Source organism: Balaenoptera musculus, chromosome 11 (genome assembly GCF_009873245.2).
Source record: "Balaenoptera musculus isolate JJ_BM4_2016_0621 chromosome 11, mBalMus1.pri.v3, whole genome shotgun sequence".
Classification (NCBI taxonomy): Eukaryota; Metazoa; Chordata; class Mammalia; order Artiodactyla; family Balaenopteridae; genus Balaenoptera; species Balaenoptera musculus.
The window spans coordinates 43,046,427-43,334,784 of NC_045795.1; the positions used below are offsets into that span (position 1 = coordinate 43,046,427).

General features: G+C 36.0%; 1 protein-coding gene across 2 annotated transcripts; it reads right to left on the minus strand.

Annotated features, from left to right (window-relative positions):
- Window positions 1-90,743: 90,743 nt before the first annotated feature.
- Window positions 90,744-209,114, minus strand: BMP5 (bone morphogenetic protein 5). 2 transcript variants are annotated; one of them, XM_036867737.1, is made up of 7 exons: window positions 207,974-208,463; window positions 152,596-152,788; window positions 128,992-129,140; window positions 109,028-109,222; window positions 97,890-97,966; window positions 96,462-96,578; window positions 90,744-92,704 (listed from the first exon to the last, which is right to left on the minus strand). In XM_036867737.1, exons 1-7 carry the CDS (start codon window positions 208,461-208,463, stop codon window positions 92,555-92,557), a joined length of 1,371 nt encoding a protein of 456 aa, XP_036723632.1. In that variant the 3' UTR covers window positions 90,744-92,554. The 2 variants fall into 2 exon arrangements, with proteins under 2 accessions (XP_036723632.1, XP_036723631.1); XM_036867736.1 differs by having other exon boundaries at window positions 90,878-92,704; window positions 96,466-96,578; window positions 207,974-209,114.
- Window positions 209,115-288,358: the final 79,244 nt, after the last annotated feature.

The window sequence follows — 288,358 nt, forward strand, 5'->3', positions numbered from 1 at the left end:
TAGCATAGGGAACTATAACTATATTCGATATTTTGGAATAATCTATAAGGGAAAAGAATCTGAAAAAAAATAGACATATATGTATGTATAGTTGAATCACTGTGCTGTACACCTGAAATTAACACAACATTGTAAGTGAATTATTCTTCAATAAAAATATTTTTTTTATTATAAAGACAAAACAATGTAATACAGCCACTATGAAGTTGGACAAATCCGTAAATTACTATATAACTGAAACCTACAGGAAGGGCCACATGGCCCCACAATATCCATACAAGGATCTACTGCTCCCTTAATGAGAACATATGCTTCTGACAATGACAGAACATAGAGAAGCAGAGGAAAGGAACCCCCATGCTCATAAATTCTCAGCTCCCAGGCTTTCCCTCCACAGGAACACACTTTTGTAAACCCTCTTCTTTGGTTCTGAATCAGTTAGAGACTCTGCAGCCCCAATTGTATGCTAAAAAGTAATGGAACAAATGTGACCCAACCATGAAAATAATTTTTACAAATAGGGCCTAAGCCCAGCATTAACTAAACTCTGCAATATGCCAGAAATAGGATCCCATTTCAAGAATTAATCCACAGGGTCCTCAGTAATAAGTTAACCCTCTTCATGGAAAACCACATTTTTATCCACTCAAAGTATCAGAAATCAGTGATCTTTGCAAAGTGCCTGAGTTAGTCAGGGGAGGTACTTTTTCTAAGACCTTAAGCAAAAACACTTACATTCTTTTTTTCGCTTGTTGCCATGTGAAAGAAAAAAAAACCCTACATGTTACATCTAACGTTACATGTTAAAGCTTAGTAAAGATTAGAGTTTTATTTTTTTATTATGGGAGACCAGGCCACAAATTATCACAGATTCATAGCAGGATTCATTAATTTTCTGTTAATATTTTCTAACTAACAGAGTATGAAGGACTCACACAGATATTCTTTCCAAAGCAATAAAATTCCAATTATCTGCTCTGAGCTATCATCTTAAAAGTTTGATTTATACCGAAAGGAAATAAATCTTACTTCATGGATGTCAGCCAGTTCAGAAAGCTGCACCAGTTAAACATTTCAAAATTTTGGAAACATCATTTGCCAAAGCTGCACGGAACACCCTTAAACAGACAGGGAGGAAGGACCAAAAGACATTGCAGTCGAGTCTCTTTTATCGTAACATTAGCCATGGAAGCCAAAAAACATTCACAATTTTTTTCAAAAGTTTGGACTTCTGTACATGATGTGCTTATACAGACTAGGTTATAACAATCATGAGCTGAGTTTCCATTGACCTTTGCCCTGGCTTCTTAACTTTGAAGAGCCCTGTGACTTGTGTTTGAAGATAAGCATAAGGGTTTCCAGCAGAGATAGTCCAGATTCCAGCTACCTGCTAAGACCACCATATACAAGAAGGTGGACCTGTTTAACATTTAGAAGCCTTTCAATGTATTTTTACTCACTTACTAAGAGTACATAATGAATCAGGAAATATCCACTTGTTGCAAACAAATACTTTCATTTTACTCGACATTGAAAATTCTTTGAGTATCTTAGGAGATAAAATGAATACATTTTATTATCATATCAAAGAAAAAGCATTCATAATATTAAGCATAACTAAAATTTACTGAACATTTACTATGTACCAGGCTTTACATTGATCTCCATTCATCCTCTCAGTAATTCTATGAGCTTGGAACTGACATTATCACCCTCATTTTATAGATACAAAGCTTCGGGGCGGAGAAGTTAACTTGCCCAAGATTCCTCAGCTATTGAGCAACAGGAGAGGGTACAAGGCAGGCTTTTTTCACTTCAAAGTCCGTGTTCTTAACCACTACATGTTAAGACGTAAATACTGCAGAGGGCAAGAATCCAGTGTGTGTGTGTATTTGTTTGTTTATAGCACAGTCCTATAATGGAAATGTGACATTATGAATTCTTAAACACAATAGTACCAGTATCTATATAAAGTTTTTCTCATCTATCTGTGGCCAATGTCACAATAAAGGCACTTAAAAATACCAGTTAATTTCATTAAACCTTCTAGGTATACAAAACACATTAGTACTTTTATCAGCAAAATTGATTACACAGTGTTAGTAAATAAAGCAGGATCAAAGTTTCTTTTGCTTTATACAATATACTCAAAATGCAGTAGACATTTGTCACATTTCCTGGTTGCTCAACATGTTTTGAACATCCTCAGTGTGCTGAGGGGATTTCCCTCCATGAGGCAGTACCCATAGAACTCACTTCCATGGCCTTTTAGTGTTAAAAATACAGGCGTGGGACTTGATTTGCACATAGAGGCGTGTGACATGATTTTCATAAATTAGATTCACCTATGAGAGGTTTGGATTTAGAACTGAGTGGCTTGATCAAGAAAACATTGGAGGTGAAGATGAACACTGGTTTGGGTTCTGGATTTGGAGATTGACTTCGTACTGACAGCAGTAGCCATTGTGGAAAACCCGAGTTTCTGTTCCCTGCTAAGCTGTTCCCTGTTTAAGCGGGTTCCGTGATGGGATTAGCAGTATTGTCGCTGGAGCATGGCCTCTAGACTCATTCTTCAACATTCCCAATTCCTTATGCTATCCAATAACCTAAAAACAAAAAAACAAAAAAACTGCCAGAGTCAACTTCCATCACTTATATTTAAGAACCCCAAGTTGGGGGTTCTGGGTCTGGGTACAATGGGAGTAAACAATCGCCACCCTGTCTCTTTCCCTGAGAACAACTATAAAACCTGCACAGGTTGAGTGTGCCACACTTGGAGGACTCCGAAAAGTGGACACACCAGATGGGCAGAGGAAACACCCTAGAATTCAGAGTATCACAAAACTTGTGGTGACTTAACCATTCCTTCCCTTCTCTTTGGAACTAAGTCAAGCCTTCCTGGACTACTGCCTCCAGAACCCTGAGGTAATAAATGAAGTTGATTGAAGCCACTAGGTTTGTGGTAATTTGTTATGAGCAATAGAAAAGTAATACAAGCACATAACTAAAGAGCTTTGACATAAAGCCAAAACTGATGGAACTGAAAGGAGAATTAAAGATTTTAGTCTCTAGTTGAAGACTTCAACACTCCTCTCTCAGTAATAGATAGAACTAGTAGACAGAAAACCAGCAAAGGTATGTAAGAACTTAACCTTGAGATTTGTCATTTATTTATGTTTAAATGGTGGAGGCTTTCCACTCAGTCCTTGGAGGAAGGAATACATGGAGTCAGATACCCATATTAAATTTCTGTTATATACACAACTGAGACTTGGGGATTTTTGTCATTGTTACTGCAATAATATCTAGCTTCTTTGGTCAATACAGTCCATCAAAGAGGTACTATTTAAATAATTACAAAATATTCATGTAATAAGCTTCCATATGAACATTAGGTAAATGAGAAAACTCTCTAGATACTGATGTGGAATGATCTCTAAGATACATTGTTAGTTGAAAAAGGTATGGTACAAAATAAAGTAAAAATCTGCTAGCAGGTAAGGACACGTGTTTGTGTAGACGTGTGCTTGTGATCAGCCTGGGAGGGTGAGTGAATTGACACTTTGGGAGACAGAACTGGGTGCCAGGGAACAGAATTGAGAGGGAGCTTTTCAATGTATACCCTTTTTGTGCTTTTTGAATCTTAAACCTTAAGGATGTATTACCTTTTCAAATATCAATAACTAATTTTAATTTTTAAAAAATCCATATTATCCTGATCATGTTTAAAAATACTTTTATAGAAAAGAGAGGAGAGAGAAATAAACTAGTATACTACTTTTAAAATTTTCTGATGCCTTAAAATTTAGTCTGCATACTTTTCTATGTCTTCCATGTTGTCTAGAATAAATATAAAAAATAAATTTCATGAATTTAGGTTTTATAAAATAAAAATATACTTATTATGCTCAAATTCTAAGCCTAAAGAGTATACTTTAATTCCTTGTTTTGGCATTCCAGATTTTGCATCATTTATACCTAATCTAACTTCCTAACCCACACTATTGGCTTCCTTACTAAGCCTCCTATTATAATCAAATGGAATCACTTCCTCTTTCCTTGAATACATCTTGCATTTTCTTGCCAAAGGGCTCAAATATACTGTTTCTCCTGAAAAACCCTGTTTCTTTCAGAGATCAAGGGTATGTAATAATGGAAAAGAATAACAAGGCCAAGTTGGGATGTAGACACTTTGCAACTGACATTCACCGACATGTCTTATTACCTAACATCAGGTTTAAACATAAGAAGAACTATTCAAGAGTGCATATACCTCACTAAAATTACTATTATGTAATTGTATAGTATTATAATCGTCTATAGATTTTATTCTTTATAGGAGCCTGTATCCCACTTGAATTTTCCATTTTGGGTTATTAATAATTAGCACTCCTGCATGCTAAATGCAAAATGATTGGTTTTGCCATAGGAACTATTTGACTATAAGTGTCTATTACCCATTAGCATGGAAAACTGTAAGGCACACAAATATTGGAAGTTTTTTTTAAGGTCTGCTGGACTAAGATTTCCAATTTTCTCAAATAGGTAATCATCACTGATGACTCAGTTTAGCCAGTGGATGACCCTAACAGTCTTCCTCAGAAGCTCTAGAAGAAGTAGCTTAGCAAAATGGGCTCCAAGACCCCCACTGATATAAATACTAATATGCAAACTTTCTAGGGAGCCATTGTCCAAATAGAAAGTGTTTCTCTTGCCGACATGATTTCAGAGTCAGCTTGAAAGTCCAGAGTTTTCTGACTCTGTTGAGTGAGGCTCTGCCTCCTTGTAGCTCCTGTATAAATGTCAAAGGAGACAGGAAATGGGGTCCCTCTCTTCATGGGGAACCTAGCTATACTCAGCCTAAGTTTATTGTTTAGAAACAAAGTAGACATATTGTGGAGAGCCAGGCTCCAACTGTGAGCTTCATTGAGCCTGTATTAGTTGTTTTATATGGTTATTGTCTTCTCCCTGTGTTCTATGATTGTCGAACATAAAAAAACACTACCCACATAAAGATAAATGATGCAGTGTGACCAAAAAACGTTAAACCAAGACAGAAGTAATGCTTTAAAGTGCACAGGTGCAAATATACAGCTTGTGAGAAGATAGTAAACAACCATTAACAGATTTAAATAAGTAAATAAACAATAACAACAGAAATACATGATTGGAAAGCAGTCATGTTAAAATATTCCTAAGGTCACTAATACATTACAACTTAAGTATGAGTAATGTGTAACAGAGAACTCTATGTTAGTGGTGATGTCACTCAGGGGATGATGATAATAATAAAAATAATAATAGAATTTCAGTGCTAGTGATAATACGTATTGTATGCTCATTGTGTGTCAGATATTTTACAAAGTATCAAATATATCAGCCCATTTAATTCCCACAGCCACCCTGTGATATTGTGGTCAGCTTGGGTTTTGTCATTTTATAGATGAAGAGACTGAGGTTTAAAAATATTCAGTACTTCCATGTGTATCAGAGAGTTAATAAATGCCAAAGGTAAAACTCAAAACCCATGCTCTTAACTACTGAAATATATATATATATTATAAATATATGTATATATATACATATATACATACATGTATAGCATATATACAGTTAACATCTATGAATACAAATAGAATAAAAATAGATTCAGAAGTTTGAGAGTAAGGAGGGAAGAAAGAGATTGCTTCAAAAGTTACTAGCATTTTGCAATGTTTGTACATGAAAATCGTGTAGATACATATCACCATTTTCAAATTATTCTCTAGATGTCATTATTTCTATATATCCTGACTCCAACAAGGACTTTAGTGAATTAGTAGGGTACCTTTTCAGGAAAACTGAGATGGTTCCATGATTCGTTCTGACCTCTACTTACAAATGAAATACCTAATCTAAGATAGAATGAATTATTTGAAAAATACTTAAATTAATCTAGGTCATAAGTCACAAGAAGAGCTAATTTAAATGAAATGCAATACAAATTTACTAAATCATGAAAAACAAGGAAAGAATCACATGGAATCTGTAAATGTACCATTCCTCTATGGTATTATCATAATTACTTAAAATGTTATGCAAATAAGCTAGGCAACCATACCTTTGTGATAAATGTGGTCTTTTTGAGGCAACTCTTCTCAATTTGGGGCTCCCCACATGTGAGGCCATGGCAATGTGACTCTAAGATCACATCCAACAATTTTAGCAAGAATAATAGGACCTATGAGGAAAATTAGGACTTGGGGTTTTCAAATGAACTGAAAAAGACAAAGTTAAGGAGGAAACAGTTATTGTAAGAGGGTGATGTCCAACATCTGTTCTCTTTCCCCAGTGAACCAGGAGGAAGAGGAGACAGGCTTCAATTATGACAAGAGAAATTTAGGTTTGACATCTGCTGAGCTGATATAATGGCCCCATATTTTTTGAAGCTAAAAAAAAAAAAAAGAAAAAATCCATGAGTTAATGTTTGAAAACATTTTTAAACAATTTCGTAAAAGACAAAAACCCAGTTTCTCCAATACATTCTCCAGGAAAGAAACAAAAACATTTACTTGTGCCTAAGTAGTATTTTTTTGTTGCATCATCTGAGAGTATGCTAAATAAATATTTTTGATTAAAATATTTAAATGAAAAGTTCCATGTAAACATAGGCATAAGGTAGAACATAGTCATTAAAATTAGTATAGAATATACTAACTATTTACAGGGAGTTTTAAGAATAAATTTTATGTTTTAACACAGGCAAAAGAAAAAATGCAAAGATTTTTGTCTGGTCTATTCTTATTCTTTCCAATTACACTGATACTAACACTGCTAGTAATAATAAAAAGTTTTTCATTCTTGGAATAAATTATGAATCTTCTCAGGTGTCAGTGGCTATGTTCTAACTGACTAAGGTATCCAGGAATGTTTGTTTGTTTGGTTGTTTCTGGTGTGTGTTTTTTTTTTTTTTAAAGCTGTAATGACCAGCTATCTTATTGTGATTCTTGGGATCCTAGGTTCCTAAGGCATTTGAAAGATCAACAAAGTGAAATAACAAGCAGTTAATGAATTTAGGCAGGAGACATACACAGTGATAGTCACTGACTTTCTTTTCTGTCTTGCATCAACCTTCTTGAAATCCTTAAGACTCCTTTAATAGATCTGACCTAATTATGACATTCTTTGGGTGTGTGCATGTGCCCATTTTTATTATATCTGCATGTAAAATAGGGGCTTCCCTGGTGGCACAGTAGATAAGAATCTGCCTGCCAATGCAGGGGACACGGGCTCAATCCCTGGTCCAGGAAGATCCCACATGCTGCGGAGCAACTAAGCCCGTGCGCCAGAATTACTGAGCTTGCGCCCTAGAGCCCGCGAGCCACAACTGCTGAAGCCCACGCACCTAGAGCCAGTGCTCCACAACAACACAAGCCACTGCAATGAGAAGCCCGTGCACTGCAACGAAGAGTAGCCCCCGCTCGCCGCAACTAGAGAAAGCCCGCGTGCGGCAACGAGGACCCGACACAGCCAAAATTAAATAAATAAAATAAAATAGGTATGTTTTTATTTTATTGTTCATTTGAGAATTGATAGTTATGCAATTATTCCCATTTACATATCAAAGTCTCCAGCTCCTGTACTACAGTCCCTCTAGTCAAGAACGCAATGCTTATATCACCTTCAGCAAATTTTGCCTGAAGTTTGGTCTTATGTGTTTAATTACTTCTACATATTTAAGGCATATGCTTTTTGAGAGGGCACACTACATATTTTTAGAATTTCATCACTCAAGGCCACAGCTGGTTAATACCAAACACCACTCATTTCCAAACTTTTAATGACCATCAAAGTACAATTCTGCATGTCAGAGAAACGATATTCTTATGCTCAGTTAAGGGACAACATAAAAACAGGCAAAGATAAACAAAAAATAAGGTGCTACACTGCAGCTCCTATAAAGTACTGGCAATACAGAGGTGTAGCAAATGCTCTTTCAATTGTTTTCTTCTTTTTTTGCAAGAAAAGCAAAACAGTGTGAATATTCAAACAAGATGCCTTCCAAAATTTTGACACTAGTAAAAATCTGTAAATGCTAAGTTCATTAAATAGCCTTGCACTGAGAAAGTGCTGATGGCAACAAGGTAGCCTAAATGTCTGGCTTTTCCTCACCCCTTCTGCATGGCCCATTTCCAAACATTTCCTTCACTCACTATACACATTTGCCTCAACTTAATAACATCAGTGCAGGCACAGCATGGGACCGAATGTGGAGACTAATCTTTATAGCACCTGAAATATCCAAAGTTATTATAATCCTCATACACTTTCTCTCAAAAAATGCTTCAGACAAACACCGTGTACTAGAACTCTCCAGTTTGCAAAATGTTTAAGTTGTCCACTGTTTTCATGTAAGAACCACAAGTGAAAGCTTGTTTTTAAGAATATAAATAGTTTCTTAACAAAGGAAATCGAGAAACAATTTAAACTGCCTATCTTGATTGAAATTAAGTTCATAAGAGATGGTTCCCATATGCAGGGGAAAATGTTATGTCTGCTTTTGTATTTGCTTGACACTTGGGGCTTATTTATGACTTCATATACTTGGACACAGTGGCAGTTAGCACATAGTTACAATGGTGGAGAGAGGTGGTATTATGGTAGATATAATCTGAGTGTTAGCAAATGTCATCTAATTGTTATTTCCTAGGCTTTATCAAGCCCAGATAACAGAAAAAGTCAATGATATGACTTTACAAAATATGTCCTATATAATACTTTCACAGTCTGAGATATACTGTAAGGAGAAATTTACCCCATTAAAACTCACACATCTAAACCCAAGACAGTTTTTCTTACAATACTAAAAACTACTAATACCTACTGGCTGCTATTTTATTTTATTTTATTTTTACCATCTTTATTGGAGTATAATTGCTTTACAATGGTGTGTTAGTTTCTGCTGTATAACAAAGTGAATCAGCTATACATATACATACATCCCCATATCTCCTCCCTCTTGCCTCTCCCTTCCACCCTCCCTATCCCACCAATCTAGGTGGACACAGAGCACCGAGCTGATCTCCCTGTGCTATGTGGCTGCTTCCCACTAGCTATCTTTTTTACATTTGGTAGTGTATATATGTCCATGCCACTCTCTCACTTCATCCCAGCTTACCCTTCCCCCTCCCTGTGTCCTCAAGTCCATCCTCTACATCTGCGTCTCTATTCCTGCCCTGCCCCTAGGTTCTTCAGAACCTGTTTTTTTTCCTATTTTTAGATTCCATATATATGTGTTAGCATATGGTATCTGTTTTTCTCTTTCTGACTTATGTTTTTCTCTTCACTCTGTATGATAGTCTCTAGGTCCACCCACCTCACTACAAATAACTCAATTTCGTTTCTTTTTATGGCTGAGTAATATTCCATTGTATATATGTGACTGGCTGCAATTTTAGATTCGAAAGGATTTTTGAGATTTCTCTGATTGGGCATTCCGTTACAGTCATTCTTCAATTAAAATATGTCTTAAATGTGTCACAGAATGCTATAATCCTACTTCAGACTATCCCTGCTCTCAAATGATTACATAAAGAGGTATTTATTTTGCCAAATAACCTAATGACATCTATTTACAGCTCAATCTTTAGTAACTGAGAGTAAGTGTGAAGCAACCTTCAAATGATAATATCACAGTGGCAATGCTTTCTTTCCATGGCTGTTCACATGCATCTGCATCTTGTCTCATTCTCACATTTATCTCATAGGTAATGATAGAAAGCATATATTTTAGGCATCTTGGCTGACTCAGTTCTTCCACCTGTCATGTGAAAGAACCTAATATTAGGGTCTGACAATGATGGTGGTATTGATGATGATGATGACTTATCTGCAGGCACTCAGTGAGACTGTGTCCTTGTACCACAGACTAGACTCAAGGACACACCCTAGCCCCCAGAATCTTCCTACAACGCCATGATGAAAACACCTACATGGTATGTTAACAGCCAGAAAACTACCTCATGTTAAGAATTATTAACCTCTCTGGGTCAGGACATCACTTCATGGATGGCTGGTATTTTGAGAGACAAGAGCTATGGCTGAGATAATGTTACTGACATTATCTGACATTATCCCAATGCACAGTGAGGCCAAACAAACCAAAACGTCCGAGTTTAGAGCAGAGAAAGGTTTACACAGGGCCATGCAAGGAGACAGTGGCTTGTGCTCAAAACCCCCTAACTCTCAGAAGGGTTTCAGCAAAGTCCTTTTAAAGGCAAGGTGAGGGAGGGGCATGACTGGTTGTTACAAACTTCTTGGAGTCAGAATCCTTTGTTCTTGCAGCTGTCCCCATAGGTCAGGTCATTATGTTCTTGTAAACCTCCAACAAGACCAATGTTATACTCTGTTCTGCAACTTTTTATCTCTATATGAATGGGCTTTTAAAGGTCAGAGCCCTGAGAACAGGCCATCCTGTATATGTCAGGCTATAGGCAACATTCTTTTACAAAAGGTGCAGAGCCAGCATGACTAAACACAGGCAACAAAGCACAAGGGTTAAAATAAAAGGAACAGATCTAATATAAAGCCAGATTTGTTTTTCCCTATTACAATAATATTAAGCAGGGATTTAAATATTTGGCATGGGCCAATATATTTACTCTGGAAAGGTCATTCCAGGTCTATCCTTGCCTTTCTCTTCTAAATCCTTTATCATTATTCTTCACCTAGATTAAAAATGGAGATACAGCTGCAAAGACTTTTGAATTTACCAAGGACAAGAAAAGACCAATGGCACAAGCTGTAGAGCCCCATTGCATATTATTATACACACCAGAAAAATGGCGTGTGGAATAAAAGGAAACACAGGGGATAAATAAAAAATTTATTTATGATTTATGGTCTTAAGGGGACCAATCTACGTGCAAGGGCTGGAAGTGAGGTAATAGTAAAACGGACCTGCATTGTCAGGTATAGAACTTGTGACATCCGACCTGCCTAGTGATACTGAGCAAAAAAGAAGAGAAGCCACAAAGAGAAAGTGGCTGTTTCGATGGGATGCGATCTCATTCATTGTCATTTAGTTTAAAAAAAACTAGTTTTCTATCATTTAGAAAAACAATCATCTTATTGACATTTCAGTTTGTTCCTGTCCTTGGAAAGTACGAGTCTGAAAAAAGACACAAGGCTTCGCCAGAATTCTCTGTATTAACTAGTTAAGAAACAAACGAGATGGGGGAAAAGGAGAAAAGGAAGAGAGTGCACAGATCCCCAACACATAAGTATTATTAAATATTTATTTGTATTTTGTATGATAAGTTGGGTATAGTTTCTCCTATGAATACCCACATGCACATTGCACACACATGCATCTCACTTGCTGGGCTCAGGTGCCTCGTGTGTTCTATACGGTGCTGCTATTAGACTCTAATTGGCTCAGGGTCACGTGGGCATCACGTTAACATGCAGGCTCTGATTTAGGAGGCTTGGGCTGCCATGAGATACCCATGTTGCTTGTACAGAGATCACACTGTGATTAACACTGCTTCTCAATCCACATTAGCTTAAAACTGAAGATCTTAATAGCACCTGCTTTCCTTTCACAGAATAGATTGTAATAAAGAGGTTACATATTTTCCCTTACTAAATTTCTAATGAGGACTTGTATCTCCAAAGACTAAGTTCCCACTCTAAGCAGATAATAGGGACTTAGGTCAAAATGAAACACGCTATAATAAGGAGCAGTGCTGCAATATCTTCAAGATAGATATCTTCAAGATAGATAGATATTAGATAGATTTCATAATGAAATCTTCCAATAATAATGATGAAATAATGGAACTGAAGACTGTCTACCTACACACTACAGGGTCTACAGAATTACGATTTTTTTCAAGTGAGTTTTAGCAGCAGTTGTCTTGTTTTTCAAGTAAAACCCCTCATACCTCTGTAGTCAATATCCAAACATATGAAACAGATTAATGGGAAAGAGAATGCCTTTCTTTGGACGGTGTCCTTGTGTAATGATGCTAGGAAGGCTGTAAGTACCTCTGGGAAAGCCCTCTGGTGTGAAAACAACTTTTCCAGGAAAAGTTGCATTAAACCAAGCCTGAAACTAGAGTCTCACACATAAAGCAAAACACAAATGAGTCTTTGCTCGTCAAGACTGGTTTTCAGCTCAATTAACTCTGTCCCTTTCAGTCCATTGACCACAATGCCAATGGTGATTTTGCTTAAAGATCACATTTATGATGTTGCTCTCCTGCCCAATAAAACCTTCAGTGCTTTCCACTGCTTTAGAAAATCAGCACATTTTTATTAATACAATGCTCAAGATTTGAAATTAATCATGCATTCTAATTTACCCTATGACACAAATCTCTTGACTAGCCTGTTTTATGTTCTCCAGCTCCAAAATAAGGACATGCAATTCAGTTGAAAGAAATTTAGAAGAAACTATTTAATTAGATAAGGTTTTTTAGCAAAATGATTATTTGGTAAGAAATGAATCCCACAAAGTACTTCCTTTGAAACATCACTGAGAAGTTTTATAATCTCTTTTGACTTTTTATTCAGAATTTTTGTTGGTTTTGAAAGATTTTATACTTGTTTGATTTTGTCAATTTCATTTTCATTCAAATATTATTGTTTTCCCTATTTATATTAGTCATATTAATTTAGTTTATAAATCAATACGTATGTGTATGCTGGAGTAATAAGATATATAAACTCAGTAGAAATAAAATAAAATGAAAATTTATACATGTTAAAAATATTAACTCATTATCAGAGCAGGTGCAATAAATTGAAAAATAGGAAAAAGAAGGAAGGGCTTGGATAAGATAATCCTTCTAAATAACAGATCCTTTGCTTTAATTTCTTTATTATGGGTTTATTGATTCCATTCAATTACTGTTGTCATTGCTGTTGTCCAAATTACTAAAGTATAAAATAAAATAAAATATCACAGTTCTATCATAAGTATAAGAAAATTGGCCGATACAAGAAGAATATTAAAAAGTCATAAAACTATTCAAAGTCAACCATAATCTACACCTACTTTTATATACTTCCAAAAATATTTCTATGCATCTATACATGAATTTATAAGATGGAAGGTGGCTTTGTCCCAGGCACTGTGCTCAATATTTTACTTATATAACCTCATAGACTCCTAACAACAAGTTCAAAGGTAGGTGTTATCCCAATCGTTCAAATGAAACAATGGAGGTTTAAAGATGTTGAAAATTATCCCGCTGTGTTGTTAGTTCATAATTTGTTTAGCCAGTTCTCTATTCTTGGAAATGTCATCTGTAAAGTGACAGTTTTACTTCTTTCCTTCCAATCTGGATGCATTTTATTTCTTTTTCTTGTCAGATTGCTATGGTTAGGACTTCTAATACTATGCTAGATAGAAGTGGTGAGAGTGGGCATCTTTGTCCTGTTCCTGATTTTAGAGGAAAAGCTATCAGCTTTCACCATTGAATATGATGTTAGCTGTGTGTTTGTCATAAATGGCCTTTATTATGTTGAGATATATTCCCTCTATACCAACATTGATGAGAGTTTTTGTCATGAATGGATGTTGAATTATGTCAAATGTTTTTTCTGCATTTATTGAGATGATCATGTGGTTTATATCCTTCCTTTTGTTAATGTGGTGTATCACATTGATTGCTTTGAGGATATTGAATGATCCTGGCCTCCTTAGAAAAAATCCCACTTAATCGTGGTGTATGATCCTTCTTATATATTGTTAAATTCAATTTGCTAACATTTTAAAAATAATTCTTAATCCGAATAAATGTACAATCTGTAGAAAAATAAATTTGACTATTAAAAATATCATAGAGGGAGGAGCTTCAAGATGGTGGAAGGGTAAGATGTGGAGATCACCTTCCTCCCCACAAATACATCAGAAATACATCTACATGTGGAACAACTCCTACAGAACACCTACTGAACACTGGCAGAAGACCTCAGACCTCCCAAAAGGCAAGAAACTCCCCCATGTACCTGAGTAGGGCAAAAGAAAAAAGAAAAAACAGAGACAAAGAATAGGGATGGGACCTGCACCAGTGGGTGGGAGCTGTGAAGGAGGAAAGGTTTCCACACACTAGGAAGCCCCTTCGCGGACGGAGACTGCAGGTGGCAGAGAGGAAGCTTTGGAGCCATGGAGGAGAGCGCAACAACAGGGGTGTGGAGGGCAAAGCAGAGAGATTCCCGCACAGAGGATCGGTGCCGACCAGCACTCACCAGCCCGAGAGGTTTGTCTGCTCACCCGGTGGAGCGGGCGGGGGCTGGGAGCTGAGGCTCGGGCTTCACAGGTCGGATCCCAGGGAGAGGACTGGGGTTGGCTGCGTGAACACAGCCTGAAGGGGTTAGTGCGCCACAGCTAGCCGGGAGGGAGTCCGGGAAAAGGTCTGGAGCTGCCGAACAGACAAGAGACTTTTTCTTGCCTCTTTGTTTCCTGGTGCGCGAGGAGAGAGGATTCAGAGCACCGCTTAAAGGAGCTGCAGAGACGGGCGTGAGCCGCGGCTATCAGCGCAGATCCCAGAAATGAGCATGAGATGCTAAGGCTGCTGCTGCAGCCACCAAGAAACCTGTGTGAAAGCACAGGTCACTATCCACACCTCCCCTCCCGGAGCCTGTGCAGCCCGTCACTGCCAGGGTCCTGTGATCCAGGGACAACTTCCCCGGGAGAACGCACGGCGTGCCTCAGGCTGGTGCAACGTCATGCCGGCCTCTGCCGCCGCAGGCTCACCCTGCATCTGTACCCCTCCCCTCCCCCGGCCTGAGTGAGCCAGAGCCCCTGAAGCAGCTGCTCCTTTAACCCCGTCCTGTGTGAGTGAAGAACAGACGCCCTCAGGCGACCTACATGCAGAGGCGGGTCCACATCCAAAGCTGAACCTGGGAGCTGTGCGAACAAAGAAGAGAAAAGGAAATCTCTCCCAGCAGCCTAAGGAGCAGCAGATTAAATCTCCACAATCAACTTTATGTACCCTGGATTTGTGGAATACCTGAATATACAATGAATCACCCCAAATTGAGGAGGTGGACTTTGGGAGCAATGATATATATATTTTTTTCCCTTTTTCTCTTTTTGTGAGTGTGTATGTGTGTGCTTCTGTGTGTAATTTTGTCTCTATAGCTTTGCTTTTACCATTTGTCCTATGGTACTGTCTGTCCATTTTTTGTTTTTTTTATTACTTAAAAAAATTTTTTTCTTAAAAATATTTTTTAATTTTTGTTTTAATAACTTTGTTTTATTTTATTTTACTTTATTTTATTTTATTGTATCTTCTTTCCTTCTTTCTTTCTTTCTTTCTTTCTTTCTTTCTTTCTTTTCTCCCTTTTATTCTGAGCCATGTGAATGACAGGCTCTTGGTGCTCCAGCCAGGCGTCAGGGCTGTGCCACTGAGGTGGGAGAGCCAAGTTCAGGACACTGGTCCACAAGAGACCTCCCAGCTCCACAAAATATCAAATGGCAAAAGTCTCCCAGAGATCTCCATCTCAACGCCAAGACCCAGCCCCACTCAATGACCAACAAGCTACGGTGCAGGAAAACCTGTGCCAAACAACTAGCAAGACAAGAACACAACCCCATCCATTAGCAGAGAGGCTGCCTAAAATCATAATAAGGACACAGACACCCCAAAACACACCACCAGATATGTACCTGCCCACCAGAAAGACAAGATCCAGCCTCATCCACCAGAACACAGGAATTAGTCCCCTCCACCAGGAAGCCTACACAACCCACTGAACCAACTTTAGCCACTGGGGACAGACACCAAAAACAACAGAAACTACAAACCTGCAGCCTGTGAAAAGGAGACCCCAAACAGTGAGTTAAGCAAAATGAGAAGACAGAGAATCACACAGCAGATGAAGGAGCAAGGCAAAAACCCACCAGAACTAACAAATGAAGAGGAAATAGGCAGTCTACCTGAAAAAGCATTCAGAATAATGATGGTAAAGATGATCCAAAATCTTGGAAATAGAATGGAGAAAATACAAGAAATGTTTAACAAGGACCTAGAAGAATTAAAGAGCAAACAAACAGTGATGAACAACACAATAAATGAAATTAAAAATTCTCTAGAAGGGATCAATAGCAGAATAACTGACACAGAAGAACGGATAAGTGACCTGGAAGATAAAATAGTGGAAATAACTACTGCAGAGCAGAATAAAGAAAAATGAATGAAAAGAATTGAGGACAGTCTCAGAGACCTCTGGGACAACATTAAACGCACCAACATTCGAATTATAGGGGTCCCAGAAGAAGAAGAGAAGAAAGAGACTGAGAAAATATTTGAAGAGATTATAGTTGAAAACTTCACTAATATGGGAAAGGAAATGCTTAATCAACTCCAAGAAGCACAGAGAGCCCTATACAGGACAAATCCAAGGAGAAACACACCAAGACACATATTAATCAAACTATCAAAAATTAAATACAAAGAACAAAAATTAAAAGCAGCAAGGGAAAAACAACAAGTAACACATAAGGGAATCTCCATAAGGTTAACAGATGATCTTGAGTAGAAACTCTGCAAGCCAGAAGGGAGTGGCAGGACATGTTTAAAGTGATGAAAGAGAAAAACCTACAACCAAGATTACTCTACCCACCAAGGATCTCATTCAGATTTGACTGAGAAATTAAAAGCTTTACAGACAAGCAAAAGCTAAAAGAATTCAGTACCACCAAGCCAGCTTTACAACAAATGCTAAAGGAACTTCTCTATGCAGGAAACACAAGAGAAGGAAAAGACCTACAAAAACAAACCCAAAACAATTAAGAAAATAGTAATAGGAACATACATATCGATAATTACCTTAAATGTAAATGGATTAAATGACCCAACCAAAAGACATAGACTGGCTGAATGGATACAAAAACAAGACCCATATATATGCTGTCTACAAGAGATCCACTTCAGACCTAGGGACACATACAGACTGAAAGTGAGGGGATGGGAAAAGTTATCCCATGCAAATGGAAATCAAAAGAAAGCTGGAGTAACAATTCTCATATCAGACAGAATAGACTTTAAAATAAAGACTATTAAAAGAGGCAAAGAAGGACCCTACATAATTATTGAGGGATCAATCCAAGAAAAAGATATAACATTTGGAAATATTTATGCACCCAACATAGGAGCACCTCAGTACATAAGGCAAATGCTAACAGCCATAAAAGGGGAAATCGACAGTAACACAATCATAGTAGGGGACTTTAACACCCCACTTTCACCAATGGACAGATCATCCAAAATGAAAATAAATAAGGAAACACAAGTTTTATATGATACATCAAACGGGATGGATGTAATTGATATTTATAGGACATTCCAGCCAAAAACAACAGAATACACATTCTTCTCAAGTGCTCATGGAACATTCAACAGGATAGATCATATCTTGGGTCACAAATCAAGGCTTGGTAAATTTAAGAAAATTGAAAGTGTATCAAGTATCTTTTCCGACCACAATGATAAGAGACTAGATAACAATTACAGGAAAAAATCTGTAAGAAATACAAACATATGGAGGCTAAACAACACACTACTTAATCACCAAGGGATCACTGAAAAAGTCCAAGAGAAAATCAAAAAATACCTAGAAACAAATGACAGTGAAAACACAACGACCCAAAACCTATGGGATGCAGCAAAAGCAGTTCCAAGAGGGAAGTTTACAGCTATAGAAGCCTACCTTAAGAAAAAAGAAACATCTCAAATAAACAACCTAACCTTACACCTAAAGCAATTAGAGAAAGAAGAACAAAACACCGCCAAAGTTAGCTGAAGGAAAGAAATCATAAAGATCAGATCAGAAATAAATGAAAAAAAATGAAGAAAACGATAGCAAAGATCAATAAAACTAAAAGTTGGTTCTTTGAGAAAATAAACAAAATTGATAAACCATTAGCCAGATTTATCAAGAAAAAAAGGGAGAAAACTCAAATCAATAGAATTAGAAATGAAAAAGAAGTAACAAATGACACTGCAGAAATACAAAGGATCATGAGATATTACTACAAGCAACTCTATGCCAATAAAATGGACAACGTGGAAGAAATGGACAAATTCTTAGAAATGCACAACCTTCCGAGAATGAACCAGGAAGAAATAGAAAATATGAACAGACCAATCACAAGCACTGAAATTAAACCTGTGATTAGAAATCTTCCAACAAACAAAAGCCCAGGACCAGATGGCTTCACAGGTGAATTCTATCAAACATTTAGAGAAGAGTTAACACCTATCCTTCTCAAACTCTTCCAAAATATAGCAGAGGGAGGAACACTCCCAACTCATTCTATGAGGCCACCATCACTCTGATACCAAAACCAGACAAAGATGTCACAAAGAAAGAAAACTACAGGCCAATATCACTGATGAACATAGATGCAAAAATCCTCAACAAAATATTAGCAAACAGAATCCAACAGCACATGAAAAGAATCATACACTATGATCAGGTGGGGTTTATCCCAAGAATGCAAGGATTCTTCCATATATGCAAATCAATCGACGTGATACACCATGTTAACAAATTGAAGGAGAAAAACCATATGATCATCTCAATAGATGCAGAGAAAGCTTTCGACAAAATTCAACACCCATTTATGATAAAAACTCTCCAGAAAGTAGGCATAGAGGGAACTTTCCTCAACATAATAAAGGCCATATATGATAAACCCACAGTCAACATCGTCCTCGATGGTGAAAAACTGTAGCCATTTCCACTAAGATCAAGAACAAGACAAGGTTGCCCACTCTCACTACTATTATTCAACATAGTTTTGGAAGTCTTAGCCACAGCAATCAGAGAAGAAAAAGAAATAAAAGGAATCCAAATGGGAAAAGAAGAATTAAACCTGTCACTGTTTGCAGATGACATGATACTATACATAGAGAATCCTAAAGATGCTACCAGAAAACTACTAGAGCTAATCAATAAATTTGGTAAAGTAACAGAATACAAAATTAATGCACAGAAATCTCTTGCATTCCTATACACTAATGATGAAAAATCTGAAAGTGAAATTAAGAAAACACTCCCATTTACCACTGCAACAAAAAGAATAAAATATCTAGGAATAAACCTACCTAAGGAGAAAAAAGACCTGTATGCAGAAAATTATAAGACACTGATGAAAGAAATTAAAGATGATACAAATAGATGGAGAGACATACCATGTTCTTGGATTGGAAGAATCAACATTGTGAAAATGACTCTACTACCCAAAGCAATCTACAGGTTCAATGCAATCCCTATCAAACTACCACTGGCATTTTTCACAGAACTAGGACAACAAATTTCACAATTTGTGTGGAAACACAAAAGACCCCGAATAGCCAAAGCAATCTAGAGAAGGAAAAACGGAGCTGTAGGAATCAGGCTCCCTGACTTCGGACTATACTACAAAGCTACAGTAATCAACAGTATGATACTGGCACAAAAACAGAAGTATAGATCAATGGAACAGGATAGAAAGCCCAGACATAAACCCATGCACATATGGTCACCTTATCTTTGATAAAGGAGGCAAGAATATACAGTGGAGAAAAGACAGCCTCTTCAATAAGTGGTGCTGGGAAAACAATAGCTATATGTAAAAGAATGAAATTAGAACACTCCCTAACACCATACACAAAAAATAAACTCAAAATGGATTAAAGACCTAATTGTAAGGCCAGACACCATCAAACTCTTAGAGGAAAACATAGGCAGAACACTCTACGACATAAATCACAGCAAGATCCTTTTTGACCCACCTCCTAGAGAAATGGAAATAAAAACAGAAGTAAACAAATGGGACCTAATGAAACTTAAAAGCTTTTCAACAGCAAAGGAAACCATAAGCAAAATGAAAAGACAACCCTCAGATTGGGAGAAAATATTTGCCGATGAGGCAACTGACAAAGGATTAATATCCTAAAACATACAAGCAACTAATGCAGCCAATATCAAAAAAACAAACAACCCAATACAAAAATGGGCAGAAGACCTAAATAGACATTTCTCCAAAGAAGATATACAGATTGCCAACAAACACATGAAAGAATGCTCAACATCATTAATCATTAGAGAGATACAAATCAAAACTACAATGAGATATCATCTCACACCAGTCAGAATGGCCATCATCAAAAAATCTAGAAACAATAAATGCTGGAGAGGGTGTGGAGAAAAGGGAACCCTCTTGCACTGTTGGTGGGAATGTAAATTGATACAGCCACTATGGAGAACAGTATGGAGTTTCCTTAAAAAACTAAAAATAGAACTACCATACGACCTAGTAATCCCACTACTGGATGTATACCCTGAAAAAACCATAATTCAAAAAGAGTCATGTACCAAAATGTTCATTGCAGCTCTATTTACAGTAACAAGGACATGGAAGCAACCTAAGTGTCCATCAAGAGATGAATGGATAAAGAATATGTGGCAAATATATACAATGGAATATTACTCAGCCATACAAAGAAACAAAATTGAGTTATTTGTAGTGAGGTGAATGGACCTAGAGTCTGTCATACAGAGTGAAGTAAGTCAGAAAGAGAAAAACAAATACCGTATACTAACACATATATATGGAATCTAAAAAAAAAAAAAAAAATCAGAAGAACCTAGGGGCAAGACAGGAGTAAAGATGCAGACCTACTAGAGAATGGACTTGAGGATACGGGGAGGGGGAAGTGTAAGCTGGGACAAAGTGAGAGAGTGACATGGACATATATACACTACCAAACGTAAAATAGATAGCTAGTGGGAAGCAGCCACATAGCACAGGGAGATCAGCTCGGTGCTTTGTGACCACCTAGAGGGGTGGGAGGGAGGGAGATGTAAGAGGGAAGAGATATGTGGACATATGTATATGTATAACTGATTCACTTTGTTATAAAGCAGAAACTGACACATCATTGTAAAGCAATTATAGTCTAATAAAGATGTTAAAAAAATAAATAAATAAATGAAAATATCATAGTGTTCTATGGAATAAATATAAATAATAACATTTACAATTATATTAAAATTTTAAATATTACCCCATTACAGGTAAAGTTCAATGACTTATCTTTGGAAAAAACGGCAGTGATTATTTTAAAAACAATACTATAAACATAGTATAAAGGATTAAATTTATTACACCATGTTTCTATTAGAACACCTATGCTTGATTAGGTCACAGATGACATTATTTAAAATCAAGATCCAAACTAGGTTTAAATGCTGTGCGGAATTTCCGTCTTTTATCCTCCATGAATTCTCAATCCATGTTAAGTGGCTTGTATATGGAAACCTATTGACACATTAGAAAACCCCCAAAATGTGGAAGCTTTCCCTTATGAATTACTTGTTGTATCTTAAAAAATGTCGATTCAATTTAAATAATTGTACCTTAAACCCAGAAAAATATATGCAAAATTCTTTAGGTAGTTTAAGAGTCAGATATATTGTATTTTAACCTATAAGTACAGAAGTAAATATAAATTTTCCATTTTAATATGAAGCCTTAACTATTCAACAGAAACAATAAAGATGCATCCTATAAATAATGTCAGTACCTCTGACATTAGTGCTTGGTGTAAGCCGTTGTTTCAATTTCTCATGGGCAATGCACCAAATCTACCTACGTACATACCCACTAGCCTTTCTGTTCTTAAAAGAATTTTAAAATCCACTCTTTGGCAAGTTCCTTTGATGACAGCATCCTCTTTCTCATTGTGTTCTCAATACAGTCTGCACTGCAGTGTTATGAATCATCCTCTCACCTCTGTTGCCGCCTGCAATGTCTCCTCTCTGAAACCTGAAATGTCTTAGGTTTATAGAGGAATCCCATCACCACCTTTGCTGTCTGATCTTAACACACTCAAGTGACTTACTCTGTTGGCCAAAAAAAAAAAAATATATATATATATATATATATATATATATACACATAAGCAATAAAATCGAAACATTTTATGGATATTAATATCGTCAAGATTTACATTTTTGGTCTAACACACTATTTGCAGATTAAAATGAGGAGCATTATCTTCACAAGAGAACAAACTATCTGTTCATGATTTTAGGTAAGAAGACATTTATTTTTTTCTTAATCCAGCCCATAGAAAAGCATTTCCTTTTACGTGGCCTCAATGAAGTAAAAACATCATATTTAAAAAAAAAAAAAAAAAAAAATCATACTCTAAGCAAAGAAATCACGGCAAGAAACCCTCGCTCTTGTGAGCTGATATTAATACAGAAAAGAGACTTCATGGCTGGAAGGCTTCCGTGGTATTAACCAGGCTAGGGGACTGGGAGGTGCTGAGAGGGGTCCTGCAGAGCAACAGGCCACAGGAATGCAAATCTCCCATGGAGCCAGGAGTGGAGCCAGCAGGTGGCCTTGCCCGCACATCTGATGTCAGCCCGCTGCTGGGCTTGGGCTGTGGAACATCTGGGAAGGCCTCTGGTGCTTCTCGTTAAGTAGAACACAGGCCACACAGTGTTCCTTCCTACGGGAAAACCACCATCAAAACAGGTATCTTCTGTACACTGAAGGTCATGCTCATGATACAAAGAAATGGGGGCATTTACCTTCAATTGTGTGGTAGTTTTAGTCTCACATATTTTCCATATGTCATTTCAGCATTTTATGAAATATATTTCTTTGGCTTTTTCATGACTGACCAACATGTTCATGAGGGAAGAAATGTGTTCTTTCAGTTCTCTTATGATTAATGTTTTATTCTTTTGAGATATTTCTATGTGAAGGAGTTTTGGAATAACCATAACACAACTTTTCACAATGAAGTTATAGAAGATTAACCTACCACAGGAGGAAGTGTCAGAGTATAGAGTTAAGTTATTTTCTGAGGTCCGAATCTAAAGCCTTAATTATTTGAAACCGTAATTCTACCCGGAAGTGTGTGCGTGCGCACGCACACACACACACACACACGCTGAATATATCAGGTTATGTAGAACAAGGCACTGTCAAAAACTACTTCAATCACCACTCTTTTTTTTTTAATTTTTAAAAGTTGCTGTGCAGCTTCTTTAATGTCATATAAAATAGATTTTTAAAATCAAAAAGTAGTATTAGTCATATAATTAATACACCACTCTTTAAGAGCCTAATAAGAGTGAAATTTCTTAAAGATATTCATTATGCATAGTAAATATTTAAATTAGAAAGGCCAGCCAGGTTAGTAAGGGTTTTAAAGTTTCATTTAGAATTTCATGACAATGATCTTATGATTTAATCAGGTTAGTATTTTCCTCCTTAAAATATCTGTGAAAGGCAGAATTTTGCTTTCAGAAGTAAAAATGTTCAATGTCTTTGTGGGAAAACATGGATTTTTGCTGGAAATAGGTTACGCTTCCCTATAATTGGTTGATATAAATTCTAAATTGTAAAGCAATGGTTCACTTTTTACTAAAAGTCTAGTAAAGTATTAAGAGAACCATACTAAGAACTTCCTGAAATCAGGGATTATTTATTTTATATCCACATCCATACATCTGTGTCTAACCCATGATAGGTGCTCAAAATGTGTTTGTTAAATGAAGGAAGGATGGAAGGAAGGAGGGCAGTTTTGATAAATGATAAAAAGAGTAACAATATAAAATACAAAAATGGCACATGCCAATATAATAAAATATATGCAATACACAGAGGACGATATAATTCCCTCCATTCAGAATCCAAACTTTTGAGTGAGTTGTTTAACATTCTTCAAAATCCAGTTCTATCTAGATTCTGGCTAATGTCCCATGATTCTTTCCTGATAATTCCACCTCTATCCCTATGTTTCTCACCTGTTTGAGTGCATCAAACACACCTGTAGAACTTCTTCCATATCCACATAATAGAGCCCACTCGAGACCCACTGATTCAGGCTATCTCAGTTAGGTCCTTGGCATATGCACCATATATGAGAAAAGTAAGTGTTGTTCTCATGCCCAGGAAATATCAGTAAGCACTGCAGTAGTCACACCCAACAAACTGCTTTTCTTCCAACATACATTTTCTTACTTCCTCACTTTTGCTTATGCTCTTTTCCCCTTCTATTTCTAATCAACGCTTACAGATTCCTTCTAAGTTTCATATCTCTCCCTCCCACACTTAAGTCCCTGGAAAAAATGAATTGTTCACAGCTGTCTCCTCAATCACTTCATCTGTCCATCTGTCGTTCATAAGGTTGGATTATTCTAGAACAATATGCAGCACATTAAATTTGGTTGCAACCCCTCAATTGCCAGCCAATCCCAATATAAACCATGACTACAGAACTGCTGAGATTATAAGGGACTTGCTTGTAGGGACTTAGATTGGGCAGACAAGCGTCGTCTTCTCTTCACTGAGAAAGTCCTTCCACACTAATAAGACATCTTGAGCTCTGGGACCATAGCTGAGGGTGCAGCCTCCCCAGGCATTGGACACATCTATCCCTCCACAGCCCTGAGAGAGAGGAGCCCAGGTCTTGCCCTCCTGGATCAAGTATGCTCCACTTAATCAATTCCTGGCGTGAGTTTCTCAGTGGGCTTCAACCTCCAAGATACAACCTGTGTAGGGATTATCATTAAGGAATTTTGAGAGACACAAAGGAACTCTTGTTTTCCATCCCACTAAAAAGGAGCCTAGAATTCAGAACACAGGTCTATATAGACACCTTGGGGCTCTTCCAAGGGGGAAAATGTACCTGGCATGCTTTTCTCTCTCCATGGCAACAAAAATAAACCACAAAACAACCTCTCAATATATTATTCCTCCACACAATTTTAAACTAGTTACATGGATAGATATCTGTTTTTCTCTCTAAAATGTCAATGATCTTCTTATGAGATTTATAATCATTCATTCAAAAATACATATTAAGCAACTACTCTTAAATGTGCTAATGGTGTACACAATATGTACACTGTGTAATACACACTGTGCTAAATGCTGGTGACAAGAGAGAGAAAAGAACATCCCCACCTTCAGGATGCACATAATCTGAAGGAAAATTCGTGCAAGTAAACAGGTAATTACAGTGTGGCATCCTGAGTGCTGGACCAAGGACAGGAGGTTGGGAGTGTACTCGACAAGAGCTTTGCACCAAGGTTTTCTGCTTTAGAAGCCGGTGCCTGTAGATTATTGGTGCTTAAGAAATGTTCATTTTATGAACTCAATCATTTTTCGAAAGCTTAAATGAAAAGTTTACATTATGCACCTCCCTCATCACCCATTCTTCAAGGTGGATGAACTCATACCATGTGGGGGATACTTTAAAGGATGAAGCAGTTAGAAAGATAATTTTATTTCTTGACTATAGAATTAAACTCTGCTGCCGTGAGAATGAATACTTATCTTTAGGAGAGGGGAGTGTGAAGAGGGTCTACAGTTATTTTCCAGACTATGCAGAGAGTAAACCACACCAGTGGAGAGCTGTCACTGGTATCAGAAGAATTCCAGGTCCCCTGGTGAGATGTAGAAGGACCAAGCCCAGCACTCCCAGTGCCATTCAGGAGGACGTGAGTTTTAATGACGAATCACATGGAGCTTTGGAATCATTCATCTCTTGATTGATTAAGGTGTAGTGATGAGAAGGTGATGAGTCCTCAGGCAAATCAATCCTGTCACTAAATTTGGAGAAAAGTCTGATAAAATTATAGGTTGAGTGGTGGTGATGTAGAGAAAGGGACAAGGTCAGAAATTGAAGGCATTCTACCCCACAACAGATTCTCTGCTCCTTCTTCTGGGGAAGAGTAGTATATATTTAGGGACCTGGGTCTGAAGACTCCAGGCAGTTACCAGTCATAAAGTAAAAAGTTTTCCATGATGCAGCTAAGAGCAGTATGGATGGACCGATGAGACTAGGGCGTGGCTTAGCTCGGAAGAAAAATGTAAGAGCCCCTCCCACCCACCCTCAATACACCCTAGAGGAAAGAAGGAGAGGTGGATGATTAGTTACTCTAATTTACTGTAAGCAAAATATACTTTTCTGTCTCTCTGTCTCCTATTTATTGTTACAAATGACCCTGTGTGACTCCTATGCTAGCTGTATTGGTACGTCATATGTACTTCTGCAAGAGGATATTCATCAGGGGTATTAAGGAATATGTATAACAGATTTTGTTCTGAGTAAGTGTGACAATAAATAGCCTCAAATTTACTGTTACAGAAATAAAGTTGCTACTTCAGAATTCAGGTATTTCTTCAGAAATATTTTCTAGCTATTTAACATACTGGTGGAATTGCTTTATTTCTGTTCACTGAAATTTGGCACCTACATCATTGTATTTACCAGTTCATATTAATACTGTTCAGACAGAATAAGAAAGATGGCACTCAACTACATCTTTAACTAGAAATTTATTTTGTGTGCTGAAAATTTATTATACTATTCAAAAAAACTAACAAAAAATGTCCGCACCAAGCTAAGTAGAAGAGTATAGAGAAAATTTGACTCTTTCAAACACTTTCAAAAAGTTTTTTTGAAATGGTATGATAGTATCTTCTGTTTGATATAATTTTTAACTGGTGACTCAGACTCTGATGGGGAAAGGGGGTCTTTCAATATTCCCCCATCCTTGGCTTGTCTCCCATATTTTGTCTGAATCTATAGAAGGACTGAGAGGCTTGGGTCATCTCAATGTGATAGAGAAGCAAGCCCTGTGACCACGTAGTACCCTCTGAATGCGTGCTGAATTCTTTGCAGATTCACAAGTCTGATCTGGTCCCTGGACAATGACCACTTAGATGCAATTACACTGCAGTATCCAGAGGGAGCTGTTTCTGGAATTAAGTAATGATCAGGGGAGAGGAACTAGGATGAAAAGACTAAATGTAACATCGTCCTTTCATAGGAACAAGGACAAGGCATCCATAGGGACAGAGGTTTGGCAGAGTGTTCCTTGTGATAGTTAGGGAATATGGATCCTCTGCCTATTACTTCTATTTCCTTAGTGAATTAGCAATCAAGGTCATCGCTGGTAGTTTGGAAGGGAGAAGCATATTAACAGTTTAAGGAACTATAATATGACTGTGGCAAAAAGTCCCAGTTGAGGTTGGTGGTCATTGATTTATTGGGAAACCAGTCAACACGGCCATATTTTTTTCCCATCACATTGAGTCTTGTGGCCACTGTCTAGAGTTGAATCCAATCAAGAGGTTTTTTGAATAGGCCAAAGGTAGAATAAGAGGTCGAGGGAGGTTATGATGTATTCTGGGGGTTATGGTCTTGATGGGCTTTTTGCTGGATAAGGAGGGAAATCAGGACTTGAAGGAGAGAGAAAGGTAAAGGGACTGATGGAGAGAAAGTCCTGTAGGGAAGGAGAGTTATTAGAGTTGGAGCATTAGAGGGAGTGAGTTGGAAAGTTGAAAAGGGAAGTATGCTTGAAATTAGATCTGTGCAGGTACTGCAGTTATAATAATGTCTAAATTTGACAATGGGTATTGGTGACTGTGGAAAATGGAAAAGAAAAAAGTGATAATTTGACTACATATGAATCTGAAGTTATTTTATATCAAAACATCACAAAATTACAATACAGAAACACACTAAAAAAATTTGCCACATATATGACAAAGGGCTAATAAATTTATTAAATAAATATATCTTTTAAATCAATAAAGAAAAGAAAAACATCCCATGTTCATTGCAATCACGGACTTAGGCAATTCTCAAAATAAGATATAAAAATTGATAATAAACACATGAAGAATTATTTAAGCAAATTAAAGTATCTGTCAAGTTGGCAAAAATATTTGTGAATTATAACTCCCAATGTTGGCAGATTTATAGTAATAAAATCATTCTCATACAATGCTGGTGAAAGTTTAAATCAGAACAACTTTCTCAACTTTGGCAATCATTTTTACAGATTTCAAATATGTACATATCCTTTGACCCATGAATTCTGTATCTAGGAATTTGTTCTAGGACACAATGAGAAATTTTTTTGAGGTAAAATTGACATATAACATTATATTAGTATCGGGTGTATAACATCATGATTTGATATTTGTATACATTGTGACATAATCATCACAAAAAGTCTAGTTAACATCCATCACCATACAGTTACAGAATTTTTCTGTCTTTTTTTTTGTGCGTGTAATGAAGACTTCTAAGATCAGCTCTTTTAGTGGCTTTTTAATATGCAATACAGTATTGTTAACTACAGTCACCATGCTATACATTATATCCCCATGACATTTATTTTATAGCTGGAAATGTGTATCTGATTATTTTTATTTCAGCATTTATTTTGTATTATAATAATGAAACATTGAAATCATCTTAAATTTTGAAAGCACCTTGCAGGAAATGTTTATGTAAAGGTAGATGGAATGAATCACAGGGCAATCTTTGAACATCATTTTCAAATAAAATTTAAGAACCAGGGACTCTTCATAAAAAAGTCCTATGTAACAAAAGCAAGCTACAAAACTGTAAATACCCAGTTTGCTCCCCAAATAATTATGTATGCTTGTGTGTGTGTGTGTGTTCAAGGGTGTTATGTATGCAAACAATTACGTACATGAATCCTGGAAGGAAAGTCTTCGTAGTGCTTATCTTTGGATGCTGGATGAGTTAAAAATACTTTTCAATAGTATTCATGCTCCACCCCATATAGGAACACTCAGCTACATTTTGAGAGAAGTCAATTTACAAGAAGCAATGATGACAAAATTAGAACGAGGGTGTGTTGACATCATGTGGGTTTCTGGATCCAGTCATGCATAAATCCAGCTCCCCGTTTGCCCTTCCTGAAATTTTGTTAAATATACAAATATGTTACTCATACTTTGTTTTTTGTTTGTTTTGTTTTCTTTTGTTTTTTCTTATGTAGATTTAGCTGTGTTTTTATCATTTGAATCACAGTGATAGAAAGAGATTAATATAATCCCTATTATGGATTACATAGTTATGAATTCTCGGTACATAAATCTTTGTCTTAATTTCTTGCAGTTTCCTTATTATAGATTCTTAGAAGGGACAGAGTGTGCCAAAATCTTACTGGCTACTGTTGCAGTTAAAAGAACCATGACATCGTTATCCTGGAGGCCAGCCAGCCATATGGGCAGGCTTTGAAAGGGTGACAATATGTGGGTGTGTGTTCACCACTTCAAGGTTCTGGCCCCCAGTTTTGAAAGTCAAGAAATTGAATTTTCATTAGTGAACACAAGATTTAGAGAGAACAGTATCATCTTTAGTAGGAATGCCAATTTATGGAATCAGGACTATTACCTTCAGGTCAAATGAAATATTCATGGCATTTGATCAATGCAACTCCCTACATGGGAGCCAAATTCTTCTACCTCTCAGGACCATTTGGCAGTCTGAAGACATTTTTAATTGTCACAACTGAGGAGTACTACTGTCATCTAGTGAGTTGAGACCAGGAATGCAGCTAAGCATCCTACATTGCATAAGATGCACCCCCCCCCCACCAGCCATGACAAAGAATGATTCAGCCCCAAAGTCCAAAAGCCAAGATTTAAAAACCCTGCAATAGAGGCAAACACTAGCCCAGTGATGCAAGGAATTCATCCCAACTGACCCTTTATCTTCTTTCACAGGAAGTACCAGAGGTACATTAATACTTTTTTTTAACTTTTATGTTCCCTGTTTCTAGCCTCCATGCTGACCATCTATCATCTCTTAATTCAGAAGCCTCCAAACAGACTACAACACAGTTGATTAGATTTCAGCTTTCTTGGTTCCAAACACATTCCATTCCTCTCTCCCTAGGATTATAACAAAGTCAACTTAATTGAAGTTTTAAGGTATGGCCACCGTGCTTCACTCACATAGAAAAGCTGGATCATACGATGTGCGTATTTCAGCTTTCTTAGAAATTGGCAAGGTGATTGTATCAGTTTACTTTCCTTCCAACAGAGTTTTCTTCCTTAACCTAACAAATACTTGGCATTTTCAGATTTTAAATATGTGTTGATCTGGATATAAAGTAGTATTTCATTATTGTATTAATAAGCATTTTTCTAAATTCTAGGGCAGTTGAGAATTTTGTCAATAGTTTATTAACTATTCTGCTTTCTTCTTTGGCAATTTGCCTGTAGTAGTCTTCTTTCACTTTACTATCAGCTTTTTAATTTTTTTTTTAGTATTTCTTATTGACTTCCAGAAATCTTTATATTTCCTGGAATCTAATTATTTTTTCAGTTTTATATATTGTAAAACTATTCAATAACATTTCTTTAATGACAGCAGTCCTCATGATTGAAAAAACATCTCAGATCATTTTTAGTCTAAGAAAGTGTGTACATTAGTGTTGTACATTAGTGTTGTCTCCAAAAAAAAAAAGAAAAAAAAAAGAAAGCTACTCCCTAATAGTTTAGTTTACTAATCTCATAGAAGCAAAAATAATCATCAAATGTCATGTTTCAACATCCTTTCACTTTTAATAAATATTTTCAAACTACATAATTTTCTAGTTTTACATATGTTTATGTCAAGGCTCCTTAATCTGTTCTTTATTTTATCTTTGAATTTCCTTCAAAATACAGGTCTTCTGTAATAAGTTCATCAATTATTACTTATATTTATGTCATTTAAGGTAGTCATAAATGTTTCATCCAAGGATTTGGAAATAAATGGTGATGTTATTTGCTGGAGTTTATCTTTACTCTGAGAAAACTACAACAAAGATTTGTTTTATTTTATACAGAGATGAATGGCATGTCTCATTTACTTTTTCAGCAAATATTTATTGCATTCCCACTGGGTGATGAGTGGTGTTCTAAGTACATGAAATACACTAGGATACAAAAAAACACTTAATTCCTGCCCTTATGAAGCTGACCTCGTGGAGAGAGAGGCAAACAATGAAGTGGATAAATATGTAAAATATGTTAGCTAGTGCCTAGGACAAAAGTTAAGTCCAAAAAGTGAGTATATGTGTGGGAGGTGACGGAGGGGAGTGTGAGTTTCTATAGAATCTCCCAAAAAAAGCCTCACTGAAATGACATTCATGGAAAGATGGAAGGTTGTGGATATTTGGAAGAATGGCATCTCAACTAAAAGGCAGATCGAGAACAAAGGTGCAGAAGCTTGAGGCTTTAGGCAGGAAGCGATGGTTGGAGGGGAGGGAGCCAGGGAAACAGAGGAGAGGATGAGGTCAGAAAGATAATGGAGGAGCCAGATAAGGTTCTCATTCTCCATAAAATGGGAAAGTTTGTAGTAGAAAGCGACCACATCTGACTTCCATTTTAAAGGGATCACTGTAGCTTCTGTCTTGAGGAAGGTCGGCCAGGAGACAAAGGCATAGACAGGAGGAGAATTTAAGGATGGAGGTATCTACACTTGTGTCTCCCCACCTCCCAGTTTCTTTTTAAACCCACTCCAAACAAACCTTTGACCTCACCCATTGTCCATTAAGGGTAAGCATGACCTCCACACAGGTAAATCCAGTGCTCAGTTCTATGTCCTCACCTTAATGGACCTCTTAGGACACTGATATCGAGCAGGACCCCCTGGGGATCCTGGGCACAAAAGCCTTCCTGTGTCCCCTGCTTCTTTATTGCAAGAAACAGGCTTCATTCAGCCTCCATGACCTTCCCTGAGTTCCAATGGGGCAGGTTCAAGCATTTATTAATTAGGGAAGGGAGGGGATGCAGAGACAAGGGAGGAATGAACAGTCAGGAGAAACAATAGTGCAGCCTTGGGAGCAGGGTCCTGGGTCCCCATCAATGGATATACAAAACAATACCTTTGAGCTGTTTTGCAGATACTGAAACCCTCGCCAGGAGGGAGAAGTTAACTGTATGCTGCCCACAAGCACATAGACCGCAAACTGGTTGGAACCAGAAGGTTGATGATGGTGACTCCCACTTACCTCACCCCAGCCAATCAGAACCATTACTGTAAAACTCCTCACTACCCCCTCCAGGTTGGGACATGCAATTTTGAGGGCATTAGCGCAATGTGGCCCCCTTTGCCTGGCAAAGCAATAAAGCTATTCTGTTCTACTTCACCCAAAACTCTGTCTCTGAGTTTTAATTTGGTATTGGGGTACAGAGGCCAGATTCAGCTTAATACGCTTTTTCACTTGGCTTCCAGGATGTCACAATCTCTTCATTTACCTCCTAATTTATCTGCTCTTCCTTCTTAGCTCCCTTTATTTGTTTCACCTCATATCCCCAGACACTGCGTTTGCAGAATCCCAGGGCTCATTCTTCATCTTCTCTTCTCCATCTGCACTGACTCCCTAGATGATCTCAGCCAGTCTACTAGCTATAAATACCATAGAAATGCTGACAGGTCTCAATTTCTATTTCTACTGAGATTTGCTATTGAATTCAAACCCCATACATCTAATGATCTGTGATATTCATCCTCAGACAAAACCATTCTTCCAGTTGTTTAGGCTAAAAACCTTGGAATCTGAAATTAGGAATAGAAAGCTAGGCTACAGATATTAACATGAGGGTTATCACAGGTGATTTTCAAGGAATTTCCCTAAAAATTACGTTTTTACTTGTCTCTAACAGGATAGTCATGAAAGGAGTCCCTTTTATGTTTAAACAGCACCCTTCACCACAAATGTACTTCTTACCTACATCTTAACTACAGCCTGTCATAACTGAGTGTTTGTTACTAAGTCTGTCCATGTGATAGTCGAATTATTAGCTCAATTCAGTTTAAAATAAATCAATTCAGAAAACAATTTAAAATTTTCTATGTGTATTGAGAGTCATTTGCACAGAAATGACAATAACTTTTACCAAAGTGACTTTTCCAGAGGATTTCCTTTCCCACCCACATAAATATGTAAAGAGGAAGCCTCTGGGCCATTTTTTCCTACTGCAAAGTAGAAAGATGGCAGGTCTCCAATGCGTGTGAATAGTGTAAGTGGTAAGCCTGGATGATGTAGGGACAAAACCAACTTTTTAAGTCATCATATTTCATGGCCTACACATCTTTCTGGCACTGTCACATCTTGATTTCATTTTAACCATTTTTTTCAGCCATCTACAAAATAAAAATGCAAGGCTTTTACAAAGAAAGATTGAGAAAAATAAATCCAGATATAAACAGTACGTCTGCAGGATTGTTAGAGCAGTTCCAATTATAATGAAAGCAATGTTTTCAAGCTTTCTTGCATTATGAACATAATGCTCCCAGTATTTCAGAAGCCAGGGGTCTATTTATAATGGTCTTGGCCTCACTATGCCAAATCCTTAGCATGCAAACTGAAGCCAGAAAATCAAGGATCCAAATGACACCACATAGAATGCCAAGGCAAGTTTCTTTTCCATTTCCCAAAGCCTAAGAAGACTAAGAATATAGAAAGCCCAACTAAAAAATACACTTACCCTTCAATCTTCAAATGTGTGAAATAAAAAACAAGGCATTTGATCTCTATTTCTTGATTTAAATCTACATAAAGCAGTAGTATATTAAAAGATGCAAGGATAAAAGTGCCAGAGAACAAAGTATTGTGATTATACCTGCCTTCTGTAAATCTCAGTTGGTGAAGGAACAAAATGGATGGATGATTGATGATAAACACTGAACAACCATGGTGTGTTACCAAGCAAAATTAGCTGAGAACCTTCGTTTCCACGTAAATCGTAATGAGAGTATTGGTTTTCATATCCACGTGGTATTAGGCCACTTCACAAACTGATTCCCCCAAACTCTGGAACTTGAGCTATTTTTTTCCTCTGTTTTCCATTTCAACTATTGAATTAGTACCAAACTATCACCACTGTCTGTTTATTATTACCCAGGTTAAAAGCTAGGAAGCTCTGAACATTTCCTTTATAAAAATATCTTTCTTCCTAATAGTACTAAAGTTTCCTTAGACTCGATAGTTCCAAAGTGTCTTCTAATACAAAAATGAATTCTACTCTTTAATTCTGTATCTATTGGAAACAACAAATTAATAAACTTTCTGTTTAGCAGACATTGGCTTTTTTAAATTGCAATTCAAGGGAGATATCAATGTATACCTTCTTCTACTGAGGAGGCAAAAGAATGATTGAATCTAACACCGGTCAGACTCAAGACCCCCTCCAGATTCCCCACAACTTGCAGCCGGGGAGAGCCTCATCCAAACCTCCAAGCAAGTGACTGGAACTAACATGGTCCCCTTCAGAGCATGTCACCACTTCAGAATCTCTTGTGTTGCTACAGGATCCCCTCCTTATCGAGGACTCTTAAAGGATTTTTTATGACTTAAAGGACAGTTTCTAAAGAGGGCAATGCTTAACAATAAGACATAAATTAGGAGTTTGGGATTAACAGATACTGACTACCATATATAAAATAGATAAACAACAAGGAACGACTGTATAGCACAGGGAATTATATTCAATATCATGTAATAACCTATAACAGAAAAGAATGTGAAAAATAACTGAATCACTTTGCTGTACACCTGAAACTAACACAATGTTGTAAATTAACTATACATCAATTTTAAAAAATGGTTAAAAAAAGATAAGGGAACGGGACCATAGCCAAGGAATTCAAGTGGCTTCTACAAGCTATGAATGGCCAGCATGGAAATGGGGACCTCAGTCCCACAGCTGTAAGGAACAGAATTCTGCTAACATCCTGAATGATAAAGGAAATGGATCCTCCACCAGAGCCTCTAAAAAGAAATGCAGCCTTGCCAACAACACCTTTATTTTAGCTTAGTGAAATCCATATTAGATTTATAACATATAGAACAGCAAGATAATAAAGTTGTGTTGTTTTAAGCCTCTAAAAAAAGAAGACATACATTGTATTGATGGTATTTCCAGTATGCACATTGCTTGTCACCTTCCACGGCTGGTTGTTCCTACCCCTGTGTAATAATGGAGATTACATATCAGCCTTTCCTCTATCACAGTGAAATGAATTTGATTTAAAGATACTTAGGATGAGTTACTTAACCCGGAAATATTTATATGACATGGAAATGCTGTCTTCTGGTGGATGGCACTCATTCCTTATGGAAGCCTTCTTCTAAAGCTAGAATATTTAAATTCTTTCCTTCTTACACTTGGCTATTATCTACTTCCCTTGCCCTCGATAGAGTCCCTTCTCTACAATTCCATCCTGATACTAATATTTAACCAAAATCTCTCCTTTTAAAATTTATTTTGTAATTTTCACTAATCTAAAAGATCTTGTGAAATTATATTAGATGACAGTAGGCATTCTCATTCATAAAGTGAGAATCTCACAGATTACTTATTTTAGAAGCAACCATAAACAATCTATCAAAATTCTCAGTCTTTTCTTATACCACTTGACTTGGTTTAGCTTCCGTAAATTCGGAAAACTCTTTCATGTGACCTAATATTTTCTCTCCACTTCAGCAGTATTACTCCTGATTACTAAGGTTTTTGATCTATTAAATAATCTGTTATCTTTTCAAACTTAACATTCTTTAAGTATTTTTGTAGTACAACTCCATGTAATTCATTTCCACATAATTAAATAAAATTCAGTTTAACACTGTTATTTTTTTTTTTTAATTATTTATTTATTTATTTATTTATGGCTGTGTTGGGTCTTCGTTTCTGTGCGAGGGCTTTCTCTAGTTGTGGCAAGCGGGGGCCACTCTTCATCGTGGTGCGCGGGCCTCTCACTATCGCGGCCTCTCCCGTTGCGGAGCACAGGCTCCAGACACGCAGGCTCAGTAGTTGTGGCTCACGGGCCTAGTTGCTCCGCGGCATGTGGGATCTTCCCAGACCAGGGCTCGAACCCGTGTCCCCTGCATTGGCAGGCAGATTCTCAACCACTGCGCCACCAGGGAAGCCCCAACACTGTTATTTTTTAATTGGAAATATTTTTCAGTGTGCTTAAGAACAAAAACTCAGTCTAGATTTTCAAAATGAAGAGAGGATAAAAAAGAAAAGAAGTGCTAGTATTGTATCATAGTTTTAAAACTTTGAAATGATTACCTGAGCAAGACGTGAGTAAAAAACTCACAGAACAAGAGACAGGGTTTTTCTTGTTATAAAAGCAGTAATAGAAGGGAACTTTTTCCACACTTTTTAGTGGTCTATTTATGCATTTTATGTAGAATTTATGAAGTTCTACTGCAAGATGAATAGCATCAGAAAAGCCATTGACACCATGTTCAAAGGAGTTGGAAAACATAACATGTGTGGATTACCCATCTTCTTTTCAGCAAGAAGGAGCATACATTGATTCTTTTGAAAAGTGCCACGATTAAAGGGCTTGTGGGAGGACTTTTCTGAATTTACATATAGGTACACATTCATAAGCCCTTCCACTGGCTCTTTCCAAATCCCCACAGTGTTGCCTTAACGTCAAACATCATACACTACCGTTCTGTTCAACAGCAATGATGGAGCCAAATTCATGTTTCTTATTTTGAAAACTGTGTATTTTTAAAGAGTTTGATCCATGCCTTCTACCCATGAAGTCAGTGAGAAGTATTTTCCTTAGGCCAGTGAAAGGAATGAGGTAGAGGCAGGCAAGGCAGGAGAGTAAGACTGGGGGGAGGTGGAAGATGTGATACAAAAGGGAGAAAAGAGTGAGAAAGTGCTCCCTGGTACCACTCCCACTTCAGCCTTGAGTGACAGAGGCACGTGCACTGCTGGGTTCCCCGAAGCTGAAACAAGAAGGCAAAGAGGCACTAAGATGGACTGGACATGTGTGCTTTTATTTCCTAGAACCCTGTAGGTAGTTGTCAAGCTCCTTTCACAATTACACACACACACTCACACACAGACACACAGACAAAATCACCAGAAGACTGTGAATTCACTTACATGCTGTTTGGTAAGGTTTCTTAAGGATGGTTTTAATCTCCTTTTACATTAGGTTTGAAATTGATGCTGAGTTATGTAACTTTCTTTTAATGGCTCATATTAGGTACAAGTATATTTCTCTAAGAAATATTCAACTTAAACTCATGAGTGCACATAAGCCTCAGGATACTTTTTAGTAGGTAGATTGGTTTGTAACTAGACATTTTTGTTTTCTATTAAAAATGAGACATTATCTTTCAAATTTCCTAATACTTAATTAGGGAACTATGCTTATTTTTCAGAAATGTAGGTAAACATTGGTCAGGAGGAAGTTTGAATAAGCTTCATAGATTGAAGTCTGGGGATAATAGTGGACTATCCATCTGAAAAGTACTTAACACACTTATGGAAAGACATGCTGTCGACTGTTTGAAAGCATTCATTAAATTTGCCAGGAATCATTGCCAATATTGGTCTGATGACATTTTTGGATCTGGAAGTCCGTGATATTAAAAACATTTGAAAACAACAAGGTCCTACTGTATAGCACAGGAAATTATACCCAAAATCTTGTGATAAACTAGAATGGAAAAGAATATGAAGAAGTATACATATATATTATATATATATATAACTGAGTCACTTTGCTGTACAGCAGAAATTAAACACAACATTGTAAATCAACTATACTTTAATAACATTTGAAAAAATTTAATGAAAATATAAAATTTACCCCTGAAAAAAGATTGTAAAAAAATAAACACTTTTTTTTTTAAACACTTTTGATTTTACCTACCTTTAGAACCATACATGTGATTTAAAATTTTAAATTGTGAAAATGTTGAGTAATCTTTTTGTCTAATGCCTGGGGATTCATTTGATTTTTTTAAATAAATGCCAATTTTTTTGGCCAATTTTATTTTGTCTTTTTTTCTTTGGAGTGTTTCTTTTTTCCCCTTTGGAGCGATGCAATGTATAGGAAATTTTAGCATTCATAGAGCTACTAAAGGAAGAGAGATTGGATCAAGATTGAAAGTAACAATGTATAGAATATACAAAATGTCTCATAGAGTTTCCTGCATATCACAGGCTCTCAATAAATGATAATAGGGTAAAACTCTTAGTTGCTCTCATGTGCCTATCTATGTTTTTACTTGTATAATCCTCACACTGTGAGGGAGATGGGGAGATCCTTATCCTCATTTTACAGACAGGGAACTGAAGCACAGAGAAGTTAGGCAATTTGCCCAAGGACAGACAGCTGGTAGATGGCAGGGGGGACCTTGAATCCAGCCATCTGCTGGCTGGATAAATACAATGGATCAAAAGGGCAAGTTTGCAAACAGCAGAAAGTGACCACAACATGGTGCCAGATGGGCTGGAGAGGTGCGAAGGGAGCAGATCACAGGGATGTGTCAGCTGTTTGAAGGAGTTTTCTCTTAAGGACACTGGGACATCACTGAAAGATTTTGAATAATGAAAGTACATGAACAAACATGACAGATTATTATTTGACTGTGGTGTGGAAAACCAATAACAAGAGGCAAAGTGGATCTCAAGCAATTGGTTAGGAGACTTATATAGAATCTAGGAGGAGAGACGTTTTCCAGGTCCAGGAAGCTGGTGTGGGAGATAAAGAGATGCTTTGGGGAAGCATTTCATATCCTAAAAGTGTTCATTCTCCTCTAACTAAAATTCACATTCAAGAAAGTTCCATTACCTGCTGAGGTCATTTAAAGGAACTGAACACTGCAGTATAAACACCTAATTTAATCAGGTCAAAATTCAGCATAAATGCATCTGCCTTGAATGATGGTCCTGAGTTAAGATGCCCTTGATAAATGCTCCAATCATCACCTCTCATAGCATTTTTAAATAGTGTCTTTATGTAACAGTCTTTTACTATCCAGTCTCCTCTTTGGAACCATGAGCTCTTCGAAAGCCACATGCCATTTGCCCTGGGGTTCCCTGATTTGGCACGGTGCCCATCAGTCGTTACTTAATTAATGTTTTGTGGCTTTGGAATGGAAAAGGAGAATGTAGCTGCATCCCAAAGTGGTTAATTAGCTCAAGCAAATTTGTACCTGGGAAAATTTGTGGTGTATATGCCTTTGGGTAAGGAGCTTTGTGGTGTATGTGTGTGTGTGTGTGTGTGTGTGTGTGTGTGTGTGTATGTGGCAGGAGGAGGGGAGATAAGATGTCCTTCCTCCTTTAGGAAGTTATCTCATACTACTTAATAAGTCATTACACTAGACAATGAATTCCGTAATAAGCATTTTTTTCTCTTGTGCAGCCTCACCTTTACCTAAATCCATGATCCCCTCTTGTCATAACCTACACAGACCCTTTCCACACTTTTGCAAAAGATTCCATATTTCACTGGACTTAATAAAATCAAAAAAATCCTTATGGAGAAAAGTCCTGGGAAGAATGATGTAAATTTGTGAATTACAGAGTGAACAATAGAATCTTGTGCCCATATATACTCATTCTCTGTCAGCAATTAGAAATAGTTTGTGAAAGAAGTCAAATGGTTTTCTACCTCCCTTGACCTCCTTCTAAAGTCAACTGGAATTGATAGTTTTGGGTAAACATTTGTTGAATTTATTGAGTGCCTGTTATATGCAATTTCTATAAGGGTTACAGAAATAAAATTTTTATTCAAAATAAAAGAATGTCCCTCCCAAGAAGATGAAATTTGTGTGGAAGCTTATATAAATACATTTTATATTCTAATGACTTGAGGAAAAAATCTAGCCACCCATGGAATTCTTATCCTTCTTGGAATGCTCCTAATCACAAATTAGTAATTACATCAAAACAAAGAAAAAAACTAAAGATTCATTGAAGAGCAGACTAGACTTTCTAGTCCAGCATAACTATAGAAGTAAGCACTGAAATCATCATTTTGACTGTGCTAGAGACCATATTGTATGATTTATAAAGGATTTATTTTGAATCATAGCAGATATAGGTTCTAATCCTGTCCTTTACTTATCATTTGGGGGGGTCTCAATTCACTTATCTATAAATAGGGACAATAATGCCCACTTTCAGTTGTAGGAACTGAAGGAAATAATGTATATTAAATGTCTAGCATCATGCCTACCTACCACACGATAGCAATTAGCCATAATCAACAGACTGACAGGCAGATCCCAAACTAAATCTGTATTTGAGACCTCAGCTATGGATACTTCAGATTAAGCTCTGTAGCACATTAGTTGGATGGGGAATTTCAGGGAATAAACCAGAAGTGGTAGAGAAACAAGAGTGGGGGAGAGGTGCTTAGTGTGGGCTGCATTTTTATGAGTGTGGTTCCCCAGTAAAGATGTCTTTCTTGGGTGGGAGGAAGAATGAGGGAGATAATGATATTCCCAATGAAGCCAGAAAGATTGACCATACTGAATACACATAAGGGCTGAATACAGCCATCTGATAAGGGTTTTGCTCTGTAATACACAGAGTCAATGATAGGCACTTTCGAAAGAGTTTGGAACTATGCACCCATGCTTAGTGGCTGGTTTCCTCAGGTATGTGGTGATGCACATAACACCCAGGAAAACACAGCAGAGCCCTTGAGCTCCATCTCCTCTCTCCATGTCTCTTTAACTCCCCTGTGTCTGGACAGTTAGGAGACATGGAGAAAAGACAAGCATCTCCTATACTTATCGTCATAGAGCATCTACTTGATAACATTTATGATGCTATGTCTGAGGTGCTGATTCATCTCTGGAGGTGGAACATAGCCATGGAGAGAATGTGGGAGAGAAATCCAACAAAGGAAGAGCAGCTGTAGTGAAGACATAGTCACTCTGAAATATAAGCCACTGAAATCGTAAAATCAAATTGAAATATTTTTTGAGACTAACATGGTTATTAAGTGGAAAAAAGCAGGTTTATGAATCAAATTCTGGATTGCAGAATAGTTATTATATTTAGTTAAGATCTATTTCTAAGCTTCTCTGTCTGGAAAAGGGCCAGTATATTTCAGATCCTCTGTAACAAGTCACACCAAGAGAAATGATGGAGCGAAACAAGCCACCTACATATATTAGTGACTTTCCATTCAAAGAAGGTGTTTCCATGGTGATATTTAAATAAATGCTACCCATTAAAATTTACATCACAGATTATAACTCTGGGATCTTCAATAACTTTACTACCAATAAGCAAAATGAGAAAGAAATCATGGGACCATGTCAAGCTTTCACAATTAAAAACCCATAATATTAGCAAGTATTTAAAAGATTTTCAATATCCTCTGCTTGAAAGAGAAAGAAAGAAAAAGAAAGAAAGAAAGAAAAGAAAGAAAGAAAGAAAGAAAGAAAGAAAGAAAGAAAGAAAGAAAGAAAGAAAGAAAGAAAGAAAGATAGATAGAAAGAAAGGAAGGGAGGAAGGGAGGAAGGAAGAAGAATGAAAACTCAAAGAAAAACAGATACAAACTATATCTAAATGTCATTAATTCTTGAAAACTATTTAACTGTCCATTTAACTGGTAGCATTTTGCCAAAGAAGAGCCAAAAATGCCTGAAAGTAACTAGAAATCCTTGTAACACTAAATCTCAGCCTTTCTTAGAGAAAATTCTATGGCTGAAATGGTGAATTCAGAGAATTAGCTGCTTTTTTCCCTACATATTTCATTGATAAATGACTTTTGAATTTAAATCATAAAGCTAGCAAGATGGATAAATTACTAATAGAGAGGAGAGGGCTTTTAGATTGGTTTTGTAACTTTAATAACATTAAGTAGGTGACAGCTCTAGCTAGCTACAATGCTGAGAAATACCCACTGTATGGGTTGTTACCATGGATATATTATGGACACCAAGATTAGTGCCTACTGAGGGAGTGTTTTGTTTCAAAGAGATAGAGATTTAAAGAGAAATAAATACTATTGGCATCATTTCTGGGATAGTTAAATATACATATTTTAAATACACACTTAGGAGTATATTCACTACTGTGTTAAAGTAATTTTTAAATAAAATGCCATGAAACACTGGGGACAATATATCATCTATTTCCTCAAGGGTGACAAATTAAAATATGAATGCATTAAGGCAGTGTATCAAAGTCAAAAAAATCCCTGCTAAGTTTAGTATGTGCCCAAATCCATATGTTCTTTTCAGTGTGTACATAGGCTCCAACATTCCCGCTAAAGTTTAGAGGAGTTTGCTGCACCTGAAACTAACACAACATTGTAAATCAACTATACTCCAATAAAAATTTAAAATTTCAAAAAAAGAGGCGCTTGCTGTATATATACAAAGTATACACTCTTAAAATTTAAATGTTTGTTCTTAACCATAAATGATTTTCCTCTTGTGTATAATATATAAGGTTAAAATAATTTTTAAAGGTATATGTATATCTTGAAAATATGCATGACATAGTATATGTAGGTTTATAAATGTGGCCTCAATAGAGCAGGTCCTTGATAAATATTTTATTACTTCTCATCGAAGCATCCCCTGCAGGATGGTCTGGCTTGATATCAGAGAACAATGAAAATATAGAGTACATCACACAAACTGACTGCAAGGAATAAGACTCTGCTTGATGAAAAAATAATACTGAACCCTTTCATTTTTAAGATTTCTCATGAATTTATAAGGATAATTAGACTGTTCCCACCTGTGCAAGTTATTGAAAGTGAGTTTTCAATGTAAAACAATCTTAATGAGGAGAGGGTCTAAAAAAGTTATGAATAGGAGCAAGGATACAGAGAGTAACACACTTTCTTTTAAAAGTGTGATATAGTTGCTGCAGATTTTCCTAACATTTGGGGTCAGGATGTGAGGCCAGGCAAAGGGCACAGATGATTCAAGACCAGTAGATTCATTTACTTTGAGCCAATTATAATGAATATAACATCAAGGCTGTTTACATTTCTGCTGTCATCCATATGCATTAGCGCCAGGTTAAGTGCAAGCCGTGAGCCCCACGATGACTTCATAAATCTCCACTGTCATTAGATAGCAAAGTCCAATGCCCTAGCCTTACTTCCTGGGAATAACCTTTGATCTTCAGATCAACAGTAAAAATAATTACTGGCTGTGGCCAGAGCGGGATTAGTCATTTTGGTTCTGAGTTGCTGCACAGCTGGAGACAGATGTGCAGATCTCCTGCACGGATCCTGAAGCATCTTCCCCAAGCGTTTATATCATGCTCTTCATTCGTTTATCAGAGGCCAAATGTTTCTCTTTTGTAAACGTGTGTAAAACATTCTCAGAATTTCAAACAATAACAAATCAGGGCTGAATGTGGCCAAAATGCAAAATGGAAATCTCCCATCTGTCCAAATCAAACTGCTGTATTATCAGAAGATGAAGGCTAAAAACAACACACACACACATTATTTTAATATAGATTTCAATAATTTATTCATGGAGAAAATAATATTCAGAGAAAATGCCAAAAGTTTAAATAAGAAGAAAATTACTTAAGATGTGTTAACTTATGACATTAATTTTTATAGTTAAATTGGTTTTTATTCTTTTCCTTCTTATTTCTCCATATATTTATCAATATTATTTTTAGGAAAAATAATCTACATGAATACAGTACCCCATGCAAAAGTTTATATTTATTGTTGATAGCTTTATATGTCATTTATTCAGAGATTATTCATTCATTTATTCAGTAAGTATTATTTAGAGTCTAATAGGTGCTGGGTGCAGTTGTAGACATTGGGGATGCAAATGTTAACAAGACAGAATGTAACTCTACAGGCTCAGAGGGAAGACAAATTCTACTGACAAGAGACAAGCAGTAAATGAAGAAATAAACAAGCAACAAAACTGAGAAATAGGAGAGTGACTGAGGTGGGTGGGCAGCCTGCTGTAGATAAGGCACCAGTCAAGGTAGACCTCCCTGAAATTGGTGTCTCCTGGTGTAAGACTCAATGATGGAAAAGAATCAATCATGAGAGAACTGGGGTTAAAAACTGTCTAGGCAAAATGAGCAGCAGGTGCAAAGGTCCTGTGGGGGAATGGATGTGATATGTTTAAGGAACAGACAGAAAGCCAGCAAATCTGATCTCAGAGAACTTGCAGGCACTAATTTTCACTGGGCCTTAGAGGCTATGGTAAGGAGATCTGACTTTATCTTACACATATTTGGGGTTGTCCTAAGCATATTTTGAATCTTTTCCCCCAAGGATCATGGATAGCATGGAAAGGCTAGAACTTTCTCTTTATAAGTTAATGAATAAGAAGAAAAATAGGTACAGTGAGGCCTATGCTAACATTAAAAAAAAAAAAAAAATCACTTAACAGACTCTTCCTGTTCTGAAAAAGAAATATATAATCCAGCCAAATTCTTTTCTATCTCCTTAGGCTATTGTCAAACACAAGGCAATAAGGGAAATTTCAGATTAGATATCAAAACCTGTCAAAAACCTTTTGGGGCTGATTTTTACATTTTGTTGAGTTTGGCTCCTGGATGGTCTGATTTGCCAGGACTGCCTTTACTCGGGTGTCACACAGACACAGACTAAATAAATTTGCAGTATTTCAGGAACTCTATTGTTTTGATTCTGGTTGTTCACTAGGGCTTATCCCACTTCTTCCTCACTTGAGAAATGACTATTCAGAGGTCACACCTTACTTGAAACTAGCTTAGGATTGACAAACTTTTTTTTTTTTCACACATACACACTGTATTTTATTTTTACAAGAGATAAATAGACTGACACCAAGCATTGTAAATGGATGACCACAACAAAAGCAACAATGATTGCAATTACCAAACACGAAACACACTCATGCTATGTCATAATATTGACATTCAGTCCAGTAATCCTCCACTGTAACAGCTCCTTTACTTTGCAGTGAAAATTGATTTGTATATTCTTTGCCTCTGAGTCCTTGTGGGATTTTTTTTTTTTAATTCAAACAGAAAGTCACAAAAATTATAATCATCCTCATCAGCTCACTCAGTCCCATGTAATTAATTTTTTTTTTATCTTAATCTTTTGTTGGCACTTTTATGAGTTCATCAGTTTTTCATTAGAGTTCTGAAAATGCTTATTCATTCAGTTCAGCAGTACAGTCAGTTACCAGAAATCTGTACTTGTCAGAGTCTTTTCCATGAATTCCTTGAAGATGAAACCCTTTTATAGGAACATATTTGCAAAAGCATCACAGTACACCCAGAACTGTCTGTAAATGACAAAAGACTTAAAAATGACCACGGTTAAAGATTTGATGAAAGTTCATAATAATGCAATTGACAAGGAAATTTAGTTATTTCTGAGATATACATTTTAAAGTAATAACTAGAATAATGACTTATAACATTATACCAGAACATATAAGATTTTTAGAAATTTCATGTAATGTCTGAAACATTTATATTAACATATTTCCGTACAAATAACCCATTGAAAGTTTAGTATTAGTTGTTTTGTTTGTTTGTTTGTTTTATACTGCAGGTTCTTATTAGTCATCAATTTTATACACATCAGTGTATACATGTCAATCCCAATCGCCCAATTCAGCACACCACCATCCCCGCCCCACCGCAGTTTTCCCCCCTTGGTGTCCATATGTCTGTTCTCTACATCTGTGTCTCAACTTCTGCCCTGCAAACTAGCTCATCTGTACCATTTTTCTAGGTTCCACATACATGCATTAATATATGATATTTGTTTTTCTCTTTCTGACTTACTTCACTCTGTATGACAGTCTCTAGATCCATCCACGTCTCAGCAAATGACTCAATTCATTCCTTTTTATGGCTGAGTAATATTCCATTGTATATATGTACCACAACTTCTTTAACCATTCGTCTGTCGATGGGCATTTAGGTTGCTTCCATGACCTGGCTATTGTAAATAGTGCTGCAATGAACATTGGGGTGCATGTGTCTTTTTGAATTATGGTTTTCTCTGGGTATACACCCAGTAGTGGGATTGCTAGATCATATGGTAAATCTATTTTCAGTTTTTTAAGGAACCTCCATACTGTTCTCCATAGTGGCTCTATCAATTTACATTCCCACCAGCAGTGCAAGAGTGTTCCCTTTTCTCCACACCCTCTCCAGCAATTGTTGTTTGTAGATTTTCTGATGATGCCCATTCTAACTGGTGTGAGGTGATACCTCATGGTAGTTTTGATTTGCATTTCTCTAATAATTAGTGATGTTGAGCATCTTTTCATGTGCTTCTTGGCCATCTGTATGTCTTCTTTGGAGAAATGAGGATTGACAAACTTTTTAACCTAAGCAATAAGTTCCCAAAGAAGTGAATAGCATTTTACTAAAGAATTCATTAAATTAGTGTTATTTTAATTTAGTTTCCCAAAGTTAATAACCTTATGCTGATTAAAATCCAATATGTGACTTGTAAAAACAATTAGAAAAGTACAAAGAAAATCTCATATATAATTCCATGACCTAGAGATAACCACAGTTAATATTTTTGTTTTTACCTCCCAGATATTAAGCCTTTTTAAGTCTACCTACTTCTTATTACCTGTTTGCTTTTTTTTGTTGTTTTTAACTTAATTTACAGGGTTGCATATTCTTCTAAGACACAGAATTATTGATGATAATTGATGAACCACAATTATATAACAAATACCCTACCACCAGACCTTAAAATAGTTCTAAATACTCCCTTTTATTTAAAAAAGTTTTCTGAAGCTATAAAACTTCTAGAAGAAAACATAGGGGGTAAGCTCATTAACACTGGTTTTGACAATGATTTTTTTGGATTTGACACAAAAAACAAAGTAAACAAAAGCAAAAATAAACAAGTGGAACTACACCAAACCGAAAACCTACTGTACAGCAAAGGAAACCATCAACAAAATGAAAAGGCAGTCTACAGAATGGGAGAAAATACTTGCAAATATTACATCTGATAAGGGGTTAATATCCTAAATATACAAAGAACTTATACTGAATAGCAAAAAAAAAAAAAAAAAAAAAAAACCAATTAAAAATTAGGCACAGGACCTGAATACACGTTTTTCCAAAGAAGACATACACATGGCCAGTAATTACATGAAAATGTGCTCAGCATCACTAACTATCAGAGAAGTGCAAATCAAAACCACAATGAAATATTACCTCATACTTGTCAGAATGGCTATTATTAAAAAGACAACAAATAACAAATGCTGACAAGGATGCAGAGAAAAGGGAACCTTTGTGCACTGTTGGTGGGAATGTAAATTGATGCAGCCACTATGGTAAGCAGTATGGAGGTTCCTCAAAAAATCAAAAATAGAACTACCAAATGATTCAGCAATTCTACTTCTGGGTATTTACCTGAAGGAAATGAAGACACTAACTTGAAAAGATATATGCAACCCTATGTTCACTGTAACATTATTTACAGTAGTCAAGATATTGGAACAACCTAAGTGTTCATTGATCAATAAACGGATAAAGAAAATGTGGTGTATATGTATATATATATATATATATATATATATATATATATATATATATATATACAATGGAATATTATTCACTATAAAAAAGAAGGAAACTGCATTTGCAACAACATGGATAAACCTAGAGGGTATTATGCTAAGTGAAATAAGTCAGACAGAGAAAGACAAATACCATATGACCTCACTGATTTGTGAAATGCAAAACAAACAAACAAACAAAAATCTGAATTAGTAATTCTTAGATACAGAGAACAGATTGGTGGACAAAATAGGTGAAGGGGGTCAAAAGGTACACACTGCCAACTATAAAATAAATAAGTCCTTGGGATGCAATATACAACATAGTGACTATAGTTAATAATATTGTGTTGTATACTTGAAAGTTCTGAGAGAGTAAATCTTAAAAGTTCTCATCACCAGGGAAAAAAATATAACTATATGTGGTGATCATTTTGCAATATATATACATATTGAATCATTATGTTGTACACCTGAAACTAATATAATGTTATATGTCAATTTTATCTTAATTAAAAAAAGAGAGAGATTATCCAGCCCAAAACATTGATAGCACAAAGGTTAAGAAATCCTGGTTTAGAGTAAGAAATGGATAATCTTTGGAATTGAATGATATCTGTATTCTCTGTGGACTGGAGAGCAGCGGTAGTTGGTCTACAGAGCAAAAGAGGAAAGAAAGAGTTTCTCAAGAGAAATACACACAGGAAAGCTAACAGCTTCCTAGTCCTTCATTTCTATAACTTGATGGAATGGCTACATTCTTACCTCTGGCTCCATGATGTATGGAAGCATTACATACTATCCTTGTATTAATTCCTACTTAAACTAGTCACAGTTGGTGTCTGCTACTTGGTCTTTCCTTGGACTTTGCCTTAGGAAGCAGTTCCAAGAAAATGCACATTTGGTGCAGAATATAAGTGGAGGATTAGTGATTAATGCACAAGCAAAAAAAAAAAAAAAAAAAAAGAAGGAAGAAAAATACTCACCTCAAGAACAAAATAATTCTACGTTGGGAAGTGGAAAGAGCAATTAAATTAAATTATTAGTGAATACTAAATGTGAATAAATGTATTTACAATAGGCTTAAACTTGTAAAGAGAGCAATAGAAATAAATTGAAATAAGTATATGGGGTGAAGTAAGTTCCCCTTTATTTTAAGCTAGTGAATTAAATATCCTGAATCCAATTTCCTCATATGCAAAACCAAGGTAATAAAAATGATATGATTTCAAAAATGATATGATATCCCCTTTCACTTGAAATGAAAGAAAACCAAACTCTGTTTTATGAGCAATTTATGGCACAATCTTGAATCAGAAGAGCTCCTAAGTCTTAAATACACCTAAAACCAGCCACTTGTTTGTTATCAGAACTCTCTTTCTTCTTCACTCCTACTCCCAAATCTCTCCCTCATTCATTTTTTAATAGCAGTTTTCTTGGGATATAATGTATATACCATAAAGTTCATCCTTTTATAGTGTATAATTCATGAGGTTGTGCAAACCTCTCCAATATCTAATTGCAGAACTTTTTCATTATCCCAAAACAAACCCTATACTTATTAGCAGTGACTCCCCATTTTCCCTGCCCCCAGCCCTAGTCACCCAATAATCCCCTTTCTGTCCCTATGGATTTGCCTATTCTGAACATTTCATATAAATGGAATGGCTTCTGGCTTCTTTCACTTAGCCTAATGTTTTCAAGGTTCATCCATGTTGTAGCATGTGTCACAGCTTCATTCCTTTTATCTTTATTGCTTCACTGCTTCATTTTTCTGATTATCGCTGGAGACCAAAGGCCTCAGCTTCTCTAGTCCACATGGCTGCCAAAAGATCTGAAGCTTAACTTTTTACAGATTCAGTCACTGAAGAGAGAATGGCTCCACTCTCTGGGACCCAGACACAGAGAGAGGAGCTCTGATTGGTTAAACTTTGGCAAAGCTCATCTTTAGACCAATCAACAGGTTAATGTGTGAGTAGCCTACCTTGGGTTCCCCCTAGGTACCAATCAACTGTAGTCAGGGAAACAGCACCAGGTTATGAAAATATCTGATTTGAGGAAGCCATGTGGAACAAAGATGGAATCATATATGAGAGTTACATTTCTCAGAATATTTGGGGATGGCTGAGTGAAGAGAAGAAATAACTTGTTCAGTGTAATTCATATGTCCAACTAGTGAATAAGAAAATAAATATTTAAAAAAATTAAGTATATGCCAGTATAAACTTTGTCAATTGGTTTATCCAAGGAAAGCTTAAGCATTCTAGAGAAATTGTGAAAGAATGGTGAAAAAAAACCACAAAAAACTAGTTGCCAGGATTTTGATTAATAGAGATCTATAAGTAATGAACACTGGTAACAACTCTAGGTGATTTTTTTCTAGGAAAGTGTAGGGTTTTGTGGGATGGAGTAGAAATGAAGGCCAGATGAACAGATCAATGAAATGGACAAATAAGTCTTTGAGTATTTATGCAGTGGAACACTGTATAGCAGGCAGCAATAGATTAGAATCTCAAAAATGGACTGTTGATTGAAAGAAGTCACAAATAAAATATATAGTATGGTTCTATTTATATAAAGGTCAAAAACAAGGGAAACAAAATAATTTATCAAGATTGTATATACAGATATAAATATATATATATATATTTATAAAAGCTGTGAGACTAGCAAGTGAATTCAGCATGGTGGTTATTAACTGATGGGGATAAGGAATGACTTTGAAAGAGGGTTAGTAAAGTAGGAGATGAACTTCTAGAGTTAAGGTTCTTTCTTTCACTGTGACAGGGGCTATATGGACATATACTTTTCATTATTTTTAAATTACACGTGTACATTTTCATTCACTTTTGTGTATATGATATATTTCAAAATTATTTAAAAAATGTGTCCACCCAAACAAATAAGAAGGGAGGAGAGAGAGAGAAAAAAGAATATGAGAATGAATTACAGTTTTGGTTTTGTTTTTTAGGAAAGAAGACAAGTGTTCCAAACTTGCTGACCTTTTCTGAAGTGATAACTGGCTAACATTTATATGTTGCTAAAGGTATATATGGAGTGGGTGGTGAGGAAAATGTTTTATGTGACCTTCAAGATAAAGATAATGTTTTTAAGATGAACATGAAAGGATATTTTGAGAATTCATTTTAGAAAAAGGTTTTTATCATTCCAAGATTTGGTGGTCAAAAATAATGTGTATCATCTGTAAAATATATGTACATATTTTTTAAACTTATGGAAAAAAGGTGTTTATGAAATACTTTTAAAACATGAAGATTTTCAGTGAGAACTTAGTTTGTTAAAATCGTTAAAAGGTACAACTTCAAAATACTTTGCAAGGAAAACTGATTGATATCAAAGAAGATAGAAATTTAATAACCAAATTACAGCAAAAATGTTGGATCAATGTATCATTTTGAATTGTTTTCTAGCTGCCAGCTTCAAAACCAAGCTTAAAAAAATATCTTGAAATCAGAACAGACCTTTAAATTGCTGTCACACATTATTAAACAAAGATTCTAAAAATAATTGTATAATTAATTCAATTACATTGCACTTACTGCAGTATTAGTATTGATAAATTGGTTTTTACCATTAATAAAGTAAATTAAAACTTTATTAAAATATTTACTTCAAATATATAAATTTATTCCAAATTTATCCATTTATTTCAAAATCTTATTTATTTTCAAATTATAATTTTATCTCCTTTTAAATGTATATTTTGTGTACTGCATAATATTTATTGTCTGCTATTCCAGTGGTTTATGTGTATCATTTACATATGAATAAATATGCAATATTGTATTCATGCTACAAAATTTTAATAAAAGTTCATGATTTTTAGAAGTTTGGAGACTAATGGTCTAAAAATCTTCCTATCATCACATGAAATTTTAAATTTGGGTTTCTTGCCCTTAACCATGTGGTGAGAAAACCAATATCAGCCGTCAGGTTAATTATACAAGTATTCAAGTTCCATGTCCTTTGTCATACAAATCTGTATTCTTAAACCATCTTTGTGGGGTAATTGTTTTGAATGTTCATATAATTTGCTTCCCTTTTTTTTTTAGCCTTTAAATTTTTTAATACAAAAATACTCATACACGATCTTCCAAACACAACTTCCGACCTTAAATGCTATTTCCCCGCAACCAGCAATTCTCAAATTTACATTTCAGTATCTTCCCTCAGAAGTGAAATTCAAGTTTTTAAGTCTGCTAAAACTGGCGGTAGCACCTGGTACCCCAAAGGCAGAGCCTGGCCTCATTCCATGAGACGCTGAGACACCAATAGGCACGTTGAGGTTTCTGTTTAATTTCATATCTCAACAGGGTGCGGTGGGCACGACGCCCGTGGACACAACACTTTAATCATTCATCAAACGCTACACGTCTCACAGGATCAAGAGTTTGGCAAGTGACAGTCGTCTGTATTAACTTTCATAAAGACAGGCTTATCTTTTCTTATTCCTGGATGCACGGACATACGGCAGTTCTAGAAGATGGCTCTGCTTGGTTCTTTCTTTAATCTGAGTTTCTAGTCACTTGCATAGAGCTTGCAAATGTTTTCTGGCTTTTCACTATTCGAGGTACCAGTTATTAAATAGTATGTTATGTAGACTATATAAGTGACAGAATTTCTAAGCAGAAAGGAAATGAATTTAGAAGGATGGATACTTTTTTTCTTTTTAATTTTATTGAAGCATATTTGATTTACAATGTTGTGTTAATTTCTGCGATACAGCAAAGTGACTCAGTTATACATATATATACAAATTCTTTTTCATATTCTTTTCCATTATGGTTTATCACAGGATATTGAATAGAGTTCCTTGTGCTATACAGTAGGACCTTGTTGTTTATCCATACTATATGTAATAGTTTTCATGTGCTAATCCCAAACTCCCAATCCTAGAAGGATGAACTATCTAATATTGTGTACACCTATGGTTTTAGGTCCTTTGTAGTTCTGATCCTTGCAAAACATTTTATATTTGCCTACATGAAACATCTCTTTTTTCTGGCAAATAATTTGATAGTCAGCAGATACACCATGTATCATATGAAATTCCCCTTGTCTGCCTCAGCCAAACTCAGCCCAACTTTCTTCTGCTCTCTCGTTCTTGAGTAAGTTTCACTAGATTTAAAAATATTATTATTTTTATTAAAATTATTTTTTAAGAGTTTATGTGTTTGGCTTAATCAGTGAACTCTAAATCCTTGAGGACAGAGACTATGTCCTGTCGTCTAAACTTGTAGAGATGCTCCAAGATTTATTTTTCAATAAATAAATTAGTCATACACTCATTATTCCTTACATCAGTGTTTCACAAAAGTGTTCAAAAGAATAGTACTACCTTGAAAGTCCCTATGGAAAAAGAGTTTCATTGTGAAATATTCTTTTGCAGTGTATATTTTCTTACTAGAAATTCAAAATGCACATCGATCTATTAAAAGGTCCTGAGAATGCCTACAATAAATAAAACTGTTTAAATTTCTTTAACTCAGTATTTCCCAAATACATATGTCAAATCTCTTTTTTGTTCCCCTAGAACACATATTAATGTCCTGTGGATGTGGTTTTCTATGCAATATTCCTCTAAGAAATGGTATACTATATTTCTGTTGTTAAATGTGCATGCAGAGAAAGCAATCAAGGGGAAGAGTTAAAATTATACTTATGTAATTCAGCAGGCTGTTTGCAGCTAAAGCAAAGGAAATGAATTCTAAATAGTTAAATTATTTACCCATGTAGAAAGATGTCATTGGTTTATATTAAAAGCACATGTTCTAAATTGAGAGGTAAATTCTATTCTGTATACATTGGTGGGGGGACGGGGAGTTTTGTAGTTTGACTTGTCTAAAAATGATTATAATATAATAACAGAAAAAAGTTGTTTTAAGGCTTGCCCTGCACTCCGTAGCCCTCCCTCCCCCTGCCTGAGTAAGCCAGAGCCCCAGAAGCAGCTGCTCCTTTAACCCCGTCCTGTCTGAGTGAAGAACAGATGCCTTCAAGCGACCTACACGCAGAGGCGGGGTCACATTCAAAGCTGAACCCCAGGAGTTGTGCGAACAAAGAAGAGAAAGGGAAATCTCTCCCAGCAGCCTCAGGAGCAGCGGATTAAATCTCCACAATCAACTTGATGTACCCTGCATCTGTGGAATACCTGAATAGACAATGAATCAACCCAAATTTAGAAGGTGGACTTTGGGAGCAATGATATATATACACTTTTCCCTTATTCTCTTTTTGTGAGGGTGTAAGTGTATGCTTCTGTGTGCGATTTTGTCTGTATAGCTTTGCTTTTACCATTTGTCCTAGGGTTCTGTCTGTCCGGTTTTTTTGTTTGTTTTTTTGTTTTTTTAGTATAGTTTTTAGAATTTGTTATCATTGGTGGATTTGTTTTTGGTTTGGTTGCTCTCTTCTTTCTTTTCTTTAAATTACTTTTAAAAAACTATTTTTAATAATTATTTTTTATTTTAATAACTCCTTTATTTATTTTATTTTATTTTATTTTATTTTATTTTATTTTCTCTTCTTCTTTCTTTCTTTCTTTTGTTTCTCCCTTTTATTCTGAGCTGTGTGGAAGACAGGCTTTTGGTGCTCCAGCCAGGCATCAGGGCTGTGCCGCTGAGGTGGGAGAACCAAGTTCAGGACATTGGTCCACAAGAGACTTCCCAGCTCCATGTAATATCAAATGGTGAAAATCTCCCAGAGATATCCATCTCAACACCAAGACCCAGCTCCACTCAACGACCAGCAAGCTACAGTGTTGGACACCCTATGCCAAACTAGCAAGACAGGAACACAACCCCACCCATTAGCAGAGAGGCTGCCTAAAATCATAATGAGGCCACAGACACCCCAAAACATACCACCAGACGTGGACCTGCCCACCAGAAAGACAAGATCCAGCCTCATCCACCAGAACACAGGCACTAGTTCCCTCCACCAGGAAACCTACACAACCCACTGAAACACCTTACCCACTGGGGGAAGACACCAAAAGCAACAGGAACTATGAACCTGCAGGCTGTGAAAAGGAGACCCCAAACACAGTAAGTTAAGCAAAATGAGAAGACAGAGAAACACACAACAGATGAAGGAACAAGGTAAAAACCCACCAGACCTAACAAATGAGGAGGAAATAGGCAGTCTACCTGAACAAGAATTCAGAATAATGATAGTAAAGATGATCCAAATTCTTGGAAATAGAATGGAGAAAATACAAGAAACGTTTAACAAGGACCTAGAAGAACTAAAGAGCAAACAAACAGTGATGAACAACACAATAAATGAAACTAAAAATTCTCTAGAAGGGATCAATAGCAGAATAATTGAGCAGAAGAACGGATAAGTGACCTGGAATATAAAACAGTGGAAACAACTACCGCAGAGCACTATAAAGAAAAAAGAATGAAAAGAATTGAGGACAGTCTCAGAAACCGCTGGGACAACATTAAATGCACCAACATTCGAATTATAAGGGTCCCAGAAGAAGAAGAGAAAAAGAAAGGGACTGAGAAAATATTTGAAGAGATTATAGTTGAAAACTTCCCTAATATGGGAAAGGAAATAGTTAATCAAGTCCTGGAAGCACAGAGAGTCCCATACAGGATAAATCCAAGGAGAAACATGCGAAGACACATATTAATCAAACTATCAAAAATTAAATACAAAGGAAAAATATTAAAAGCTGCAAGGGAAAAACAGCAAATAACATACAAGGGAATCCCCATAAGGTTAACAGCTGATCTTTCAGCAGGAACTCTGCAAGCCAGAAGAGAGTGGCAGAACATATTTAAAGTGATGAAGGGGAAGAACCTACAACAAAGACTACTCTACCCAGCAAGGATCTCATTCAGATTTGATGGAGAAATTAAAACCTTTACAGACAAGCAAAAACTGAGAGAGTTCAGCACCACCAAGCCAGCTTTACAACAAATGTTAAAGGAACTTCTCTAGGCAGGAAACACAAGAGAAGGAAAAGACCTACAATAACAAACCCAAAACAATTAAGAAAATGGTAATAGGAACATACATGTCAATAATTACCTTAAATGTAAATGGATTAAATGCTCCAACCAAAAGACACAGACTGGTTGAATGGATACAAAAAGAAGACCCATATATATGCTGTCTACAAGAGATCCACTTCAGACCTAGGGACACATACAGACTGAAAGTGAGGGGATGGAAAAAGATATTCCATGCTAATGGAAATCAAAAGAAAGCTGGAGTAGCAATTCTCATATCAGACAAAATAGACTTTAAAACAAAGACTATTAAAAAAGAAAAAGAAGGACACTACATAATTATTGAGGGATCAATGCAAGAAAAAGATATAACAACTGTAAATATTTATGCACCCAACATAGGAGCACCTCAATACATAAGGCAAATACTAACAGCCATAAAAGGAGAAATCGACAGTAACACAATCATAGTAGGAGACTATAACACCCCACTTTCACCAATGGACAGATCATCCAAAATGAAAATAAATAAGGAAACACAAGCTTTAAATGATACATCAAACAGGATGGACGTAATTGATATTTATAGGACATTCCAGCAAAAACAACAGAATACACTTTCTTCTCAAGTACTCATGGAACATTCTCCAGGATAGATCATATCTTAGGTCACAAATCAAGCCTTGGTAAATTGAAGAAAATTGAAATCGTATCAAGTATGTTTTCCGACCACAACGCTATGAGACTAGATAACAATTACAAGAAAAAAAATCTGTAAAAACTACAAACACATGGAGGTTAAACAATACACTGCTTAATAACCAAGAGACCACTGAAGAAATCAGAAAATACCTAGAAACAAATGACAATGAAAACACGGCAACGCAAACCTATGGGATGCAGCAAAAGCAGTTCTAAGAGGGAAGTTTATAGCAATACAATCCTACTTTAAGAAACAAGAAACATCTCAAATAAACAACCTAAACTTACACCTGAAGCAATTACAGAAAGAAGAACAAAAAATACTCACAGTTAGCAGAAGGAAATAAATCATAAAGATCAGAGCAGAAATAAATGAAAAAGAAATGAAGGAATTGATAGCAAAGATCAATGAAACGTAAAGCTGGTTCTTTGAGAAGATAAACAAAATTGATAAACCATTAGCCAGACTCATCAAGAGAAAAAGGGAGAAGACTCAAATCAATAGAATTAGAAATGAAAAAGGAGAAGTAACCACTGACACTGCAGAAATACAAAGGATCATGAGAGATTACTACAAGCAACTCTATTCCAATAAAATGGACAACCTGGAAGAAATGGACAGATTCTTAGAAAAACACAACTTTCCGAGACTGAACCAGGAATAAATAGAAAATATGAACATACCAATTACAAGCAGTGAAATTGAAACTGTGATTAAAAATCTTCCAACAAACAAAAGCTCAGGACCAGATGGCTTCACAGGTGAATTCTATCAAATATTTAAAGAGTTAACACCTATCCTTCTCAAACTCTTCTAAAATATAGCAGAGGGAGGAACACTCCCAATCTCATTCTACGAGGCCACCATCACCCTGATAGCAAAACCAGACAAAGATGTCACAAAGAAAGAAAACTACAGGCCAATATCACTGATGAACATAGATGCAAAAATCCTCAACAAAATACTAGCAAACAGAATCCAACAGCACATTAAAAGGATCATACACCATGATCAAGTGGGGTTTATCCCAGGAATGCAAGGATTCTTCAATATACGCAAATCAATCAATGTGATACACCATATTAACAAATTGAAGGAGAAAAACCGTATGATCATCTCAATACATGCAGAGAAAGCTTTCGACAAAATTCAACACCCATTTATGATAAAAACCCTCCAGAAAGTAGGCATAGAGGGAAATTACCTCAACATAATAAAGGCCATATATGACAATCTCACAGCCAACATTGTCCTCAATGGTGAAAAACTGAAACCATTTCCACTAAGATCAGGAACAAGACAAGGTTGCCCACTCTCACCACTATTATTCAACATAGTTTTAGAAGTCTTAGCCACAACAATCAGAGAAGAAAAAGAAATAAAAGGAATCCAAATGGGAAAAGAAGAAGTGAAGCTGTCACTGTTTACTGATGACATGATAGTATACATAGAGAATCCTAAAGATGCCACCAGAAAACTACTAGAGCTAATCATTGAATTTGGTAAAGTAGCGGAATACAAAATTAATGCACAGAAATCTGCATTCCTCTACACTAATGATGAAAAATCTGAAAGTGAAATTAACAAAACACTCCCATTTACCATTGCAGCAAAAAGATTAAAATATCTAGGAATAAACCTACCTAAGGAGACAAAAGACCTGTATGCAGAAAATTATAAGACACTGATGAAAGAAATTAAAGATGATTCAAACAGATGGAGAGATATACCATGTTCTTGGATTGGAAGAATTAACATTGTGAAAATGACTATATTATCCAAAGCAATCTACAAATTCAGTGCAATCCCTACCAAACTACCAGTGGCATTTTTCACAGAACTAGAACAAAAAATTTCACAATTTGTATGGATACACAAAAGACCCTGAATAGCCAAAGCAATCTTGAGAAGGAAAAATGGAGCTGTAGGAATCAGGCTCCTGGACTTCAGACTATACTACAAAGCTACAGTAATCAAGACAGTATGGTACTGGCACAAAAACAGAAATATAGATCAATGAAACAGGGTAGAAAGTCCAGAGATAAACCCATGCACGTATGTTCACCTTATTTTTGATAAAGCAGGCAAGAATATACAGTGGAGAAAAGACAACCTCTTCAATAAGTGGTGCTGGGAAACCTGGACAGCTATGTGTAAAAGAATGAAATTAGAATACTCCCTAACACCATACACAGAAATAAACTCAAAATGGATTAAAGACCTAAATGTAAGGCCAGACACTATAAAACTCTTAGAGGAAAACATAGGCAGAACACTCTACAACATAAATCACAGCAAGATCCTTTTTGACCCACCTCCTAGAGAAATGCAAATAAAAATAAAAATAAATAAATGGGACCTAATGAAACTTAAAAGCTTTTGCACAGCAAAGGGAACCATAAACAAGATGAAAAGGCAACCTTCAGAATAGGAGAAAATATTTACAAATGAAGCAACTGACAAAGGATTAATCTCCAAAATATGCAAGAAGCTGATGCAGCTCAATATCAAAAACACAAACAACTCAATCCAAAAATGGGCAGAAGACCTAAATAGACATTTCTTCTAAGAAGATAAACAGACTGCCAATAAACACATGAAATAATGCTCAACATCATTAATTATTAGAGAAATGCAAATCAAAACTACAATGAGATATCTTCTCACACTGGTCAGAATGGCCATCATTAAAAAATCTAGAAACAATAAATGCTGGAGAGTATGTGGAGAAAAGAGAACCCTCTTTCACTGTTGGTGGGAATGTAAGTTTTTACAGTCACTATGGAGAACAGTATGGAGGTTCCTTAAAAAACTAAAAATAGAACTACCATATGACCCAGCAATCCCACTACTGGGCATATACCCTGTCAAAACCATAATTCAATAAGAGTCATGTACCACAATGTTCATTGCAGCTCTATTTACAATAGCCCAGACATGGAAGCAACCTAAGTGTCCATTGACAGATGAATGGATCAAGAAGATGTGGCACATATATACAATGGAATATTACTCAGCCATAAAAAGAAACGAAATTGAGTTATTTGTAGTTAGGTGGATGGACCTAGAGTCTGTCATACAGAATGAAGTAAGTCAGAAAGAGAAAAACAAATACCGTATGCTAATACATATATAAGGAATCTAAAAAACAAAAAAAGAAATGGTCATGAAGAACCTAGGGGCAAGATGGCAATAAAGACGCAGACCTACTAGCGAATGGACTTAAGGATATGGAGAGGGGGAAGGGTAAGCTGGGACAAAGTGAGAGTGGCATGGACATATATACACTACCAAATGTATAATAGATAGCTACTGGGAAGCAGCTGCATAGCACAGGGAAATAAGCTCGGTGCTTTGTGACTACCTAGAGGGGTGAGATGGGGGTGGGGGATGCAAGAGGGAAGCGATATGGGGATATATGTATATGTATAACTGATTTACTTTGTTATAAAGCAAAAACTAACAGACAATTGTAAAGCAATTATACCCCAATAAAGATGTTAAAAAAATAATAAAAATAAAAAATAAAAAAATAAAGCTGTTTTAAAATAATCAAATCATCAGAGCTCATAAATCCAGCACAATTGTCTGTTGCCCTCTGTAGTGTCAGCCTTAAGAATCTCCATATTTAACCTAGAGACTGTCATACAGAATGAAGTAAGTCAGAAAGAGAAAAACGAATACCGTATGCTAACACATATATATGGAATCTAAAAAAAAAAAAAAAAGGTTATGAAGAACCTATGGGCAGGATAGGAATAAAGACGCAGACGTAGAGAATGGACTTGAGGACATGGGGAGGGGGAAGTGTAAGCTGGGACGAAGTGAGAGAATGGCATGGACTTATATATATTACCAAATGTAAAATAGATAGCTAGTGGGAAGCAGCTGCATAGCACAGGGAGATCAGCTCGGTGCTTTGTGACCACCTAGAGGGGTGGGATAAGGAGGGTGGGAGGGAGACCCAAAAGGCTGGAGATATGGGGATATATGTATATGTATAGCTGATTCACTTTGTTATAAAGCAGAAATTAACACACCATTGTAAAGCAATTATATTCCAATAAAGATGTGTAAAAAAAACCCCAAAAGCATATCCATATTTAATACCACGGGACTATCTAGGGATAGTTCACCAAACACAATAAAATAATTGTCTCCTTTTAAATTTTGACCTCAAAGAGCAGTATGAATTTAACCATCAATTTTATGCTTCAAATTTAGATTCCAGTTCTCTTCTTCTCTTATTCTAAAGAAAATCTATTCTCAAAGGGCGTAATTTTTTAATTGCTGAAGTTACTGAAAAGGACTTCATTGGGTAAATGAACATTTTTAATTGATAACATTTGTCCTGAAATAAAATTTGAGAATTAAAAATCAATCTCATTCATAACCTATAATGGAAAAGAATCTGAAAAGGAATATGTGTATATATATATATATATATATATACATATATGAAACTGAATCACTTTGCTGTACACTTGAAACTAACAGAACATTTTAAGTTAACTATACTTCAATTTTTTAAAATTGTTAATTTAAAAAAATCCATTTTGGACTTCTGACTTCCAAAAGTGTAAAATAATAAATTTGTGTTGGGTTAAGTCACTAAGTTTGTGATAATTTATTACAGCAATAATAGGAAACAGATACAGCTAAAGACAAATGATGTTGAACATTTTTTCATATGTTTATTCACCTTTTCATCTTTGGTGAGAGGTCTGTTCAGATCATTTGATCATTTATTAAATTAGGTTGTTTGTTTTATTGCTGAGTTTTAAGAGTTCTTTGTATTTTTTGATACAAGTCCTTTATCAGATATCTTTTTTGCAAGTATTTTCCACCAGTCTGTGCCTTGTATATTCATTCCACAAATACCTTTGTAGAACAATTTTAATTTTAATAAAGTCTAACTTTTTCTTTCATGAAAAAATGTCAGTCTCATTCTTTTATATAGTTGCCATGGTGAGGATGATTCAATGTGAATTTAGCAATGAATATATTAATTATTTGTGATATTCCTAAGATTACATATTTTATTAACTCAAAGAGATTATTTAAAGAAAATACCTTTTAGCTGAATAAATAAATTGCAAATAATTAGCTATATTTATTTATTCCTTCCAAAGCTATCAGTAATCTATATAACAAAGCAGAATGAACATCAGTGAAAGATTAATTCTTAGAGTACATGTGTGGATAGCAAACCAGCTTAAAATTTTGACTTTTTTTAGTGCCAGAAAATATTATTTGATGGGTGTTTTTTCACATGGAAAAACAATGAGTTATTTCATTCAATCTCAACCAGGTGATTTATGGGGGATGAGGGGGGCAGAAATAAACACAAAAACATAAGAATCTAAGCCATAATGCTTTGGAATTCTTTATGCTACTGAGGGACCCAAATGCATTAATATAGATTCTGCAAACTCTTCACTCTTTACTCCCATGGAAACCTTCAAAACTACAAAGGGAAGAAGTAAGTTTTAATTTTCTATGTATTTTATTTTGTTTCTTGAGAGACAAGGTCCAAGGAAAGTATACTTCCATTCAAAGAAACCTCAGAACCAAGGAGAACATCTCTAATAATGAGAAAAGAATTACAATTTTCTGCCCTTCTAAATGATTAAATTACCTGAAATCAGTACAGATGTAATATGAATGACTATGAAATCGCCAAGAGTTAGGAGGAAGTGCCAGCACTCTTAATTTCAAACTATCTCTAAGAACTCTCTGTAACAGATAAGGGAAGAAGAGGGGTAAAAAAAGAGATGGGACAAGAAAGGAAAATAACCCTAACTTTGTACATATTTTTGGACCACACACTTGCTTTTTGAAAACTGCTTTCCACATAGTTTTCTTTCCTGTGCAAATGGTATTAATCATAATTATATGATTAATATAAATATAGACTGGGACGAGAGTCAGGTATTTAACAAATGAAGTTTATGGGTGGAAAAAGGGAAGATAAGTTTATTTCTAAATGCTGAGGGATACAATGCTTTTTTCAAACATGATGGATCCCACACATATTTTAATACTTTAGTTTGCTAGCTTTTTTGAATTACTTATTAATGGCATCCACTCTTGTTGTAGTAAAATTCACAGCTACTTCTTATTTCTATATACACAGCATTATCACTGTGAACATTTCAACAATTTACAGATTTTGACCTAAATAAATTAGTTTTACATTTTTTAATTTGGAAGACCAATGACTTGAAATAACACTATATATTCATTTCTACACATGTACACACAAAGAGTACTAAAATGTAGACTTGACTATAAATCATGCCAAGATAGAATGCCCTTGACTATAAATCATGACAAGATAGAATTCTATCAATGATAGAATCTATATAGTTGGGACTTTGTTTTTAAAAATGCCAGTTTCACAAAGGAAAACATAACCTGTGTGAGAAATAGTCTACTGACTTAAAATTTCACTCGATAGTCTAGCTTTTGCTGTTTTTAACACTATCGGGCATAATCATAAAAGTGAAGCTTTAATCAAACTTGGTGTCTTGACCAAATATTCACACTTCGGTTCATTGGATCTCAGAAAATGGGCAGAGAAAGCAAGGGATTACCAAAAGCTGGGAAGGGTATGGAAACAAGAGACATTTAGGAGGTCAAGAGTGGAGCTGGAAGCAGAGTTCAGTAAGTTCTAGACGTGAGTTAGAATCAGGGGAGTAGAGGACATATCAGAACGTGAAGCATAGAAACCAGAGCGGTAAGGGAGATGGACTCAGAGCAGGGAGGGTTGTGAGTGGTCACCTAATGTGGGTGTTAGTTGTATTGTTGTCTCAGGCTGGCTTTAAGGAACTTACCAGGGATGACCTATAGAAAATCTGGCATGTATAGGACTGTCAATTGGACTACCTCATTTTTATATTTCCTTTTCAGATGTACCTGTTGTTTGTTTGTTTTTTTCCAGCAAACTAAATTGTAAACAGTTTGAGTAAAGATACTACCTCTTCTAGTTCTTGTCCACTGAAAAGAGAATAAAATGAAGTGTTGATTTCAGTTTTAGTGTTTTTATTTATTTTCTATTGTTACCATAACAAATTGCCACAAACTTAGCAGCTTAAAACAATACAAACATATTAACTCTGAGTTCTGTATGTCAGTAGTCTCAGCTCGTTTCTCTTTTTCACAGGCTGTAGTCAAAGTGTCAGCAGGATAGGCTCTTACTGGGATGTTCTAGGGAAGAATCTGCTTCCAAGGTCATTCAGGTTGTTCCTTGTGGGTGTAGGACTGAGGTTCCCATCTCCTTGCTGATTGTCAGCTGTGATTGTTCACAGCTTCTAAAGGCTGTCCACATTCTCTGGCTCATGCCCTCCTTCCTCATCTTCCAAGCCAGCAATGCCGGTCAAGGGCTCTCACCCTGTACCTTCCTCCTCCCACTGCCCCTCCCCACTTTCCTCTTCTGCTATATCTCTCTGTGTGGCTCTTCTGTCTCCATCTTCTGCTTCTAAGTGTTCATGTGATTACACTGGACACACCCTGATAGTCCAAGATAATCTCCCTACTTTAAAGTCTCCTAACTAGCAATCTTAATTCCATATGCAAAGTCCCTTAACAGCAGTGCCTAAATTAGTCTGTGATTAAATAACCCAGGCAAGGAAAGCTTGGGAGGAGAGGGCAACTTTAGAATTCTTCCTATAACAGTTTCACTAGGAAAAAAATGTGTGATCCTGAGCAAAGAAAGCACCTCCCCTTAGATACAGTTTCCCATTGCAAAATTAAGAAATTAGACCAAATAAATATTAACTTTCTTTCCAGCTCTGTGTTTATACCTAAAATCTCCTGACCTTTACAAAGGACAAGCATTCAGTTAGTGCCCAATGAATATTTGTTGTTTGAGGTGAAATAAATGGCCATGATTGTTGAAAACTGACCTTGTCTCATTTTTAGTTTTCTTTTATAAGACTATTTTATATTAATAAAAGTTTATGTAATTTATTGTATCCTACTAGATATATATTCAAATAAAAATTCATATACAATTTTAAAAGAGTAATACAGGCAAAGTTAAAAACAAAATTCCACCGCCCCATTCCCTACCCACAGATGCTCTCCCAGAATTGGCAAATTCTGCTGTTTACATTATCCAGTGTTATAGTTATGACTTTAAACAATATTTCTCTGTTTTGATGTAGAATGTACCTATTGCTTAAACCACTGTAAAAAATGAGGGATTTACCAAAATTGCACTTCATTGTCCTCCTCCACTTACATCCCAAGTGTGTTGCTGACTGTGGCAGATTTTATTTTCCAAGATTAGCTCTTTCACCCCTCATCTGACAGTGTGATTTTGACTCTCCTCCCATTGAGATGTGGGGTGTTCATTCCCTTCCCTTGAACCTCACGTGCTTGTGAAAAGAGCAGAAGTAATGTAACTTGACTTTCGAGAGTAGGTCATAAAAGACAGCACAGCTTTTTCATGGTTCTCTTGGGGTGTTCATTCTTGGAACTCAGCCACCAGGCTCTGAAGAAACCCAGATGACAAGGAGGGGCCATGTGTAGGGGTTCCAGCCAGCAGACCCAGCTGAGGTCCTAGCTGACTACTGGGATCAACCTCCAGACATGTGAGGAAGTGATGGAGATGATGCTAAGCCCAGCCACAGTCTGACTGTGGCCACTGAGAGACCCAGAGTAGTTGAGCCAAGTCAATACCTGAACCATGAGAGATAATAATAACATGACTGTTGTTTTAAGCTACTAGGTTTTGGGTCAGCAATAGGTAACTTGGACAGTTATATCTACATTTTATATTAAGTGTTATTATCACAGGATTCTGGACAGAAATACCATTATAGTTTGATTTGACGAATAGTTCATTTTATTTATTGTTTTCTGATTTTAATTTTTTTTTAATTTTTTATACAATTTGTAAAGGTTACATTCCATTTACAGTTAGTACAAAATATTGGGTATATTCTGCATGTAGTACAATACATCCTTGAGCCTATCTTACACCCAGTAGTTTGTACCTCACACTGTTCCACCCTTATATATTGTCCTTCCCCTGCCCCCCTCTGGTAACCCCTAGTTTGTTCTCCATATCTGTGAGTCTGCTTCTTTTTTGTTATATTCACTAGTTTCTTGTATTTTTTAGATTCTACGTGTAAGTGATACTATACAGCATTTGTTGTTCTCTGTCTGACTTATTTCACTTAATATAATGCCCTCCAAGTCCATCCATGTTACTGTAAATGGCAAAATTTCATTCTTTTTTATGTTTGAGTAATATTCCATTATATTATATTATTATATTATACATTATTATTATAATAATATATTATCATTATATTATATTATTATAATATTCCATTTTATTATATTATTCCACTATACTTAGGTTTTTTTCATATCTTGGCAATTGTAAATAGTGTTGCTATGAACATTGGGGTGCATGTATCTTTTTGCATTAGTGTTTTTTGTTCTTTTGGGATATATACCCAGAGTGGAATTGCTGGGTCATATGGTAAGGATGCCTACTCTCACCATTTTTATTCAGTATAGGTTTGGAAGTCCTAGCCACCGCAATAGGAGAAGAAAAAGAAATAAAAGGAATCCAAATTGGAAAGGAAGAAGTAAAACTCTCACTGTTTGCAGATGACATGATACTATTCATTTTAATATATAAAGAATAAAACCAAAATGTAGTGTATTATAATTATATAAATATACTTTAATGCATAATAAAGAAAGGGGATGAAGCCCCTAGAGAAGAAAATGTATTCCTATGTCACTATGTCCCTGAAACCCACAGGAGAATGTCCCAGACACCAAGGCCTAACATGATCTCTACTAGGTTTTTCAGCTTTCTTTTTTTTTCATGGTCAGAATCAGCTGTCACTCTTATCTGAAGACATCCTCTTCTTATTGTCTTCTCAATTTTGTTTGAGAAATTTTACCTTCATTAGAGACAAATGAGCAGGAAATATTCTGAGTTTTAAGTGTCTTTACATTGTCCTCCTACTTTCTTGACAACATGATTTGGTATAGAATTCTAAGTTGAAAATATTTTTTGAAAGAAATTGAAAGCATTGCTCCATTGTTTCCTAGTGTCCAATGTTATCTTTGATCCATTGATTCATCTTTAACTCATTTGTGTATAATCAATTTCTTGTGTTTAATCCGTTTACCAAAGAGATTTTGGAATGTTTCTCTTCATTGAGATTGGAGACATACATGTGTAGACCTTTCCTAGTTCATTCCTTTGGGCAATTTTGGGTCCTTTCAATTTGAAGAATCATGTCTTGCCACAGCTCAGGGAAATTTTCTTTTATTATCTATTTGATTGTTTTCTTCCATATTCTTGTCTCTTTCCTTCTGCTTCTGGACATGTTTTTAAATACCTCCATTTTCGATCTTCTCTCAGGTTTTTCTCATGTCACTTACATATTTGTCTTTAGCTCTGCATTATTCCATACTTTTAGATAGATCACTAGTTTGGTTTTTTAGCCTGACCCATTTTATTCTTTGGTCCATTCATTTGATTTGTTTCAATTTTGGGGAAAATATATTTATATCTTATAATTTCTGTCTTGATTTCTAAATTGTTCATTCTTCAGGAGCAATCTATTCTTAATTTATTTCTATAATAGTCTCTCAAATCTCTGAATTCTCCCAGTGTTTCTCATGAATTAGCCTCCCAGGGGGCATTTGGCAACATTTGCTTGTCACAGTCATGAGGTTTGCTACTGATATCTAGTGGGTATAGGTCAGGGATGTTGCTAAATATCCTACAATTCACAGGAACACCCACTAGAAGAATTATCTTGTCCAAAATGTCAATAGTACCAAAGTTTACACCTGTTAGAAATGCAAAATTCCCTTTGTTCCATATATCACTTTTAATTCCTTTGGTGCTTTTAATTCCTTTGGTGTTAGTGGGTATACTTTCTTCCATCTATTTATGGTGTGTGTGTGTTCCAAATATGTGTTGATCTTTGCTCCTAGTTCACAAAAAGTACAAAGTTGTTTCATAGATTTTCTCTCTGGTTGTGTTGTCTATTTTCCCAAGAGCTTAAATGAGAAACCGAACTATTGGTTTCTGTTAGATAGTTGGGTCATATCAACAGGTCAATACACTGTAGAGTGCTTGATTATGGAGCAGGCAGACTACAGATCCCTTTAATTATCAAATTAAAGAGACTTTCACTCTGGGGATAAAGTGATTTACTGTATTTCACTACCAGATTGAACTTTCTTTTTTCTTCTTTTCTTTCTCTCTCACTCTCACTTTTTTAGTGTTTTCTCAGCATCTGATGTAAAGGTCTGGAGTTATTTCAAAACCTTCTCTACTTCTCTCACAGGTCCAAATTCATTCTAGAATATCTCCCCAGACAGGTGTTAGGTTCTAGCCTTGAGGCAAATACAGCTGTTGTCAGTCATGTTATCCACAAATATGGCAAAGGAGGCAGGAGAGGGAATAGGTCTCTTCAGGCCCCACTATTACTAAATCAGTTATTTAATTAATTAATGTCCCTGATGATTCCCAGGACCCTCTCCCAGTCTTTGTATTGTCTCTGATCTTAGAATTTCTCATGGGCTCCATTAGGATTGATTTCTTTAACTTCTGGAATCTTGGCTTCAATTCTTCTGCTCTGTTTTCTCCATTAATTCTATCCCACCTGCTTTTTAGCTTCTAGGGTTTGTTTAAACTTTCTGGTCCACTGGTAGCTCTATTTCCTGTTTTCCAATACTATTGTGTTTGGGTTCTTCATTTAAAATGTTGGTTCCAATCATTTTCGTGAAACTATGGGTAGGAGGAGAGGTATTCGTACAAACCAGAAGCTTTCCTGAATCAATTACAGACCTCAGTTTTAATAGATATTCATCATTTTTTATTTCCAAATGCCCTGTATTTGGTCATGTTCCCCCCAAAACATATCCTTAGACAATGATTCCAATATAAGTGTTTTACTGAGGAAATCCTGCTTGGGGGGAAACTAGTATGGGAGTTTCCATACCCCTCCCCCCAAAAAAACATATCACATTCCAATCTCTGGAACCTATGGATAAGTTATCTCAATGGCAATACGAACTTTACAGCTGTGATTAAGTTAAGGATCTTGAGATAGACAGATTACCTGGATTATCCAATTGGGCCAAATGCAATCACAAGCACCCTGGAAATTGAAAGAGGGAAACAGAAGTCAGAGACTGAGAGGGATTTGAAAATGCTGGAAGATGGCCTTGAAGATGGAAATGAATGAAGGACCCACAAACTGAGAAATGGCATCTAGAATCTAGGAAAGACAAGGACACAATCTTCCCGCAGGGCCTCCTGATCGATGACAGCACTGTTAACACTTTATTAGCCCAAAGGAGCCAATTTTGGACTCGTGATGTTCAGTTTATGTAATTTTAAGCCAATGAGTTTGTGATCATTTGTTATAGCGGTAATGGGAAACTAATACATCGGCTTGCTAAAACCTCAGGGAAATCCATCAGAGCACCTCTGATCTGGTCTCACAGGTGCACCCTGCAGGGCTAGAACTGCCTCACCTGGAAGGGGCCTGCAGCTTGGAGATGCATATGTGCCCCCGCTGGTTCTTAGTTATAGGTAAATCCCCAGGTTCTTCTGGCTCTCTGCCTGAGGTGAAGAAAACACAAAACTGTAAAAAGAGTTCTTGGACTTCCCTGGTGGCACAGTGGTTAAGAATCTGCCTGCCAATGCAGGGGACATGGATTCGAGCCCTGCTCCGGGAAGATCCCACATGCCATGGAGCAACTAATCCCGTGTGCCACAACTACTGAGTCTGCGCTCTAGAGCCCGCAAACCACAACTACTGAAGCCTGTGTGCCCAGAGCCTATGCTCCGCAACAAGAGAAGCCACTTCAACGAGAAGCCCACACACCGCAACAAAGAGTAGCCCCCACTTGCCACAACTAGAAAAAGCCCGCACACAGCAACGAAGACCCAGAGCAGCCGAAAATAAAAATAAATAAATATTTTTTAAAAAGTGTTCTTGGATAAGCACTGACAACATTCACTATACCTCTCTTCACCCCATCTTCCTTTTAGACACTCTGCCATTGTGTGTTCAGGATTTCAGAGATGTAACACCTCTTTAAATGTCCATTTTCCAACTCTCAATCTTCAGCAATCACTTGATTTTTCTATGGTGCTAATTTCTAGTTTTCTATCTAGAACAGTCATTTTTTTCCTAAGATGTCAGTTTCTATTTCTTGCAACATAAGATTTGCAAAACATGGCAGGAAATAACCTTCAGAATATGTAGGGAATTTGGTATTGGCCATCTGACTGAAATAGGGTAGAAGGCAGCCAAATTCTCATTAATATTTCAAGATGGGACTCAAACAGCTCTTAACATGAAGTGATGGAACCTGATTAAATGTATTTTCTAAGGTCATCTGTTATCAAGTGTCCTTTGGAGGTAAAGATCTGGGGTATTGTTAGTTTGGTACTAGGGGACCGTATAAATGGTATAAGGAAATCAAAGACTAAGAGGTGAGTAATTAATTTTGGATTTGCAAAGTTTACAGGAAAAAAAAACCCCACAAATCTAAATTCTAAATTATAAGCTCAAAGAATAATTGAATAACACACATTCTTAAGTCTAAACCATTGTCCTTTACTTAAAAAGTGAAAAAACCTAAATGAGTTAGATGGTTCCATTCATTCTTTCTTTCATTAATTCATTGACACCTGAGCGATGTCTATGATATAATGACACCTGGGTAGTTGCTAGAAATAACTGGGATAATTCAACGCACACTCAAACAATCTTTGCCTTCTGGAAGCTTACAGTCTCATACTGTAGGACAGATATAAAATCTTAAATATAAGATACATATATACTTAATAAATATAAAATATTTAATATATTTAATACATTAATTGAATACTTTGACCCTCATTAGGCTAATGTTGATAAAAATACAATTCTGGCAATTAGATCATTAAAGATAAATTGGCTCAAGAGATACTGTGTTTGGTTAAGGAATTACCTTGAAACTATGGTACTGTCAAAATATCCAACTTAGGTACAAATTCCTTCCCACCAACCCACTCTTCCTGATTCCACAAAACATTTCCAATCAGTTTTTGCAGAAAAATATTATGTATCATCTTCACCATGTGAAAAAGTAATTACCTACTTCATTACATCAATGTGGTACTTAAACATGTAAAGATTTGACCAGCTGTTTACTATTTCACCCATCTTCCATTTCCTTCCTATTAAATTAATATGGAATGTGGGTAATTGCATGATGGGAATTCAAAGCTCTCATTGATTCAGGAGATGAGGTTTGAAATTAATTTTTCATATTAACACTTTATATGATCTTAGATTTTAAATTGTTGATTCTAATCCCATTGGCAAAATAAAATTATTTTCTACCGTATAAACTATACTCACTTATATTCCAACTAAAAAGCAACCTCAAGTTGTAGCTATTTAGTGTGATTGAGTACTTAAAATTACATTTCTTTGATTATTAGGATTTTCCTTGAAGATATTCAAGGTTAAAATTTAAATCTAAAGCACTTAATTTTCCTGGAATTTAAATTATATCCAAAGATTTTAGGGTAAAATTGAGGTTTTAGTGTCCTAATAAAAGGTTTATAAATCAACTCTATAGCTCCAGTTTTTCAATTCTGTTAGATATGCTGAAATCCAGATGAGAGAAATTGTGATTAAATTAGATTGATTCTCTGTGAGCCAGAATTACACGTCAAAATTTTAAAATCTTAATACATTATTTGTAAAAGACCCTCATCTAAATTAAACTAACTGAGATGCTTGGTAAACTAGATATATGGGCCAATTATCAATTTCTTCTTGCTCTTTTTGTATTGTTAGAAGCATATAACTATTTTTTTTTCTCTGCTAATATAAAGACTGCCAGGGGCATTTATTTTTATTGAACTCCCTTTCTACTGGTTTTATATGGCATACAGAATTTTTAAGCAAGTCTCAATAGTTAATTATTTCTGCTACTATTTTGGAAGTTATTTATTTTTTATTGTTGCTGCTAATGTTGTTTTTGTCCTAGAAAATTTCTGACAAAACACCATTTCTTGAACTTCTGTGAGATACAGTGTAGCCAGGGGTCACAGGCCAATGTTACAGAGCATAAGTCCTTGAGAGGTGAGCCCTGGACAAGAAAAGTACAGTAAGTGGCAACATAAGACTCATCTATATAAAAGAATCTTCCTTTCTGAATAATTTCTGTAATTCCTATTACCAAACTACTTACTTTCAAATTGTAACTACAGTTTGTATCTATCAATGTAATCTTTAATCTGTTGAAACTGAAATATATTACTTGAGCTTGGATGAGACATTAAACTAGTGACACCTCATTTATGATTTCCCAGACATAAATACAATAAGAGCAGAACCAAACAAAACTGGTAACCATTAGTATATGGTATTTGGTTGCTTCGGCAGCACAAGGAAGAGACAAAGGAGGTTGCTGGCAGCAGGGACCCATGCAGGCATGTCTAAACTGAACTCTTGAAGGGTATGAGCCTTCCAGATACCTGGGAGAGAAGTAACCAGAATAGGTATGATATTCTAAGAAGGAAATATTCAAGAAGAGGAATGGGTACAGGTGAAGGGCAATGTAGTCTTCCTACTCTATCATATTTCTCAAGATCAACTAACATAACATGGCAACTACTTTTCTAATGTATTTTATTCATCATGGTATGCTCCTTTGGAAAAGTTTCCAGTTATAAGGATTTCTAAAACGAAACTATTTTATCATATGTCTCCTACCAGAGCAAAAATAATTAACTATTTTTGTCAAAAATAACCTATGTTCATTAAAGCATATAAGGAACAATGGCCAATAGTTATAAAGATATTCATAGAACAAAATATACCAGCTGATAGAAGACAATATCTAAGTATCAGGATCCTCTACCATGTAATTAAACTACAAACTACCCCTGTTTTTTAAAAAAAGAATTTAACTTTAAAAAAAAAAAAATTAAAAGAATTGTGATTGTTAGTATTCTCTTGACACAAAATAAGGGGGAAAATTTTTATTACCCTTGGGAAATAACTCAACTTTCAGCTTCCTACAGTGACAATTTGGTATTTGGGAACTTTTGACAGAAATTCACCAGTTGTTCTTTATTGCCATGAGGACTAATGGGAAATAAAGTATGTGATATAGTACTATATATATACTGGCTACAAAATTAAAGAAAAAGAAATTGTGAAACTAATTCCAACTGCAAGTAAATGCTGTTTGTTTAAAGAATATAATAATAATTACCTTTTGTGATTTGATAACCCCATTGAAAATTATTTGACATGTAGAGCAAAAATCAACTTTGATTTCTTTTTTATCATAATGGAATACAGGATGTGATTCTAAGAGTAGATCTTGAGTTTAATTCCCTTGGAAAAATAATAAACATATGAGAGATATTGGACATTGACATTCATTCTAGAAATAGTTGTATGAAACAGATCTCTGCACTTGTCCAAAACTAAAATTTTTGAGAAACCAGAGCATAATGATACCCACAACTCAGGGGTAATCAACCAAATATCTGTTTCACCAGTGAAAAAGAGAAGAGAGACCTTGGAACAAAACTCCACCCAATGTTTATAGCTCTGTGTCAGTAAGCTAAATCCACAGTAATGCTGTGTAACAATCAGCCCCAAACATCTCAGCAGTGTACGGGATAAATATTTATTTACTCACCTGTATTCAAGTCACCTGTGGGTTAGCTGATCTAAACTGGGCAAGACTTAGCAACTCTGTTGATCTTGCCTGGGCTCTTTCATGTTTGCATGCTTTCCTAGCTTCCAGAGTTTCTTATCTTTCTCCTGGAACAGCAAGCTAGCCTAAACATATCCTTATGGTATTGGTAGGGGCGCAATAGAGAAAGCCCAATTGTGCAAGTACTTTCCAATGTTTTTTTCATATCACACCCATCAATCTTCCATGAGACAAAGTTATGGGCTCAAGTTCAAAGGCAAGAAGTGTGGAAATACACTTCACCTTTTAGCGAGAGGAACCTCACAGTCCAATGACAAGGAATGTGGATACAGGGGAGGGTGAATAAGTGGATCTATTAACACCATCTACCATAAACCCCACTTTAGCACATAAAAATCTGCTCCTCTGGCTTCCTTCCCTTTTCTCTAACTCCCTGTGCCTGGAGGAACTTCACACTTGTTACTGGTGGTTTTCATTTGCTTTTAGGCATACCATGTATCACTTAAGCCATTCACAATTAATTTACATAGAATCAAACCCCTCTTGATCCATAAAGACACCACTGAGAAAGCAACTGTTCCAAAAAGCCTACTTGGGGAAGTGATTAAGGGGAAAGTGGTATCTGAGGTTATACACATGATCTCCTAGTGATCTTATGCCCACTGGCATGGAAACAAGCCTGGGTTAGTCTGCTAACAACATGGGCCTGGCCACCCTATCACTCCTAGCTGACAGGAGCCTGCACCAACTGCCAGATGGGAATGAGGCTGTTTTAGGACATCTGGCCCCAGCAGATGCATCAGCTGACTGTAGCTTCAGGAGTGAGCCCAGACAAGATCAGTAGAACAATCACAGCTGAGTCTAGTCCAAATGACCGATCCACAAAGTTGTGAGCTAATAAATCATTGTAGTATCCCACTAAGATGTAAGCCTATTCTTTTACACAGCAAAAGCTAACTGAAACACAATGTATATATATATTTTAAAAATATTAATGAACTCATCCATTTATGTTACCATTCATACTAAGAGATAATGTTATGGATAGCCCCATCCTTAATTAAAATCATTTTCCCATCCTTTTGTGATAATTATTTTCTTGAATTTTGACTTTTTGTTTTATCTTTGCTATACTTTTTTAAAAATGTATTTTTATTGAAGTACAGTTGAATTACAATATTGTATTAATTACTGCTGTACTGCAAAGTGACTCAGTTATACATATATACACATTCTTCTTCATATTCTTTTCCATTATGGTTTATCACAGGATACTGAATATAGTTCCCTGTGTTATATAGCAGGACCTTGTTGATTATTCATTCTATATATGCTATTTTTGCTATTCTTTAATGTATGTACACCAGAAATATATCATTTGATTTTATTTTGAGATTTATAAAATTTACATCATACCATATATAATGTTTTACAGTATATTTTTTCAACATTATGCTTGTGAGATTTATCTATAAAGTTGTGGCTGATTCATTTTCCCTACTGTACAATATGATTTGTCTATTTTCTATAGATAAACATCTCCGTCTTGTCCAGGTTTTTAGTTGTAACATACAGACATTTATTTGTTTGGTTGTTTATTATTGTCTGCTAAGGTAAACAGTTTTGGAAGGGCGGAGTCAAGATGGCAGACGAGGAGGATGAAGAATTCACGTCTCTGCACAACTAGGGCATCTACCAGATACCAGTGGGGGACCATGGACACCTAAGGGGATGGGAGGAGCCCTCAGCGACTGGGTAGGACGTGGGGTGTAGGGAGGAGTGAAGGGGGAGGAGAAGTGGAGGTGGGACATGACTGGCACCCTGAGGACCGGCTGGGGGAGGGGAAGGGATCCCATGCCCTAAGGGGGAAATTGGGGGACCATTGGGAAGGCATAGGATCAAAAGGGAGTGTGCCCAGGTTTCCCCTGCCCACTTGGGCCACTGGGAGCCTGCTGAGATCCCAGGCCTGATCCCCTGTCCACCAAGGCCCCCTCCTGCCATGCAGGTCTTGAGGGAGAGGGAAGGAGGGAAGGGGGAGCAAAAGTAAGGCCAGACATCTGGGACTGGCACCCCTGAAGGGTGGCTGGGGAGAGGCGGAGTTCCTATACCCAGTGGGACCCACCCTCGGTTAGCGGTCCAGTGGGGACAGGGAAGAACCTGGGGGAGACCATGGTGGGGAACAGAGGAATGGAAGGGAATATGCCAGTGCTTTCCCTGTTCACTTAGTCACTGGGGAGCCTGTTGGGCTCCTGGGCCTAATCCTCTGCCCTTGGAGCCTCCCTCCTGCTGTGAAGAGCCCAAGCCCTGTCCCTACACCCCCACCCACGGCCCTACAGCTACATTTGGAGACCCCCTCTTAGAACCCCTCCAACTGTGCTGGGCCTAAACCCCACCCACACACCCTCATCCAGGGCCTTACTTCCCAACTCCAGAACATCACACTCTGGAGGTGCCCCTTTGGACGTGTTGCCTCTCCCCTTCCGTGCAGGTCCTAAGCAGAGGCCCTGCCCCACACTTGAATGTTGCCCCACTTAGGCCTTGTCCAGCTGAGTTGGTCCTGAGCCTAAGCCCCTCCCCACACTCAAATGTCATCGCCCCCCCCCCCCAGGTCCTGCACCACCCTAAACCCTGCCCCTGCCTAAGTTCCATCCCTGCCTAAACACCGCTCCTATAGCCAAGGTTTTTTTTTTCCCTTTGTTTTTCTTTTTACCTCTTTTAGATTAGGGTTCTATTTTAACTTGTTGTTGATTCATTTATATTTTTTTTTTCTAATAAATCTTTGATTTTTCTAATTTTATTTTATTCTTTATACTTTGTTATTGTTCTGCCCCTCTTGGCTTGATCCCCCTGCGCCTTATTTTTTTTCCGTTGTGGTTTTGTTTTACCTGGTTGTAGTTGTTTCAATTATATTTTTATTTTTCCTAATATATTTTTTATTTCTAATTTTATTTTCTTTTTTATTCTTTGTTATTGTACTGCTCCTTTTTTCTTTTTTTTTTTTTTTTGCTGCACCACGTGGCTTGCAGGATCTTGGTTCCCAGACCAGAGGTCGGGCCCAAGCTCCTGTGGTGGGAGCTCCAAGTCTAAACCGCTGGACTAACAGAGAACCTCAGACCCCAGGGAACATTAATTGGAGTGAGGCCTCCCAGAGGTCCTCATCTTGGCACAAAGACCCGGCTCTATCCAACTGCCTGCAAACTCCAGTGCTGGAAGCCTCAGACCAAACAACCAGTAAAACAGGAATACAGCCACACCCATCAAAAAAAAAAAAAAAAAAGAAATGATAAAAAAATATGTTACAGATGAAGGAGCAAGATAAAAACCTACAAGACCAAATAAATGAAGACAAAATAGGCAACCTACCTGAAAAAGAATTCAGAGTAATGATAGTAAAGATGATCCTAAATCCCAGAAACAGAATGCAGAAAATACAAGAAACATTTAACAAGGATCTAGAAGAACTAAAGAGCAAACAAACAATGATGAACAACACAATAACTAAAATTAAAAATACTCTAGAAGGATTCAATAGCAGAATAACTGAGGCAGAAGAACGGATAAGTGAGCTGGAAGATAAAATGGTGGAAATAACTGCCAGGGAGCAGAATAAAGAAAAAAGAATGAAAAGAGTTGAGGACAGCTTCAAAGACATCTGGGACAACATTAAACACACCAACATTCGAATTATAGGGCTCCCAGAAGAAGAAGAGAAAAAGAAAGTGTCTGTGAAAATATTTGAAGAGATTGTAGTGGAAAACTTCCCTAACATGGGAAAGGAAATAGTCAATCAAGTCCAGGAAGTGCAGAGTCCCATACAGGACAAACCCAAGGAGAAACACGCTGAGACACATATTAATCAAACTATCAAAAATTAAATACAAAGAAAAAATATTAAAAGCAGCAAGGGAAAAGCAACAAATAAAATACAACGGAATCCCCATAAGATTAACAGCTGATCTTTCAGCAGAAACTCTGCAAGCCAGAAGGGAGTGGCAGGACATATTTAAAGTGATGAAAGAGAAAAACCTACAACCAAGACTACTCTACCCAGCAAGGATCTCATTCAGATTCGATGGAGGAATCAAAAGTTTTACAGACAAGCAAAAACTACAAGAATTCAGCACCATCAAACTAGCTTTACAACAAATACTAAAGGAACTTCTCTAAGTGGGAAACACAAGAGAAGAAAAAGATCCACAAAAACAAACCCAAATCAATTAAGAAAATGGTAATAGGAACATACATATCCATATCAATAATCACCTTGAATGTAAACGTATTAAATGCTCCACGCAAAAGGCAAAGACTGGCTGGCTGAATGGATACAACAACAAGACCCTTATATATGCTGTCTAGAAGAAACCAACTTCAGACCTAGGGACACATACAGACTGAAAGTGAGGGGATGGAAAAAGATATTCCATGCAAATGGTAATCACAAGAAAGTTGGAGTAGCAATACTCATATCAGATAAAATAGACTTTAAAATAAAGACTGTTACAAGAGATAAGGAAGCACACTACATAATGATAAAGGGAACAATCCAAGAAGAAAACATAACAATTATAATTACTTATGCACCCAACATAGGAGCACCTCAATACATAAGGCAAACGTTAACAGCCATAAAAGGAGAAATCGACAGTAATGCAATAATAGTGGGGGACTTGAACACCCCATTTACACCAATAGGCAGATCATCCAGACAGAAAATAAATAAGGAAACACAAGTTTAAAAGACACAATAGACCAGATAGACTTAATTGATATTTTTAGGACATTCCACCCAAAAGAGGAAGAATACACTTCCTTCTCAAGTGCACACGGAACATTCTCCAGATTAGATCACATCTTGGGTCACAAATCAAGCCTTGGAAAATTTAAGAAAATTGAAATCATATCAGGCATCTTTTCTGACCACAACTCTATGAGATTAGAAATCAATTACAGGAAGAAAGAGTAAAAACACAAATACATGGAGGCTAAACAGTGTGCTGCTAAATAACCAAGAGATCATTGAAGAAATCAAAGAGGAAATCAAAAAATACCTAGAAACAAATGACAATAAAAACATGATGATCCAAAACCTATGGGATGCAGCAAAAGCAGTTCTAAGAGGGAAGTTCATAGCAATTCAAGCTCACCTCAAGAAACAAGAAAAATCTCAAATAAACAACCTAACCTTACACCTAAAGCAACTAGAAAAAGAAGAACAAAGAAAACCCACAGTTAGTAGAAGGAAAGAAATCATAAAGATCAGAACACAAAAAAATGAAATAGAAACAAAGAAAACAATAGCAAAGATCAATAAAACTAAAAGCTGGTTCTTTAAGAAGATAAACAAAATTGATAAACCTTTAGCCAGACTCATCAAGCAAAAAAGGGAGAGGACTCAAATCAATAAAATTAGAAATGCAAAAAGAGAGATTACAACAGACACCACAGAAATACAAAGCATCCTAAGAGACTACTAAAAGCAACTATATGCCAATAAAATAGACAACCTGGAAGAAATGGACAAATTCTTGGAAAAGTACAACCTTCCAAGATTGAACCAGGAAGAATTAGAAAGTATAAACAGACCAATCACAGGTAATGAAACTGAAACTGTAATTAAAAATCTTCCAACAAACAAAAGCCCAGGACCAGATGGCTTCACAGGTGAATTCTATCAAACATTTAGAGAAGAGTTAACAACTATCCTCAAGCTCTTCCAAAAAATTGCAGAGGGTGGAATACTCCCAAACTCGTTCTATGAGGCTACCATCACCCTGATACCAAAACCAGACAAAGATATCACAAAAAAAGAAAATTATAGACCAATATCATTGATGAACAGAGATGCAGAAATCCTCAACAAAATACTAGCAAACAGAATCCAACAACACATTAACAGGATCACACACCAAAGGATCAAGTGAGATTTATCCCAGGAATGCAAAGATTCTTCAGTATATGCAAATCAATCAATGTGATACACCATATTAACAAATTAAAGAATAAAAACCATATGATCATCTCAATAGATGTAGAAAAAGCTTTTGACAAAATTCAACACCTGTTTATGATAAAAAGTCTCCACATAGTGGGCATAGAGGGAACCTACCTTAACACAATAAAAGCCATATATGTCAAACCCACAGCAAACATCATTCTAAACGGTGAAAAACTGAAAGCATTTCCTCTAAGATCAGGAACAACATGGGGATGTCCACTCTCGTCACTATTATTCAACATAGTACAGGAAGTCCTAGCCTCAGCAATCAGAGAAGAAAAAGAAATAAAAGGAATACAAATTAGAAAAGAAGAAGTAAAACTGTCACTGTTTGCCAATGACATGACACTATACATAGAAAATCCTAAAGATGCCACCAGAAAATTACTAGAACTAATCAATGAATTTGGTAAGGTTGCAGGATACAAAATTAATACACAGAAATCTCTTGTATTCCTATACACTAACAACAAAAGATCGGAAAGAGAAATTAAGGAAACAATCCCATTTACCATAGCAACAAAAAGAATAAAATGCCTAGGAATAAACCTACCTAAGGAGGCAAAAGACCTGTACTCAGAAAACTGTAAAACAGTGATGAAAGAAATCAAAGATAACATGAACAGATGAAGAGATATACCATGCTCTTGGTTTGGAAGAATCAATATTGTGAAAATGACTATACTACCCAAAGCAATCTACAGGTTCAATGCAATCCCTATCAAATTACCAATGGCATTTTTTACAGAAGTAGAACAAGAAATTTTAAAAATTGTATGGAAACACAAAAGACCCCAAATAACCAAAGCAATGTTAATAGAAACAGAGGTGGAGGAATCAGGTTCCCTGACTTCAGACTATACTATAAAGCCACAGTAATCATGACAGTATGGTACTGGCACAAAAACAGGAATACAGATCAATGGAACAGGATAGAAAGCCCAGAGATAACCCCCCACACATATGGTCACCTTATCTTTGACAAAGGAAGCAAGAATACACAATGGAGAAAAGACAGCCTCTTCAATAAGTGGTGCTTGGAAAAATGGACAGCTACATGTAAAAGAATGAAATTAGAACACACCCTAACTCCATACACAAAAATAAACTCAAAATGGATTAAGACCTAAATGTAAGGCCAGACACTATAAAACTCTCAGAGGAAAACATAGGCAGAACACTCTATGACATAAGTCACAGCAAGATCCTTTTTGACCCATCTCCTAGGGAAATGCAAATAAAAACAAAAATAAACAAGTGGGATCTAATGAAACTCAAAAGCTTTTGCACAGCAAAGGAAACCATAAACAAGACAAAAGGACAACCCTCAGAATGGGAGCAGATATTTGCAAATGAAACAACTGACAAAGGATTAATCTCCAAAATATACAAGCAGCTCACACAGCTCAATATCACAAAAACAAAAAACACAATCCAAAAATGTGGGAAAGACCTAAACAGTCTTTTCTCCGAAGAAGACATACAGATGGCCAACAAAGACATGAAAAGATGCTCAACATCACTAATCATTAGAGAAATGCAAATCAAAACCACAATGAGGTATCACCTCATACCGATCAGAGTGGCCATCATCAAAAAATCTACAAACAGTAAATGCTGGAGAAGGTGTGGAGAAAAGAGAACCATCCTGCACTGTTGGTGGGAATGTAAATTGATACAGCCACCATGGAGAACAGTAAGGAGGTTCCTTAAAAAAACTAAAAATAGAACTACCATATGACCCAGCTATCCCACTACTGGGTATACACCCTGAGAAAACCATAATTCAAAAAGATACATGTACCACCGTGTTCATTGTAGCACTATATACAATAGCCAGGATATGGAAGCAACCTAAATATCCATCAACAGATGAATGGATAAAGATGTGGCACACATATACAATGGAATATTACTCAGCCATAAAAAGGAATGTAATTGAGTTATTTGTAGTGAGGTGGATGGACTTAGAATCTGTCATACAGAGTGAAGTAAGTCAGAAAGAGAAAAACAAATACCATATGCTAATGCATATATATGGGATTTAAAAAAGCAGTACTGATGAACCTAGTGGCAGGGCAGGAATAAAGACGGAGACATAGAGAATGGACTTGAGGGCATGGGGAGGGGGAAGCGGAAGCTGGGATGAAGTGAGAGTAGCATTGACATATATACACTACCAAATGTAAAATGGATGGCTAGTGGGAAGCTGCTGCATAGTATAGGGAGATCAACTCGGTGCTTTGTGACGACCTACAGGGACGGGATAGGGAGAATATGAGGGAGGCTCAAGAGGGAGGGGATATGGGGATATATGTATATGTATAGCTGATTCACTTTGTTATGCAGCAGAAACTAACACAAGATTGTAAAGCGTTTATACTCCAATAAAGATGTGAAAAAAAAAGGTAAACAGTTTTGTTATAAGCCTTCTTGTATCGTTTCCTAGTTCAGATCTCCAGAAGTGTTTGCATACTGAATATTTAGAAAAGGAATCATTAGGTGGTAGAGTATGTGAATATTCTTTACACGATTAAGCTAGATTGTTTTCAAAATTATTTTAGCAACTTACACTCCTATTAGCAGCGTAATGATCTATATTCTCTCCCACATTCAGTATTAAAGCATTCCGTGATAAAATCTATTTGCCAATCTGGTGTGAAATGTTAACTCATTGTGGTCTCTGGTTTTTTATAAATGTTGTGAGGTTGAACATTGTTTCTTATATTACTTGGCCATAACTCTTTCTTTTTGGGGGAAATGCCAGTTAAAGCTTTTACTAATTTTCTATTAGATTGTTCCTATACTTTTTCTCAACAATTTTTTCAATTTGTATTGTCTTTAGAGTGTGTCTCATGTAATTCTAATAAGTAGGAACTTAAAATCTTCCACAAGGAAAGCTACTTTTCCTAGACCATCAAGAATGACACATGTGTCAATTTACACAGCTTTTTCAGGTCAAGCATCTTTCTAATTTCATTTTCTTTTTCACAAATAATATTAGAGTTAACCGGTTTAGCGCACTTATTTCCAAACAGGGGAAGCATTTGTCTTCCTGATTTGATTGTTTGGTCCTTTCCACATCTTTGTTAGGAGAGGTTTGAAAGGCAAAGTGAGAACACAGACTTCTTCAAAATGTTCATTCTAATTAAATATTCAGCAGACTCGGCTAAACTCTTCTGAATCAATTCCCACAATATCATGTAAGATACAGCACTTCCTAAGAGAACTGTTAGAAACCTAGAATAATAAAACAAAGAAAATACAGAACATATTTTAAAGACTTCTCCAGGCTCTGGAGGCAAAATTTGAGGCACTGATATTTAAAGTTAGTAAAAATTGAAATAAGAACAACCAGCACAGATTCAAGAAAGGTATCAGAAAAATAAAACCCGTATATTCTACTGTTATAAATAGTATTAACACATGGTACATGATTATATCTAATGATAAATAACACATCTTAACCCAATAATAGTATTGTTCACCTACAGAATAGTTACACTAATATTGCAACATCTAGAAAATTTTGGACTAGTATTCATACTGTTTCCTTGTAATATAAATTATTTGGTGTTAGTGTATACAGTTCTCTAGAAAACAAACTTTCTTACCAAGTAGGTCCTAATGCAGAAAAAAACTTCAGTTTTACAAACAGCAAATAGCTATATTTTAGCTCAAAATAAAGCTATGTAAACAAAAGAAATTTTAATAATATACAAAAAAACTTACAGCCAAAAAGTTCAGGCAGAATTGTATCTCGTTAAAGTTGAGAAATAGGGATGATGAAAAATCAATAGCACTTCGATAGAGTTTTTCAAAGTCTTTTCTTGGAGAGCCATTTCAATGTTCAGTAGTATTTTAAATGCCTCCCTTATGTCTCTCCTAAACCTTTAATGCTATCATTAAGGCTCTTCCCCCCCACCCCATTACACATATAGAATTGATAAAAGATAATGCACGACTTAAAAAAAATTTTTTATTGAAGTATAGTTGATTTATAATGTGATAATTTCTGCTGTACAGCAAAGTGACTCAGTTATACATATGCATACATTCTTTTTAATATTCTTTTCATTATGGTTTATCACAGGTTATTGAATATAGTTCCCTGTGCTATACAGGAGGACTTTGTTGTTTATCCATTCTATATATAATAGTTTGCATCTGCTAATCCCAAACTCCCAATCCATCCCTCTCCCTCCCCCACTCCCCCTTGGCAACCACCAGTCTGTTCTCTATGTCCCTGAGTCTGTTTCTGTTTTGTAGATAGGTTCATTTGTGGCAAAATGCATTACTTTTTAATTTGTTCTTTATTAAGGACTCATATGCATATAGCATTTATATCAATGACATTTTATACAAACAGTTCCCAGATATTTAGTTTCATCTATCTGTTTTATCTCACTGCCCTATTCACGTTCCAGAAGTTCCTTGGACTCTTTCAAATGCACAGCAAAAATTATTATGACAAAAGTTATATAAATATGTTTAGTACATTAATACTTACATTTTATTTTCTGCGTAAATTATAGGGAGTTCTAATTGACTTTTCTCAGTAAACAGAGATAAGGTGATTCATAAAGCCCCCTGGCAGATGGGAGCAGAACCATGATTGTCTTCATGTCAATACCTGTTTCTCACAGGTAGACCTCATCGTGAATGAGCTGTGGGTAAGAAAGTGAGGAAGGGTTGTCATTCACTGCAGTGTCATTCACTGTCATCTCTATCTGCAGTGGTGACCTCACTGATCATGTGGTTTTAAACACCATCACATGTTGATGACTTATGGATTTGTATGTCTGGCCAGGACCTCTTCTGTAATCTCAGGACGCCTGTTTCTAACGAGTCTCTGGACCTTTCCTTCAGAAATTAACATGTCCCAAATCAAACTCTCAACGACTTGGTGCAATCCAGCCTCGGCTGAAGCTCAGTAAGTGATCTCCCCTTCCTTCCCCTTATCCAGGCCATGTTCATAGGAGAAAGACCCTGGACTGCTCTTCCCAAAGATGCTACAGAAATCACTTCTCTTGTCTCTGTGCTCCCTTCTGTATTTTCTCTATAGGAATGAGGCAGTAGCACTTCCTGCCTTACAGAGGCTTTTTTCCTCCTATAATTGAGAAGTAATCATCCTGTGGGCCCCATTATGCTCCTTGTTTTATCCAGAGTAGAATTAGAGATTCCAGTTCAATACCGTGATGGGTAAGATCCTGAACTCACCTCCTCCCAGGGGCGCGCTGAATCTACAGCTATATAGGAACAATGTCCTCTGAAAAAGACCTAAAAACTGGTGAAGAGACCCCTTCACATGGGGCAAACGAGAGGGAAACCCCCCGGAAGGGAGTAGGAAAGGCTGGGACAGTCTCTCCGTGAATCCACCCCAGGCGCAGGGACCCGCAGTTGGCCGGGAGCTCACTCCCGGGCTTCCCCAGGAGCAAAGCATCCTTCCCCACAACCAGTACCTGAGAGAGGAGCCTGCAGAACATGGGCTTTAAAAACTAAGTGGTTCCTGCACGAAACCCATGGCCTGTCATGAGCTGAAGACGCCTCCTCCCGACTGCACAAGGCTTGCCGCCCAGCAGAGGCAGCCCTAGAAAACCGCCCGGGACTTGATGCAAGAGACCCCCATTTGCTCATTTTAAAGCACTGGTCTGAGGGCTGGGGACCGCTGAGACCCTCCAGGATGGAGGTCAGGGGGCACATCTTCCAGCTACCCCTCCCCCCTCTGCCTGGATTAGCCAGCAGGGGCCATCTCTCTCTCTTTTTTTTCTTTTAATTCTTTTCTTTTACCTTTTTTTCTCTGTTTTTCTTCCTTTTTTATTCTTTTTCTTTCTTTTTCTTCCTTTTTTCTTCTTCCTTTTACTTTTTTTCCCCTTTTTTCATTGAGGGCCGTCTTTGCACTCTGCCTCTGCCTCCATCCAATGGGCACCCCGTCCACATCCTCCAGAGGACCAGTATCTCCTATGTCTGGTGCCCCAGTTTTTACATCTGGTGACTGGTGTCTGTGGCTGCCACCCAGGGGATGCCCTTTGATCACCTGGCTCTGGAGGCCATGGGGGGCTTGCTTTCCTGGGTCCCAGGGGACAGTGACGATGGAGAGACAGTTCTTGGCTGGCTGCCATCCCAGGGCACTGCACAGACAACAGCCTGAGACATTGTCATCTTATCGTCGTAGCTGCAGCCTGAGGGGCAGGCTTCTAATGAAACACACATCTAAAGGCTGACAGTAAACATTTCCTGAGAACTCGGAGGGTGGGTACCAACTTTACATAGGCTGCCCTGCTTCAGAGCACCAGCATCTCTTGGAGGGGAGCTAGTATATGTCTGCTGCCCTGAATTTTGCAGCTGCCCCCAGGGGACATGTCTGCATCATCTGGCTCTGGTGCCCAGGGGGCCTTGTGTTCCTGAGTCCCACAGGGCTGTAACAATCAGGAGAGAGTTTTTGGCCAACTACCACCCCAGGGCACTGCACAGACAGCAGCCTGAAACACATCCCCAGCCTTTCTCTGAAAGAGGATGACTTGCTTGTCTTGGAGTTTAACCCGAGGGGCAAGCTTCAGGTTCAACACACATCTAGAGGCTACAGGGTGCCCTCAGTGAAGGTGGGCTGGTTAATGCCAGCTTTGCACTCTCCCTCTGCCTCAGTGCAGCTCACTTCCAGAAAGGAGCTTACACATTCCTATGGAGCCCCGATTTTTGCAACAGTTGTCAGGGGACACCTCTAGATCTCCTGACCCTGAGCAGGGTTTATGCTTCTGGTCCCACCGGACCTTGTATATTTGCATCACTTAAAAGCTGCTGCCTGAGGGTCAAACTGCCAATCAGCCTGAATTTAAGTGCTGACTGAGATCCTCCCCTTTAGAACACTGACTGTCTTGGCACACCTTCAACTATTGGGAGCTATTCAAGTAAAATAGGCTGCTTGGACAATCACAAAAGTTTGAGAGCTGGCCAAGAGCTAGGGCAGGGCTGAACAATGAGGTTCATCATCTTCTCAAGGCCAACCCTACAAGACTGAGAGAGGGGGGCTGTTTCACCTAATGCATAGAAACCAACACAGCAAGTCAAGCAAAATGAAGAAATAGAGGAATATGTTCCAAACAAAAGAACAAGATAAAACCTCAGGAAAAACAAACAAACAAAAACAAAAACCTTAATGAAATGGAGATTAGAATGGAATGCCCTAAAGTGAAAGATATTTGGGGGACATTCATTTAAAATAAGGAATCTCGGGGCTTCCCTGGCCATCCAGTGGTTAAGACTCCACGCTCCCACTGCAGAGGGCATGGGTTTGATCCCTGGTCAGGGACCTAAGAACCCTGATGCTGCTTGGTATGGTCAAAAAAAATTTTTAATAAAATAAATAAAATAAGGAATCTAGTCCCTTCTATCTCAATTTTGACAGTATTGTTTTTATGTTTGCTGTTTCCCATTAAAGTAATACATTAAGCTAGTCATTTCCAAATCATTTCTAGAACATCAGCTCCAAGAATATCTTTATGATAATTTTTAAGGAATTAATAAATGAGTGTATATGGTAAATTTCTTCATCTTACAATGTAGAAGGTTTTTCCAAATAGCTATAGTAGCCGGCATAATGGGAAACATGTCTCAGAAGCAAGAGGGCTGTGGTGGCTTATTAGAGGGATCAAACACATCTGGTTTGGTGTATTTGGTCTTTTTGAGGGAAGTAGCACATGAGAAGGGCCTCCAGGAATAGGTAGAATATCACCAGGCAGAACTGAGGGAGGGCATTCCCCGGGAATGAAAAAAATGTTATCAAGGTCAGGAAGCTGTGTTCACGTACTGGGGATACAAAAAGTACTTATTTATTTTGACTTAGTAATAACACTAGGAGGTTTGTATGAGATGAGATTCATTGGATCCATTATGTTCAATAGCCAAGATTTTTCAAATATTTTTCCTTTTTTTCACAACATCTTTGGAGAATTGCTTGTTCATTTCCTTATGCTTTATTTCATATCCTAAGTAGGACACCTTAGACAGGCTTACTGACATCAACAAGTGTTGTTGAGTATTGTAGACCTTCATCTCAAAGACAAGTAGTTTTCAAGTGACCAGTCTTAATAACATTAAGAAATAATATTATATGCCAAAGTAAAATCATTTTTTTGTTTATTAATTTTAAACAGGCAATTTTAAAAGCCATTCTAGAAACCATTTTATGAGAAGACTTGCCAAAAATTGAATAGGCAACAACAGTATGTCCTTTTTTTAAAATTTTGTGTTTTAATTACCATTTTATTTCTCTTACCTCATTTCCTAAAATAATTTGTTACAATTATCTAACCTTTTGTAGAAACTTCTAGCTTAAAAAAATACACAGTAATACACCATAATTTGAAGAATGGAGGAAACCAAAGTATAGTATGTGTTTCCCATACTTCTAAAGGAATTTAGTGGTGGATAAAAACCCAGAAAAACAATTATTAATCTAACAGTATGTCCTTATATTTAAAAGGAAGCGCTCTATCCCCACAGATGCAATCTTTCTAAAGGATGCACTCTGTTCATTATTTATTTGCATATCTCAAGAAAGACAAGGGAGAAATAAATTCTTCCAATATGCCCACATATTCTTGTCACCAAAGTGGTTCGAATTAGCAACCTTAGTTTTTGAAGTTGGGTGAAATGATCGATTTTCATACATTTTCCATATTTGCTGGAAAATAATGTGTATTCTTCAATGTTCTCTACATGTTAATTAATTAATGTTTGTTAAATGGGCATATTTGCTCTATCTTCACTGATCATTTTTCTCTTAATCTGTCAGTTAATGAGAGAGGTTTGCTCAAACCTCTCACTAAAAAGGTACGCTTTTAATTTCTCCTTGAAATTCTATCAATTTTTACTTTGTATGGCTCTGAAATGGAATCCTATGTCTTACATCAAAGCCTAGAAATGACAATAGTGATTACCAGTTTTATTGATATGTTTTGACCCTCATTTCCCTAGAAATGGCTTAATATGATTAATCCAGTTTTGCTGTTGTGGGTATTGCCTGATATATGTTTACCTTCATTTTACTTTCAACCTTCCTGTGTTTTTAAGTTTTAGGTGTGCCTCTTTTGAACAGAATGTGACTAGTTGTTGAAGTTAGTATTTTAAATCCAATCTGGTAATAGGGATCTTTTTAGTCCATTTACATTTAATACCATATGACCAAGTCAGATATAGTTCTATCATATTATTATATGCAATACTTCCTTTTTGCTATGTTTCTTTTTATCCTTTTCTCTTTTTTTATCTTGTTGAATTGATTACATTTTACCACATTGCAATTATTCCCTCTACTGGTTTAGAATAGATGTCAGCATACTACAGCCCATGGGCCAAATCCTACCCACAACCTGTTTTTGTAAATAAAGTTTTATTGGAACAGATGCACACATATTAGTGTACATATGGTGAATGGCTGCTTTCACACTGCAGTAGCAGAGGTGGGTAGTTGCAACAGAAACACAGAGCCTTAAATATTTATTATCACATTTTTTACCGAAAGAGTTTGCCAACCCTGGTTCAAAATATGCATTGTGTTCTGTAGTTAATAGTCTAACTTAATCATTATTAAGTAAAATACGAACATATATTTCTGACCATCCACCTTCCATAATACATTCTATAGTTGTACTGTATTTTGCTGTAGTTAACCCTATTGAATGCCATTTAACTATCTTGCTCTTATAAACCACAATTATTAGACATTTTTATCTTAATCTATCCCCATGTTTACTATTTTCTTGTTCATCATATTTGTATACATTTCCTTTGGGGGTTAGTTTTGGCTCTTCCTGAGGTAAACCTTTAGCAGTGGCTTTGCCATTGGTGGTAAATTCTCTCTCATTTTTCTTTGCCTGAGAATGTTTTTCTTTTGCCCTAATGTTTGAAATAGTTTTGCTGGGTAAAGAATTCCAAATGACAGCTATTTTTTCTGAGCAATTTGAGGATAGTGATTACCTGTTCACTGCCTTCCAAGTTGAGAAGCCAGCTTTGATTGAAAAGTCACATGTTTACCCCAAAATTGTTCCCAATTCTCTGGAATATAGATTAAATGGATGTTACTACTCAGTTTACTTTAAGTTCTTTTTGACTTTCTATCACTTTATCTGTATCAAAGCTGCCTTCCAGATAATTCCTTCAGATCTGTCTTTCAGCTCACTACTTTTCCCATAACATATCCCATAAAGTTTAAATTAAGTATTATATTTTTCTTTCCCAGAAGTTCTATGGGTTCATTTAAAAGATTTTGTATTCATGTTTTTATTCTCTCTTCTTTAAAACAATACATCTTTATAAGTATGTGAGTATATGTGTTTTATTTAAATAAATACACTTATTTATAAGTGTGTAGGTATTGTGTGTTTTAATGAAGAAAGTATAAAGATACATAAGTGAAGACATCTTAATTGGCCTGTGGCTCAAGGTAGAAAATTATTTTCCTAGTTTGGGCTTTTCCTATAGGTATCTGCAGGATGACAAGCACTGTAGTTTTTTTAGGTCGGTTCTATTGTATTTCACCATGTAGTCACAATGAGCTGGGAAGAAAACACTGACCACAACCCACTGAACCATCAGCGTAGGTCCTGTTTCCAGATGCTTAGTGAGGAGGCTATTTTTGCAGTGTTTCCTCTCTTACCCTCCTATATATAAGCCACAGGATTTGAGGCTGAATTGTGTCTCCCCATCCTCTCCCCACTGATTGGAGGCTAGCTGCCTCTGTAAAGTTGAAACTAAGATGCAAAGGTTAAAGTGCATGTTTTTAAAAGTCTGAAGTTTCTGTGTAATTTTAAAGACTGTATCTGATCCAGGTTCTCCTGTCTTTGAAATCCCCATCTTTCAAACAGCTTCTAACAAATATGGCAAGAGACTTGGAAGTGATTTTTGCAGAACCTTGGCTTTTTTAAAATTGCTAACTTGGATAGAGTGTCACTTTTCTGCATACATAAAAATAAATTCTAGCATTGATTGTTACTTTCCTACTTTTTCTCCAGTTATGATCTTAACCAAACTTGATAAAATTCAGATGTATAGATGTATACTTAGCGATGTATCCACTTTATCATCAAAGGCATCTTCACTTGTAACTTCAAAAAGTTCTGGCCACCCCCCAACACACACACACAAAAAAAACTGCAAAAGGAAAAACATAGAAAAGCAGGTAATCTGAGAGCAAGACTGTATGATCCATTGAGCAGTTGATTGAATGGTTATGAGACAGTGACCTGTGTTTGGGAATGAGGATTTCTTCTGCCTTGAATGGAGCTATAGAGTAAGCTAATCATTCACTGTAAATGTCTTGAGAAATGAAGTTTGCCAGACTGTACAGTAGCCAGTAGGCACTGGCTCAGACCTAATGATGGTGATACAAGGATTATAAAATGACAATTCTTTACTTGAGAAAAAAATAATTTTGCATTTTCTTTTTTGTGTTTTCTTTCTTCAATGCAGACAATTTATATTTGCCTTAGTTTTAAAGAACATGAGTATCTGTGATTGATGCCCTTCTAACTTCAAAAAGGATTAGGACCCCTTTACAAAGCAAAATACCTATAAAGGAGAAAAATTTAAAACATACAGACAAAGAAGCTAATACATAACTAGCTGAAAAGAACTGAAGAGTTTGGATCCTGTTAAAATAGGTCAAATTATTCTGATTTCTGGTAATAGCTTGAGTATTCAAAGTAATACTAAGAATTTACTATAATAGTTATTTGAGAATAATGTAACAGGCCATATGTGCACATATATGTGTATATATATACATACACACTATATATACATATATATATATATATATCTATAAATGTGAAAATACTAATGCTAAATATCTCCCTTTTTAAATGAAAGAGAATAAGTAAGGTAATTTCCCATCCTTATCATATTTTTGCTATTTTAAAAATTTCTTTGGGGAATTCCCTAACGGTCCAGTGGTTGGGACTCCATGCTTCCACTGCAGGGGGCACAAATTCTATCCCTGGTTGAGGAAATAAGATCCTGCAAGCCACATATCATGGCCAAAAAGAAAAAAGAAAAAAGAAAGAAAGAAAGAAAAAGGAAAAGAAAACAAAAACAAAAAAAGAAAAAATAAAAATTTCTTTGTTGTTTGAACAGATCAAGAAAATATTTAATTCATGGATGGTTGCTTTGCTCATTTAATAGTGAGTTATTTATCAACAGCACAAAAACTAGTTTTGGCAATTAAAAACATGTAATCCACAAACATTTTACATCTGATATGCTTATAGTCTCAATTTATGACATTTCGTATCCCTCTTAAAAAAAAAGAGCCAAATCAAGAAGCACAGTAAAAACTAGCATCACAAGTTTAATGCATTTTAAAACATAGAAATATATTTAAACAGCATATTTAAAGAATAATATAATAGACTTTCGTTTCTTATTCTTATAATGGTATACCATTAATTCAAAAATATATTACTTAATGTACCCCAAATAGAGTTATTATCAAATTTACTTTAAGATAAACTGTATTTTAAAACTACATTGCAATATTCCTGAATCACGAACAAACCCATAACATTTTTAAGCTATTTCTGATACAAATTTTACTTAAAAAGTCCAAAAGGGTGATTAATAAATGGTGCTTTATGAATATTTTAGATGAACTGTAAATAATCCTAGCCGTGGAGCCCACATAAATAGCAAGTTATCGACTAAATGTCATTCTTCCAAAAGTCAGTGGGTTAAAGACAAGCCTTAAAAGGCAGAGAGAGAAACAGGGAGAGAAAATAAATTAATTTCAGAGGGAAGAACACACATGCACATACACACAACAGAACCTTCCCATTTGGAATTACTTGTGCTTGGAGGAAGGTTTACAAAATCCCCCTCCAAAATAAGGTTTTCAATGAGCTCATTCTCCAAGATATGCAAAATGGATTTCAGCTGTTCTTTCAAAATGGCAATTCTGTCAAAGCCTTTCTGGGATTTGGGGTAATTTCCTCCAGTTGAGTTTCAGTGCTTTTACCCTAAATAAAATCCCTTGCATCCCATCAATCAGCAAACTCAGTTACAAAATAGAGCTACAGAAAATGGCTCTGTCGGCCTCTTTGCTCAGGTATATTTTATGCATGTGGTGACTCTTGTCTGTGGGGAGGGTAGGGGAGCACATGTAAATGTTTCTTTATTTTGGACTGTTTTTAAATCTGAAAAAAAGTCTGCAGCAGTAGTGTTCTAGATAATAGGCAGACATGATTTATTTGAGGTAAGAAGGTTGTACTATGCTTTTTTAGTGTTAACTTGGAAAGTTATGAACACAGGCTCAAGTCTGTCTCCACAGAATTCCTGAAGCTTTGAGCTCTTTGAAAAATTTACAACCCACGAGCCAAGAGGGAACGCTTTCCTACAGTTACACCAATTCTGTTCAAGCAAATAGTTATAACAATTATGCGCAACCTTTCAGCTTCTGTGTTCTGCCTCCCATTTATTTATTCAAATCCAGTTCAACATTTCACTTTATCTAACGAAGCAGAAACTCTCAAAGAAAAATTGTGTTCCTCCAAGAATTTTTGTTTGGGGTGGTTATTTTGTTAAGTTTTATTTCTAAATAAATATCCTATCAGAGTTTTCATTGGCACAGCCTAACCAAATGCATTCAGTTTCCTTCAACAATACTTAAAAGTCAAAGGAGTTCTGTCTAATTTCAGAAAATTATATAAAAAGTGTAATACATTAAAAAATGTTGAAATGGAATTGGACTCAGCATATCCTATTGAAAGTTAGACTGGGAGATCTATTGCATAATGCAGTGACCTATAAAATACATTTTATTGAAAAGGCATCCACAAAGGAGAATATATACCTTTAAATAAATAAAAGTGACTATATACATGATATTGTACATAGGTTAGAGAGATGAAATGAGCCAGACTAATTTTATGAAGTTCCCCTTTTATCTGAAAGGATACTTTTTATTGTAGTCATAAACCTTAATACAGACCTTTTTCTTATTACCATTATTATCTAATATTAGTGGCAGCCACACGAACGCACTACCATATTTCTGTATTTTTTCAAAATGACATTGGAGCTGTCATCAAAGTACAACACAGAGATGGCGTTTAATTTGGTTGGCGCGCAGCAAGGCTTTGGTACATGGTCAGGAAACATCAGATGAACCTGGGGGGGAAAAACATTTTGTTCTTTAAGAATTAAGATAGACATTTTGTCTGCAGCTTGAAAGTAATATTCTCGTTTTATCACTGACTATCAGCACCCCCTTAAGCTACCTCCCTTTCTTCTGTTTATGTTCCATGGCAGGGTGGGGTAGGGCTGGTAGTGAAGGATGTATTCTTAAGTATTAACACCTAGACTCGACCCACCAGTTCTAATTACATGTTGGCACTTTAAAAAATATTCTACCAAGGAAGGAAAACTCCCTCTATGGAATATTCAGTGGAAATTTTCCTGGGGGAAAGAACATGGCAACTAGCACTGGGTTGGTTTTGGTTAAAACGACCACTTCTATTTACTTCATGAGAAATACAGAAGTTCTAAATGCAAAATCAATGAAGCCATACCACTGCACTGTAGAAAGATGTGAATCTAAGAATTACTTTTGAAAGGATAACTAAACAATAAATCAATTAAAAGCTGTGCCAATTCTTCATTTTCCATGGTAAAGGAAGCATACAAATCACAGCAAAATAAATTCCAGGTAAAATCCAATACTTGCTTTAAAGCAATGATTTCAACTATTCTCCCCATAATTTTTTATCAAATTGGCCAGATTGTAACATCCTTTGACTTGCTTTCTCCCTAGACAAGTGCCAAAAAGCAGGCTAAGCTAAAGCAGAAGCAAGGAGCCTAGATATTTAAAAATTAAATATCCATCTTCCCCACCAAAGCCTGAAAAGGTAGCTATATATGGACAGTGAAATGCTTAAGTAAAGGGTTTGTTCTCACTTTGATCAGACTGGCAGGTTTGCCTCTGATGTTCAATAATCAAGGAAGGAGCCAGAACACTACCCCATTTCCCACCCACCTCTGCCGCCCCCGGCCCTTCCCCCAGAGGAGTTTATGGGAAGTCCCACTGCAGAGTCCTTAGGGATCTACAAAGAGAAAATACAGCTCTTAGAGTCTTGGCTGCACAACCTCCTGGCTGAAATGATATAGGAGCCCTGCTTATGGACAGACACAGCAGGAAAAATGAGGTGATCGGACACGGATGTGAAATTTCCTAAGACCTCACAAAACTGCAAGCTGGATGGTTTCTCCCAATTTCAGATGCAGCCTGCAACCCTCCTCGGCTTTATCGTCTTCAACTCTCACACCCGTGATGGATAACCCCCTGCTTCAAGGACCGCCTCACCAAGCCATCACTCTGAAAAAATGGGATTGTTCTTCAATCATTTCTCAAACATATTTGTCACAAACCTGCTCTCCTTTAACAACAAACACGTCTGTCTTCTTGTTTCATGTCCTTCACAGGACAAACGTAGAGAGTGTACAATGCCAGGGGGAATAAAAAAAAAAAAACAAACCCACCAAACTTCCCACATCCCTTAAAGTTCTGGGATGACTTTATGCTCCACATCCCAGGACAGTGATACAGACCAGGGTCCTGTTCCAAGTCTGTGTCAGAGTTTTAAAAAATGTTTGTTTTTAGACGCTGCCTTCTAGACTACAGTCCTAAGAGCTGACAGTATATAATTATATATTTTTTAAAAAAGAAAAAAAGAGAGAGATGGGGGGTATTTGACAAAGAGTTTTTTCGATACATAAGCATTGTATAGCCTGAGGGAACTTGGATGCATATCTAAGGAAACACAGAAAGCTCTCTAAGGCATTGACAGTACAAAGAGCCTAACTGCTGGGAAATTAAGTGGCATTTCTCTATAGGCTAATAGTGGCTGTTCTGCTGCAACTGGACAGAAAGACAGTGACCAGGGCTCTTCCTTTCAGGTGTGAGACAGCAGCGTTCCTCTCTCTGCGATTGGTTTTCAGATGACTCACATTTCAGAATGTGAATTCTTATACAGAAGAAGAGAAGGCTGGACTCCACAGACATTCTTTTCCTGGAGGAAGTTTGAATACAATATACCCTTCCTTGTATCACATACCTGCTACTTGCTCCCCATCCCCCAGTAATGATATCCTATATCAAGAAGTGCTTATATTTATAGATAGCAAAGATGAAGGAATATGAGAATTTAAAATACCCCCAGGAATTTACTCTATTTTGCATATGGCAACTTTATTGGTCAAGAATCAATAAAAAGAAGAATATTTCTATGGCATTGGCAACATCAAAGCAAGCATGAGCGAACCTGCTGGCTGGAATTTAGACTCTGGTTCTTCACTTTAGACAGTGAAATAAGAGCCATAGCAAACTAAGGTTTTCTTTAAATCAATATAAATTTTGTTATCAAGGAGGAAATAAGAGTTTCTCCCTAGATGTATGGGTTTTCTGGGTATGATATATCAAAGAAATCTAGGGTGGAAAAATCAGTGTTGGGGAAGGATAAACATGAGCAAATTGTTTTCCATTCATTATTAAAAGCAACCTGATAATTTTATGTGATGTATTCTGAAATAAATGCATATCTTCAAACTTGGGGGGAAAATAATATTATAATGACTACCTTTAAAAATATATATTTGTTTTATTTCTCTATTTCCTCTCTAATCCAAAGTTATTTCTAAAAGTTTTTGACAATATCTATACTATACTTGCCATAGATATGTATCTTTGGTGTCTAAGCTATCCTGTAGTACCTTGAGGTCAGAAAGGATGCCAGCAAAGCATCAAGTCAAATGATTTAATCTGTCAATGTATATGTACAGTTCTTTATTCATAAGGAAACTGGGATGTTATTTCCATCAGCTTTAAATTGTAAATTAATTGTGAAAAAAGGTAACCTTCTGAAGAGTTAACTCCTCACAAATTCTAATAGTTACTCTTTCTGTTGCTCATAAACAAGCCTCATCCACAAGACAGATGTTCTTCTAATAGCTCCTGCTCTCCTACTGCATCCACCAAGTAAACTCCCACTCCCATCATTGTCTTGATTCTAAAATAATGTGTTCCCTTCCTTCTGTCCTAATTACTTTTAGTTGAAATGTTCCTATGAACCCAAACTTTAATGTGGGATCACATCACATAGGCTATGCATCTTCTAGAAGCCTCTCCCTCTGAAGTCTTCCAGAGGCTGACCTCCCCTCACCCCACATATCAAGTCACACACCGTAAGGCAGGCATGTCAGACTCTCAAGGGTTTTCATGAGCTCATTAGATACAGTACGACCATTTAGAGATGGTGAAATAAACATTTCATTATCTTTTTCACAAAAATAAGTCTAGATTATTAGAGATTAAGTCACTGTTATATTCCTAAGTGTGGAAGGGACAAAAGGAAGGCTAATTTCCACCTTAAAGATTATAAAGAAAAAAAGTATCAAAAAATAGAAACCAGTCTTCTACTTATACTCTATAATACATTGAAGAGCTTCCATAATACCAAAGTATGTTATAGAACATTCTTAAATAATGAGAGAAAAAACCCTCAGATGAAATTCAGTATGACTGTCATTCAATGCTTTGCAATGACTGCTAATGAATTGTTAGGTTAGAAAACAGTGCCTGTGCGGTTAGTCATATTGTCTAGTGAAGAAATCAGTGCACCAATGACCACTTTATGTGATAACTCCAGTTTTTCCTCGCTGAATCCTTCCCCATTCTGGAATCAGAATTATTCTTTAGGCCAGCCTGAATTTCCTGACTATATCCACAATTGTTACTTTGCACAATCATTTACTTTAGGAGTTTGAGAAGAGAAGAAAATGCATTTTCTAACTATAAATGGATGTTTTCCTTTGAAATAACTTATAGGAAGTTTGCATCATAATCCACTTCCATCCTGCAAAAAAAGAAAGCATACCAGAGTCTGTGAACTATGGCATGGTTGGTGGCATTCATATGGGCATTGAGTGGAAAAGAACATTCTCCATCACAATAAAATGCAGCATATCCTTCTGGCGCTATAATCCAGTCCTAAATGCACAAGAAGAGAAGAAGAAATAATATTACCAAAATAAAAACACAGAAAACAATTCTTAAAGAATACTCAAATATAATTAATATAATATAATATAATCTGGATCGGTTTCTCTTTCTTGGTCAACAATTACTCTAATAGGACAGCCTCCCCCAAGCCCTTAATTTATGGTTAAGTTAAAGTTTACAACAAAAGTATAAATATTTTCACAAGAAATTGTCCTCTGTAATTCTCCCAAGAGGTCACTATGTAAGATATTCATAGCCTGTATTAACTCATGTATTCATGAATAAAGCCTTAATCATGAAATAGTATTCTAAATATTGTTTAAACAGGAAATGATGAACTCTGGAAAGTTCAAGTGAACCAGAAAGGAAAAGAAGAATAAACTTAATTGAGATAATTCTCATTACTTCTTACTAACTCATTCTGCTTTAGAAGCTTGACAAGCTCCTAAGCTGTAAGATTTGTTCCTTGTCCTATTTTTCTTTCCATTCATGTGTTAACTTTATAGTCTCTTTAAAAGAAATGAATTGGAGAAAATTCCTGAGCACTGTATGTGAAAAATTTTAGGAAGCTAAAAAGTTGGCACTTATAATGGTGGCCCTGATTTTTTTTCCAGAGATGTAAAACTTGTCACAGATGTAAAATTATTGAACAATGCATGTAGAAGGTTTATCATAAATTTGAAAATGCTTACTTGTTCATATTATTTCTCAATATAATAGCTCATATTCTGAGGATCCAATGTAATGGAATAATGTAATCTAAGCAATCCAATTTAAACTATTTCAACAGAGAACCATTAAAAATTATTTTGGTTAAATCCTCCTTCTCACCCTGTTTGTGAAGCAGATGTAAAAGAAAGTAATAAGATTTTTAAGTACAAGAAAAAATTTTTTTTCTGCAGATCTACCTTATGACAGAGACATAGTCAAGGATTCTATTTCTTATACCAATAGTTTCGGACCATAGGAGGCAAATGGAAATTGCTTGAGTTAATCTGAAAAATGGGTATTAAAATGAAAATTTGGGGATATTTAAAGAACAGGATTTTTTTTTTTCACTCTCTAAGGGTATATTTCTTCTTCAGCGTAATTTTTTTTTTTTTAACCATAAACTCTGTTATATTTCAATGGTGAAAGGATAATGGAGAAATAAAAATGATGTGGATAATCAATATACTGAATAGTCACGTCAAAAATAATTTGTTACTGTATAGGAAAAATTACTGACAAAGATTCCGAGTAATTCAGGATTGATAATAAAGCAGAAAAGAAGCAACCAAGTTGGTTGACCATTCTTACCTGCCATCCCAGATCCCGGAAACTCACGTAGAGTTCATGTTTCTTACAGGCTTGTTTTTGTTCACTTGTGTTATAGTCTGAAGATAAAAATCAGATTTTCAACAAACGGCAGTCTGTCAGGTATACTAATATTTCTTTTGTGAGTTCACTGATAAAATCAAAAGGAGGCTGTATTTGAAGTTGTGAAACATGAATTTGAATCTCAAAGTGAAAGCCACTTACTAGCCATGTGAACTCTCAAGCAAGTCCCTAGCCTTGAATGTTTTCTTCTGTAAAATGAAGACACACCAATTACCTTGAGAAGTTTCAACAAGGATCAGGTTGTATCCTTTGTGTGGTGATGGTGAACAGCCTGATAACTGGCACTCAATGAATGCCTCTTTCATTAATTCACTCAAACTACAGTGGTGCTTACTATATTCATGTATATTAATATTCAAACAACACTTTGTTTTATGCTTCCATGAGACAGACACTGGGAGAGGACCAACTGGGATGCTACAGAGTTGATTTTATCTTAATAAATATCTCAAACTCAGGATACCCAAAGTGGAGCTTCTGATTGCCTCCCCCCTCACCCCCAAACTAGTTCCACCTATAGAGGACTAATAGCAACTTCCCAGGCAAAACAAACAAACACAAAAACTGGAGTCAAAACATACTCATTTTATCTCTCACCTCCACATCCAATCTGTCAGGAAATCCTTACACATTTCACCTTCAAATACATTCAAAATTCATCCACCCTCACCACCTCCATGATGGGTTCTGGTCCAAACCAGCACCATCTCTCTCCTGAATTACTGCCACATCCTCACTGCTATTCCTCCTGCTCTGCCCTGCCCCAACCCACCCCCATATCAAAGCAGCCAAGAGTCAGCTCAATTATGTCACGCTCCAGCAAAAAGTCCCACCGTGGTTCCCATATCAGGCCATGTCGTCTCCTTGCTGTTTTGCACACAGGTCCGCTTTCTCCCACCTTAGGGTCTTCAATCTCACTCCACCCCCCTTCCCTGCAATGCTCTTCCCCTGGATATCTACTTATCTAAGTCTCAGAGCTTCTTCAGTCCTTCGCTTAAGCATCATCTTGTCAAAAAGGCCTTCACTGACTACCCTATTTCAGATCCCAACTCCCACTCCAATATTTCTCTCCCCCCTTGCTCTGATTTTTTTTTATCCATTTTGCTGATCATCTCTTAATATACTACGCCATTTACTTGTTTATCATGTACTTTGGTTCTTGCCTGTTTCCTCCTTCTAGAATGTCAGCTCCCCAAGGGTAAAAATCTTGTTTGGTCCCATTTGGTGCTCTGATATACCCCAAATCTCAGGAACAGGGCCTGGCACACAGTAGGTACTCAATAAATATTTGAGGAATCGAAGAATGAATTCCTCAGGATATTCCAGAAATGACTTGTAGCAAAGAAAATACATGATTTCCAGGACTTATTTTGGAATACAATCTGAAAAACCCATAACCTTTGATAACTGATTAAAGGAATTAAGAATAGAGAATCCCCAATTGCATCTGGAATAAAGTAAAACACTGCAGAAACACAGAACATCACAGAAAATCTCTCTATATTATTGTCTCTGGGGTTTATTCATACTTTATATAAATTATATTCAAAAAGCTAACCCATTTTAATTATTTCTAACACAAAAAAATGAAACAGGAAAAAATTTAGGGTGATGAGAGCCACAAAATAATTTATTTTCAAAGAAGACAGCTAATGTTTTCATGTAGGAATAAATGCTACTTTCACTCTGACAGTTGTCTCTTGTAAATCAATGTAGCAGTTCACTATGAAGAGCAGCCTGTCTTAAGGCTGTCACCTTCCAGTTTAATTATCCTCAACCTCTAAGAAAATGTAGGCACATCAAAGATCCAAGAGGCCTGTCTTAACGGGCCCTGTCGTCTGCCTTTCACAGTGACTTCAACTAATTATTTATTTAATGTGAGTCTAGAAAACAAGATGATGATTAAATTTGAACACAGAGACTCTTTTACTTCTAGATCGGAGTTATTCCTGTGTGCAATTACCTTCATTAAAACACATTAAATATATAGATAATGACAGAAAATGGAGAAAAGGGAATTTATTTGAAACTTAGCATTCTTCTTCTTTGGGTAAACTTTTCTCTTAATTGAAATAGCAAAAGGAGTTAAGTTTGTCCAGGCAATAAGCAAGGGTACTGTAATAATAAGTATAATACCATGAAATGGATAAGTTTGAACCCTGCATCATTTTTAGGGAAAAGGAATAACTAATCCTGGTATTAGTTTGACTTCATAAAGTTCTTGATATTTAGAATTTTTAAAAAATAAAGTCAGCTATGCATTAGACCAGGGACCAGCAAACGTTTTCTTGAAAAGGACAGATAGTATATGTTTCAGGCTACAAGGTCCCCCCTCTCAGTGACTCAACTCTGCCCCAGTAGCATAATAGCTGCCGTAGATAGTATGTGAATGGACGGATACGGCTATATTCCAATAAAATTTTGCTTATGGATCCTAAAATTTCAATTTCATATAATTTCTGAGTGAAACAAAGTATTATTCTATTTCGAGTCTTTTTCACACATCTAAAAATGTAAAAACCATTGTTAGCAATTGGGCGGTACAAAAACAGGCGATGGCTGGATTTGACTCTTAGGCCTTACTTTGCCGAACCCTGCGTCAGACAATCATGGGAATATTTATTCATTTATCCTTGTCTTAATGAAAGGCATGGAATGTGAATAAAGACCTTATAGCCAATAACACATTCAAGTATATCTGAAAAGCCATAAACTATGTCTAAGGTTATTTGAATTCCATGTTTATAAAAAAAGAAAGAAAGTCAAACTCAAAAGTCAAAATAGATCTGTTCCATCTATGCAGCTTTTCATGCAGGCTCAGTGATGTATATAATGTAACATCACATAAAGGTAACGAGCAATAAATTTATAACCGAATCTCATTCCAAGAGTCTGATTTCATAGAGCATTAGGACCATATGCTTAGTATGTCAGAAATAAAAATGAATGGATACTGAATAAACGTTGTACCCAAACCAGCAAAGTCTGCAGTTAGGTTTACTAAATGGTTGGCAGAATAACCTGTGGGAGGAAAGGCAAAGAAATTAGATTTATATCTTTAAAAAATAGTGATTGGCAGCCCTTCAAATATGAAAATGAGATGGACATGATGCTGCTGTTGACAAACCTGTGTAGAAATGAAGAGTCACACCAGAAACTACTAAACGTTCTGGAGCCAGAGCCAACACTAGAAAAGCATGCTAACATTCCTCAACCACAAGGCAGGTATCGCAGACACGTATTTCCCTGTTTTGCCTCTTAATGGTAATAATATTGGGAAACTAGTTCCAAAATATTGAAAATATTGTTAAATACTTTATGCCAATTTGTTTATGATCAATTTCTGGAAACAATGCAAATTTATTTATATTTTTACAAGCTATATTTTTTTCTTCCAGTTTTATTGAGATGTAATTGACATACAGCACCGTACAACTTTAAGGTGTGCAGCGTAATGGTTTGACTCACATACATCATGAAATGATGATCACAGTAAGTTTAGTGACATCCATCATCTCACATAGATACAAAATCAAAGAAATAGAAACTTGTTTTCCTTGTGATGAGAACTCTTAGGATTTACTCACCTAACAACTTTCTTATATAACGTACAGCAGTGTTAATCATATTCATCATGCTGTACATTACATCTCTAGGACTTATTTATCTTATAAATGGGAGTTTGTACTTTTTGATTGCCTTCATCCAGTTCCCCTTCATCCCCCAATAATGCAAATTTAATCTTTGTCTTAGTTTGATTTTTCTTAATTTTTGATTATTTTGTCATAGAAAACAATTAAATACGTGATTTAAAAAAATCCTGAGATCTACATACGGTTAGGGCTTCAATGGTCTGTCCAGTAGTCCCTGAAGAAACAACCAAATAAAGAAACACATGCTAAACTAGCTATGAAGGGCACAAAGGAAATAACTCCAAAAAACTCCATATACCAGTATGGGTTTCTTTTTTCTTTAAAATCAAGCATTAGTGTCTTTAAGGAATAAAATGTAGGTGAATCTGTAAAAGAGAAGAAAAAAATCCAAAATAGAATTTAACATTTAAATACATCAACAGCTTAAGCCAAATATGATGAGATACTGTGTTTCAAAGCAAAGGAGGAGATGCCAACATTCTCTTACTTAATTCCTAGAGGGAGATAACAGATGGACGTCAGCACCCATTGCTTCAGGATGTTCATTAATTCATAGAAAATGAAAATGACAAATGAATGAAGGTATCAGAGGTAAAATAGCAGGAATGGTGCTACTGTAGACTGTTCAATAATGTAAATTTTGATATGGCCTTGGGGATAGAGAAATTCATGATAAATCCCAAACAAATAGCAATCCCCCCCAAAGATGAGGGATTTCAAATGCCACTCCTACCCTCGCTTAATCCCCATCTCCCACATCCAGTGAATTACTCACCCAAATTTACGTATGACCCAGTAGGAATTACTGTTATTTATTTATGTAGGGATAATTGTGTTTGTCTATGTATGAATGTGTGACACAGAACAGACACCACAACATAATAACTGTCTGGTGTGTTTGCTTAACTCTGCTTAGCAAAGCCTCTCTGTGGATGATGCAACAAACATTCTTACCTTAGAGCTCATTGACATAAAAACCCATCCACAAATGTGAGTCTCCAAATGCCTACCAGACATCTATGCGTGAAAGTTTCCCAGAGGCCTCCGACTCACTATTTTTGCTTCTGACCTCATACTCCTTCCATTCCTTCTACTTGGTTAACAGGATTACCAGTCATCTAGTGGCCCAAGACAGAAAATTGAGTACGTTTCTCAATTTTCTTTCTTTTTCCCTCCTACCCTGCGTTAAATCCATCCCCAACCCCCTTTAACCAACCCACCTCTAGCCTAGTTAATCTAGCAGAAGCCCTTTGCACTCTTGGTCACCTCACACTCCCCCAACATCCTCTTTGGGAATTTGGTCCTAGGATAACTCTTCACCCCTGTCTCCTCCTTCCTCTCTGACCTTAAGTCTTTTGCCTAGTTTATGGAACTCCTTTTACTCCTTTGTCTATACTAAAGTGCTGATGATCCCACTGGGGGCTCCATCCTTGACGTTTCTCTCTTACCCTGGTTTCCATGGCAGCATCAAGTCCTGTGCTTCATCTAACCATTGGGGCTCATAGCTGCGTCTTTTTCCTACACCTTCCACTTACTCTTGACACGCCCATTTCCAGAGTGCTGCTGGCTCCATTCCACATATTTTGGTTTCTACTTCCTCTCTCTCCAATCTATAATCTTCACTGCTTGGGGTATGGGACTAGACTTTTAATCATATTTTGATGTTCAGTTTTACCCCTTGGCATCCCATCCATCATTTTGTTGCCAAATTGAACTTTTTAAAATGTGTATCTGATTGTGACACTCCTTTTTTCCCAACTGCCTGCACAGAAGCATCATAGTTCCTGACCATCACACACTTACGCTTTACGACTTGGTCCCTGCATGACTTTCTAGCTGACATCACACTGCTCTCGCACAAGAATACCTGCACACCCAGCAATTGGACACTGGTACGTGGTTCTATAACTGTGCACATAAGTCTGAAATAGCTTCACCCACCCCTCCATTTCTGGAAAATGTCTATTCTTTCTCATATGAGTCGCACTCTATCCTTACTTCTCCCACACTACCTTGTACCTACTCTAGTAGAATTATCTCCCGATTAGTACTAGCGGGCATGTCTTTCCCATTGTCTATGGGAGTGCTTTTTAAGAAGCAAAATTCTTATGCTACCCATCTTTCATGAGCATATAGTTAATACTGTACTTGTCACATTGTGGGTGCTTATTTAACACTGAATAAATATTTTACAATAAACCATGCCCAGATAAATTATCTCTCTAGAATTCTCTCTAGATAGAAATTTGACAATAAGTGACCAGGGGTATGGATACTGATTAGAGAAAGAGGATTTCTAGTCTTCTCTGATGTAAAAGTCTGAACTCTTTAGGTACCAGTTCTAAAAAACCAAACCTTAATTTGATAAATAATAATGATAATACCTAAACCTGAATGAGCAAGTACCGCTGTTCTCCGTTCTTTACACATATTAAATAACTCATTTAATCCTCACGATTCATGTAATTTTACCTTATGAGGCAGGTATTATTAGCATTCCCACTTCACAGATGAAGAAACAGATGCAGAGAGACGTGGCATGTCTCTGAGATTACACAACTAGGAAGTAGTGGACAGGGTTAAATGACAGAATGATAGATAGATAAATGTACAGATGGATAGATAGATGAAAAAAATCTATCAAACTAGATCTAGGAACCAAAACAATTGTCGTCTGATAAGGGATTTTCAAAATTTTGCATATTCAGGGCACAGATACCAGCTTTTAGTGTTAATTACTGGAAAAACCATGTAGATTAAAACGATTCTCACACGTTCAGCTTTGCAGGATTTTCACTGTAGCATTGATTTTGAAAGCTCCAATTTAAAAACAACCAAAATTTCTTTTTAAGAGTGACGTGATTAAATAAACTCTGATACAAGCGTTATTGAATATATTGTAGCAGTTAAAAAAAAATGAAGTCACCATTTTGAAAGATGGCTGAAATATGTTGTTTAAAAGCACATAAGACCAACTATATGACGGCAAGAGTGAACCCTAAGGTAAACTATAGACGTTGGGTGATTGTGATGTGTCAGTGTAGGTTCATCTTTGGAAAGAAACGCACCATCCTGGTGAGTGATGTTGATAATGGGGGAGGTATGCATGTGTGGGGGCAGGGAGTACATGGGAAATCTCTGTACCTTCCTCTCAATCTTCTTGTGAACCTAAAACTGCTCTTAAAAAGTATGTAAAAATAAGAACCCTCCTGCTGTTGGTGGGAATGTAAATTGGTGCAGCCACTATGGAGAACAGTACGGAGGTTCCTTAAAAATCTAAAAATAGAACTACCATATGATCCAGCAATCCCACTCCTCAGCATATATCTGGAGAAAACTATAATTTGAAAAGATACATGCACCCCTATGTTCACAGCAGCACAGTTTACAATAGCCAAGACATGGAAGGAACCTAAATGTCCATCGACAGATGAATGGATAAAAAAGATGTGGTAAATATATACAATGGAACATTACTCAGCCATAAAAAAAGGAAATAATGCCATTTGCAGCAATATGGATGGACCTTCAGATTATCATACTAAATGAAGTAAGTCAGATAGAGAAAGACAAATATGATGTGATATCACTTACATGTGGAATCTAATAAAAATGATACAAATGAACTTCTGTACAAAACAAAAATAGACTCACAGATGTAGAAAACAAACTTACGGTTACCGAAGAGGATGGGGGGAAGAGAGAGAAATTAGGAGCTTGAGATTAAAATATACACACTACTATATATAAAATAAATAAACAATAAGGACATACTGTATAGCACAGGGAATATGCAAGATATTCAATATCTTGCAATAACCTATAGTGGAAAAGAATCTGAGAAAGAATATATATATGTGTGTGTATATATATATATATATATATATATATATATATATATATACACACACACACATATAACACATAACAAAATATATTCTCCAAAAGCAATGTATATACGGAGGAAAAGATTTGGAAGTACATGTATCATGTTGATATCAGTGTATCAGTATAACCTATCTCAAAAGAATTAGGTGATCAGAGGAGAACTTTAGCTTTATTGAAGATTTGATTATTTTTAAATAATGAAAGTGTATATTAATTATATAAAACAGTCTAAACAAATAATCCCAATTAATTGTTCCTTCTAGTTTTAATATTTTTGTCCAAGAGGCATGATTTTACACTGTATCCATTAGGCAAGAGATAGTGCCTGTCAAAGAGTTGGGAGTTGCATACTGTCCCCATTTTATTTATTTATTTATTTATTTATTTATTTATTTGTGTATTTATTGGCTGCACCATGCACGCAGCATGAGGGATCCTAGTTCCCCAACCAGGGATCGAACCCATGCCCCTGCAGTGGAAGCACGGAGTCTTAACCACTGAACCGCCAGGGAAGCCCCAGAGTGTCCCCATTTTAATCCCTCGTCGAAAGACTTATCTTAAGAAATCACCATGGTGTCAGGCAGGGCACCAATGATTAGATTCACCTTCAAATATCCCTAGTACCAAGCTTGCAATAAGCACCTTTTCAAGCAGTTCTGCAGTGAACCAGGACTTGCCATGTGTCCTGTAAACTCTTAATGTTCTATATTTTTCAGCACTGATATAGTGCTTAAAACAGCATCTTGCTTTTGGTAGGTTCTTTAAAATCTTATCAGCTTGGTGCCTTTCCATCTTAAAGAGTGGCTCCCTTAACATTTAGCTATTGCCTAAATTTTCTTTCCCCCAAACCCAAGTTCAAATGAAAATCAACTGTGCTGGCTCATCGTGAAACAAGCAACATCTTTCACAAAGTGTCTGCTGAACTTTCTTGCCAAAAACCTGAAGAGGAACAAAGAGGGAGGGTTTCTGCAGAAAATCTGGGAGCAGTGGTTCTGTGCATAGACACCTGAAAAAGGAACTTAGTTTTTCCCATACAGGCAACACGTTAAGGTCTTCAACGTGTGTTTGTGAAGTTGCTATTTTGTGTTGCAACAAGAATGACCTGGGTTCTCCTGCACTGTTGGAGACTTTTAACATTTGAGGATATGCTTTGCAAAAAAAAAAAAAAAAAAAAAAAAATGCAACCAAGCAAACTTCTAATACCACTCTCTCCCTTCTTCCTCCTGGCCCCGTTCTTATTTATAGAGTCTTCACACAGTATTTTATTGTAAAAGCCTAGTAGTATTACAGCATTTACTATTTATATTTGGATAATTTTAAAATTTCACTGGCATTTCAAGTCTCCTAAGTATCAAATTTTATGTTTATATTAACCCCCTGTCTTTCGGATCAAATCCTATGAGACTTTTTCCCATCTGCTTGATTACTAATTATTGAAAGGTTAAGTCTCATACACACAAACCAGCTACTTTCTTTCTTCTTATTATCAAAATACGAACACGTTCCAAAACCATCTACTGCATATTTCACAGAAATGGGTGACAATGACACACTTTTTAAAAAGAAAATATTGGTCTATATTAGAATAATTTTGTACTCTAAATGGTGTTAGGAAACTGGTGAAATTTACGTGATTTCTGTGCCATGTGTTTTATTCATCTCTAGTTATAGAAGCACATTTGTTACTTGTGGTCAGGAAGGGAAGATAAATAGAGTTCACCAATAGGGAGAAGGATTCGGATGATTTCAGTTGCTGGAACGCCTCTGCCAGAGTCATTATGAGCTCTAATAATACGTAGGCAACTTATCCTTTTTCCTTTGTAATTTCCTCAAAAATTATTTACTAGTCTATTCAAGATTTAACAAATCTTTTTTTTAATGCAGTCTGCTACATTAAATTAAAAACATTTCAACCCATTTCAGAACCATTCTACATGGAAAGAAAAATATACAACTTTGACAGGCTAGTATTTACAAGGAAGAAAAGGTCTTAGAAAGTTATTTTTCTCCATCTTTCATATTAAGCCATTACAATTTTTGCCAAACTAAATATCTTGTGAAGATTTTTATAAAATAGCCTTGTAATAAGGCACTAATATCACATTTTACTTTCAAGTGAAAAAGACAGTTAAACTTACTTGATGGAAAATTATTTTAAAACATGGCTTTCTGTGTAGCATGTAATTCAGTATAATGCAATTCCATATAGAACTCTTCCCTCTGCTTCTGTTGCTAGATGCCCAAAACAGACTTCCTTCTAACACGATTCTCCTGTACCCGCACTCTAGGAGGGTTCCAATGAGTTCCACTTAGTATTTTTGTTGAGCGTCTCAGGTTCAAAAAAAAATTCTATATATTTTTGTTTCATTTATAATCATTTATAATCTTATCTATCACTCATACATATTGGAGTAATAAAAAATTACAATATGACTTGTCAGTTTCTAGCAATTGGGAAGAAAATGAAGATTTTTTCAGGAATAATGGCAAACACTGTCTAAACGTGTCTTTTTGGAAGAGCGAAACATTCTAATTTGCTGAAATACCCTATGCAGATGTCATATCTGTTTTGTTCACCTGATCATTCACTGTGCCTCACAAGTACACTGCATATGGTGGCCATCAACATAGAAGAATATGCATTTTACAAATGAACAAACATGCCATACTAAGTTGGAATGTTCTAGGGCAAGATTTCCCCTTCAAATGGGTTTATTTTTCATAGATAAGACAATTCCTAGGACTAAAATAGCCATGGTTTTCATCCTAAGAACAGCTTATGAAAATTTGTTGTAGCCAGGACTAAACAAGGTACTTAATGGTATAAATTATATTATTAAATTACTTCAGATTTTCTCAGATGAGTTCAGATGAACTGTACTTTTATCTCCCTTTCTATCAATTAGTAGATTAAATTGCAAGCACAGTGGGATCAATTGTGCATTTGTAACATTTTGTTCGTTTTCACATATGCAGGTATGTGTACACACACACTCAAAGCAAATTATCTAAATAACAGCCCTCCAAATAATTAATGGAAATATAAATATTATTTCAGTTACCATACGATCTTCCCTGCTTCTCTTGTCATAAAAAATTTAAACTTCATGATTCACATGTACTGTTTTAAGTACCAAAGTAATCTTCTTATTTTGAATATACCTGGTTACCCATCCATATTTGAAAGGCCCTGGAAAGGTCAGCTCACAAGTTGTGGAGTTCAGTTTTGGTTAGCCTTTGTCGATGTAGGCATTCCATAATTTTATTACTGCCAGCTTGATTTTAATTTGAACTGCATCTTTCACCATATGAAGGCAAGTCCTACTTACAGTATTTTAAAATGAATTACTGAGTGATTTGCTGATGAAGCATTTGGGGGATGCGAGAAACATCGTTGGATGATTTAATAGACCAAATGAAGGTATATCCAGAGGGTAAATTTATTGTGGCTACTTGATTTGCAACATGTGACCCCATCACTTTCTGAGCAGAACTGCTGCTCTGGTTTTTGCTTACCTCCAACACTGGACATTCTGGAGGAATCCTGATGAGAGCTGGATTTATTGCGGTTTTGATTTTTCCGTTTGTTGGCTGCTCTCACAGATCGGAGAAGTACCTCGCTAGCCTTGAAAAAGGCCACCATGAATGGTTGTTTTGACTGAGGCCCGTGTCTTCCCACAAGACCAGCCGACTTTACATTGATGCTGTGTCCTAGAACAGAGGGAAGGAGCACTGGGTTTATGAAGAAGAAATGAAGTTTACCTGATGGGAATGAACTCAGAGGGTACTTGGGAAAAGGGAGATGTTTTAAAACACTATCAGAATGTTTTCTTTGCAGGCCAAAGATTCTTATAAACATGGAAAGTTTACTATTACAGACAATTATCCATGCTTGGTTTTCCATTTTGTATCCCTCTTTGGCCACAGAACACCCTCAGGCCTTCACTGTTGGTCCCTTCTCAGACCTGGAAGTTGGCAATGTTCTAAATGGAAAGGCTTGACCCCCATTAGCTTGGAAATGTCCACGTTAAACAGCAATTTCAAAAATATTAGCTACAGGTGCTTCTGCATTAGGTGCCCTATAATTTTCCTCCATGTGATAAACTCTGAATGACTGGCTGGGTGTTTCTATTTTCACCAGCTTCTTTGGAGACTTTCCAGTGTTGATTAGTGTTGATAGCCTCCCCCCCTCACCTCTGGCCTGTGCCTAGTGATCTTTACAAAGCTGTGATCTACTTAAAGCTCTTCAAAGATCCTTCCAGAACCCCTGCTGGGATGGAGATTTGCCGTAAGCTCCAGGTCTTTCTCCATGTAAAGGATTTTGAAGCAAACATGAAAATTACAGAATTCCTCCCCTTCTGAATTTGGACATGCCCAAATTATGTTTACTGAAAGGATTTCAGAAGATGCAAACAAAGCCTGGAGGTGCTCAGAAAGGAGAAAAATTCCAGGTGAGCTTGGAGACTCACCTTGGTCTCTAAACCAGCCTGTGTCCCAGACCCTTTTGAGCCCTTGGAGTGGTTGTTTATCAGAAAAGGAGTGCACCCAGGGCCTGGGTAGGAATGGGTGAGAAGTGTCCTAGAGACTAGAAGTAGATGTTGATAAAGTATTTCTCCTTCTGGGATAGCAACAATAATTCTTATCATTATAAATGATAAGTATTATCATTATAAAAAAAACATGTTTGGAGCACTTGCTGTGTACTGTAGGCATTTTTCTAAGTGTTTTCCATGCATTATTTAATGTGATTCCACAAATACCTTAGGAGTTAAGTATTACCGTTTCCCCCTTTTTATAATTCACTCTTGCTATGATCTCATTTAAACTAATTACCACAGAAAATTTTATATATATATATATATATATATATGTGTGTGTGTGTGTGTGTGTGTGTATATAAAGAAAACCATTAGTTGATATTGAATTCAATGAAAATCACCCAGAGAGGATGAACTATTTAACCTTAAGTTGTACCTTTAGGTGAGAATTACTCAAAAGTCATGCAAAAAAAAAAAAAACAAACAAAAAATTCTACTCCAGATACAGAAGTTACCAATCTTTTCATAGTAATATATCATGTGGTTTCAAATACGTGCATGATTGGCCCTGCCTTGCACCCGGAAAGATGTGTCAGTTTTCTTAAAATATTTATTCAGTCATGACTGTGGGGTAGCCTCGGTCCATTCTAAGACCTGACCCACCTTGGAAGAAAAGGGAACAGGTCCCTAAAATCAATGGCATTTTAGCAAGTCAACTCTAGCTCTTAACAGGGTTTATTTTGGCAGCATAAACACTTTTGTGTATACTTGTATTGTGCAGGGACCCTCTACCATCAGAAAACGAGACTGTGCTATGTGAGGCTGTGCAGCTGTTGGGAGGAACACAGAGGTCCTTTAAATGTGGAGATATTAGTTTAAAAAATGCGTGTGTGTCAATGCATGCAGCATCCATCAGTGTCCTCAACAATTGCTCATTGGGAAAACTTGTTGCTTTCTTAAAAATATGAAAACGGCCACCGGCTTCCCAAATGCCACTTCACTCTGTCCTAGCAGAGAAAGAACTTCCAAATAATCAGAGCAGTAAACCTTAAACAAATAAGCGTATGGGTTTCTCTTTTAAATGCAAACTTACAGTGGCTCCATGCCAGAGTCTATATTTCTTAGAAAAACTATATCACTGGCATAAATGAAAGAGGCAGTTTGATTTGTGGTCGGAGTAGTTTCCATTCTACTTCCACTGTAACAAATGTATTAATTCAGCTCAGACTTCCTCCTTCTGGCAGCCCTTTTGCTGTAAAAAGAGAAATTAGAAGTTCCAGCCAAATACCATACCTTGAACTGACCCACCTCAATACATAAACACTTTTACAACATGTTTATTCAGGTGTAGCACTTGAAATTGGTTTAAGATGTTTCCAGTGACAGAGAGTGCAGCAAAAGAAAAAAAAAAAAAAAAAAAAAACAGAACTGAGAAACTTGACTGTGATGGAATAGAATAACTGGTGATCTGTTCTTTAAATTTTGGATGTTTTTTTCAGTCTTGGAGCACAACATAAAAAGTATTTGTTGAGCTTTGAGTTTGATGTTTTAATGAAGTGATAATTTAACAGGAACAAAATTTTTACTTGTATACATGGATGACTGCAGAAATCATTTTTAATATATGATCTTTGTAATACTGAAATGGGTTGCCACATGGTGGCCACGAATGGAATACAGTAAAATCAGTTTTCCATTCATTACAACACACACTGACCCTTTTCCAGTTAAATAAGCATTGAACCCAGAGTTCCAAGTTTCCTAGGGTTTGCAAGAGGATTCCTTTTGTTATTATTCGAAAGACTTTCAATATTTTGATTTTTATCTGTGGAGAAAGAAGACTGCTCTCAAGATTTATGTTTTGAAAACTGTAAAGATGTGTGTGTGTGACAAATATGGGTTTCTTGGGCTTTACAAAGGTGGATATTGTGTGTGAAGCAAAGTCCCCTTCAAACCAACGTGAACTCCCTTTAAAATAACTTTTGATATTATTAAGTTTCCTCTTGGTTTCCTTTCCACTTCAGCAATGATGTGACTATTAAGATTCCATAAGTTCATACTTACTCAGTGGCTCTTGATCTTGAGCTACACCGTGGAAGCATTAACTATATGACCTTGTCCTTCAGACACATTATACCTCCCTTGATTATGTTGACTGAACCTTTTGAATAGGGCTGAACAGTTATTTTTCTTAGAAGTGCTAATAGAAACCCAGACTATATTGCAGGTATTAAAAATAGTGACTATTTTATAAAATCTATTTAACAATGTTGAATTTTATTATTAAAGGTACAGGATGTTTTAGATACTGCAAATATATCAGTAAAGAAACCTACCTAAAACATTTTGATTTAGGAAAACTATATGTAAGTGTGTATTACCGTGGTTTTATTTTTCAAAGCAATCTTCAATTTTGACTTATTAAAAAATGTAGGTAGGAAAAATATATACATTAAGGATTGAATATACACTGGATAGCAGATGCAAACTATTATATATAGGATGGATAAACAACAAGGTCCTACTGCATAGCACAGAGAACTATATTCTGTATCCTGTGATAAACCATAATGGAAAAGGATGAAAAAGAATAAATATACATATGTATAACTGAAAAAATAAAAAAAGAATATACAGTGGAAATAAACATAACTTGGAGTAATAAAAAGAGCATTAAAATAAAAGGGTAATAAGGGACACCAGCTTGAATCCAAGCTTAATCATTTTAGGATTCTGACAAGTTTAGGCATAGCTAGAACATGGATAAGCTTAATTTACCAGGCCTATATTTGGAAGAGAATGGAAAAACCTGAAGGGAGAGAACTCATTGAAAGAAACAGGTGAACCCCTAGAGTACAGATTCAGAACAATGTCCCAGTGAGTATAAGGAAGCAGGGATTTTGAGTCTGTAACTCAGTGTTCCTTCTGGCCTTGCTCCAATGTTTGCATGATTAACTTCTTAAGAACCAAGGAGATTCAAGAAAATCTAACAGACCTATTTTTACCCAAAGTCCCTGCAAAATCCTGGGAGGGCAAGGGAGCCCTACTTTGGAGTTTGGTTAATGGTGTGGTGCAAGTGGTGGCCAAAGATTCTTCCTACATCAGAAGAATGGCTTCCAAGTAGCTCCACAATGGTACAAGATGGCAGCACCAGAATGTAGGTAGGTCCAAGATGAGTTTCTGTACCAGCATCAGCTCCAGAGAGTGGTAGCAGTTCAAAGGTGAGCAAAGCAGCGATTTCATGGCATTGGGAATTTTAAGGTGGATCAAAAACTGTCCCAAAGTGAGAGGCAGGGCAAGTGATGGGATGAGATGGTCCTAGAACAAGAGGACACTTCCCTTTTGTCACATCTGATGTTGTACACTAGGAAGAAGGAAGGGCAGTGATCTGCTAAATGGGTGGGGTGAGAGCAAGAGAGGGAGAAGAACTTGATTGTTGGGAGTCATTCAAGTTTAAATACACATGGGATCTCCCACACAAATGGGAGAGGAGATAGAAAAGGTTCTTTGAAGGATATACCAGCATTCCAGTGATTTCACTGATGGCAGCTGGACCCAAAGAAACATGGTGCCCAATTATCCCAGGTTTCTGTATCACAGAATTCTTGGATCATAAAATAAAAGGGTGATGAGAAAAAAATATAGAGGTCCAGAGTTCGATATGGGCAGAGGTATCATCTCTTGAATTTATGAAAAGAATGCCCATTAAATCTTTCCATGTGAATGTTTTTTAGAACTATTCTTATCCTGGCCATCTTGTTTTCATCTCGAAATTACTCAACAGGTAGTGAGGGAAGAGAAGCAATTTGAGAAGCAAATATATGGGCATTTCTCAGTTTTATTAACTACAGAATGACTAAAGGTGGGGTTAGGATGGTATCATCTAAAGAAATAATTATTCTTTTCACACAGGAATCAAGAAGATAGTATGTGAGGGTGGCGCTTTGACTTACACATTTTGCCATAACTGAAGATGGATTCAAGACATCCAGATCTTCTCCTCTGACCCTTATGACTTTATATAAGCCTGGGGGTCAGGGTATTGTATTCACATCTGCCTAAGGACACAACTAACTATTTTCAAATTTAGAATCATCGAGACAGTAGGCTGGCAAACCAAAGAGCCATCCCCAACTCACTAGTTTTGTATTTCAGACCATTCTTTTTGGAAAATGTGACTTTCAAAATGTTTATTTCTTTAAAAACAGGGTTATTAAAGGAGCCTCTGACAAAACAGCTCTTTAGAGACATGTTGATGTTATAAGGACAAGTGGTTCCAAATATGAGCATTTAGTTTCCCTCCAGAATACACAATTTGAAAAACATTCACTTGAGGATTTATCAGAGTCTAAACGTTGATATCACTATAAGATGTTAGCATAAATTCCATTGTTTTTTTTCCTATAAACCCACAGTATTGAACACTTAACCCAAAACACCTGTGATGAAACTTGTGCACAAATTACCTGTTCTTCATTTCGAAAGACACTTACAGCATCCTTTGTGGACTAGTTCACAGAAAAAAAATCACTGCGCTGTTTCTCATTCACATATTCTCTTGCTCTTTGCTTAGTTTCAATCTGTGATTAAATCTGATTCTGGTACTCTTAAATTATAGTTTCCGTGGCTCTAAATTATACTGGAATCGTACCCTTTTTAGAAACAGATGATTTAAAATGTGCAGAATTCTCTACCCGGCATATAGACTAAATCATTTTTATATCAGATTTTAAGGAATGTGGGGGAGACAGAACTTTGTCTACTTAAATTCCATATACATTTTAACTCAGTGAAATCTTAAATTAAGCAAATTGTAATCTAGTTATGAATTTCAACTATGTCATACTTTGATGAAAATTTTGCATAGTTTCTAGTTTTATAGTAAAAGCACAGACCTACTGCCAGATATTTGAAGTATCATAAATAGAATTTTACATTCGTGCTCAGAATTTTCCTGATTTTAAGATAGTTTACATTGCCTTACAATCTCAAACAAAAAAAAATGAAAAGCTGGGATTTTAAACTATTTCAGTGATACTGAAAACTCCCAGTAATGTGGTACTGGTTAAAAAATATATTGGTATTGAACTTCAGAGTACAAGGTAGTTAGATTTTTTTTAGTGATTCTTCATGGTGATTCTGGGCTTCTGTTTAATAAGCCAGGCTCATCATGCAATTTCTTTGCTAGATCTTTTAGTTTTCTTCTTTATCCCAACATTTAAAAGAGTAAATTAAAAAATAACCACTTTGTTCTATATAATTATATGTTGACAATTATACAGTCATTATTAAAAAGTAACAGGACTTCCCTGGTGGTCCAGTGGTAAAGAATCTGCTTTACAGTGCAGGGGACGTGGGTTCAATCCCTGGTCAGGGAACTAAGATCTCAAATGCCAAGGGACAACTATGTCCACACACCACAACTACTGCGCTCATGTGCCTCAACTAGAGAGCCTGCATGCCACGAACTACAGAGCCCACACACTGTGGAACCTGCACGCCACAACTAGAGAGAGAAAAACCCGCACTCCACAACAGGAGAGAAGCCCATGTGCCGCAAAAAAAGATCCCGCGTGCCTCAATGAAGATCCCGTGTGCTGCAACTAAGACCCGACGCGGCCAAAAATAAAATAAAATAAATAATAAATAAATACAAAAATAAAAAGTATCAAAAACAAAAAAAGGGTCCAGTGTAATAACATGTGTGAATAAGTATAAGATTCTGTAGCTGATGATAAAGAAGAAAAGAAACATTGGGGGTATGACATCCACAGAGGGCAAAAAGGGACCATGTTCTGGCGTGCTAACATGAATGGTGGGTTGAGTATTATCTGCAGACAAGAAATGTGGTTCCAGTTCCTGGTAACACTGCAATAGAAGAAATTCATTTTCCTCTAGGATTGGGGTATGGGAAGGATAACGTTTAAAGGAGGAAGAGATTTTTTAAAGAGTTTCCGTTCTTTCTAAAATGTTTATAGAAGGGATTCTCATGCCCTGCCATCTGAGAAAGTCATAGGGAATAGTAAAGAAATTGGGATATTTGGTCAGAAACACGGGTATGATGGTTCAAGACGTGATGGGGGGAAAATGCAAATAGTTGAGAACTGTAGCTCAAGAAATTTCTGAAAGGTGGGGTGGGGGGTTGCCTGGAGGAAGAAAGACCAAGAAACATAAAGGAGCAGGGCCAGAGGTTTATGCCTTGTTGGGGAAGATTTCCAGAATATTCAAATCTTTTATTGCACTGAGGGTGGGACTGAGGTGATGGAAAAGGATTAGTCTCCTTCCATGGGACATGGTCTGAAATGTGGAGGCTTACTGTCTCAGGCGTGACAAGCCCCACAAATGCCTTTTACTGGGGCCCTCTTTTCAGCTAGTGGAAATACGAATCTCAAACTAGGAATTGTAGTTCACCTTCACATAAGCACTTACTTTTTAATAGCTCCTCTCTTTATATATAGAGCCTTTCCCCTGAGGCTCTATGAGTTTTACAGACATAATCTGTCACATGCCCCCAAAAGATTGGTTAGCTGTTGGTCTTACAGGTCTCATTTATTTTAAGAAAGCAGAAACATTCTTTTCACAAAACCATGGGAAGAGTGAATTATTTTTAGTCTCTTTTCCAGTTATTATGTGACTTCTTAAAATAAAAAATGTGTACACACACATATACTTTTTCCTTTAAAATCACAAGGGAGTTAAATAAAACTATAATGAAAGCAGGGTTTCAGCAGAAATCAACCAAAACATCTTCAAAAACTATTTTTATGTGTTAAGATATCAATGAAGAAAAGTTTTTAGGCGTCAAGCTCATTTGAGTTTGTTTCATAGCAGTAAAATTAATTTCAGACTCTGCATTTTATCTATAGTGGATGAAAGTAGTCTTTGCAACGAACTTAATGCAGTTACTTGGGAAATTTATGAGTGTCTAAAGGAAACATTCTTTTTTACCAGCTTATATGATATATTATTCAAAAAGAACTTTTATCATACAGAAAAACATAGTTCATTAAATGTTTGACCTTCCCTTTCAATTTGATACATGAATCTGTGAAATGATCATAAGCTACTTCTAGAATCTTTAGAATAGTCAAGGACTACCAAAATGGAGGAGAAGTAAATCATTTTGACACTTAATGAAGAGAAAGAGTGAAAGGAGTTAAAAGGTGTTTTCCAAAATACATAGTGAAGGCCTGATACTGAATACCTAATGTATATACCATCATAAGTGTCTACTTTTTGCCAAGAAAAGAAAAAAAAGTGGAGTTAAGACATTTGGGACTTAGTTCTTTCCTTCGCATATGAATATTGGATCACAAAATATTCTTCTGAGCGGAGAGAAGCAGAATCTTTCTTCACTTTTTCTCATGTCTCTGTCCACAGCAGAATGTGAGCTGGCCTGCCCCACATAAGGGACCAGGTGAGACTTCACACCACCATGATTTCATGGTGGACCCCAGAGCAAAAGCATCCTTCTGACCTGTCCACATGCAAAATAACAGTTGGGTTCCCAGGGTGTTTACCTTTTGGTCAGCGTGGGTCAGAAGCAAATCTGATCTCACAGCCTAAGTAGAACTATCATGTTTCTATCAGTTTATCACCTCACAGAGAAATCATCTGAATACCTCCACTCATAAGTAGAGCTGGTACCCAAAAGTCATAACAAGCAAGCCTTTCAAAAGCATCAGGGAAATTGGGATTTGAGAAGATAAGCCAGTTCAGTCCTTTTGAAGTTAAGAAAGAAGCAACAGCTGCCATTTTGAAGCTTGGTAATTTATCAGTTGTTTTACATACATCATCTTATGTACCCCTCCCCAAAAAACAATGGTTACATTTTTAAAATGAATAAAATAAAGCTCAGAGAAGAGTCATGTTTTTAACTCAGCCCTGTCCACCCTAAGTACTACCCTATCCCTTTAAGTACACAGAGTTCCCCTTTGTTAGAGATTGTTTAGGGCTGATGCTTTTCTGTTGGGTCTCTGTTCCCCATCTTGAAAAGACTGGAGGAATCCATCCATCTCCTGGGTCTGGCAGTGATACACACATTGTGTTTGTCAAGGACACTGTGGTAGCTGCTGGTTTTGTGATGTTTAAGATCAGACTTTCCTTAGTAAGTGGGAAAACCATTCAACACTCCTTCCAGCCATGACAACACAGGTGGTCTCCCCTACTTTCCATTTCCCTCAAATTGAAACTTGACAAGTTTGACTGCAGAGAAATTGGAATCCATGTTCAAGGAGCTGAGATATATAATTTCCCTATCAAAGCATTTTCCGTCTAATTTCAAGTTTTGATCCCCACTTGTAATACATACTGTTGACTTTGGCGGGTAGATGCTTTGGTTTGTTTTGGTTTTCCTTTGTCCCTGTGAGTCTACACCAGCTGAGTCAAAGTTTAACCTCAGCAACAGTGACTGCTGATGCCTTAAACGACTAAAGGCTCTCTCTTCTTCCCATTGTGCTCTGTACTCGTGATGCAAAACCAGCACTGCCCTTGTTCTGCAATATGTCTTTAAGAAATATGTTCAGCGATGTTAAACTTATAGGGGAAGGAACAATGGAAGAGACGGAGTTAACTCCGTACGATGAGAATATGGAGAATCTCATATTCTGCATGGCCCCAAATCAATACTACCATGAACATATTTACCCCTCAGATCATTAGTCAAAGCAGAGTTAGAGCCTAGAACAGAGATTATAACAAACAACAAAAACTGGAATATGTTTCTGACCTTGGGATTTGTTTGGCAAGATGGGTGCTCCACAGTTACTGTTTTGAATTAGGGAAAATCCAAAACAGAAATACAGATGTCGCCAAACACTTCCATATCCCTTTTCATTAAGGGAAATCTAAAAAATGGTAAAATACCTCTTTCACCAGATAATGAAGCAGGACTAACTCCTGTTTTATCCGCTTACTTTAAATCATTGATTTCAAAATTCTTTTTCACGTATGTTTTTAGGTTGTGATGCTAAATTTGGATAAGCAAATGATGTTTACCAAGTGGCTCTCATTCAAATATAAACATACTATAAATTAAAACAAGGAAGTTGCCTTTAAAACCTGGTTTTAAAACATTGTATATATAATGGACATAGTAAAACAGCAAATCCAAGTTTTCCAATTTATTACTGAATATATTCTATAGTCAAACCTACTTTTAAAGAAAAACCATTTTCTCTCTACCAATCATTATACAAAATTAAACTAGGCTCTGGAGGCCCATTTCAGAGTACCGACCAGAGGAAAATATAATAGAGATAACAAAATGGATATAGATATTTAAAAAGAAACCAGCATCGTGATTCTTCATTTTCCAAAGAACTAAGGCATCTGTAAATTACATTCAAACCATTTTGTTCAAAATATGAGGTTTTAGCAAAGCAGTTATGGCTCACCCTCTGCTCATAGGGAAAAAAAGTTAAAAAGCAAAGCTAAACACAGTGAAAAATTAAAAACTTGTTTTATTTGCCAGAGATTTTTCTTTTCAATTTTTTGAGGAAAAAATTACCCCAATATGCTCTCCCCAAAATACAATTCAGGGAGTCCTCTTTAGGGCTGGAATAATACCAGATCACCTTCAGCCTTGATGCTGGGAAGGGGGATGGAGAGATGAGAGAAAGGATGAATTTCATCCTGACTTTTTGCAAAATAATCAATTAATATGTTTTGGAAACTGCATGCTTGACTAGCCTCAGGTGAGTTTGCTGCACCGTTATTGAAACTACAAACTTGAGTACCAGTTGACACTTAAAAAGGATGGTGGGGGAGGTAGACATGAGGAGTCTATGATGGGGAGTGTGGATTAAGGACAGTAAAACAGAGGGGAGAAAACAGGGAAGGAGAACCTAGCAAAATACATTAATGAGTGACACAGGGCACAAAAGGAGGGGGATGTTCGTTATGGAATTAAAAATAAATTAAATTTGGCTAAATTTAATTACATGTTGAAGCTGATCACTGGAAGGAAAAAAAGTTACTTTTTTCTTCTTTTCAGTCTATAAATTTATCAAATTAATGATAATTGTGTAAGGAGCTAAAAGAAATACTGAAGTAGTTAGATTTAAAAAAACAAAAAATATGGTAAAAATGCTGTTACCTGTTGTGGGTCAGATCACAGTTAAATTCCAGACAGAAAATATAAAAACCCAAAGGTAATTACCAACAGATCCAACATAAAGTTCAATTTTGTTCTATAACAATCATTATTAATAACAATGTCCTGTTTGGAAATTATAAAAATGCATTAATTTTTTTCAGTTTGGAATTTATATAAAATTCATATCATTTGTGAGAGTCATAGTGTATAAGATCTGGCTAGGAAAACAAATCATTTTTAGGTTCAAGGGCAAGATTCTTGTGCTTTCTAAGGCTAAGTTTCCTTGTGTACAAAATGGGAAAATAGTAAAGATAAAGTAGACATTCCACTTAAAAATCTCACCAAATGGCTGGCATCTAATACGCTCAGGAAATATTAGTTTCTGTTAGTTGTTAATATTATTTTGATTGACCACCACAGCAAATACATGGTTTGAATACTTATTTTATATGAACTACAGATGAATCTAGGAAATAAAACCTGAATTTATCATGAAAACTAAAAACTACAAAATATTAGCATGGAAGAAAAAAAAGTACTGCCAAAATCAGGGTTTAAAAAAAGCAGCTATTTGTATAGACAGAAAATAAGTTTTGCTAAGTTGAGTTTGAGTTACATATAGTTTATAAAAATCGTATATGACTAAGAGAATTAATAAGAACTTAGGTTGAACAAAGTAGAAATTTAACAGTGCTCCTATATTTATGTTTAGTTCTCTAGCCATGAAAGGCATATTGATGATTTTGCTCATTTTTATGCAGTGGGAAAGGAGGAAAAATCTAAAGCTGGAAGGATTTATGTTCTCTGATGTGCTTTAAGATATTACACAAGTTAGAAAACCCATAAGTCACAGCTTACGTGGGTTTGGAAAATTAACAAATACTGATCTTAAACCCCAGAGGAAATCTATGTCATATTTATTTTCAGTAGAAATCTAGTCATTTTTACCATAAAGATACAGGAATTCTTCTCAATGGAAACTCTTCTGAATCATTCACATAAAATGACCAAGGCAGTTGTTTTGCTTAGCTATCTTTTAAATCTCTCTTATGGTTTGATTCATACCAAAAAAAAAAAAAAAGATTTTCTTAGAAACTGACATATTGCCATAGATTTATTTATGTTTTAAAGTTTTTTAAATTCTATAGAAATATGATAGAAACAGAAGCCATTTTAAAATGTTCTGGAGAAATTTAGATTAAGTTTTACATTTTGTTATGATACTGAAAAATATATTGTGGCACTTAAAGAAAAAGAAAATATAATCTTACTTAAATGCTGTAATAAGAGCTCTCTAGACACCTTAATAATTATAGATTTTCAGCTATGAACTTATCTGATCCTTCACGTGATCAGTTGGGAATTTGTTTATGCCTGGGTATTACCCCTCTTTGTATACACACACACACACAAAAACACACACACACATTTACCCCAAAAGATGTCTAATATTTCTTACTTCCCTTTATCCATTTCTCCATCTCTGATTTTATATAATATCTTGAGTTTTGGTTTGAATGAAACTATTTAATACCAAGCTCCTTAAGATGGTACATATCTATTCACTGTACCCTCTCTGAAAATAATATTTATATGTGTATAATGCTTAAAGTGTAAATATATAAATTACAATTACCTGAGAAATTATCACAGACAATATAATAATCCCTAGACAAAAGGTCAAATAAATAGAGAATTCTTCTAGTCACACAAGCTCATTCCCTCACAATACAAATAATTCCATAGCCATTAACTCCCAGGTCTTAGGCACTTTATTCTTAAGCCTTCAATCTGCCCTTTTTACACATTGACTTAATTTCTGGACTACAGGGAAAATTTAATTTTACTTATTCACTGTATTTATTTAAGTATTTGAAGATAGCTATTCTTCAACTGTCCTCCTAATTTATTCTTAAATATTCAACCAAAAGTCAAGCAAGTATGCTCTAATTATCCTCAGCATTAAACATTAAACATAAAGAAGTACTTCATTTATACTAATATTTACCTAAAACAAACATAGGAGTATATGTTCCTTCTTCCTATCAGAACATTTAGCAAGATATGCGATTTTTGCAGTTTCTTGGAAGTAGAGACTCTCATTTATTTGTTTGAAACCAATTGTCAGCACCATAAATTCAGCAACAGGGAGCCATATGGTTTTATGAACAAAAAAGACTTAATTGCTTTAAAAGATAAAGTTCAGATAAGGGAAGAAAATATTATCAAATCTCAAAATATTTAAGAGATCCTCTGATAAGTGGACATAATTCAACTTTTTGAACTGAGATACATAATAATGAGAAACTGTAGTCAAAACAGCAGGACAAAAAGAAAAATATCACCCTTGATCTCTGAATTTCTTCTGCTACTTATTAGCACTATGTCAGCTGATATTCAGATTAACCAGCCACATAGATCATTTGACCCTTGAGACAGATAAATAGTCATCTGACAACACAAGGGCTTAATTTGGAAAATTTTCCCCTGAGTTAAAAAAGACTGTATTTGGGAATCTAAGGATAACACAACAAACTTATTTAATCAGATACTTGCATTGAAAAGTAGCAGATTCCAGGACTTACTAAATTTAAGCAGATATCACATTAAGAGCTCCTCATCTCTCTCAGACAAAGATGTTCACATTTAATAAAAGTAAAAGAATATCAATTTAGTAACTCACATATTAATTTAATATATAATGACATGAGGACTTTAGATTATAGAATAGATTTTTCTAATTAGGAGTATATATTCTGTAATTCAAAAGATGTCATGGAACTTTTGAAAAATCTGATTTAAGACAGCATATTTAAAAGATATCACAGGATATTGAAGTTTTGGAGAAAAATTTATCAGTGCTTTAAATTACTCTTCACATAATAAGGAACAATAGAAATAAGCAACAATTCAAGGTTGTAGAAAAAGAAAACCTAATCCCATTTCTTATTAATGTAGGTGTGACAATTGTCAATTTGCAGGAATGAGCCCAAAAATTCCAAGTGGAAGGGTAGAGAACATGGCGAAACCTTGGGTAATAAAAGTTTTAAAATACTCACTTTCAGTTTAATTGTACTCATAACTAAAGTTAAGACCTTTTTTAATAATTTGAATAATAATGTTGGTGAAAATAAAAGAGGATGAAATTGTTGGTGCTTTTAGAAAAGTTCTGAACTATCAATATATTTATGTACATATATAATTTCTAAAAATGGAATAGAGAAAACTTTTGTGTACTAACAATCAAAAAAAATTAAAAAGCTATAACTATCCCTTTACAATGTCTGGGAAATATAGCTGCTAACCAACATGGGCCATAACCTGAGGAGGCAATAATTACAAGGGTTTGTTTCCTTGACTTTCAAAGAGGTCTTCTATGATGTTTTTCCAATCAATTCATAGAGTATCTTCATTTTCTGATTTTTTTAATGGGAAATATAACTTATGTAGTGGGGATTTTATGCAATTTGCTAAAAAAGTTAGCACAACATATATTAGGAGTTCTTGGGTCCCACTCTTTAACAAAGATGATCAATGTTTTTTTAACCATGTTTTCTATGAGCATTAAACTACTGCTTGTAAGAAGCCATGTTGATGTGTAACGTTTGCTAATAGGTTTACGAAGCCAAATGATAGTAATTTACACTGAGGCATCTCTGGGCTGAAAAATTTTTCTGATGGTTATGTACGCCAGCCTTTAATCAATTATCCTTGTATATTACCCTATAACAAGGGTCGTTTCCCTTATATTCATTGATGCAGTTAGTTATCCCCCAAATAACCATGTCATTTTTTTCTAAGAATAAAGTTGTTGGGCCTCAAGAAAACTACCATATTAAGTACTAATAATTTGATATTCTCCAGTGCCTATGAAGACCTAGCCAATATAAGCAATCAATTGATCATGACACATATCTCTGAATGTTCATTTCTGTTGGCTTCATACCCTAGATCAGATGTATTTAAAAGCTTCCTACCAATAATCATTTCATCAACCAAAGTTATTAGACTTGTGCCTAATAACGTAACTATCTATACACTATGCTTCCAACTCAAGATTTAAGAACATATATCAATAATCTTACCTCTCTCCAGTGGATTATCATTTGTGAATTTATCTAAAGTCTTATTAAATCATCTGTAAAACCTCCACAATGAAAGAATTGATCCTAATTTAAGGAGTACCATGTAGAGTAAGTCTCTGTGCATTTTCTCGTCCAGTTCAACCCAAACACCTTTATTCCTGTCTCATCATGTTCCGGGTACTATTGCTTAATATAGTCTCACATGGTCCTTGGAAGGTAGTTACCATTACACTCATTTAATTAACGCTATGGCTAAAATGTAAAATATTTTGTCAGAGCCAAGATTTGAATCTAGTTTTCCTAACGATTTTTTCTTAAAATTTCTATTTCCAGAATGGAGTGATCAATTCTATTTCTTTATTCTCTTTATTTAAATTAAGTATCAAAACCTTAAACTCTAAGTTCTAACAATAACTATAAATTTCTTTATATTATATTTAAGCATTATGATAATGAATTTAACTTGATAGCTTCATACCTCTGAAATCTTTTTTTTTTCCTTGATTTGGCTACAAAATTTAGTGAAACTTTGAAATCTCTGACTTTAAATCTGAATTTTTACCTTGATACGCTTGGAAATTATGCCACAACTTTGTCCAAAGAAAAATGGATTTTAGAGACTTATTAAAAAAGAACCTTATACTGTTTCTTGGACATTGAACAATACTCTGACAAAACAACATTTTGATGACTTGAATACAAATGAATCAGAAACATACGGATTGAATTTTCCTTGACATATAAGCGGGTTTGAATAGAAAGGAAAAAGTCATTGGCAAAATTTACTCTGAGTATTGCCAAACCTAAAATGTCTGAAAACATAGGGTTTTTAAAAAGACATTCTAATGATCCCAAAAATACTATCTTTGTTTTTCCATCTCTAAATTATTCTATAAACCCAAATTTGAAAAAAATGAATTAATTTACTTGGAAGGTTTAAACTATATAAAGCATCAAACAATGGAAAATTACACTGTTTGGGGAGAAAACCCAAGTCTTAAAAGCTAGATTAAATTGCTATCTGGGTAATAAATTCTGTGTATGTATATATATATATATATATATATATATATATAGGACATATATATATAGGACATATATATATAGGATATACATATATATAGGATATGATACCAATTACCGTAGTTTTATTAACAATTTTAATAAGGATCTAACAAGCCAGGTAATTAATGTATGTTTATAATTTAGGGAACTGAACATCTTAGATTATAAGACAGACCTAAATCTACTCATTTGCTGCTAAAAAAAGAGTACCTATTTTATCATAGAGGGTTATTAACCACCATGAGGGAGTGTTAGAAAATTCTGAAACTGATTTAGCACAATTGGATACAACCACTTGTATGGAATTTCTAGATTTTGCCGTTAAGAAGCAGCAATGTTTCCTTTCCATTTGCTTGCTCATATGTTTGCTTTATTTAGCTGAAGCAGACATTTGGAACTCAGAGAATTATCTATTCTGCATGAAAAAAAATCGATAGAATATCCTTAAACTCTCCTGCCAAATCCATGGCAGTTCACTTATCAAATTTCTAAAAAGAATATTTTACAAACTGATGTACTTTCCACAGGTCCTCTGAGGAATCATGATGCTACTTTTGATTTCAACAGCCTTTTGATTTCCAAAATATATTTAGATCTCTTAGCTATTTTTCCTTTGTGGAAGCAGGATAAACAAAATTTAATAATCTATATCACTGACTTTCTCCTCACCTTATGATTGAAACAATTTTAATTACTGTACTGTGGTTTGTGGTATAAAATTCTCCTGTGTTACACCAAATTGGTTTGGTTAATAATCACCCCAAATTTACAGTTTGGAAGGTCTTCTTAAGAGTAACATGTTCATATATGTAAAATAGATAAACAACAAGGTCCTGCTGTATAGCACAGGGAACTATATTCTATATCCTGTAATAAACCATAATGGAAAAGAATATGAAAAAGTATATATATATATAACTGAATCACTTTACTGAACACCAGAAACTAACACAACACTGTAAATCCACTATCAATTAAAAAAAAAAAAAAAGAGTAACATGTTCAATGACAGGTGGTCTGTAAGAGTCTTTTAAGTCACAAACTCATTCAACAATCATTCAAAACATGTTTTTAATACCTACAACCTGCATGGTACCAAGTACCAAGGGTTCCACTGTGAACCAGAAATACACATCCATGACCTTATGAAACGGATATTCATTCAAATACGTAATCATGAAAGTGTTACTCTGATTGATTAAAGCAGCAAGTCTAGTTCTTTAATGACCTGTGGTCAAGTTACAAGAATATACACATAAATTAGATGTCATGTGCCTTCCATGATTTGTCTCCAAATCACTTTCCTAATAGCATCTGCAATCATATTTATACATGAAAGCTGTTCGAGCCAAATCAGGACTGCTGAATGTTCTAGACAACACCATGCCTTTTTGCCATTCTATGTATTTACTCACATTGTTTCCTCATCCAGGAGCTACCTCTCTCCTCCATTCTCACCACCACACCCTCTCCTTCCTCATCTTCATTTCTTGAAATCTTACCCAGCTGACCTAGCACAGAAGTCACCTGGACCACAGTTCTTTGGCTCCGTTTGGACTTAACCATCTCCTTACGTTTCCTATAGCGTCTTGATTGTATCACTATTTTTAGGATTTAGGGCACTTTAGTCTTTCTTTTTTTTTTAGTCTTTCTTAAGTAGCTATATGTGTCTGTCTCCCAGGTCATTGTCTCCTTAACACTTTGTCTTGCATGAATAGGCATTCGAAGATTTTATGTCGAACAAATGAATAAACGAATAATAGTCAACAAATGAATTTGAAAGGAGACTTTGCTGAGTTTCATTTTTTCACGACTTCCAATTACTTTTGCTGAGAAGTAAACATATTCAGATTCCATTGTTGCAAATAAAAGGTGGTCTGTCTGCTCTGGCTTAAATACAAAAGGCCAGCTTGTCTAGCATATTTAATCATTTTAATATTTTCATATGAAACAATATTAAAGAACCAAAGAAGAGCAACAAAAGGCTGTGTATCTCAAACCTAACTTTTAAAAAAAGAATTTGGAAACCTTTGAAAGAAGTGAAATGTTAGTTTATTTTAGGCTCCAAAAAATCACATAAATAATATGTCATTTAAAGTAAAATTACCCCTAAAATATAAGAAAAATCAATCAAAGGAAAAGGATAAACAAAATATAAAGTAGTTCTCAGAGAGAAAAGGATGAATGGAAAGCAAGATAGAACTAAATAGTATAGGGTCCTCCAATTTCTTCCCCTAGATACATCTTCCTGATCTTTAAAAGACTGTAGCTCAAATTTGCTCACTGTTCTACACTCAGAGTCCATTGGACTCTTAGTGTGTAGTGAAGTGCATTCAATAATATTATGTGCTGACTACCTCATGCCTCACTCAACTGCAAGCCTCGTGAAGCCATCTCTGTACTTGCTCACTATTTTATCTCCAGCATCAAGCCAAGCACACAGCACATCGCTACTCAGTGAGCATTTGTGAGCATTTGTGAGCATAAGAATAACATCTGGAGCTTCTCAAAAAAGATTTCCTATAGACCTGTGGACTAAGAATGACACCTGCCATATCAGTAAACAAAGGATGTTTCAACCAACAAGCCATGACACTACAGCCACCCCAACGGTGAGCCCTGAGAGAAGTTGGGGTGGAAACAGGATGCCCGACATCAAACCATCAGCCACTGTAGCTGCCCCCTGATGGTGCACCCTGAGAAGACTCAGGATGAGAAAGCACATGATACTGACCCAGACAGCTGAGATGCATATCAAAGGAATGATTTCAATAAGGCCAGACTCTCTCATCTCCCCATACATAAATTTCTTAACTTGAGATGCCTGTTTTTCTTTAATTAACAATAATCTTTTTATGTTCTGACTACCTGATCTTTGTTGCAAAAACTCCTGTATATCCTGGCTCCTCCTCCACCTCTTTGGAGCTGTCCCTTAGAGTTATCTGAGAGGCTGTGTCCTGGACTTAAGTCCCCAGTTTTGTCCACCAAGTAAAACATAACTCTCAACTTTTAGGTTGTGCTTTTTTTTTTTTTTTTTTTTTTTTTAGTCAACAGATCTCTCCCAGAAGTGATTCTGGACCTGTTGTCTTTGACCAAATATTACAATATGTTAAGACCTAACTCAGTATCATTTTTTGCAGTTTTTTATGACTCTTTTGTTCCATTCCCATCCTCCTCTGTATTATGGTAGGTCCTTTGTCTGTTTCCCTATCATCTGTTTTGATATATATTTCTTTTTATAAGTCAGGTTTTTGAGATATACTTTGAATATGGTAATATCCATTCTTCTTTAGTGTACAGTTCTATACATTTTTACAGATTATATAGTTGTGTAACCACCACAAAATCAAGACATAGATCCATAGCATTTTATACATCGATTTCTTTTGGTATTGTTATATCACAGTAGTTCTACTTGTTTGCATACAGGTCTTCAACACAAGGCTAAAAACTGCAAGAGCAGGAACAGAACTTAATTCTTTACCCCCCACACCCACTGCAGAGCCTGACAATAAACGCGTGTTTGGTAATGTGTTTATAAGTAAATAACTAATCAATATATTGCCCTATCTTATAGAATGCACCACTTTGCACATTGTGTGTATAAAATATACATTGGTTAAATCCCACAAAAAGCTGTAATTCTCAGTGTGTCCAAACCAGAACTCCCCCAAATTTATGAAATTCAGTGCTTACCATCTCCTGTTTCTGCACAGAGTTGTAAGCCCAAATTGTTCTGTGGATTAATCACCCAATGATTGCTGGTCACAGTGATATCAAAGACAAGCCAACCCACATCTAGAGCTTGGGCCTTTCTTGTGTCTAACAAGAACAGATCCGCATCCCTAAAAGAAGAAAGAGAACAACAGCAAAAAAGAGTTACAGGTTTGAATGAAGATCATCATTTCCTACACTTAAGTGAAAACACTACAAAAGCACTCTTACAATAACAGGAGTTCATTAAAGAATAAGAGGAACAAAGGACTCAAGTGATGAGTAATAAGATACAGAACCTTTTATTGCTGGAATCCCAGCCCAAACCTGGTGCAGATTAGGAATATCTGACAGCAATTTCCATTTGCCTGCTCTTCACTGTCAAGTTTCCTTTACAAAGGGACTTAGTGGTCTTGGTTTGGTCCCTGATAATCAGTATTTTCCCAAACCATTACCTATAAGTAGCAGTACATTGGCAAGTACACAAGCAAGGGTTAAAGTGAAAAGAGACAGAAGTGAAAGTAGCTGCTCCAGTCTGCATGGATGTGGATTCTCCAAGGAGATGGAGGGCAGGCAGGCTGTGATGCAAGCCTCTGTTTTAGAAGGAGTTTTCCTTTTGTTTCCCTCTTTCATTATACTTTTTTCCATTTTTATTACATATATTTTTCATTTTTATTTCATTTTCTATTTTTATTATATAATTAATTATTTTATGGATCCCAGAGACCAAGAGAGGGTCACCAAGTATACCATTGGATTAAGGGAGAAATCCCGTAGATTGAGCTATGGCTCTTCACTGACTCACTTTAACATTTTCTTTGCACACAAGTCCCCGGGGCACAGTAGTACCTATGCATATAAACTTGTATGTTTTAGGATAATCTCCACAGTGTTACTGTTATTGACATTTATCAATCTTAACTTTAGTATTAAATTTACAAATGTATGAGTATTTGTCAAACTATAATGAATTATTTTATTTATTATATCCTTACTACAGGCAGCTTCTGAGCTAAGTGCTACATCTTTTTGATGTTTAGTCTTTATTTTAACTTGTTTTATTGAAGTATAGTTGATTTACAGTGTTGTGTTAATTTCTGCTGTACAACAACATGATTCAGTTATACATATATGTGTACACATCCTTTTTCATATTCTTTTCCTTTATGGTTTATCACAGGATATTGAATATAGTTCCCTGTGCTATACAGTAAGACTTTGTTGTTTATCCATTCTATATATAATAGTTTGCATCTGCTAATCCCAAACTCCCAATCCATTCCCCCCACACACTCCTCTCCCTTGGCAACCACAGGTCTGTTCTCTATGTGACATTTAATCTTTACAATAGATTTTTATATTGATGAAATTAAGGCTCAGATAGGTTGATGGTAAAAACAATGGAACTCCATCAAAGTAGAATAGAAATACACTATTATGCACTTTATGACTGTGCTGAATCTGACAGCATATTATTCATATGAGGAAGATCAGAGCTATGTCATAATAAGCTATGTTAAATACTATTCTACTTTATTTTCCATCTATCTGTATCTTAGAAGTCACCTTAAAGGTGGCTTACAAAATGTAAAAAACTAATTTTGAATAAAATCAAATCATGCATATTTATTATTTTCTTAGAAAAAAATCTATAATTGAAAACTGAACTATAACAGAAGTAAAGAATCTCAGTCAATATTTTAGAAGGTACCTCTCCATTTCTTTACTTAAACTTGATTTATACCATTCTTCCATTAACCTAGAGAACTTAAAATTAATGTTTTATGATCAATTATATTGTCCAGCTACCATACACCAAAATATGCAGCTTTAATTCTCCTTCACAATTTTAATCATAGTGATTACCAAAGAAGGGTTACAGACACTTTTTCACATCCAATACAGGAATCAGTTTGAGTCACTGCAGACATATGACAGGCATATACTACAATTCAATGAAAAGATTAATTCATTCCCACTTGAATTTTAAGGACCCATTATTTTCACAGTGTGATGGAATGTAAATCAAATTCTCCCTCTTCCTCCAAAATTGGAAAACCTACCAAATAAACAGAATCTAAGAAAATATGGATTATTCTTAAATTTTTGAAATATTTTAAAAATGTCTTTGAGACTGTAATCTTGGAAGTAACTTAATCACGTTATTAGCTTCTTAAACAGAAGAAGGATTAACCTTGTAGCTTGGAAAATACGCAAGTGTTACCCTGCTTTCAAAGCCTGCTTTCTTTTGAAATATGGTAAAGATGTTCTAATAAACTGTGCAAAGTATAAAATGCCATCCCTTGGTGTGATATAGATAAACATTTGAAAAACAAAAAAGAACAAAGAGGTAAATTCTGAGAGCAATTTCAACCAGTTAACAAATATCTTTATGTAGTTATTTAGGTGTATTTTCTATTATTTTTAAATTGTGCTACTTTTCCAGAAAAAAAAAATTCTCTAACTATTCATATTCAAGTCTCAACACTGTTAAGCATGTCTATGAGGAAAATAGTTTCAGTTTTAATGAATATATTTAGAAAAAGCATCAGCCAACAGACCCAAGCAAACCCTAAATACCTGAATTTCAGTGATGCAAATCTAATTCATTGGAAGGTAAACCTAGGCCAATAGTATGATTTGAAAAAATCCATATATTTCTAGTTCACCTCTGAAAAGTTATGAATGATCAGTTGTCTTCATAAGCTTCATGGATTCCTATTCTTGAGCCAAACTATTTTATTTTTGACCGTTAACTTCTATTCTTTAATTTCTCCTCTTTCCTTTTGTGTAAAGAGCTCTTCTGCATTACCTACAGACAAGAGAATATGCTTTAGGAGAGTCAAGTCTGTTTATTTATTTATTTATTTTTTAAATTTATTTTTTGGCTGTGTTGGGTTTTTTTTGCTGCGTGCGGGCTTTCTCTAGTTGGGACGAACAGGGTCTACTCTTCGTTGAGGTGCGTGGGCCTCTCATTTCAGTGGCTTCTCTTGTTGCGGAGCACAGGCTCTAGGCACGCGGGCTTCAGTAGTTGCAGCACACAGGCTCAGTAGTTGCGGCACGTGGGCCCTCGGGCACACAGGCTTCAGTAGTTTTGGCACATGGGTTTATGGCTCACGAGCTCTAGAGCGCAGGCTCAGTAGTTGTGGCTCACGGGCTTAGTTACTCCATAGTATGTGGAATTTTCCCGGACCAGGGATTGAACCCATGTCCCCTGCTTTGGCAGGTGGATTCTTAACCACTGTGCCACCAGGGAAGTCCTCAAGTCCATTTTTAATAAGCACAATGGTAATAATTTTGTAATTTTCACTCATGTAGCAACTTTCATAACAGCATCTTAAAAATAAATTCCTATCCATTCTGTAGAAATCGAGACGTGATTTCTTTGGAAGTATAAAATTATTCCACTAAAGAAGAGCACTTATCTCCCTGTAAATAGAATATACTAAATATATCCTATAAGCAGTATAAAATAAACTTGTTAAAGTTGCCTTGCCTTATCACTTTTACCTTTTTTTTAAGAAATTCTTACAACTTCTAATAAAAGAAAATTTAAAATATTAATGCATTTAAAAAGAATGCAGTACAAAGAAAATATATATGTAGAAAAATATATTCATTTGTAGCAGAAATAAATCCATAATATAATTATTTTATATTATGTACAATTACAGTAATGAAACTAAAATTAAAATCTGCATTCTAGTAAAGGAAATAAAGTCCACCTACATGGATGTATGCAAGCATTTCAGAATGTTACTGTGTTAGTATCCTAAGGCTGCCATAACAAAGTACCGGAGCCTGAGTGGCTGAAACAGTAGAAATTTATTGTCTCACAGTTCTGGAGGCTGGATGTCCAAACTCAAGGTGTTGGCAGGGTTGGTTCTTTTGAGGGCTGTGACGGAAGAATCTCGTTGGCTTGTAGATGGCTGTTTCCTCCCTGCAACTTCATATCACCTTCCCTATATGTACATCACTGCATCCAAATTTTACATTTTTATAAGGACACCAGTCATATTGGATTAAGACTCACCCTCATTTTAATTGAGTTACCTCATTAAAGACTCTGTTTCCAAATAAGATCACATTCTGAGATACTGGAGGCCAGGACTTCAATATATGGATAGGGGACAGAGGGGAACATGGTTCAACCCATAATACTATTTTAAAATTTTTTTTTAAGGCAAGAATAATCCTGGATGTGAACATTCTGTGTTTATAGATATTATAGCAATTAACCACATTGAAATGTTTTGAAAAACTAATACATGAAAGTCAATTTATATTGATCAAAATAACTCATAATGATGAAAATTTGTATTTTTCTTTTTCAGGTAGAATTTGAACCTTTGTCTTGAGTATGATATAGATCAGCATAATAATTTCTCATACAGTTTAATGAAGTTATCATGCAGTTGTTAAATACAGAGTCATATTGAACAGATAAAGGATTTGCATCACACAGATTTATTGGATATGAAATATATATATATATACTGAATATAATTAATCACAGGTGAAAAATAATATGTAGATATGTAGATACAGTTAGAGTTCAATACAAATACATGTGAGCATATCTTACTTCAATCATGACCAGAGGTTTAAACATGTGTTTTCATGGGAAATTGGTGGGGTTGAAGATACTGCTTTGCAAGGGTGCTTTTTATTTTACTGAGAGAGGAAAGGGTTTTGTATACATGCCTTGGGAGCCTCAAAATACATAAAGGGTAGGAACTTCACTAAAGACTGAGCAGCAGTAGCCAAATTCAGCAAAATTTGTGTTATCATCATTCTTACCACTCATCTGAAAATAAAGAGTCTTACATATCTAAGACTATGACACTGGAAGAAATAAAGTGTATTGTAATAAAATAAACTAGAATTTGGGGAGCAGACAGAGCTTGAACAATAAAGGAATTCCTCAGCCTCTGTTTTCCCATGCCTAAAAGATATTATGATAATCACTGCCTTAAGAGATTTTGTGAAGACCAAATGTAATATAATCTGAAGATCTATCTGGAAGAGAGGAAATTATAGTTGAATCTTTACCTAGTTTGTCAGACATTTTTCCCAGAAATAGAACATACCATCCTAAAGTTTGTACAGAACCACAAAGACCCCGAATAACCAAAGCAATCTGGAGAAAGAAGAACAAAACTAGAGGCATCACACTTACAAAGTTATACTAATCAAAACAATTTGATATTGGCACAGAAACAGACACATAGATCAATGGAGCAGTATAAAGAGCCAAGAAATAAACCCACGTATATGGGTTAATTAATTTACAATGAAAGAACCAAGAATATACAATGTGGAAAGACAGTCTATTCAATAAAGTGTTGTGAAAACTGGACAGCCATATGCAAAAGAATGAAACAGGACTGCTATCTTACACCATACACAACCTTAACTTAAAATGAATTAAAGACTTGAATGTAAAACCTGAAACCATAAAACTCCTAGAAGAAAACATAGTCAGTAAGCTCCTTGATATTGGTCTTTGCAATAATTTTTTTTTTGGCTCTGACACCAAAAGCAAAAGTGACAAAAGCAAAAATAAACAAGTGGGGCAACATCAAATTAAAAAGCTTTTGCACAGCAAAGGAAACCATCAACAAAATGAAAAGGCAACCTATGGAATGGAAGAAAATATTTGCAAATCATATATCTGATAAAGAGTTAATATCCAAAATATACAAAGAACTTATACAACGCAATAGTAAAAAAAAAAAAAAATCTATTTAAAAATGGGCAGAAGACATACAGATGGACAAGTACATGGAAAGATGCTGAACATCACTAATCATCAGGGAAATACAAATCAAAACCACAATGAGATATAACTTCATACCTGTTAGAATGTCTATTATGTATTAAAAAGACAAGAAATAACAGGTGTTGGTGAGGATGTAGAGGAAAAGGAACACTTGTGCACTGTTGGTGGGAAGGTAAGTTGGTGCAGTCACTACAGAAAACAGTATGGAGGCTCCTCAAAAAATTGAAAAAAAAAAAAAAAAACAACTATCATTTGGACCAGTAATTCTGGTTATTTATTGAAGAAAATGAAAACACTAACTCAAAAAGATGCACACATCCCTATGTTCATTGCAATATTATTTACAAAGCCAAGATATGGAGACAACCTAAGTGTCCATCAACAGATGAATGGGTACAGAAAATGTGGCATACACACACACACACACACACACACACACACACACACAATGGAATATTATTCTGCCATAAAAAAGAATGAAATCTTGTCATTTGTGACATGAATGGACCTTGAGGGCATTATAATAATTGAAATAAGTCAGATGGAGAAAGACAAACACCAGCACTTATATGTGGAATCTAAAACAAAACAAAACAACAAACAAACAAACAAAAGCCCAAGCTCATAGATACAGAGAACAGATTAGTGGTTACCAGAGGCAGGGGGTGGGAGTGAAAGAAATGGGTGAAATAGGTCCAGAGGTGTAAACTTCCAGTTATAAAACAAGTAAGTCATGGGGCTGTAATGTACAGCATGGTAAATGTCTGTAATTAATAATACTGTATTACATATTTTGAAAGTTGCTGAGAGAGTAAGTCTTTAAAGTTCTAATTACAAGAAAGAAAATTTCTAACTAGGTATGGTGACAGAAGTTAACTGCAGTGATCATTTTACAACATATGCAGATATTGGATCATTATATTGTATACCTGAAACTAATATAAATTTATATGTCAATTATGCTTCAATAAAAAATACTTAAAAACGAACTAACAACAACAAAAAAATGTGTGAATTAGTGCTTTTGGTAACATAATATTTCTGATGACAGCATTATACACAGACTCAAAAATTGCTACTTTTATAACAACATAGATGAATGTGAAGACGATGAACTTTGTAATATCGTGATATATGATTCAAAATATGGCTATAGTGATGATGTCAAACATGCATGTGAAAAGTTTGAAAAAAGTCTCTACATATATATTTTCAAAGTGAAACAAGGAATAAGACTACATTAATGAAATTTTATATAACATGATTAAAATATGTAAAAATAATTATATTAATAAATGATTGTATCTTTTTACTATTTAACTGCTACTATTATATTCATTATATATCTATGTCTATAAACACATCCAATTATATAAATATTCATTTTCCTCCTCTAATTTCTTTGATCTTTAACTTGAGTAAACCAAATATTTTTATACAATCATATCATATTCTTCTTCATGATCCTTCTTATAATCTGGTACACAAGCATGCCTAGTAGCATACTATGCATGTGGTTTTGGATGCTTGAAATGTTAACTCCTTCTACTTTCTACATAGCTGAATAATGGAATTAATGAAGTATTCTCATTATAAGCCCCAAATACAAATTATAACCAGTTATGTCTGATGTGAAATCAGCTAGCCTGGGAGTCTACCTCTGAAAGTGAACAAAATAAATCACTGAATACTAGAATTAAGTGGGATATAAATTATGTAACCAAACTGTTATTTGATTGATGAGAAAACTTAAAGAGAAATCAAATTATTTCCCATGGTCACTCACCCAGTTGGGAGACCAGAACCCAGGTTTCTATATTCCATTTTCAGAACACTTTCCCTTATATCACTATAGCTCCCTTTTTAGTCCCAAACCATCCTTTAACTGCCCTCTTTACACTGAAAGATAATTGGTTTTTGGATTGGAATACTGAAAGGTTGAGCTGAGCCACCAGCCTAAAACAGGATGGCAGACATGGAGCCAAGGAGTGACCATGTAATCAAGTTAAGATGAGGTCATTAGCATGGGCCTTAATCCAGTAGGACTGCTGCCCTTATACGAAGAGGAGAAGAGACACAGAAGGAAGACAGCAGTATGAGGACAAAGGCAGAGATGGAACTTATGTTGACCCAAGCCAAGGAATATTTGGAGCTACCAGAAGCTGGAAGAGACCAAAAATAATCTTCCCCTAGAGGTTTTGGAAGGAGTATTGTCTTAACAAAGCTTTGATTTTGGACTTCTAATCTCCAGAAGTGTGAGAGAATAAATTTCTGTTGTATTAAGCCATCCAAGTTTGTGGTAATTTGTTACAGCAGCTCTAGGAAACTAATACACTCCCCTAGTTTTCACAGATTAAATATTTCACATATTAAATAGGAGGTGGTCAGCAATATCAAAAACTGAGAAGAATGGGAAGAACAAAAAAGTGTCTAGAAGATTTGGTAGCAAGGAGAACGTTGGTGGATAATCAGTAGAGTGGAGTTATGGGAATCAAACTGCAGTAGGTTGAGGGGTGAATAAAAGATAAGAAAGTGATGCATTTAAAGCAAAGTTTTATAACATGAACTTCACTAAGATATGGAGAAGAGAAGTAATGTGGAATAGTAGGAACAAAGCGAGTCAAATAGAGGGATTTTTAGTAAACACAAGAAGCATCAAATATTTATAGGACACATTTGAATCCATATTTAAAAGATAGAACATCTTATACTATTTCAACACAATAAGAAATGTGAGTGGACAACACAGAAAATCTTCCAAAATAAGCTTGTGCTTGGTTACTTCTCTATGACACTGTCCTTGGAGTTCACGTGTATTGTGAAAATTTCTTTATAGATGAAATCACTTCTCAGCAGGGGGAATTGGGTAAACTAATATACATCAGATGAGTCCTTGGATGGAACCCCCATTCATCTTTTGCCAAAATCTATTTTATCAAAGGTATTGTTTCATAGGCTTGTGGCAAATAAATCCTTTTGCTTGTTTCTAAGTATGGTTAACAAACAGTTCTCATTGGTATCTTATTACTTGAGCAGAAAGTGTAGGACTCATGGCTCCTCTGAGGAGTCTCATTATAAGTCTACTTTTATAAAGTAAAGAATTGTAATTATAGGTGGAATTGGTATCTGCTAAATTTCAACAATGACTTGCTATACTTAGGCTTTGCTTAGTAGTAGAAAAAATAATTATGCCCTTTAAGTCATCTTTCTGAGCTTTTGTTTATTCTTTAAATGAAGATTAAAATAAAATCTACCTCATAAATCCCTTGCAGGGATAAAAAAAAACTACACAAATAAAAATATTATGCAAATTGCTATAATTGCTGTTTTCTTACCAAAACACATTTATGGCATGTAAGTATGTATATAATAAGCTGTATATCTTATGCTTCATGACAAAATTAGGGTCAGAAGTGATTTATGCAATCACTACTGTCAAATTTCTTTAATAACCTGCACTTATAAATTTTAGATATAGAGATTCATTCATTTTATTTAAATTTAGTAACATTTATTGACGCATATAACCCATAATGAACTTTTGTCCCTAAATTCCATTAGAGGCAAAAAATGAAGTTGAAAACATATCAAAAAGGAAGTAAAATTATTTATGTACTCAACAAGAGATAATGAAAGAGAAATATTCTTTAGATTGTTACAGTTTCAATTATATATATGCATGCATATGTGTGTATATATGTACATTAGAGAGAGAGAGAGAAAGAGGAAGAGAGAGAGAGAAGAAACAGTTAACCAGGAGCATAAACATTCTACTGTCTAACCAAGAAGCTCTAAATCTTGCCAAGAAAAGCTTTGGGAAATTGTCTGGAAGATACACAGATACATTTCAGAGCAAAAGTTAAAATACTTTTCTATTTCCATGAGGCATGATCCTTACAGAGCACAGAGATATCTACACTTTTCCCAAACTTTCTACTATTAGGACGTTTTCACCTCCTTCCATCTCCTTTTGTCTCTGAATAGCTTATCATGCCTAGTAGAAATGTAATGACGGCCACCCAAGAAGAAAGCATACATCTTTCTCTGGGTATCTGACATAAATACACCACACCATCTGAGAAACCTGACATACAGCTCTAAAACAGAGCACGTTAACAACTGATGCAAATTAATCAATGATATTCTCTGGGGTTTATAATGTCAAAATCTTCTCTCATGTGCAGTTTCAGGTTTAAAAGTGTTAGAATTTGACTTTGTTAGCTGATTGATATTTTCAAATGGCAATTATTTTTTCTCCCAAAACAAATGTGAAATAACAAGCTTCTGTAAATCTCACAGAACACCAATTTTCAGAATATCTAATTCAATGCTGTATTTACATTTAAAAGGCACATATGCAAGCTGGTAAAATAGTAATATTAGATGGAATTGAATGGCAAAAAATGGGAAAACAAGTTGAATTCCCACTATGAAAATTCAATAACTTTTCCCTCTGTGGAATTTTTTAAATTGCCAAGATACTGATAATGTTAGCAGGTTTCCTGGCACTACATCATTCCATATGTTTCCCTTGCAGAGAGATCTAAACATGGGCTACTGAATACACACACACACACACACACACACACACACACACACACACACACACACACACGGGAGAGTCCCTCACTCAACAAGAAGCAAAGAAGTGAAAGTATTACATACATAGTCCAACCACTTTTAATGCCCTCTAATGAATGAGTGATACACCTAGTCCAGGTTCCTAAGATCTCTTCCATATTATGACTCTTACGACCCCAAATATGAAATAGTCAGGGAAAAATTGACTCCATGGCATGAATTATTCCCATAATTTAGGTTTGTAACTTAAATCTACAACTAGAGCAATATTTCTCAACCTCAGCATTAGGGAAAATTTGGACCAGATCATTCTTTATTGGGTAGGGGTGTGTCCTGTTCATGGCAGAAGGTTTAGCAGCATCTTCCACTACCCCAGCATTCCTACTCACTGGGTGCCAGGAGCCCTTCATCCCTCCACCCTTGCCACCTGGGACAACCAAAAATGCCTCCAGACATTGCTATATGTCTCCTGGGTGTTGAATCCCCTCGGCTGAGAACTTGAACTAGAGCTTGATCCCTGCACACTGCAGAAACACAAGCCATGCTTGTCTGCTGTCCTATATACTTAGAGCAGTCGGCACTGACCTTCCGAGTGTTAGTTATGCTGCTCTCAAAAGCTCACAAAATCTCCCTGGGTGGAAATTGAAATTGTCAATGTGTATCCTGAAGTACGTCCACAGAAGAATCAAAAATCTTAGAGAAGCAGGAGGGGGGAGAAGATGTCAGTGTGAAACTGACTGTGGACTTGAATGATGACAGCTCAACTAAATATATCCAAGCAGGGAAGATGGCAAATGGCAGCGAACAGGCTGGCTTAAAATATTTTCGCAGTGGAGCACAGAAATTGATATTCATAGCAGAACATTAGGAAAAGGTTGAATTCTACACAGCATGTTTTCTTTTGGGAATATATAAATGTATATACTGTGAAAAAAATTAATTCAAGAAAAGCACTTAGTACAGTGCCAGACACATGGTGAGTGCCCATTAAATGGGCAAGTGCTGACTGCTCTTCTTAGTAGTAGGACTACTGGCATTGTTCTTACTATTTAATTCTTTATGCATTTAAACATTTTAATGCTTAGGAATATTTCTTCTAAGTGCCCTCTCTCTCTCTACCTCTCTTTCTCTCTCTGTCGTTATAGAAAGTTCTCCTACACTGTTGGTGGGAATGTACATTGGTGCAGCCACTGTGGAAAGCAGTATGGAAGTTCCTCCTAAAAGTAAAAATAGAGTTACCATATTCTCCACTCTTGAGCATATATCCAGATAAAACTATAATTCAAAAAGATACATATGTACCTATGTTCATAGCAGCACTATTCACAATAACCAAGACATGGAAACAACCTAAATGTCCACCGACAGATGAATGGATAAAGAAGATGTGGTACATATATACAATGGAATATTACTCAGCCATAAAAAAGAACAAAATAATGCTACTTGCAGCAATATGGATGAAACTAGGGAATATCATACTAAGTGAAGTAAGTCAGAAAGAGAAAGACAAATACCATATGATATCACTTTTGTGTAGAATCTGAAATATGACACAGATGAACCAATCTATGAAACAGAAACAGACTCAAGTCATAGAGAATAGACTTGTGGTGGCCAAGGTTGAGGAGGGATGGGGAAGGGATGGAGTGGGAGTTTGGGGTTAGCAGATGTAAACTATTATATATAGGATGGATAAAGAACAAGGTCCTACTGTATAGCACAGTGAACTATATTCAATACCCCATGATAAACCATAATGGAAAAGGATATGGAGAAGAATGTGTGTGTGTATACATATATATATATATATTTATATAAAACTGAGTCACTTTGCTGTACAGCAGAAATTAACACCACATTTTAAATCAACTATACTTCAATAAAAAAAAGTCAAAGAAATAGACTTTAAAAAAAAAAGTTCTTTCTCATCTTCAAAGGCCCAACTCAAGGGTGAACTCCTCCTAGTGGCTTTCCCCAAGGGCCCTCACCGTCCCATGTGAAGAATTAATTTCCCCTTCATTTGTATTTTGTATTCATTTGTACAACACATAGTACATACTTACATCATACTGCTTAGCACATTGTATTATAGTTTTTAAAGCCTGTGTGTGGCAAGCTCACCCCAACCCCTGCCTCAGGCTATGAACTGTAAGGATCTTATTTACTCTCCTTGTGTACCCTGTGTTGGCCACATGTAAGTTGCTCAGGAAAAGCATGGCCAACTCAGCTGAATTATCTGGAAAATTCAATCATGTGGAAACCTCATTTCCCAATAATGCCAGATATGTGAGGGGTGACTGAAGAGAAATGCCTTCTATACGGAATTTGGGGCTGTCAGCTTCATGTGAAAAGATTAAATGAGTGAAATGATGTGTATTAAGTTTTTACCAAGAAAAATAAAGATTTGGATAAATATCAGAACACTTTTAAATGGCACTCATTGACATATGAGTAGGGATAAACGGGGAGGTGGGAGATAGTAGGAATAAAACATATAATTTTAAGAGTTTTAGGTCTTGCTAAGATAAATAATTGCGAAAAGAGATGACATCATGGGTCTGTCTCTTTCGTATTTGATCACATAACATTGTCAAAGGATTTATAGATGAGACGGTTAATAGACCAGAGAGCGTCTTGTATATAAAACATATCTATAAAACATCAGTCTAAATTACTTCAAGGATCCCCACCTTGACACTCCTAGATGACATCTTATGGGAAGTGACCTTTAAATATGTGAAATTATACACACACACACACATGTTTGCATTGTCAAATGCACTGCCTTAAAGAGTACAGTCTGCACTGAATTTTCAATTGTTTCTTAGTTTAATTCAAAACACTATTACACACTACTATATATAAAATAGATAACCAACAAGGACCTATAGTATAGTACAGGGAACTGTAGTCAATATCTTGTAATAACTATAATGGAAGAGAATGTAGAAGAAAAATATATATATTTATATACATGTATGTATAACTGAACCACTTTGCATTATACCTGAAACTAACACAACATTGTAAATCAACTATAGTTCAATAAAACTTAAAAAAAAAAGAAACAGTACATAGATAAAATCCACAAGTTTGAAGACAAGTTTTAAGAGGTGACCTTAGGCTTGAAAATGTCTAGAGGTACAAGTTTCTTTTCATATATCCATTTTAGTTCTTGATTTGATAAATATATGAAAACACAAATAATCAATACTCAACAAATAATAATTGGATATTAAAATGGGTTTCTCAAATTGAAATTGTTTCCATTTTACTGTGATCACATGATATATAAATGAAGTATCTTTAATCCATTCCTCCTCAGTTCAGAGAATTAAAGTCAAGGTTCCCAATTGGCAGGAAAATTTTCCATAAAAGAGGGGAAACAAAAAAATTTATTTATCTTCATTTTCTGTGGAAAAAAAAATGCCTCTTGTAGCTTAAGAAAAAAATAAGAGCAACTTAATTTTTTAATCCTTTATTTTGTTCAGTTTAGTTTTGATTTTTGCCCCTCTCTACCTGGAAATGTTGGGATTGTTATTTGGTAAAGAAACATGTAACATACAGTTGTTTCATTATCTTCACTTGCTCAACTATGCTTATGCTTGTTTTGATTACAAAAGTAATTTTCACTATAAAAATTTAGAAAGTACAGAAAAGGGGGAAATTAAAATTTAAAATTACCTGCAAGCTTTCAGTGAACACTTGCTGCTTCTTTCTAATCTGTTTTCCACATGAATTCATCCTAACATAATTATGTGTATTATGTGTAAATAAAGTTTGTTTCCTGTTTTATTCAATTAACATTACAGCCTGAGCACTTTCCAGTGTTACTAATATATTTTTAAAATACAATTTCTACTTGCTCTATGAAGTATAGCATTTCCATTTTCCATGAAACAAAGTGCAACTTTTTCTGTTCTGTTTAAAATTAAAATGTTCTCAGTCTATGCTATGGTAACCAATAATACTGTGAAAAACATTTATATGTGAATCCTTTTCTAATTTTCTATATCTCTGATACTTCTGTAAAATAAATTCACAGATAAGCAGTTTCCCATCCTCTTGAACTGTATTTTTTTTAACATCTTTATTAGAGTATGATTGCTTTATAGTGTTCTGTTAGTTTCTCCTGTATAATAAAGTGAATCAGCTATGTGCATACGTATATCCCCATATCCCCTCCCTCTTGTGTCTCCCTCACACCCTCCTTATCCCACCCCTCTAGGTGGTCACAAAACACCGAGCTGATCTCCCTGTGCTATGCAGCTGCTTCCTGCTAGCTATCTATTTTACATTTGGTAGTGTATATATGTGAATGCTACTCTCAAACTTCGTCCCAGCTTACACTTCCCCTTCCCTGTGTCCTCAAGTACATTCTCTACATCTGCGTCTTCATTCCTGTCCTGCCCGTAGGTTCATCAGAACCATTTTTTTTTTTTTTAGATTCCATATATATGTGTTAGCGTACTGTATTTGTTTTTCTCTTTCTGACTTACTTCACTCTGTATGACAGACTCTAGATCCATCCACCTCACTACAAATAACTCAATATCGTTTCTTTGTATGGCTGAGTAATAATCCATTATATATACGTGCCCCATCTTCTTTATCCATTCATTGGTCGTTGGACACTTAGGTTGATTCCATGTCCTGGCTATTGTAAATAGTGTTGCATTGAACATTCTTGTACATGTCTCTTTTTCAATTACAGTTTTCTCAGGGTATATGCCCAGCAGTGGGATTGCTGGATCGTATGGTAGTTCTATTTTTAGTTTTCTAAGGAACCTCCACACTGTTCTCCACGGTGGCTGTATCAATTTACATTCCCACCAACAGTGCAAGAGGGTTCCCTTTTCTCCACTCCCTCTCCAGCATTTATTGTTTGTAGATTTTTTGATGATGGCCATTCTGACTGGTGTGAGGTGATACCTCATTGTGCTTTTGATTTGCATTGCTCAAATGATTAGTGATGTTGAGCATCCTTTCATGTGTTTGTTGGCAATCTGTATGTCTTCTTTGGAGAAATGTCTATTTAGGTCTTCCACCCATTTTTGGACTGCATTGTTGTTGTTTTTTTTCTGATATTGAGCTGCATGAGCTGCTTGTATACTTTGGAGATAAATCCTTTGTCAGTTGCTTTGTTTGCAAATATTTTTTCCCATTCTGAGGGTTGCCTTTTCGTCTTGTTTATGGTTTCCTTTGCTGTGCAAAAGCTTTTAAGTTTCATTAGGTCCCATTTGTTTATTTTTGTTTTACTTCCATTTCTCTAGGAGGTGGGTCAAAAAGGATCTTGCTGTGATTTGTTTCATAATGTGTTCTGCCTATGTTTTCCTCTAGGGGTTTTACAGTGTCTGGCCTTACATTTAGGTCTTTAATCCATTTTGAGTTTATTTTTGTGTATGGTGTTAGGAAGTATTCTAATTTCATTCTTTTGCATGTAGCTGTCCAGTTTTCCCAGCACCACTTATTGAAGAGACTATCTTTTCTCCACTGTATATTCTTGCCTCCTTTATCAAAGATAAGGTGACCATATGTGCGTGGGTTTATCTCTGGGCTTTCTATCCTGTTCCATTGATCTATATTTCTGTTTTTGTGCCAGTACCATACTGTCTTGATTACTGTAGCTTTGTAGTATAGTCTGAAGTCCAGGAGCCTGATTCCTCCAGCTCCATTTTTCTTTCTGAAGATTGTTTTGGCTATTCGGGGTCTTTTGTGTTTCCATACAAATTGTGAAATTTTTTGTTCTAGTTCTGTGAAGAATGCCATTGGTAGTTTGACAGGGATTATATTGAATCTGTAGATTGCTTTTGGGTAGTATAGTCATTTTCACAATGTTGATTCTTCCAATCCAAGAACATGGTATATCTCTCCATCTGTTTGTATCTCTTTAATTTCTTTCATCAGTGTCTTATAGTTTTCTGCATACAGGTCTTTTGTCTCCGTAGGTAGGTTTATTCATAGGTATTTATTCTTTTTGTTGCAGTGGTAAATGGGAGTGTTTCCTTAATTTCACTTAAGATTTTCATCATTAGTGTATAGGAATGAGATATTTCTATGATTAATTTGATACTGCTACTTACCAAATCATGATTAGCTCTAGTAGCTTTCTGGTAGCATTTTAGGATTCTCTATGTATAGTATCATGTCATTGAAACAGTGACAGTTTACTCTTCTTTTTCCAATTTGGATCTTTTTATTTCTTTTTCTTCTCTGATTGCTGTGGCTAAAACTTCCAAAACTATGTTGAATAATAGTGGTGAGAGTGGGCACCCGTGTTGTTTTCCTGATCTTAGAGGAAATGGTTTCAGTTTTTCACCAGTGAGAACAATGTTGGCTGTGAGTTTGCCATATATGGCCTTTATTATGTTGAGGTAGGTTCCCTCTATGCACACATTCTGCAGAGTTTTTATCATAAACAGGTGTTGAATTTTGTAGAAGTCTTTTTTTGCATCTGTTGAGATGATCATATGGTTTTTCTCCTTCACTTAGTTAATATGGTGTATCACATTGATTGATTTGCATATATTGGAAGAATCCTTGCATTGCTGGGGTAAGATACCACTTGATCATGGTGTATGATCCTTTTAATGTGCTGTTTCGATTCTTTTGCTAGTAATTGTTGAGGATTTTTGCCTCTATGTTCATCAGAGATATTGACCTGTAGTTTTCTTTTTTGTGTGATATCTTTGTCTGGTTTTGATATCAGGGTGATGGTGGCCTCATAGAATGACTTGGGGAGTGTTCCTCCCTCTGCTATATTTTGGAAGAGTTTGAGAAGGATAGGTGTTAGCTCTTCTCTTAATGTTTGACAGAATTCGCCTGTGAAGCCACCTGGTCCTGGGTTTTTGTTTGTTAGAAGATTTTTAATCACAGTTTCAATTTCAGTGCTTGTGATTGGTCTGTTCATATTTTCTATTTCTTCCTGGTTCAGTCTCGGCAGGTTGTACTGTTCTAAGAATGTGTCCATTTCTTCCAGGTTGTCCATTTTATTGGCATATAGTTGCTTGTAGTAGTCTCTTATGATCCTTTGTATTTCTGCAGTGTCAGTTATTACTTCTCCTTTTTCATTTCTAATTCTGTTGAGTTGAGTCTTCTCCCTTTTTTTCCTGATGAGTCTGGTTAATAGTTTATCAATTTTGTTTATCTTCTCAAAGAACCAGCTTTTACTTTTATTGATCTTTGCTACTGATCCCTTCATTCGTTTTTCATTTATTTCTGATCTGATCTTTATGATTTCTTTCCCTCTGCTAACTTTGGGAGTTTTTTTGTTCTTCTTTCTCTAATTGTTTTAGGTGTAAGGTTAGGTTGTTTATTTGGGATTTTTCTGGTTTCTTGAGGTAGGATTGTATTGCTCTGAACTTCCCTCTTAGAACTGCTTTTGATGCATGCCATAGGTTTTGGGTTGTAGTGTTTTCATTGTCATTTGTTTCTAGGTATTTTTTGATTTCCGCTTTGATTTCTTCAGTGATCTCTTGGTTATTTAGTAGCGTATTTTTTAGCCTCCATGTGTTTGTATTTTTTACAGTTTTTTTCCTGTAATTGATACCTAGTCTCATAGTGTTGTTGTCAGTAAAGATACTTGATACGATTTCAATTTTCTTAAATTTACCAAGGCTTGATTTGTGACCCAAGATATGATCTATCCTGGTGAATGTTCCATGAGCACTTGAGAAGAAAGTGTATTCTGTTGTTTTTGGATGGAATGTCCTATAAATATCAATTAAGTCCATCTTGTCTAATGTGTCATTTAAAGCTTGTGTTTCCTTATTTATTTTAATTTTGGATGACCTGTCCATTGATGAAAGTGGGGTGTTACAGTCCCCTACTATTATTGTGTTACTGTCGATTTCCCTTTTATGGCTGTTAGCATTTGCCTTATGTACTGAGGTGCTCCTATTTTGGGTGCATAAATATTTCCAAATGTTATATCTTCTTCTTGGACTGATTCCTTGATCATTATGTAGTGTCCTTCTTTGTCTCTTTTAATAGTCTTTATTTTAAAGTCTATTTTGTCTGATATGAGAATTGCTACTCCAGCTTTCTTTTGATTTCCATTGCATGGAATATCTTTTTCTATCCCCTCACTTTCAATCTGTATGTGTCCCTAAGTCTGAAGTGGGTCTCTTGTAGGCAGCATATGTACGGGTCTTATTTTTGTATCCATTCAGCCAGTCTATGTCTTTTGGTTGGAGCATTTAGTCCATTTACATTCAAGGTAATTATCGATATGTATGTTCCTATTACCATTTTCTTAAATGTTTTGGGTTTGTTTTTGTAGGTCTTTTCCTTCTCTTGTGTTTCCTGCATAGAGAAGTTCCTTTAGCATTTGTTGTAAAGCTGATTTGGTGGTGCTGAATTCTTTTAACTTTTTCTTATCTGTAAAGGTTTTAATTTCTCCATCTAATCTGAATGAGATCCTTGCTAGGTAGAGTAATCTTGGTTGTAGGTTTTTCCTTTTCATCACTTTAAATATGTCCTGCCACTCCCTTCTGGCTTGCAGAGTTTCTGTTGAAAGATCAACTGTTAACCTTATGGGGATTCCCTTGTATGTTATTTGTTGTTTTTCCCTTGTTGCTTTTAATATTTTTTCTTTGGGTTTAATTTTTGATAGTTTGATTAGTATGTGTTTGGCATGTTTCTCCTTGGATTTATCCTGTATGGTACTCTCTGTGCTTCCTAGACTTGATTGACCATTTCCTTTCCCATGTTAGGGAAGTTTTCAACTATAGTCTCTTTAAATATTTTCTCAGACTCTTCTTTTTTCTCTTCTTCTAGGACCCCTATAATTCAAATGTTGGTGTGTTTAATATTGTTCCAGAGGTCTCTGAGTCTGTCCTCAATTCTTTTCATTCTTTTTTCTTTACTCTGCTCCCTGGCAGTGACTTCCACCATTTTATCTTCCAGCTCACTTATCCATTCTTCTGCCTCAGTTATTCTATATTGATTCCTTCTAGAGTATTTTTAATTTTAGTAATTATGTTGTTCATCACTGTTTGTTTGATCTTTAGTTCTTCTAGATCCTTGTTAAATGTTTCTTGTGTTTTTTCCATTCTGTTTCCAAGACTTTGGATCATCTTTACTAACATTACTCTGAATTATTTTTCAGGTAGATTACCTATTTCATCTTCATTTATTTGGTCTTTTAGGTTTTTGCCTTGCTCCTTCATCTGTAACATATTTTTTTGTTGATCTTTTTTTATTTTTTTTTAATGGGTGGTTGCTGTATTCTTGTCTTACTGGTGTTTGGCTGAGACATCCAGCACTGGAGTTTGCAGGCAGTTGGATAGAGCTCGGTCTTGGTGCTGAGATGAGGACCTCTGGGTGGCCTCACTCTGATTGATATTCCCTGGGGTCTGAGATTTTCTGTTAGTCCAGCGGTTTGGACTCAGAGCCCCCACCACAGGAGCTCAGGCCAGACCTCTGGCCTGGGAACCAAGATCCCGCAATCATGTGGCAGGTGAAGTAATGGTCCCTGAAAGACACGGACATCCAAATCCCTGGAACCACCTGGCTGGTGCACGGCGATGGGGTCCAGAGTTGCCGGAAGGGCTGGACAGTGGTCTGAGGAGCACAGGGTGGCCTGGTCTCCTCAGAGTCAGAGCCAGGCCATCTGCATTGCCTGCACCGCCCAGAGTGCCAAGGACTCCAGTTGGGCTTGACAGGCGTCTGCACCCCGGATTCATGTCTGAGGCCCCTTGAACTGTATTTTAAAGGAGAATTTGACTATTTATCTAAAACTTGGGTTTTCAGGGACAAGTTCACAGATAGCTCCAACTGCTCATAAGTTGGGTGGTGTTCATTTCATTACAGATCAGCTAATTTTTTATTAAGGAAAGTCACCTAGCATCATTTTGCTCACTTTGTCTTAACATAAACAGTAGCAAATGGTAGCTACTGTTATTATAGTAACCACCTATTTTTGATTACCCTTTGTATACAACCCTTTAAATCCTAGTAAAATAGTTGCTCCTATTAAGCTGTTAACTGATATATTTATTAAGTATCAGCTCTGGTCTTTGCATTGTGATAAGTACCAGTCTTTCCCACATCATTTGAAATATTTTTATTGTTCTGAAATACTTATTTTTGCTTTTATTTTTGTCTATAGATTTTTAAACTGAGACTCCAAGATGTACATCAATTTCCCCATGTGGGAATTCCAAAGACCCTGCTCTTATTACTATACACTACCATTTTCTACAAAGGCTTTGAAATCCTACACAGAAACCTGAAATACACTAAGAGGCATATGTGCTGTTTCTATATCTTCTGTCCCTTAAATGTCTTTCTTTGGCAGAGAAAGTGGAGTGTAAAAAGAGGATCCTAGATTTACAGACAATAGCACAGCACAGGGTTGCATTTTGTTACACTGTGGATTAATGAACCACTGGCAGTGGATGACTGCCTTTTTCAAAGATAAGGAAGGCATTTTGCGAGAGATTCTCCCACCTGGTCAATGATACATAAAATTGAAATGTACAGTATGCATGTGTACATTTGTATGCTTCAGACATTGAAGCAAATAATTGGGAGAAAAAATTCCATACCCATTACCAAAAACAAATACACAGAAGACAATAGGTATAGCATAACCCTACAGGAGAAAAATCATAATTCAGCAACAATACTTAATAGTAAATGTTCAAAAATGTGAACTTGGTAGAATTGAATTAATATTGAATTGAATTTACTGAATTAAAAATTTCAAAATAATGTTCATTAAATTGAGTAGACTCCTATCCAATCTCTGCCACCCTAGAGTCTGGAATGGTAGAGTGAGACAACACCAATCAAAGAGATACATGTACTTTAGATTTTAGAAATCATTTTCAAAGATTTAGGAAAAATATCAGTGAAATTCTGGATCTTAGAGTAGATTAACTACACATGTTAAAATAAGTAAAGTGTTAGCCAAATTATACCCAAGAATACTCAAAGAGCAGGCAGATGGAGTTGTAGAAACATTGAGAATAATATGTTTAACATCAGTTATAATTAGAGAAATACCAAAGTTTCAAGATAGACAAATGTTCCATTTTTAGAAAGAAATGAAATTTCCCAAAATTATGAGATCTGATTAAGCATCAATACTCATAAATATTTCAAATGTATTATTAATAAAAATCAGCATGGGTTCATTCATAAATAAATCTATATATTATTATCAGTGGACTCTTCTAAAAATTAGTCCTTTATTCTCATCATTGTTATTATGTTTTAAATTATGTAAGTGTAGTTAACATACTTAGAAAATAGAGTGAAAGAAAGCTCAAAGGGTAGCTAGTTCAATGGATGACATTCAAAAATATCCTGAGCAGATAGAACAATGGACCTAAATAAAAGTTAGGACCTTTAACTGTGATCAGTGTAAATGTCTATATTTAGTTTCAAACAATTAATAAATAAATAGGGGCCTGGTGTACAAACAACTCCTGTAAAAAATACTTGGTATGTTGAATAACCAAGTACAAATTCAACTTTCATAAAAATATATTGTGAATGGTCAAAAGGTAAGATAATTCAAGTATTTTAGGATATGTTCATGGAAGATGTATCCCATTCATGGGTAATGATAATTTCAAAACTGTATCAAACAAATTCATAGTGCTGAGGCTAAAAAAAAAAAAAAAAAAAAAAAAAATCACTTAAGACACTATCCCTTCTTTAAGGAGCTCACCAGCCCAAGTGTGGAAACAGATGCAGAAAAGGAGAATTATAAATAAAATATTTGTTAGCTATGGCAATATAATTAGATGGTATTTGGAGCATTATTTTCAAATCTAGTCATTTAATTTTAAAAGTCACCCCCATTATTTAGTATTTAAAAAAATAATGTAGTATGCCAGGCCCTGTCCCTGTGAGAAAAAAATTAGTATCCTCATTTTATAAATGGAACCACAGGATTGAGATTTAAAACAAAAAATTCACCCACAGACAAATAGCTAGTACATGTTAGAGCTGAGAAAAGAACAGAGATCCTTCTGCCTTGAAATTAGTGCTCTTAAAATAACAGTGTACAGAGATCAGTATTTATTAAGGTGTGTCCTGCTAAACCAGTGTTTCATAGGATATTAAGTATTACAGACCCAAAGAAAAAGATTCCATAGTCGAATAATTTTGAGGAAGACTAGGAAAAACTGAATTGACAGGTTTCTTTACCATAAAGACTTTGCAAGACTTTACTATTCTAATATGCATGGTGAATCTCCTAAAACATGGTCTAACAAGTAGACTTTTCAAATGCATTTGACCCCAGAAGCTTTTTATTCTTTTTCTTCATTGAGTATTGTGAGGGGCTAGTGTTCCATGGAATACCCATTGAGAAATCCTACTCACTAGAAGACCAAGAAATATCCAAAGGTCAGGAACTAGAAATATTCATTAAGGAGAGAAAGAGGCCTTAGTGGGCTCATGACAGCTGTCTTTAAATATTTATCTCATCAAATAAGGACATAGTATTTCATCAAAGGGAAAATCTAGATTTAATGAATGGAAGACAAATTTCACCTCAATATAATATTCCAATAAGAATTTTCTTTAAAAATGTAAGAGCTGTCCAACAAAAGTGTTAATCATTTGTAAAAGGTGTTACCCAAGCAATTTCTGCACTGGTCTGAAAACACCACTAATATCCCTTTCTAATTCTTATATGTGATGGCTCATTTGCAGTAATTATCAGCTGAGGTTTTCATACATTTAGTATTTCAGATTCTCTGTCCATTTTTGTACCATTTTGAATTAAGCATTTTATAGACAGAAGACATACAGGTTAACTGTCAGAATCTATTGCAAATACAATGTCTTCCATCAAAATCCACATAACACTACACACACTTTACACTATGCCAGGGAAAAATAAAGCCACTCTTCTCCAATTTATAAAACAACAAGTAATTCAAATCATCTTAATTATAAATTTCATATGTGCAGAATAAAATGAAAGTTTTCTCATTTACAAAATGAGGTGAAGGGCCTGAAAATCACATACAGGGTAGCATGAGACCGTCTAGCACACAGATTGGTGTAAGGAGTAGGAAAAAGCTGTGAAATGTACAAGACACGTTTCAGATCAGTTACATGTATCTTTCATGTGTCTATACCTGCCTTGATGCCATTACACTCAAAGAAGCATGATTTGATAGACCAGTGGGTTATCAATGGATTTTACTACAATGTAACATTTATTTGCTAGGATAAGTGAGATATAAATTTGATACCTATTTGTGTATTCCTTGATGATCTGATATATGCTAATCTTAATTGTTTCATTTTCGAATCGGCTGTTGCTCCGGTCCTTATATATCCTGAATTCTGCTGCTGTCACTGCTTCTCCATGAGGAATCTGAGTAAGATCAAACCGGAATTCTTTGTAATGCCTTCGCTGGTGAGAAAAATCCTTGTCTCTTTCAACTGAAAAAAAAAAAAAAAAAAAAGGAAGTAAAAAGTTAGGCCTTTATAAAGTATGGAAATTAATGGTAAATTCTTTCACTTTGAAAACAAACAAGCAGGATGTTATAAAACTGGGAAAACATAAAACCACAGACTCATATGTGTTTCCAGTTGAAGGAAGTTCCACAAACCAACAGCCTTTAGTTCAAAAGCAATATAACCTCTGTGGTTTTATACAAATTCCTGGCTCCTAAATGGAAAGGTTATCCAAAAATGTTTTTAAAAGTGAAGGTTGTAAAGTTATTACTAGTGTGTATCAAGTACCAGAACAGAGAAGGGTTCATACAGGAATTAGCACTCTGTGATAGAAAGCTCCAGAGTTCCAGGTGAAGTCAATGATGAGATTTAGCACAGTCAAGGGAGGAAAGTCGGACGGAGGCCCGAGGAGCTGCTGGCACAGTGGGGCTGTGTTTATGAAATTTTAGAGGTCAAGGAAACAAAACAAATGCATTTTCACAAGAAAGATTGTTCCTAAAGTGTCTTCCCGGGAGACGTTTTTCCTCCTTTTAGCAAATGCAAAGCTCTACCTTTTTAAATGCATTTTCATTTGTTCTTATAGATTATTGAGTGCAACCTCCCCAACCCGTGGTGCAGCATCCAGTCTCCCAAAGATCTCTGCTCTTATGCAAAATTGAGAGAGGAACATATTTCCGCCTTCAGCAACCTTCCTACCAAATGAGGTCAGAGAATTTTTCCTCTTGGGAATATTGAGGAGTGTCGAGGGATTCAGGACAGTGTCAGGCATATCATTACATAATCCAGCTTTGTAAAATGATGTATTATTGGATACAGTCTATGCTTGTTACTGACCAGTGTTCTTGGCCTTTCCTAATCAATAGAAATTGATAAGAGGCCAGACAAGAAATTCAGGCAAGGCTTTATTGGGGGCCCTGCTATAGCAGGGGGGAGCAAAAACAAGTAACAGGTTCCTTTGCTTGCTCCCAAGTTGGGGCGAGCTGGTTCCTTATATGGGGTGAGGGTAGGGGTGTGTCCAGGAGTTGGGCCAGAGGCGGGGCTTAAGTGGTTTACCCACCCCTTACGTGGTGTTGAGTGCAGGGGGCATGTGCAGTACCCTGCTTTTGCTCCTGACACCCTGTTTTTGCTCCAGGCTCTTCAGAAGTGGCAATTGGGTTTTTGGCCTTTTTGTATCTTGTTGTCCATAATTTGCCCCAACTGTTCATGAACGCAGCTCTATTTAGTCCCTTATAGTTTCTTTGTATTTTATTGCTTGAGGAGAGATATTTGTCCAGGTGCAAGCACTGCAGCAAAGGGTCCCAGGTCCCAGGTCATAGCCTGTCTCATGCTGGGTACCAAAATCTTTCTTAAGGAACCACCTATTAAAAGGGCTCATTTTTAGTAATGCAATATCATTTAATGGAATTAAGTTTCTCAGTGCTGGTAGGTTTCTCAAAATCTCAGTTACCTCAGATAATATAGGACAGATTACAAAAAAAAATTCACTGCAAAGCATTATGTTCCAAGTGTCTCACAAACCTACAAAAATTTTTTAGAATATATCCAGTGACATTTCATTGCTGAAATGTTGTTACAAGAAGATAAAAGATGTATGTTATATAAACAATTCACAATGTTCAAAAATTGGATTAAGACACAAAAAATATCTTTAGGAGGTTAATTGAAATGATACCAACACTGCTAAAAATATATGAAACTTGGGATCCTTAACTAGAGGAAAGGTCAAAATTAAGGAAGAGAGAAGGCAATCACGATCATCGAGGAGTGATTTTTGGGAACCCAGGCTGCTGGACTCCTAAATTCTAGTGCCAGACAAGGCTCCATGTCTGAGAGGAAGTTCATGACAAAGGAACCCACAATTCCTTGCCTTCATCCTCCAAAATAATCTCTGGTTTATTTTCTCCAGAGGAGTAGGAGATGGTTTAAGAGAGCTAGGAGCTCAGCCCCACCTCGATCTCAGATACCTACACCAGCAAAGAGGAAAATGTAAGCTACACCTGGAGGCATTTTCCTCCCATGGACTTGGTGAGAACGGCGCTCTCGGGCTGCCTGGGTACACCAACACCACTCCCGTGACTCATGAGGTTTTGTTTTATTTAAGTATCATTATCTTGGTCCTAAGAGAAGTCCATTCCCCTGGAGAGATCATTAATTAACTTTCCCTAAATAAGGAGGATGACTGCATTTTTAAGATCCTATTTTGGTACATAATTTAAACCTCTTTTCTGTCTGAGCTCCAACTGGCAGTAGTGTAGACTGCTATGAACGGGTCTCCATCTCCAAAGTGTAAGGGCAGAAAATACCTACAAACTGGATCTCTAATAACTAGAAAGTACGTATGAATATTAAAACTAGCCACAACTCTTGTTTACAGAAAAACTACATTTTTTTTTAAAGAATCAATTTTATTTATTTATTTATTTTTGGTTGCGTTGGGTCTTTGTTGCTGCATGCAGGCTTTCTCTAGTTGTGGCGAGCGGAGGCTACTCTTCGTTGCGGAACACAGGCTCTAGGCGCACAGGCTTCAGTAGTTGTGGCATGCGGGCTCAGTAGTTTTGTCTTGCAGGCTCAGTAGTTGTGGCGAACCAGGTTTAGTTGCTCAGCAGCACGTGAGATCTTCCTGGAGCAGGGCTCAAACCCATGTCCCCTGCATTGGCAGGCAGATTCTTAACCACTGCGCCAAAAGGGAAGTCCCAACAAAGAACTACATTTAATTCGCTGTAAACTTTTCTCTGATCCTAATTTAAACAAAGTAGATGACATCATGAAACAGTATTTAAATAGAACTGTTCTAAGCATTTTATTGATATTAACATATTACACTTCATAACAACCTATGAGGTACGTTCTATTATCATCCTCATTTTGAAGATGAAGAAACTGAGGAGGTAGAGAAAAAAAATACCTTGCCAAAGAATTTGAATCCAAGCATTTCATGCCACCAAGCTATGATTCTTAAATGCCAGGATAGGCTGCTTCTGCTTAGAGACTACTACTTTGTCCTAATTTACTAAGTATTTATGCTTTAATAAAGATCTGATAATTTAGGAGTTTGGGACTAACAGAAACATGCTACTGTATATAAAATAAGTAAACAACAAGGACCTATTGTATAGCACAGGGAACTATACTCAATATTTTGTAATAACCTATAATGAAAAAGAATATATATATAATATATATTAATATATGTATGAATCATTTTGCTGCACACTTGAAACTAACACAACATTGTAAATGAACTATACTTCAATTAAAAAAAAAAAAAGAAAAGGAAAAGTGATCTGAAATCTTGCATTCACAAGTCCAAAATCCAAAAAGCTCTGAAAACTGAAAATTTGGCTTCAACTTCACTTGGCAGAAGAACTGGAAATTAACTGATTTTGAGGTGACTTTAAAGTCCCTATTTATCTCACTTTAAACTTACTGGTTTGCCTGCAGAAATGTTCCCGGTGTTTGACTACGTGGCACTGTCCCAGACTCTGCTTGAGGAGTTCCATACTTTATGATCTAAGCATTCATCAGTCATTCAAAAATATATATTCTCTATTCTGAAAGTCAATATTCAAAATTCTAAGTGATAACAATCATTATTCAATTTTTCCATTAACAATCAATTTTATATTTGAAATTTAGACAAAAATAAACTATAGTCTTGGACATAAGGGCTTTGACATGTGTTTGTTATGGTCCAATCTAAAGCATGCACCGCGTATGCAGATGAGTATTGAATTCATATTATGTAAAGTCATCTACTGTTCTGGAATCCCCCTGTGAGATGTTAGTGTAATAAAGTGGAAAGCTAGAATGTCAGCTGTTATGATAAATTTCAGCTTTCTAATCCAGGCTCTTTAACCTAACCCCTTAAGGGGGCAGAGTTTCAAAGAGTTTAATAAAATTTTATATTAAATATACCACACAGAATAAAGTTGTAGTGCAGTTTTGTCCAGTGATTCAAATTCCTATATCCTACTGCTTTGAATTATAATTGCCCTGGTAAATTCCATGGGACATGTTGCAGTGAGTAATGGAATAAAAGTAGTACTTATATAGCCTTGCACTCCTAATGATGGTCACAAATATTCACAAGGTAATCTCAGTTACCTAGATAGGTGTCAAATATTAATATCCCTGACTTAAGAATAAGAAATTGGGTGATAAAAAAAATAAAATACACTTATGCCAAAAAAAAAAAAAAGAAATTGGGTGATGACAGCTAGGTGGTAACAGATGTCTGTCTTCTAAAGCTCACTGTAAATCTTTGTTCAATGTCCATACCACCTACATAATGACATCCTACTTAGAGACTAGTTCGTTGTTAGTACAGGTGACCCTTGAACAATATGGGGTCCAGGAGAACTGACTCCCTGTGCAGTCAGAAAATCTGCATATAACTTTGACCCCACAAAAACTTAACTACTAATAACCTTACTGATAACATAAACAGTTGATTAACACATATTTTGTATGTTATGTGTATATCTACATATATTTTATGCACTCATGACATACCTAACTTTTTCTTAATTTTCCTGATATTTCTAGGTTATGCTGTTTATGTCTGCAAATCTCCAAAAAATTTTCCAATATATTTATTGAAAAAAATCTGCATATAAGTGCACCCATGCAGTCCCACCCATGTTGTTCGAGAGTCAACTGTGTATTCAAACAATGTTAATCAGCAATACACAAAAGTGTGGAGAACAGGTGGAGAAGCAAGGGTTTGATCACCAGTGTGTAATTGGCATCTAACACAATACAATGCCTGATCCGAAGAAGTCTTCTAACAAACATTGGTTGAATGAAAGACTATGAACAGATCAAAAGCTGGTTCTGTCTTTTCACTCAGCACCATCCTGCTGCATTTCCCATTGACTGAGGGCATGATAATTTATTTAAATCTCATTTGGGAGGGCATGTATTTTATTTAATACTCACTTATGTCCATAAGTTTCTATTACTTGCTCAAGAGCCCACAGCCTATAATTGGGAGAGAAGAGATTTCAACCCAATGTCAAGATTTCAACTCCCAAAGCCCTCAACAACACGACCCTGTGTGTTTGTTTGTTTTTTCTGGATGTAGTTTTGTTTGTTTTATCTAATTATCCCTAAGGAGAGTTGATATTTCAATGCTTACATTCTCCTCTACGAGATGCTCCTACCCTACAGAGGATGCCATACATTCTGGACTCCGCTCCTTCTAGAACTCACTTCCTCCAATATTTATCTTAGCAAAAGTTGTATCATATTCACTTATTTAATACTGATTCCATTTCTTATCTAAGAAAATGTTTATGAATAAGCAGGTGATTGTATTCACGACCTGAATTAGCGTTATATAATATCTCTATTAACATGCAACTTTTCCTACAACTATATTTTAAAAACAACACTCCCAAAACAGATGAAAGAGAATATACACACACATTTAATATTCCTTAGATGTAAGCTTTTTATAGGAGCTATCTTTGCCTTGTTCATATTGTGATGATTTTATATATTAAATATATTGTGTTTCTCCATAAGTTACAGTGGGCTGTATAACACATTGCAATTGTAAATGGCTTGAGAAACTTAAAAGATAAACAAATAAACAAGTAGAAAAAAATCATTAAAATGTATACTATTTGGGGGTTTTGATTCATAGTGTATTAAATATTTGGACCTTTCAATTCATTTTTTCATTTCTATGTTACATCAACAAAACCATGTGTGAGTTTCCAAAACATCTTTATTATCATTTCTAATAAAATCTGTGTTACCAGATTTAAATCTGCCAGACTCCATAAAGGTCATAATTACATTCCTATTAAATGGTAGAAGAGATCTCCTCATTCCCAGACAAGACAAAGAAAAACAAAGTGAAACAAAACAAAACAAAAAAGCAGAAGGGTGAGCTCACTCAAGCCAGACCCAGACTTGTCCAAGGGGATAAAACGACACAAGGGTTAAAACAGGCTGAGACCAAGAGGTTAACACTTGTCTCTGGTGGAGACCATTTCCTCATCCCATACCATAGACACCATTTCTCTCATGTGAAGTGGAAAAGAGAGTTTAGGAACAAATATAACTAGATTTAAAACACACATCCTGTATCAGTTGATTCACCTTTGAAAACTGCACTTAAAAAGAGAACACATGTATACGTATAGCTGATTCACTTTGCTATAAAGCAGAAACTAACACACCATTGTAAAAAAAAAAAAAAAGAGAGAGAGAGAGAACACAACCACCTGCCCAGACTGCTATTTTCATATCTGCTTACATATCTAACTACATCAACAGGCTGTATTTTGCCAAACAGCCATGAAAACATGACACTGATGCCTTGCACTCGTCTCCCACTGTCATTTATGGTACATGCTTGTTTTGAAGGTTGTTACATGTAAACCAGTGACTATCACCATAAATTAAACAAGTCTATCAACACAGGGTTGTTTATTTACCTGAGCTGATAGTGGTCCACAGTGCTCTCTACAAAAATTAAAGAGTTGCTTTCTGCATATACATACACACCAACTTACAGAAAAGAAACCATCAAAAATCAGCAAAATTGATACAGCTTACCACTAAAAACATGATCATAATGATGGTAGGGAATGTACCTCCTTCTGCTTCCAGGAAGCAGGTTTTGTGTCTTCCAAACATTTCTTTCTATGAACCAACTAGAACAACTGAAAGGTCACCTACACTGACAGAACCAGAGAATGAATTTATTTTTATAGTTTGGTTTTTTAAAAAAGTGGCAACATCAAAGCATACAAGAGGTAAATATGAATCAGAAGACTCGCATTCCATGAGTCATGGGCTGAGAGTGAAAAGAAACAGGATCGCCTTTATAGAAGCACCAAACTACATTCTAAATGCTCTAAGTTGCCAAAGTTCTGCAAAGATTAAGCTTCTTGTGTTTAAAGACAAGACGTACTCTGAAGCCTTTTATTGTTGAGGTATAACTTAACAGAAGTTAATGACTGATGGCAGTCTCTTTTTTCCAAACAGACACCTCTCTGAATGACTTTATCATAAGTAGAAATTGGATAGAAATGTCCTGACTAAACATTTTGCTGTCTACAGTATCTGAAGAGTAGAACTAATTAACAGAGGATTGCAGTTTTATCTATTTAGTGATTTATCTGCTGTCTTAAGGGGATGCATCCATGGGCAATCAGTCTTAATCTCCCACACAAGGGCTGTAACTTGGAAGATTCAAATAGAATCAGTAGCTGCAAAACAAAGATAGCATTTTCCCAGGAGTGCAGCCAGCTGTTGAAAGAATACAGATCATTGTTTGCTGCTGAGTGCAAAAAATCATTAAGAGATTACTCATAGAATTATTACTTATCTGTGTTACATTTTAAAGTGAAAGAAAAAAAGCAAAGTTATCCTGTGACTACCAAGATGTTTCACCCCACAAGGCATCTTTCACTGACTAGTCCACTGAGAAACATAAACTTGGTCCTATAAAGGTCTATTCATTGGTCAGTGAATGCACATGTTACATGTTTCTTTGAAAGGATAACCATCCCAGAGAGTGTGGTAAACTCCAGATTCCAGAAACCCTAAGAGCCTCTTAATACCACAGCCATGTGTGACTTGAAAAAGGGAAAATTGTCCCCCTGAGTGGTTTGTTTCAAAGAACAATTTCAATTGACTTTCAAATGTCCTGTAGTTGAAATACTCTTGCTGGTATTCATAAATGCTTCATGAATACAGTTTTATAAGGAAGAAAAATCGCAAAAGAAAGGTGAGATGGTTAAATAATTTCAATGTTGTCCTATGATAGCTAAACAAATTGATTTCCTGAATCGATTAAATACACAGCACATAATTTTGAAATTTACAAAATTGAATTAATGATCCAATAGTTATATATTACTTTGATTTAAAAAAACATGAGTGATTTAGGGACACAAAGAATTAAGTCTTAAAGAGAACAGACTTGTGGTTGCCAAGGGGGAGGGGGCTGGAGGAGAGAAGGATTGGGAGTTTGGAATTAGTAGATGCAAAGTATTATATATAGAATGGAAGAATAACAAGGTCCTACAAGATCCTACTGTATAGCACAGGAAATTATATTCAATATCCTGTGATAAACCATAATGGAAAATAATATGAAAAATAATATATATATGTATAACTGAGTCACTTTTGCTGTACAGCAGAAATTAAACACAACATTGTAAATCAACTATACTTCAATAAAATTTTAAAGAAAAAGAATTAAGTCTTGTGTAAGACAGCTTTGGAACGGGGAGGAAGATGGTCTCAAGGTCTCCCTTCCCTCCTCAGACTGGATGCGCCCAGAACTCAGCCCCCAGGGGTTATTAGAATACAATAATAATAATAATGATACATGTCAAGCATTGGTATGAAAACTGATATGTTCAATAATAAATAAACAATAATAGCAATAAAGTAATTATTGATTTCTTAAAATTAATATATTTCAATTTTTTATTTTTTCTCCCTTATTTGATCCAGTCCCAATCCTGGCTGTCAGGGGGCTGCTTTTCTCTTTCTCACCTTCCATATATACTCATCTTGATTATCTTAAAAAGAGCCACTGTGATCCCTCTAACTTTATTCAAGCCCCAAATATTAATCGGATAACTGCTCTCGGCCAAAGCCTAATAGTTAAGATTTGAGAAGCAAAGAGACAGGAGCTCAGGATGAGAAGGACAGATGTAAAAAAGTACCATTGTGGCACAATCATGTTGGGGTTTGGGAGGGACATGTGTGGGGGCAGAATAAGAAAGGAAAGAGCAACAAGCTGTGCAGCAGGCTTCAAGGGGAGGTCATTTTGAATTTGGTCTTAAAGGATTATCACCAGGGAGAGAAAGGAATTCATATAGATGGAAAGAGATGTGAAAGCTTAGGGCCAAAGGAGTGAATAATAAATAGTTCATTGTCATTGCACATGTTGGGTCTAAGGTGGACCTGGACCCTAGACCTAAGATCCTCTAACTTAAGATGCTTCCCACACGTCAGAGGTTGAAATCCCAATTCTACTTAAAACCTCCAGTTTGAATTCTACAAAGACTACTTTGAAAATTCTCACCCACATTAATTTCTCCTGCTGGGAGCCCCAGAGCACTCGTTCTCTTCCTCCCTTTCTAATACAGAGCTGTCATAATGGGACCACAGTGAAGACTTGGATTTGAGGTGAGAAGAATTTAAATTCAATCTTAGTTCCCTAACCTGTTAAAAGAGTGTGATATTAGAAAAGATACTCAACATCCCTGAACCTTTATTTATCCATGTTTAAAATGGCCAGTCATGAAAGACCTCCTCCACAGTGTGCTGTAGAGGTTAAATAATATTTGAAAGAGAGGATCATAGGATACTGGCTGGAACAGAGCAAGTTCTCAAAAAGCAGTAGCTATTGTGTGAATTACTTTCTATTTGCACTGTAATTATTATGTCACCTTAGATTAATCCCATAGAGTAAGATACTTCAGAGGAATATCCATGGTTTCTTTTTGTTTTGTCTCTTACCTTTGTATTTCTACATATACAACAAACAGGACTTTTAATACAGTAAATGGTCAATAAAAGTTTAATTGTAAAAAATTGCTACCTGGCTTAAAACGCAGCCATGCTGATGATCAAAATGTCAATTTCTTTATCTGGAATATAGATATATTAATAAAGGTGATGACTATTACCATTTTTAAATTTTGTTATAGTGTTTTAATTTCATTATAACAAAATTAAAAAGACAAAATTTTTTGGTTTTTTAATTTTGCTATATAATTTTGTTATAGTGTTATAGTTTTTAATTGTGTTATTTGTTTAGTTATAGCTATATAATTTTTACATAGTGTTATAGTAGTGTTAAAAAAATCAGTCTAGATTTTTACAAGAGTGGGTAGTTAGAAAATAATTGTATTTACTTGATACCTTGTTTAGATATTTCACATCTATAAGGTAGAGAACACATTTTTGACATTCATATATTACTCACCAATCCAATCAGATTAGCTGGTTCTGACATACTTCCTCTTTAAAGGAGTCAGAAAGTCATTTATTTTTATCCCTGAAGACAACAATACATCCTGACATATAGAAAATATTTTGTTATTTTTTTGATTATAGGCATTTTATACAGGAAATAATTAATTGGAATTTAAAGCAAATATTCATCTTTTGTGGGTTGGATATTAATGTTAAACTTCAAAAGTCAGTTTAGAATTAATAATCACAGAGGATGGTACCTGATTAATTCATTTTGTGTAATAAAAAATGATTACTTAATGATGAGTGGATATGCTTAGTATGTAAATAATGGATTTCAGTTACACTATGTATAAATATTTGAGAAAGTTTGTGTTTACCTACAAGAAGTCAATGTAAAAACACAACTATCTGATAATCACCTTTTGGTAAATATTTATCTCATGTTTTCTTTAGTGGAAAAATCTGTGGGGTTTGTAGATTGCCTGGCAGCTAGAGGTCAACCATTCCAATCTCACCAGATTTCACTGAATGACTTTGTGAATCCTTCTGCTTCATCAGTAAAATAAAACAGTCCATTTTTAACCACCTGAAGGTGATAGAGGTTACAGTAAGTGATATACAGCAAAGAACCTTCCTTTATACTTGGGTACAATGAAATGATAGTTTATCTACAATGAATACTTGCAGTTATCTGACAAAAACAGGTCAAAGGTTTTGTGAGTTTTCTTCTGAAATTGCTCAAGGCCTTCTCTAATGACTGATAATTGAAAACAGAGACTGGGACTCCCAAATGTGATAGGTGACAGATGAGCAGTAGATTAATGTCAATACTTGGTTAAGAGACACTAAAAGTTCAGGGGTCACAGGAATTAGCCATTGTGCTACTGTGAAAAGGCAGACATCAAAAGTCTATTATCCCCTTAATAGCTCTTCCCTGAGCCTGAAATCTGTTCTCAGTTGCTTTTGTTATAATTTAGAGATATCTCGATGCCATGATACACGTGATGTAAAAGTGAAACCACTCACCCTAAGTGTATCAATAGTTAAGGTTTGCATGTTTTTATTTACATAGTAAAAAAAAAGATTGTTTTCGTATCACATTCTTAGTGTACTCACATGTATTCTTAGTGTACTCACATGCTCATTTTGGAGAATTTCAGAAACATCTTGTCCAGAAAAAAGAATAATTCTACTTAATGGAAAAGAGGAAAGCTAGAAAACTTGGCATTAAATGTGTACAGAATTTCTCTATGGGGGAAAATGAAGGAAGTTTAAGACAGTTTGCATAGTAGAAAGGATATGAGAATTTCTGTAGCTGAACAAACAAATAAATGTCTTTCTCACATGAACTCCTTTAAGTTTTAAATCAGTATGATAGCTTTTATAGAGTTTACTCAAGTTCAATCTGTGGTTCAATCCATCATTTTGAAACAAAAGCAAACTCTACATTTTTTCTGCCTGATGGGTTGCATCAGTGAATTTTGGTACAGGAAGTTTGGTACTTAAAACCAGATCAAGTTATTAGAGACACAGTTACATGGTTTTACAGGTTTTTAGGAAAAGGAATAAAATGGTGTATTTGGATGTATTACCTATATACTCTATACCTAATATAAAGGTACCTGATTTATCTGTTCTGCTTAGGCAAGGACCACAAGCAGCCACTGGTGGCCCATGTTTGCTTCCTACGATGTGCGTATAGCTGTCTGCCTCCAGCACCAGATTTCAAGCTTGACAACAACAGCTTTGCTTGGCTCGTTACTGTACACTCAGCTCCTACCTCAGTCTCTGGCACACAGTAGGTGGTCAATATACATGGGAAATGAATGAATATAAAAATATAGGCATATATGTCTGATTCTGGTTCTTTTTGTTTGTTCATTTGTTTGTTTCAGGAGGGAGAGTAAATGCAGACCCCATTAATCCAGCTTAAGCAAAAACCCTTCCACCATTTATTCTTTTTTTTTCAGTTGAAGTCTAGTTGATTTACAGTTCAACCATTTATTCTTGGATGAGTCTTGCCCATGTTTTGAAATAGTATTCTTCCTAATGATATATTTCTTTTTCCCTTTCTTCTTTGAAAGGAATTCAAATAAATAATGAAAACTTAGAATGTTAATGTCATATATTTATTTTGTTTCCACTAGCTATACTAGTACTTAAAGACATACGCTGGACTAGTAGAATCTCTGATTCTTCAATGGACATATTATTCTTGGGGAAGGAGAAAAAGGTAATAGAAAAATTAACATTTGTCTATTTTATGGTTATCAATAGAATTGTATTTAGAATGATTTGCAGAATAAATTGTAGATGATAATATTTATGCATTTTTTATTATAATATAATAATTTATATATTCTCATTAATTTTTCTCTATTTACATGAAAACATGAATTTCATTCCTCTACAATATGTATATGTAATATAAATCTTTGATAACATGTTCATAATATTATTAATGTTCTTCCCAAAATATTGAAAATAGTTGCTCCTTTCAGAAATATGCTTTGTTTTTGTTAATTTCTTTTTTGTTAGAAAAAATTTATTAGAACTGCTTTTATTTGGTACGTTTTCCTAACATCACCCTTGAAAGTGAAAGTTCATTTCATCCGCCTGAGTGTTTACAGATAGAAACTGGAATGCATAATACATGACTTGTTTAACATTTCTTTACAGCACATTATTAAAACTGTGAGTTAGATGAGTCAATACGTTGTATTAAAAAAGGTTTTCTATAATTGGAGACCTACTTAAGAACATGTGCTAGATTTAATAAAGATGTAACAAGTGCCAGAATCAATAAAGAAATCACATGACCTTCCCACATTTATGGAATGAGACCGCATTGTAGAGTCAAGAGACCCTTAGTGGTCTCAGGTCACAGAGTTTTCATGTGAACAGTCTCATATTTTTGTTGATCTGGTTTCACACTCCTGGGTTTTTCCTTTGTATTGGGATTTCAGGCCAACCACAAAACTCACAGCAAAATTCTGAGAAGAATCATTGAGCAGTATCTGGTTTTGAGTTCAAACTATACAAACCCTCCAAGATTCTTAAGATGCACGCCTGGAAAGAACAATAAGTCTTCTGAGATCCAGCTCAGACGATCTCATTTTAGATTCAAATTTAATAACTTCCTGAGTCTCCAATCCAATTTTATATTAATTATCAGATGGCCTGTTTTCTGATGGTTTTATTGCTAGTAGTTGGACTTGTTCTCAATGTTATTTCATAATCCATCCAATGAACCCATATGTACTGTTACATAAAGAGCCAAATTCAGCAATGGGAAAAGCTAAATACCAACATCATTTAAACCACATATTCCTCCAAATGGGCAGGAACTGGTGAGACCTAGTACCAGAAGTGAGTACAAAGAGCAGGTATGAGTGTGGGGTTAAAATAAGAATGTTTGAGTATTAGATGTTTAAGTAGCTGGTGGATTCATAGATCACCCTCCACATCTGTCCTAATGAGTGCTCTGGCCACATGAGCAGAAATTTGGAAGCTTTCTGGAAAACTGGCATCACCAGCACAGTTGAGAATGTAGTATTCTGGAAACAGAGGAACTAGACCAACCCATGCATACTAAATGCTGAGTTCTGGGCTTCTTTCCCCACTCTATTTCTGGAATGTTGACACCCAGGCCTGTGCCTTCCAAATAAGAGAATGAAAGGGTCCTCTCATTGAAATCTGACCATTCCCAGCAGAAAGAATAAGTCTCCACAAAATGGCAAAGCAAGAATATCTTAGATAAAAAATAATATCAAGTTCCACCCATATGCTAAGAGCTTCTAATCAGCTTTTTAATCTCTTGCAATTAAATAAGAGCTGACAAGCAAAGATCACTAATAGCTGAGAAAATTCTCTCCCTTTAAATATAGAGATAAGAGTAGATTTTTTAAAAAAGGAACTTGTAGGTATTTCATAAAAAGAAAAAAATTGCTAAAAACTACCATAATATCTTTTGAGAGCCAAGAGAAGCTTTTGCACCCGTGAAACAACAAGATGCTGTAAAAGACAAATATTCAATGCTAAAACATGTCTTGGATATGAAGTTGAAAATCAATCTCAGTTTGAAAGATTAAGCTCAAGAAATTTTCAAAAAGGACAGCAATTAGTCAAAAGAATGGAAAATAGGAGAGGAAGACTGAAAAAAAAAGAAAGAAAGAAAGAAAAAAAAAGCATTAGTTCAGAATTAGCCCTAATAATAGTGGTTCCATAAAGAGAGATCAGGAAACAATGAAGAAATCATCAAAGAAATAATTCAGTTCACTAATCCAAGTGCAAAAGTCTCAGGATTGAAAATGTCTGCTTTGTAGACAAAGGGAAGTTTCTACAAGTTTCTGGACACAAAATACAAGCTACATGCATAGGGATCAGGAATCAAAATAGATTTAGACTTCTCAAAAACAACACTGCCATCTATAAGACAAGGGGACCATGCCTTCAAAATCATGATGAAAAATTATTTCCACCCTAGAATTCCATATTCGACTCAATTATCCCTCAAATATGAAGGTATAATAAGGATACTTTCAGACATTGCAAGGTGTCCAAAATTTGATTCCCAAAAAATATTTCTTAGGAATTTCCTGAAGAATTTGCTCCTTCAAAACACCATACTAAGTAAGTCAAACAAAGAAAGACAAATATCATATATCACTTATATGAGGAATCTAAAAAAAAACAAATGATACAAATGAACTTATTTACAAATCAGAAGCAGACTTACAGACTTAGAGAATGAACTTATGGTTACCAAGGGGGAAGGGTAGCGGGAAGGGATAGATTGGGAGTTTGGGATTGACATGTACAGACTGCTATATTTAAAATAGATCATCAAGGACCTACTGTAAAAAGTAAGAAATAAAAATAAGTAAATAAATGCTTCACAGGTAAGAAGTCAAAAAGCAAACAAACAAACAAAAGCAAAAAACATACCAGCCAGAAAGAAGATGAAGGCATAAGCTACAGGAAAGAGGAGGTTTGACACAGGAGAAACAAAGATAATTCACAGAATGATGATGAAGGGTGATCCCAGGATGACAGCTGTGCTCTGGACACAGAGGCAAGCAGTCCGTATTGGAGCCATGCGACTCCACAGAAAGATACCTTAAGGCTAACATCACAAGATGCCATTTCCCGTTCGCACCATCCTTTGACTCTGACAAAGTCTAGGTGAACCTGAGCCAGACTTGGACCCAGAAGTAGCTTTCCTTACATGTATTTATGAAGTTCCTGCTCTCTCCTCAAAGTCCTGCTGTCTGGGTCATCTGAGAATACTCACTTTTCCCATAGAAGTATTTTGTTTTTCCTTTTTTGATGTATTCCTCCAAGTTGGCCGTTGATGACGCTGAGACCAGAAGCTGAGACTACAACACAGCCCACACGCCCTCATGCATTTCAGCTGAGTGGGTCATACCTGGCCTCACCACACTACAGCCCTATAAATTCCCAGGACACCACCTCCCCAAGAAGGACAATTAAAAGCTGCCAAGCAAACTGAACCAGAATTTTATTCACAAGCTGTGTTTAACTCATCTTCTGGCAACGTTCGCCTAAACACTTTGACTTAAATAAGGAGTTTTGTGCTTCCTATTAGTTTTAATAATAATTGGTTTTATCTTTACTTATATGTGAAATACATCCAATTAAAATAAAATACGTCATTGAGATAGAGAAAAATAACTTAGTCAAGTTCATGTTTACTGTGATCCTTGAAGCATGGATTCAAATCCAGTTCTGACCACATCAGCGCCTCTTAGGAAATGTTCCCAAGAGGCTACAGAATTTCTTTTTGAACGTTTATCTTTATCCTCTGCCTCAGTGTTTATTCTAATTCCAAAATTCTAGTTTCTCATTTTACCTTTGGACATCTTTCCTTTATGAAGAAACCACAGAGTGATTTGGAATATCTAACACCAGGAAGCATTTTCAGTAATCCTAATGTGTCGATCACAGTACAGAATATTGAGACACTGCAAAATGCAAGCTTTATTGCTACAATCACACTTAAGTACACCAAGAATGGCTCTTGTGTGGAAGCAGAAAATAAACTTGAAATTTTGTTTTGCTTTTCTCACCCTTAGATGCAGGTTTACAAGGGCAAACAAGCATAATCCTGAAAGCATATGAACATCACCAGTTTATTCTACATGGCTCTTAACTCACAGTGAAAACAAAAGTAATTCCAAAGCTAAGATACATTTCACACATTTCCAGTTAAACTAGTTTCCTTCTTTTTTGCTTTTGAAGGACACCAGCTAAAGCTGAAAATAGTCATGGAAAGAATCATTCAGTGAAAGAGAGCGGACGGACGATGGTCATGGAAATGTTTGAGGAACCCATTTGAAAGAGAAACTGAATGCATATGAGAGAGTAAGGTCTTAATAAAGTTTATTAATATTCATGACCTGATACCTTCAAGCAAGAGATGCCAAAAGAATATGTCAACCAAGAGCAACATCAGAAGAATAAAGCAGAGTTTGTGTCGTTAACTCTCTTAATGATGGAGCAGAAGTTAGACGCTACAGGGTCTCCTTTCTTCTTGCTCAAATCACACAGGACACTCTATATTCAATCTTGGAATCCTGATGAATTTATGAAGCTTAGCCTCAAAGCCTTAGAATGTTCAGAATCAGTAGTAATAATAATTATTATAAAATTATAATAACTAACATTTGTGAGACATTATGCTAAATGCATATAATCTTATTTAATATGATGTGTACTTAGTGAGAGAAGAGAGAAATTCAGCTAACGTTTATTGGATGTTTATTATTCAGCCACCATTTTCAGCAGAGAAGTTTAGGGAACAGAAGGGAGGTAGAGAAGGTAGGAACAAAAAGTTATCAACAGAAAAAGACTCACAGACATAGAGAACAGTCTTGTGGTTGCAGTGGGGCTGGGAGGTGGGGGAAGGATGGACTGGGAGTTTGGGATTAGCAGATGCAAAATATTATATATGGAATGGATAAACAACAAGGTCCTACTGTATAACATGGGGAACTATATTCAATATCCTTTGATAAACCATAAGGGAAAAGAATATGAAAAAGAATATATACATGTATAACTGAATCACTTTGCTGTACAGCAGAAATTAACACAACATTGTAAATCAAATGTACGTCAATAAAATAAAGTTCTATTTTATTCAATTCAATCTGCTCTCATTCTATTGAACTTTTGTATGTGGCAGATACAGTACCCCGTGTCATGGAGAATACACCCCTCCCCAAAAAGTCAAACTTACAGTTCACATACACATATTTAAGTTGACAACACAGATGAGATTTCAGAAACAGATTCTATAACATTCAGAAGATACCAAACAAATGGTACAAAGTTCTGGGTGCAGTTCATTTGAGAAGACTTTCTTGTGAATAGCAGTCTCTATTTAGTCTCTTCATGTAACCCAATTGACAGGGAAATGTTCACTTTTACTTAATTTACCATCTAAAAAAAAAATGTATGAGAACCAAAACCCTGTTCCAAATTCCCTCCACCAAATTCCCAACAATGAAAAGATAAGAAAATGCAAGATTTCATCAAAAGCAAGTATAACATGGATTGGGGCAAAATTTCCTAATTGAGCAGGGGCAGTCTCTTTGACTTAAAATGCATATGTACAGAAAAACTTGGACTTGGTTAAGCAATGCTGTTTTACCTTTTGCACTACATACTACCTTGCAAATAAATTCAAATGCCAAAGTGCATTTCATTCATATTTGTTGAGCACGTATTTCATACAAGTTTCTCAGCTTGAAGTTGTGCAGGAGGCACCAGAATACGCATTATAAGCACAACTTTTGTGCTCAAGACTAAACTACATTGTTCAGGGCTCAAGGGTATATAGTTCTATTTTTCCATCTCCCTCTACCTGAGGCTTGAATTCTGTCCAGTTTTCAGGCACCTATTTTTCCTTTCCAGAATGCCAACGCTAGCCTTCATTGTGTTCAAGAGGAAAGGCAACAGAGAGAGCAGATTTGCAACACTTGAAAAACACTTCAGTGGCAAGGGACTGAGAAAGGAATTTTCTGTCAGAAACTATTTGGGGGAAAGTGTTACAGTTTTCAATTTAAATTTAAAGCCAAAGCGAGAGCTGAATTTAAAGTTAAACGGCACTAATTTAGAACTAAAAAATAGGCACATCTGCACCACTGTTGGTATGTTTGCAGTACATTTTGATTTAACACAAATAAAGTACTGAATTTGTTCTTTCTTCCTTCAATAGTAAATGGAGTAATAATACCATCTTATTATTTATTTAAGTGTAGGCTACATGGCACAATTTTCCCAACAAAAACAAAACAAAACAAAAGCAAATTAACACAATTTGTGAACTTGGTTTAGATATCTAGAAAGGCTCACAAAAATATCAGAGAACAAATAATTATTATAATTACAAGTGGTGCTTATTGAGCATTTAAAGTATACTATGCAATGAATTAAGGGCTATAGATGGCTTTTTATTAAATACAGTATAAAAATCTATAACTAAAATTCAGAATAACCTAAAAAGTGATTGTAATTAAATTTTTTCAGCAAAACTGTTAACATTAAGGAGTAAACATTAACCAAATCCGAGACCATATGCATACATAGAACTTTTTACAAAGACTAGAGAGCCTCTTTCAAAAGCAAAAACAAACAAACAAACATCTTCCTCCATCACCCTAATGGGGTTTAGGTCTAGCAGTCAGAGTACCAGTGTCCAGCCTGAAAATCTAACTTGATAAGTCTTGGTGAACCAAGTTATGTGATGAATCAGTGGTAAGAATGAGATTTTTAGTCCACTGACTCTAGATTCCCAGTTGACAGGCTCTAAGCTGTAGAGACCTGAACCTCCCCCCAACAAACAAACATAAGTAGGTATCAGTGGAACACCTTCCAGATCATCTAGTTTACCCTCCCACCCTTCAGCCTGATGCCAACTAACATATTCCAAAAAGCACTGTCAATTCTGGACTTCCGTGGCTGTACTTTGGTAATTTCTTATTTCAGTGCGAATCATCAGTGTTAGGAATTTGATAGATCTATCTTGAATAATATCTCACAGTATAATTTAAAAACACTTCTTCCATTGAACTTGAGGGATATAAAAATTCAAATCAGAAGAAACTGTGGAAGACTAGAATAAATAAATAATAAACAAAGATCTTTAAATTAATAAAGCATAATGTTATCAAATGTGCTTTTTTGGTATTGAAAGTATGGGAAGAAATACTGAAAATTCTATAACTACAAAAAAATTTTTAAATAATCCTTTATATTTTATAAAATATAACTAATTTAGATAGATAAATGGATAGATAGATAGATAGATAGATAGATAGATAGATAGATAGATAGATAGATAGATAGATAGATAAAGATAGATGGACAGTTATTTTGAACAAAATCAGTCCAGTCTTTTTAAGTTATCACATTAAATAGTGTTTTAAAAGCTTCTGGAGGTATTCTCCAGATCTGGACTTCCAAGTTACTTATAGCATTTAAAAAAATATTTCTCTGTCTTATCGTTACCCCAGAGAAACATCTATAGGATCACACATTTCATGGTGCTTTTGCTGCCATACCTCTGTGGAACTTTATAAATTATAAATACCAATGTGTTCCACATCCCTTTTCCTTTTAATTGCATTTTGTAATTTCACACAACTCAAAAAAAAACTTTAACAAATAGGTGTATAGAAATGACAGTAAGGACAAATCTTAGAGTACTATTAGATCGAACCATTTTGAAAAAAAAAATGTATCGATAGCTGAAGTGTTAGGAATCTTTCTCTAGTAGATATTAATACCATGGTATTTATGGGAATGATATTTGACTAATTTTCCCAGTGTAACCTGTTCACCACAGGTCCTTTAATAATTATTATTCCATTTGATGTTTTAACTTATCTCCTAAGTTAGACTGCTTTAAATATTTTCTAAAATGAAAAATATGGGAAATATGAAATAATGGAGAGAATGATATTTTGCCTTCTTCCTTGCTCACTGATACATGTTCCATTTTCTTTCTATTCCATCTCTTAGGTGACTTTCAGGACATACTGAGTATCACATATTGTTTTAATGAGGTGCCTTCACTTTTTTATTTCTTGTGGCACTATCTTCTTAAAGCTTCATAATCAATTGAAATGTTGGCAGAGGCCAAGAAAAAGACAGGGGACCAAGAGTGATACTGCATAAAGGTTGCTGATAGTCCAACAAACTCAGAATGTAGTAAAATGACACCTACTAGAAGCTACTATAGGCCATCCACACCCCATAAAACTTCCCTCCTTCCTTCACTCTCTCCACTCCCCCTCCCCCACCTCCCTCTTCCATATATATATAAAATAATCAGCAAAATATAAAAGGAAAGGAAATCTCTTTTGTAGAATAATATATTTCAAAGTCCTACATGTTGATATTTCATTTAAAAAATTTTATTCTAAACACATGAGTAGCCTCACTCTTATGAACATGTATGTTTTAATCCATGGTAGAAGGAGGATTTAGACAACTCATTCACACTGAGATAAAATGTGAATATATATATATATATACACAGAAAGAGAGAGAGAGGGGAGTTACTTGGTTCTTTCAGGGTCATAAAGATATTGTCCTATTTTTGTCTAGGGGCATTATAATTTTAACTTTTTCTTTTAATTCTAGGATCCATCTATAATTATCAATTAGTATGTGTATAGTGTGAGGTAGGAACTGAAGTTCATTTTTTCTAGGTATTTACCCAGTTGTTTCAGCCCCGTTTGTTGAGAAGATTATCCTTTCCCATTGAAGTTCTTTCCTCCTTGGCACCTTTGTCAAAAATTCTTTGAATGTAATCCTGTGGGTTTATTTCAGCATCTCTACTGTTCCATTGCTTTATATTTGTCAGTTCTTACTCAAATACCACATTGTCTTGATCACTGTAACTTCATACTAAATCCTGAATTAGATAAGATAACAAGTCTTCCATCTTTGTTCTTCTTTTTCCAAGAACATTTTGGCTATGCTAGGTTTTTTGCATTTCCATATACATTTCAAAAGCAGTTTGTCAATTTAGAATTTTTTAAGACTATTGGTATTTCAACTGTCATAACATTGAATATATAACTCAAGTTGGGGAAGATCGTCATCTTAACAACATCGAGATTTCAGTGAGGTCAGTCTATCCCTTCATTTGTTTAAATCTCCTTAATTTATTCCAGCTATGTTTTATACTTTTTAGTATAGAGGTCATATATCTTTTGTTAAATTTATATTTGATGCTGTAGTAAATACCTTTAAAATTTTATTTTCCAATTTTTGTTACATGCCAGGATATAAAAATACAATTATTATTTTGTACTGACCTTGTATTCTGTGACTTTACTAAATCCACTAATTTTTTTGTTAGTAATCATGTCGAGTTTTTAAAAGGATTTTGTGCATGCTCATGGTGTCTGCAAAAAAAGGATGTTTTACTCCTTCTTTTGTAATCTTTGTGCCTTTTATTTCTCCTGACATGATTTACTGGCTAACAACTCCAATAATAATGTTAAATAGACAGGGTTAGCATTCTTACCTTATTTCTTAACTTAGAGGGAAATCACCCAATGTTTTACCTTCCCTTAGAATATTAACTGTAAATTTTGTGTAGATGTCCTTCCCAATAGTGATATTATTTGCCTGACCCTGGAGATTTTCTTCTAATATTTCTTAGAATGCAGTGGCCTTGCTTTGAACACCTCCTCTTTCATTCATCTAAAATATTGATATATCATTATTTTAGCCATTGTTGTAAATGATATATTGTAGAGAATCTGTACGTTTCTTTCTTTAAAAGCTGTTGAATTTTGTTTTGATAGAAAATTACATTTCTGATAAATCCTCTTAATTCTATCAGGCTTCATGATTAAGAAATTGTGATTTCTTAGAGTGGATCTTAGTTTGTCTTTAGTTCTAGGGTATAAGCCCTACTTTAAGCATCCTTACTCCTAAGGTATGGCCTTTCTGGGGTCCTAACTGAATGTCAGCAAGGTCTCTCCAGCACTGGCTGGGCTGGATCTCCCGTGCCACCCAGGACTTGATCACTGGTTCAACAGTGGCAGCTGCTCTCGACTCTCTCCCCAGAGCCTCAACCTGCACAAGTAGAGGCCAACCCTTGACCAAGTTCTGGAGGGGAGCTCAGTGCCTCCACACAGCTCACTCATCTACCCTACCTTTCCCTGAAAACTGCAGCTGCCCCAGGAGCCCCAGACCCCAAACACCCCCTTCTCCCAGGCTGCTGCTCTCAGCCTAGACTCCACCTTCCTGCATGAAGGCCTCCAAACTGCTCCACACAGAAAACCAGGGCAGGAGTGGGTCTCACCTGTGTGTTTCCCATTCCATTGGAGATTATAAGCCTCCACTGCCTGACATCCAATGCCTTGAAAAGTTGCCTCATATATTTTTTTCCCAGTTTCTTAGGTTATTTAGTTTGTTTTATTTTGTTTTTTAACATTGAAGATATAAGCTTAAGAACAGTTAGTCTGTCAAGGTTAGAGAAAAAATATGTTATTTATGTATTTTTTAAATGTTTGAGCTAAAATAATATATATCAACATTAAAGAGTTATTTTTCCTCACTCATCTAATTACTTCTTTGCTATGAGGCTAAAATCTGCTTCCCTGTACCAGATGTAGTCTCCTAAGAATAAATATCATTAAATCTATTCCCTGGCCATTGATACCGCTTTTCATGAAAACTTTAAAGGCAAAAAATAAAATTAAATTAAAAATAAAAATAAAGTAATACTTTTCCAAACAGTCTTTTTCCATAGGTTTATTAAATTAAAAAAAGAAAGTGATTTACATGATGACATTCTACCATGTAAAAACACCTTTTTACTTTTTCTCTGAGTATCCTCAGTTGGGATACATGATTTTTAGACTTACTGATAAATGATTAGCTTTTAAAGCAGACTGGCTTGTTCATTGGAATGCTTGGTACAAGTATAATTTTTTTTTAAGTTTCCTTTAAATAGTTAAGCATTTAAGTATTTTACAAACTGTATAAATTAATACATTTCTGAAGTCATGAAATACAGCCAACTAAAGCATAAGTGTACGTCTCTATAATGGCATTTGGAGCAAAACCTTCAATAACTTGCATACTGGCATAACCATTTGATCGTGCTTGATGTAATGTTTTCTCCCAAAGGCAGAATTTATATTTTTCTGCATGACTCTAATATAGAGAGTCATGGATTTCACTTTGGTTAGACTGCCTTTAAAGAATGAGATGGTTCTTCTGTAAGCACAATCATTTAGGAATAATGAAAGCTGTAAATAAAATTTAAATAAGTATAAATCTAAGGGACTTCCCTGGTGGCGAGGTGGTTAAGAATCCACCTGCAAATGCTGGGGACATGTGTTCGATGCCTGGTCCGGGAAGATCCCACATGCCTCTGAGCAACTAAGCCCGTGCGCCTGCACTCTAGAGCCCGCGAGCCACAATTACTGAGCACCGCAACGAAGAGAAGCCCCCACTCGCCGCAACTAGAGAAAGCCCGCACGCAGCAACAAAGACCCAACGCAGCCAAAAAAACAAATAAAATGTAAAAATATATACATATAAATCGAAAAATATAAATATAAGTTATGTTTAGATAAAAGGGTTTGTAATAAGTCAAGTTGCTACTGAAGATAATTTGAGCACCTGATGAATTTGTTATGTAAGATTTGTCGGGCTTCCCTGGTGGCGCAGTGGTTGAGAATCCTCCTGCCAATGCAGGGGACACAGGTTCAAGCCCTGGTCTGGGAAGATCCCACATGCCGCCGAGCAACTAGGCCCGTGAGCCACAATTACTGAGCGTGCGCGTCTGGAGCCTGTGCTCCACAACAAGAGAGACTGCGATAGTGAAAGGCCCGCGCACCACGATGAAGAGTGGTCCCCACTTGCCACAACTAGAGAAAGCCCTCGCACAGAAACGAAGACCCAACACAGCCAAAAATAAATAAATAAATAAATAAATAATTTTTTAAAAAAAGATTTGTCTTTCAGGTTTTGTTATTTCAACCTTAATAGCTGAAAAGCAGAGATGAATAATAGACTAGTTTCCACTCTGGTGAAATTTTTTTATTCTAATAACAAAAATTAGGTATTATTTTGAGCTGAGACTTTACAAAATTATTTTATTTAATAAAATGGAAGAATTATTATTTACACTATGCAGTGGAGTAATCTGATATTCAGAGAAAAATATAATTTGAAATAGAAATTATTTATTTGGTGTTCTATCATACCAAATGCAGTCTTTGATACATAGTATTCACTTAATAAATGAATGCTGAATAAATTAACAAGGCTTTTCAGTACTGTCTGAGCCAAGATTCAAATGCAGATTTTCATGGCTCTTAATATCCTGCCCTAAATAATATTCTGCAGGAAACTTGAATTCTCTGAATATTTTAAAAATTCACATTATCATACTTTTGTTTAAGTAAAAAAAAAATGTCCTTGAATTTTAATTAGGTATCAGTTACCAGGTTTTTTATGAAAAGTCAAACTTGACCCTCAGTAGCTCCATTTACATCTCTACCAACACACACTGAGCGAGGACAGAGGGAGGAGCCTACAAAGGAATCAGTATTTATGCTACAGGATGAGTTGTTTTTAGTTTAATGATGTTCCCACCCACCCTTTGGATAAAACATTGTCTTATTTATCTGCACACAGCAGGAGCCAAGGAGTTGATTGCTCTGTCTTCTCCATTAAGCTACTTCCCCCCCCAACCCCCGCTAAGATTTTGCATTCAGAAGTTTTGCAAGCAGAGTTTGGAGATGGTCCACCGATAATTTATCAGTTCTTTTAAATGCACTACTGTCACCATACCTCATCAATCTAATTTTGATTTGGATAAATGAATAAAAACATTGTCAGGTTTTCTTTCCTCTGATCAATCTAAAGAGAGCGACTTTTTTTTTAAATTAAAAATAAAAACTATCAGCTGAGGGAAGATATAGTATCATAAAATTATACAATTTTATAGCTACAACAGATTATGCATATTTGTGAACTCATTTTTAAGATTGTATATTTAAACTAGAAGCAATTTCCTTTTTATGATGGCTTTTTTCCTTGAGAGTGATGTGAGTTCTACAAATTAGGGATTACATTGTTTTCCAAACTTCAAACTCCAAAAACTCACAGCAGATCATTATAATTCAACAGCTATTCAATAAATGAAATACCAATACTTTTATTAACAATTTTATAAATTACATAATTTACTGAAATTTTGTTTCCTTGCCCTTTAAAATCTAGTAAATGTACAGTTTGACTCTTGCTATAAGTAATTTTGAAATTCTACAAATATTTATGAAACTTGTCTAAGAAAAAGTTATAAAGCTGTTTAACGCCTACCAAAATATTTTCTAAAAGACTTAAATGTTTAACTAAAAAGATATGTTTTGAAATATTGATTTTGACATGTTAACTTCATTTTAAGTTTATCAAAAGCCAAAACATGACGCCTTGTATATATCATGTAGCTTCAGTTTAATTCACCATGTACATGATGGTCAGTTGTATTTATTATTTCCTATACACATGAAAAACCATAAACAAATGCTATTCTGCAAGTTACTTGAAACATACTAAACTTTGAAATCCCCTAGAGGACATTCACCAAATTTTATGGCTAATATTTTTATTCTGCACATGCACAATAATGAGAAACAGAGCTGTCATATTTACTTCAGTGGACACTTATAATGAGATTTATATTTTTGCCAAGAAATCTGAGTTTCACAACAAATCAGATACACTGAGACAATGAAAAATAAACATGGAACTTTATGAATTATTCCAAGATATGATTCTACCATACAAATTACTTGATGTCTGTAAGTAACTAAATCATCCTATAGCAAATTCATCTGAAATGTAAAATGAGTCTATAAAACAACTCTTGAAACAAAATTATGGTCTGCATGCTTTGATGTAGAGAAACAACCAGAAGGTGGAGGGATTTCCATGAATGTGTGAATATGTGACAATTCATTTACTGTGAAGATGAGTGTCTCCTACCTGCTGTAAGATTTTTTTTACTTACTGAGCAGAGCTATAGATGATAGCAATAGAGTACTGCTACTTGAAAAATAGTTAAATAGCCAATATACTTACTTGGATTAAAATATGAGGTTGGTCATATCACAAAACCACAAAAAGAAGCCTTTCAGAGAAACTCAGGGAATTGAGAATTGGTTTTCTCTCATACAGAGACAGAGAGTATCATGCTTCTGTCCTTCTGTAATTTGGAGGGTATACTGTGTACCTTCTTGGCTCAGTTTACTGAAGTTCCCATTATCAGTCTTCTTGGAAAACATATATTGTACCATTAGGTAGCTGTTTTAACTCCTCATTCTCATACTTTTCTAGAACCAAGTATTTGGGAAGAAGAACACCAAATCCAATTCCTTCTCCTCCCCGACCCCACCCCCACCCACAATGTTCCAATGAGACAGACTGGGACCTGGGACCTGGGACCCTCTGCTCCAGGGCTTGCACCTGGACAAACATCTCGTCAAGCAACAAAACACAAAGAAACCATAAGGGACTAAAAGTAACTGCGTGCATGTGCAGTTGGGACAAATTATGGACAACAAAATACAAAAAGACCAAAAACCCAACTGCCACTTTTGAAGAGCTGGGAGCAAAAGCAGGGTACAGAAAATACCCCCTGCACTTGACACCACCAAAGGGGTGGACAAACCACCTAAATCAACCCCCTGGCCCGACCCCTGGTCCTGCCCCTACCCTTACCCCAGATAAGGAACCAGCTTGCCCCCCTTAGGGAGTGAGCAAGGGACCCCATTACTTGTTTTTGCTCCCTCCTGCTGTAGCAGGGGCCCCAATAAAGCCTTGCCTGAACTTCTTATCTGGCCTTTTATCAATTTCTATTGATTAAGGAGGCCAAGAAGCCTGGTCGGTGTAACACTAAGGCACAGAAAACCTCAGAGAACACAATGCTGTCCCTAGAGTTTGGAAATTTACAGAGCTGTGACATTTAGTAGGAAGACCCACACAGGAGTCCCTCCCAAGGAAGAATTGTCTTGGGCCACACATCACCTTTAAATGACCACCAGACTCAACCTTGTTAAATACAAACTGGGCATTCTTTAGCACGTAACAATACTGAAGAGTTTTTATAAGAACTTACACGAAAATACCAGTAATTTAGTGAAAGTTCAACATGGAGAGGGAAGTCTGACTTGGGTAAAGACATTGTCTTGAAATTATTGAAGTACTGACTTGCTACTCTATATTGTAGCCAATGTATAATCTAAACGTGATACATTGATAGTAGAATAAAATGGAAAGGAAAATGCAAGTACTGATTGGATAATTTTAATTTTGGTCATATTTTACTTATTATTACTGAGGACACATGGTAGTTGTTTGGAATGGTCCTCACTACAGTATTAGAGAGAAAGGCTGCCCAAAGTAAGCTAGAACAGATGGCAACCCAAAGGGCTCCTGAGGGCATTATTTACATGCTCACTGGGAAGATTATAATAGTTCCTCATTTTCTCCACCTTAATAGTTGGTCATTTTTCTTGTGTAGCCTGTCTTCAGTTAAACTTGAACTCTTATCCACACACTTATTACCATCCTCTTTCTCTTATCATGTGCTAATGTCCCAGTTTCTTATCACTTTACACTACTTTACATGCTCCTATTTCCCTGAATGTCTGCTCTTTTATTTCAATGTGTTTTTTTCAATAGAATGGCTTCTGACATCAGGTCTCTTAAATTCCAATATTTTCATTTCTAGTAAGTTCAAGCAACTATTTTATTGTTTCATCTACTAAAGCAAGACTCAAATCTTTATATATTTAAATATATAATATTTTAAAATAGTTTTCATTTTATTCTTCCTGTATATTACATTTAAGCATAAGTTGACATTTTATAATTAAGTGTAGGTGTATTATGTTTGGGATGCTTTTCATTACAGAAAAGTAAATATTTAGAGTTAAAAGGTAGTTTCAAGATGAAATCTTAGCTCTAAGGCAGAGAGAGGAAGTGACCCCCGAGGGCTAACTATGGACCAGGCCTGTCCCCAGCCTTGTGTAACCACAATTCCATTATCTCCTATAGTGGGAATTATGTTTCTATTTTATAGATGTGGAATCTGAGGTTCCGAGAGATTTATTTGCCCAAGTTTGCAGCTAGAAAGTACTGGGGCTGGAATGCAAAGTCAATGCATTCTAAAATACACTTGTAGGAATTCCCTGGCAATCCAGGGGTGGGGACTTGGGGCTTTCACTGCTGAGGGCGCGGGTTCGATTCCTGGTCAGGGAACTAAGATCTCACAAGCCACGCGGCGCGACCAAAAATAAAAATAAAAAATAAAATATACCCGAGCCCATCTAATTATCTTCACCAAACCCAGGATTCACAAGCATAACTTCCCGTCTCGGCCTGTCATTCTCAGCCCTGGCAGACTCCACACTTTCTTTCCTGCTAAATATCTTGTAATGTGTCTTTTTCTATCTTGAAATAAAACTCTTAGATAATGTATCCTACCCACCTTCATAGTTTCCAAAACATCAATATAAAATCACTATTATAAAGTAAGTTATAGGTACACCAGAAATGCAACAGCCTAAAATGTACACTTACACTGCCATCAGCCATATTATTTATCAAAATGGAAAAGGGTGTCTCTTAAAATCTTGGACAAAAACAAAATTAGTACCATCATCCTTTGACTTACAAAATAAATGCATTAGTGGAGAAATCAATGTGTGTAAAAATGTCAAAATATTTGGTATTTTTATGCTAAATGAGTTTAGAATCTAGATTTTGGTTTTACATGTACACGAATGTCCAGTAGGAAATTAGAAATTTGTGTAAGAAGTAGAAAATTCTGCACTGTGTGGAATGTCCATTTTTATATGGTGTTTAGAACCCCCACTAACAAAATAACAGTGATACAAACCAACATTGTGAAAAAAAAAAACACTCCAAAATTTCAAAAAGGGTGCCGAGGGCAAATCACATCACGCCTATAGATTTTTCGTAGAGATCACTAATATTCTTAATGAAAAGTACTTTTAATTTTATTCCAATTAATTTTCCCTAGAAGGATAGATGATTCTAACATTTGCGGTTTGACTCTTAAGCCATTATTTTTAAAACAATTTTTAAAGACTCCTATTTACTTTCTTAGTCAAAACTTCTGGTGTAGCCTAAGTTCCATTTAGACTTCCTTGTGTGAGGCCAAAAGTTTCTACTTCCACCCAGAACGCTTCTTTGTGTATCTTTCTATAACACTGCTTGTAAAATGTTCTGTTTGTTGTTCTGTTTCCTGGAAGACCACCCTAATGTATGAATAAATATCCTGCAAAAATTCAGCTGACTCCTGGTTTCTGGTTGACCAATTGCTGTCACTGGTGTAATCATTCAAAGGCCAAAAGAATGCAAATTTGTAAACAGAGAAAACATTGCATCCCAGTCACTACATTTTATTCTCTATCTTTTGTCTCTATCTTTTGTCACCACTCATAATTTGATATATTCATCCTGTTCATAAACTCAATATAAATATACACATACATTTATACACATGTACGTAAGTCATCTACAAATGATAGATGGGATTCCAATGAAAAGAAAGTCCTTGTTTATCTCATTTCCTACTGTAACCTCAGGATTGAAAACAGTGCCTGGTACATAGTTGGAGCTCAATAAATATTTGTTGTTGAGTGAGGAGCTGGGATTTATCTGTGATCGGTGGATGGCCACAGAGGACTTTGTCGCAAGGCATACTATCACTCCCTAGCTTTCAACTTCATTTTCTATAAGATCTCTCATGTCTGTCAGCCCTAAGATGTTATGGTTTGACTGTGCTGTGGGAGCCATTTTCCTCTTCTATCCAGTCAAAAAAAAGACTGGGGATTAAACCAGCTCTTAAAGTTCCTCTAGTCTGAGCACGATCCCCTGTAAATCTTAACTGAGAAATTAGGCAGACGCTGCTTGAATATCTTTGGTGACAGGGAACAAACACTCCCTGTAACAGTGCACTTCATCTTTGACAGCTGGGACTGTTACAAAATCCTTCCTCATCTTGAGCTCAAGTAGGCTCACCAATAATTTAGTGCTATTGCCGGTTATGTCAAATTACACTTCTGTGCAAAAGCAATTCAAATATTTGAGGATAATGATTATCCTCACTGCATTTTTCCCTTCTCCAGGCTGATCATTTAATCAGTTGTTTATTCCTTCAGGAAATATTTATTGTGAGCCTACTGTGTGCCACACACAGTTCTGGGGATTGGGGGTGGAGCAATGAACAAAACTGACAATCCCAGTCCTTACGGAGTTCATATTCTACTGGTGAAAACTGTAATGACATTGACTAAGAATTGATGAATACAGAAATAACATCAGATGGTGATAAAGGCAATTTATGTGTGTACATATGTATACATACATACATACATGCATGCATACATTCACATAGAATAAGAGGATAGAGAGTAATATGGGTGCTGTTTTATTTTTATTTTTTCTGGTCAAGGAAGGGCTCTCCGAGAAAGTGGCAATTAAGTAAAGTGAGAGTAAGCCACATACATACTCTGGGGAGGAACATTTAGGCAGTGCAAAGACCTTGAGGCATAATGGTGTTTGACTCGCTTAAGGACAAGCAGCCTAGAACCCCAGTGAAATGCAGGAAGAATTAGGGCAAAATGTAGGGAAGCGAGCCAGAAACTGAATTACTTAGGGACGAGGAGTTTGAATTTTATTCTGTGTAATAGAAAGCTTTTAGATTTCCTTCAAGCACTCCTGAACTAATGAAATGAACACGCTCACAACCTGCAGTGATCTCCCAAGAATTTATTAAACTTTCTCTACATGTCTTTTAAATCATGGAGATGGGAAGGAAATGAAAACAGTCCTAGATTTTTCTGATCAACAATTATAATAGGACAATTTCCACCCAATTCTTGATAATATACTCTATTAATAAAGTCTAAATTGTATTCCATTAAATTACATATACTTTCTATCAAGTGTTTTCTCTTGAACTTAGGGTCAAAGAACATTCTGGAGTCTTTTGCAACACACATGGTAATTGTCAAGATCTGTCAGTGCTGTATTTTTCTTCTTGTTTTTAGAGCGAAGCTTCCGGTTTCTCTCAAATACATCTCCTTTTCTTAGAGGACCTGGATTCAAACTGCAGCTGCCATTTACTAGTTGGGCAACTTTGACCAATGACTTAACTTTTCTATATTTTAATTCTCTGTAAAATGGGGATTAATAATAGTATTTATATAATAATGATGTTGAGGATTAAATGAGACAATAGATATAAATTGTTTAGAACATGCCTGGTGAATGATAAGCAGTAGATACGAGTTAACTCTTTTCACCTGACATGAAGCCTATACACATATAGAGGTGGATTTATATACATTTATAGATGATATATGCATTATAGATTTCTTATATACATATCTATTCCTCTCCCTCCTTCCCCTCCCTTATCCCTAACCAGGAGTGCTGGGCCCGCATCACACATGCACGCTCTTCTATTTCCACACCACTCTACCCCACAGAGCTCTATTCCAAATTCTATCCAGTGCAAGCCTGACCCCACATAAACCTTATTTGGTGTGAGTTTTCCACCATCCCCTCTGTCTACTCACAGCGACATGCTCTTTTCCAACAAAAGCACTCACAATAATGCTTATCTGACAGCAGCACTGCCATATGCTATAAGCTATGTTTGTTATCATAAGTTCTTTCATCAAATATTTATTTAGCATCTACTAAATGTATATATCTGGTGGCTGTTTGGCATGTGGTTGGATAGAATAATTTCCAATCCCATCTTCTTAACTTATTAGTAGTGTGACTTTGGGGAGGTTGCTTAGCCTCTTCAAACCTCAGCTTCCTCATCTGCAAATGGGGCATAAACAACAGGATGTACATGATATAGTGTAGAATGGTTCAAAGGATAAAATGTATTTTCAGCATCAAGCATTTTGTGGATTGCAAAGCACGGCCATGGTAAAAGGTGGCTATTACCATTATTGTTTTGATCTTTCTGCTGTGTTTTGTTTGCATCTTTTGCTATTTTAACAGAACAAAGAAAAAGGAGAGCCATTTATGATTTTCTTCTCTTAATTTTCCTCTCCCCATTCCAAACAGGTAGGCAGGTCTTCGTGTGAACTTCTCTTTCAGGGGATGATTGTGTTTAATGACAGACAAAGAAAACCTTTCTGGCTTTTTTAGGCCTGTAATTTAACGTTACTGATGGGATTATGCTAGGTGTGTCAGAGATGCAGAGAAACTAAATGCTTTTGAAGGGAGATGGGCAGGAATCACAAGATGGAACAGAAAGATTCCCCGAGACCATGGAAGGAGTCCAGAGCCAGGTCCTTCTTGGAGACAGCAGGTGATAGCACCTCTGAAAGGAGTATGGGAAGTGGTCTTCCAGCCCCAGGGAATATTATTGGAATCTTTCTGGAGAGAGAGATTGGCCACAGAGCCACTGGACCGCATGGGAATCTGTGGGCTTGGAAAATAGAGAGGACTTCTGTTTTTCTTAACAAGATTTTGTATCATACCTTTAAAACATGTGCCTATATAATTTTGGTAAAAATAAGAATCAACCTAGAAGGATTAAGAATTACAAAAAGTACTTGTTCATTTTAAACACTAGTCATGTCTACATTGTTATTACTCTGATCAGATGTCATAGAAAGCATCTGATAAGAGGCAATCTACCTGTTTCCTCTAGTAAATCACAGGAAAAATGACTTTAAAATTATGAAAATCATTAAGATTGGGTTTTGTCAGATTTTTAAGAAGTATATTTTATTGCAAAGATATCTTGAGTGTATCAGTCTACAAAAAAGTTGAAGATTACATTAATTTTCCAGTAAATTCAGAAAAAAAAGACACTAACCCAAATTTTCGTATCTCCCATTATCAAAAAAATTTTTTTAAATAAACTTCAAGTACCAAACATCTTTAGTAAAAAAAAAATTAGAAAAAATTTCTGTTTATATATCTGTTCTCACTGGAATGAAATTGACCTAATTCAGGAACTATGCTATTTAAAATCTTGCTTTGCAAATAATAGGTGCTCAAGAAAGAGAAAAGAAGGAAGAAAGATTTGCAGAAAACTCTGAAATTTATATGAAATGGAGATAGTAAAAAGATTTTGGTGTAGGTATTTTAATAAAATCTATTTCTGATGATAAAAATACATACTCATTATATACCATTTGGAAAAAACAGTAACAAAATATATAAAGAAGAAAATTAGAAAATCACTATGAATTTAATTTCCAGAGTTTAAGCTAATTAGGAGTTTGGTTCATTTTTTCTCAGGTATTCTGTGATATATTTTTAAAACATATGCATAAGAGATTATATATTCCTTAACAGTGGTTTGATCCATATCTGTATTATATTCCCTCTTTTTTCAATTAGAGTCTTGGTGCTTATTTTAATTTATATAAGCTCATTATATAGCTAGTATGTTAACATTTATATTTTATATTTATTCCAAATATTTTTTTTTTTATCCAACTGGTTGTTGTTCTTCTATTTCTATTCCCCTTTTCTTACGTGGAGAAATTGCTCATTTGTGATATAGTTAAATCTAGCTCTCTTTTTCCCAAGTTTTTTCCACTTCTGTTAACAGCAGAACTTCTTCCCTCAATGAGTGCTTCAAAGTAAACATTAATATGTACAGCATGGTGACTACAGTTAATAATACTGCATTGTATATTTGAAAGTTGCTAAGAGAGTGGACCTTATAAGTTCTTATCACAAGAAAAAAATTTGGTAGTTATGTGTGATGATAGATGTTAACTAAATGTATTATGGTAATCATTTCACAATATATACATATATCAAATCACTATGTTGTACACCAAAAACGAATACAGTGTTACATGTCAAAATAAACAAAAATTAATAAATTAAGGTAATTAACTAATAAACATTAATTCCAATTTGATTTTTAAATGTGCATTTATTGTATATTAAATTATAATATATGGTAGTGTTTGTTTCTTAGCTATCCTGTTTCATGGATATATACCCTGTTATATACAAATACTATACTGCTTCTACTATCATAGAATTATAATATGTTATAATACTTGATAGGGCTTTACAATGTATATTAACATATGGTAAGACATTCCTAAACTTCCTGTTCAACTAGGTCTTGACTAATTTTCATTTCGAGATGAACTTTATACATTTTGTCAAGGTACAGGGAAGAAGATCCAGTTAAGAGTTTTAATTGGAATTATAATAAGTCTATATGGATGTAAAAAGACAATACTTTATATCTCTCTTCTCATTCAGGAAATAGTTTGTCTCTAAATTGATTTATACCTTTTTTTAATTTATGTAAAGCTTTAGTCATAAAGGTTGTACACATTCTCTTGGAGGGTTCCAGTTAAACTTTTTACATGTGTTAGTGTTTGTTGTTACTTCTGTCATTGGGATGTAATTTTTTCATTATAGTTTCTAACTGGCTGTTGTTTATTTTCATGAAATCTGTGTATTTTTAATTTTAGTTTTATTTCTGCACATTTAGCCAAACCAATTTTATTCTAGTACCTTTTCAGTTGATTCCTAAAGTGAACAATAATGTTAATGGTGTATAGTTAGACGTGGCATTTTCCAGAACTCCCAGACTTATGTTAATTATTGATGGTGATAACAAGCACACTTAAGTGTTTCTGCTGTTGTAGTTTTCTTGTTTAGTTTGTCATTTTTTTTTAATAGGCCTAATGTGTTAAAATGTGTTTTTTTTGATATATGATAAATTTTACCATGTGAGTAAAATATCTTTCTATTCCCAGTTCTCTCTCTTTCTCCCTCTCACTCTCTCTCTCTCTAACAGGATTGGGAATTGAATTTTATTGTACACCATTAATTTTTTATGAAGATCATTGGTGTACCAAGAGTAGGCTGTTAGAGCAATCCATGCCGGGTCTAGGAAAGAAAGGGATTCATTAAAGACAATAATAAAACCAACTATAAGTCATTCTGCTTTTCATTATCACCATGCCTCAGCAATTCTCAGTGATAAAATACTCCTCTCAGAAAAAATGTTGTGTTGATCAGAGTTCAAAAAATTGCTGTTATTACTGTTGTATTTTCATAATACATATGTGAGTTTCAAATTAGCACATTTTTATTATGTATCCTTTAATAAACATTTCATTATGTGGATGTTGATGTGGAGAACTGCTGGTTATACAGTAAATCCCAATGCACATGGGTGAGCAAGAAGTTAAGTTCAGTTATATTTTTTCCTTTACAATCACTGTGCTTTCATTATTTATACCAAATATACTTTTTAAATACAGGAATGCGTAGTATCACATGACTTGGAGACACAAATAGCACCCAGAGTGAGCCTGAACAATTCTGAACTATTATGAACTTCAGAAGTTTTTACCAAATATAACAGAATTTTATTACAAATTTTCTGAATATGAAGATATTTTAGCACAAAATTTTCAAATATGAAAACTTTTGAAAACCACTAGAAATAATCCAAAGAAACACAGACAGTATTGCAATTTTCAGAAAAGTGAAATGGGATTTTTATGAATCTCAAATTTATCCTTTTGTTTTAAGACCTTCCTTAACTATTTGTATATCTATTGCTGTGCTGAAAGAAACTTCTCTAAATTATAATTTACAAAAATTATTCTTTGATCAAGTAAGAGTAAGATAGATTGATGAAAACGGCTATACTGATACTGAAAATAATTATAATGTAATTGTAAATTACAAATTACAAAAGTAATATACAAAGATTGCTTTTAACAAAATCATTGACAAAGTTGCAGAAGAACTCTAATCTTGTTTCTTATGTATTTGACCAATATTGATACTGGTCAGTATTTTTCTTTATTTTTCTTTATTTCCAAAAAGTATTAATGTAATTTAAAAGTGTTAATCAAATACCCCTTTTCTTATTATACTGTAATTTTTAATTATTTTATTAAAATACATACATATATATATGTTTATATATGTCATTCAATAAGGAAATTGTTCACTGTATTTTCTTTGTGGTCTTATTTTACTGGATTGATTTCATTATTATTATTGAAAATAATTTGTCAGACAGAGGAGCCAGGTGTATGACTCTGATTGTCAATATTCTAGGTATGCCATCAATCAAGATTATGTAAGTCTTTGAATTGATAGATTCCCTGATACTAAATCATCCATTCATTTTTAGGATCAAACTCATTTGGTAAAGATACATGACTATTTTAAATTAATTTCAATTTGCAAGTATTTTAATTAAGACTTTGCCACAGGATTCTTGATTTTGATTTGCAAGTAATTTTAACTGAGATTTCTGCCATGCAGAAAAGAACTCTTTTTCATATTTTCCTATCCAAGTTTGTTAATTTATTAAAAATTACTTTGTAGTTACGTTTTTTAGCATTCTGGACCAGTTTTGCATTTGCATTCCTGTTTCTTAATTTGTTCACTCTCCTGCCCCAAATGACAAAGCTCCAAATCTTTGAAAAAATAATATTTTAATCAAATTTTCAATAAATACCAATGTTGTTTACCTATTCATATTTCTCATTCTTGAGCTATCTCATTAAGATTTTCAACTTATTAGCATAGAATTAATGTAGTACTCCATAAAGTGTTGTCTTTATAATTATATATCATTTATCTGTTTTCTTTCCATTTTATTTATTTATTTAATTTTTTTTGTATAATAATATTTGCCAGAACCTCAGTGATTACTTGGCCTTTCAAATTAACTGCATTTAAATGAATTAATTCATAGTTTCTCTTCTAATTTCATAAATTTTTTTTATTTCTGTATGTTATCCTTTCAGGACTTAATGGGACATGTTGAATAAAATACTTAATTCATTAGTCTACATTCATTTGTATTTTTTTTCCTTTTAGTATGAAAGCTCTAAAGGCATGAATTTATCCTAGAGTATAGCTTTGGCAACCATTCTTATGTTTTGATAAATTTTCATGTATGGTATTTTCTAAAATTTATTCCTTAAACATTTAATTTCTCTCTTAATTTAGTCAAGAAATTTATTTATTTATTTATTTATTTATTTATTTATTTATTTATAATTTTATTTATTTTACTTATTTATTTTTGGTTGCATCAGGTCTTCATTGCTCCACACAGGCTTTCTCTAGTTGCAGCGAGCTGGGGCTACTCTTCGTTACAGTGTGCAGGCTTCTCATTATGGTGGTTTCTCTCGTTGCAGAGCACAGGCTCTAGGTACATGGGCTTTAGTAGTTGTGGCACGTGGGCTCAGTAGTTTTGGCTCGCAGGCTCTAGAGCACAGGTTCAGTAGTTGTGGTGCACAGGTTTCATTGCTCCGCGGCATGTGGGCATGTGGGATCTTCCCGGTCCAGGGCTTGAACCCCCATCCCCTGCATAGGCAGGTGGATTCTTAACCACTGCACCACCAGGGAAGCCCAAGAAATTTATTTTTAAATAGAGTTATTATGTATTTTATGAATATTCAATTGTAAATATGGCATATAAATTATCTGCCTCTTTGTAACGTACTTTCACAAGTAAAACCTGCTATTAGTTCTGTGTATTTTGACAAATGTAGAGGTCTGTGACCACCACCACAACCAAGATTCACAACAGTTCTATCAACATCCTTCAGCTTCTCTCTAATCAAACTCTTGCCTATCTTTACTCCCTGGCAAATACTCATCTGTTCCCTATCTCTATAGTTTTGCTTTTCCTAGAACTTCATATAAATAAAATCATACAATATGGGTCTGGTGGTTTTTCACTTAGAAAAATGTAATTTAAGTTCATCTATGTATTAACATGTATCAATAGTTCTTTCCTTTTTATTGCTGAGAATTCCATTGAATGGATATGCCACCGTCTGTTTAACCATTCAGCCACTGCAGGACATTTAAGTTCTTTGCACTTTGGGGCAATTATGAAGAGAGCCTCTGTAAACATTTATGCACAGGTTTTTATGTGAACCTAGGATTTCATTTCTCTATAGTAAATACCTAGAAGTGAAATATCAGGGTCATGATGGATAGTGTATGTGTAATATTATAAGAAACTGCCAAGATTTTTTTCAAAGTGGCTGTGTCATTTTGTGTTCTTACCAGCAATTTATGAGAGCTCCATATCTTTACCAGCATTTGTACTGGGAGGTTTTGTTGTCTTGTTTTTTCCTTTTTAGCTATTTTTATGATGTGTAGTGCTCTTATTGTGTTTTAAATAGCATTTCCCTAATGACTGATGATGTTGAACATGGTTTTATGTGCCTATTGGCTTTCCATAACTTTTATAATATTTTGAATTTATGTATCATCCAATTAGTGATTTATGTAAACAGTCCATGGAATCTCAGGAAAAGTATATACTCTACACAATTTGATACATGTCAGCATATTTCAAAGTACAATCCTTGAGATATGTCAATTAATTTAACTTCATTAATTGTATTAGTCAAGTACATTTTTGTTTTATATTTGTGTGTGTGTGTGTGTGTGTGTGTATTCTATCATGCAGTTTTAATTGTATGGTAGGATTTCATACTACAAATTTGTTTTTATCAATTTTTACTTACACTTTTCACAATTTTTGTTTTGTGCATTTTGATTTATTACTTCCCATATAAAGATCTGGCAATGCTGGAGTTTTGTTGTTTTATATAGCCCATGATCATAGTGGCTTGCTCTGTTCCATGTCATTTATTTTACCTTGGACCTTAGACTTCCTGATATAAAATTCTGACCCTTGATTTCTTCTGCTTGTATATCTGTGATATACTTTTTTCCTTGATTCAGAATTTATCTAATTATTTGATTGTCACTTTAGCTGAGTTATTTTTGCAGTTAGGACACCATCGTACTAATATTTGGATTTCTAGCTGTTGCTTAAATGTCTTTTTTTAAAACTATACACTATGATACAGTATTGAACTTTTCAGGGCTAAGAGATATTGATAAGATTATGAACACATGTAATGAAAAATCATGATTTAAAGACCAGATTTAGCCAAAACAAAAGTGCAGGCATATCCTGGCACTCTTCCTAAATCTCAGATGTAGCTATCAGCCAAGAAGGTACTAAAGAGGTCAAGGTGATGGAAGTGGGTCATGAATATTCCACATCACTGTGATCATTTAAACAAGGGCTGATGGCAAAAGTAATTCCAAACCATCTCGGGATTCTGTGAAAAAGATTTAGACTCAAAAAACAAACTTGATACTAAACTAGAAAGTATGTTTTTTGTGGGTAAATGCAGGCAATGGCTAATCAATTTAAAAATAATGTGCATATTTACTTAATGCTCTTTCTCTGCAATCCTCAAATGCCACCTTTAAGTACTATAATCAATGAGATACTTATACCCCTCTGCCAGCCCTGTTCTTAGGTCATCTGTAAATGCATGTTTTGTAATTAAATTACAGGAGATTATTTGGGTGTAAGGTTATTTAGCCCAAATTTATTTGTTCAGCTGATTTTAATTCTCAAACTGTGGTTCCTTGAAGACTATGAATTCCCCATTCTTCTTGATTTCTATTCCAGGAATCAGCTACATTGCACCTTTGAGCAGTTATTTCTAGAGTGGGATGTGGATGGAATATTTTCCAAACTCTTAAATAACGGAGTGTTTTCCCATGACTGTTATACACAAATGACAAGTGAGGTGGAAAGCGAGAAATCAAAACATAAAAATTTTAAAAATTAGAAGTGAATAATTATTAAATACCTAAACACAGGAGGAATTTCTAAGCATAAGCAACAATGAGATAAGGTAACTAGAAAAATGAACAAAAATATCAAAATAGGACTCCCCAAAGAGACGATATAAATGGCCAATAGATATATAAAAGAACTGATCTTGGAAGAAATACAAATTCAAAAAAAGATGTTTAAGATTATCAAGAATGTAAATATGTTAGATTTAATATAGGTTTCAGTATGATAAAATAGTTCTAGCATTTACTGTTGGTGCAAATAGTAATTGAAAGAAGTTTACTGGAAAAAAATTTAGTAATATTTTTCAGGAGATTTAAAAGACAATCATATCTTTTTTTCTAATAATTCACTTTTTAAGAACAGACTCTAAGAAAAATGATCAGAAATTGTTTAAAATGTTTATGAACACTTATATATACAGAGATATCCATTGCAATAGAATATATAATAGTAAAAACTGGAAAAATTACATGCCCAACTATAAAAGAATGTTTACACAAATGAATTTTCCAGCTGAAATATTACTGTCATTAAAAATATGCCCATAAAGAGCACGCAAAGAAATGAGAAAAGTCATATACTAAAAAATCAAGAATAAACTAAGGGTACAACATTGCATAAACATTGCTCAAGTCTATGAAAAATGTATGTTTGAAAAGTATGGAAAGAAATACATAAAAATATAAACAATGGTCATTCTAGATAATAGAATTTAAACTTTTTCCTTCTTTTTTTTAATATCTCATTAACTTTTTTATATTGAGTACATATTGAAACAGTAACATTTGGATATATTGGATTAAGGAAAATATATTATCAAAAATAATTTCAATTGTTCCTCTTTAGTTTTTCTTAATGTCATGGATTTTTTTTCTTTTTTTTTAATTTCTTTTTTTAAAAATATCTTTATTGGAGTATAATTGCTTTACAATGTTGTGTTAGTTTCTGTTGTATAACAAAGTGAATCAGCTATATGTATACATATATCCCCATATCCCCATATCCCCTCCCTCTTGAGCCTCCCTCCCACCCTCCCTATCCCACCCCTCTAGGTTGTCACAAAGCATTGTGCTGATCTCCCTGTGCTATGCAGCAGCTTCCCACTAGCCATCCATTTTACATTTGGTAGTGTATATATGTCAATGCTACTCTCTCACTTTGTCCGAGCTTCCCCTTCCCCTCCGTGTCCTCAAGTCCGTTCTCTACGTCTGAGTCTTTATTCCCTGCTTCTTTTTTTTTTAAAGATTGATTGATTGATTGATTGCTATGTTGGTTCTTCGTTTCTGTGCGAGGGCTTTCTCTAGTTGTGGCGAGCAGGGGCCACTCTTCATCGCGGTGCGCGGGCCTCTCACTATCGTGGCCTCTCTTGTTGTGGAGCACAGCCTCCAGACGCGCAGGCTCAGTAGTTGTGGCTCAAGGGCCTAGTTGCTCCGCGGCATGTGGGATCTTCCCAGACCAGGGCTCGAACCCGTGTCCCCTGCATTAGCAGGCAGATTCTCAACCACTGCGCCACCAGGGAAGCCCCTGCTTCTTTTTAATTTTGGAAATAAAGTGGCCATGGTGTCAGCAAATTAGCTTATAATAATGCTCTGCTTGCCGTATTTCCAAAATGGCTTTTATATAATAGGATTTCCACGTGGAAGAGCTTTTGTCAGAGTGAGTTCCCTGTAACCCCAGGTACCCAATGGTGCTCTGTCAGAAGAGTTCCAGAGTCCAATGTGCACAGGAAACCCTATAACCCACATCCTCCTTGCAGAGATTCACCATGCCCGTTCACGTAATAAAGATACTGAGAAGTCTCCTCTTGGAAATATCAAACCTTATTTAATTACTGTTTCTCAGCATCCTTCAAATTTATTTGACTATAAAATTTCAGATTCACTCCCTAGAAGGACTTGAAATGCTTTCAATGAAATCCCCTTATAAATACTAAGAATTCTAATTAAAAGGAGTCAGTGATTGAAAGTGGCCAAGAAATTTAAACAATCATAATTCAGCATGGGCTCGAGTTATTATATGTCAATGAAGTTAGTGGAATTAAAATTAAATAGGATTTTTTATCCATTCATAAACAATAATTTTATCTTCAGACCTTCTAAGTACATCTCAGTCTAAGTTTTTAGAAGTCAGATATTGAGATCGTTCACACTTCCCCTTACATTACAATCAGGCCATGGGTTGATTGGGTCGGAGCAGTTAGGTAAAGGGAGGAAGAGAGAGAAAGAAAACAGAATTTTTAAAAAGAAACAGGTGCCATCTTAGATGCTCATCTTTACTCTGCAGCTACTGCTTGACTTGCTTTTCAAAGCAGAAATTAGTCCTCAGGCATTTTGGTAAGAGTTGATACATGAACACTCATCCCTGCTTTTTACAAGTCCTTTTTTGATTTCTTGGCTTGGTATTGAGGCTGAGGGCAGCTGAAACTGAGGGCAACTGCCCTCAGACACTTCATCCTAGAAATACTTTCTCTTGGAAAAAATATTAATTATCCCAAGGTCTTAGCTTTTAATTTATAAAATACATGAGGAGCAGAAATAACAGATTTAACTTCAGTGTGATATAGGGGCAATGAGTGAGTTATGTGAAAGGCACTCACTTTACACGTGCAAGAGATTAGGGCTATAGCTGCTACAGATCAAGAGATATGCATTCAGTGTGGAGTGTTCAGTGTTATATAGCATACAGAGGAGACTTCAGCCACAACTAGCAGGATGGAGCAGAGGCTAGCTGCCAGAGTTCCCATCTGCAACAGCAGGAACTTCCTCACTTGTAGGTTTAGATGGTCCTGTAGCCCAAACTTCTAGTCTAGTAGGTATCTCATGACATTCACTGGCCAGTCCAGGATTAGGTCAGAAAAGCTGTGACAAGGCACTCATCCTTAGGTGCAGGGCAGCCTTGTTATGTGTCCTTCTACACTGGCCAGAATTTTGGTAGTTTTCCAGCATCCAAATGAACTCATGGTTATTTATTCCAACCTCCAACCATTGTTTTTGAGGCCCATTACTGTTTGCAACTTTGAAATTCTACCTCTTTTCTAGTTTGCCAAACATTACTCCTGTTCATCCCAAGTCTGTCTTTTGAAGGTGGGAATCAACACAAATCCCCTTTCCATTCCTCATTACTGGCCAGATGGTTGCATGGCACAAAGGTCAGTATCACCGGTGTCTTCAAAATACTTGCCTCCCTCTGCCTTGTGAGTATTATGAGGATTTGCCTCCTTCAGAAGGCCAAAGCATCCCAGTTCAGAAGAAGGCCTGGAGGAGCCCAACTCCAGGGATAACACTCTTGGTAAATTCATCACTAGAAATTTTTTTTCCCTAAAACGTAAAGCATTACTAATGAAGTAAAAATATTCCAAATCCAATATGGGAAATGTTGGAAAAATATATAGAGCTTGATAGAATTCAAACCATGTCCCAACCAACAGTCTTCCCAACAGCATCTACAAAGGCAACACAGTACAGCAGGGAGCAGCTTAGATTCTGAATCCAGTTCCTCCTCTTACAAGATGTAGTACTTCGGACCAATGCCTTAACATCTCTGGGTCTCAGTTTCCTCATCTGTAAAATAGGGTAATTTTGTGGTAATTAAATGTTAGCACTTGAAATGCTATTAGCACTCTGTCTGGTAATTTATAAGCACCAAATAAGTGTTAGCTGTGGAAGACAGTGAATTTCAGTAGAGCAGAAATCATTATAAATCTTAAGGGCTTCTTTTATTATTTCATTTTGATGATCTGGTGTTTGTTGATATGAACTCACAGGTAAACACCAGTCGGGGGCATGGCGCCCCAGGAGACTTAGATCCACATTTTGCTGTATAAGTTCATTTCATGATCACAACAGATTGTTGGTAAAGAGTAAAACAGTGGTAAAATATTTGTCAATGTTTCTCAACAATCAAGTTGAAGTAATAATGGTCTAATGCTCAGGATCCTGAGTAGATTCAAAGACATGTATCCAAGAGGTCTGTATACCAATTCTTGGAATTCTCTGTTATTCCCTACATGGTAAAATGTGTCTTCAATGACTCATTATGTCCTGAATCCACATCACGTGGAGTGTGTACAGTGACAAAGGAGACACTGAACACAAGCTTGTTAGCACACAAATGAAGAAGTAAGTTAGGGTCTGGGGTCAAGATTTAGACAGATCAAATAACTTTAAGTTGAAAAACTGTATGACCTTTACCCCTATTTCCTAAGTACAGCACAAATAAATAATGAATGTTTAAGCCACACTTAGGTCTGGAACGTGCAGTAAGCATGCAGTGTAAAATGTGAACCTTCGTTTGAGATATTTCCCCCTAAAATCACCTAGTGATTTTAAGGGATATATCTCCTATTGGTAAAGTTCTACCCATTACACAGAAGGTTTCAGAGTCCCTAAGCTTTGCTGAAGATTGGTTCTACCTCTGCCTTATGCTTTTTGGACTAACAGGTTTCCTTAGGTTCTGTTTGCTGGTAAGAAGCTTTTTTTTTTAAATTGTCTTTAAAGTAATTTAGGTTTGAAAACTATTTTCTCTGCACACAATAGATTAATTCTGTCTGGTTGTTTCAACAACAAAGCAATACATTCTTTTAGATAATGTTTGTTAGTGCTTTCTTTTTACTTGGTGCTGGAATTTTTGTGTGATTTCTTGAAAGTTGGTGACATTGAGCAAAAGAATCCTGGCACAAGAATCAGGGACTCTGGGCCTGGACCTGGCTCCTCTTGCCCTGTGATCTTGGCAGTGGGATAGGCAGAGTCTTTCCACAGTGCCTGACCCAATAGTAGGTAGTCAGTTCCATTTGCCCAATGACTGAATGAATGACCACTCAGATCTCCAGTGCCCACAGATGTGTATTGTGGGGTCATATCCACTTTCCTAAGTGCTGGATGCTAAAGTGATGTACAAAAGTGAAAACTATGATTATTGTTGTTAGAAGTTGCACTGCTGTCTATATATTTCAAAAGTAGGTTACCTAGCTAAAGAGTAGTGACAAAGAACAAAAAAATGTATAGCCAGACAGATTGTGGTCCCTGTACTGATTCTGCCATTTACCAGGTTGGTGATCTTTGTTAGTTATTTAACCTCTGATGAGTCTCAATTTTCACACCAATAAATGGGAACAGAAAAATATTTACCCATAAAACTGAGACACAGATTAACTAAAATAATGCATGTAAATCACTTAGTCCAGTTCCCGGTACAGGAATTATATTTAATTGTTGTCATTGTTGCTACAACTATACTATCATTTAAAATTATGTGACAATGTCATATACTTTAAATGTATCACATACACACACAAAAAAACAATGATAAACAGCTTGCTTAATTCTGATAAATTCTTCCGCCAAGTAAATAACTGTAAAATGCTAACTGTTTTTGATATGTCAGTATGGAACAAAAAAATCTTAATTGTTGATTTGAACATGCCAATAAATTTTGGAATCCATATTTTAGTGTAAAACTTCACTCACCACAATGAAAACTTTAGCAAAGAGCATCGTAATGACTTATCTTTAGCATGTTATCAAATAATGAAAAAACAATAAATCCATATTTTCCCACTCAACGTATTAGGAAATATCATAAGTCTATGTGATGACTTTACAATATGGATACTGTAATCAGAAGAGGTCCACAGTTCATGCATGGCCTTCTGTGTGACTTTTTGGATAAAACTCATAAATTCCCATCCTGCTTTAAAATATTATAACAAGAAACAATTCAGGAAAATTAATAAAAGGATCTGACTGTCATCTGAAAAAAAAAAAGAAAAACCCAAAGAAATAGTCTAGGAAAGTCAAAATGCTTAAGGCTGAATTGTTTGAAATAGAAACAAAATGATAATAATACAAATAGTAATGAGAACAGCTACAAAATAGAAAAATCATTAAATTCAACATGATCTGATTAACAGACAACACTAACAGTGCCAGGATTGAATGATTATTTGAACAGAGTGGCTTTCCTCTTTTAGAGTTCAGGAGTTTATTCACCGATATTTTCATCATGAATCAACGTTTTGCAAAATTAAAACTAAAAAAAAAACACAAGTTGGCTTCTGAAAATGAGCTTTCGAACTCAAGATTTTTTCTTCCTGTCTTTCAAAAGGGTCTTTTAGAGATTGCCCAGCCTTCACCACCACATGTTTTCTAATTCTATATTATTACTTTGGCCTGCCATTAGTTTCCCCTTCTCCATAACAAGCAAGGAAATGGTACAGGTAATATCTGGAACTAAAGTAGAATGTCAGGTTCATTCTAGGAAAGGGACCAAAAGTAATTGAAAAGCACCTTTCAACAGCAACTCACAGAAAGTGTTGCCTTCAGGTGATCACAGGGAAGCCCCACAGTTACCCAAAATCTCGGTCTTGGACTGACCTTTCCTTGGACACCCCAAGGAGGGAGCAGAGCCCATCAACTGACCAATTTGAAGACAGAGTCCCTGAATATTCAAGTTCATTTTCTTTGGATGGAGCAAAAGTCATGTGCATAATGTTCCACAGTTCAGATAGAAATTATCTGACAATGTCTGGTGGACTGGGCGTAGAATACCAACTCAAACATTAGAACAGCATGGATCTTCTTCTAGTAGAAGGAGTTATAATAGCAATAGGGATCGTTAATTGCATCCTTTGCTCATGTAGGCTCAAAGACCTATACCCTTGCCTTATTAAGTCCTAACTACAATTCTGTATTATGATCTCCACTTTACAGATGAGGGAACAGTCCCACGAAGTGAACTAGTTTGTTCAAAGATATGCAGGTGTTAATGCAAAGCTGATATTCGAACCAGTGTGACTCCAAAACCCTTACACTTAAACCCTCCTGAGAGGGTTAGAGAACCAAATAACCCCTCCTCACTCTGAGCAAAGAAAACATCTACAAAATATTAACCATAAGACTTATAGAATTGATGACCTTCACCTCTTCCTCACTAAATGAGTCTTCAATGTCTGCATCAAAGTTATTTGCAGAGGAGCCTACATCATTTCCAAGTCCAACTCACCCTTCCTCTGCTTTTGATAATTATAGAAGCAAAAGCAGGCTAAAATTTCCATCCTTCAAAGCTTTGAAGGGGAACAGAGTTTATACTGGAAAGAAGCTGTTCTACTCAAAGCTCCTCTGGGATTAAAGGGTAGGGGAATGGCTCTGGCCTCGAGGCTTAGAGGTTGGTTATTTATGAGAACTAAACAGGCAGACACACCTGCTCCCCCATGAAATTCCACATCTGTGAGTCACAGGAACTCTGCTAGGGGAGAGGAAAGGTAGCAAAGAAGAAAGACAATCATCTGAATTTGCCTCCTCCTGAAATGATTTTTACCTGCAACATGCACTGTGGAGAATTTTATATGGTTCCACTCAGAATTCACAAAACTTTAACACACAGTCACGGGTCCTTTCAGGAAGAATGACATAGAATTGAGAATCAACAGGCCTAGAGATTGAAAACACATATTGCCCTTTATATTTGCCCTACGAATCTGCGTATATTCTAGTGCTTTCTCTACGGAGTTTTGTGATTGGCAATGGTAGTCTGCTGTTTTGTATTGTGGGTTTTGTCTCTAATTTAAGTTTTCTCTAAACAGTTTTAATATATCATTGTGAAATTACTGATCAAGATACACTAAGAATTTTTTTTCAGCAATGCATGCCTGTTTTTGCCACTTCACCAACTTGTGTACATAATATAGTTCTCACACTATATTATGATTATCTCTTAAATTTTGCAATAAATTGACCAGGACAAGGATTAACATACCTATCAGTAACTTGCACTGAAATTGAAGTGATTCTAGAACTCTTGTTGACTAAACACTCAGTATGCATCTATCCATTTGTCCCCAATATCTTCAGTTGATGCCTCAATATACACTCTCCCTGTTTCTCTGCTCAGCTCTCTACACGGAGAGGCTGACTTTTCGGGAGCTGATCCAATGGGCTCCGCGGCCCTTGGCTTTCAGTGAAGATCAGCCAATGGGAAAGACAGCGGAAAAGTAAGGTCTGGGTATTTACTGCTTGACCTCCCTCCCTGCTGAGTCCATTGGGGTTGGTTGCCTGGCATCACTCTCACAAAGGCCACTGTTCCCGTCAGGGTGCCTTCCCTCTACAGTCCTCCTCTAAGACTTCTGGTAACTGTTTCTGCTCTCGTCCCATCCTAGGAGTCATGAAAGAAGGCTCCCCTGCTTTTCCACGTTCTGCATTATCTCCAGTTTTTCCAGAAAGGCCCACCTACAACATTAGAAATATTATAACATTAATTAAACTCTCCTCAAATGATGCACTTTGTGCATATTGTCTCTTTCCACTGGGGATAAGAAAAGGATGAATAGGGCTTGATTCCTGCTAGTGTAACATGTCATCAAATATGTACTCAGGAGGGTCCCTCATCGGGTCTAATACCCTGCTGCCACCATCCTGGAATTCCTGATAACTCTTAAACTAGTGGCCCCACATTTCCATTTTACTTTGGGCTCCATGAATTACTTAGCTGCTCCTGCAAATGTGGTACAGATGTTGGCTACAAATGAAATTCCAGTAACAATAACAATAACGGCCATTTCGAGAGGTCTCACTAGGTTCCAAATACTCTTCTTAAAATTGTATGTGATTAACTCATTTAATCCTCTCAGTACCCAAGGAGGAAGATGGTATTATTATCATCAGCCCTTCTTAAGCAAGGAATGAGAGACACATTTGCCCAAATTACAAACTTGTAATTTGCCCAAGGTCACCCTGCAAGAAAGTGTAGGCTATGGAATCCTAATCCAGGCAGGCTGGCTTCTTCTATGCTACACTGCAATTAGGTTTCATTTATAATTAAATCTTAAAGCCGTTTGAGCAGTAATATGCCATGGACTCAGAATTCTGAAAATAGACTGCCTCTCCCTCTATAGGAAGGCTAATAGCAAAGTTTCACTGAGGACAGGAAATCTGTGTACAACAAATAATATTGAATTTCTCATATCAGGACAGCATAGCTGAAGGGGTCTGTAAATGTTAATAAATCTTTTGATGTTGACATGTTTCATAGGCCTGCATAAAATCTAAGTGAGATTTGCATCTAACCTCTTTAAACTATTTTCTTTATTGCAAACAACTTCAGGAAAGCTGTTAAACCACAAGAACAATAAAATTGTTATTTACTTCCAAAAAGAAGTTAAATAAACACAATATGTAAGAGATAATGTAATTAGATGTATTTATTTCTAAAATGCAGGGTTGTTTTTGTAAGGCAAGCCCCAAGACTCCATTGTTTATGAAAAGTAAAATGAAAAGACACATCATCGTAAAGGCAGGGATCTTCATCATCTTAGAAATTATAAGATAATTATAAAATAATTAAACCTTTGTTTCATTTCTATACCGATCAAACAATTTAACATTACACAAAGTATGGGTTTCTACGTTTTGTATAATGTGTATGTAATTCACTGCCTTCCAAGTGTAGATATGTACTTTCTTTGGTTATGAAGGTTTGTTGTTATTTCCCTTTCTCCCAACACCACTAAAGAACCTTCTTACAAATCTACAAATGACTTTTTTTTGCTCATGTTAAACATTGTACACTTTAATAGATTTTCTTTCTACCTTATTAGATTATCATTTTATCACAGCCATTTAGATAAGACTCGTACAAACCTGGGGTTACTACTTGGTTACGTAGATTCTTGTAAACATCTCCAAAAAAGGCAGGTGAATACTCCCACTATGATTTTTATCACACTGTCATAATTTTAAGCTCCATGACTGGATCTTAAACATTCCCGTTAGACATCAACATCACAACAGCTTCCTTCTCCCCCCAAATAAATGAGCCAGTTGTCAGGGCTGACTGGTGTATTTTAAAGGATATCTTAGCCAAGGGTATTATTTTAAGAGATGAGCAAATGGGGAAACCCCACAGCCCAGGCAATAAAATATGAACTGAAGGTGCAAAGAAGCACTCATAAATATTCCCTAGAACAAGGGATGCATTGTTTTCCTCCCACCCTTTCAGTGGCTCCTCTGATCTCAGCCCCTCTCTGCATCAGGGAAGCCTCTTCCTTTAACCTATGGTTTTTTCAAGCTGAGTTACCACATATTTATGACTGTAAATGTGAGTGACCGTCGTGTGCTCCTTGTACACACACACTGAGAGCGCCCCCTCTCTTTGCCCGCTTTCGGTGTTGTTTCAGTCTGGAAGGATGAAAGGATTTCCCCCTGGAGCCGATGTGGCTGGGGATGTGGTACTAGCAGCAGTGTCACGATGAGGTAGACAGAGGGTTTCCCGCAGCCTCACTGCGAGGCCATAGACGGCCCTAACACTCATTCCATTCGTTTTTCCTCCTTCCAGGGGCTTTAAAAAAATACTTATTCTCTCTCCATCTCATCCTCATTGTTCTCTGTCCTCCAACCGTTACTCTTGATCTCTTATGCTCTCTCAACATCTCTCTTCAACTTAAAAAAAAGGAAATCCTCATTTCTTTTACAGACGTGCCATGATATTCCATAAAATTCTATTAGCCATGGGTTTTATAAACCAAAAACGGATCGCATTTTTGATGAGCGTTATTTTTGTTCAGTGGTGCGTTTTTCCCTTTTTTTTTTTTAACTTGCCCTTGAATTTCCCCTTTTAAATTTTAATACTGTTATAAAATAGGAATGGCAAAAACAATTAAATTCAGTCCATGGGATCCTCGGGGAGAGGTGAGGAGGCGAAGATGAAAGGGATGGTAGAGAAACAGTTAAAGGGGATGCAACAGCCAGAGAGGTTCTGATGCCCTGGGGAGCTTTTCTCCTGATGGGTGGAGGCTGCAATGGGCCCATCATAACCTTTTCCTTCTCAGCAGAGAGAAAACAGGAGACTGTACCTCAATGATGGAGCTGTGACGAATTGATTTTCAGCTCATCTAAGCCTTCAGCCACGAAGAAACAAGGACCAAAGGCAGACCCCAGGAAGGGTGGGGGCAATCAGGAGAGGGATGCCAAGAAAGCCTGAAGCTGGAGAGGCCCTAGAACTACAGAAGAAAGGCCAACAAATGGGAGGGGCAGGAGGTGGGGAGGAGAGAGGTGATATTGCAAAAATGGAAGAGTGAAAGGGAAGGAGCTGGAGATGGTGGGTGAGCAGCCCCAAGCCCTTCTACAGTGTGTTTCATACCTTCTTCTCTCCAGCCATGACTTCTGATTAAACTTCTAAAACTAGCGATTTGTGAGTGACCATTCAAACATGCAAAAAACTTCTAATTAAACTATGATTATAACTATCTCTGCAGCCATGCTCATCAATCAGCAAGGACATAGCTTTAGAGATGAACAAGAATCCCCCTGGGGTGCGTTCATGAATGCCAAGGGTTGATGAAGAAGAGAGAAAAAGGTCTCCACCCTCAGTAACTTCTTTTCTCTTCAAAAAGTGAAAAAGTTGTAAAGATGATTGTTTTACCCAGTAGTATTACCTTTTCTTATTCCAGGCATAATCCATGAATATGTACTGTAATGGTTTTAGATCATCTTTCCTTCCATCCCATCCCTCTTTCCTCAAAAAAAAATTTTGTGTGTGTGTTTATAGGTGCGTTTATGTTACACAAGTGTTAATAAACCTGTTGGAAAGACTACATAGATAGGCATCTTTAGGTAGATCTGTGTATAAATTCCTCTCCACTGGGCACTTGAGTCAACCAAAACCAACAATAAATATCAAAGATGTCTTTCAAAGCTGTCAACTGAGGGCATAAGCATTTTTTTTTTCTTCCAATACCAAGGGAGTTTAATGATTTGGGGAAGTAGGGGAGAAGGGTTTAAGCATTTTTTTTCTATTTCATACCTTAACATGTTAAATATGTTGTCATAAAACATGAAAAAATGTAAGCATCACATTTTTATACTTTTATGCTTGAGAATGAATATACATTCTTGAACTGTATCTGAGTATTTGACTCCAAGCCAACTGATCAAAGCCCATTAATAAACCCAAAGTTCTTTATCAGGGAAATACATGTAGACAAAGAATAATACAAAAGTGAATTTCCTATGTTGACTGATTTTTGTAATTTCCTCTAAAACATCTACAATGTTATGTCATTTTAATTTTATGATCACCAAGTAATCAAATTGGTTTCTAACTAAAAGATCTTAGAAATACACTACTTGTTTATGTAAGCTAGAGATATGCTTAAATATTGCAAACAACTTACCTAATCATTCTTTTCATTTGCAAAGGTATTTGATATATAAACTAACACTTAACATTTTTGAAAAAGAAAAAATTTACCAGAAAGATATTTTTGTTACTAACTAAATAGTGTGGAATTGACTAAGCAAAATTCCACTGATATTCATTAGTTTTAGGGAGAAAGCAGAGAAGTCAATCTGTAAAAGCTATAGACTATGAGACTGACAAAAGTTGGCCTAAGAATAATGAATAAAATAAGGCGGAAAGTTTCTCTTCACACAATTAATAATTAATATTTGTTTCTTCAAAGTGAACAAATCACTAAAATAATTTAAAGGTCAGAATAATGTGTTTGGTTTTAGTTGTTTACATTGGCCTTGAGGCAATTTATTCACATTTTATTTTTTCTTCTAGTAAATTCTACTCTACTTTTTGCTTATGAACATAAAACTAATCTCATCTGAAATTTTAAAAAATAGATATTTTGTTAAATTTGATTCAGAGTTTGAATTAAATTTAATTGTTCTTGGTGAGCAAAACTTATGTAGGAAAAAATCTTTCTGAATGACAAGATAATTGTAGAAAATCCATTATTTGACTTGAAAATGACACAGGCAGGCATTAATAACAAGGATGCTACTAGATCCATTTTATATAATTCAACTTGTTATGGGAATGTCAACAGATTCTTTCACATTTTTTAAATATCAGGTGACTTCCTCAATACAAATCCCTTGCCTCTTGCTAATTTGATCATTTGCCCTCAATCTCCACTATATACATATCTTTTAAGATACTAAAAAAATAGAATAAAATCCTCTTGAGTCTTATAGAAAGTGAAAAAGTTTCAGATAATATTGGTTAATGAATTTTACAGTAAGAAGCACTGGAAATTCTTAACACTGTTAATATATGATATTACTCTCTTACCCTTTCTAGTATACTTTGACCTATTTTATTATGGAAGAAATACAGAAGTTAAGCTTTTTACTAAGTAGTGATTGACTATAAGCTTTGGACATATTAGGAGGCATGGTCTAAAGATAATAAATAAAACTGTGTTCAATTTTCCTCAGAGACCTACTAGAAAAACTCACTTAGTATCACAATCAATTTGTCAGTAATTTCATGTGAAACATTTCATTTGGAATTACTAAATAAGGAGAAAACAATACGGTCTATTATTGAAGATGAATCACTACTCAGCAAGTTAAAGCATGATAAGAATAAATAAATAAAAATTTTCTGAAGCTTATATCCAGTATTGTTTCTCTAGTGTAAAATGAATATTATATTTCATGGTATAGTTAATAAACTGCTTTGTTATTATAATCCAAACAAATAAGCAAAAGTCTACTGATTTAAAAATATAAGTATTCTTAACGATAAAAATGTTCCTAAAAGTCCTTGAATAAACCGTTTATTATTGGTTTTGGCTTTCTTATTCTATGTAGATTTATAGAGAACAATGGTGCACGGGTTCAAAAATCATACTTCATTCCTTTCTGAAAAAACAAATACACTCTTGTGAATGATCAAAGTATTCAATTTTAATATATTATTAGAAAAGATTCATGACTGAGCTATTGTTTTATAAAGTACAAAACATAACACATTCTTTCCTGTCAGATTTTAGATGACCTGAACTGATTTTTTCAGTGATTTATTTTATGAATATGTAAATCATGCTAAATTGCATTTTTTCTATGAAAATATTAAAACTAACTTAAATTATTGAATAAGCTTGAGAAATTGCTACAAATTCAAACATACCATGAGTCACATTTGCATGCCACTCATGAAGAAAAAACAATCAAACTAATTTAGAATTAAGATATATTTTAATGGCTTAAAAGTTCCAAAGGAACCTTTTAATTACATGTAGAAGAAAAGGCCCCCAGGACACCCGATTAAGGCAACCAATGATGACTTACTAAAACTTATAATGAGAGCTTTGTCTCCTGTAACGTGAAACATATGATTTATTAGGCACCTTATCCTTCCTGCTAGGATTGCTCAGAGCAAATGAGCAGGGCATATTAAGCAACACATATTATAAAAGCATCATGTGTTATTAAGATTTGTTGCTATCTGACTTTTCAAAGAATATTTTTTGAGATATTATTTGAGGAAGTTTTAAATTAAGTGTGCAATAAAACATGTCAATTTTAAGTCCAAGCAGATTGCACTTTTAAAATCAAGTTTTAAAAGTTCTAACATTAAAATTGATTAAATTTATTGAATAAGTTTTGTCTTCAAAAATAAATACACTCTATGTGGTTTTTTTTTGAATGTTTAAAGACAGTAAATTTTCACCTTCAGTCACTACCAAAAAATTTAAAGAAAATTACAGCCCCCATAAAATCATTTTAAAGTGGTGACTCTTTAATATTATTGCAAGATGAAATACTGGGCACTAACTTATCATTTGATATTGTCAATCTCAATTTTTTAGGTATTGTCAGTATCAGCACTAAAACATAATTTTTTTAATTATTCGCTAACCATACAGCTAATTAAAGAATTTTTCAATTGAAATTTTTTTATCTTAAATGACAAGGAAAGTTTTGTATAGGTAAAGCATCATAGAATGTTTTACATTTCTCTTGCCTCTGAAAAAAATCAAATAAGTATAATATATTTTAATCATTACAGTTAAAAAAATGTTAGATTGAAACTTCTTTTCCAAAATATTTTTCACAGAATTTCAGAATCTATCCCTGAAAGTCTTTGATAGTAATCTTTTACAATATTATTTGAACTTAATTAATTTCACATCAATATTTTCACAGTAGTTTCCTCACTAAAATGAGAGTTCTTAAGTGGCATATAAATTACACTTACATGTCTTTTAAATTACTAACCAAAAAAATGGTCCAGAATCTGGCTTTTACTTTTCCATCTGTAAATACTTACATCATCATCATCATTATTATTATTATGATTATTATTTTGCCCATAGCTTAGCTATCCTCATAAATTCTCCTTTTTTTAAACTATTGCCTGTTTATTCATACATTTAAGCAAAGTTGAAATTTTAACAAGATGTGAAAAGACCCAAATTTACCCAAACCATGTGTTTAATTTTAGCTTTTTATATTAAAATATATATATATATATACATATGACTTTGTTGCCTAAGGCAAAATCTTATTTTATGTCAATGAAAGAAAGGAAACAGAAGCTGGAGAGGAGAGTTATAGAAAATGACTTTATATAAACATGACCACCTACCAGGCAGCTACTTTACCATTAGGAAAACGTCCACTTTGCAATAACATAGATTAACAAATAAACGAACAACATACCTAAATTGACAAAGCTCATGACCATGTCAGCATCATTCAGAAAGTTGGCATCATGTAGGCTGGCTAGAGGAGGACTCTGGGTGGTCAAGGGAGTCGTTCGAGACAACTGGATGCGGCGAGGGTACCCATTGGGAGAGGCTGGGGAGCCCTTCCTGGCTCCCCTGGTCTCTGCTGCCAGGGATGCCCTCACAGAGTACTCCGGCTCCTCGGGGTTCTCCTCACTGGCCATGGCGTTGTACAGGTCCAGCATAAAGAGAGGTGCAGAGGAAGCTTGTTTTCCAGGTGAAAATGGTCTGGGTCTGTGAGGCAAACCCAAGATAGAAAGAATTTCCCTCTGTATTTCCCGTCTTTCGTGGTTCCGTAGTCTTCTATAAATAAAACTGGAGTGAACATGATTGTCTCCCAAACTTCCTTTCGCAGAACCCACTAGAACCCAGCAGCTCCAGAGGAAACCCACAATACCCCTAAGTAAAAATACAGTCAGATGCATTTTTGTCCAAAAGCAAAAGTTGATATTTTTTAGTCGTTCTTGTCCTCTTACCAAAAAAAAAAAAAAAAAATCTAAGTTCTTAGGAGGTATATTTCCCCAGTAGCTGAAAAACAAATTTACCTATTCTTCATGACAGTGACATTTCTGAACACACATCCTCATTGATTTTCCTGCCCTATTTTCAATATATTGGAATATGTCAAGAGTAGTTATTTCTAAGAAAGCTGAAACTCAGATTTCCAGTTATCCACAGTTGTTAAGAGTTTTTGCTGCATGGATGGAGCAGAAGACGGCTAATATTATTTGATCAGATGACCTATGCATTCCTATATCAATATATGATAATCAGGCCTTTGGTATTTGAATGAACGGAAGTTGATCTTCTAATAAACTGTAGTTCCCAAAGTGATCTTCACTTGCTCTTGAGTTCTTCTCAACCCTTGAGCTCTTTCCAAGACAAATCCTGATTTCTGAATCACAGATCTATGCTGATCTGCACCTTGGTGTTGGAATATATATTTGTCCGGCAGCTTGGTGATAACTTTAACATCTTTTGTGTCGTCTTAGTGTAAAACAAGACTCAAGGTTGTACTATTCAAGTCAATGTGTTTTCCTGAATTTACTTGCAAACCTTGCTGAAAGTCCCTTCACTCTCTTTCTCCTTCTTACTGTTAATTCCACCTCCAGCAGACACAAATATACCAGCCCTCTTCAAGGGAGATCTAAAGAGTAATGTAAGCACAACCCTGCTGGGAAAGAAGAGGCTTCTCATTGTAATTTGAAACTGGTAAAGCAAAAAGAACTTAACCCCTTTGCTACCAGAAAAGACTTCATTTTCGCAATTTTATAGGCACGCATCTGACACAGCACAGTGATGCATGGAGCATATAAGTTCTGGGGGGGAAAGCCAGTTTTCAAGCGGCAGACTGGAAATTTGGTCACCAATTTTATAGAGGACCCTTTCAGATCTTTCTTTTAATAGTACACATTTAATACACTTCTATATTAAGTCTCAGGTTGTGGCTGAATTAACATGAGATGTCTCCGTTCTGTATTTGAGGTTATTTCTAGTTTTTGTAAGTTATTAAAGCTTACTTCTTGAAAAATAAAAGGAAGTGTCATAAATTGAGGTTAATTTATTGTTTGTTTATGACAGCCAGATCTCTTTAGAATAAAATACAGTAGAGAATTCACCACCAGTAAATATATTCTAGCTCCCAAAGCAGTAGTTATAATAATTCCATAATGGTGATGAGATAGCCCAGGTATAATGATCTTTAAACATCAAAATTTTAAGCAGAAAAGTGTATTCATATTTCTCTTGTTAACTCGGTGCATTTGAAATAAAAATAGCCTAAGATATGGTGTCATGATTCTCAACTTTCAAGTCATTTCAGTTGAAATGTAAACTGACTTTCAAATTAGATATTTCCCATAAGTTGTACTCAGTACTTTGATTTGCCTTGACCCATGCAAATAAACACAAGTCAAATATTCTTCATGACTACATGCAGATTGAAATTTGTGTTTTTAAAATCTGATGGGTATAATGGGGAAAGTGCACACCTTTCTAAAATACCATACTTAATCCAGGGAAATGAGCAAAGTAGGTGTTTATCCTTAATGTTTAATGCCTTTAAAATTTGGAAGTCTACAACGTTTCTGTGCAGCTATAATTTTCCTTACAAGCTCTCCCTTAACCTTAGGGCTCACAATACTTTCACTGTCTGGGATAGTATTCTGATACCAGTTGCAGATTTATCGAGCAAATTCTCAAACTATTATGAAATTTTAATGTTTTCCCTTTACTCTACCTAGAGGCGCCCGGTTTCTTATTTAATTTCTTTTTAAATATTTCCTCTGAGTGTCTAAAGCAAAGCCATATTTCTCATAAATCTACAATTTTTTGGTGAAGGCAAGATACCGAAAGGGCTTGTGGAATCTTATTGTCTGCATAATTTTTCTTATACAAACTCACTGCAAACTTGATGACGCTGTTGAATATTTGCCCTACTGAAAATACTTTATTAATAGCCAGGTAGGATACCACAGTAGCAGACCCAAATACTGACATACAGGGAATACTTCTATAGCATCGCTCTCCCGTGAATAGCAGTAGGGCAGGTTGAAAGGAGGTGAAAGAATACCATTTCAGTAAGAAATGGTTGAAACCACTAAAATTTTTGAAACTGTTGATTTCATATACAAACCAAACTAAGAATTTTTTGGCCATTGGTGCAGATCCAAATCAATTACTTGGAGATAAAAAAATTTCTCCTCTGCATTTATTAAACATATCCCAGATAAAGGATACTACAGTTTTTCTCGCTACATTTTAGAAGAAATTATCAAGGTTATGAATTCGCTTCCTGTCTCTAGAGCACAGTGTAGAGTTACAAGCAAAAATTGGTTACCCTTGAGGAAGAAACAATTCTTATCTTCCACACGTGCTGATTTTTTTCCCTAAGATCCAACAGAAAAATAAAAATGAGTCTAGGTGTCACAAGTTCCCCAAACTCATTTTCCCAAAGTCTGATTTATAATATCAATCAGTGTAATTGTAATTTAATTGCTTCACCAGGCACAGAGCCTACATCTAGACTGGAAATCAGTTGCTAGCATTCTTGGTCAGAACTTCTCGTATCTACCCTCCCCCCACCTTCCCTTCCAACTCAGACTAGATTTGGCAAACATTCATTTTTCAAAAGGATCAACATGTGCAAAGAGAGAAAGAAAATAAAGAAGAAAAAAAAACCTGCCAGGAAGAGAGGGGAAATGCTAACTGCCAAACGAAAAGTCAGATTCATTTTTAATTAAAAGTAAAGGTGTTTTACCACATCATTGGGATTGCTGGGTTGTTGTGTATCTAAGTAAATATGTGAGAGCAATTTAGAAGATTATTTTGCAATGACAAGGTATAAATGTTCCAAACTTCAGACCGTGTATTTAAAAGTCGCATAAGTCACTGAAAAGACTGAAGAACTATATTCAGTATGAAAGAAGTTGGGACAGGAGAAACATCCAGGGCATCACAAGAATTGTTCCTAAAGATAAGCACATTCCAAGAAGAGGGGCCTTTGTAAAAACCCACCTCTCAGGCGTAGTATTTGCCTGAGGTATATACTAATATAAGTGGCCTTCTGGTGGGAAACAGAGATAATCGAATGCATGGAAGAAGTCCTTCCCCACTGCCATTCCTCCTGTTCATTTTCCTCTTTCCCTCACAAAAGTTGGACATATTTAGTCCATGGATATGCAAACTGACAACGGATAGACTGATCCCATTTTCCCCAGCCCTTCAAAAGAAAGTTGGAGCATTTGTAAATCTGTGTTGTTCTGGATGGGTCTTTCTATTTCACTCCTGGTTTTGTTGTTGTTGTTGTTATGTTGGTTTCTCCTTGAAACAAAAATTCCTAACTGAAAGATGTGACTGCAGTGAAAGACAGATACCCAATGTCAGTGGTGTCTGCACTTCTAAATTATCTTTTAAGTTCGAAAACAATTCAAAATCATCTGAATAGGATCTTAAAATTCTTAAGCAGAAGCTATCTTAGATTGCGTTGGAGGAAGTGGGGGGTGAGAATGCTTAGGAGGTTGAAGAGGCGACAGCCGTGGGAGAGTCCAGGGGAGACACCGTCTTCTAGAACCTTCTTGGTGAACACATGCACAAGTGCAGAACAGAGCAGCATCTGTGATATGAAATTGCTCTCAGTTCACTCAAATATAGCACATATACAAACAGAGAATATGGTGTGCATAGGAAAGGTCTGAAGGAAAAGAGTGGTGTTACAACACCACCATCTGACTTGGATTTGCCTGCAGTAACCTGAAAGGGTTTGTAATTGTGGAGGCTATACCAACCTCCACTTTCTGTCTGGTTAATAGTTGTTAAAGAAACCTTGGAGATGAAAAATAAAAGATAGTGATCCAAAACGTTTAAAATGTTTAGTAGTATTTTTTTTAATGAATGGTGACATCATGTAATACTTGTAAGTGAACAGAGGATGTGTCAATATGCTTTGTATTATTACATGTTCCTAAGATTGTTTTATATTATTTCATAGAGTAGGTAGTCTAGTAGTTACTTAAGTGAGAAAGAACCAACATTTAATCATTAAAAAGGAAACACTGCTAATGAAATACTGTTCTAAGGATTCATCTGACAGATAGACTCAAATTAACTGACCCCAAGACATTTGGTAAGTCAAATTATTAGGGGAGATATTTTATCCATCATCCAAATTGACAGAATATTTAGATAGGTAGGTTGACCATTAAGCAGTTATATAGTTAATCATGAAAGAATAATCTCATTTGTAGAGCACTTTATAATTTTAAAAACTCATTCACAACAACACAGCATTTGGAATGATTTATTCATTCAACAAGCATTTATTGAATGCCTATGTGTGACTACTATGTGCTATATGCCTTACATATACAAAGAAATCAAATAAGATACTTGCCCTCACAGAGTTTACAATCATATATGATAGTTTCAGTTGATTTAAGGGCATAAAATTATTATTTAAATGTGGTTGTTAATCAAGAGATATTTCTACTTTTTGCTTGAGAGTTTAGCTAGAATGAAAGCAACATAAAAGTAGGGGTTGAGTTTATTTTGTTCATCAGTGTCAAACAGTACATATTAGCAGCTCAATCAATATTTGTTGATGAGACAATTTTTTAACAAAGATGAACAATATTCCAGGGACTTTTTTAAGGGCAATAGTCTCTGGAAACATTATAAGTTACAAGGATTCATTAGACACACTCGTTTACAAATTGCTATATCTCTTAACAGGTAGGCTCACCTACACCAGGAAAGGTTCCTTTCATGAGGAAACTGGTCTATTACAGACCTCATCCCACAGCTGTGAAACAGAGTGCAAATGTCAAAAAAACATCATGTAATGAGTCACATTAGCACTTGCAAAATACCTTTGTCTATCATTACAGGGAGCTCTGATGAGGTGACTGCCCATTGAATTAAAGTGGCCTTTGACCCAAAAGAGCAACTTCTGTTCCTGTCAATTAATATCTCATTCCTTTGACTTGTAATGGCTTATTTGTTTAGTTTAGTTTTGGGTTTTGGTGTTGTTTTTTAAGACCCATATTACAAGGCAAGAAGCCCCGAAAGTGACCACTTTTTGTTTAACAGACATTAGCAATGAACACCACACCTGCCAAGGCTCGAGCAGGTATATACAGAGTTGAGACACACACTGGGATGAGGTGAAGTCTGAAAATGCCTGGAGCGTGGGAAGAGGCATTTGATAAAGCATGTTGGGGAGTCCCAAAGTCAAAGTCTTTCAACCCACATTTTTCATCCTTCACACTTTAGCAAATGGAAGACTCTAGAAGTATCTGCCAACATACTAACCAATTCAAAATTTGTAGGAGTCTTACAGATCAATGAAAGGCATGACTACCATTGTATCCCCATAATTCCCACAAACGGTGATTTAGTCCTCAGTGGAAAATACAATTTATAAATGTCACTAGTCATGATATGTTCAAAATGAGACAATTCAAAGGAAATTTTTAAATTACTTTACCTAATACAAACGTGTCTCAATAGCATACTTACTATTATCTGTAATGCTTTAATTAAATAGCCCTACTTTTCCACTTTTTTTTTTATAGGAAATAGATGCTATTTCATAGACTCCTCATCAAACACTTTAAGGTAAAGCTTTAGGATAAATTAAGAGCCTAACGAATTAGCCCCAATTATATCACAAAAACTGTCCAACAGCAACAGAAAAAAATTGTGTAATGTCACCCAAGACCCATTCCTATTCTGCAACATGAGAGGATATGAACTCTGCTCCCTAAGACAAAATATGCTGAGGAAATATAACTAATAATGAGGAGGATGGACATTAATGATTAATATTCAAGCTGTAAGCATATAACACTCTCCCTTTAACACAAAAATTCTCAAACCAGGTTATACATTACAATCATAAATGGGGAGCAGGGAGAACTTTTAAGAAATACTAATGGCGTTGCTAAGAGAGGAGATCTTACTAGACTAGACTTTTTGTATTGATCATTTTGTAATATATACAAATATTGAATCATGTTATACATCTGAAGCTAATATAATGTTGTATGTCAATTATGCCTTAATTTAAAAAAAGCACACACATACACACAAAAACTAATGGCTGGACCACACAGAAGACCAATTAAATCATAACTCTTAAGGAGACATCAGTATTTTTTTTAATACTGATTCATAAGTAGCCAAAGTTAAGAACCCCTAACAAATAGTCTTGGCAACATTCAAACCACTACACACATAATAAGAGGATATTTCAGTATCATAATAGAGTTTCCAAATTAGAACAAGACCTTTGATTTTTCCTTGATTGCTGCTAAGATGCCTGGTATGCAATAAACTGTTGTTTAAATTTTTAAAGACATATGCAGTGCTTGCATCCAAAAAACCTTTCGCACCCGTTTATACACTAAATATGACTTATTTAGCACCTACTATAGCAATGAATAAAACACACAGTCCCCGCTCTTTCCAAATTTAAAAGTTAGTTGTTTCTAGAACAATTTCCTTAGATATCTGTATTTGAATGTTGAGCTTAAAATGCAATTTCTTAGACACAGAATGCTATCGCATCACAGAAAGAATATATTCCTCAAAATGGCATCTGTTTATCGCACAGTCTTCTTTGCCCTCGTTTCCAGTTCCTTCTTGGATTATAACATAAGGTGAATCACAAGGGCTGCTCCATTACATAACTCTTTAAAATTCAATTTTAAAAAATAGTCATCTTAACTCACATAGCAGGTGCCCTTCATGCCTATACTGGGTATGTTCATTTCTGAAAATTTCCTACTGTCCTGGTTGTTGGAGGGTTGTGTGTGTCATGTGTGTGTGTGTGTGTGTGTATGTGTGTTGTTGTGTGTGCATGTGTGCTCGTGTGTGAATGCACGCAAGTTCCTCAGAGCTGCACATGCATTTCTGAAGTTCCCTCTGGCACTGGGACTTCTCTCCATCTTCATTTCCCAGGTAGTTTCTATATTTAAGAGCTATTGATTTTCTCTTCTTCACCCTTGCATTCTCTTGATATCTTTTGTTCTTCCATTTTACAATAAACTCTTTATCTTGGTGTCTCCATTTTTAAAAGCCTTATCCTGCCTAGCTCCCTTATCTAGAATTCTCTTTCAAGTATGTGACTGTTTCCTTTATCTCTCACCTTTCACCACCTCTCTCTTCCTGCAGGGTAATCCTACCCTCCCCCTTCCTAATCTCCACTTCTTTCTTCCTTCTAGAATGGTTGTATTTTCTATCACTGCATGTTCATTAGCAAGGCAGTGATAACATCAAATTGCAGTACAATAATATTCTTCCCATTGGATAAATTCATTTTACTTTTAAGCTGTTTCAGGAGAAATAGAAGCAAATATTGTAACCTATCAATCCAACTATAGATCAGTGTTTTCAGATGCAGATACAAATACTTTTGAAGCGTTCACAACATTTTAATATTTCTGGCTAATATATTAAAAATAGCTACAATAATAATAACTCTGAATTTGAATGTGATATGCAGTGTTATAGTGAAAATATAAGAAAATAACCTAAATAGGTACTGAAATTATATCCTGCTGCCAGGCCACACCTAGCATAATGGATAATTATCTTTGAGTCCAAAGCATTAAATTCTTATCTCAATGTTTTTTATATTCTGACATGAGATACATTTCTTTTAATAGAAGTCCTTAATTATATATGCAGTATGATTTAATATTGTCTTCTAAAATGTCTTTTAATACTTTTCCTAGAAAATTCTCTAGATATAATGTTTATCAATTGTATGTTTTCTTCCAATTATTTTAAGGAAAAAAAGTTAAGCCAAATCATCTACAGTTTCTAATGTAATCCAGGGATTCCTCATATGTAGATATATGACTCATTTACATATATTTTCAAACATGCTTTGCAAATCAGTTAAAGGCTCATTAGATAAAGACCAATCTGATAAGGTCCCTTAAACTGAGTGGTTTATATGCAGCATTCAGGACTGCTTAAGCTTTTCAAGTGCTTTCTAGGTGGGAAAAGTTATTTCCTTGGAAGGCTGGAGCAGTTCAGTTACCCTGAGCTTTCCTCTTCTAAATCTATAGATGTTAATGGATGCTTGATTCAAGGAGAACTTGCTGGCATGACCCCTTTAACCAGAATGAAGTACTGAATTATTCATACACATGGAATCAGAAGCACTTTGAAGGGTAAAATCAATAACTACAAGGCATGAGCTTAAAACTCACTGCCCTACAATATATACTGCCCTATATTCTATATACCATTTTCTTTGCAAGTATCCAAATGCCATCTGGATGCTTGAATCTTTTCCTAGGCACCCACTATATTTTATCACTTAACATGTGCTCAGAGAATGTCAGCCAGGAAACTAGATTTATATCTTGGTTTTGCCACTTAACTATCTGAATGACCTTGGAAACGTCATTTTGGAATCATCCAACTAGAGAATAAATAGGAAGGATTAACTTTTTGGAATCTAAGTTTCTTCACCTGTGAAATCAGAAAAAAACAAGATCTCACCATGCATAAGATTGAGCGCATTAAAAGGAGAGAATAAATGAATAAATGCTCTGTAAAAGTTGATGTATTTCATAACTCATCATGGGCACGTGGCCCAGTAGAATTCAATTTGTGTAAGCTTTTCCATTGGTTGGTGCTCATTGATAATTGGAGACAATGTTTGTACCACTGTTTAATCACTGGATGGGGAGAAAAACACTTAAGAATTACTATGAAAAGATCATTCTCCCAAAGAAGGTTGTGATGTCTACAAATAGAAAAAGGTAGACAAAGCCAGGAATTTTATGGTTATCTTTACACACAATCTCCTAACAGCTCAAAGGACACAAAACCTCTCTCTCCTTGGTGATATCCCCTCCTTGTTTTATCAGCCCATCTCCATTCTGGTCCTAGGGTATCCCAGTGCAGTGGCCAAAAAAAAAAAAAGAGCTTTGATTGGCTAACTGCTCCTCCACTGCACAAGAAAGAAAATGTAAAATGCACATCTACCCCGAGATTTTCCATTAGTGTTAATGGAAACTTGGTGAGTGAAAAGAGGGGAAGAGTTAGCTTGCTTAGCTTTGACTCAAGTAAGCCACACATGACCAAGGACTAGGAAAAAGGATTGTCCAAAGCATATGGGCAAAGACAAAGGAGAAGTTTGCTCTACACAATTTAGAGCACTAGGTTTTGGATCAGAATTGATTCAAGCAGTGGTCCCGGTACTGCCCACTTTGTTCCAGGTGAGAAAGGTCACTTAACACCTCTGCTTCAGTAACTTCATCTTAAAAAAAATGGCACTGCATTTATTACTCAGAATGCTGTCTTTAAGGGATGTACTGAACAATTCTCACACCTTTACAGAGCGGTGATCCAAAGCATTTAGCAATAGAATAAGCAAAGATATTTTAACGGCCCTGGTGATGCAGAGGAGTTATAGTATGCAGTATTTTCCAAGCAAATTTTACCATTTATCTAAGGAGCTGACTGCTGTTTTGCAAAACACACCCTAGGACTAATCTGCAACCAGCACATTTTGGGAGAGAATTAATCTGTGTCTTGTTATCATTGGAAAGGCAAGATAAAACAATGATTAAGAGCCTAGGCTCAGAAACCAGAATGAATTTGAATCCTGGCTCCACTATTTCCTAGCTGTGTAACCAGGCTTTGCCTCAGTTTCCTGATCTGTAAAATGGGGTTAATTGCAGTTCCTCCCACATAGGGTTTTATAAGGATTAAATGAGTTAATAAGTGTAAAAAAAACTTAGCACTGGGCCTGGCACATAATAAATAATAAATGTCAGTTACCATTAGATTTCACTGCTTAGTGACCAATTCCTGGAGGACAGGACTTTCTTCTGATGTCTCACTAGACCTACCCTTCACCCCTCCCCGCCCCCCACATGCCTGCACACAGCATTTGGCACATAAATACCCAATATAATGAATGTTCATTCATCTGTTTCAAAAATGTTTACTAAGCACATATCTGTAGCTAAACAACAGCAACCACTAAACAAATCAATAAATATTTACACATCTAATTACCTGACTCATGTAGCATCAAAGTCTATGGAAGGTAGGCCATGATTGTGACTGGTCCACAAAAGTGTTTTCACGTTGATAATGCAGCACAACAAAATTCATCCACAGTTGAATACACAAAAGGTCCAAATGTTTATCTCCTAAAGGACATTTTCTTGTGCCAATGTGACCTTTACCATCACTAGCCAAGGGCAGCAGATGAGCTATAATAAAGGAATCTAGAAGTAGGTGTTTTTAACGGTAGTTTTCTTTAGCTGAAAAGACAGTTTCACTTTTTCAGATTGTATAAATACCTTGAGAAATACTCCATGACAAAACCAATCGTAATACAAGTCCAAGGTGAAAAAATCAGTTCATGACTTTCTCTCCTCTTCCTCTCCCTGACCAGCTGGAGACAATTTTATTGTCACTTGCATTCTTTCAATTGGCAGGAAAGGACACAAGAAGGATGAAATAAAAACTAGTCAAACCTGTTCTGTCCTAGAAATTTTTCTTAGGTTAGGTGGTAAAGGAGCTTTAAAGGAATAAGTAAAGTCATTTAAAAAGACTTTGCCACTAACACAGATAACTGAAAAAATGTTTACTTACTTTGATAAAATCAGGTATAAAAACTAATTTTGGTTCACCAACTAAAAACAGCTATCATTTAAGTACATAAAGGCTGTCTTTGAAAGTCATTTTAAAGTGAAAAGTACTATGGATGGTTCATTAATTTGTAGTCAGTATTATTTGCCAAATATAGCCAATTATAATTTTTATATATAGTAGGTGGACAGAGATAAAATCCCCATGTCCAAAAATGTAACCATAATAAATGGAAGAGTTTGTTTTTTCCCCACATTTATGAGAATAAATATGAAAGTTTTCTGGTGTTCGGAGCAAACTCAAAACAAAATTCCTCAACTTCTGTTTTAGAATTTTGATGCCAAGCTTTAGCTAAGGAAGTAACAATCCACAGCACTGTTGTGAAGCTCTAAGAAAGGGGGTTTTATGCAAATACTGACAGGATCTGACCACCAGAGGCAATAGAAGGCGCCACCGTAATTGCAGTCTCCTTAAGACATAACTTACTTCAGGCTAAGAAGGAGAGCCAATATTTTGTATTTTAATTAAGAAATCTGGACTTTGTTTATAATAATTGACTGTTAGGTCAATTCTTGCCAGGATACACTCATAAAAGAATTTTTGCCTCATGTAAGCTTTCATTTAAGATTTTGTAGCAGATTTAGGATTTGGGATTGAAATCATTTTCAATTACTTATTTTAGTTGCTTTCATTGTAATATTAATAGCTTAAGAATATATTTGCATATATTTTCAACCTACTCGTCAGTGGCCATAAATATTTATTATTCACTTGTTGAAGAAAAATTTTAATCATAATGATGAATATATTTTGTCTGCTATGAACACAAAAGCCAAATTGTTTCCCTCATTAACTAGTTAGACTTGAAAATGAATCTATGCTTGCATAGTGTTATAAAATGAATCAATTAATATTCAAGACAGAGTAGACCAAAGAGATAATTGAATAACAAATGAAATATATGTGAATCACCCATATGCTGATTTTTTAAATGTCCGGTTATTTTTGTTGTTTTTGTTTTTTTGGCTGTTCAGGTTAATGCATTCTATACAATAAATCCTTTAAAGTTCCTGTTGTCAAAAAAAATTTTTTTTCTTCTCAATCATAATTATCTTTTGGCACATGTGATAACAGTAATATTGCTTAATGTTTGTTTTAAGTGTAAATTAAAGACAGAATACATCTGAAAATTATACCTCTAGAAAATGAGGCTCCAGAGGAAACCAAATGGAACACTGCCACCTTTTGGTTATACAAATTGTAAAGCTGCACAAGTTCACTGTAGGCTTTTTTAATGAAAATGTGTAGACATACTTTCAGCTTTTAGAAATAGTAATCCTATCTCTGTTGGTATGAAAATATCCATCTTTCATTATTTGTTCCTCAGTTGTGGTCCTTTATTTTTAAGTATTTTGCAAGTTTGTCCCCAAACTCTTGAACTTTAGAACCTGGAAACAATTCTTCCTGTTTATTTTGTAAAGAATGGCAAGTAATGACCCAGTAATGAAAAACACAAAGGGACTTTTATATCCTAGGGCTCTGTTGTGAATATTTCTATTACTTCTCTCTATACCAAACCACACCGCTACCCGACAGAACAGGATTTTGCAATGACACACTCAAATTCCCTGAATCACATATTGCATTTCTTTCAGCTGGAGGGATTTATGTCTTCTCACCCATAAGTATTTTATGTATACAGTTTTAAATTATAGGGTAAAAGAAATGATACAGTAGGTGCCTAGGTACATATAGGGACTAATTGGTGGGTGAGAAGAAATAAAGGCCTATATATAGACATAGATTTCATTTAGGGCAGGATCTGAAATTATGATGTTTTTCTAAGCATGGGGACAAAACAAGGAAAATAAAGAATGGAAGAGTAGACAGACTTTATAAATAAAGTAAATAAAGGAACTGGTTGAACAGGATATTATACTATTTTTTTAGTCCAGTTCCTACAACATGGCCCTCTGGCTATAAAAGTAGAAAAACAGTAAATAACATATAATCAAAATAATAATAAAAGTATACATATGAATTTAAAGAAAAGAAAGAGAAATTCCTGGGAGCCAGCAACAAAGAAGAAATGTAAAACAAAAGCTTTGTAAAGTGACTCAGTAGATGTTCAGGGGGTTAGACTCAAGGAAGGCCTCATTCCTAGAGGCCACAGATTACATGCCTATTTGGGATAAGAACATGACCTTGGCACATGTGAATTTAGGTGCAGGACCTGAGATCCCTATAAAATGCTAGGAAAATGAAAGAGTAACTCCTGAGTGATAGAGGAAAGGGATAAAATCACTGGGAAAGTAACAAGGATATTTGATTTGGCTTGAGGATCTTAGTGGGAAAAACAAAATTCCCCTTTAAAAATTAAAACAAAAGACTTCACGATACTAGTCTTCAAGGATGATGGTAGAATCCTCAAGCTTAGAAATTAAAAAGAAAAACAAAAAAACTAGTCCTAAACCAACTGAACAAACATGAGTACATAGCATCACATCTTAGGGTACACAGTATTCCAACAGAGGATATCCTTACTGAAGAGAAGTTCAAAATCACAAATTACAAACTGCACAAAGAAACAATCTAACAATAGCAGGAGTCATCAAATAAAACAGCAAGAGGTGTTGCCCATGCCAGCCTAGAGGCAGTGAAGCCAACTGAATTAGACTGTTTTAAAATATGCTTAAAATGGGGAAAGAGACAACAGAAGAAATTGAAACCATAATTTTTTTTAAAAAAAAGCAGGACATTTAAAAAAAGAATAGGATGATTTGGAGAAAAAATTTAATAGAAATTTTTTAAAATGATTACCAAAAATTTTTTTTTAAATCAATGAATGATTTAAACAACCAACAAGATACAACTGAAAGAAAAATTAATGAACTAGAAGATCTATCTGGGAAGTTTACCCAAATGCACTACAAAATATAAAGTGAAAGACATGAAAAGGAAGTGTTGGAAATCTCTGCAAAACATTATGGCAGGTTTCTCTTCAAGAAACCTAGAGTCTTGGTCTCAATGTAATAGTTTTAAACAGATTTTAGGAATTCTACCCAGGTGCTCACCACTGCTGTACTCTCAAATATTGCTTGAAATAATCAGAAAAGAATTCTATGTGCAAGTTGCCAAATAGTAAGTGTTTTTAAAATTATTGAAGTGAAGAATTTTCCCATGATCTACAATGCAGAAATTTGAATTCTTCAAGACTATTCTAGCTTTGCAGTTAGGTCCTCTTGAGTACGACAGGCAGTCTCTAAAATAGCTTCCTGGTATTTGTGCCCTAGTGTAATCGCCTCCCCTTGAATGTAGGTTGAACTTATTGACTTGCTTCTATGAGTAAAAGAAGTAATGGGGGTACTTCCCTGGTGGTCCAGTGGCTAAGACTCCACGCTCCCAATGCAGAGGGCCCAGGTTCGATCCGTGATCAAGGAACTAGATCCCGTGTGCTGCGAGTAAGACCTGGAGCAGCCAAATAAATAAAATATATATTTTTTTAATTTTTTAATTTATTTTTTGGCTGCTTTGGGTCTTCGTTGCTGCACATAGGCTTTCTCTAGTTGTGGTGAGCGGGGGTTACTCTTCATTGTGGTTCACAGGCTTCTCATTGTGGTGCTCGGGCTTCTCATTGTGGTGGCTTCTCTTGTTTTGGAGCACAGGCTCTAGGTGCACAGGCCTCAGTAGTTGCAGCACATGGACCCTAGGGTGCACGGGCTTCGGTAGTTGTAGCACGTGGGCTCAGTAGTTGTGGTGCACAGGCTAAGTTGCTCCACGGTATGTGGGATCTTCCCAGACCAGTGATCAAACCCGTGTCCCCTGCATTGGTAGGTGGATTCTTAACCACTGCACCACCAGGGAAGTCCCTAAATAAAATATTAAAAAAATAAATAAAAGAAGTAATTGGATCTTACTTCCAAGATTAGGTGATAAAAAAACTGTGGCTCCATCGCAGGTGCTCTCTCTTTCTCCCTCTCTGGCTCTCTCTCCTGAACCACCAGCTGTCCTGTCATGAGCATTTCATCAGCCTATGCAGAGGCCAATGAAGTGAGGAATGGAGGGCTTCTAGCAACCATGCGAGTGAGCATGGAAGCAGATCTCTCCCCTCATCCACTGCCATCAAACCATCAGAGGATACCACAGCCACCACCACCAGCTGAACTGCAGCGTCATTAGAGGTCTTGAGCCATAGGCATCAACTTAGGCCGGGGTCAGATTCCTGACCCACAGAAACTATGAAATAATAAATGTTTTTTGTTTTAAGCTTCTAAGTTTGGGGGTTATTTGTTATGTAGCAATGTTTCTTACATGAGCGAGATGTCCTTTAACTTAGAAAAAGTATTGGTACCAGTATTTCAACAACCATAATGGAAAGTGAAATTATATCACCTGAGAGTCCAGCTTCTGAAGAATATGGGTCAACCATCAATCAACTTTACAAATATCAACTCATCAAAGAAATGAATATCAAACTCTCATTTCTTATTTTTAAAAACTGCTAAGAAACAATCTATTTAGAAAAGACAATTTAATGGGCATGTCATCCATCCACTCCTTGAGAAAACTTGATCTAAGGGTGAAGTGTAAAATAAGCTATATTAGCTTAGAACATCTATGATATTGATGTTGAGAACACTGTCCATCTCTAAATATATCCCTCTTAAAACATCACATGGAAAATTTGTTTTAAAGTTTAGTAGCAGAGGAAAAATGTTTCTTCTGTAATTTCATTCATTCATTCTTTCGCTCAATAAATATTGTATTTATTGTCTTACCATAAGTTAGTCATTTAGATTGGTACTGGGAATACATTTGTTAGGGAAAAAAAAAAAGGTGTCTTTGCTCTCATAGAAGTAAAAGTCTAAGGAAGAAGGATACATTAAACAGCTGATCACAAGTAAAGAGATGATAAGGTGGAAGATTTAACTAACACTTTAAGATGACAAATATCAGACATCAAACATAAAATTGTTCAAGGGAGGTTTACAAAAACCAGTTAAGCATTCCATAAGTTCTTCACCTCAAGAGTAGCCAGTGGTCAAAAGTAGAGAAAACTGCTAGTGTGTTGAGGGTCCCTCTTCCTTTTTAGGGGAGGGTGTCTGCTTCTAACAACAAACTGAATTACAAGGATTTCAATGAGTCCTTCAGAGAACTTGACATGTGTGCCTTAGAATTGAGAGTTGCAGTGGATGGTGTTTTACTCCCACCTTGAAAATGTTAAAGGCAAGAAATCACTTGTTAATTGTTCCAATGGTGGGCAAAGGGCAGTGGCTGAGTTGAGATGGGCTCCTATTCCAAGAATTCAATAAAGCAAAAGTTATTTGAGGGTTTTCTATAGACCAGATTTGGGCCACAGATGGTGGAGAGTCAATGTGTTGAACTGTGTTAGGATCCAGCCCACAAAGGCTACCTAGAGAGTGACCTGGCTATAGCAGACAGACCTTAGAAGCCATAATCCTGTATGACCTCATCTTAACTAGTTACATCTACAAAGGAAATTACATTTCCAAACAAAGAGGTATTCCGAGGTTCCAGGTGGACGTGTAAGCTTTTATGACAAAATAAACAAAAAATAATTTATATTAATGACGATACAACACTAAAGACTGAAGATAGATAGATAGATAGATGATAGATAGATAGATGCATATGCATGTGCATATAAATTTAAGCTCAGGCATTAATATAATTGCAAAATGTACTTTCTTGGGAAAAAATTTTATTTTCTTATTCTGAGATTTTGCCTTTTCTGATTTTTTATATTAAAATGTGTTTTTATGTTTAGTACATTATAGTGAGAGCAGATGGCAGTTCTTCTTTTCATTGTCCTTAATTGTCAAAAATAAATTTAAAATCTAGCAACTTTATGTCAATAAAATTTGAAATTTTATTGGCTTATGAAATCTAAAAGTCTGGGGGTCACACAGAATCTAAGGATAACACTTTCATATGGGCTGCTAGAGGAGCAAAAATGCAGAAAAATATTCATCAAATAACAAAGGTACTCTCCTTCCACTAATACAATTGCCTGTTTTCCTGTTTTTTACTCTGTTGCCCTCACAGCTGCTAAACTTATTTTTATTCCTATTTTTACCTCTGATCTCTACACCATATTTCTCAATCCGTTCACTCTTTGTTGTCTTACTCATCATAGTTAAAATGATCACTTACTTCAGTGTGATCATTCACAAGGTCTCTGAATTCCTCATCTCCTTACTTTCTATTATTGAATGAAAAATTCTTTCAATTCTATAATAGTGCTTCACAATTTTCAAAAGTTTCACACACATGATTTCATATAATCCCATATTAACCCTTTTTCCCCCATCCCAAATTGCCCCTCCTCTCTACCCTCTCCCCACTGGTAGACAAAAGTTTGTTCTCTATATCTGTGTTCTCTATATCTATCTCTTTTTAGATTCCACATATAAGTAATATCATACAGTATTTTTCTTTCTCTGCCTCACTTATTTTACTAATCATAGTGCCCTCCAAGTGCATCCATGTTGCTGCAAATGGCAAAATTTCATTCTTTTTTATGGCTGAGTAATATTCCATTGTGTGTGTGTGTGTGTGTGTGTGTGTGTGTGTGTGTGTGTGTGTGTGTGTGTGTGTGTGTATACCACATCTTCTTTATCCATTCATCTGTTGATGGATACTTAGGTTGCTTCCATACCTTGGCAATTGTAAACTGTGCTCTATGAATACTGGGGTGCATGTATCTTTTCAAATTAAAGTTTTCCTCTTTTCCAGATATATGCCCAGGAGTGGAATTGCTGGGTTATATGGTAGTTCTATTTTTAGATTTTTGAGAAACCTCCATACTGTTTTCCACAGTGACTGGAGGAATCACACTTCCTGACTTCAGACTATAATACAAAGCTACAGTAATCAAAACAGTAAGGTACTGGCACAAAAACAGACACATAGACCAATGGAATATCTCCTTAAATTTTTAACATTCCTATCTAACAGATCTATTTCCTCAGGTCATGCCTACTGACTGTATTCTCTGCTTCTGTTCACAGCACCATGCTCCATCAGCTGGGTCCTCACCATTGCACCACAAGTCATTTATTACCAGATTGCTGACTCTGTGTTTAATGTGTTCCCAGTGGCTCCTCCACTAGCCTAGTCTTCTCAACCTCCCACCCCAATTCTATACTCACCTTACCCATCTTCAGCTGATTGTCATAACTTACTGAGAACTTTTAACAAACCTGAAATGAATCCCCATTTTAAATCATGATTCCATGCCTCCACCTACTTTTTTTTCTTTTCCATATCCTGTGAAAAGATGCCTTGACCTCTCCCATGTCCTCCACTTGCAAAGATCCATACCATCCTACTTTGCCCAAGATCATCCTCTACCACTCATTCCCTTTTGGATGTTTTCCACCACCAGCCATTGTCAGTCACTGGACAAACACACACTCCTTCCAAATACACATTGGTCTCAATATAATACAAACTCTTTGCTTTCACTTGCCAATCCCGCAAATTATCATTCAATCCCTCTCCTATCCAGACTTCCACAATTCTATCACTATGCATTTTGTCAACTATAGTATTAAGATTTTTTCTCCACCACTTAGCTGAAACTGTTCCCTTACATGTCAACTGCGATATCCTAATTATACTAGAAAATGGGTTTTCTCCATTCTTGACTTCTCTGATAGATCTCAACAGCATTTTGACACTGTACAGTAAGTCCCCTATGTATGAACCTTCAAGTTGCAAACTTTCAAAGATATGAACGTGCATTCGCATGTCCAATCACATAAGTTAGTTCACGTGTCTGGCGTACGTTGTCACATGCATGCATCCTCTACAAGTGGTTGTGCTTTTGTGTACTTTACCATACAGTACTGTATAGAGTACAGTAGTATAGTATCTTTATTTCAAGCCCAGGATGACCGGAAGCAAGCGTAAAAGCAATGGTGATGTAGCTGCTACTGCTAAGAAGCGCCAAGTGAAATGATGGAAACAAAAGTGAAAATAACTGAAGAACCAAAGAGATTCATGACGCAGGAAATGGCAAGGGGATTTTCTTTATTTGAGGAAGCACTGTTAGTTTTTGAGGCACAGGACCCGAATATAGAACAGTATGTACACGAAGGTTGCAGCAGCCGTTCAGAATGCAATCCAGTGCTACCGTGTTATATATGATGAGAAAAAAAGAGCTACTACCCAGACATCACTGGATCATTTTTTCAAGAGGGTAGATAGAATTGAATCCAGCAAGGAACCTGTGCCATCAACGTCAGGCATGAGTGAAATTGCAGCTTGCCTTTCATCTCCTATTGCTGACGATCCTTCAGCTCTACCATCTCCCACCTCCTCTTCTTGCCTGTTCACTCGATGCCAGCCCCTGTATGCCAGCTGTTATACAGTACTACTGTACTTTTCAAGGTACTGTACTGTAAGATTAAAAATGTTTTCTTTATTTTTGTGTTTGTTTGTTACATATTATTTGTGTGAAAAGTATTATAAACCTATTACAGTACAGCATTGTATAGCTGATTGTGTTAGTTGGGTACCTAGGCTAACTTTGTTGGACTTACAAACAAATTGGACTTATAAACACCCTCTCAGAATGGAACTCGTTTGTATGTAGGGGACTTACTGTAATTACAATATTTAACAATGTTGACTCATTATTTCACCAGGAAATTTTTTCTTCTGCTGAATTATATGGGACTGATTCTCCTCTTTGTATTCTAGGAAAGTTTCTGATGTACATTTTTCACTAACTCTTTGTTTTCCACTGCTCCTCTAAACACACACACATATATATATGCAATTATATATAATTTTATAACATATTAATATAATATATATGTAATTTTACATGTATGCAATTATATATATTTTATAATATAGCATAATATGTTATATATAATTTTATAATATAATAATATAGTATGTTATGTATAATTTTTATAATTTAATAATATAATATGTTTTATATATACATGTGTATGTGCATGTGTGTATATATATATATATATATATTTTTTTTTTTTAATCTCAAACTTCTGTGATTTGACCTCTTTCAGCCTCACTTTGCCCAAAGAGATAAAATCTACTTTTCATGTGTTAGCTAATACCATCCTGAAGGTTATGACCAAACCAATATTTTCAGTCCTGACTTATTTCTCAACTTCAAGTTCCACATCCCCAGTTGTCCATTGGGTACTTAAAACTGAATAAGCCAATGACACCTTGGTCTCAACATGTAAAAAATGAAATTTATTTGTTCCCCTTTAAAACTAGAGTCCCCTTTATCCCATAAAGGCACTCATACCCTATAGTCACTGCTTGTTAAGTGCTCTCTACTCTGATACTATACAAGGCCTTGGATATAGATACAGTTTCTATTCTTAACAAATAACATAGTTTCTACCTTAGGTCTAGTGGAGAAGACAGAAATATACCATTTAGTGTATTTTCATAGAGCTAAGCCCAGATTGCTGTGGGTGCCTATCTCAGACTTCAGATGATTCTAGAAGAACTTCTGAAAAGATGGTCTCTATGTTATGTCCTGAACAAAATGTAAATCACTAAAAAAGTTCTTGTTCCTTTTTTCTTTGAGATTATTTAGCAACAGTACTCAACCTTGTGTGTGCATCACAACAACCTGTAGAACTGTTCTTCAAAATTGAAATGCCTGGACCGCAACTGAAAATCCTGATCAGCAGGTCAGAGTGGTGTTAAAACCATTTTATTTTTCCAAAGTCCCCGACTTTAAACCTTCATATTCATTTAGAATATCACTGATTGCTCCCTCATTGGAAAGAACCAGGATCAACCACAAAGGGGAAGATTTCCTCTGAACATGGGAAAGCACTTCTTGATCACAAAAACTGGAAGAATGCCCTGGGCTGCGCTCAGATGTTCACCGTTAGATGAACCTTCCAGAACCTTTCCCTCAGTTATAGGGATACCACCTGCAATGTATTTCTATCAACATAAGTAAGAGTTGTCTTATCTCTTATGCCTGCCTCCTCCAATAGATAATGAGCTCCTTGAGAGCAGGGATTTTTGCTTTTTCCTGAAATGTTTATGAATTAATTAATTAATGGAAATTAACCAAATGAACACTGGCTAAGACATATTCTAGGAAAATGTAAGAGCAAATGTACAGAGTCCTAAAGATCAGAAAGAGCATGTGCATTCAAGGGTAAGGTGTAAGGACGGTTGTGGCCAGGGACAAGGCTGGGGAGGTCAGCATGACCCAGGTTGTAAAGGGTCTTGGATCCCATGTTATAGTTTTGGGACTTTATCCTAAAGGTTATGAGGACCCTCTGTAAAATGTTTATAAGTACATTGAAATTAAACAAATTTAAGTCATAATTTAAAGTCATATACTCAGGTAGGCAAAATTTTAACATCATTTTTCTATAATTTCACTTCAAACTCAATTTTTAATCTACATTATCATACTGTAGTGAATTCTATGGAAACATGATTAGTTCTAATTTAAATGCTTTCTACCCAAAATTTTCCTTCCACTCTCCTTTCTCTTCAGGGGTATTTAATTTTATGTAATGAAAAGAAGGCGTCTGGTCTCTGGCCATTGGTATCTGTCCATGCTGTCATCTACTGAAATGCAGAGTCAAGCATGGCTCCTGGGGTCCTAATTGGGTCAATTGGATGAATGATATTACCATTTGCCAAGAAAGAGGATAGAGAAATAAGAGCAGGTCTGAGGAGGGATCAGAATGGAGAATGCTATCTTTGCAGAGCCGGGGAGACAATCAAGAGATTAACTCAAGCAGGTAGGTGGGCATCTGGGGTCGGGAGCTCAGGAGAAAGAGCCAGGTTGGTGATTTGGGATTAATCAATGCCATGCCTGGGAAAGGTAGATAGATGCTCAGTAAACACTTGTCTAAAAAGCATTAGAAGTGACTGTTGAAAAAATGCCAGTGCAAATATAGAATAATAAGATATAATGGCTGAAAACAGAAGGTTAGGAAACAGCAGTATACATGAAAGAGGTTAAGGATGCATTCATTGTTCTTTAAAGAGCCAGCTATGTAGGAAAAGAAACAAAGAAATAGTGATGTCACAGAACCCAAGATAGCAGAGCATGCAAAAGGGTGGGTTAGATACAATTCTCAAATAGTTTAGTGAGGTCAAGTAAGATAAGGAATAGAAATCATCTGTCACTTTAAGCCACAGATCGATCATCAAAGACCTTTACCTAAAAATTTTCAGTGGTGTGACCTTGATGGAAACCAGATTTCAAAGTGTATGGAAAATGAAATAATGGAAATAATAAATGAAAACAACTATTTTATGAAAGATCTGAAAAGGAAAAAGAAGGGGAGAGATAGTTGTACTAAAGGAAAGTTAAAGTAAAAGAAAGTTGGATATTTGCCTGCCTTTAGAATTGCAGAACGTAATTTTTTCACTAGTCAGTTTAATTAGTCTCAGATCTTGGGTGATAACCTTTTCTTCATTATCTATCTATCACCTTTATCAAAATCACTTGCTAAATTCTCTGAGTTCTTTCTGGGTAGCAGTTTCCACATTTGCTTATTTCATTCTTCTATAAACACTTCTCTAAAGCATGAAGGCATCACTGTCTTCTTTAGCCACCTTTTACAACAACTGAACTTTATCTTACTGAAGTCTTGTTTTGGTCAAATCACACACCTCCAAAACCTTTTTTTTTTTTTTTTTTTTTCAGTGTTTTCCTATTGCCTATTAAATAAAGCAAACACTACTTTTATTTATGGAGAGAAAAACTCAAAATTGTTGCTCAGTTCATACAATTAAACATTTCTACAAGATGTTACCACTTTTCATGCCATTTCCTCCACCTAGAGATAACGTCCTCTCTTTTTTCTCCACTTATCCAAATTCCACTCACCATCTAAGGCTCAGGCCAGATATCATCTCAACAAGGATATTGCCTTTGATCTCCTCAAGTGGAAGTGAACCCTCTTTCCCAGGCAATCTGGCAGTCTTAAATTTTGACAGCTTCTATCACAGTTTTCACACACCATGTGTGCTAAAGTGATTGTTGTGTTTAACTCTCCTATCAGATAGAAGGAGCTTGAAGATTGAGAGTTTGTGTATTTCTCAGCCTTCACAGAGCTTTATACAGTAGATTTTCAATAACAACAGTAAATATGTGGATCTGTTTGTCAGCAATGTTAATGCAATAAGAATGAGGAAAAAGGTCAGGGGCAGAAGAGTGGAATAAAAAAACTTTACTATCTATTTAGTAATTGCAGTATTCAAATACCTCTATATGTACAAAGGCTTCTTAATTAAGGCTGTGAAAAATAAGTTTAAAAAAGGAATTCAATATACACAAATAATAATGATACTAATAGTAGGATCCCCAATACACATTAAAAACACCATGGAATTGTGCACTATGAAGGGATTCTATGCCTTCTGGGAAGTGCTGGGTTTTTATCCTGAAGGAGTGTAGTAGTGAATGAGGACATTAAGAATGATAGTCCCCTGGAAAGTTGTTGAACTAAGATGTAATTCCCATTTGATTCAGAAAATAAGTTTGTAGCATATTTTATGTCCAAAACAATTTGTGTTAACATAGTGTGTAATAGAAAGATGGTAGGATACAGGACCTCCCCAAGAATCTTATAGTCTAATAAGACAGACAGGAAGTTGTTAACAGCAGGAGTTTATTGCTCCAGCCTCAGAGGCCCAGCACCAAATTTAAGATGTCCACGGTGGTCAACAGGGATCCCAATCATGGCCCCACTGTGGTCCCCACCTGGCTGCCATCTGAGGTAGCCATGGTAGCAGCACCTTGGCCTACAGAGACCAGAACCAGAAATCCCCCACTGGACACCTCCTGTGGCTCCAGTAGTGGCTTCTCATCCTGTGGAGCTGGGGCCTCCCAGGTGTGATGGCTGCAACCCAGGGGTGACAGCTACATCACAGGGGTGATGGCTGCCGCCTAGTGTGGAGGATAAACCAGGCTCTTCCTGCATCCTGCCAACATTTATGCTATCTCCTCCCCTCTCATCCTGGTCTAATGCCCTTTAACTCAGATTTATTGTAGACCAGAGCTCTCCAGTAGAAACAGAATGCAACTCAGTGTCCCACATATATAATTTTTAATTTTCTACTAGCTACAACTTTAAAAGGTATAATGAAACTAGTGAAATTTGTTTTAATAATATATTCATTTAATCCAACATGTCCAACATATTAGCATTTCAACATGTTATCAAAAATTTATTAATGAGGTATTTTCCTCTTTTTGTACTACGTCTTTGAAATACAGTGTTGTATTTTATGCTTATAGTACATTTCAATGCAGACTAACTACATTTCAGCCACATGTACATAGTAACCACCATGTTGCAGAGTTCAGCTCTAGACATTCGATATCCATGGGGAGACTGTGGTAGGAAAAGCTACTCAACACAGTGGATGTCTGCCTTGGCCACCCTAGACTAGCCCAGTTACTGGATTCCGGCAGGGGCATGTGGTCCTCTGAGCCCTGACAGTGGGAATTATCACACATACACTTATCTTTAGGACCTGGACATCCTAAACAATGTTGAATATAAACAGTGATACAGAACATTCCCTTATTCCTGATTCAAAAAGGAGTGTATCTAACTCTCCCCATTAAGCATAATTGCTTTAGATTACCAGTATATACTATCTTCTATTTTTAACTTGCTAAGGTCTTTTTTTTTTAATCATCAGTGGGTCAGTGGATTTTGAATCTTATCAAATAATTTATGTACTTCTATTAAGAAAAACACCTAGATTTTTTTTCCCTTTCTTAATCCATTAATATCACAAATTCATCAGTAGACTGTATAATGTCAAGCCAAACTTGAATTTCTGGAATATTAGAATTTCAGTGGGTTTTCGGGTTTCTTTTTTTTGGTTTGGTTTTTGTTGTTTTTTTTTTCTTTCTTTTTGGTTTTTGTATATCATCTAAATTCAGTTTGGCAATGTTTAACTTGGGATTTTTGGCATATATGTTTAGCAGTAGATTGGCCTGTAATTAACTTTTCTTTTATTGTTTTTATTGAATATTGACATCAAGATTATTATAGCATTATAAAATGTGGAGGGGAATATTTCCTGATTTTCTATTGTGGGGAAATATTTGTATGACTGAAATGATCTATTCACTTAAAAGTTTGTAGAACTCACTTTATAAAATTGCCTATATCTGAAGTTTTCTTTTGTGGAAAGATTAATGATTCCATTTCTTTAAAAATTATGAACTACTCAGGTTTTCTATTTTTAAAAAATCATAAGAAAAGACCAACTGAAATAAATACTTGACTAGAGATGCAGACCTAACTGTTGTGGAAACATCAGGATGAAGATCACTAAGGAGAAATGGAAAAGAGGTTGCAGCCCTGGTGTATGGTTTGAAAGAGGAGTGAGATGTGATAGAGAACTATCCCTAGTGGTTCTCCCAGGTGGGGCAGGAGAAGGGGAAGAGATCCTACACAGTGTATCACATGAGCAAAGTTTCCAAAGCATCACCTTCAATTTACGTAATCCATTCATGGAGGAGCAAGTGGTCCAGCCTGGGTGTGCTGTGCGGGAAAATATAGAGCAATATGAAAGGCAGACTGAAGATTTGAATTCAGGGCTTAAGTGTTTGTACCTGATCTTGATAATTATATGTAGGATGTCAAAAAAATACAACTGCTTCCTTATCTTTGTTCTTTGGCAGATTAGAATTGCCTAATGACATTATGAATCAACATGTACTACACTTTTCTAGGCTACTTTTCTCAAAATTTGTCAAAGCTAACAACTCCCCTCTTCTATTGTGTTCTAAGAAGGTAACTCTCTGAGGGACTAGCCAATAGTCATACCACATCTTGAGTGGCTTTGCCTTTTAAATTTTATCTGAAAGGAGAGAATCAGGCCCACGATTAACCACTTATTTCCTGGGATAAGATAATTATTTTATTTGGAAAATAATAATTTTATCTGGGATATAAAAAAGTGGAAAAGTGGAAAAACATAGAAGTTGCTTCAAAACTGATTGAATATATATCTAAATTATCATTTTTTATTTTATTATGACTTTAGATTATTTCTAGCCTAGCCTGTTTAATATTAGAAATTGCTATGAACTATTATGATATGTAAAGAATGAGCTTCTAGCAGATTCCTGGCCCCAGGAATTTAACAGCTTGATAACTGCTGGGGGAAGGGAGAGAGCTACAGTTTATTGACCACTGGTATGTGCCAAGCACTAAGCTAAGTGTTTTGCATATATAACCTTATTCACTCCCGACGATAACTCTATGAGTTAGATATATCATTTCCTTAGATTAATGATGTAGCTTCAGTTCTGAAATGTACACATTCAATGAATAATTCTAAATTTTATGATGAATTCAAAAATAAATGGCATGTATGGTCTCAAAAATAGTTGTTGCATAAAAAATATTTAATAATATATGGAAGGTCATACATGTACTACTTAGCAGACACAGAATTGAACCCAGGTCTTTAATCCAAGGACCACAATCCAAAACATTGCAGCATGGTTTATAAAACACAATATTGACTAAAATGAAAGGCTGATTGTTATTTGATAAATCTAGATTTCTTATATGTCTGTAAACTATTTAATTCAGCACTAGGCACATTAAAAAATATCAGTTGATAGTGGTCATTATTACTAATATAATTAATAACATTAAGACAAGCCTAGCCAAAATATTAAGCAGTAAAATTTCTATTTAAAAATTGAATTACTATGTTGGAATTCACCAGATGACTATAAATTCTTCGCTGCACTTTGGAATAAAAGAGCTCTGGGGAGAAGGATCTATGTGAAATGGATACGGAGGCTTTGTGTCTGCTGCAGAAATGCAGAAAGGGTAGGAGCCAGGCATTCTTTGGAAAAGTTCATAGTATTTGTTTTTCTTTTCCCCAGGCTCAGATTTCCAGAAGGCCCAAACATAAGCAAAAGAAGAAAAAAAAACTAAAGAGTTGAAAGGTAAGGTTTAGATAAACGTGACTCATTTGTTCAGAGAAAGAGGCTGAATTCCAAAGAGATAATGGGAGAGAAGCAGCCCTGAGGACCAGGGCTGCCAGAGAAGGGCCCGGGCTGGGTCCGGGCTTTGAAAAGCCAGAGAAGCAAGTGTCTATTATAACAGAAAAGCCAAATAAAGATTTCAATGGCAGGGAGAGCTTATAAACCAAGAAATAGTTCAGAATTGGTTAGGGAACCATGACAGCAGAGAATGATACAGTCTCATTTCCCAACTAGATAGCAGCCAAGCTTGAGTATTCAACGTTTGGCCAAAAGATATCAAGATAGAGGTTTTTAAAAGTACACAAACTAAAATAAACAGTATTTAAGATAAAAATCCTTGTGGTCTCAGGAGGTGATGTTTAAAAACAGGGGAAAACAAAGGACAGAAGCAAAACTATATCTTGGCACTACTCTCTAAGTGTCTATCAGCAGAAGAGCAAGCAAATGAGAGGCAGAAAATAAATATAATTAGTAAAGAGTAATGATGCCAAGACCTCTGACTTTAGAAAAAGTTACTTCAATGCCTAATTCAAAAGGAATGGTGGTAAATACAAGCAATGAAAACATTTTACCCAGAAGAAAATTATTCCTGTTAAAAACATTTAGTAGGGACTTCCCTTGTTGTACAGTGGTTAAGAATCTGCCTGCCAATGCAGGAGACACGGGTTCGATCCCTGGTCTGGGAAGATCCCACATGACGCGGAGCAACTAAACCTGTGGTCACAACTACTGAGCCTGCGCTCTAGAGCCAGAGAGCCACAACTACTGAGCCCACACACCACAACTACTGAAGCCCATGTGTCTAGAGCCCATGCTCCACAACAAGAGAAGCCACTGTAATGAGAAGCCCATGCACCGCAATAAAAAGTAGCCCCCACTTGCCACAACTAGAGAAGGCCCACATGCAGCAAAGAAGACCCAATGCAGCCAAAAATAAATAAATAAAATAAATAAATTTTAAAAATAAAAGGAATCCATTTAAACAAAAAAAGAAAAGCATTTAGTAGTAAAGAACTATTAAGTAACAAAGTATCTAAGGAGAATTAATTTCTAAAAACAATTTATTAAGGGACCCAAGGAAGAGATCTCCTAATTTAGTTAATCTTGCTCCAACTGAAATTTGAAATAGAACACTTCCCACAGACATAGGAATAATCTATTCCTAAAATTAAAAAAAAAAAAAATTGTCTTACAAATGTAAGACACCTATTCATTTTTTTCCCACTTAGGAAACACCCAGACACTGGGCTCAGTCTCCAGGGAGTAATGAAGGGTAACGACCCTAAGCTCAACCCAAGCTTCCAAGGTCCTGACCAATAGGAAGAAGCGGGTGCATTTAAACTTTTTTCTAGACACTCTGTTTCTGTTCTGTTTTAGTTTTTTGTTTTTGCAGTGGTGTTTTGTACATGTATTAACTTAATGAAACCAATACCACACTAATCATTGTTGGAGCTCATATGTATCATCAATAATTTTTCCTAATTTGATCTGAGTCCTCAAGGAAGACTTTACTCTTTATTACAGAAAGGCCTTTCTTTACCTGAAAAGGTCACTCTTTTCACAACCTTGTGCTTGAGCCAGAATTGGACGGGGAGGAGAAACAGTAAATCTCCTTAGCCATTAGATAAATGAATTCTCACAACGGATTTTGTAGACTAGTTTTCCTGCTTATCAAAATTGACCCATAAGAATTTGAGAAGGGAAAGAATTTCCTGGCACTTACACAAAAGTTTAAGACAAGAAAATTCACTTCGTGCCCCCAAGACCTTTAAGTAGCTAAACTGTAGGGTATGTTTCTAAGCATAGAAGGAAATGAAGTCAGGAAAGTGGGATGGGGCCAACGTGTAGATGATCCTGCTTTCCATGCAAGAACATTTAGTCTGTCAAGAGTGGGAAGTGAAGTTTTTTAGGAGAGAATTTACAAAAGGGAACCCTCCTATGCTGTTGGTGGGAATGCAAATTAGTGCAGCCACTATGGAGAACAGTATGGAGGTTCCTTTAAAAACTAAAAATAGAGCTACAATATGATCCAGCAATCCCACTCCTGGGCTTATATCCTGAGAAAAACCATGGGTTGAAATGATACATGCACCCCAATGTTCATAGCAGCACTATTTACAATAGCCAGGACATGGAAGCAACCTAAATGTCCATCAACAGAGGAATGGATAAAGAAGATGTGATACATATATACAAAGGAATATTACTCAGCCATAAAAAAGAATGAAATAATGCCATTTGCAACAGCATGGATGGGCATGGAGATTATCATACTAAGTGAAGTAAGTCAGACAGAGAAAAACAAATATCATATGATATCACTCATATGTGGAATCTACTAAAAAAATGATACAAATGAACTTATTTACAAAACAGAAACAGACTCACAGACATAGAAAACAAACTTATAGTTACCAACGGGGAAATGGGGAAGAGATAAATTGGGAGTTTGGGATTGACATATACATACTACTATATATAAAATAGATAACCAACAAGGACATACTGTATAACACAGGGAACTCTTCTCAATATTCTATGATAACCTAAATGGGAAAAGAATTTGAAAAAGAATAGATATATGTATATGTATAATTGAATCACTTTGTTGTACACTTGAAACTAACACAACATTGTAAATCAACTACAGTCCAATATAAAATAAAATTTTTAAAAAGGAGAGAATTTTCATAATCAACTACCAATGTGGAATAGGTTGAAATAGGGGAACATTGAGAGGAGGGAGACCGGGTGAAGGTAATAATCCAGGGGAAAAGTTAGAACTTGAACTAGAAGGAGAATGGAGAAGAGTAGATGGTTTTTAACTGAATTGCAGAGATGGATTAAAACAATTTTAGAAATAAACAGGTTTTTTTTTTTTTGTATCTCCCTTTTGCTTGGTTTAGATTTGTGACCAATTTTCCTACCTGTAAAACTGAAGCAACTTAGTCAATAGGATTTACCAAATTTTTATACCAGTCATAAATAAAAGGCTTTTAATCTTTAAAAAACAAGCAAAATGTTGGGAGTTTAAAAAAAAAATCAAAACTTTAAATTGGCAAACTAATGAATATGTTATTCAAAGTTTGCCTTAAAAAGTGATATTCGAGGAAATAATAGTGTTGGAATTTTTATTCAACTGTTGAATTTAATTAAAACACCTCCTTAAATAGTGACCAATAGAATCATTACTTAATTATACAATATATTTCTTTAAAATGTATAGCTCACCTAATCTATAATGGATTTCAAATATCTGATAAATGTAATTATATATAATAGAAAGGGGGGAAGTTAAACCCCAGAAAGTTAAATGCCATAAAGGAAAGCAGCTATAAATACTACTGAAATATGGGCTTATATCATTCTTTCAACTAAGCATTTAAAATTTAGTACCAAACTTCCTGGAAGCATTAATCATTTTTTAATATTGGGGAAAATTCTGCATCAACCATTCATCTTAAATTCTCAAAAATTCTGTCATCATTTCACTTTAAATTCTCTATAGTCAGACTCTTTCAAACTGATATTCAGATATATCCAGTTAGATTTTCAACCAGACCCTCAAGCAGCATCTAAATCATCACAAGTGCCTATTAATGACATCATCATTTTTTCAAAACATAGTAATCCATATGCATTATCAAAATATAAGGCAATAGAGAAAAACACACTGACATAAGCATTGTTAAAACTGTATACACATTTTCAAATATGTTCTATACATGCATACATATTATTTTTTAATGATATAATATTTTACATATTATTCTGTGACCTACTTTATTACTTATTGTGAATTTTTCCATGTTCAAATATATGGATTTATATCTCCATTTTTGGTTACTCTATTCTATTGGGTTGGCCAAAAATTTCATTTGGAACTTTTTGGCCAACCCAATATTTTGCTGAATTATTTAGATTTGTTCTAATTTGCTACCTTAGAAGTAAACAAGTAAAACCTTTGCTCATACGCTTTAACATGCTTGTCTGAATAGTCCCTTAATTATTAATAATGGTGGAATTGCTGGAAAAAGATATTGTACTTTTGTTTTTACAGTTTCTAGTATATATTACCAAATTCCCCACTTAGAGATTTGGCCAATTTATATTTCCATCAGCAATGAATGAAAGTTCTTCTTTACTAAAATGTGGGTCTTTGATCAAGAGTATTTTTGTTCTTTTTGTTTCTACTTGCATTGTGTGAATTGCAAATACATATTGTCTCAATGAGTCATTGTAACCTTTCTTACCACCACCACTATTGTACATGTCTACCTTACCCCCACCAGGATGATTGCATAGCATCCTAACCCATCCCCATCTACCAACTATTTACCCAAATCATTTTACATGCTCTTTTTCTCCCTCTTTTTTTCTTTTTAATATCAGAATTCTAACCATGTTATTCTCACATTTAAACTTCTCGGTGTCTTCCTTTGTTTGGCAAATTAAGTACAAACTCCAGTGTATCACGCCATTCATAAGAAATGAATTTATGAGACCCTAAGATTGTTGACACACATAGGCACATGGCAGAAAAATAATATCAATCCACACGAGCAAAGGATAACCTCAAACAAGTTCTCATCCCCCTCTGGCCCACACCCTTGCCCCTCCAAACACAGATACATGAAGAAACCATGGGAGAGAATCAGCACTGAGGGAAAAAAAACAGCAGATTTGATCTCACAACACCTGAGATATTGAAGTCTTGAATACAAAATATTAACATTTTGAATGTTTAAAGAAAAAGAATAAATTAAAAAGATGAAGAAATTAAAAGTCTACCAAAAATGGACCAAGTATATTTGCAAAGAAATAAATAGATTTTTTTAAAATATAAAAACATAGTCATTAAAATTACACATAGTTATTTACTTACAAGTTAATTACAATTAGTTATTTACTTTCAGTGTGTGAAAGTAAATATTCGCAACTTATATTACTTACAAAGACCTTATATCCAAAATATATGAATATTTCCTCAAATCAATAAGAGAAGGGCAAACAAGTAGTAAGTGACTTCAACAGACATTTTAAAAAAGGGGACAACCAAATGGTTAGTAACCATATGACAATCATCAAGGGAATAGAAATTATAACTTGAATGAGATTCCACTTCCCACTTTCCAGCATTACTAGTGTTGACTACAGGAACTCTCATAGATTGATTGTGAAAGTGTAGTTGATATAATACTATGGAAAAGAGTTTCACATTATCTACTAAAGTTGAAGAGGATTATAATCTATGAATTCCACTACTAGGTATAGACCGAAAAGAAATGCCTACACACATACACTGAGAGACAAGATGGAAATGTTGATAGTAGCGTTATTTGCAATAGCTTTAAACTAATAATGACTCAAATTTTCATCAATGAAAGAATGTGGCTTACTCACATGATGTCATGCTATACCGAAAATTAACAAATTGTAGTTATGTCCAACACTATAGGTGAATCTCACCAAAACAATGTTCAGTGAGAGAAGACAAAAACAAAATATATATTGTGTAATTCCATTTATATAAAGTCAAAAAATATAATTAAGCAAAGTTAACCTATGAAGTTAGAATTCAGAATAATAGTTACCTTTGAGGAGGAGGGTAGAGATTGAACAGAAGTAGATTTGCAATGAGATAAGCTTCAGGCCCCTCGCTTGCATGGGCCGCTTTCAAGGTCCTAAGGAAACCTGATCAATATGCTCACGTGATCATATGTTTTTGTAAAATGTTTAAAAGAAGCACACTTAACTGCAGTTGGTTAAGACTGATGGCTCATTCCTGTCCAAATTCCGGTCTGTCACATTTCCCCTTTTATTGGATGCCTTAAGAGAGGTAATGGGCATTCAAGGTATCCGTCTAAAAGGAAGTTGAGTTGGCTATTCATTTAGTTTGACACTAGTGTCAAACTCGACTGCCTAGTGTCTAGTATATTTATTTAGTTCACAATTATTTCTGTGTACGGTTAAGTTATTGCTACCATTCCAGTGCAGGACTGGCTTCCAGGAATACTTCTACCACTCAACATGTTGACTCCTTAGCTTTGTGACCTAACAGTGTAGAGCCAGAGGTCAAATGACAATATAAGTGTATCCTACAGTGCTAGGGTCTGGAAATATTTGGGTAATGGAGAAGAAACAAGGTAAAAGGAACAGAGCCGGAATCTAGTCCAGGGAAACTCTTCCAAACATGAAGTATAAAATTATAGGCAGAGAATTTATTTCTCAGTGATGTCTAGTCAAAACAGAAGTCGTCTCTCAACCAGAATATACCAGATAATGCAATATAAACAGTATAAAGCCACCATAAATAGGTTTTTCCTTTTGTGCTGGGAATTAAGAGAAATAGAATTTATTAAAATTCTCAGATTTAGGAAACTGAATAAATCCCAAGCAGAATTAAAAAAAAAAAAAAAGCAAAGAAAACCCACTATTAGAAACATTGTGGTCAAAATAAACAGAACTTAAAAGCAGTGAGAAGGAAATGAAAGATTACCTACAAAGGAAAAAAAAAACTAAACTTGCAGCTGAAATGTTCAACAGCAACACAGGAAATAATAAAATAGTGGAATCCCTTCAAATTTGGGGAGAAATGTCTCTCATATCTCGGTGCACAATTGTGTTTCCAACAAAACTGTTTTTCAAGAACAATGAAAAAAAGACTTTTCATACAGAAACAGAGTTTTATGAAAAAAAATTCTTAAGAGTGATTCAAAAGGAAAAGAAAGGATTTCAGCAGGAAGACTTGAGATACAGGGAGGAATGAGCAGAGAAACTGGTAAAAGTGTGAATATATACAGATAAGCCTTACCTATGAGGAAGAAAGAAAGAAACAAGAAAGAAAGAGAAAGAAAGAAAGAAAGAAAGAAAGAAAGAAAGAAAGAAAGAAAGAAAGAAAGAAAGAAAGAAAGAAAGAAAGAAAGAAAGAAAGAAAGAAAGAAAGAAAGAAAGAAAGAAAGAAAGAAAGAAAGAAAGAAAAAAAGAAAGAGAAAGAAAGAAACTAATATTAGATAATATCCTGAGAGAGTAAAGATGTTGATTCACTTTAAAATTCATTATTTTAGGCTGCATGTTATAATTTCTAGGATACTAATTAAAAGAATAGAGAGCAAATAAATCACCTCTAAACCAGAAAGAGAAAAAGGTGAAATAGGGGGGCCAAAAAGAAAATTTAATCTAAAAGACCCCAAGAAAGAAGAAGAAAAATAGAAGAGAAAAGGAGAGAGCGATAGAGAAAAGGGAAGAAAGAGAGAAGGAAGGAAGGAAATGAAAGAAGAAGGGAGGGAGGGAGCTGTTCAAGGACAGGCCATACAGGTCACAGAGGAGATGTGCTGGAATTCAGAAACCACTCTGGATTGAAAGTCAGAGACGAAAAATATTTCAACTGGCAGACACCAAGTGTTGGCTTCACAAGGAGGCAAGAGCTACTGTGGTGAAGATGTCACAATAGAAACAGGTCAGGAAAAAGAATGGTGTTCACCAAAAATTCTTTGAGTCTCCTCTGCTACTAATTCACATTCCAGTCTCCTAATTACTGACAGTGCTCGACCTCAGAGTCACCCTGGGGTCACGGTTTTCAGAGCATCCTTGGAAGTCTCTCTTGGTCGCTTCATGGTCACCCATTCATGTATGAGACTTCCTATCCAACAAAATCTCAGATCGTAAATTGAAGCTATCAACCATAGATAATAACTCTACAGACCTCAGTTTCCACCAGCCCCAACCCTTGCATTACATGGGATTTAAAATCAGAAGATTATTTTGACAAATGGGAGGCAATTTCTTGAAATATTTTAAAGGAAAACATATTTTTAGAAGGTTCCAAATTAGAGAAGTAAATGAAACTGGAAAAGAATTATTCTCTTGTCTTCTTTTCTCTTTTCTATATTAAAGAGAGACAAATGATTAACATTTTTAGTTATAATTTGGGGTCAAATTCTGAGCTTTTGTAATTGTATGAAAAAAAGGAGAGAATATATTAGCAAAATATATCAGAGACAAATGATCCGATATCATAAAATACTAAGGGCTTTATAAATTGATAAGAATACAAATATACCCTATAGGAAAATGTATAAATAATATGAGTAAGTAATTCATTACAGAAATATAGATGGGCACTAAACATGATAAAATGTTATTTTCAGTAGTAACTGAAGAAATGCAAACTAAAATGGGATATCACTCTCAAGGATCACATTTGATTAATAGAAATATACAATATTATCCAGCTACTATTTCTCATAATTACAGTTTATCATATATAAGGGTGTTTTTATGTGATGAAAATAAATATGATTGAATTATGATTTATTTAACATTTTTAGTTTATGAAATCTCTTTGAAGCTAAGCTCATTTCCAATTGCTTACTCCTCAACACCTGAAACTCAACATATCGAAAACTAAATTCATCTTTCCACCAAGCAGTCTCTACCCACCACTTTCCCCATCTCAGTAGATAGATACGTTATCCTCCCAGTTCTTTGGTCAAAAACCTTCCCTTCATTCTTTATTTCACACCCTTATCCAATATGAAAAGAAATTCTTTTGGCTCTCCCTTCAAAATCTATCCTGGACTGACAATTTCTCATCACCTTCACTGCTGGTGGGATGGTCCAAGTCACTATCATTTCTCGTTAGTGTAATTGCAGTAGCCTCTTATCTGGTCTCTCTGTTCTACACTTGTACCTCTGCAGCCTGGTACCAACAAAGCAGCCAGAGTGAAACTCTTAAAATGTAAGTCAGATCAAATCACTCTTCTGCTCAAAACCCTTCCCTGGCTCCCCATTTCACTCACATTCAAAAGCAAAGTCCTTATAATTGCTTCTGTATTAGTCAGGGTAAGTAATGATAGTTTCCTGTTTAAAAAAGAAATCTTGATGGCATAAGTGTCACAATGTGATGTAGGTTGGTTGGCTCTCTTAGATGTCTCTCCTCCCAGGGGTGACCCAGGAACCTAGTCTCCTTGTATCATGTGACTCTGCTGTTCCCTAAGGCCATCTTGGAGCACTCTGCTGGATCTCCTCCACCCAACTGGCCAGTAAGACACACAGACAGAGACAGAGTCAGATAGAGGAGGTGAGAGTGAACTTGCTGAGAATATGACTGTAGGGTTTAAGGGCCACCTTTAGAAGAGGCATAAGTCACTTCTGCCCACATTCTGTTGGTAAGAATTCATTTTGTGTCCCCTCCCAGGCTACAGGGAAAAATAATCTAGCTATGTGTCCATGGGGATGGGGCACCAGCTCTTTCCTCTGCCTGGATCACTGCTTCTCAAAATATCAAGATGATGAAATTTTTCATCTTCTTCAAGTGTTTGCCCAAATGTCACTTTCTTACCAAGAGCTTTCAGACCATCCAATTTATAGTTGCAACCTGTAATTCCAATCACCTTCTCCCTACTTTACTTTTTCATTTTTCCAAAGCATATATGTATATCATTTCCTAATACAATTTACCTATTTATTACGGTCACTGCATGACAACATATGATATAATCTCCACCAGGGCATAGATCTGTGTACATTTACTACTTTGATGTACCTTCTTTTTTTGTTGTTGTTGTTATGGACCATTTTTAAAGTCTTTATTGAATTTGTTACAATATTGCTTCTGTTTTATGTTTTGGTTTTTTAGCCACGAGGCATGTGGGATCTTAGCTCCCCAACCAGGGATTGAACCTGCAACCCCTGCATTGGGAGGTGAAGTCTTAACCACTGGACCCCCAGGGAAATTCCTGATGTATCTTCTAGAACAGTGTTTGGCACAGAATAGGTACTCAGTAACTAGTTTGCAATAAGTATTATAAAAATGGTTATGATCTCATGGCTATCATCTTTGATTTTAAGTTTAAGTGCCTATATGTCAGTTCTCAGAGGTGTGATCTTTTAAACATAACTAGTTAAAATTTTATATATTTTTTCCTATGGAAAACAATTCACTTTACTTATTATTTCTCATTTTTGAATGATTTCTGCTTACTCATTTCTGCTTTTATGCTTCTGAAAATTACCATCATATTTCCTTATTTTTTAATGTTTTCTAAGTTTTTATTTCAGTATTTAATTATCTGTTACTTATTTTCATGCTTGTATAATTCCTCCATCCATTACTCTGTCTCAATCCCTGATATACTATCAACAATATCATCTGATATTTTAGACTCAGTTTATTATTGTTATTTTTCAGTGTATTTCACATTTTTAGCATTCTCACAACATTTGCATTTTGTACATAATTACAATAATTTTCATTTTTAATAACATTTATTGTTTTTTTTCTAATTTTACTAGCAATGCATGTTCATTGTAGACAACTAGCAATATAAAAAAACATAAAATAAAAAGTAAGAGTCACCCATAATCCCCACCCCCTAGAGATAACCACCATTAACATTTTGATGCATTTCTTCCCAGTGTCTAAATATTTTTTTAGATTGAAGTATAATTGACCTACACCTATATTAGTTCCAGGTGCACAACATAGTAATTTGATATTTCAAAATATTACAAAATGGTCACCATGATAAGTCTAGTTGCCATCCATCACCATAGAAAGATACTGTAATTGACTATATTCCTACTGCTGTACATTTCATTCCCATGATTCAATTATTTTGTAAACTTGTACCTCTTAATCTCCCTCATCTATTCTCACCTCCCCCACCCTCTCCCATCTGGCAACCACCTGTTAGTTCTCTGTATCTATGAGTCTGTTTCTGTTTTGTTATCTTTGTTCATTTGTTTTGCTTTTTAGATTGAACAGGTAAGTGAAATAATACAGTATTTGTCTTTCTCTGTTTGACTTATTTCACTTAGCATAATATCCTCTAGGTCCATCCATGTTGTCCAAATGGGAAGATGTCAATCTTATTTATAGCTGAGTAATGTTCCACATCTTTATCCATTCAGCTATGGGTGGGCACTTAGGTTACATCCATATCTTGGCTATTGTAAATAATGCTGCAGTGAATGCTGGGTTCATATATCTTTTCAAATTAGTGTTTTTGTTTTCTTTGGAAAAACACCCAGAAGTGGAATTGTTGGATCATATGGCAGGTCTATTTTTAATTTTTTGTGGAACCTCCATGCTGTTTTCCATAGTGGCTCAATTTGCATTCCCACCAACAGTGCACAAAGGTTCCCTTTTCTCCACATCCTTGCTAACACTTGTTATTTGTTGTGTTTTTGATAACAGCCATTCTGGTGTGATGTGATATCTCACTGTAGTTTTGATTTGCATTTCCCTGATGATTAGTGATGTTGAGCATTTTTTCCTGTGTCTGTGGCCATCTGTACATCTTTGAGAAAAGATAATTACAATGATTTAAACTTCATTTCACTTTTTTCTTTCAATTTTCACTGCTTACTTTTTACAAAAAGATGTATTTATAATTTAAATAAATACCAGTTCAGCTGGTAGAGAAATCCTAGATCACAAGTTTTCCCTTAAAAATATTTTGTTCCACTATCTCCTTGTATTTAAAGTGTTGTAGATTTTAGGTTGAGCTGGCTTAACTTTCTTTGAAGCTGATAGTTTTATTTCATCCCCTGACCAAATGCTATAGGACTGTTTCTCTGATTTCCAAATTCAAATATTTCACTAGATTTTGCCTTGATGTTAGCCCCTTTTCATTAATATTTTTCTTGTTCCAGGAAAGACTTGTCAATGTATAGATTCTAGTCCATCTTTGGCTCACAAAATGATCTTCCTTATTTCTCTATTGCTTATTACCTTCTTTTTTAATATTATTTTTTATGAGAACAACAATCTATATTAAAGTTTGGCTCTCAGTTCATTGTTTTAATCCCTACCTGCCAGATCTTCCATGGAAATTTAATTGCCTTCATTAGATTGATCTCAGACTATAATCTTTATAGTTTATAATGCAAGTTTTAATTAGGTTATTGCATGCTTGATTTTCTTAGGTCACACAGCTAATTCCCTTTGTATTTCTACCTGTTTCTAAGCAGGTCCTCATGCTTTCTCCATTCATTTTATTAACTTTTTGTCTTTCATTAAAGTTATCTTATCAGCATAAATCTATAAATAAGGTTCCTATCTTAGTGGTAGATTTACAGTTACCTGGGGTCTGTGGGTACTTGGCTGCAGGTCTTTTTAAATGCCTTAAGTTTCAGTGGTGAGAGTCCAAGTGAAACGTATCTTTCTCTCCTAAGGGTGCTCTCACCTTCTGAAGGAGTTTTCCAGAATTCTCTATGCTAACCTACTTCATCAAAAGGGAAAATTTCAAATTTGGCTTTTAGAGATCCCATCAATCTATACCATATCAAGCATAAATTCCTGAAATGTTATGGACAAACTTACAGTATTTTTTCCTGGCTGCCAGCATTAATTCTGGATTCCTCTATTATTCTGTCATTACAATCAGAATGTAAGAGGCGAAACTAGAAATCAGTGTTCAGAGAATCATTTTATCTGAAAGTCCTTCAAATAGGTTTTCAATTAAATGTTTTGCAGAGCAGGGAAGAGTAAAGTTAAATTTACAGGGAGTTCATGTCATTGACATTGGTCTTTTTCTCTTACCTTATAACTCCAGCATCAAAAAAGACCAGTGTCATCACAAATTAGTTATATTTAGTGGTATCGGCCCCCTCTTGGCTAAATTTGTCACTCAGAAAATTTGGGAAATCAGCCCATCTAAATAAGCTTAAGCTCTCCTGTTTGTCATGATGATATTAAGAATGAGCCCAACAAATATTTATTAATAGTTGAGAGGCAAGTCTGGCTGCTTTCACTGATGACAAGGGAATTAACCTCCTCAAAGTCAAGTAGGGTCATTGCCTACTTCCATTGTTCTCTGCTAGAGACTTGTGATAATCTAAGATCTTTACTTGATTAATTAGCCATTTTTTCCTTCATTCAAACATTTCCCAACATAATCCATAGAAGCTGCCTCTGCCTGAACGAATCTCAATTTTCAGTAGTGTGTCATACACCTTCGGACACAAAGAAAACAAAGGGATAACTGTAATGACCTCAAATTATATGACTTTTTCATCTGTGCAGCTCTAGAATCAACTGTAACATCAGACTCCTTTCGAATGCTCTGTAACTACCCAGAATCCACATGGCCACAGTTTTTTTCCCATCATTAACTGTACCAAAGACATAGTCAATTCCATTCTTCTTGAAAGTTCTATCTCCTCAGTATCCTTAAACGCAGTTTAAGAGAGGGGGGGATATCTTCCCACCCAAGGTCTAACCTTGATTCCACAAAGACAGTCATTTTGTTTTTTCTTTAGTTTATACCCATATGGTGCTTAGGAACATTTTTAAATTTTAAAAGAAGAAAAGGGGGATAACTTTAGCTTGAATCAAAATGAAGTTAATGATCATTAACTATAAAGAAAAAGTCAAGGACCTATTCAAATCCTTTCTCCCAACCTACAAACAACTTTTTAAAAAGACTAATTTAATTTAATTATTTTCTTTTCCGTTATGGTTTTTCACAAGTTATTGAGTATAGTTCCCTGTGTCATACAGTAAGACCTTGTTGTTTATCCATCCTATATATAATAGTTTGCATCTGCTAATCCCAAACTCCCAATCCTTCTCTCCCCCACTCCCCCTTTGGTAACCACAACTCTGTTCCCTATGTCTGTGAGTCTGTTTCTGTTTCATAGATAAGTTCATTTGTGTAAAAAGACTAATTTTAGAATACTTCCTATTGTGTTATAAAAGGAAAATGTTTATATTCATGCAAATAAACTGCTTTAGCCATTAATGATAGTTTTAATTCCAACTGAACGTGATAATATCTATGAGGTTTGGATGGTGGAAAAAAATTAGTCATTGTATCATACTATATGTACACAGAATCTTTATTTCTAGATAGCCTCAAACTGTAAAATTGGGTCAGGACAGAGAAAATAGGTTATTAACAAACACGGTGTTCTTGAACAGGGATATATAAACAGGTTTACTGATATAAGTAGACTCCCAGTACCAGCAGTTACTTTAATTTTCCACTTTAGTCCCTTAGTATCTCATGCCAGAATGGTGTTTTGAAGTCCTGTGCTTTCATTTTGAAGAATCTTTACCAAAAAGTCACAAAAGGACTAGCTTCGAATCTGTCAGAATCAAATCTTTCATGAAAGTTCTAATCTTATACTATCATAAAATTCTAATCTTATTTTACACTTTCATTTACGTATTATGTATCCTGTGCAAAATATGGAAGACACCATGGACAGAGTCAATAGGCCAGTGATGTGCTAAGAAATGTTCAAAACCAGTTTTCTGGGGAGAGGAGGGGAGGGAAGCTCTGATGTGTATTGTCTGCCAATTGTTATGGTGTAAATATTTCCAGATCTATCTTTCAGCTAGGGTTCTGGATGAAAAATAGATGCCAACAATTAGATGGACTTGCTAAATATTTGGAATTGGAAAAATGAGCCAGAGGCCAATTTCCTCCACTGGAAAACTATGTTGTAAGGGTGCGAGAAGTTCCTGCAAATCATGCCACTGTTCCCTCTCCAGTTTCTGGGAGCCCACAGTCTACTGTGGCGGCAGCTCCCTAATCCCAGGATCCCAGTTCCCTTGAGGTCTTCAGGAACTTTGTAGTGCCCACAGAAATCTTAGAGGAAGCAGGAGAAGATTCTGGTGAGTCAGTTCTGTGATGCTGTGAGAGTTTTTCCTGAAGGACCAGTGTAGGGTCCAACCCTTCAGCCCTTCCATGCATTGTGTGATTCCTTAATTCCCTCTGTTAAGCTCTTTATGCTTAAAATTTGCCACACAGGACTTCCCTGGTAGTCCAGGTTAAGACTCTGTGCTCCCAGTTCAGGGGGCCTGGGTTCGAACCCTAGTCAGGGAACTAGATCCCGCATGCCACAACTAAATATCCCACATGCCACAACTAAGACCCAGTGCAGCCAAATAAATAAATATGTTTTTAATATAAAAATTTTTTAAAAATTGCCACAGAAACTGGATTTCTTGTAGGATCTCATTTAGAACTTGAAATTCTTAACTCCGCAGATCTGGCCATATCCTCTCCTCAATTCTCTTGATGGCAACTCCAATATTCATTTGTGAAGTCTTCTTAGACAAAGGTTTCCTTTCCCTTCTCTAAAGTTCCATTACTTCCTGTCTGTTTGCTCTTATGTTACAGGAATCCCAGCTGGGTATAAATCCTTCTCATTTTAGGATTTAGACAAGTTCAGGACAGATGAGGTAGGCACAATAATACATCTGCATAAAGACAATAATCTGTGGGAAGGACATTAATCTAAGGGAAGAAAGGGTGGCACACAAGATTGGGTCAATATCAACACACTCATTATTAGAGGATCCCAGCGATTTCTGATACAGACTTCCTTACCTACCCCTGAGGATTTATGTCTGATCCCAGGGAGAGAGGGAGCTACTGGAAAGCAAAGATAAATGACTGCACCACTGAAATTCTGAGTATTATTAGTGTACACACCATAAAGGTAGAGAGAAAGAATTTTCCATATTTTTGGTAACACACCATAGCTGTAGAGCCTGAGGACCATCAGCTCTCCCAGCACGGGAAGGGTTTCCACAGCTCACAGAGAAACTGCCGCTGTGCCAGCTCTTTGGCACTGAATTTTCAGTAGGGTGGTTAAACAGCGTGGTTGGCAGACCCATGAAAATCCTGTAGGTGGTATCCATGGCTTTGCTACTCTTCTAGTTTGGGTGGTGAGGGGAGCAAAGTCATCCCAAGGCAGAAAATGAGTCTGGTATCTTTTAGGATGAAAAGAGGCAACAAAGATAAAATAGATCATCAACAAGGACCTATTGTATAGCACAGGGAACTCTACTCAATATTCTGTAATAACCTATACAGGAGAAGAATCTGAAAAAGAATGGATATATGTATATGTATAACTGAATCACTTTGCTGTACACCTGAAACTAACACAATATATTGTAAATCAACTATACTGTGATATAAAATAAAAATTAAAATTAAAATTTTAAAAAGAATAAGAAAAAAAAAGAAGAGGCAACAAGGTGTACACACACACACACAAATGAAGCTTTTGTTGGCATTCAGTAGCTCTGGTGATTCACCAATAGTTTTTTTGAGCGCATGTAACCAAATCATTTCAGGAGAAAAAAAAAAAAATGGCAGATGGTTAGTGTACCCAAAACGCCCTATTCTTAGATGGTGTTTAGCTCCCTAAGGAATCCTATAAATAGTTTTAGTGTTGGGGAATATAGTCTAAGAAATAATGTTTTTGAAAAATATGATCCTGTATTTACTTCCAGGCTTTTGTGACTTGGCATTAAGATTAAACAAATAATGGGTATCCTGCGGTGACATGAATGTCTGTTATCTTCCTACCTAATTGAGCCTATAAACTCCTTCAGGCTTAGTTATGAATTCCACTCAGTACCTAGCACAGTGCCTCATACATCATAGGTGAGAAAGATGTGTGGTAAATGAGTGAATACTTTTTACTTTTACACATTTTCTTTTCTACCAAACACTCACACACATACACAAACCTTGCCAACACTATAACTTACATTAATTCAAATTCGACTAATGTAGAAATTGTAAGAACAGGATTTAATATTTGTCCTGAACAAACCCAAAGAACTTTCAAATTTATTTTCTTATTTAAAATCACAATACTTTTCTCAGGTAGTAAAAGTGGTGATTGTTAGTTTCACATTATAAATGAAAATTTGGTATCAATCATTTATTTTTTCTCAGTTTATTTAGTTATTTCACCCTGGAATAGAACTAGAGAAAAAAATTAAATTAAATAACTTGACAATAAGTTTTGTGCTAATTTCTCTAAAATATGGTATGTTCTTGAATGTCCACAATACTTCTGATTATGGTTTCTTTTGAAAAATATTTAGAGGGGTTAAAATGATTTTAAAATGTGTAATTATGGATGTAGCATAAAGTCCTTTTTTCCTTTGGTAGAGTAATTAGAGTTCCTTTTTGGAAAATAAAAAGGTGAGTAAATACATCAGCAATTCCAATGCGTGTCTTTAAATACTAGCTCTGCTGATTTCAAAAGAAGCCAATGGTACCATATTTTGCCTTTATGCTCTCAAGAGAGAGCAACCTCATATAAGACCTGTCTACCTTGAAGACCACCTAATGTTTTACAGCTACAGTGTCTAAAGAAAAACATGACAAAAACATGGCCTGAGGCAGTACCACTTTTTGAAAAAATGTCCCTAAATCACAACGAATATCCTACACTTGACCAAATTTGCATGCTTTCTATATTTGCCAGTAACAGTAGCCATTTAATACTATGGGAAAATGTATAAACACATATATACACACATTTCTCCTTAAAATCACATCCTATGAAATTCTTAAAAATAATATTCACCAAAGATGGACTTCTGATGCGGTTTGAGTCACAGGGAGAGAAAAATCTGCTAATCTCCTATCAGGCAAAGTTAAATAACAGTGTTACTAGAGACTCTGATGATTTGGGAGGAAAATTTAATAATGACATAAATCAAATGTAAAAATAATCCTCTAAGGAAACTTACTTCATTTGGGAGAAAAAGTTTCACCAGTAACCATAGTGAGTTGATATTATTGCCGTTGTTTTTATAAGTTGTTGCCATGACTTTTTTGACTTTGGGGCTAGATTTTACTTCAAATACAACAGATGGCAACGATTACATTTCTGCAACTTTTTTTTTCTTGAATAACTAAACAGAGCACAATAAAATAAACAGTCATACACACTAGAGAGTTTCGTTTTGTTTCACATTTTATTAAAACTAAAAGTGAATAAAGTAACTCAAACCAAATATAAAATGAGACCTCCATGTATCCCAAACTTTACCCACAAATTTTAAAATATTAAAATATCCTATTTTTTACTTCTTTCATGGTTTCAAGCAAACTAAAATAAAATGGAACAAAAATATTGTAAGGAAGAAAGTTTGCAACATCAACGGCTCAAATCGGAAGCAAATGTTGAAAGCCTAGGAGAAAGTTCCTCTGTATCTGTCTCACTTGCTACAAAATTTGAGAAACTGGAATTTGATAGAATTAAAATCTGAGAAAAAAATCTTATAATGGAATCTTTATTCCAAATATATTCAGATTTATTTCTTAGTATTATGTGATATCTGTCGATATCCTGAATTTTCCTTATCATGACCTCTCCAAAAAAAGAAAATTTGGGTAATTTTTAAAATTCAAACTAAAGCTTAAAAAAGAAGCCAAATTATGATTACTGTCCACAGGGCATATTTTAAAATTAATTCTATAAGGATTATTTAATCAAAATGGCATAGTTGATGGGAAATATGCTCTAATGAACAGAGCACTTAATTTGAAGTTAGGGACAAGATTTCGTTTCCAGATGTTTAAAATGTTGATGTGTGTCCTTGGGTAAATCATTAAACTTTCACTCTTTATTTTTCCCATTCTGATAAACGAAGATAATAAATTCTCTGATAAGACAGAATTTGTAAATTATGCTCAAATGTTGATATATTATAATTAGATCAGGACTTTAATGCATCATAATAATATCAATGTTGAAACTCTTATTAGTCATTTCATTGGCATAGATAAAAGTCTTTCTTCAATAGCATGTGGAATGGTTTCTCAAGTGCCAAATTGCCTTTTTAATGATCTCATCGTGATTTCATCCTTTGGTTAAGAGCTTGAGAATTTAATGAAATAAAGTGTTCTGATTAAGCAATACCCAAAGTATTTGCCTATAAAATTTTTATTTTAAAAACAAATCCTGCAGAAATTCAGCAAAATTACTAAAGAAGACCAGCAAAACCAATCTTAGTAATGCTTAAAGATCTAATTCTTCTAGTAAGAATAACTGACACCACAAATCAATACTTAATTACTAAGTATTACAGACCCAAGGCTACTGATCTGAGAACAAATAGACTGAAGTTTCATATTCAAGACATGTTTCCTGACTATAAAAATAATACTTGATGGGGACTTCCCTGGTGGTCCAGTGGTTAAGACTTCGCCTTCCAATGCAGGGGTTGCGGGTTCAATTCCTGGTCAGGGAGCTAAGATCCCACATGCCGCGGGGCCAAAAAACCAAAACATAAAACAGAAGCAATATTGTAACAAATTCAATAAAGACTTTAAAACTGGTCCACATCAAAAAAATCTTAAAAAAATAATAATAATAACTTGATGATGATTTTTAAAATTCAGAAAAACAGAAAGAGTAAAAGAATATAATAAGCATGCATAATATTCCAAAACAAACTGTTATATTTTCACTATATATCCTTTCATGATTTTTTTCTATGCATGTCCAGGAAGTCCTCTATTTACATATGTTTCTTTCCTGGAAATGTGTTTAAAAGTTAGAGGCCTAAAATAATCAAATTTTTAAATAGTACATGTAAATAAATCAGGTTATATTCACAAAGAATTAAATTCACACATGCACAAGTGTATGCCACACACGTCACAAAGCCTCCTTATTACAGTTCAGATGGGCACAGGTAGACGAGAAGATCACAGCACACAGAGATCTCCAGGAAGACCCACGCCCTCTTGTCCAGGGCTGGCCTCTTCCCTCCCTCAATCCTTCTGCAGGGCCAGAGCAGGAACTCCTCAACCTCCCAGCCTGGATAAGCTGAGTGCCTGGATGGGTGGTGGGGAGAAGGGGCTGGTCTTCCCTTGCACACACTCTGACCTGATGGGTCTCAGCCAGCCCTGCACGCTGTGACCATCAACATGAGTGTCCCAATTTGGCTGCCTGTATACAAAAACCCCAAGGCCATCTGCCACTTAGTCTACCCTCATCCTACCCTGACTCCACCATGCAGGAATCATGTACAGTAGGAGTAAAGTTTGAGTCATCTCTTCAGATAGTCATGAGCTTCATGGAGCTCCCTTAGCAAACAGGATGGGAACGTCAAAGATCAGGGCAGCCCAGAAGGCTGGGTGAGGGTTCTGTCTGCAAGACATGGGGACAGCAGGACCACAGACCAGCCAAAACATACTATCAACACTGTGGCAACCTGCCCTTTCCTGGCGCCCTACTATGGAAAAACTCGAAAGCATTCTGCAAAAATCAACTCTGTACGTTACATGTAATGTAATTACGTGTACATTAATCATATGAACTTGTATGCTGTAGAAATGTCATATAATAGGTTTGTATACTGATATATTTATACATGCACATCTGTATACATATGTATATGTATGCATATGTTTAATGATAACACTGGACTATGTGAGCTTTTTTTTTTTTAATATTTCTTTCCCCATGTTGCTCACTGTATTTTTACTCTCACTTACATTAAGAATTTTATCTTTGCAGGGTGTGGAGAAAAGGGAACCCTCCTACATTGTTGGTGGGAATGTAACTCGGTGCAGCCACTACAGAGAACAGTATTTAGGTTCCTTAAAAAACTAAAAATAGAACTACCATATGATCCTACAATCATACTCCTGGGCATATATAAGAGAAAACTCTAATTCGAAAAGATACATGCACCTCAATGTTCATAGCAGCACTATTTACAATAGCCAAGACATGGAAACAACCTAAATGTCCACTGACAGATGAATGGATAAAGAAGATGTGGTATATATACAATGGAACATTACTCAGCCATAAAAAGAATGAAATAATGCCATTTGCAGCAACATGGATAGACCTAGAGATTATCATCCTAAGTGAAGTCAGACAGAGAAAGACAAATACCGTATGATATCATGTATACGTGGAATCTAAAATATGATACAAATGAACGTATTTACAAAACAGAAACAGACTTACAGACATGGAAAACAAATTTATGGTTACCAAAGGAGAAAGGAGGTGGAAAAATGAAGAGTTTTGGATTAACATATACACATTACTATATGTAAAATAGATGAACAACAAGGTCTTACTGTATAGCACAGGGAACTATATTCAGTATCTTGTAATAAACCATGATGGAAAAGAATGTGAAAAAGAATATATATATGGATATACACACACACATGTATGTGTATACATATATATATATATATAAAACTGAATCACTTTGCTGTATACCAGAAACTAACACAACATTGTAAATCCAATATACTTCAATTAAAAAAATTTTTTATCTTTGCATCGTCATGGCATCCAGGGGGAATTTTATTCCTACAGGTGATAAGAAAAAAATCACATTTTTAAAAAGCCAGGAGAGCTACTGAAGGAAGATGAAAGTGCCCACCTAAATATTCCTGATGTAACATCCTAGGACATGGTGGGGCAGAATGGTTCCAAAACTATTTCCAGAAGGATTGCACAGGAACACCTGATGGAATTTGGAGTTAGGAAATCCAGGGTGAGGTCAGGATCTTTCCAGCTCTTAATGGACATAAGATCTTGGAAATGACACTTAGGTTCTCCTTTCCTCAGTTTCCTTAAGACTTGTTTGTGGATTAAATCAGTCTTTAATCCACTCCTTCCTCAATACTTTAAAAATGCATGTGAGAATAGAATTCATTGATGGAGACAAAACAGGCCAGGAAAAGAATGAAGCTTGGAATGGGCAGAGGGTAAACAGAGACAAGTCCACAAGTGATCTCTGGGGGAATATAGCCAGAGAGATGGTGGAGGCAACCCTGAAGTGGAGGGAGAAAAGTGTTTCAGGAAGGAGAGAGGATGTCTCAAAGAAGTCAGAAATGAGAACACAGAAAATCATCTGTTGTCATTTTAGTTTAGTTAAGAGAGAAGCTTGGGCTTCCCTGGTGGCGCAGCGGTTGAGAATCTGCCTGCCGAGGCAGGGGACACAGGTTCGAACCCTGGTCTGGGAAGATCCCACATGCCGCGGAGCAACTAGGCCCGTGAGCCACAACTACTGAGCCTGCGCGTCTGGAGCCTGTGCTCCGCAACATCTTAGAGAGGCCGCGATAGTGAGAGGCCCGCGCACCGCGATGAAGAGTGGCCCCCGCTTGCCGCAACTGGAGAAAGCCCTCGCACAGAAACGAAGACCCAGCACAGCCAAAAATAAAATAAATAATTAATTAATTAATTTAAAAAAAAAAAAGAGAGAGAAGCTTGATGGCAGTGGCGGTGGCAATCATACACAACTCTTTTCAGAATCTTGAAAGCGAAGGAAAGAAAAGGGATGGTGTCTGTTAGCCAACTGAAATCTATAGTTTTCTTCTGAAGAGTGGAAGGGGATCTGGGATCTTCACTTAATTAATTAGTCATTTCCTCCTTTATTCAAATATTTCCCAACAGAATTCATAGAAAGTGCCCCAACCTGCATGAAGCTACATTGTTAAACAGTTATGTCAATCACACTCAGAGCTCTAAGTACATAAAGGATGATAGTAAACTCCTCAAAGGTATGTGACTTATTCATCTCTGCAGCTCCGGAAACTATTATAGTGCCATTTTTGAGTGTTCAACAAATGCTTAGGGCTCAACATCATTGAAGATCCTTTATGTCACTGTGCTAAGAAAAGCTCAAAGAAGGGTTTGGGGGTTGTTTATTTTGTTTTTATTTTAGGAAGATGGCAATTTAACTTGCTTATGTACAACAATGAAACACCAAAGAGAAACGTGAAAATGAAACAACCAAGAGAAACATACAGAAGAAAGGGAGATATTGCTGACAGACTAAAGATCACCAAAGAGGTGACAGAGGATGGGATCTGGGACCCAGATAGAAGAAGAATTCTTTTCACAGAAGGGGGCAGTGGTGATGGAGATAAGAATGTATGCAGTTGCAGACAAGGGTCTCTGTGACTGAGTGGGAAGAGTGGAGGAGGGTGACAGGAAGGAATTTGAAGGAGTTTCAGTCCATGAAGTAGGCAGGTTATCTGTTGAGTGTGAGAGGAGGAAGGGGCACAGTCTGACTCCAGTGGAGCTTCGATGGCTTGGAATAGTTGTTGAGGGTGATAAACTGTTTGAGATTAGGAAGTGAAAGGACCTTCTACATTAAGAAGCCAGAGAGGGATTTTCCTGGTGGTCCAGTGGTTAAGACTTTGCCTTCCAATGCAGGGGTTGCGGGTTCGATCCCTGGACAGGGAGATAAGCTTCCACATGCCTTGCGGCCAAAACACCAAAACATAAAACAAAAGCAATATTGCAACAAATTCAATAAAGACTTTAAAAATGGTCTACTTCAAAAAAAAAAAAATCTTTAAAAAGAAGCCAGAGACGTGCTAACTTTTAGGTTCTTAATACTATATATGTAAATGTGGTCACACGACATAATATAAATGCATCTGAAATGAGAAACCAAGTTTATTAATTTAAATACATGATGACTTCTAAATTGTACAAGAAAGGATAAAAACTAAAATAGTAAATTTGTAAAACCTGTGAGCATACAAATCATAAAAGAAAAAATGGAAACAAATACTGGGGAAAATTCTTCAATGATGTCAGGAATCAAATATATGTCAAAAATCAAATGTCACCATTTCTGTCTTTCAAATCAGCAAGTGGTTTTCTTCTATAAAAATTACCACATGAGTAATATATGTTCATCTAATTTAAAAAGTTAATAATGGAAAGGCCCTGAAGAAAAAACAATTAAAAATCACTTGAAATTCAAACATAGGGAGATATTCACTGTTTAAATTTTGCTATATCTGGTTTCAAATTTTTCCTATGCACACACACATATAAATGTGTGCCCACATTTAGAAATACACAGAAGTATCACATATATTTTCCCAAAACTTGCTTCTTTCACTTAATGTACCACGAATATCTTTTCATGTTAATAAATATTCACACAATTATTGTTAATAGCCATTTATTATCACAATGTAAAAACAAAATCTATTTAACAAAACCTCTTTTGGATATTTTAATTGTTACAATTCATTCCTATTACAAAGAATCCTTCAAGGAAAAGTTTCCTACATAACATCTTGGCGCATCTGTGTAATTATTTCCTAAGGGAAACAAATTTTTAAGTGAAATTTCTAAGTCAATGATTTTGCCCATTAAACCCTTTGAAACAAGTGTCCTCCAGAAAAGTTATGACAATTTCTGCCCTAAGAGCAGTGACTGGAGTTTTTCATTTCCCTACATCCATGCCAGTACTGGGTATGGTCCTTCAATCCTTGCCAAGCTAATAAACAAAATATGCTGTTACTTAATTTGCATTTCTTTAAAAACAAATGAGATTGTAATATTTTAACTCCTTTTTTTTTTTTTTTCTGTTTCTATGAGTTTATTTTAGATTTCACTTAACTCCTTTTAATGGTCATATGTATTCTTCCTTTCTAAATTGCTAATTAATATCCTTTGTCTACATACGGTAAATATTTTTAATGGTGATAATATTCAGTGCCAACATCACCAACTATTGGTAAAGTTGTAAGTTCAGTCATTGCTGCCTTAGCTATGCCTCATATGCTGTTTAACCCATTCATTAAATTTTCACCTTCAAAAATTTCATGTTATAGATGTTCCTTTAATGCTTTTTTATTCTTGCTGGTTATTTTATTTTTTTCCTTCCTGATTTTCTATTTTATCTTTGCTTTCTTCAAATAGTTCATAATTTAGATTATTAGGTCCTCAACAATAGAAATTGCTGTTGCTGCCACTTATTTTGTGTCAGTAGTTTGTTTCATTTTACATTTGGTGTCTTTTGAATGTGAGCTTCTCTTGATGCAAAAAGAGCTTGAATTCAGGGAGGAAGGAAGAAAATGGGCATTTTGTAATAAACGACAAGACACAGTTTGTCACTTCTTTTTGTTAGGAATTATCTGAATTTATGTAACTTAGAGAAGTGCTCACTGCTCTTCCTTTGTTTCAAATGGAGAATCTCCCTCAGCAGGTTTGTGAATGGAAGTGACTACGGATGCTGGTACCCTAGGCCCCTAATGAGGTACCCTGTGTCCCTGCCACACTCCTCAAGACACTGCCTCCTCTCCACTTCCAGATTCTAGAAATTTCTATAAACTTATCAGGCATGTTTCCTCAGGGCAAAGGCAATGCCTGCATGTCAACTCACAATAATTTCATCAGTATTTTTCTTAAGTCTGTGAACCCACCATATAATTTCAGGGTTCATGCCTCCAAATTTTCCCCCTGACTCTGAATTAGTTGGAAAACCATTCAAACTAAGGGTTGGAAAACCCTCTGTTTTTTGGACTTCAAACAGTAAGAGATAAAATTGACAGAGGTTTTGAGAAACAAGTCTTAACCAATTACTCTTTAAACCTGTTGCAATGATCCTATTAAAAGCATGACTTCTGAGCACCCATTAAGTGACGAAGAAGGTGGGTAAGGAAGCAAAGAATTAAATCAGCTTGAGAATTAGGTATAGAAGAGAACTCTGAGTGTGGTGATGGGCAGATGGAAAGGGCTGGAAGCAAAGAGCTCAGAAGCCTACAGAGTTTTTGAGCAAAATGTGCTATCTAAACAACCAAGAGTCCAGATGATGGAAAAAAAAAAAAAAAGTGATTGATCGAGACTTAAAGGTTCCTAAGGGACCCTAAACTTTCACTGCCTTTAAAAACTAGGGCAGGTTTTAAAGGTATATGGCCACCTTTAAAACAGCCATTTCAGACATTGGCAAGGAGGATGTGGATAAGGAAAATCAATACAGAGGGCAAAGGAAAGAGGCACCAAAAATACTGCATAAGAGATTCTATCCTACAGAACAGAATAGGAGATCAACCCACTTTACAAAGAGAGCTTTCTACACAGAATTTCAGTACTGCTGTGGACCAGTGACTTCCAGAGGTCTTCCTTCCTCCCCTTTTCCCAGTAAGAGCTTTACTGAGTTTATCCTTTCTTGATCACTACTGTTCATCAGGTGTGGGGAGTGAGGAAAGGGAGGGATGACTTGCTATGTTAGCATGTAGACTAAAGGATCAAGAGGAGGCAGGTGTGGTCTTGATGGAAAGGACCACAGAGCCTCATGGACCTGGGCTGATGCAGTGACTGCCTGGGATTCCACTGTCCCCCTGGAGGAGGGGGTGAGTGTGGTCTTCATGGCAGAGGTGAACCCACCTGAGCTTTGGTGTTCAGAGGACAGACAGTGGCAGCCTAGCCCATATGCATGCATTGCTATCTACTCCCCAGCCTTTCTTCAGAGAGGGACTTTCATGAAAAAGTTTTATCACCTCTTGAGAGAGAAGGCACACCCTTGCCCATGTACATGGAATTGATGTATGCTGCTTCTAAGCCTAATCCCATGTGTCTCTTGAATCTGCTCGCCTTTATCTTCATGTCTGGGACCAAAGGCTTCTGGGATGGAGTCACTGCTGGATGGAGGCCCAGTCCCTGAGTGACCGTTGTGAAGACAGCCACTCAACCGGCCTCAGACCACAATGAGAAATAAACCACTAAGATTTGGCATAGGTGTGGATGTTATTTACTCTGAATAACACAAAGCAGATTGTTTGGCTGCTCCCAAACCAGGTCATACCCTATAACTGAACCAATGAAGTGCGATCTACTGTAGACACTAAACTTTTAGAAGAATGTTTCTGGGGGGCAAAAGTGAATGCAAAAAAGGCAGTAATGGACTTACTACCTCCTCCCAGAGGACCAGTGGCATGTTAAAGGCAAATGATGTATCAGTCCTAGAGTAGGAGAAGCAAGGTGGGGAACGTGGGGGCAGCCATGTAACACAGGATGGCTGTCCTGGATTTAACATGGAATAGGCACTGTTGTTTTCTAAAAGTTAGCTCATGCTTTGAGAGGAAAGGCAGGTCCATGGATGATATATTGATACTGGCTGGGACAGGCTTATGGTATGTAAGAGACCACCTCAACATCCAGGAACTGCTGAGCTGGGGCAGACATTAGAGAAACAAGGCAACCAGTGTAGATGCTGCTACATTCTGGAAACTTCAGGATTTACAAAGACCTATGTGGGGTGCCTCAGGAAGCATCTGCACCATAATTTGACCACACGATGGTGAAAATGGAAAGTTTTGGAGACATGAAAATAAAGAAGAGCTGTGGAAACTTCCCAAGTCTCCTCTCTTGAGGATGGCTTGTGGTTTCAAAGCTACAAATGTATCCATTTGGACTCATAGCAGCTCGTATGCCTTATAATAAGTCCTTTACTGTGTGGTATGCCAAATACCCTAATCTAGCAAGAGCTGAAATTTGTACACACTAACGCAGATATACCAAAAAAAATGCACTTTTAAAATTCAAAGATGATGTCATCTGTCTCAAGTTTCCATTTCTACTCAGTGGATTAAAAAAATCTTTCAAATAGTTTCAAGGGACCTTGGTCCTTTTAGGTTCAACAGACTCTTTGGGGTATTAGTAACTCAGATTTTTTCATTATACAAACTCATTGAGTTTTTAATTATTCCCTTCCTCATTCTTCCTATTTCCCTCCCAAGAGAACCTATGGTTTCAGGGTGTTAAGCTACCTTCCCCTGCAATCACTCTTAACCCAATGAGTCACTGAGAAGTTTCTGCCAGTATCTGCTGAGAGGTGCTTGGTCCCACCTGCTTTATTTGGTCTCTGTGCTAGCATCAGCTGAGCTGCCATAGAACGAAGACAAATTTTCGGCAGCCCCCTTATATAATCTGGTTCTTCTAAGCACTTCTGTGTCAGCTGGCAGAACACACAGGGAACTTCTGGGTGGCTGGGACACCATGCTCAGTTTGTGAGGCTGTGAGACTACCATCTCAGCCTGAACCTAGACATCTGCCTCAACCAGTTCCAAGATATTGTCCTGCCTCATTATTCTCAAACCATACTGAGTAGAGAGCTTGGAATTACCCAAGGTCTATCCAGAGATGAACGGCAACCTTGCTTCCCCAGCATTGTCCTCTACCTTGTCTCCTCCCGCAGGGAGAGGAAACTCAGACCCTCAATTCTAATCCCTGACTTAATCCCCACCCTCCCTCTCTTTCTCTCCAGCCCCACCACCCCGCAGGGGACAGGATTTCCATTTTCCATGCCTGTAAAATAAGAATTTCCCTGATGATATATTCTTCTTAGATGCAAAAAAGCCTCAGTGCAGAATAGCTTGAGGGGTTGCAGAAGAAACAAGGTAATGAAAGCTGAGGGCTCACCCTCCCTGGGGGAAGGGATTCATGGTTCCATAGTGAATTTGGGGAGCAATCCAAACACTGGTAGTATCTTTCCAAGGAAAATGGATACCTACTTTCCCACGTTCATGGGGTGGAGTGAACGAATTGTAAAGTCCCAAACCGAGAGACTACTCTGAGCCGCTTCTAAGCAGACTCAGTAAAAGAGGTCAGATGTGGAGTCTACAGCATTAAGACAAATGAAAGTGGGACAGCTGGAAGAAACACCTGACTAATTGTCACAGAAATTATTTTCTTACACATGATATCTAACGGTAATAAATCCTTTATGAGGAAAAAGAACACACTATACACCCTCTTATAATTTTGGAGGATTTAATAAAATTTATATAAATAGAGGACATGGGTTCAGTCATTCTCCATGTATCTAGAAGCCTTTGAAAATATAAGGTAAATCTCCTCTATAAATATTTTTATAGATAAATACTTGAGTTGGGTAAGTATATCTGACAATGAGAGTCAAAATTCTGATAGCCAGTGGCCCAAAACCAGGTAAATAGTCCCCCTTATAATTGTCTTAACCCTCAGTTCTCTCCAACCATTTGGGCCTTCTCGATTTTTCTAAACAAACAAAAAAACCTGTCTCAGGGTCTTTTCACATCCTGTTGCCTTTGACTGAAAAAGTCCTCCACCCCACGTATCACAGAGTTCCCATGCTCCATTCACTCAGGTTTCTGCTCAAATGTTAGCCCATTAGAAAAGCATTTTTGGACCAAATTTTATAAAAATAGTACCTCCTTTCAGTCTTTACCTTCTTGCCTCTTTTATTTTTCTTCAAAGCTTCTATCATTACCTAATGTAATAGATACGTATGTATCTGCATACTATTTTACCTAATAGAATTAGAATCTGTACAACCAAAAATTGTATGACTTTGATGAAAGAAATTGAAGAAGACACAAATCAATAGAAAGGTATTCCATGCTCATAGATTGGAAGAATTAATATTGTTAAAATGTCCATACTACCCAAAGCAATCTGTAAATTTAATGCAATCCCTATCAAACTCTGAATGGCATTTTTCACAGAAATAGAACAAACAATCTTAAAATGTGTATGGAACCATGAAAGACCTCAAATAGCCACAGCAGTCTTAAGAAAGAAGAAAAAAATTGAAAGTATGGGGGCTCCCTAATTGCCAACTATATTACAAAGCTATAGTAATCAAAACAGTATGCTACTGTCATAAAAACAGACACATAGATCAATGGAACATAATAGAGAGTCCAGAAATAAACTTAGAATTTTAGAATTGTAAATAATGGTAATTGCATATCATAACTTATCATAACTTGGGACTAATAGTACTTTTTCAGTTTCCAAAAGTGTTTTTGTGAGGATCGAATAAGGTAATAAATGTGACGTTTTTCTGAAAATGATAAATATTTTGGTTAGTGGAAGATATTGCATAAATGTAATATTATTTAGGTTAAAGTGGTAAAAGTGACTTAGTAAGATAAATAACAGCTAATAAATGATATAGAATACAAACAGATTTGGGAGTCCCTGAATAATCCATATTATCTACCTGCACTTACCAGATTATCTATCCTTTTCCTTTACTTATCAGTATACAACCTTCATTAATATCTCCTTCTACTTTCTTCTCTTTCTCAGTATGACAGGTAGACTTTGAATTATTTCCTAGATTATATATTCCCCAAACCACTTCCATAAAAATATGTCTCATATGTAAAAGCAAAACCGGGAATATATTCTACTAAACATTATGACTTCTAAATTTAATTAAACCATGTTGGAGAACATAGGAAATCTTTTTAGATCACAAATTTTAAGAGGAAACAAAAACCCTATTTATGGAGGGACACAGGAAGGATTTGTACTTGGGAAGGCCCCACAGGGTCCTGCTCGGTTTCATGCCTCCTTGAATTAGTACAACTAAGCAAAAGCAATCGAATACAACGGTAAAAGTAAAAGAAACTGATCCAGTATGGAGTCAGATTTGTTCTTCCCAATTACACATTGAGTTTCTGCAATGGACCAGGCATTGTAATAGGCACTAGAGAAACAAGAATATTCCGTCCTCAAGGATCTTCCCTTCTGGTTTGTGAGGAAATGTATAAACTCCATGAAGCCAGACATTTTTGACTGCTTTTTACTACTGAAATCCATGGACCTAGACTAGTTCCTGGTTCATAATTTTCAGAAGGACTGGAGAAGAGCAGAGATGAGAATGACTCTCATAATTATAGCAGCTTGGAAATCCTGAACAGAAGCCAGTCTGACAAGGTAGAATGCTGTGTGACTGGCAGGGTCTTGGTGCTCTGGCCAAGTGTCAGGCCTGAGCCTCTAAGGTGAGAGAGCCAAATCCAGGACATTGGACCACCAGAGACCTTCCGGGCCCACATAAAATCAATCGGCAACAGCTCTCCCAGAGATCTCCGTCTCAACACTAAGACCCAGCTCCACCCCAAGGCCAGCAAGCTCCAGTGCTGGATGCCCCATGCCAAACAACTAGCAAGAACACAACCCCACCCCCTAGCAGAGAGGCTGCCTAAAGTCATACTAAGTTCACAGACACCCCAAAACACACCACCGGATGAAGCCCTGCCCACCAGAAGGACAAGATCCAGCCCCACACACCAGAACACAGGCACCAGGCCCGCCACCAGGAATCCTAAACAAGCCACTGAACCAAACTCACCCACTGGGGGCAGACACCAGAAATAAGAGGAACTATGAACCTGCAGCCTGCCAAAAGGAGACCCCAAACACAGTAAGTTAAACAAAATGAGAAGACAGAGAAATATGCAGCAGATGAAGGAACACGGTAAAAACCCACCAGACCAAACAAATGAAGAGGAAATAGGCAGTCTACCTGAAAAAGAATTCAGAGTAATGATATTAAAGATGATCCAAAAATCTCAGAAATAGAACAGAGAACATTCAACAAATGTTTAACAAGGACCTAGAAGAACTAAACAGCAAACAAACAGTGATGAACAACACAATAAGTGAAATTAAAAATTGTCTAGACAGAATCAATAGCAGAATAACTGAGGCAGAAGAACTGATAACTGACCTGGAAGATAGAATAGTGGAAATAACTGCCACAGAGCAGAAAAAAGAAAAAAAAAAAAATGAAAAGAATTGAGGACAGTTCTCAGAGACCTCTGGGACTACATTCAATGAACCAACATTCAAATAATAGGGGTCCCAGAAGAAGAAGAGAAAAAGAAGGGTCTGAGAAAATACTTGAAGAGATTATAGTTGAAAACCTCTCTAACATGGGAAAGGAGAAATCCAAGGAGAAACACACCAAGACACATATTATTCAAACTACCAAAAACCAAATACAAAAAAAAAAATTAAAAGCAGCAAGGGAAAAGCAACAGATAACATACAAAGGAATCCCCATAAGGTTACCAGCTGATCTTTCAGCAGAAACTGCAAGCCTGAAGGGAATGGCAGGACATATTTAAAGTGATGAAAGGGAAAAGCCTACAACCAAGATTACTCCACCCAGCAAGGATCTCATTCAGATTTGATGGAGAAATTAAAACCTTCACAGACAAGCAAGAGTTAAGAGAATTCAGCACCACCAAACCAGCTTTACAACAAATGCTAAAGGAACTTCTCTAGCCAGGAGACATAAGAGGAGGAAAAGACCTACAAAAATACACCCAAATGTGACTTCCCCAGTGACACAGCGGGTAAGAATCTGCTTGCCAATGCAGCGGACACGGGTTCGAGCCTAGGTCCAGGAAGATCCCACAGGTAGCAGAGCAACTAAGCCCGTGTGCCACAACTATTGAGCCTATGCTCTAGAGCCCATGAGCCACAACTACTGAGCCCATGTGCAACAACTACTGAATCTCACGTGCCTAGAGCCCATGCTCTGCAGCAAGAAAAGCCACCGCAATGAGAAGCCCACGCACTGCAACGAAGAGCAGCCCCTGCTCACCGCAACTAGAGAAAGCTCGTGCACAGCAATGAAGACCCAACGTAGCCAAAAATAAATAAATAAAAAATAATTAGTATAAAAAAACCAAAAACAATTAAGAAAATGGTAATAGGAACATACATATCGATAATTACCTTAAATGTAAATCCATTAAATGCTCCAACCAAAAGACACAGATTGGCTGAATGGATACAAAAACAAGACCCATATATATATTGTCTACAAGAGACCCACTTCAGACCTAGGGACACATACAGGCTGAAAGTGAGGGGATGGAAAAAAATATTCCATGCTAATGGAAATCAAAAGAAAGCTGGAGTAGCAATACTCATATCAGACAAAATAGACTTTAAAATAAAAGACTATTCCAAGAGGCAAAGGACACTACATAAGGATCAAGGGATCAATCCAAGAAGAAGAAATAAAAATTGTAAATATTTATGTACCCAACATAAGAGCATCTCAATACATAAGGCAAATGCTAACAGCCATAAAGGGGGAAATTGACAGTAACACAGTCATAGTAGGGGACTTTAACACCCCACTTTCACCAATGGACAAATCATCCAAAAAGAAAATAAATTAGGAAACACAATGACACATTTGACCACATAGATTTAATTGATATTTATAGGACATTCCATCCAAAAACAATAGAATACACTTTCTTCTCAAGGGCTCATGGAACATTCTCCAGGATAGATCATATCTTGGGTCACAAATCAAGCCTTGGTAAATTTAAGAAAATTGAAATTGTATCAAGTATCTTTTCTGACCACAATACTATGAGACTAGATATCAATTACAGGAAAAAATCTGTAAAAAATACAAACACATGGAGGCTAAACAATATACTGCTAAATAACCAAGAGATCACTGAAGAAATCAAAAAATACCTAGAAACAAATGACAATGAAAACACGACGATCCAAAACATATGGGATGTAGCAAAAGCAGTTCTAAGAGGGAAGTTTATAGCAATAAAATCCTACCTCAAGAAACAAGAAAAATCTCAAATAAACAACCTAACCTTACACCTAAAGCAATTAGAGAAAGGAGAACAAAAAAAAAAACCCAAAGTTAGCAGAAGGAAAGAAATCATAAAGATCAGATCAGAAATAAATGAAAAAGAAATGAAGGAAACGATAGCAAAGATCAATAAAACTAAAAGCTGGTTCTTTGAGAAGATAAACAAAATTGATAAACCATTAGCCAGACTCATCAAGAGAAAAAGGGAGAAGACTCAAATCAATAGAATTAGAAATGAAAAAGGAGAAGTAACCACTGACACTGCAGAAATACAAAGGATCATGAGAGATTACTACAAGCAACTCTATGCCAATAAAATGGACAACGTGAAAGAAATGGACAAATTCTTAGAAATGCGCAACCTTCCCAGACTGAACCAGGAAGAAATAGAAAATATGAACAGACCAATCAGAAGCACTGAAATTGAAACTGTGATTAAAAATCTTCCAACAAACAAAAGCCCAGGACCAGATGGCTTCACAGGTGAATTCTATCAAACATTTAGAGAAGAGCTAACACTATCCTTCTCAAACTCTTCCAAAATATAGCAGAGGGAGGAACACTCCCAAACTCATTCTATGAGGCCACCATCACCCTGATACCAAAACCAGACAAAGATGTCACAAAGAAGGAAAACTACAGGCCAATATCGCTGATGAACATAGATGCAAAAATCCTCAGTAAACTACTAGCAAACAGAATCCAACAGCACATTAAAAGGATCATACACCATGATTAAGTGGGGTTTATCCCAGGAATGCAAGGATTCTTCAATATATGCAAATCAATTGATGTAATACACCATATTAACAAATTGAAGGAGAAAAACCATACGATAATTTCAATAGATGCAGAAAAAGCTTTCGAAAAAATTCAACACCCATTTATGATAAAAACTCTCCAGAAAGTGCACATAGAGGGAACCTACCTCAACATAATAAAGGCCATATATGACAAACCCACAGCCAACATCATTCTCAATGGTGAAAAACTGAAAACATTTCCTCTAGGATCAGGAATAAGACAAGGGTGCCACTCTTACCACTATTATTCAACATAGTTTTGGAAGTTTTAGCCACGGCAATCAGAGAAGAAAAAGAAATAAAAGGAATCCAAATCAGAAAAGAAGAAGTAAAACTATCACTGTTTGCAGATGACATGATACTATACATAGAGAATCCTAAAGATGCTACCAGAAAACTACTAGAGCTCATCAGTGAATTTGGTAAAGTAGCAGGATACAAAATTAATGCATAGAAATCACTTGCATTCCTATACACTAATGATGAAAAATCTGAAAGAGAAATTAAGGAAACACTCCCAATTACCACTGCAACAAAAAGAATAAAATACCTAGGAATAAACCTACCTAAGGAGACAAAAGACCTGTATGCAGAAAACCATAAGACACTGATTAAAGAAATTAAAGATGATACAAACAGATGGAGAGATATACCATGTCCTTGGATTGGAAGAATCAACATTGTGAAAATGACTATACTACCCAAAAGCAATCTACAGATTCAGTATAATCCCTATCAAACTACCAATAGCATTTTTCACAGAACTAGAACAAAAAATTTTACAATTTGTATGGAAACACAAAAGACCCCGAATAGCCAAAACAATCTTCAGAAAGAAAAATGGAGCTGGAGGAATCAGGCTACCTGACTTCAGACTATACTACAAAGCTGCAGTAATCAAGACAGTATGGTAGTGGTACAAAAACAGACAGATAGATCAATGGAACAGGATACAAAGCCCAAAGATAATCCCACGCACATATGGTCACCTTATCTTTGATAAAGGAGGCAAGAATATACAATGGAGAAAAGACAGCCTCTTCAATAAGTGGTGCTGGGAAAACTGGGCAGCTACATGTAAAAGAATGAAATTAGAACACTTCCTAACACCATACACAAAAATAAACTCAAAATAGATTAGAGACCTGAATGTAAGGCCAGACACTATAAAACTCTCAGAGGAAAACATAGGCAGAACACATTATGACACAAATCACAGCAAGATCCTTTTTGACCCACCTCCTAGAGAAATGGAAGTAAAAACAAAAATAAACAAATGGGACCTAATGAAACTTAAAACTTTTGCACAGCAAAGGAAACCATAAACAAGACGAAAAGACAACCCTCAGAATGGGAAAAAATATTTGCAAACAAAGCAACTGACAAAGGATTAATCTCCAAAATATACAGGCAGCTCATGTCGCTCAATATCAAAAAAAAAAAAATGCAATCCAAAAATGGGCAGAATACCTAAATAGACATTTCTCCAAAGGAGACATACAGATTGACAACACATGAAGGATACTCAACGTCACTAATCATTCGAGAAATGCAAATCAAAACTACAATGAGGTATCACCTCACACCATTCAGAATTGCCATCATCAAAAAATCTACAAACAATAAATGCTGGAGAAGGTGTGGAGAAAAGGGAATCCTCTTGCACTGTTGGTGGGAATGTAAATTGATACAGCCACTATGGAGAACAGTATGGAGGTTCCTCCAAAAACTAAAAATAGAACTACCATACGATCCGGCAATCCCACTACTGGGTATATACCCTGAGAAAACCGTAAATCAAAAAGAGACATGTACCACAATGTTCGTTGCAGCACTATTTACAATAGACAGGACATGGAATCAACCTAAATGTCCATCGACCAATGAATGGATAAAGAAGATGTGGCGTGTATGTATAATGGATTATTACTCAGCCTTACAAAGAAACGAAATTGAGTTATTTGTAGTGAGGTGGATGGACCTAGAGTCTGTCATACAGAGTGAAGTAAGTCAGAAAGAGAAAGCAAATACAGTATGCTAACACATATATATGAAAAAAAAAAAAAAAAAAAATGGTTCTGATGAACCTAGGGGAAGGACAGGAATAAAGACACAGATGTAGAGAATGGACTTGAGAACACAGGGAGGGGGAAGGGTAAGCTGGAACGAAGTGAGAGAGCAGCATTGACATAAATACGCTACCAAATGTAAAATAGCTAGCTAGTGGGAAGCAGCTGCATAGCACAGGGAGATCAGCTCCGTACTTTGTGACCACCTAGAGGGGTGGGATAGGGAGGATGGGAGGGAGGCACAACAGGGAGGGGATATGGGGATATATATATACATATAGCTGATTCACTTTGTTATACAGCAGAAACTAACACAACACTGTAAAGCATATATACTCCAATAAAGATGTTAAAAAAAACACCTACTTATAACTAATGACGAAGTAATGCTCAAAATATTAACAATGATATTGAACTCTACTGCAATGAAAGAAAGAATAGACTAAAATATCAGATATGACAACACATTAAAGTGAGAAACACTCTACTTCATACATGACTTCATACGTGACTCCCCAGGGTTGGAAGCAACCCCTAAAACTTGAATAACTTTTCTAAAATTTTCTGCATCTTCACATCACCCTTAACACTTTTTATTTTATATTTAGGTAAATATTTTTCCTTCTCTGGTTTTCCTATCTTTTGAACACACTGGCCTTTTCCCAGAATACTTAAACAGCTGTAAAATCCATTATAGTATCATTTATGGCTTTGAATTCAAGCCCATAAAGCCAAGAAACCTAAAAGTAGACTATTATTTCTTAGAAATACAGGCTTACTCATACAAAAAGGTAGTATGAGTAGCACAACCTGTGATAATGGATGCCAATGATTTAAAATAAAAAGTGAATATTTTGTCCTCGCATTGTTTTTACAACCACTACCTGTTATTCTAGTTAGGGACTATTGGACCAATCAACAAGGTGTTTAATGGGCTTAGTGAAGTGCCAATTATGTGATAAAATGCACCTGGTGGAAAAGCTTCTCCAGACCCTCCTTCCTCCTGGGCAGACACACAAGCCTTGAGCTCATGCATTTGGATCTAATATTATTTACTGAATGATCAATTTATCTTTTGCTTGTTATTTTTTCTCTTTACAAAGTTAGCACATGTTTATTGTAGAAAAGGCAAATTATATCAAAAGTATTGCATATCAATACAATATTAAAAGATGAATATCCTCATCTCTAAAATAGAGGTTGTTACAGGACCTGCTTCAAAGGTAGCTGAGAGGATTCAGTGAGTTAAAACATATAAAACACTTTCAGCAGTGTCTAGAGATGAATAATTGTTCAATAAATGCTAATTGTCATAAATATTGTTACTATTACTGTTAATATCATGACGTCTGGAGTACCTAAGATGGTTCCTGAACAAAATAGGCACTTAAGAAACGTTCAGTAAATTCACCACTGAATGAAAAATGGGCTGGTCATGAGCCATTTGGTTCTTTATTAATGATGATAATTCCCTATTCTGCCCTGCAGATAGGTTCATCTGTACAATTTTTCTAGATTTCACATATATGTGTTAATATACGATATTTGTTTTTCTCTTTCTGACTTACTTTATTCTGTATGACAGACTCTAGGTCCATCCACGTCTCTTCAAATGACCCAGTTTCATTCCTTACACAGACATAGAGAACGGATGTGTGGACACGGCGGGTGGGGGGGTGATTTGTGAAGAGGGGGTGGGATGAATTGGGAGATTGGGATTGACATAAATACACTGCCATGTGTAAAACAGATAGCTAGTGGGAACCTGCTGTATAGCGCAGGGAGCTCAGCTCGGTGCTCTGTGGTGACCTAGATGGGTGGGATAGGGGGGAGGGAGGTCCAAGAGGGAGGGGATAAATGTATATTTATAGCTGATTCACTTCGTTGTACAGCAGAAACTAATACAACATTGTAAAGCAACTATACTCCAATACAAAAAATAATGATTATTCCCAAGGGTGTCAGGATGGGCCCCAGCTTGGTGCAGAACTCTGACCATCTAGAGGTCGAGTTTTAGCAAATCAGTTTTTAGTTCTGTACATGTGTGTTCTAAGATGGTTTCAGTGATTCTCAAGGCATCCAGGAAACTCAGGTGATACTTGAATACTGTGTGTTTGCTCAAATGCAATTGAGAATTAGCAAGATTTAGTAAAGGACCTACTCAGGGCGCCATTCCTGCTCTGTGACCTCATAGCTAGGTGGGTCTGAAGATCTTACACCCGACGAATCTGTTTCCTTATGTGTAAAATAATGGAGGTAATACAAGAGATTCAAAGGTTCTGGGATTATAGTGGGTGCTCAAGAAAAGTTTGTTTACTTCTTTTAATTCCACCATAGAAATTAATAACTCTCATCCCTAAACATGTAGGGACAAGGCAGAGGCAGAATGGATCTGTTACAGTCACACTCTGTCAAGCTTCTCAACTGTGAGACAAGGGAAAAGTGTCTAATTCAATCCAGTCACAAGAACACTTGATTAAACCAAGCCTCTAGTGCCAGGAGGGATGTCTTCAGTGCCAGGATGCCAAGGCTCACACTGCGGTTGTCAAAACGCACCCACCTCACACTACTATATTTAAAATAGATAACTAACAATGACCTACTGTATAGCACAAGGAACTCTACTCAATATTCTGCAACAACCTAAATGGGGAAAGAATTTGAAAAAGAATAGATACATGTATAACCGAATCACTTTGCTGTACACCTGAAACTAACACGACACTGTTAATCAAATATACCCCAATATAACATTTTAAAACATTTTTAATTAAAAAAAATTGTAAATGCATGGACTATAGTCAGTGATGAGTGTGCAATAGCAAAAATAATAAAAGTTTAAAATTAAAAAAAAAAAAAGCAATGCACCCACCTCCTTCTCAATCTGGGCTGCCTGGGAGCATCTTCATATCAGACCTCTGCTGATCCTGGGTCACTGCTAAACGCCCATCTCTCTGACCATCTTTCCTCTTCCTGTATGGTCACTTCTACACTGTTAGGTACAATCCATTTTCCACCATTCTCTTCACAATCAGCTACAGTCGATCCTTGAACAACACAGGTTTGAACTGTACCGGGTCCAATGATACACACTTTTTTTTTTTTTGACTAAATACATACTATAGGACTACACCTTCCACAGTTGGTTGAATCTGAGGATGCAGAAGGGGTTCATATGGAGGGCCAACTGTAAAGTTACATGTGGATTTTGGAATGTGCTGGGGTTGGCGCCCCTAACCCCCCTGTTGTTCAAGGGTCAACCGTATTTGTTTACTGGAGACCTTCATTCTATTTAAACCAAACGCATCTTCACTGCCAGCTCTCCCCAGCATGCTCTGCACCTGCAATCTTTAAGGAAAACCCAGCTCTCCCCAGACATAGTTCCTGCCACAGACTCCTTGGGGGATGACTTCCTTTCCACACCCTAGTCCTTCGCTGTTCCATGTTCACCTACAAAGTCTCTGCTCCTATGAAGCTTACGGTTCCTTTCCCGGTCACCTGATTCCTGGTCCCAAATTCTCCCAGATATTTTGCCATCAAACTCCTAGTACTCCTTCCTTCCTACCTGCCAAGTGCAGAGTTTACCACACTGTAAATGTGAGAAGGAAAAAAAAGGGAAGGAAGGAGGGAGAAGCCTGGCTCTCTGGAGCAGCTGGGGTCTGGAGATATTCCCAGAGGTCTTTGCAAACGTATCAGACCTGCATGGGCCTTGATCAAACCCAGCAGAAGAGATCAGCAACACCATAAAGATTTAGGATATGAACCAAAAAAAGTCTATTAGGATAGTTAATTATAGGTACTTTATTTGGCAAACAGTGGTATCACTTTATCATGCTCACAGTGTGATAAATGCTACTCCAAATTTCTTACATGTATTAATCAATTCGATTCTTACAACCATACAAGGCAACCATACTCTTATGATACTCATTTTGCAGAGGAGAACTGAAGGCAAGGGGAGATGACATAACCTGCTCAGATCACACTGGCAGGGGGAGGGTTTGAATCTAGGCAGTCTGACTCTGCAGCCCATGCTCCTCACCGCTGTGCCCATATGTCTCTTTTAATGACATCCATTCATATAGAGTCACTATCCATTACTGATTTCCACAACTCTGTGTAGGAATTGTTTTTTATTACATATTTGTTTATAACGAGCCGAACAAAACACACACACACACACGCACACACACACACAAATCAAGAACCAGCTTAGAACTGCAATGGTGGTAAAAGCATCATTTTTCATACTCAGAGCAGCCAGGAGTTAAAGTAAGGAGTGTCTAGGAACAAGGATGAAGTATTCAGCAGGGAGCTGCGGCTGGCCACTTACTTTCCTAGCAGGTAACATACTAAGTATATGGTATTATTAATATTTAGAGCCCTCTAAGAGCTGTGCTCAGATGAACACTAGACCCTTCTCTCCTCCCTGCTTGTGAGCCAAGGCATGAGACATGAGTACTCTTAGAAAGCCAACAAGTACACAATCTTTCCAAGCAACTAGTCCAACTTGTAAGATCCTACATTACTTTTTCTTCAGTTCAAATCTCTCTCTGCATTGTTACAAATGATGTAGAGGTAATATTTCAAAGAAATGGCATTTGACCAATTTTCTACCTTTGAATATAAGAAAGCTCATCCAATTTTTTTTCCAGACCCACACTTAATGACTGATTAAATGGAAGATGCTCCATATTTATAGCAGATTTGTAAAATCTGTATTGCATTCATAATTGCCTTTAAATTGTCTTTCTGGAGTTAATGGAAGATATTCTGTTCTTCAAATGCTTGTTGATGTGTTATAGTTTTGTAGCAAAACTACTAAAGATTTTGGAGATTATAAAGCACTTCTTATAACTTCTCAGGGTCACTTTACACAGCCTGTGGCTCAGTCAGTATAAACCTACCCACTGCCTGACCATTCACAATTTTAGTAGTAACATCCATGGCATATTGCATCGAATAATTTTTGAGAAAGCACTGGAAAGCTGAAAATAAATCTTTAAAAATAAATACTTCTCTACTGAAATAAACATTAAGTACACAAAGAGTTGAAAAACATAACTGATTTGTAACTTCAAACTATCTATCACATAGGAAGTATTGCATGATTTTTGTCTGTCTTCTTTTCAGAAAATATTTTTCTTTTTTTCTAAATCTTTTTTTAGTTTCCAAAACTTTGGACTTCTCTCTTACCGTGTGCACTCTCGCAAGGATCCTGTGGAGACCCATAAACACATGTTCTTGTATCCCAGATGGCCCTCTTTTTCTTTTTTTTTTTTTTTCCACTTTTTGGAGGCAGTACTACTTAATAGCAGATGGTTACCAGTTCCTCTACTGAGCGGACTGCTTTTGGTGTTTGAGAATATAATTCTCCAAGGATCCATGCTTAAAGAGAAACATAATAGCTACCTATGTGTATTTTAGTAGTAAATTCTGTATTAGCTGAAGTCTGAAGAGTGTTTATTAATGAACATCCAAGGAATACTCAGTTTAGAAGCTGTACACACCCACACCCACACCCACACTTTAGTCCATGACATTAATTAGATTTGTCAGTAATTTTTTACATATGGAAGAGATTAAGAAATACATTTTAAACTGTGAGTTAAAACAGGGCCAGATCTTAGAAAAACCAATATTCTCAAATAGCTTCAAAGCCTGAGCCCAGGCCTAGGTAACCACAGGTCCAGTCACTGACTCTCTTTTTAACGTGGCAACAGGACTGGGCTGGTGTACAGGATTCTTGTCCCAGGGCATATGACATAACCAGCCTCAGTAACCTGTTTTCTTTAATCACCTACCTGCCATCATCTGTAGATGGCAGTATGGCTAAGTGCCCATCATGGACTGAATTGTGTCCCCCCAAAATTCATATGTGGAAGTCCTACCCCCCAGGACCTCAGAATGTGACTGGATTGGGAAGTAATTAAGAGAAAATGAGGTCCCTCCAGTGGGCCCTAATCCAATATGATCGGCATCCTTGTATGAAGAGTTTAGGGTACAGACATCAGAGAGCACAGAGGGAAGACCGTGTGAGGACACAGGGAGAAGATGATCATCTACAAGCCAAGGAGAGAGGCCTCAGAAGAAACCAACCTTGCCAACACCTTGATCTCAGACTTCCAGCCTCCAGAACCGTGAGAAAATCCATTTCTGTTGTGTAAGCTACCCAGTCTGTGGTACTTTGTTAAAGATGTAGGTCTGCTTCCCTGGATTCCAAGCCCAAAGCATCACATAACCAGTCTCATTCCCTATTTTCTTTAATCACCTACCCAGCTAGTTATCTGTAGAAGGCACACACGTGGCTTCAGACAACAGGAACTAATTGATTAAGAGGAATCAGAAAAATATTTTTGAAAATCAAAGGCTAAGCTCTCTCTTCAGTAGTTAAGAATTTCACATCACCCCGGTTAAAAACCACATGAAGGGGAAAACAAGAAAAAGAATTCATCTTATTTCCAGTGAACATATTGTCAACAGTAATACTGGCAACATTTTCATTTTCATCTCTGTTTTCTATTTCTTAAAGATTATTTGTTCTCTAGTCTTGATGAGTACCTTGTGTGGGAGAGTCTCTTGTCTTAATCGTGCCTTCTTACACCTCATGTGTCTACTGCAATCCCATCAGTAACAACTAAGATGCTTGTTCTAATAACTCCGTCTTTGAAAAGGAAACTTCAACTCTTCAATTACTAAGAAAATATCTTCAGAATTGCATGGGATTGTAAAGGCTGTTTTAGCACTGTAAAGTCAAATCCGTCTCATTTACCCATCTACAGTTGCTTAGTATAATCTATTCCCAAGATCATGAAAAGAAAGTGTGTAAATCCATAAATACTTAGTGCTTTGTAAGTTATAGTGAAAAGTGGTTCAGTGAATCATGAGAGACCCCTATTGACCTTTTCAGGTATTATGAGAAATCCATCACTAGACTAACCCTTCTCTGCATGTCCTGGTGCTTGTGAGTGTTTATATAAATCAAGGGCACTTGAGATCTTGAGATCGGTGGTCGTGTCTGATTTATCTTTGTTTCCTAGTGCCTACTACAGAGCCCAGTAACTATTAGCAGCCCAATAATATCCATTTAGCAATATTGAGTTGGACTGGCTAGAAGTGAACTGTTTACAAGTAAGAAGCTCCCCACTGAGAAGAGGTTAAATGCAAGGGAATTTATAGAAAGGATAAGGGAAACTCTCACAATTCCAAGAGTGGGACCAGAGTTGGGTCTTAGGTACAACTGGAAGCTGGCATCTGAATGCAGTCAGGGCTCTCTGTCCATCTCTCTGCTTGGTTCCTCTCTGGTCATCTCTTTCATTTCTTCCCTCTCTATTCACTTCTCCAGTCCATACAAAAAAATACAGGGAGACCAGCAGAAACGTTTTAAATGTTGCAGTTTTTCACTCAGTTTGGAAAGCCTGCTTTGATTGGTACCTGGTCCAGATTCTCTAGTGGGGTTTAAGCAGAGGAAGCTGCAAGCCTCAGAAGAAAATGAAAAGCAGACTTTCCCATTGGAGTCCATTCTGTAGAAGAATGAATGAATGAATGAATGAACAAATAGCTGTCAGCACCAGAATATTAAAACAACCTGAGAATACAAGAAAGTATAAAAGGACCAATACTGATTCTCTCTGTCAGATGGCTGTGAAGGGTTAATGTAGTCAATTAATTTAGCAAAGGATATATTATCAAAGTGGCGGGAAAATTTGTTAGTAATTGAAAGTGCCAGAAACACTGAAGAAACTCAAACAATGATTTGATGGGGAAGCTGAACTGCATAAAAATTCTTAAAGTGTGAACATTCTTTTTCTTTCCAAAAAAAAGCTGACAGAAAACTTCAGGGTGCGCGGCCTGACAACCTTGGTGCTCCTTGTGAGCTCTGGGTTGGGGAAGCCAGGGGGTGAGGGGGTTACCTACCAAACCTGGGTTCGCTGGGTGTCACGGGTGGACACTCGGGTCTGAGACGGAGGCGCCCCAAGAGCAGAACTGACAGGTCTGGAGCAGGGAGTTTCAGTGACCCGTTTGTAGGTGCTCCCAGAACTGCGCAGGCACACAGGGCACCGGCTGGTCCTCGGTCTTGGGTGCCACGTTACCATCACGTCCTGGCACAGGGTGTGCGCTCGCCTCCTACACAGATGCACGCGTGCCACCTCTAGAGGCACCCACTTTCTGCTTTTGCGTCCTTTAGATAATAAGCCCCAAGTAGGGCAGCCAACTGTGTTTTGCTCAGTGGACGAATGACAGAATTTCTCACATACAGATCCAGCCTGGATAATAGTTGGTGCACTGATAAAACATCCATATATGCCCCCGTCTTCACATTCGCTGGGAGTCCGGTCCTGGCTTCCTTTTAAGAGTTATCTGGGGTCTGTAAGGTCATCTTTACTCAGTAAAATACACTAATTAGGCAGACCTGGGGCTGTGGGTAAGAGCAGGCCGGGATCAACAGCAAACAAACAGTAGGGATCTTTTTGGTGGGATGGAAATGCTCTGAAACTGGATTGTGCTGTAATTTTACTAAAAATCGTTGTGCTCTTAAAATAGGTAAATTTTACAGTACGTAAATTATCTCAATAAAGGTGGTTAAAAATATATTTTTTTAAAGCTTTTATATATAGAATGGTAAATAACAAGGTCCTACTGTACAGCACAGAAAACTATATTTAATATCCTATGATAAACCACAATGGAAAAGAATATTTTAAAAGGAATGTATATATAAATATGTATAACTGAATTACTTTGTTGTACAGCAGAAATTAACACAACATTGTAAATCAACTATACTTCAGTAAAAAAAATAAACTTTTTAAATAAAAAAATTAAAATGTGCTTAATAGCCAAAAAAAAAGAAAGAAAGAAAAGCTGACAGAGATTTATTTCAAATGTGCACTGATTAGACTACAATATTGGAATATTGGAAAACAGAGCAAAAATCCCCTTTCTGTTGGACATCTGATAAGTTTGCTTTAGTTTTATGTGCATTGTCACTGTTTTTCCCCCCAAGCAGGATTAGCCAGATTTGGTGTGGATTTCATGATTTTTTGCACAGGATTTCTCCCTCTGTCACAAATCTTTGAGGCATGGGTTCTAGAAGTTTTCTGAATAATTAAAACAATATTTCAGCATCATCCCATCTCCTGCTGCATAGGTTCTCAGTAAATATTTGTTGAAGACATGAATCTCCTCTGCTTACTTTCTCAACTCTCTGGCAGCAAACTCTGCAGTTTTCTGATAATTTCTGAAGTGGAAAAAGAAGGGGGTGACTAGTGAAGCGTAAAGAGCAGAAAATGAGAAGGTTTATATGACTTTGAAAGTCAGAGAATTCTATGATAAAATTCTAAATGGCTATGGGTTGGATATTTGGTCCGCGCTTTAGATCAAATTAGGTGTTCTGGGAAGCACTGACGTCATATGATGGATACCTATAGGCTTGGATGATTCTACAGCAGCTGAGTGATTCCCTAATGTTCCCGTCCATCACCTAGAATGAGCAAATGTTCAAGCCACAGACTTGTGTCAGCAGAGACCAAATCATCAGAAAATAGCTCAGTTCTTTAAAATCTTTGATAGCCTGATAATTTCCAAGAATTTCTAGAAAATAAGGTAATGAGATAACCACTGGGAAATTTCCAAAGACCAACATGCCAACTAGCCCTCATCCTAATGAAATGTATATGAGATGTCTGCAAGGTTGACAAAAAAATACCATCACTTGGGCTGCGTTCTCCATTTTTCCTGTGTATTCCTAGATTGAATGTGATAAGGTAAAAATATACCTCCCTCCTCCCCTCCTCCACCCTCTCCTGGAGTTCTTGCTTTATTTCTATTTCTACTTAGTTCTAGTTCTATTTCTCCTCCTCCCTCATCTTCCACACAATGGTCGCTTTAACCAAATAATCTCTCATTTATTCAAGAAAAATCCTGGATTATGATTTGCATTTTCCTTGTTTTTACTGAATAATAGAATTGAGGTATTACAAATCCTACTGGTTTATCCTGTAGAGCTGAAGCATTATTAGTAAGGGGCATGATTTGTTTATGTAGAGATAGATTTCACTCCACTTCCTCTCTCTGTTTCATCTGGAAACTGGGAATTCAATAACCCTTCTCTGACTAAAGCTTACATGGTTCTACCAACACAATTCAAAACAGGCATTAGGTTTAAAGATCCTATATAATAAATTTTAGTTCTTAGTTTCCAAATCCCATGAACCATCCAAATAAACTTTAGATGATTTGCTTAAAAGTTCCCTTTCAGAATATTTATTTAAAGTGTACAAGAGCTAATGTGCTATGTTATACTTGATTAATGCCCAATTAAACATTCCAAATTATAAATTTGGCATATTTACCCAGGAGTTAATTTTCCTTATAAAATAAGGTATAAAGTCTTTATTTCAGTCATTTTTCATGCATTTTATCTTTTAATTATATTATAAAATTACACCATTGCTACTGAAGATGCAGTGAGCTGTTAAATTTCCATTACACAATCATAGATGAAGTCACTATTAACACTCAGCTTAAACTCTCAGCTTCAACAGACCTACCAATTACTCATTTTTATTTTGCATTTTCTCAGGATGCTACTGATTTATTCTTCTTCAAAGGGGATTTTAAACGATTTCCATTCCACTCACCATATCTACTCAATATTGTACTGATAATCTAATAGGCTTAGGTATTGTCTTTACTTGCTTTGTTCTCCTATGTAAACATAAGATTTCAGGGCATGTTGATTTATTTGATAATACATTTTAAGTGCCTTATTAATTTAAGCTGCTGATTTTTTCACTTCATTTAGAACTAATCCCAAATGAATCAGACCTACATTCAAACATTCATATTGTATATTAGGACTCAGGAAAGGTGTTATATAAGGAGACTACCACTATCTCTTACCTTGATAACCAAAAACAAAGGATGATATTCTCAAATGACTTAATTAAATCTTTAGAATGTAGGTTTAATTAATTTCCTAGGATACCTACCATGCTCTTGGGTGATTTATTATTGGTTTCAGATTTCATCTAAATATTATAATTAAAACTAAGCTCACTAGTTTATAAAGCTCACTAATTTATAAACTCACACAATTTAATTACTAAATTAAGAACTTTAATACATACAATTTCAAACCAAAGTGTATTCTAAAATTCTTGCTCTTTTTTTCAACTCTGTACATTCTTTAAAAACTACTTTCTAAACGTTAAAAAAAATACTTTTATCATTTTAATAGACATATGTTGTAGAATTGGCTTCTGAGATAGTTTTTGTGATTAAATCTAGAATGCTTCAGTTTTCCACAGTCCATCTGCATGTTTTGAACAATATAAACAATCTCACCATGGGGGACTATGAAGAAGAGGGTGTGGAGTAAGTCTATTTATTTGGATGCAGTTGAAAGTAAAGAAGAGTAAATGGGACAAATTGTCTCACTTCCTAACTGTTCACTTCTGGACACAAGAGAAGAAATTCTCCCAATATTTGTATTGCTTCTCAGATTGGATGTGGCTGACTCAACTTGGACTAAGACATTTTTAGTAACCTGAGAATTCACAGAAATCACAGGAAAATCATTGTGTATTTGATAGGATGAGGGTTAGAGGCTTGGGCCAATTGCATTGAATATTTACATTTCCAAGCACAGGTCTTTCCACACAGAAATTGAAAAACAAAAACAAGGGAGGAGATCAAGATGGCAGCGTAGGAGGTTGTGGAGCTCACCTCCCATAGGGAGGGTGGGAGGGAGGGAGATGCAAGAGGGAAGAGATATGGGAACATATGTATATGTATAACTGATTCACTTTGTTATAAAGCAGAAACTAACACACCATTGTAAAGCAATTATACTCCAATAAAGATGTTAAAAAAAATAAAACAAAACACATCAAGCATACATGTGGAGCAATTCTCACTGGAAACTACCTGGAGACTGGCAGAAAGACTTATACAACCAAGGCTGTAAGAAGGATCCACACATAATCTGGTAGGAAAGGAAAAGAAGCAATCAGGTGGGGGAGGGGACACAGAAGAGGAAGATTACATGGGCAGAGACCAGCCCCAGGGAGTAAACAGTTCAAGCTGCATATTGGAGACCCCAGCCCTGGGGTCCAACACGGGGAAGATGAGTCCTCTTGGCTGGTTGGAGGGCCAATGTGACTAACAAGAGGGTTGTGGGAAGTCTGGATTCCTCTCATGAAGAATGTGCACAGGCTTGCTTACTCCCAAAACAGGACAGAGAGGGTGGAATGAAACTGACAAAAAAAAGTCACTGGCAGTCCACGACTGCCCTGGCACACACCCCAGCCTGAACCTAGCAACTGCTCGGGCCCCACGAGATTCACGATGCAGCTTCACACTGGGGTGAGGGCTGTTGCGGCCAAGGAGAGAGAAGGGCTGTGAGGCACAAAGGGGACTCAGACCTGCTGTTGGGGGGAACATTACTGCTGCTAAAACAGGCAGCACCTCAGAAGCACTCCGGGTGGCTAACTGCAGCTGGTCCAACACAGCCCATGCCCAGACCCCCACCGAGTACCCACACCAGCTCCTCTTGCTCCAGCACTGCTCCCCTCTGGGGCCAGGGTGCCGGTTCTGGGAGCAGGGAGAGCACACAAGGGAATGGACCTGGCTCAGACCTGACCATCAGGGCTTCTGCTCCAGCAACTTGGGACCTGACCCTCCCTCGTTCCGGCAGTGATGGCCACTGAGCAGAGGAGTGACCCCAGCTCACACCTGGCTCTGGCCCTCGCCAAACAACAAGGGAATAAACTAAAAGAAGAAAAGAACAGATGAGAACTACAAAAACAACCAGAAAACACGTAAAGAAATGGCAGTAAGTACATACCTACCTACCTACAATCACTTTAAATAGACTAAATGCTTCAAGCAGAAGACATGGCACCCCAGTTAATTTCATATTCACCCTAAAGTGATGGAGAACCACTAAAGGATCTTTAAAAGATATTCCCTTTTTAACATCCCTTTTGAATATTACTTATGCAATATATATGTATAAAAATACATCCTTCAGCCCCTAGACCCACCTTCCAGGTATGTTTTGTTTTTTTTTTTGGCCACACCCCACGGCAGGCGGATCTTAGTTCCCAGACCAGGGATCAAATCTGTGCCCCCTGCAGTGGAAGTACGGAGTCCTAACAATTGGACTGCCAGGGAATTCCCCAGAAATGTTTCTTACACATCCATCCATAAAGAGATTGAATAAAGCAGAAATTTGGAGTAAACACTAATATAGATCTTGTTATATACCAGATGCTGTTCAAAGTAAGGTATATTTATTAACCCACATAATTCTTACAACAGCTTTATTAGGGAGTTACTATTATCATTTCCATTTTACAAAGAGGAAACTGAGGCCCAGAAAGACTAACCAATTTGCCCAGAGTCATAGAACTAGTAAGGGGTAGAGTTAGGCTTTGAACCCAGCCAGTACAGCTCCACAATCTATGCTGTTAACCACTAGGCTACATTGTCTCCAATACTTACATGAGTTTGCATGTATGCATGCAAAAAACATGAAATAAATATTCTAACACAACTGACTCATATTCTACATTTTACTCTGAACCTTGTTCTTTCAATTAGTAACATACCTTGAAGGTAATTCCTTGTCAACACATTTTGATCCACTTTATTCTTAAGGACTGCACAGTATTCCATTATGTTAACATGCCAAACTATACTTAAACATATCTATATTGATTAATATTAACATTCCTTACAGGTTTGGGTCTCAGAAATAATGCTGCAACAAAAATAATAGCAGAAGAATTGCTCAAAGGAAATATTTATTTTTAATATTCAAAATATGGCACAATCACCTGTTTATAAATAGAGAAGTTCAACAGCCCTCCCATCTGTACCTGTTAACCCCACATTCCCACCAGTGGTGAGTTTTCATCAAATTTTGTTTTTAAATTTTCTGCCCATCTGATAAGTAAAAAGTGATCTCTACAGTATTTTTAAAATAGCCTGATGTGATGAAACATGTGTTTGGGAAAGATCATGATGAGGCAGCACAGAGGTTAGCTTGGTCACACCAAGATTCAAGACAGAAAGGACAGATAGGAGACAATGACAACAAACTGTGTAAGAGACGAGCATGACTTACACAGGGCACTGCCATGAATGTACTGGGAGGAATAAACAAGAGGAAAGGCCCTATCAGAAAGGCCAGCTGTTGAAGTAGATCAACAGACGTTAGTTCACGATATTTAATATTGTGTTAAAATGGGTGAGAAAGAGGAAGGATTTAAGAATGTTATTTCTTAAATGACAGTTATTTAAGAAAACAACTGTTCTAGGAAACACAGAAGAACACAAAGATTTGGGGGCTTGCCAGAGGAAATGGGATGACAAAAGGTCCCTTACAAATTAAAGATTCTATTATTTACTTAGAGAAACTACCTTCATCTGTTGCAGGGACTATTTTAGAATAGTCATATATATTTGACGTCACTTAATGAATCATTGAATTTTGCAGAGATATGAAGACCCTTATATCAAATTACCTAGCATATTTGTGAAACCAACTGTACCATGCCAGAATATTCTTTGAGTGTTCTGCCATCTAGTAAATATCAATCACTGGTGCAACTTGGCCTGTAAACTGCTCCTTCAGAACAAAGAAACTGGAATTTTATGTCTTCTCATCATGCATCTTTTCAGTTTCCACATCATAGAAAAATAAGTTGAAAATGCCTCACATTTTTGGCAAAATCTAATCTCATAATTATTAAATTCTTAAACATAGAGGAAAGAATGAAAGCATAGAACCTATCAGCTTAATCCCAAGTTTTGACCTTGGGCTCATCTTGAAAATGAGTTTCATTAAAGTCAGGGAGGAAGTTATTATGAATTTCCTCTACATTATGCTATCTCCTTCCATGTAGAAAAATGACAACAAAAGCACAAAAACAAAACAAACCTTTACTCATTAGCAACTTTCTTCTTTGTAATAAATATATTTAAGTAAACAATTTTCATCCATTCCTTGAACTATGCTTAATAATATTACCAAAAATTTATCATCTGTGAGACTTCCCTGGTGGCGCAGTTGTTAAGAATCTGCCTGCCAATGCAGGGGACACGTGTTTGATCCCTGGCCCCCGGGAAGATCCCACATGCCGCGGAACAACTAAGCCCGTGAGCCAGAACTACTGAGTCTGCGCTCTAGAGCCTGGAAGCCACAACAACTAAAGCCCGTGCCCCTACAGTCCGTGCTCCGCAACAAGAGAAGCCACCGCAATGAAAAGCCCGCACACCGCAACAAAGAGTAGCCGCCGCTTACCACAACTAGAGGAAGCCAGCATGCAGCAACAAAGACCCAATGCAGCCAAAAAATATAAATAAATAAATAAAAATTTTTTAAAAATTTATCATCTGAAAAATTACCCCATGTGACACGTTATAGATTGTATTTGAATGTTATAGAAGTATTTTATGAAAAATTTGTTTCCTCTATATTTTTATGGAAACTTCCCTGATTTCTCCTGAGTTGCTTGCTTGTTTTGTTGATTGCTAATAGATATTTCTTATCAAACTTTATACATATACATATTTTAATTGTTTTTTGAAAGCCTATCTCCCCAAAGGACCTTTGAATTTCTTGATTGAACAATGTCATATATAGTTTTATATCCCCTCTAACTCTTATGATGTATATAGTACCTATCAGTTTTCAATAAACGTTAATGAATGAATGATTTGAAATGATTGAAAGAATTAATGGCAAATGTTTGAAGTTTCATTAATTTTAATTCAAATTATATTAATATGTGATTTAAAATAAGCAATCACTGCACTCAGCTTCCTTCATGAAGCCTAGAAGAGTCAGACTGCACATATTGTCCAAGTACCTGTGGTGCACTAAAATATAGATGTACACTCATTAGACTTATTGTAGGTAGATAGACAAAAATCCTCCTTTGAAATTTGTTCTCATAGGTCATGGCAATATTTCCAGGCTTGTCAACTTCTTTCCCTTGGCAGCTCTCTGTGGTCCACTTTTGAACTTGGATGCTGAAATGCTCCCAAAGGGAGTATGCCTTATGGACATCTTTATTCTGTATGATTATATGCCAGCAGAATATATAAACTTGAGCTATCTTGGATTGTCAGCTGAAACGGTTCCCAAGAGAGTATTTCATTGCCTTATGGATGACCATGGATGAAACCTCAAAATTATGAAGTTTGTCCTAAGAATTTAGTTGATATTAGTAACATACATTAGTTGCAAGTCCTCTGAATCCATCTACATGTCTAACCTCTAATTTTACTCTACCCAAGCTAATTCTAAGGAGTTCAGATAAGGGCCCCATCTATTTTTGTGGTTTTTAGAAAGTGTTGTTACCAACTTCTATTCCTTTGGGCAGCATTCCTTTGCATTTTTCTTTTCATTTTAGCACCTCTGCTTTTTAAAAACAAACCTGAGTACTTTGGGGGGATCATTATTTGTATTTGTGTATTTCACAGTGCATTATCCCCTATCTTGCGGTATGAAAGCTGCAGAAAGAGAAAAAAAGCACTATTTCTCTTAAGAAACTTAGATTGTAAAATTTATACCTGATCTCTACAATATATATTTTCCAAACCTACTGTCTCTTGGACAGCTCTGTGTCTCAGAAAATTTAGAGATGATATAAGTAATCTTCCTGTTCAGAGCCCCATCAACGTATCTTGACTGGTGAGCTCGGGAGAAGGAATTAAGCACACATTTTCCCCCTTCTGGGGTCTCTCTCCTTCTCCTTCTCTTTGACAATGGCTTTTCCTCAAGAAACACACATTTCTGCTCCATCAAGCAGTGATGTTGTAGGGTTCACTCCATTGTCACCGAAACCAGGGTGGGTGGAGAATGGAGCTGCAGTCATCCAACTCTGGCTATGCATAATAACTTAAATTTAGAATGAAATACTAGAAAATGCCACTTGGCCCCAGATCCCAGCCATAGTTGGGATCTAAATTAAATTTTGTCTGTAATAAGCAGATATAGCAATAGGCATTTGCTGGATACTTGTGTCTTAGTTCTCAATTAATTCTGAAATTTAAAGGTAAATGGTGTAACATTATTAAACCCCTCAGATGCCAATATATATTGTTAATTATGCTTTCTTTTTTTCAACTATTGCTACTGACCTGGCTTTTCTTTTCATAATTTTCATGAGGTACCTGATCTGTGAAATACACTGCCTACGTTAGGATCTTCAATAGAAAAAGCTTGAAAAGTTGTAAAAAGAACCAATCAGCAAATACAGTCAGCCTTCTGCACCTCCAGTTTCTGTATCTGCAGATTCAACCAACCGTGGATCAAAAATAC

Coding starts and splice junctions, on each gene's coding strand:
- BMP5 (XM_036867737.1), bottom strand. CDS start 208,463: ATGCATCTGACTGTATTTTTACTTAGGGGTATTGTGGGTTTCCTCTGG. Junction 129,141..152,595: donor ATCAAGGAATACACAAATAG/GTATCAAATTTA, acceptor TTCTTCTTTTAG/GGATGCGGATCTGTTCTTGT. Junction 96,579..97,889: donor TCCGGGATCTGGGATGGCAG/GTAAGAATGGTC, acceptor TTGTGCATTTAG/GACTGGATTATAGCGCCAGA.